We start from the raw sequence: 288,358 nt of genomic DNA on the forward strand, positions 1-288,358 counted from the left end.
AGCCTATTGCTATGCCAGTACAATGCTGTTTTAATTACTATTGCTTTATAGTATAGCTTGAGAACAGGTATGGAGATTCCTCCAGATGATCTGTTATTGTATAGTATTGTTTTAGCTATTCTGGGATTTTTTCTTTTTCCATATGAAGTTGAGAATTGATCTTTTAATGTCTTTATAGGATTGTGTAGGTATTTTGATAGGGATTGCATTGAATCTGTAGATTGCTTTTGGCAAGATGGCCATTTTCACTATGTTAATTCTCCTGATCCATGAACAAAGGAGATCTTTCCATCTTCTGATGTCATCTTCAATCTCCTTCTTGAGAGAGTTGAAGTCTTTTTTAAACAAGTCTTCACTTGCTTGGTTAGAGTTACTCCTAGATATTTTGTGTTGCTTGTGACTATTATGAAGGGGGAGTTCCCTTAATTTCTTTCTCTGTACAATTGTCATTTATATATAGGAAGGCTGTTGACGTTTTTGAATTATTTTTGTATCCTGCCATTTTGCTGAAGGTGTTTATCAGCTGTAGGAGTTCCCTGGTGGAATTTAGGGGTCACTTATGTATACTATCATATCATCTGCAAATAGGGATAATTTGACTTCTTCCTTTCCCGATGTATCCCCTGATTCGTCTTGTCTTATTGCTCTAGCTAGACCTTTAAGAACTATATTGAAGAGCTATGGAGAAAGTGGGCAGCCTTGCCTTGTCCCCAATTTTAGAGGAATTTTGTTGAGCATCTCTCCATTTAATTTGATGTTCGCTATTGGCTTGCTGTATATAGCCTTTATTATGTTGAAGTATGTGCCTTGTATCCCTGATCTCTCCAAAACTCTAATCATGAATGGGTGTTGAATTTTGTCAAATGCTTTTTTTGTATCTAAGGAGATGATCATGTGGGTTTTTTTTTTTCAGTTTGTTTATATGGTGCTAGGCTGGGTCTGTTGTGATCAATTGTCCTGGGAGAGTCCTCTGAGGGTAGCAGCTATGCTCCTGCCCGGCCCTGCTCAGACCACCGTGCTCAGACTGCACTGTGGCTAGACAAAGTATCCACAGCCATCTTGGTCCCCATGTGACACTCGTGGTTTCTGAGGACTGATGTGGGGCAGGGGGAGGCGTCTGAGGAAAGATCCATCTGTTTTCCCCGAGATTTCCTTAGGCCAGGAGCTCTGGTGCTTCACTGCTAGGAATTCATTCCTATACATCGAGTTTGCACTGCACAGCAAGGCCGCAGCTCACAGCTCACAGGCGGTCTCCAGTCCAGACTGGGCTTCCATCCTCTGTGGGTTGCTGGATGACCAGAGGCCAGCCCAGCCCATGGTCCACACTGTGCTGACCTATCTCATCCAGTTTTCCCCAGCTCCCACTGTTCGTGGCTCCCAGTAGCATCCCCAGTCTCCTCCCTACAGATCAGACACCATGTATCTTTGGCACCACCATCTCGGAGCCCCCATAAGGAGACCCTTTCAAATTAAGATTAGGAATTATTTTTAGTGAGTTTATTATAGAGAAAGATGATGGAAATATTGGTGGTTAATGTAAGTAAAATTCTCTTATGTGTTCAGTTTGATGCATGTCAGGTCTTTCTCGTAACATCTTTCTTGTGGAAACTGAGAGAGAACTCTCTTGAAATGAAGAAATATATGTGTACCAAGTTTCTCACATTTCCCCATCATCCATGGGTCTTCTACTCTGTTTCATGATTGTAATACTGTATTGTGGTACATTCTGTGGTATGGATTGAGGACCCAGCATTCTGGCATATTGCTTCAAAGGGGAGGTGGAAAAGAATTAAAATCATATATGGAGATGCTCCAGAAAACTACAATGACCTTCAATACAACTTCCTTATTTTAATAATCAAAGACTCAGATCATTCATCACTGTAACATGGGCTAGATTTCTATTAACCGTATCATCCATGTGTCCCCAAAGAACATTTTTCTATTAGTTTAATGACTCAGTCTAGCCCAACCTCTAAACAAAGATTTCTAGGAATACCAAAAATATACCAATAGTATAAATTAAAGATATAGGACAACATTACAAAACTTGAAACTGGATTTGAGAAAATGAATGCACGGCTAGAACAAGTCAAATATTTTGTCAGAATGTTAAATATACAACTAATGCTTGCTTGTGCTTCACGGAGGCCAGGAGCCCCAGTGATCTCATTGCTGCTGAATGGATTGAAGATGCCTGGGGAATAAAATACCTAGTCTTCCTCTTCCAGGATAAGATGGTCTGTGAGAATAAGTCTTGTAAAGTCTTTGTTCCTTCTGTCCTCAGCTACAAAGGGGCTGAGGCAAAAACCAGTCCTCAAGCTATTCAACCTGTCTTTATAGGAAGCAACAGTTTCTGCCTTAAGAGGTCAGGAAAGTGGAAATTCTTGGAAAATATGTCTGAGTGTAAGGGATTCTGTGTCTTTAAAAAAGATAGGATAATCTTTCAGTTGAGCATTTCCAGGACCGATGTCTTATGGCATTATGGTCCACCATTACTCACAATCTTACCAGTCAGTTGAAATGAGACCTGTGCTCCCTGGTTTCTCCTTTCACTATTGTTTTTTATAAACCTATCCAAGATCACATTCAGTTTTCTCAGAAAAAGTTTAGCTTTTTTTGACCTCATGTCTATATAGATTTTATTGGAATACTAAGAGTTGTTCCTGAACACTTCAAAGCTAGAAGCCAAATAACATTAGTATTTCATCCGGTACTATTTTGGTCATCTAACATAAATAAACAATGTTGGCCATATAAGTTATGTATATTCCAACCAACAAAGATTCGTAAATTACACTAGTCGCACTATAAAAAGTACAGAGGTTCAATTGTATACCACCATTACAATGTCATAGGAAAACAGAAAGGCTCTAGGCATGATGTTAGCACTGAAAAGGGAGTCATTGTTATGCTAGGTGGACAATGTTGTACTTACATCCTAATAATATGTCTACTGATGGTACCTTCACAACGTTACTGGCTACTTTTTCTGATTAGCTGAATTATATTAAAATTCAGGAATAAAAACCATTTTTATGATCTTAGAAAACAATTGTTCGGAAACTGGAAAGGGATAATGACCTCAGTCCTTACCTTACTTGTTATTTCCTAGGAAACATGATTACAGCTGTCTGTTATGTGATCTCATGCATAAAAGTGTTAGTCTAAAGACTAATTGAAGTAGCTGTAATTGGCAAAACTCCTATATCTTCTCAAACATAATATGTTACTAATGAATGCCCGAGAACAGGAAAGTTATATAATGCAAATTGAATTAGAAGCAAATAATGAAATTATATTTTAAAAGAAAAGAAAAGAAATGTGTGGGAAATGTAAACAACATGTACTATTTTTTGTATCATATGGTTGAATAAGACAAAAGTTTATTAAAAATTTGAACTATAAGGAAGCTACTTGGTAGGATTTCAAGTTTGTTGAGGAAATTTCACTTCTTGAAATATAATATATGCATAAGTTTTATTTCTCTCTTGAGGAAATTTCACTTCTTGAAATACAATATATGCATAAGTTTTATTTCTCTCTAGACACTCACAAATTTGTATTAACCAATCACATAAGACTATGAGGCCAACTTCTGGCCACTCAAAGTGAGGCACAGGACCCTTCTGTAAAATGAATAAAAACAGTAGGACCCCTGCTGAGTATGCTTGCTTGCTTGCTTGCTTTCCCATGGCTATGCACCATTTGCCCTGGTGAACAACAACAACAACAACAACACTTCATTATTGTATTACTCAGGAGGAACAGAAATTAACACACACCCACACCCACATGTTTATGTCAGAACACAATCAAAAATGTATGTGTGTGTTCACGAATCCAGTGGTTGTTCTGTCCACAATCCTGGATGTCTTAGGTGGTCTTCAGTTTGCATTGTAATCTTATATTAATATGAAGTCCTTAGAGAAAACTGTCATTTGAACTCAAAATAAATAGCCATATGCCTCTTACATACTCTGCCCCCGCCCCCGCCCCCTCTCATTCTATAAGGTATATATATCAAGGCTAATGTATCACACAAGGAAAAGAAACTTGGTAAGCTCTTTCTAAGTAATAACTGCACAGAAGTCACCAACAGGATCTCCACTTGCTGAAACAAGCAAATAAGTTCCAGAAGAGAGGCCAAAACAAGCATCCAGGCATTGAAATCTAAAATCATGATGTTGCAAGAGGAGACCCTCTGTGATGGAGGGTACCAGAATCCATGACCACTTAGAGAAAAAGGGTGCTTAAGGGCCAAAGCGGCTCACAATAAAGATGCACAAAAGAGACCTCAAGGAGCATGTACATGGAGAAGTTAGGGTGAGTTGTTAGTAGCTCTGGACTCTACTTTTCAAGCCAAGCTTGTCTATTCTTAAGAGAACAAATAAGCACAGCTATGATACTCTAACACATTAACAAGCTAAGAATCTCCAGATTCACCACTGAAAACCTGATTATATAACATGAAACTCCTGTGAGCAAAGGCTGAGCTAAAACCCTGGATGCAGCCCAGGTCTCAGATACAGGTGGAAAAATGAAAGTAAACATCAGTGTCACCATCCTCCATTGTTCTGTAATACATCAAACACAATATTTAGCTAGACATATGACTTCAACTTAATTATCTTTCCCCAACAAAAGCAGCCTGAGTTTGATAGGAAATAGAAAAGGCAAATTAATCACAGGCATCTGCTTATTTGCATATTCTTCTCATAATTACCACAGCTGTGCCTGTCCTACAGGTGCAGTGCCAAGGGTTCATGTGGCTCAGCTCCAGAGAAAGCATAGCAGAAACAAAACACCCTATTTTCTCTTATGCCAGGGTCAATGGCATTGTACATGTACATAAATACACATCTCTACCTAGCAACACTTTCCTAAGAGGAAGTGGCTTCCATGTGCAAAATAAAAGGAGAGGATTAGAGATGATCTCAATATCTTCCATTATTTTCAATACTCTTGAAGATTACAGGTTTCTGGTCTCCTAGATGTCAAAGAAAGGCAATCCCCTTTTCACCTCCATTCCATAGTTCATGTTTTTCTCAGAAGCAGAAGGAGGACTCAAAGGTCTTGAAGCCTCTTACACACACACACACACACACACACACACACACACACACACACACACACACACACCCCAAACACATCACTTTGGGCCTTTGCTCACATATCCTGGATCCAGTTTGTTCTCACAAATATCTAATTCTACCCACCCACCAATGCCAATTCAGATATTCCCACCATAAATCTCTTTCAATCTGCACACTAGAAATAATATGTCAGTCACTTTAATAATCTCTGTTTATGAGACCTTTTAATTCTCTCATAGTTTCCATACACATGTCAAATTATATACAATGAAACGTATTTCCAAATATTTACAGGACCAACACTTGCATTTAGTAAGTGACTTGACCACTCTACACTTCCTCTGACTCTTGCCATGACAAGTAGAGAAGTGAAAGCACAATGCATGTAAATAATTTTTTAAATCTGTACCTACACGTGGTCATATCTCAGTCTGTGCTGGTGATAACTCAGTTAGTAATTGACAGTAAGCTCCTGAGATGTACGGTTCTTTGAATTATTCATCGATGTTGCATGCAGAATATCAGGCACAGAGCTGCTGACTGAACATCACTCCCATGTGCATCTGGGTTCCAGAACTTTAGAAGTTAAGAAGGGTAGTTGAAAGAATCCAGTATTTCTCTCTAAATCCATAGTTGCCAGCAAGAACCTAAACTTTTTTTTTAACTTCTCCACTTGTAATAGACAATTGTACTACTTTGCCATGATTTATGGCAAGAAAAATATCGTTATAAATATGTTTAAACATGAGATATTGTTTTTCAAAAGGAGAACATGTTTTATTTAGCTTATAACTTATCATATGGGGCTAGTTAAACAAAATGTGAGGCATACACATGGAGAAATAAGTATAAGAACTGTTGAAATCAAGAGGGAAATGTCTATATATTAATAAGCAAAGATAAACATAGACTTCATGTAGGCTTAGATTTTTCCCAACCTGCTTTATTTAGGGTTCTTAAAGGCTTCTACTTCCCTTCTAACCCACTGACCAAAGGTAAGAGAGGAAGAAGGTTAATAGCAAAATGGAGTTTTAGACATGTTTGGAAGTAGTTCCTTGGGGCAATCCCATTCTTCATTGTTAGGATACCGGCAGGTTAGACCAATAGCAAACATAAAACGGCAACATAAATCAGCAGCAGCAGCACAATCCAGCAGAAAGAGCAAGGCTCCATCGAATTGGTCCAAGTCAGCAGAAGTGGCAAGAGTCCGATGGAATACCATGAGAAGTTAACTGATGTGTTTCTCTCTATGAAGGAGGACCAGCGAAGACCAGCAAAGTCCAGTAAAGTGCTGCACTGAGTAGCAATGCAAAAGCGAATGTTTCGCTGTCTGTGGGGTTCTATTTAAATTCTTTCTAAACACCATACACCCATTCATGTGTCTGTTTTCAGCAAAATATCATATGCCTTTTCACAAGAAAGCTTCCAGCAACACATCACATGACCCAACTGAGTTTTTAAAGAAAACAGAAACTTCCACTGCACCTTTCACTATCCTTTCTGTTTTTTTTAAATGTCCTTTTCTCTAACATTAACAATCTACACACAATAGAAATAATTATAAGAACCATAAAACTAGAACTTTACATCACACTTTAAATCTCCTATCTACAATATACCAAAGAATATTTAAACAAAGCAACCTTAAATTTCTATCAATAAACATCAATCCAACAAAACAACCTTAAATTTCCATCAAGATACAATAATTAAACGAAACAAACTTAAATTTCTATCAATACATAATAGTTTTTGTAAAACTTCAAATTTCTGTCAATATACATTAATCCATACCAAAGTAAAATATTTAAGTCTAGTAGATTCTAGTAGTTATGTAATAATTAAAAATTTTTAAATTATATACCATTTATTTTTTGTTATTATTATTCCTTTTCCTCCCTTTCCCCCATAATTAGACAATATATAGAAAGATAAGAGAAAAAGAAAATAAGGGAGAAAAATCCATGATTTAAACTTTATTTTGTTTCCTCTCTGACCTTAACCTATAACAACCAACCACTCTAGATGATAAAATATAACCATAATACACCAAAGAACCAAAGCCTCCACCCTACCTTTTTGGAATGAGGGAGTAATTTTCTTAAAATTACTTGTCTGGAGGCAAAGATATCTTTTGGGTACCCTATGAAAATTGAGATTTTTTTTCCAAATCCAGAGAAAGCTGGCTGTATCTTTTTCTGTCTAGTATCTGTGTTGTCTGTCCAGTCCCTGTGTTGTCTGTCATGTCTCTGTATTATCTGTGTACTCTCTGTATTGTCCAGACTCTGTGTTTTCTTTCCAGTCTCTATATGATGCATTGTTAAGGTTAGCCTTTTTGAAATTTATTTATATGCATATTTTGGAGAAATCAATAATGAATATAGTCAGTGAGAATGAAACACTTGGGCTATTTGCTTCATGAAGACATTTGTGTCTCAGCAGATAACAGGTTTTCCCTGGTCAGATCTAATCTTTTCCAGTTTTTATTGGTAGCAATATTTTTTTTCATTCCTAGTAGACACATAAATGTATCCAGGTCCCCATTTACAACTATTGCTGGTTTCCAATCTAATGTCAACCCATCCTTATATTGGTTGGCCTAGTTCCTCAGCTTTTTTTCATAAACAAGTGTCTCTCAGCTGCTGTTGTTCCTTTTTCAGCAACACTGAGAAAATGTAGGGTTAAGAAAAGTGTTATTTAGTCTGTCCCTGGGGTGGGGGTTACTCCTCCTTTTTGTTTAATAAACAGCTCTTTTAAGGCACAATTAGCTTTTTCTACAACTGATTGTCCTGAAAGTTTTGTGGTATACCAGTAATAGACTTTATATTGTAATATGCAAAAAATTGTTTCATCTTATTTGAATACATTTATAGGATCATTATCAGTCTTACTTTGTGCAAATATCCCTATAATTGCCATTATTTCCAATAAGTGTGTAATTACCAACCACTCTTTTCAGAAATTAAAGCTGTGGCCCATTGAAATACTGAGTGAGTACATGTCAGTGGTATAGTGTATATAACTTTGCTTTCCAAATTCTGAAAAATGAAAAAATCCATGTGCCAGATTTTTGTATCACTAGGGTTACTACCATCAGGTAATAAAATTTGGTTGTATAGAGAACATGTAGGACTTTTTTTCCTTTGGCTTGTTGCCAAGTGCTAGAACTTTTTTTCTTTAAACTTTTTCCATTAACATAATGTTTCTCATGAAAATTTGGTTTCTAATACATTTTTAATTAGTAGTTGGTCAATTTCCTCATTTCCCTGTGCCAGTGGACCTGGCAAAATTGAATGAGACTAAATACAAATAATACATAATGGATAGTTTCTACTTCTGATGGCCTGTTGCAATTGCATAAATAACGAGGTCAATTCTGAGCTTGCAGGAACAAATTCAACAGTCTCTATATGTGAAACAATTTTTTCTGCATATAAAGAAACAGTAATGATATTGAGAGACTCAGAAAAATCTAATAATAACATAAAGACTGCATATAATTCTGATTTTTGAACTGAGATGTATATATATACTTTTCATCACTTTGCTTATTTTGTCTGACTTATACCTTATTTTCATTTTGTTTGTATCAGTATAGAATGTTTGTGTCTCTGGCATTGGTGTTTTCTTTACAATACATGAAAGAATACAATTAGTTCTCTTTATAAACTGTATACATTTGCTTCTCAGATATTTGTTATTAATTTCTCCCAAATGGTTATTACATGCTTTTTGTCAATCTTTATTGATCACCCACAATGACATAATCTCAGCACTAATAAGAGGCACTACAATTTCATCTGGATCTGTTCTGGACATTTGATATAGTTTTATCCTTTTATAATTAATTCAAAATTTTTCTATATGTCTTTGATCTTTTAAATTGTTTATGAGCTAAGAAAATCCATTCCACAATGTTATCTTCCCTTTACATAATGATCCCAGAAGGATAATGAGTTTAAGGCAAAATGATCAAAATACAAGCAAGTTTAAAATTAAATTGATTCACATATGCATCTTGCAGTCTTTATTCTATGAGAGTTAACTCTTTCTCCTGAAGATGTTAGACATCTTGGACTGTTTAAAATTGATTGTCCTTGTAATATTTGAAACAAATTACTTAACTCATAAGTACTTAATCGAATTGTAGGCCTCAGCATGGCCTAATATTTTCCTTAAACATTTTCTCTAAAATATCTTCAACAGAATCAGCCAACAAAATAGCATCCATGTAATGATAAATGACAGATTAAGGAAATTGCCTATGAATTATTTCTAATGCTTGTCACACAAAATATTGATATAAAGTTGGACTATTTAATGTTCCCTGTGGAAATACGTTCAAATCGCATCTTTTATTGGACCACTGTTGTTTGGAGTAGTTACTGAGAAAGCAAACCTTTCCCTATTCTGCTCATGGAAGGATATTGTGAAAAAGAAATCATTCATATCAATTATTATTATAGGCCCTAATCTGGGAAACAAAGAAGGTAAAGGAAGTCTAGGCTATAAAGGACCCACCGGTTGAATTACTGTATTCACTCCTCCTTTTTTTTTTCAGTTTAATTTTTTTCATTTATTATTTATATCCCTATTGTTATCCCCTCCTCAAATCTTCCCATTCCCACCCACCCTCCCTCCCTCCCTCCCTCCCTGCCTCTTCTGCACTACTCTCATCCCATAGATAGACCTCTGACTGGGGGAGGGCCCCTCCCCTACTGTCTGACCACAGCCTATGAGGTCTCATCAAGGTAGCATGCATCCCTTTCCTCTGAGTGCCCACAAAGCCTCCACATCAAGGGAAGTGATCAAACTGCAGGCGCCAGAGCTCATGTCATAGGCAATCCCTGCTCACCCTCCCCTTCATTACATGGAGAATGAGCTGTCCAACAACGACATCTGAACAGGAGATCTAGATTCCTTGCATGCATCATCCTTCTCTGTGCATCAGTGTGTGCAGGCCTCACTCAGTGCTGATCTGCTGGCCTTGATTGTCTCCCGGTGGAGCTCTTGACCTGTCCAGGTCCTTTCATTCCCCCCTTCTCCCTTACTACTCTCAGCATTCCACCCAGAGTCCTGCTTCCAGTCCCAGCATCTGTCTCAATTCCCCACTGGGTGGAGTCTCTCATTGGGACATCTATGTTGGGCTAATATCCACTTATAAGTGAGTATAAACTATGTGTGACTTTCTGAGTCTGGATTACCACACTTAAGATAATCTTTTCTACTTCCATCCATTTGTCTTCAAATTTCAAGATTTTCTTGTTTTTAGTAGCAGAGTAGTATTCAATTGTGTAAATTTCTTTATCCATTCTTTGGTTGAGGGACATCTATGTTGTTTCCAGATACAGGCTACTTTGAATAAGGCTGCTATGAACATAGTTGAGCAAATGTCTATGTTGTGTGGTGGACCATCTCTCAGGTATATGCTATGGAGTGGACTAGGTAATTCCCCTCCCCCTTTTTTGAGAAATATTTTTTATTAATTTATTCAGATTACATCTCAATTGTTATTCATCACTTGTATCCTCCCATTCCTCCCTCCCTCCCGCTTTCACCCTACTCCCCTCCCCTAGGTCTATGACCGAGTGGGACCTCCTCCCCCACTATATGGTCATAGGCTGTCATGTCTCATCCTGGTAGCCTGCTTATTCTTTCTTTGAGTGCCACCAGGCCTCCCCTCCAACGGGAAGTGGTCAAATATGGGGCACCAGAATTTATGTCAGAGCCAGTCGCGTTCTCCACATAAATGTGGAGAATGTCCTGTCCACTAAATAGGTGATTCTTTAAAAAAAAATAGGTGATTCTTGAGGTAGAACTATTCCCCCCCTCTTCCAAAGTTCTTTAGAAGACCACAACATCCAAGAAAACACAGGAAATAAGTTATCTCAGAGCAGCAAGGTCAAAAGAATGGAAACATAGAAAAAGCACACACCTATGCACATAACACCACCACCACCAACAACAACAACAACAATAACAAAATAAGAAGAATTAGCAAACACTGCTCATTGATATTTCTCAAAATAGATGGTCTCATGAACTATGGTGTTTCCAATTTGATCACCTTCTCTTAGTCTGGAGGTCTGGCGGCACACAGAGGAAGAGGAAGCTGGCTATCTGGATGAGACCTGATAGGCTTTGGTCATATGGTGAGGAAGGAGGTCCCCTTCTGTCAGGGGTCTAAGTAAGGGGAATAGGGTGAAAGAGTGAGTGGGCAGCGGGGAATGAGAGGTACAAGTGAGGGGATAACAAACAGGATGTAATCTGAATAAATAATTTAAAAATTGATGGTCTCAATTCCCCTATAAGAAGACACAGACTAGCAGAATGGATATGAAAACAATTAATCCTTCTGCTACATTCAAGAAACACTTTAGCAACAACGATATACACCATGTCAGAATAAAAGGATGGACAAGATATTCCAAGCAAATGGACCTAAGAAGTAAGCTGACATAGCCATTTTAATATCTGATAATATAGACTTTAAATCAAAGCTAATCATAGGAGATTAAAAAAAGGACACTGTATACACATCAAACAAAAATCTGTCAAGGGGAAATTGCAATTTTTAACATTTATGCATCAAATACAAGGGCACCCAAGTCTATAAAAGAAACAGTATTATAGCTTAAATTACATATTGACCTTCACACACTTAAAACGAGCAACTTCAGTATGTTACTCCTACGAATGGACAGGTCATTCAGACAAAAATTAAACACAGAAACGTTGAAGCTAACTAACATTATAAATCAACTATATCTAGTAGATTTTACCAAAGACTTTTCCCAAACAAATAGAAAAGGGGAAAGGTGAAGAATGTCAGACAGTGGAGCCTGAAGAAGAGAAGAGAGAGGGCTGCAATCTGGATATAAAGAGAATAAATACATTTTAAAAATTGGAGTCATCTCACGCTAATAACTTAATAGCACACATAAAAACTATGGAACAAAAATAAAGACCATAAAACGCTGAGGGCAAGAAATAATCCAATTCAGATTTGAAATAAATTAAATAGGACTGGACTAAGAAAAATACTAAGAACCAATTAAACAAACAAAGTGTCAGTTTTTCAAGAAAATCAGTAAGATTGACAACTTCTTACCCAAGTTAACCAACAGGTGGTTCTAGAAAGTCTAAATTAACAAAGGTAGAAATGAACTGACACCAAATTTTTTTTGAAGAATTATGAGGCTATATCCTAAAACCTATACCCCATAATTTTGAAAGTATAAAAGAAATTTATAATTTTTAAAATTAATTTAAATTTATTTTTAAAATTAAATTCACTTTACATCCCAATAATAGTCCTCTCTCTCCCCCATCTCCTCCAGGTCCCACCCTCCCTCCCTCTTTCCCCCTATTGCTCTCCCCCAATCCTCAGAGAAGGAGAGACCTTCTCCCCATTAACTGACACCCCCCCAACCACCAAATCTCAAAAGAACTGCATTCATCCTCTTCCTCTTAGGCCTAGTAAGGCACCCTGCCCAGGGGAAGTGATCAAAGTGCAAGCTACAGAGTTCCTGGCAGGGACAGTCCCTACTTCCCTTAATAGTGGACCTATATGGAGATTGAGCTACCTATCAGCTACATCTGAATAGAAAGCCTAGGTCCTCTGCATGTATGGGCCTTGTTTGGTGCATCAGTCTCCACCAGCTACCCTGGACCCAAATATGTTGGCTCTGGTGGTATTCTTACGGAGCTCCTGTCCCCTCCGGGTCCTTCTATCCCTCCAGTCTTCAATAGGACTCATTGCATTCTGCCCAAATACATACTAAAGTTATATCAAGATAAGATAAGCAACTTAAACAGACATGTAAACTATAGTGAAATAGAAGCAGTCATTAAAATCTTCCAACCAAAAAAAGCCCAGAGCAAGATAGTTTTGGCATTAAGTCCTACCAAACTTTCAACAAAGAGTTAATGTTAATACTCTTCAATTCATTTCATAAAATAGAAACAGAAACAACATTGTCCAATTTGTTTTACAGGGTCACAGTTACACTGATATCCAATCCACATAAAGATGCAACAACAACAAAATAACCATAATTACAGACCAATTTCCATTATTAATATGAGTGCAAGAATATTCAATAAAATTCTTGCAAACTGAGTCCAATAATACACTAGAAAGACCATCCACCATTATGGCTTCATACCAGTGATGCAGGAATGGTTCAACATGCATAAACTGATAAATATGATTCATGATATAAATAAATTAAAAGACAAAAACCCGACATGATTGTTTTTATTAGATGCAGAAATGGCCTTTTACAACATCCAACAGTTCTTTCTATGAAATTCTTGGAGAGATTAGTGATGCAAGGTATACACCTGAACACAATAAAGGCAGTTTGCAGCAATTTCGCAGTTATCATTAACTTAAATGGAGAGAACCTCAAGACAATTCCATTAAAATTAGCAATACAAATTGGAAGGGGAAAAGTCAAAGTATCTTTATTTGTAGATGATATGATAGTATACATAAATGATCCTAAAGATTTCACCAGAAATCTCTTACAGCTCATAAAATAGCTGGATACAAAATTAATTCAACAATTAGTAGTTCTCCTATATACAAATAATAATGAACTAAGAACAAAGTCAGGGCAACAACACCTTTCACAGTTGTCTCAAATAATATAAAATATCTTGGAGTAACTCTAATCAGGCACATAAAAGACTTGTATGATTAAAAACTCTAAGATGTTGAAGAAAGAAATTGAAGAAGATATCAGAAGATGGTAAAATGGCCCATGCTTATGGGTTGATAGGATTAATATATTAAAAATGGTCATCCTAATTAAAGCAGGCTGTAGATTTAATTCAGTCCCCATAAAAATTCCAACACAATTCTTTAAAACCTTGAAAGGGCATTTCCATCTTTATATCCAAAGGCATACACACACACACACACACCAAACAAACTAAACAACAACAACAAAAATAGGATAGCTAAAACTATACTGAATAGTAAAAGAGCTGTGCGTGGTATCACTATCCCAGATTTAAAGTTGCACTGCAGAGGTATAGTTCTAAAACTTGCAAGGTATTGATTTAAAAAAAAAAAAAAGCAGACATGTTGGTTGATAGAATCGAACTATAGACCCAGAACTCAATCTACATACCTATGGTGGGAAATTTGACTGAAGATGGCTCCCATAGGTTCATAGGGAGTGTCATTATTTGACAGTATTAGGACATGCAGCCTTCTTGTAGAAGGTGTGGCTTTATTGGAGGAAGTGTGTCACTTGGGGTAGGCTTTGAGGTTTCAGAAACTCAAGCTAGCCCTGTGATTCAGTCTCTCTTCCTGCTGCCAGCTAAATGGGATATAGAACTCTCAGCTACCCTCCAGCTGCCCATACTTTCCACCATGATGAAATTAGACTAAACCTCCAAAATGTAAGCCAGTCTCAGTTAAATGATTTTCTTCATAAAAGTTGCTATGATCATGGTCTCTTCACAGCCGTAGAAACCCTAACTAAAACATATGGACACCTGATTTTCAATAAAGAGGCCACAAACATACACTCGAAAAAGATAGCATCTTCAATAAATGTTGCTGGTCAATCTGGATGGCTGTATGTCGAAGAATCCAAATAAGTATGTACTTATCATCCTGCATAAAACTCAACTCCAAATGGATCAATGACCTTAACATAAAATGAGGTACACTGAACCAGACACAAGAAAAATTGATGGAAGACCCATGAACTCATTTGCACAGGAATAACATTTCTGAACAGGACACCATTAACATAAGCACTACAATCACAATTAATAAATTGGGCCTCATAAAACTGAGAAGCTTCCATGGCTAGAACAGCATCATTCAGACATAGCAGCAGCCTATACAAGGGGAAATATTTTTGTCAACTATCTATCAGATAGAGGGTTAATATCCAAAATATATAAAGAACTTAAGAAACTAGATATCAAGAAACCAAATAGCCAAAAATTTTAAAAACAGAATACGTATACAAACAGAATTCTGAAAAGAGGGAATTCAAATGGTAGAGGAAACACTAAAAGAAGTGTTCAATATTCTTAGCCATCATGAACATGTAAATCAAAACTACTTTGTATTTCACTTTACACCTGTCAGCATGTCTAAGATCAATAACACAAGGATGTGAAGCAATCCATTGCTGGTAGGAGTGTAAAACTTGTACAGCTACTTTGGAAATCAGTATGCCATCAGAATCCATCTACTTCAAGGTCCAACAATATCACTCTTGAGCATCTACCCAAAGGACACTTCATCATACCACTGAGACATTTATTCTACCATTTTCATTGCTGCTTTATTCATAATAGACAGAAATTGGAAAAAAAAAAAAACCCTAGATGTCCCTCAGCAGCAGAATGGATAAAGAAAATGGTACATTTACACATTTAAATGGTTGGAGTATTACTCAGGCATTTAAAAGAAAATAACATCATGAAATTTGCAGGCAAATGAATGGAACTATACAAGGTATCCTAGGCTCAGAAAGACAAATATGGTATATATTCTCTTATGTGTGGATGTTGGCTGTTATGTCAGTCATAGAAAAGCTAAAATCCAAAGAGCCACAAAGGGGAGGTGTAGAGTAAAGGACTAGGGGCACAGACAGATCTCATTAGAAACAGGATATGGAAGAGATGAATTTTGGGGATGGGCTGAATCAGGAGAATCAAGTGGGGAGGGAGAGGGAGGATATAGTTTACAAGGCAGGGAATATGGGAAGAGAAGGCTAAAATTAACAGGCATTTGAGGGAGAGTATAGAAGCCTAATATAGTAGAAGCTTCCTAAAATATATACATATATTCAACAACCCAGTCTGCTGCCAAAACAATAGATTGCTTTCCACAAACTGACAGCAAGGCCTCATTGATGAACACAACTCCCATACAACTCATTGAGCATGGAGAGGTCCACCTGGTGCTTACGTAGAATCTTCATCCTCATGATCTAGTGTCTAAGATATGGAAAGGTACTCTGTAGGCTACCAAAAGACAAAAATAAATACCATCCCCAACCACAAAACTTCGATCTAAAATCTGTCCTGCCTGCAAAATATGTTAGGGCAATGGTTGCACAAAACCTGTGAAAGGAACTGACCAATTTGACTTAATTTGACTTAAGGCCCATGCCACAAGATGAAATCCATACCTGAAAATGCTTGGATGACCAGAGACCAGATAGCCTGGTTCCTAGAAACAAAACCAAATACTAAATAATAATAATAATAATAATAATAATAATAATAATAATAATAATAATAATAATAATAAATAATAATAATAATAATAATAAATTTTTAATAATTCTTTTTTCTCCTTTATTAATTTATTCTTGTTACATCTCAATGGTTATCCCATCCCTTGTATCCTCCCATTCTTCCTTCCCTCCCATTTTCCCCTTATTCCCCTCCCCTATGACTGTTCCTGAGGGGAAATACCTCCCCCTGTATATGTTCATAGGGTATCAAGTCTCTTCTTAGTAACCTGCTGTCCTTCCTCTGAGTGCCACCAGGTCTCCCCCTCCAGGGGACATGGTCAAAGGTGAGGCACTAGAGTATGTGAGAAAGTAATATCCCACTCTCCACTCTACTGTGGAGAGTGTTCTGTCCATTGGCTAGATCTGGGTAGGGGTTTAAGGTTTACCGCCTGTATTGTCCTTGGCTGGTGCCTTAGTTTGAGCAGGACCCCTGAGCCCAAATAACAATAATAATAATAATAATAATAATAATAATAATAATAATAATAATAATAATAATAATAGCAACAAAACAAAAACAGAGTAATAAAATTACTCGTAATGACATTCTGCTATGTTCATAGAACAGCCAGCCTCAGAGAAGCTCCTTTTTTACAACAGATGGGAACAAATATAGAGAACCACAGCCAGACATTATGCACAAAGTGAGAGACTTTGGAACATGTCTCTATCAAATACCTCCCCTCATGGAACACCTCATCCCCACAAACCAACTTCTCACTCAACCCGACACAAGAGGGGGCAGAAAAGAGTGTACAGCTTGAGAGCATAGAGCACACCAAGAAAACAAAGCCTTCTGCATCAAAATTATCAATGCCTGTATGAAATTACAGAGACCAAGGCAGCATGTATGGGGTCTGCCAGAGTCTGCTCCAGGTCATCTGTGTATGTACTATGGCTCCCAGTATAGAGTTTTGATGGGATTCCTGAGTGTGCAATCCAATGCATCTCTGATTCTTGTGATTTCCCTTGTGCTGTTGTCCTTCTGCTGTCTTGTCCAACCCTGACATGAAGGTTTTTGTTTTCTCTTATTATATATATTTTTTATTATTTTCCTTTGGAGGCCTGTTTGTTTTCTAATGAAAGACAGAATGTTAGTTTCGGATGAAAGGAGACTTGGAGAGAAATTGCAGTGAATAGAAGGAAGGGAAACTAACCAGAATATATTACATGAAAAAATTATTTTCATTAAAGTAATTTAAAAAAGAAATGAACCATGTGAGTTGAGTGAATGGTGCAGTTCATATGGAAATGAGATGTAAATAAACTTCTAATCATAACAACTTGAAGGAAAAAAACAAAACAAAACAAAACCAAAAACAAGAAACAATTCAAGGCCTGACTGTGGGGAAACATGAGCAAAGGCACCACTAATTCTGTAGAAACATGAGTAAAGAGACCGTGAATTCTGTATCATACCCCTTTGCTCTGTTTTTCTATCACAAATGTGCATTACTTTTACAATCACTAGTTTTGAAAGATATTTTAAGATATTCTTTCTGGACTAGATGTTAACAGGATGAAGTTATCACTCAGTACATGTAGTGAATTAAAACAGAAATTTATTCCACACAGTTCTGAATTCCAGAAATATGTAATCCATTTACCCTGGCTACAGTCTGATTGAGTCATGGGAGACTTCAGGAAGGCCCCATGGCCCATCTCTTCCAGGTGTTGGTGGTTTGAGAACCCATGGCTTACAATTATTTATCATTGTAATATCTGCCTTTGTCCATTTAGACTGCTATAATATGATCGCATACCTTGGGTGTCTTATCAATCACAGAAGTTTATGCCTCACAGGTTTTAATACTAGGAGATTCAAGACTAATTGTGCCAGAATAGGTAGTAGAAAGGTCTGCTTCCTGATTCATGGATGGCTTTTGGTTTTTTGTTGTATTCTCATATGGTATAATAGGCAAGAGAGCTTTCTGAAGTCTCCTTTTAAGGCGTATAGCTCCTTTATGAGCACACCATCCTCACAACATATGTGATTGCTGCCCAAGGCCCCACCTCTAATCCTATCACTGAGAATACTGAGAATCAGGTTTCCACGCATGAACTCTGAAGGGACATGAGCACACTGCAGCACTTGGCCTCCATCTTCAGATCCCCTTCTCTCATTCTGTTCTTCTATCTATGTTCATTTCCTTGTTTCCTTTGGGAGGGGTTGACACGGGGATTCTCTGAATAGCCTTGGCTGTCCTGGACTCACTTTGTAGACCAGGCTGGCCTTACACTCACAGAGATCCACCTGCCTCTGCCTCCAAGAGTGCTGGGATTACAGGCATGGACTACCATGCCTGGTTTATTTCCTTCTTATACACATGCATATGATTTTACTTAGGGAGAATTTCCCGCTGTAAGATCCTTAGTGAATTGTGCAAAAACTCTTTTTCTGAATAAAAGTAATATACTTTTTCCAAATAAAAGTAATATGTACAGAGAAACCCTGTCTTGAAAACAAACAAACAAACAAAAAGTAATATGTACAGTTTCAGTATCTTTTCAGCCCCTTAGTTACCATTTACCACTAGCATTTCTACTTTGCCAAAGTAAAGGTCTAACTTCATGAAGAAAGCCATTCATGAATTCCAGAATATTTAAGTACTTATTCAGAAACTCTTCAGTTTTCAGAAGTGGTTGGGAAGCACAAGTAGACCTTTGTGAGTGAGCTGGTTGCTCCAGAGGAAAAAAATGTGTGGCTGAGTAATGATCATAGATAGATTCCTGGCCTCTGTCAGCCCAGAAAGAGGTAAGAAAAAAAATCCAACAAGACATAAGAGCTCCAGAAACTTCTTTGAAGTCATTAAATTACTTTATTTCAAATGGAACTTCCTGAAACCAAGATCTATTCAAGTAAGAAAGCAAGACCCTTTCTACCTGTCATGGTAACTTCAGCCTCACAGGGGTCCTTGCTGGCAAAGATATTACCTTAAAATCCACAAGGACTCAGACTGATACAGTGTGATTTTTGTTGCCTCTTGGGCAGGGGGGCCTTCATAAGCCAAGGTCTTTTGTTGTTATTTCAAGGGGGAAAAGATGAAAGCTCTAAAAGGGATTTTCAGATTTCTGCATAGCAACAGTTTGCCATCAATAAAAGCATTCTCTTTCAATACTTTATGATTGATAGCTCACAACAGTGGCCTTTTTGGTACCTTAATTTCTTATTTTCAATAGGGCCTGGATAATTATACCAGCTTTCAATGAATGCAAATTAAATACATAAGGTTTAAACAGAAGAAATACTGACCCTTACTAACACTCACAAAACAGCTCAGAGATATGACATCCATGTCCATAAAATTCTTATCACCAGTCAAGTACATAATATAGTTGTAATTTAAAAATTTTAGGTATATGGGTGTGCTGTCTGCATGTACGTCTGTGCTTCACCTACATGCCTGGTGCCTGAAAAACTCAGAAGAGGCTGTCAGATTTCCTAGGGCTGTGAGCCTTCTAGAAGAACAGGCAGTACTCTTAAGTGATAATCTCTCTCTCCAGCCCCGTTCAAGCACAAAGTCTTCATATTCATCATCACTCTGGTCTATCGAATACCAGGTCTTTTCTTAAACCCATCCAAGTGGGAGGTGAGAGGACAGCACCTAGCTGATACTAGCCTGCTTGTTAACTATGCAGTCACACAGGACACATCATAAATTACTCGTATCATCTCATCCCATCTTGAGGAGCAGAAATCATCTCCATCATGCAGTGAGCAAACTAAGTTACATACAAATTCCAGAGCTTCCTATGAGTAAGGAAGAACAAGCTGTGTTGTAAATGAATGTGCATTTCGTAAATTCAGTGCCACATCTTGTCTCTCTCATAAGACTCAGAAATAACTTGTATGAAGAATAGGATCTTTCATGTTTAAATTTCAACTTTACAGAGGTCTAAAGGGGTGAGCGAGTATAAAATGGCCACTGGTAGAGGAACATTGGGAGGTAGCAGAAAGTTTTGGTGAAACTCTTCATGTCAGTCAGCTTTCTATCATTGTGATAAAATATCTGGGGGTAATGAGAGAGAAAGGTTTGCTTTAATTCAACATTTCAGAGATTTCAATATATGGATAGATGTCCCTGTTGTTTTTGTGACTGTGGTAAAGGATCACATCATTGGAGGAGGGTTTGGCAAAGCTGCTCACTTTAAGGTGGCCAGAAAGCAAAAAGATAGAGCAAAAACTAGGATCCCAATATCTCCTTCAAGAACACTTTCCAGTGATGCAATTTCCTTCCACTAGGCTCCACTTGCTGAAAATACCTCCTATCTTCAAGTAGTGCCACTGGCTACAGCATACAAAGCCTTTAGCACATGAACTTTTCAGAGACATTTTATGCCCAAACTACAGCACCATGAAGTGGATAGAGGAGTGCAGATTCAAAGGTTCAGGCCATGAGTTTGCATTATGTGAATGTAACAAGGGTTGGGAATCAACAAGAATTTAAGAACTTAAGAGCATATCACAGCAAAGAGAGGTACCTACTTATTTCCTTCCTGAAGGCTGTTACTAATGTATTTATTGTCTTCCCCAATTTTCTACTGTGATAAAAGAGTACTTGGCTAATTTATAAGGGAAAGAAGATTATTTAGCCCCTGGTTCTCAGAGTGAGATCCAAGTATTGGCAGTATCTAAAAAAGTAGTGAAGTGTTTTGTTGTTGTTGTTGTTGTTTTGTTTTGTTTTGTTTTTAACATGGCAGAATAATTGGGAATGAGAGAAGAGACACAAGCAAGAGGAGTGAGGCTTCTGTATATTAACTGATTCTTGAAACTAGATTCATCCCCGTCTTAATGACTCAGTCATCTGCCACAGGTCCTACTTCTGTCAAATTTCAATGTGAGTTTTGGACAAACCTTATTCAAGACATAACAAGTGTGTAGTTTAATAGTATTAACTGGCACCTAAAGACATGTATCTCTACATTACAATTTTCTGTCTTCCCTGCTGATGTCTCTGCTTCTAGGTCCTTGACTACTTAATGCAGTCCTGATCAAGATTTTTCAGAGTTTCATTAGGTAGACCCTCTAAATACATTTTTTTCATCTATCAACAAAAAAACACAACACAACAAAACAGTACCTTTCAACTGTGGAGCTTATCAATAGACCCTTTCTGCCTTGCATTCTCTTTTGAATCCTACCTGCTCCACATCTGCTGACCTCCAATCTTCCTAAGGCAAAATAGTATTCATTTTTTATTTCACTGCTCGACGGCCAGCATTTTAAGTTACAGTATGTTTAAGTCTTGCCTCTTCAGAGAAGGTTTGGAAACCCTAGAGGAAAGGTTTTCATCTGTTCTGAGGTGCTTCAAATCACAGAAGCTAACCTGAGGCCAGCAGTAGGTTTCTCTGCGGTTATTATTATCCTTGTTACTGAGACAAGGTCTCACGATGTGGCCTGGGCTGATCTCAAACTCTTGATCCTCTTAACTCAGCCTTAAGTGCTGGGATTGGTGATATGTGCTGCCATATCCAGTGACATTCATTTTTCAAATGGGCCTTCCTCGTGGAGCTAAATAAAGAAAAGTGTGTCTCCCTTCCCATGTATAATTTTTCCTTAGGGGATATACCGTTCTTTCCAAGAAGAAAAAAAAAATATAACGTGATACGGCTTTACAAGAAACTTTGAGTGAGCTTGTCTTGTTTTAGAATAAGAAAATGCAAATTAAAATAATGGAGAAGCTTTGAGGGGTGCTGGAGTTTTACATGTAAACAGTGACATCTGCTGGTGACAACAGAGAGCTGTTACTGGGCATGTGGACCAGATTCAGGGTTCGGAGCTTAGACTTAACTGGCACTTCCCTTTTCAGAGACACTGAAAAGCACTCTGGAGACACCTGGGTAAGACTCACATCTCGTGTGTTTGCTTAGGTGTTGGTTTTGTTGATTAGGGTTTTTTTTTTCCCCCATCAACTTGACAAAAACTAGAGTCATCTGAGAAGAGGGTACCTCAATTGAGAAAATGCCTTGATCTTCTATTTGTAAACAAACCTATAGGACATTTTCTTGACTGTTGACTGATAGAGAAAGGCTCACCCACTGTAGGTGGCAGTACCCCTTGGCAAGAGATTTTGGGGTACATAGGAAATAAAACTAAAAAAACCAGAAGGAGCAAGTCAGTAAGCAACACTTGTCCCTGATCTCAGCTTCAGTTTCTCTCTTTAGGTTCCTGCTCTGCTTGAGTTCCTGCCTTGACTTGCCTCATGAGGGTTTCTAAGCTGTAAGGTAAAATAAACTCTTTCCTTCACTGGTTGCTTTTGTCATTATATGCTATCATTGAAATAAAAAGTAAACTAAGATAATGACCATAGTAATACTGTCCTGCGAAACCATACATTAGATTATGACAATGAATTGGCGGGGAGGGGCTGAAGATATGGCTTAGCAGTTAAGACTCCATACTGTTCTGGCAAAGAACAGGAGATTGATTACTAATACCCATACTGGCCTGTTCAATCCACCTCCAAGGGACCCAGTGTCTCTGGCCTTGAAGGCACCAGTATTCACGTGGGCATACACACACATATAGAAATTAAAATATGGTGTATTAATAATTAAAAGTTCTTCATTTATCAGATTCATTAACATCCATTCTAACATTTAATTCTCTCCCCTTGAGATACAGTTTTTTTTTTTTTTTGGCTTGGTAGATCCCTGCTTAGTTTTCTTTGGAGGGGGTATACTTGAAATATCAATCTTTTCATAGTTAAGGAATCCTGAGTACATTTTGTTCTGCAATTTTGTTTTTCTTGCAGTGTTGAAAAAAGGGGCAAGCATCAGAAATGAAACATGTTCAAAGCTGAAGCTGAGAATGACTGACAAACTGGGTAGAGCATGAAGGTTGCTGAAAACTGCCCTCCTTCCACCCACTGCTCCCACTAACACTGGGGTCAGAGGTGAAACTTGACACCATAAGGAAGGTAAATGTCAAGTATCACCATTAGATGGGCCTCCCATTTAAACCACACAAAGGAGTGATTTTTACAGCCCACTTGCCCTTATAGGGCAAAGCAGTTGGAGCCCTCCTCCTCCCGCCAAAAAAAGTTTCCTGAAAAATCTTGTGTAGCTCTGGTTGTCACCAACTATTTGAATTTACTAGAGCTTGCAGAAGAAAGGCCTAGCTTCGGGGAAGGCCTGCTCCAGGCTCAAGCACCCACAGAATCTGTGTCCCAGGCTTGTACTGCCACAAATGCAATGCCAGTCTGCATCTCACTCTTCAGCCCCACCGCTCTACAACCTCATTTATTGTTGGACTTTGGTTTCTATACATTCTTTCGTGTCTGTCAGATCTACTTCTCACTTTTTGTGCCACTTCTATCATCACCCCCTGGTTCAGCCACAACTACTTGATAAGATCCATTGTAATGATCTGCCCAGGGATTGGGTTCAAGCTTTCTCTGTACACATGATTGAATTGGGTTGTTTAAAATGACCGCAGGTCAGACACCATTTCCTTCAAGTGATCAGTGTATAAAATGGACTCAGAAAACAGCAGATCAAACGCCATCCAGCTATGAAAATGATGGAACCAGAATTTTAATCTCTATCTAACTAGCATCTCTTTAACACTAAACACATGTTTGGAATTCCCCTTTTTGTTAAAGGAGATGGCCTCCTCTGCATATGAAACTCAGCCTAGTGCACCAACCATGGGGCTCAAGCTCCTCCAGAAATGTACCATTGTTCACTTACATCATCTTCTCCACCAAATTCTTAACCTTCTAGAAGTTTGACAGTGTTTCTGTGAATTCCCAGAGAGAGCTCATTCTCTTACAAACTCTTCCTCATTACACTTATAATAATTACCTTCCTTCTTCCCTTCCTGTGTGTGTGTGTGTGTCTGTCTGTGTGTGTGTGTGTCTGTGTGTGTGTGTGTCTGTGTGTAGGCCAGAAGCTGATGTGAAGTCTTCTTTCATGTCTCTTCTTTATACACTGAAGCAGAATCTATTACATGAGGCCAGAGTTTGATAACTTGGCTGCTCTATGTAGCCAGCTTGCTCCTAGGATGCCTGTCTTAACCTGCCTAAGAACTGGGATTACTTTGATTATCCAGTATTTTCATGGCTGCTGGAAATCCATATTTTAATCCTTAGGAGTACACTGCAAGAGCTTTATGCACTACCACCCACCTCCCTAGTTCTCTTACCGCGTAATTCTTTTTTTTTTTTTTACACATTTTTATTGAAAATTAAAAATAATTCCTATTACATCTCATTTTCTATCCCATCCCATGCATCCTCCCATTCCTCCCTCCCTCCCACTTTCACCCCAATCCCCCTTCCCTATGACTGTGGCTGTGGGGGACCTCCTCCCCCTGAATATGGTGCTAGGGTATCAAGTCTTTTCTTGGTAGTCCTCTATCCTTCTTCCGAGTGCCATTGGGCCTCCCCCACAAAGGGACATGGCCAAATATGGGGCACCAGAGATCCTGTGAAAGTCAGTCCCCAGTCTCTACTTAGCTGTGGAGAATGTTCTGTCCCTTGGCTAGATCTGGGTAGGGGTTTGATGATGACTGCCCGTTTTGTCCATGGTTGGTGCCTTAGATCAAGCAGAATCCCTGGGCTCAGATCTAGCCATCATAATGTTCTTCTTGTAGGTTTCTAGGACCCTCTGGGTCCCCCTACTTGCCTATCCTCTATATTTTCCTCATCTAGAGTCTCAATAGGATGTCCTCACCTCTATCCCCGTTTCCTGGTAGGTGCAGACTTTCATGGGACCTGTCCCTTGGGCTAGTGTCCGGTAATAAGTGAGTATACCGCGTAATTCTTAATGAGAAAGCCCTGAGAGAAGAATCTAATCTTACACTTTAATATAAAAATCACCAAATATTTATTGAATGCATGCATGGATAGGTGGGTGTGCGGTGGATGGATGGATGGAAGGATAGTTGAACAATGATTGAATTAATGAAGTGCTCTAGGTTTTTTTGTTTCTCGGCATGAAAAATATATTTAATTTACAGATAAATAAGCTACTTATAATAGTATATAAAGCAGTATAATTTTTAAATAATAGTAACTGATTAATAATTTCTGAAATTTTTGTATCAATGTTTTACAGCATTACACTATAAACTGTATAAATTTATTTTCTTCCTTTATTTATTTTTTATTAATTTATTCATATTACATCTCAATGGTTATCCCATCCCTTGTATCCTCCCATTCTTCCCTCCCTCCCATTTTCCCTTCATTCCCCTCCCCTATGACTGTGCCTGAGGGGGATTACCTCCCCCTGTATATGCTCATAGGGTATCAAGTCTCTTCTTGGTAGCCTGCTATCCTTCCTCTGAGTAAACTTTATAAACTTCATAATAGTAGGGTCCGTGTATATCTCTAGCTGGCGAATGAATGTAGATCCCTTCCATGGCTTATTTCTATAAATTAGGAACTCTCACTAATAGAAGGAAATAAAAAAATTACTAGAATGCCTGAGGATAAACATGGCTCTCCATTATAATAATGAAAACTTTAATAAGGGATACTAAGCTCTATTCTTAATGTGCTATGGAGCCTCTCTTAATTTCAGTATCTTTTCTGAAACTAAAGAAGTAATTCCATAGTCACACAGGGGAATAAATGTGGCCCTCTACAAGGTATCATCTATGAAAAAGGCTCCCTTAGAGAAAATATTTGCTTTTATAAATGCTTCAGCCCCTGCCAACCGAGAGCAATGCAGAGTCATTCCAGTTGATGGTCAAATAACAGCTACTGAAACCCGAAGTTCTTATCAGTACTCACAAGATATTAAACGTGGAAACATAGAGTATCTGATTAACTTGAAGTCAATTCTAAGCAATATCAGTGGAAAACACAACTCACTGAAATTTTTTAAAAAATGGAAACCTAACTTATATGCATACATACTGTCTTAAGTTTAATTATCATCTCTGTCTGTTTTCTTCCTCACAGAGGAAAATTAAACTGAGATATTCTAATTAGTTTCTGTCAAACTGTCCAATTCCCCATTTTATCCTACCACCCTTTGCCTTCCCTCCAGTCCCAGTCTTTGGCATGCTGGGTATGTGCTCTACCACAAAGCTATACCCTCATCTCTCTCTTTTACAGTTTCCCACCACTATTTGAGAGAGGGTTTCACAAAGTTAGTAGGGTAGCTTTAAGGTCATTCTGTAACTTAAACAGGATTTTTCTTTATTAATTTAAAAAAATTTTAATATACTTTTACATTATTACACACATATACAATAAACTACCTACAGCAAGAAGAACTATGAAACAATCAGGAATTCTATAAATGTTACATTCTTGCTGTTTTGGCTATTTGTATTTGGCAGCCTTGAAGAAGACATCTTTCCTATGTTGGTGCATCTAAAATTTTGAATGCAAATCAATACCTATCATATTTCATCATTTTTAACATAAAATATTAATCTAGACCTAAAAACATCTCAACCCCTAAACAACGAAGCTTAATTGTAAAATTAAACTATCTGGTCTTCAACCCCATCAGAGACTTGAGAAGGAATAAAATTTGTTACCTGAGTACACAGAGAGTTCGGGTTTATAGTTTTCCAAATGAGAAGATGACAGAGATGTTACTACCTGAGCAGTCACCCAAAGCTTTCTATAATGTTAGAGCATAATCTTCAGCCTTTTTGCCCAATATATCTGACAGATATATTTGTGAGGCAGGAACTATTGAGGACTTGCTTACTCTGTCTTGGCAGAGTTTGGTCATCAAATCTGCCTGCATTCAAGCTTGCCCTGTTTTAGGCAAATTCTGTCTGTGGTGTAGCCATGAGGACATTTTGACTAGTGGCTTGCTTGCCACATTTGAAGCCATCTCCATAAGGAGGTTCTTTGATGCTCATCATCCTGTTTGAGGTAGGGTGGGTGTTGCCAAGAGTTAACCTATCTCTTTGTCAACAGGATTTGATTTTGAGATTTCTTGCCTCAGGGAACCATGAGCCTGAGCCACAAGATGTAAGTGTGGCACTGGCTTGCCTGAATACATCTGATTGTCCCCAGTCTCTTTCTAGACACACTATAATAGTCTGATGTAAAGAAAGGTGGTTCTGCCTTGCCATGGCATGTAGAGAGTCAGACTCATCAAGTCACAGCATACTAATGCCAGATTCTAGATTTTGTCTCCTTTTCCCTTTCATGCACCTTACAGAAAGACATAAAAAGAATGATGCAGCCATAGGGGCTTGGTGATGATTTATACTCCAGTGTCTAAGGTAGCCTTTGTGTTGGCTAAGTTCAGGAACTAGACCAATTCTCAACAATGACTTCTTTAGTACAGAAGTTATAGAACCTGGATATTTGGAAGTCATGTACCCTCTGGGATAAGAGCTATGAATAGCAACTACACATTCCAAGAAGGACCTGGATAAGCATTTGTAATAATAGTGAGTTCTCTGGCCTCAGTGTTATGAGCCACAGTATTTCTCAGTGCTAGCAAAAGTAATGTAATGATACACGGATGGACTTACTCTTGGAAGGCTTGCTTTCCCTATTATCAAATGATTCATTTACCACTTCTTAAAGCAAAGCTGAGGAGAAACTTATGCATTAAGCATTCTGATAAGTTGATCTCTACAAGCAGCCAGTGTTTAGAAACATAATAGTTAGCTGAGAATGTGAACACTGATAGGAGCATTGTTGTGTCTTTTGAGCATGAATGCTTGGAGTAGGGCTGGATAGTTCAGTGGTAGAACTTCTGTTTGGCATGTTCAAGACCTTAAGTTCAGCTTTCAAAATGAATGTTGGACATAAATAATCAGAACAATAAGAGATACACATTTAAACGTACATTTATTTATTTATTTATTTATTTATTTATTTATTCATTCATTCATTCATTCATTCATTCACTTTATATCCTGGTGGTAGTCCCATTCCTCCTCACCTCCCAGTCCCATGCTCCCTCACTCTCCCCATCCCCTTTCCCTGTTCCTCATAAAAGGGGCACCTCCCCATCTCATCCATCTCAGCTCATCAATTTGTAACAGGGCTGAGCATGTCCACTTCCTCTGTGGCATGGCAAGGCACTCCTGCCAGGTGAAGTAAATGAAAAGCTGACATAAGAGTCCATGTCAGAGAAAGCCCAGCTCCCATTACTAAGGGACCCACATGAAGCCTGAGCTGCCCATCAGCTACATCTTTGTAAGGGACCTAAGTCCAGTTCATGCAAGGTACTTGGTTGTTGCTTCAGTCTCAGCAGGCCCCAGGTTCATTGGCTGTGTTGGTCTTCTTATAAAGCTTCTATCACCTCCAGGTCCTTTTCTCTCCTTTCTTTTGTTTTTCCATAAGGTTCCCAATGCCTCACCCAATGTTTGGATGTGAGTCCCAGCATCTGTTTCCAGGTGTTGCCGGGTGGAGCATCTCAGAGGACAACTCTTCTTGACTCATGTCTGCAAGCATATCAGAATATTGTTAATAGTGTCAAGAGTTGGTGCTCTCCCCTGGTATGGGTCTTGGGTTGGGCCAGGCATTGGTTGGACCTTCCCTCACTCTTTGCTGTATCTGCTCTGTTTTTATCTCTGCACATCTTGTAAGCAGAGGTGAAGATTTGTAGGTGGATTGGGGTCTCTCTCCCTCTACTAGAAGCCTTGTCTAGTTACAGAGTGTCCTTTTCATTCTCTATGACCCCTGTAACTAGGGGCCTCTGCTAAAGCCTACTCTGACTTAGGTCTCCAGATTGTCGCAGAGATGCCCCCTCCCACACACGCAGTTCCTCTTTTCTCTACAAGCCTTCTGTCCTCTGCCCCCAGATCTCCCCAGGTCTAATCTTCTCCCTCCTATCTCTTTGTGTTTTCTTTCTTACATTGTTTCCTCTCTTCAACCACTACCTCTCTCTATTCTATTTCCCATTCTGAGGGATATTTTGGCATCCCTCTTAGATTCTCCTTGTTCCTTATCATCTTTGAGTCTGTACATGGTAGTGTGTGTATTCTGTAGTATATGACTGAAATCCACTTATAAGTGAATACATACCATATGTGTCTTTCTGGATATGGAATATCTCACACAGGATGATCTTTTCTAGTTCCATTCATTTGCCTGCAAATTACATGATTTCTTTGTTTTTAATAGCTGAGCAGTATTCCATGGTCTAAATGTGCCACAATTGCTTTATCCATAAATTTTTAATCCATTAATTAGTTTAGGGACATCTATGTTTTTTCCAGATTCTGGCTATTACAAATAAACCTGTTATAAACATAGTTGAGTAGGTGTTCTTGTTGTATGGCGGAGTGTCTTTTGGGTATGTAGCCCAGAGTGGTAGAGCTGGGCTTTGAGGTAGAGCTATTCTTGTTTCTCTCAAGTGAGGACACAGTGAGAAATCAGCTGTGGAAAAAAATTAGAAGGTAGGTTTATCAGAATCCATCAGACTGGCACTTCACCTTAGACTTCTGAGCTTCAGAATGTAAGAAAAATTGTCTTTTTTTTTCTCTAAGTTCGCCACTGTTTTTCTTGCAGTCCAAGTTGACTGCAGCACTGAGATTATCATAGATGTCAAAATTCCAAATAGTACATGCTAATTGCTTAGATTTCCTTTCTTGCCAAATATAGACATGACTTTTTCAGATTTCAGCTATCATTATCCAAACCTCTACTGAGGAAGTGAATCATATAACCAACTACAAAACTGGCTGTTTCTTTCCAGCAGTGACATACAAGGTCTTTCTCTAGCAGACATTCTTGCCACACTTTCTTCATTTCACTGCCTTCCAAACTTCTCTTCCAGCAACAGGAGAGTATAGGACTCTCCACAGTATATGGGGGTTTTGTTTGTGTTTTATTTGTTTGTCTGTTTTTTTTTTTTTATAAAGAAAGGCTACATTTTATTTCCTTGAAAGTTTAAACACCAGTAGATTGGCTGTGATTCCTCAAACCACAGCCCAAATGTTACCAAACCTAAGGGAACAAGTTGGTCAGAGAATCTGACAGCAACAGGAGTTGTGGGAGTTAGCCCAGTCAGGGTAGAGATTAGGCGCTACCTTGGGGTCATAGCCTGCAGAAAGCACCTAGAGGAATCATGGCTCTATCTTTAGGCTTCTATTCTGACAACATCCTGTAAGGCTTCAATTTCCTACCTTTAGAGATGCGGAAACGGATCTCAAAGGAACAAGATAACTGGCCACAAAATACACCAACATCTTGTAACATGAATTTTACTGCCCTGCCTCTTAATACAGTGAAAATGTAACAGTACTCTTTTCCTAAGCACACATAGCTACGTTCCTCCTACCATGCAGGCCTGACTCAATGTAAGAAAATACAAACTTCATACTCTATTCAGCAGGGAGAATTTAAACTGCCAAAGAGAAAGCACCCCCACCATGATGAGAAACACTCTTCAAATAGATTAAATGTGGGGATGGAAGTCAAGCTCCATGAATATACATCAAAGCCGAAATTTTAGCTTAAGGATACAATCTATATACTTAAAATGAAGGATCATTTCTTGCATGTTCAAGGTCCCTGGTCTGAGTAGAACTCATCCCATCAAACAGAAGTCAATAGCCCCTTACTTTTTCTAAATAATCACATAGAACACAGGTGTCCATAAAAAAACAAACAAAACTGGAACAGCTCAGATGTCCCTTAACTGAAAGATGGATAACTAAAATATGGTACATTTACACAATGGAGTACTACTTGGCCATTAAAAACAAGGACATCATGAAATTTGCAGGCAAATGGATCAAACTAGAAAAGATCACCCTGAGTGAGGTAACTGAGACCCAGAAAGACAAACATGATATGTACTCACTTATAAGTGAATGTTAGTCCTAAAGTACAGACCATGAACTCCACGAAGCTAAATAACAAGGAAAGTCCAGTTGTATGTGTGTGTGTCGCACATGAATCTCACTGAGAGTAAGAAATAACTAGACATAAGGGGGGAGTGGATGGAGGAAGAGAACTGAACAGAGTAGGGGCGAGGACAGGAAAAGGAGGGATGAGTTGGGAGAAGGGTAAAAAAATAGATAACTGAAATCAGGGGGCATCCTTGGGACAAGCTAAAAACCTAGGACAATGGAAACTCCCAGTAATCTATGAGAGTGACCCTGCCTAAGATTCCTAACAATGGGGGATATGGAGCTTGAACTGGCCATCTTCTGTAACCAGGCACGACTATCTATGGAGGGATTGGGACAGCAACCGAGCCACAAAAACTTAGACCCCACAGTTTGTCCTGCCTACAAGATGGGGAGGGGTAAAAGATGGAGCAGAATTTGAGGGAAAGACCAACCAATGACTGGTCTAGTTTGAGACCCATGTCGTGAAAGGGAGCCAACCTCTGACACTATTAATGGTATTCTACTATACTTGAATAAATGTCATCAGAGACGCTTCATCTAGCAACTGGTGGAAACTGATTCAGAGACCCACAACCAAACATTAAGTGGAACTTGGTGAATCCTATAGAAGGAGAAGAAGGATTGAATAAGCCAGAGAGATCAAGGACATGACAAGAAAAGCTACAGAATCAACTAACCTAGGCCCACTGAGTTCATAGAGGCTGAACTGCAAACCAGAGAGCATGAGTAAGATGGAGATAAGCCCTTTGAACATAAGTAACTGTTGTTCAGTTGGGTCCTAATATGGGAATCCTAAAACAGGAGCAGAGGTTATCTCTGACTACATCACCTGCCTTTAGATACCTTTCCCCTAATGGGGCTCCCTTGTCTAGCCTCAATAGAAGACAATATGCCTAATTTTATTTCTGCATGATACACCATGGCTGGTTGATGGGAGGCCTCCTCTTTTTCGAGGAGAAGGGAAAGAGAGATGGATGAAATGGGGAGGTGAGAGGAAAGTCAGGGACTGGAAGGAGAAGGGGGAGGGGGATCTGCTGTTTGGATGTAAAGTAAACAAATAATTTAATCAATAAACAAAGAACCAGTAAGAGTGTATCTTATCATTTAGTAAGATGTCCTTATCAAAATAAAAGCCATCTGTCTCCTTGAAATAGATAAGAAAAAACAACAAACAAACAAACAAATGAAACAACCCAAGGTAGAACTTCTAGAGAAAATCAACTACTATCATGATTATGATTACAGATTACAACTGATCATTGTTTCATGTTTCATCCATTCTCTCCTTCTATCTTTATATGGGCTCCTGAGATAAAAGAATAACATTTAAAAGAATGTATTATTTATTGTTTGGCAATGACATATATATATACACAATGTGTGTTACCTGAAAGCTCTAGAACAAAAAGAAGCAGAATTACCAAAAAGGAATAGATGGCTGGAAATCATCAAACTGAGAGCTGAAATCAATAAATGAGAAACAAAGAGAACAATTCAAAGAATTAACAAAACCAAGAGCTGGTTCTTAGAGAAAATCAACAAGATAGACAAACCCTTAGCCAAACTAACTAAAAGGCAAAGGGAGAGTATTCAAATCAACAAAATCAGAAATGAAAAGGGAGACATAAGGACAGACACTGAGGAAATCCAAAGAATCATTAGATCCTATTTCAAAAGCCTATGTGCCACAAAATTTGAAATTTTTAATGAAATGTACATTTTTCTTGATAGCTACCAATTACCAAAATTGAATCAAGATCAGGTAAGCAAGTTAAATAATCCTGTATCTCCTAAGGAAATAGAAGCAGTCATCAAAAGTCTCCCAACAACAACAACAACAACAAAAAGCCCAGGGCCATATGGATTTGCCTCAGAACTCTACCAGCCCTTCAAAGAAAAGCAAATACCAATTCTCTTCAAACTCTTCCACAAAAGAGAAACAGAAGGAACATTACTAAACTCATTCTCTGAGGCCACAGTCACCTTGATATATAAAGCACAACAAACACCCAACAAAGAAAGAGAATTTCAGACCAATTTCTCTTATTAACACTGACAGAAAAATGCTCAATAAAATACTCACAGGCTAAATCCAAGAACAAACCAAAAATATCATTCATCATGAGCAAGTAGGCTTCATCCCAGGCATGCAGGCATGGTTCAATATACGGAAATCTGTCAACATACTCTATCAAATAAACAAACGGAAAGAAAACCCAACATCATTAGCTCCTTAGATGCTGAAAAATCATTTGGCAAAATCCAACACCCCTTAATCTTTAAAATCTTAGAGAGAGTAGGGTTACAAGGCTCATACCTAAACATAATAAAGGCAATATACAGCACGCCTATAGCCAACATCAAACTAAATGGAGAGAAATTTAAATCAATTCCACTGTAATCATGGACAAGACAAGGCTGCCCACTCTCTCCATATCTCCTCAATATAGTACTTGAAGTCCTAGCTAGAGCAACAAGACAACTAAAGGAGATCAAGGGAGACTCAATTCTGGACTCCTTGTTAAGAGCAGCAAGTTGTATGGAAGAAATGGGGAATGTATGGACAGGGGTGGGGTGGAGTGTCAGAAGCCCCACAAGGAGACTATCAAGGCTGGCGGATCTGGACCTAGGGGGGCCTGCACAAACTGGTGCACCAGCCAAGGACATTGCAAGCAGAGAAGCTAGACCCCCTGTTCAGACATAGCTTTTGGACAGCTAATTCTACACATGGAGAAGGGGAGCAGAGAATGGGAGACTGCCTCTGATATGAACTCTTGTGCCTGTGACTTGATTGCTACCTCTTGGTGAAGAGGCCCTATGGGAACACAAAGGAAGGGGATGCAGCCTGCCCAGATGAGACCTGATTGGCTGTGGTCAGATGGTAGGGGAGGAGGACCCCACTGGTCAGAGTTCTAAGGGAGGATAATATGGTGGAAGAGGAAGGGGGTGTGGTAGCAGGAAGATAACAGTGATGGGATTACAGTGGAGATGTAATGTAAATAAATTGTAATAAGAATTTTAAAAATAATATACTATATGGGAATCAAGAAAATTCCCAGTCTCTATATTTATGTATCTGAATAAGTAACGAACTTCAGAAAAAAAAAAACACTAATATTGATGGAAAAATAATGTATTCTTGTCAGATCCGGAGGGTTGCTATAGGATTAAATAAAATATCTGTGAAAATGTTAGAAGAGGAAGAAGAAGAAGAAGAAGAAGAAGAAGAAGAAGAAGAAGAAGAAGAAGAAGAAGAAGAAGAAGAAGAAGAGAGGAGGAGGAGGAGGAAGAGGAGGAGAAGAAAGGCCATTTGGCAGAAAAAAATTAGCTTCCCCACCAGATCTACAAGTTGCAAGTAAGAGGCAGCGCACACATAAGAAACGCCTGCCACATACAATGTGGGAAAGGCCAGTATTAGGCAGATTACTTACAATGTGACTTTGTAATGGATGTAAACATATTTTTGTTTTGATCTCAAGTGTCGAATGTAAAGCTGCATCTTGTGAGGGTTTGTAATATTTATCAGCTGGGAACTACCTCATGCAGAGGTGTGGTTTTTGCCAGTTGGAAAACATCCTAGTACAGACTCTGAGAGAAGATAAATAGGGCCCCCAAAACAGAGAAGCATTACTTTGCACACTTTGCATTGCTTCATATTGCTTGGCTACACATCACTTCACTTCGAGCTGCTCCTAGAGAGAAACACTCTGGAGAAAACTTCTAAGAGGTTGCTTTTGATCCCCACTGTGGCGTTCACTGCTGCGTGTTCTGGCTGTTGTGTTTGCTGTTAAAATCCTGACAACGAAGAGTGGAATCGCCCCGAGGAACTGAGTCTGAAAAGGTCTACCTCCACTGTCTCCTCTCTTGGGTAGGTGGACTGGAAGGTGGATTGCAACTATATGTGGCCTGATTTATCTTGAATGTCTATGCCTTTAAAGGATCCCCAGTTGCTAGCCAATAGGCGCTTTAAGAATTCTTAGCTGTTAAGAACTGCTTGAACCTTCAGTGTTGGTTGTCTCTTGGTTCTGGGAACAGGATAGCATATAAAAAGCCAGATGAGGCTGAGAGAGGGGCCAGCTGGCAGAGTGAGAGGAAAAGATATTGTTAGGAGACAGTTGAGCCAGAAGAAGTTGAGCTGAGCAAATAGGCTAGAACAGTTACAGTTTGGAGCTGCTAATTATTAGGAAAACTAGGAGAAGGGACTGTTTAAGTACACTCTTTTGGAACTTCAGTTTATCTAATTTTGCATCCTTAAATATGTCACTTTATGTCTTTCCTCATTCTTGTGATATTTGAGCCATTGAGAATCTCCAACAGGAATTTCGAGGAGCCGTTCTCCGAGATAATCATCTATTTTTATCAAGTTGACAGCTGAGATCAAACATCACTCCCACCTATGCATAATAAGGATCCATGATTAATTATACCCTGGAACTGTGAACAAAACTAAACTTTTCTTCCCTAAGTTGCTTTTGTTGTGTTTTTTATCACAGGAATATAAAAATAACAAATAAAATAGTTGATAGTGTCTCGTGTGTTTATTGTCCCGCTTGTTCTCTTAGTTTCTGTTTCTTGAATAGAAAGGCTCTGAGTAGGTATATATTCAAGTTCATTATTTCTTTTCTTTTGTCAACTCAAGAATATTGTTAAAATTTCCCTCCTTGTTATTCTTTCTCCCATTTAATATTACTGTTTTCCTTCCATTCCTTTGCCATGGCTCCCTCCCATCTTAGGGTCTCTTCATATTTTCCTGATTTGTGGTTACTCTATGTTGTAAATTTACATATAAAGATTTGGAGATAGGAATTGCATATGTGGGATATGTATTTCTGGGTCTGGTTTACCTCACTCAACAAAATATTTTCTAGGTATATCCACTTACCTACAAATTTCACTAATTTAGTTTTCTCTATGGTGGAATGGTATTGCACTATGTGTATGTACCACATTTTTACCATTCATTCATCTATTGGTGGAAAGTTAAGTTGTTTCTATTTCCTGGCTATTTGAAAAGAGTGGCTATGAACATTATTAAGCAAGTATCTGTAGAGTAGGATAACAAGTTCTTTGGGCATATTCTAAAGTGTGGTGTTATTGGGACATATGCTGGACTTAACTTTAGTTCCTTGAGTATTCTCTATACTAATTTCCAGAGTGGCTACACCAATTTGGATTCTCGTCAACAGTGAAAGATAGTTAGTCTTTCTCTGTACCCTCAGCAGCATTTGGAGTCAGTTGTTCTGCGGATTTAGACATTCTGACTGGGATGAGATGAAATGTCAAAGTGATCTTAATATACCTAATATGCTTAATTTTTAATTGAGGTATTCTCTAGCCATCTTTATTTCTTCTTTTGAGAACTCTTTGCTCATATCATAGCTGCTCATCTGTCCCTACACACACACACACACACACACACACACACACACACACACACATACACACACATATACACACACACACACCTTGAGTTGGATCATTTGTTTCCTTTTTCTCTTTTCTGAGTTCTTTCTATATTCTGAATATTAATTATCTGAAAGATGTACAGCAGGCAAAATTATCTCCAAACCATGAAGTTCTTCTTCAGCCGTTAATTGTTTCATTATCTGTACAGAAGCTTTTTGAACTTCTATCTTATTCATTAATTAAATGTGTGTTTTTGTTTCTTTATCATATTGGTTTTATTACTATAATTCTGTAACATGTTTTCAAGTATGAAATAACAATCTCTCTGGTAATTCTACTTTTGCTCATGATTGCTTTGGCTATTTGGGGTCTTTTCTGGTCCTGCAAGAATTTTAGCATATTTGCAACTTCTATATGAAAAATGTTGTGGTGGTTTTTGTTGGGAATACCTTGAATCTGTACATTGGTTTTTGTAGGATGGTCATTTTCACAATATTAATACAACTGATGAATGAACATGGATGACTTACTATTTTCTAGTTCTTGTCTCAACTCTCTCGTTAGAGATTTGAAGTTTTCTTTGTTGAGATTTTCACATCTCTTTGATTAGTTTTATTCCAAGATATTTGTTGTCTTTAATTATATGTTAAATGGGAATGTGTCTATGGTCTTTTTTCAGTGTATTTGTTATTGGTGTCATTAATATTTATATACACCAGCAACAAATACACTGAAAAAAAATCATGCATGAAGGTTTGAAAAGCAAATTCCATTTGCTTGGCACTTGATTGTCAGACCAGTGTCTACCAAACTCTTGCTATTCAAGAAAGATCTATAGAATGCATTGTTTTGTAGCTTAATTTTCCTGCAGTTTTTTTGTATAAAATTTGATACTACAAATACAGATTAACAAATTCTGTAAATCTGTGTACTGAAACAGTGAACACAATGGGGAATAAAATCAACATTAGTTCTTTCAAAATTCTCAAAGTCACACTGAATCTTGCTTATTTGTTTTTATTTCAAACAAGAAACAGCTAAAACTGAGTAAGAACATATGGCTGAGTTATAGTATAATGTGTTCTAACACCATCTCCTTCTGTATAATGGTACAGTACATTTGAACACACGTGTGAGAGTAAAATTTTTAAACTACAAAAGCTTACTATATATTGATCAAAACATCAGAGTGGGACCAGAGGAAGGACTGGATTTCATTGTTAGATTTAGGAAAGATGGAATCTATAAGAACGAAAAGTAAGGCAGAGGCTGGTGGATCGCTGTGAGTTCGAGGCCAGCCTGGTCTACAAACTGACTCCAGGACTACATAGAGAAACCCTGTCTCGAAAAACAAAACAAACAAAACCAAAAACAAAAGAAAAAAAAAAAGAAAAGTAAGTGGTGTAAACTTAGAATAAAACTTAAAAGAGATAAAGAAAAGGTAGTGGGCCTAACCATGGAGGAGTTCTTCAAAAGAAAAAGGGCACGCAGGGACAGCCTTGGAAGGCATGTTTGGTTGAGGAGTTTAACTGGCCAGCTGTCCTTGTGTTTCTCCAACTCAGAAGTGGGTGAGCCATTCTCATTTAATTTTAAAGTGATTTCATTTTCACCAATCCAATACTGTTTTTAAAAATTCAAATTCCTCTCTCACAATTTAGAAGAAAATACTGCTGTGGCCTTATTAAATGAACAGGTGACCTTTTCCTTGGGAGTAAATTATATTAAGAACATCTGAGAACATGTCAAGGCCAGCTTAACCTAAGAAATATCATCTGGAAATGGTGTAAATGTCGGTTTACCTAAGGCCCTCAGAGAAAGATTGCTTTCCTTTTCTTTATATGGATACATCTTTTCCCAATGGTGGTTTTGTTCACACACAGAGAGACTGTGCTTGTGGTTTGGCGTAAACTAAGCAAATGTCATTACTGGCCTCTGAAGATCCTAATGCAAAGTTATAAGTTAAAGAGACATTTGCAAAGATATGCAAATACTTTGAATAGTAATACCTTGTAGGTAAGTACAGAGTCACCAAGTTAATGATTTTAGATTCTAGAGTCCATCCTAAGAATCGACACAAAGTGGAACTTTTCTTTTACAAATGAAAAATCCAGAGCCCCATAAAATTCTGCTAAAACCAAGCATTCATTTATATCAGATGTGTTTGTGGGTCACTCAGTGACTCTAACATAGATGGAGCCTGACAACAAAGTATGTAGCTTCTCATTTCCCCTCAGTAAAAATGCAATGATTATATTTAGCCAGGAGGCACAGATAAATTAATAAAATGCACAATGAATATAATTTTATTTTTTATAGTGCTGTAGATCACACCACAACTTTGCATATGCTAGGCAAACATTCTATCATTGAGTTATAGCCCTGTTCCTTAATAAATGTCATTTTTAGGGGAGAGGAATAGGGTGGAAAAGGGAGGGGAGCTGGAAATGGGAAGATACAAGCAAGGGAATGACACTCAGGGTATAATTTGTGTAAATTATAATAAATTTTTAAAAATTAAAAATAATAAATGTCATTTTTAATGTACATATTTCTGTGCATTCCTAATACTCTTTAATGAGAATTTATCTCTGCATTGGATTCTTTAAGTAAAACTCACTGCATAGACTTGCTGAGTGAGGCTGTGATGACAAGCCACCACCCCAGAGCTCTACAGTCCTCACACAAATTTGCTCTTCCTTACTCACACCATGTGCCCTCTAAAATCTGCAGGGGCTGTGCTCTGAGCTGTCATCATTCTCATTCTGGGATGTGGGCTGACTGAACTGCTCCTGACTAAAACGCAATTCATAATCAAGATAGAAGAGAACAAAGCAAGTGTCCTCTGTTTTCTTGGAGCTGCCACCTGTAAGTGATACTCATCATTTCTGCCTGCATTTCATTAGCTGGATGAGTCACACAGATAAACCACATTTCAAAGGGCCCTGGGTATTGGATAAAAATAACACAGCTAGCTGAGCTTGCCTCACACACTCCATTATACATCTGATTTCGTGCACTGGATCATCAGCCACATTCCTACAGTGGATTTGGTTTTACTTCCATAGATCTTATTACAGTTTGGGTCTGAAATGTTCCTCCACAAATACCCACACGCTAAAGGCTCACTCATCAGCTTGAGGAGTGATTGAGAGATAAAAAGGTGCTGGAAGATTTTTCAGTGTTATACAGGAGATTGAATTCAGGGCCTTGTATATGCTAAGTGGTGCCCTACCACAAGCTACTTCACCATTCTTGTTTTAAATGCCTCAATTTTGAGGCAGAGTCTCACTAAGTTATTGATAGTGGCCTTAAATGTTCTCTTAAATCCTCCTGTTTCAGACTTCACAGTAGCTGGAAATTCATGTCTGGATCAGGAGGTTATGGATCCTTTAATAGTGGAGACAATGAGGCTGAAAGAATATTTAACGATATAAATATCACCAAATTCGGTAACACAGAGAACTATAGATTCAAATGGCATTAAACAAAAGAAAACTATGTCAAAGATTAAGAAAAATAATCTTGAAAGAAACTAGAGATGAATGACACATTACCTATGGAGGAAAATGATTCAAATGATAGTAGATTGCTCATCTGAAATGACAGAAAATAAAAGAAAATAGCACAATGTACTATTTTCAAGTGCCTGAAAGGAAAAATTTCAGCCACGAATTCCATATCTGGGAACATTATGCTTCAGGAATGAAAGAAAATAAAAGACTTTCTCATATGAAAAAAAAACCATTGAGATGTAACAAAAATAAATTAATAAAAATTAAAAGATTAAAAAAATACATCTTTGCCAGATGTACTCTTCAAGATGGGATAAATAATTAATCAAACAGAAATGAGCTGATAATAAAAGGAATCTTGAAACATAAAGAAAAAATAAAAAGGGTTGGGATGGTGGATTACACTCCTGTAACCCCAGTACTTTGGATGGGAAGCTATAAGAACAGCATTCATGGTAAAGCACAACTTTCACCTAAAGGAAATAAGATAGTTTATTCTTGAACAAAATATGAATGACTGTAGTCTGGCAATATGGATTTAGATTGCTATGGGGTGTGTTAACTTTTCCTGGAGAAATGTGAACAAATATCTATTCAGTCCGGATGGGGTACTAAAGAAAAGACCAAAGAAACAATTCCACTCAAGTGCACCTTACGTTTATTAAAGTTATATGCAGGTATATGGATGAGGCGTTACTTAAGGAGTGTAGATAACTCAAAGGTAGCTGTATCTCCAAGAAGTCCACCTCAGCATGAGTGATGACTCATACAAGCATCCCTGGATTTCCCTGCATAATTTAAAGAAAGCTTGGATTCTTTTTTTTTTCTTTTGTTTTTGTATGCTTGTTTGTTTTTGTTTTTGTTTTTGTTTTCAAGACAGGGTTTCTCTGTGTTAAATTGGTTGTCCTGTACTCACTTTGTAGACCAGTCTGGGCTTGAACTCACAAAGATTCTCCTGCCTGTGCCTCCCTGAGAGCTGGGACTAAAGGTGTGCGCCACCACAGCCAGGTGAACTTTGATTTGTCAAGAGTCTCTTCTCTCTCCACCTTGGGTGATTGTTTAGGCAGTGAACTATTTCTGCCATTTTCTCATTTTGAAAGTGCTAAACTGCATTTACTGTCTACTCAGATAATTAATTTTATTCCTTCTCAAGTCTCATATAGTGTTGAAGGCCAGATGGCTTAGTTTTACAATTAAGCTTAGTTGTTTAGGGGTTAAGATGTTTTAGGTCTAGATGGATATTTTAGGTTGATAATGATGAGATACGATAGATATTGATTTACATTCAGAATTTTAGATGCACCAAGGTATGAAAGATGTTTTCTTCAAGGCAGCAAAATACAAACAGCCAAAACACTATGAATGTAACATTTATATAATTCCTGGTTGTTTCATGGTTCTTCTTGCTATAGGCAATTTATTGTATATATGTGTAATAGTATAAATATATATATTGTGGGCGGATCCACATGAAGACTGAGATGTGCATCTGCTACATATGTGGAGGGGGGCCTAGGACCAGTCCATGCTCTTTGGTTGGTGGTTCAGGCTATATGACCCTCCATGGACCCTGGTTAGTTGATTCTGTAGATTTTCTTGTAGCGTCATTGATCCCTCTGGGTCCTGCGATCGTTCCTCTAAGTCTTCCATGTGACTCCCTTAGCTCTGTCTAATGTTTGGATGTGGGTCTCTGTATATGTTTCCATGAGCTGCTGGGTAATGTCTCTCAGGGAAATTCTTCTATGCTCGTATCTACAAGCATAGCAGAGTAACATTAATAGTGTCAGGGACTGGTTTTCTTCCATGGGATATGTCTCAAGTAGGACCAGTATTTGATTAGGCATTCCCTCAATCTTTGCTTCATTTTGTCCTAGCACATCTTGTTAGGCAGGACAAATACTAGGTGGAAGGTTTTGTGGGTGGCTTGGTGTCCTTAGCCCTACACTGGAAGTCCAGCCTGGCTACTGGAGGTGGTTGCCTCAGGCTCCATATCCCCTGTTGCTAGAAGTCTCAGCTAGGGTGACCATCACAAACTTCCTGGGGCCTTCCCTATCCCAGGTCTCTGGGATATCCCAGTGATGCCTCCACCTCCAATTTCCATTCTCTCACCTAGCACTCTCTATGCTGATTTCCCTACTCCTAACTCCCACCCCTGCTCTCTTTCCTACCTAGCTCCCTCTGCCCATCCATCTACAATGTCTATTTTATTTCCCTTTCTGGGTGAAATTCAAGCATACTTGGGGCCTCCATGCTACTTAGCTTCTTTGGGACTGTGGATTTTTGAATGGTTATCCTGTATTTTATGGCTAGTATCCACAGTTTCTTTGTTCATTGTAGGGTTGAGGGACATCTAGGCTGTTCCCAGTTTCTAGCTATTACAAATAAAGCTGCTATGAACATACATGAGGAAGTGTCTTTGTGGTATGGTGGAACATCTTTTGGGTATGTGCCAAGAAGTGATATAGCTGAATCTTAAGGTAGAAGTACATCCAATTTTCTGAGAAACTGACAGATTGACTTCCAAAGTGGTTGTACAAGTTTACATTCCCACCAGGGGAGGAGGAGGGTTCCTCCTTTCTCCACAACCTCAACAGCATGTGCTGTTGCTTGAGTTTTTGCTTATAACCATCCTAGTGGGTATGAGATGCGAATCTAGATTACCGTACCCAGAAGTAATATTGTTTTCTATTTTTGAAAGAAAAAGAAAAAAATGGGCATGATACAAATAAGCTAAATGTATTCATGTCCACCAAGTAAGCCCTACAAAAAATTAGAAGCAATAATTCAGACTGAAGAGAGGAATAAGAATAGTCAAGATAACCTAGAAAGAAAACAAAAGAATTTGTAACTATTTTAACCAAAGTCCAACTAGGAATACAAACAAAAAAAAAAGATGAAATCAACACACATTTTTCTATAATAACTTTAAATAGTAATTCCCTCAACTCTTCAATCAAACAACACATGCTAACTAAATGGATTAAGATAGAAAAAACATCTTTCTTATACCTGAAAAGAACACACTTAGCATTAAAGAAATATAACACTTTAAAGTGAAAAGATGGGAAAATTATTATAAGCAAGCAGGACCAGAAATCAATCAGAAACTGTTATCTAAATATCTGAAAAATAGATTTTAAACTAAAATTAATTCTAAGAGGTAAAGAATGTGCTTTCATTATAATCAATAGAAAAACTAACTAAGAAAATATTACTATCAGAAACATAAATAAATCAACAACCCAATCTCATAAAGAACATTGGACTTAAAATCACATACCTAATTTAGCCAAAAGAAATGCCACTTAAATAACAACAACAACAAAAATCAAATATACAAGCAAACAAAATCATGATAGTTAAATGACAATATACATCAAATGCACTAAACACTAGAGAATATATATTCTACTCAGCAGTGCACAGAAGCTTCTCTAAAATAGACCACACTATGGGATACAAAACAAATATTATCAAATCCAGGAAAAAAATTAAAAACTTTATCTTCAAGAAGAGGCTTGATACCCTATGAGCATATACAGGGGGAGGAGGTGCCCCTCAGTCACAGTCATAGGGGAGGGGAGTAGGGGGAAAAGGGAAGGAGGGAGGAATGGGAGGATACAAGGGATGGAATAACAATTGAGATATAATGTGAACCAACTAATAAAATATATATTTAAAACTGTATCTATTTTATCTGACCATAAAACAATAAATCTCAAGAAAAGCAAACAATTCTACGGAAAGATTAGCTGCTACAGAATGATGAATGTGTCAAAGAAAGAAAGAAAATAATCCCTGCAACTAAATTAACATGAAAATACAACACTGTACATTAAAATATACCTGTGTGAGGGAAATTTATAACTTTAAGTATCTACATTTAAAATTTTGAAAATGCTCCTTAGAAAATTTAAAAATCAAGAACAAATCAACCCAAAATCCAATTGACAGCAAGAATTAATACAAATGAGAATCGTTATAAATAAAATAGAGACAGTGAAAATGATACAAAAAATTTCAAAGAATCAAAGAGCTGGTTCTTTGAAAAGATAAATATGATCAAGAGTTCTTTGGCTCAGCAAAGCTAAAGAAAGAAAGAGAGACCTAAATTAACCAACTGAAAAATGAAGAGGCCAAATTGCAACAGACATTAAAGAATTTTCTAAAATGTTACAAAGGAATACTTTAAAAAAACATTTACTCTCTCAAATTGGAAAAATTCAAACTAATGGATGAATTTCTATTTTAATCATAGCTAGAAGGGCCTGGATAGAAGTCATGCATACGTTAAGAGAACACAGATGCCAACCCAGACTACTATTCCCAGCTAAATCTTTCAATCACCATAGATGGAGAAAACAAGATATTCTGCGACAAAAGCAAATTTAATCAGTACAACAAATCCAGCCCTACAAAAGTTACTAGAAGGAAAATTCCAAGTCAAGAAGGCTAACTACACTCAAGAAAACACAAGAAATAAATAACTCATATCCACAAGTCCAAAACACAGAAATAGACACACTCTACCACTACCAACATCAAAACAAAAGGAACTAACAACCACTGGTAACTAATATCGCTTAACATCAATGGCCTAACACCCCAGTAAAAAAACACAGGTGACAGAATGGATACAAAAACACTATTCATCATTCTTCTGCATACAAGAAACACACCTCAGCAATAAAGATAAGCATCACCTCAGAGTAAAGAGTTGGAAAATTGTATTCCAAGCAAACAGACCCAAGAAGGAATCTGGAGTAGCCATTCTGGTATCTGATAAAATAGACTTTCTAGAAAAACTAATCAAAAGATATGGGGAAGGTCACTACATCCTCATTAAAGGATAAATATGTCAAGATGATGTCTCAATTCTGAACATCTATGCCCCAAATGAAGGAGCACCCACATTTGTAAAAGAAACATTACTTAAAGCTTAAGCTACACACTGAAGCCTGCACTTTAATAGTGGGAGCTTTCAATACCCCTCCCTCCCCAATAAAGCGATAATCAAGACAGAAATTAAATGCAGAAACAAGGAAACTAATAGACATCATGAAACAAATGGACCTAACTGATATCTACAGAACATCTCACCCAAACACAAAAGAATACACCTTCTTTTCAACACCTCATGGAACTTTCTCCAAAATTGACCACATAATTGGTCACAAAGAAAATCTCAACAGATACAGGAAAATTGACATAATCCTTTGCATCTTATGAGACCACCATGGTTTAAAGATGGAACTCAACAACAAAGGAAATAACTGAAAGCTTACAAACTCAATGACATCTGGATAAAGGACAAAATAAAAAGAGAAATTAAAAACTTCCTAGAATTCAATGAAACTGAAGGCACAACATACCCAAACTTATAGGACACAATGAAAGCAGTGCTAAGAGGAAAGTTCATAGCACTAACTGCCTTTATAAAGAAACTGGAGAGATCCCATACTAGCAACTTATCAGCCCATCTGAAAGTTCTAGAACAAAAATAAGCAGACACACCCAAGAGGAGTAGATGGCGAAAATGATCAAACTCAGGGCTGAAATCAATAAATTGGAAACAAAGAAAACAATTCAAAGAATCAGTGAAACCAGGAGCTGGTTCCTTGAGAAAAAATCAACAAGATTGACAAACCTTTAGCCAAACTAACTAAAAGGCAGAGGGAAAGTATTTAAATCAACAAAATCAGAAATGAAAAGGGAGACATAATGACAGACACTGAGGAAATCCAAAGAATCATCAGGTCTTACTTCAAAAGCATATATGCTGCAAAATTTGAAAATCTAAATGAAATGAACAATTTTCCTGGTAGCTATCAACTATGAAAACTGAATAAAGATCAGGTAAATAAATTGAATAGTCCTATCACACCTAAGGAAATAGAGGCAGTCCTCAAAAGTCTCCCCTGAAAAAAAGCCCAGCACCAGATGTATTCAGTGCAGAAATCTACCAGACCCTCAGAGAAGAGCTAATACCAATTCTCTTCAAACTATTCCATAAAATAGAAGCAGAAGGAAGATTACCAACCTCAATCTATGGGGCCAAAGTCACCTTGACACTTAAACCACAGAAAGACTCAACAAAGAAAGAAAATTTCAGACCAATTTCTCTTATGAACACTGATGCAAAAATACTCAATAAAATTCTCACAAATTGAGTTCAAGAACACATAAAAAATGTCATTCACCATGACCAAGTAGGCTTCATCCCAGGCATGCAGGGGTGCTTCAATTTATGAAAATCCATCAATGTAATTCGTCATATCAACAAACTGAAAGAAAAAACACATGACCATCCCCTTAGATGCTGAAAAAGCATTCAACAAAATCCAACACCTATTCATGTTAAAAGTCCTGGAGAGAGCAGGGATACAAGGCACATACCTAAACAGAATAAAGGCAACATACAGCAAGCCTATAGTCAACCTCAAACTAAATGGAGAGAAACTTATATCAATTCCACTGAAATCAGGGACAAGACAAAGCTGTCCACTGTCTCTGTATCTCTTCAGCATAGTACTCAAAGCCCTAGGTAGAGCAATAAGATAATTAATGAAGATCAAGGAGATACAAATCAGAAAAGAAGTCAAACTATCACTATTCACAGATGATATGATAGTATACATAAATGACCTCAAAATTTCTATCAAGGAACCCCTACAGCTGATAAACATCTTCAGCAAAGTGGCTGGATAAAAAGTCAACTAAAATAAATCAATAGCCCTCCTGTATAAAAGTGACAAACAGGCTGAGAAAGAAGTTAGGGGAACTATACCCTTCACAATAGCCACAAATAACATAAAGTATCTTAGTGTAACTCTAAACAAGAAAGTGAAAGATTTGTATGAAAAAACCTTCTAATCTCTGAAGAAAGAATTTGAAGGAGATTCCAGAAGATGGAAAAATCTCACATGCTTGTGGATTGGGAGAATCAACATAGTAAAAATGGCCATCTTACCAAATGCTATCTACAGATTCAATGTAATTCCCATCAAAATACCCACACAACCTTGAAAGATCAATTCTCAACTGCATATGGAAAAGAAAACCAGAATAGCTAAAAACGATCCTGTACAATAAAAGATCTCCTGAAATAATCTCCTCCCACATCTCAAGTGGTACGATAGAGGAACTAATAAAAACAGCATGGTACTGGCACAAAAATAGGCTGGTTGATCAATGTAATTGAAACGAAGACCCAGAAATAAACTCACAAACCTATGGCACTTGATTTTTTGACAAAGAAGTCAAATCCGTACAATGGGAAAAAGACAGCATCTTCAACAAATGGTGCTGGTTTAATTGGATGTCTTCATATAGAAAAATGCAAATAAATCCACATCTATCACCCTGCCTAGAACACAAGTCCAAAAAGATTAAAGACCTAAACATAAAACCAGACACACTAAATCTGTTAGAAGAAAAAGTGGGGAAGAGCCTTGAGCTCATTGGCACAGGAGACAACTTCCTGAACAGAACACCAACAGCTCAGGCCCTAAGATCAACCATTAATAAATGGGACCTCATAAAATTGAAAAGCTTCTGTAAGGTGAAGGACACTGTCAAGAGAACAAAACAACAGCCTACAGACTGGGAAAAGATCTTCACCAACCCTACATCGGACAAAGGCCTAATATCCAAAATATATAAAGATCTCAGGAAATTAAACACCACCAAACCAAATAATCCAATTAAAAGTGAGGTACAAAACTAAATAGAGAACTCTCAACAGAGGAATATCGAATGGCTGAGAAACACTTAAAGAAATGCTCAACATCCTAAGTTATCAGGGAAATTCAACTCAAAACTACTCTGAGATTCCATCTTACCCCTATCTGAATGGCTAAGATAAAAACTCAGGTGACAGCTCATGTTGGCAAGGATGTGGAGATAGGGGAGCACTCCTCCATTGCTGACAAGATTGCAAACTTGTACAACCACTTTGGAAATTAGTCTGTTGCTTTCTCATGAAATTGAGACAAGGGAGGGAGTGAGGATCAGGACGGAATGAGGGAGGGGGATACAATCGGCATGTGAAGAATTCAAACTACAGAATAAGCAGGTAACATATTCTAATCCCACTATATGGGAATAGTTCTGAGACTGGCTGAGACATAAATATCCAGGCATAGACAATGCTTCTTGCTAGCTAAAGAACTCCTATGAATGACTATTAGATGCCATTCTTCATGTGGCTTGAATGAAGATTTACAGATGTCTTTTTTTTTTCCTGCTCATACAAAGAGCAGAAAACTAGCCTTAATTGTTCTGTGCATCATGCACACCTTATACACATATAATTTTAGGACTGTATAATGCTTGTGAGAAAGTATATGCTTTCAGAACAAATGAACTGGGCACTGACATTGGATCAGACCTGACAGGATGCATTCCTCTCAGGCATGCTGGACACTGACATCCTGTATCCTTCATGTTTCAGGACCATGTGCTTCAGTTGTTCCTCAGAACAGAACAGCTCCCAGGACACTTTCAAAGAAAGCTTCCAATCCCAATTGGTCTAGCATTTCAGACTCTCCCACGCAGGACTCTAATTAAGCCTAGAATTTCTCAACTTTTAGAAAATGGACCACAAACGCTATCCTTAGCTTGTTTAACCATTTCCCCAATTTTATTTGGGCCCCTACAAAGCTATTATTCATTCCAAATCTGCTGGAAGAGATTAAGAGAACAATGGTCCATTTTCTTAATGGGGGTCAGGTAGAGTTTTGGTTTCTTTCTTGGGCTATAGAGGGTTATTTTCAATGTGAGTTAGTTATTAGTTGTTACTGGTCTTATTTAGAAAGAAATCAAAGTTCAACTCAGCAATGTCTCTCTTTTCCTTTTTCTTACATTCTTAGGTTTGGAAGTGGGGGTTGTAAAGAAAGAAGGGGGAATATAGCAATATATAGGGAAGATAAAACAAAAAGTAGATTAGTGAATCTACTCCTCAACTTAATGTCTTGATTGTCACTCACAAGATTCTTTTTAAATTAACTGGTATAGAATTTTGTATATAGATGCAAAAAAGTTTATTTCTAGTTATAGTAGTATACAATTCAAATGTAAGATTATTTTTCATATACATTATATATATTATATTTCTACTATATATATATTTCTACTCTAATATGAGGTATTGTACCCATATAACTCAATTATAATACAAGGTTTACTTCCAATACTTTGAAAGTGCTATTGCAGGCTATTTAGGATAAATAAATTATACAAGTTAATTGTTACTTGATCATGCTCATGTCACTTACTAGTCTACTTTTATCACAGAATATACATCTTAGTGGCTGCAGATAGATATGATTATATAGAAAGATAAGTTAGGATAGTTAGATAAGGTCTTCAAAACCTCAGAGACATGCAGAATATGGCATTTAAAAATGTCTTTATTATTTTAAATATTCACTGACAATGAGACAGGTTAACTCCTGGCAACACCCAGCCTACCTCAAAGAAGATGATGAGCATCAAAGAACCTCCTTATGGAGATGGCTTCAAATGTGGCAAACGAGCCACTGGGCAAAATGTCATCATTTCTACCACAGACAGAATTCTGTCTAAAAAAGGGCAAATTTGGATACAGGCAGTTGACAAACAAATTTGGCCAAGACAGGGTAAGAAACTATTCAATAATTCCTGTCTCACAAATATGTCTGTCAGATATATTGGGCCAAAAGGTTGAAGAAGTTGTTCTAATATTATAGAGAGTTTTGTGTGACTATTCAGGTAGCAAATTGTCTCTGCCATCTTCTTATTTGGAAAGCTACTAATCTGCGCTCCTGGCATACTCAGGTAATCAAGTTTATTCCTTCTCAAGTTTCTGATGGAGTTGAAGACCAGATAGCTTAGTTTTACAATGAAGCTTAGCTGTTTAGGGATTAAGATGTTTTTAGGTCTAGAGAGATGTTTTAAGTTGATAATGACAAAATTTGGTGGAGATTGATTTACATTCAGAATTTTAGATGCACCAAGAAAGGAAAAAGATGTTTTCTTCAAGACTATCAAATACAAATAGCCAAAAACACTAAGAATGCAACATTTATAAAATTCCTGATTTTGTCATGGTTCTTCTTGCTATATGTAGTTTATTATATATGTGTGTAACAATATAAATATATATGTAAAATATTTACTTAATAAAAATACATGCAAAGATCAATAAGACAAAAATGTTCAAATGTAAGCAAAATGGGACCAAAAAAAAAAAAAAAAAAAAAAAGAAGAAGCTATCTGTAATTTATAACCTCTCCCTCCCCCTGCAAAGAAAAAAAAGTTTTCTTCAATGGAATCTTAATGGGTATATGAACCACAATTCATGGGAGGCCTCATAGCCAGGAGTAGATAGCGAAGATGAAATGAAGTCAATGGTGTTTTTGTACACATTTTTTCTCATATTGCTTTGTTTAGGCATTTAAAAAAATATTATGTTGATCTTTTGCTTGTATATTTTAGTTTTCAATGTTGTGGTTTCATGCATTGTGTGTGTGTGTATGTGTGTGTGTGTGTGTGTGCACGCCCGTGTGTGTGTTTCTTGGGTTATTTTTATTTATCAAAGAGAAAGTGAAAGAAAGGGGATGGAGTTGAGTGGGTGAGGAGAATCTGGAAAGAGATAAGAGAGCGGAACCATGGCCTGAACATATTGTCTTAATTTTTTTCAATAAAAATGTGTAGGAATAAAACAATTAAAATAAATAAAAATGGGAATGGTAAAAAATGTAGCACATATATAAAATGGAATTTTATGCAGTCATAGATAAAGTCATGACATTTACAAGAAAATTGATGATACTAGAAATCATTTTGTTAATTAAATTAATCCAGAAGCAGAAAGATAAATATTATATCTCTTTCGCATATGAGAAACAGATTTAAAATATTTATCTATATCTAGCTATATATATATTTGTATGTGCATATATGAATATGTTTATATGTGTGTGTTTGTGGGTCATGAAACCTATGAAAGGGGGCCATGGAAGTTAAGGATGACATCTTACAGGAGGGGAAAATATCATTGTATGAAAGGCCTAGGCTAACTCAGTAGTGATGCTGGACATTACAAGGGACAATAAAAAAGCATTATTAGAGTTGACTGGTGTAAACCTGAAAACAGTCTATCTGTTCAGCATTGCATAATCCTATATGCCCACACACAGAGATAAGCATAACGTAAGTGAACAGTATTATACTGATGTTTTAAATGTTTAATTTGTATCTATCTTTCCCAACTCCAAACAAATAATTCTTGCGGGGTTATAGTTCTGACATCTTCTGGTTGCCTTGAAACTTTGCTATTAATTCTTTGACAATTCCATGTATTTTTGATCATATTCACCTAACTCCTCCCTCAATGCCTCTCAGAGTCATCTTTGCCAAGTCTGCTCTCCCACCCGCAACTTCCTATTCTCTCGTTTTTGTAAATGACCCATTATGTTTACTTTGTTCTGCCTGTATTTGCATGGGTATGTGGGTCTTCTAGAGCATCCACCTGTCAGGGCCACATCCTTAAGAACATGGACTCTCCCTCTCCCAGATGCCATCACCTGTCTATACTCTTCAGCTAGCTCTGACTTTTCTCCCTTTCCATAATTTGCCTTATTTATTTATTTATCTATCTATTTTCGATACAGGGTTTCTTTATGTAGCCTTGGCTGTCACGAAGCTCTCTACGTAAACCAGGCTGACCTCAAACTCACAGAGATCCACCTGACTTTGGCCCCTGAGTGCAGGGATTAAAGACATGTGCCGCTACCTCCATTTAGTAATTGGTTTTAATTCCATTTCATTTGGATTCTATTTCCAGACATTCTTAAATATGAATAATAAAATGAGGAAATGCACAGATTCTCATCCAGAATGCATAATTTCCTTAGAAAATATTTAGAAGCTGCTGTAATGATTTGTGAAAGTTTCCACTATTTGTGTATGTATGCGTGTGCTTAGGTTTCTAAGCAGGCGTTGGGTTTGGTGAGGTGGGAAGGGTTTTTTTAAGCGCTTTTTTCAAAACATCAGCTAAGTATTATTACCACTTTAAGCAAATCAGAAACATTAACAACGTACACATATACATTATAACCCAGTTGTATGTTTTTATTGCCCTAAGATTTATACCTCAGAGAAAGAAGCTGAAATGCAGCTAAATGAGAACATTATAGAACCTGTGCTACGAGCCAAGAAGGTGCATGCAGGGATGCTGAAATGGCTCTGAAGCCTTGGTTTCTAAGGGAACGCTGAGCATCACAGTGGTATGCGGGAGGTGGATGAGTCAGCCCTCTTTAATTTCATTCACTCTGCAAAACCTAACAGAGAAAAGGGCTCAGAAAATTGATGAAGATTATCCTGTAATCACAGAGTAGCATCGTCCATACCATCTTTTTTATCAAGGGGGGAAAAAAAACCCCAAGCTTTTTGCTTTATTTAGAATGAAAACATTAAAATACAATGCCCTTCTAGCGTCAGATCAGCCATGACAATGAGAAACACTGGCTTCCTTCATGAAGGATCTTTGCCTTTTGGTATTGTTATTCATTCACCCCTGCAGGCATTCAAGTGCAGAAAAAGGGAGCCAACTCATCCCTAAAAAGAGCTTCATCAATTCGTTGTGTTTATAAATCAACATTTGCTGTGTTCAGGAACTGGGTTTGGTACAGTGATAAACTATAATTATGAAGCCTTCTGAAATTTATAATCTCGTGAGTAACGATATAAACAAAAAATATGTAAATTAGAAAATGTACTCTGAACGGAAATAATAGGAGCTACAAGAAAGAAAATTGAATCTCTACTTTACATCCAGTGGGCAGGCAAGGCTTCTCTGCTATGGACTCTTAATGTCAAGATTATGAAACATTTTTTTTTCTGGGAAGGGTGTCTAGCTCCAGACAGCAGCAGTTCAAACAAAGTTCAGGAGCAGCAAAGCACTTTGCCTGCATTTCAGAAACTATAAGAAAGCTAAGTACTGTAAGGCAGTAGCAGACCAGAGGCCCAGCAGAGCTGTGTGTGAACCATCTGAGCCATGACCTTTGCAGGCTCTTAAGAAGTTTAGGCTTGTGTTGTTTCAAAGGTAATAAGCCTGTGTAGCAAGTGGTGCTGACAACCACTGCAGGGCAGAGAATGGAAGAGGAAGGAGTCAAACGACTTTATTATTTTTTCATGAGCTCTTGACCACAAAGAAATAAAGAGAAGAGAGACTGAGGGAGACTATATCCCCCCTCACTCTCTGCTCTCTCGCGCTCACTCTCTCACTTCTGTATAGATGTGCATGTACACACGTATGAGTGTTTATTTGGAGGCCAGGGGGCAACCTCAAGTATCCATTTTGATATTAGTTAGTAAGTTGGAGGCAGGTGTCTCACCTGTATGGAACTGGCCAGTGAACCCCAGAGATCTACCCATTTCCATCTCTCTAATGCTTGTGCTACCATAACTGACTTTTATTTTTTTTAATTTAGGTTATAAGGACTCAATTTGAGTCCTCCTGCTTAAAAAAACAGACTATCTCCTCAGCTCAAGATTCTTTTTTAAGGAAGATATTTAAACATATTTATACACTAATGGATCAGTCAGTAAAAATAAGGTGACCATATCCCTTTCTGTGGGACATGGAATACTTTTCAAAAAATGATGTTCTGGACACTGTGTGAGGCTCACCTGGAGCAGGAATTTTTAATTTTTATTTCCCTTTAAATTTATAAATATATTTGTTTTTAAAATAAAATTCTCTGACTAACACTTGGCATCGACTTGGTGGTAGTAAGGCTGAAGAATTTTCTGCTACAGGGCTGGCAAGAAGACTCCACAGGTAAAAGCATTTGCCAAAAGCTTAATTTCATAGAATCTGCATTGTGGAGGGAGAGAAGTAACCTCTTTACGTTGTTCTGTTTCTTCCACATGCAAGTTATGGCATGCTTCACCCTCCCGGCGGAAATTAATTAAAACGTAAACAAACCACCACCACCAACAACAACAACCCCCACACAAGCTTTTTAAAAGAGTGTTCTGTTTTTTAAAAGTCCTTAATGGAAAGGTTGGGAGCCACCATGGCAGAGATGTGCTGAGCAGAATGGCCTGAGAGAAGATCACTTTAGTCTTTTGAGTCTTAATGGCGAGATCTGGAAGTACAAGAAACGGCAAATCTATCAGCATTAGAATGGATGCAGGAGGAAGCTCGTGCCAGTAACACGCATAAAGTAAAAAAGCCACATGTCCCTACAGTCCTAATAGAACACCCTGGTACTGAGCTCCATTTTCTGATAGCTCAGCATCACACAATAAGACTCTCTCAGGCCATTCTGATTGTATAATTTGATATACTGCTGCCAGCATCTCAGTATTTATAGAAGCCATTCATCTGGAGTTTGATGGGTTCATGACTTTGGTACTAGACACGGTATAGCAAATAAAGCTACAATAGGAAGGGATGGGGCCCCTCTTCCTTGCCTGCATAGGCCTCTGGATCGAAAGTCTGGTTTCAAGCATAGCTAACTGGTGAAGAACCTATTTATTTAGACATAAGATATAGTTGTGGGCTTTCTTAGTATTTGGACAGGCCTGTGTGAAAATTAAAACTCGATCCCAAGAGCTGAAAGCTGATACAGAAAGAATTAATATTTTTTCCATTTTTAAAAATAACAAAGTTTATGTGTGCCATCGATTGCTTTGGATTGAGTCACCAAATGTGTATGAGTGATTTCTGGCTTGCGTGTTGTCATTACATACCACATTTGATTTCCATCCTCCAACTCTTTCTAGGGAGAACTTAATCATTATGTTGGCTTTGTTTTGTCAGCCATATCATCCTCACTCACCAACAGGAAAGGGGAAAGCCTACAACCCAGGCCCTAAAGAACACCCCGACTTTCTGTCTAGGAGAAAGGAGTTCTCAAAGATGTCCTATCCCCTCTCATGAGCTTCTAAAATAGTGTAATTACAGAAGATCATGAGGTAGGTACTGTGGTCCAGTGGATCAAGGTTTAGATGCTGGAAGGAGAGTTGCAACCATCCTCTCAGTGAGCCAAATGCCCAGAGACCCTTTATGTCTCTGATTTGGGATTTGGCTTTTCTTGAGAGAGAATCTTACTCTGTAATCCTTCCCATACTGAATTTAGCAGCAATTCTCCTGCCTTTGCCTCTACAGTGTTTGGATTGGAGGCATGAGCCACCCTACCAGCTTTATTTTTCTTAACCAGTAAAAAATAATTATCCATACATATGGGATACAGTATTGTGATTAAATACATGTATATAAGGTGCACTGTTTCAATTTTTTTTTAATCACTTCTTTGTGTCTGGAGTCTCCAAGCAACTTTTTCCTAATATATCATAAAATATGTAGTAGATTTATTTGTATAAAGTATTGTCACCCACTGTGCTGAAGAGCAACAGAATGCATCTACCCGATCTAACTCTATTTTGGTATCTGTTATCCATCCTTTCTCACCTAGCTCCCTCCTACTCTTCAATGCTTCTTGTAATCACTGAATCTGGGGACTTCCTCTGACATGAACTCTGGTGCTCCTGATTTGATCACTTCCTCATGGTCCCCAGATATCTGCATGGGTAACTGGTGACTCCAGGTGATTCCAGATTCTAAGCCTCGTGAGTACAAAACTTTGAGTATCTCTTAAAAATATTCCTTGGCCTGATGACTTCTCAGGGCTCTTAAATGAACTGAGGTATATTACGAATGTGCAAGGGGAACATCAGATGCCACCATTCACATAGTTATTTGATGGCAGCACCTTTTAAAACTGTTGCAACAAAGAGAACACACTTGGGGGCCACAGTGGATCTTTTAGGGGATCTCAACACTACCTACACTATTGAGGGTGCATTGAGGTTTGTCTTCAAACCATGGCAAAGTAGTCACAATCTCGAAGAGAGAGGCAAGGTAGTTTAAGAACCTGAAAAACTTCCTTCACATAAATAAATTATAAATCACTTTTCAATTTTTTATTTATTGTTAGTCTAGCAAGGGTCAGTGGATGGATTTGTGTGCCACAATACTCATGTGGCGAGAAAAGAACAGTTTTGTGGAGGTAGATCTTTTCTTCCACCTTTATGTGGGTTCTCTTAGTAAAAAATCAGGTTGTTAGACTTGCACTGCCAAGCAGCAAGCGCCTTTATCTGCTGAACTATCTTGCTAGCTCGAAAAAACAAACAAACAAACAAACAAACAAAAACAAACAAAACCCCCCAAAAAACCACACTTATTTTTTTCTGAGTAATAAGAATTAATTTTATTGCCCACAATCACATTGTTTTTACTGTTGTTTATTGTTTGATACATGCGTATAATGTGTTTTGTTCAAATATACCCTTCATTTACTTGCCTCCGATTCCTTTCCTATCTCCTCACTAGTTCTTCCTCCCAACTTCATGCCTCCTCTCATCTATTGAGGCCATTTAGTGATGCCTGTATGTGCATGGGTATAGGGTATAGTTGTGGTACTAGTCAGAGTTCTCTAAATCTTTTAAACAAATAGAATTAGAATGATTACATATGTATACTTAGTCTAATATATACATATAACTAACTAAATACTAAAAGGGGATTTATGTTTGCTATTGTTGGTGGCCTATACTTTTAGTTTCAGGAGGTGGAAGGCAGAGGCAGGCGAATCTCTGTGCGCTTGAGGCCAGCCTGGACAACAGAGTGAGTTCCAGGACAGTTAAGGCTACACAGAGAAACTGTCTTGAAAAAAACATACAAGTGTATGTGGCGGCATTTATTAAACTGGTTTATAGGATATTGCCCAGGTAGTTTAACAATGGCCATCTCACACTGGAGAGGCTGAGAATCTGGTAGTTGCACAATTCACAAGGCTGGATGTCTCAGCACTTCCAACCTGCTGCTGAAAGCCTGGAGGATTTCTAGTGTGAGCTGGTAGTCTTCAATCTACATTAGAAGCCCAAATAAGTTAGTCTGACATCTGAGAGATGAAGTTGTCAGTGAGCGTTACATCAGCAGGCAAAAAGAAAAAGCTTCTTTCTTTCTTATCTTTTTAGCTGGGCTGCCACCAGAAGGTGCCACCCAGATTTGTGGTGGTTCTTTCAGTTTGAAGTAAGCTGATCAGGAAAATACCCTTTAGAGAGGCACAACAGTTTGCATTTAACTGGGTCCAGATTCAGTAAAGTTGATAAATAAGATTAGCCATCACAATCGTTTACTGGACCATGAGTAGCTCTTCAGGGGCTGAATTCCTGAAGAAAACATATTATGCCTTCAGCACCCCCCGCCCAATTTTCAATAGCTTCCTGATTTCAGAGCGCCATTTCTTGAGCCCCCGTCGATGTTGTGATTTTGGCTGGCTCGATCTTGTGCAGTTCTTTTGCATACAGTCACAGCAGCTGTGAGCTCATGGATGCAATGGCCTTGCTATGTTCAGAAAATATTATTTTATATATATATATATATCCATTGTTTCTGGCTCTTAGAATTTTTCCAAACCTTTTTATGTAATGATCCCTGAGATTTTTGGGGGAGGACAGAGATGCCCCACTTATAGCTGAGCCCTTGTGAAGTAAATGTCACATTTATAGCTGAGTCTGTTGTCTGCACACTGGTCAGTTGTGGGTTTCTGTATTAATCATTATCTACAGAAAAAGAAGGTTTTCTGGTGAGGGATTAGAGATACACTAATCTGTGGGCATAAAGATAGTAATTTAGGAGGCAGATTAATACTATGTCTATTTAGTAGAATAATATTATTGGGTTCTCCCCTATTATGTAAGACCTAGCCAGTCACAGGATTTTTGGTCCAGCTAACAGCACCAACCATGAGTTCTATTACCTTGAGGTGGGATTTAACACCAATCAGAAAGTGGTTGGTTATTATCCTAGTATTCGTATCTTGCAGGCCAGTAGTTATTGTAGCTTTTAATGTCATAGCTGGATAAGATTGTTGAACTTTTTCTCCCCTGAGAGCACTTGTGTAATTTTTGAGCATATAGAAGCTAACCAGTAGGGTTAAAATGTCCATGTTGGTGCCAGTTTTATCTCTCCATGTTCTATGACATCGACAGCAACACAGTCTTACTGTAAAATTCTGGAGGATAGCCAAGACCAACGCCAATTACTATTTATGTCTGAAGGTTCTATGAAGCCTCACTGATCAACAACTTAGGGTGACCCACATCTGTCTCTTTTTATTTCATAGTCTGTTATGTTTGGGAGGGGCATTGTCCTAAAGTAGTTTAAATAGAGTTACCAAACAAATCACTTCTTAGCTATATTTCATTCATGAAGCATCTAATAAACAATAAAATGACATGTAAAGCTTTTTTTTTTGTAAAGTGGATCCTTATATTTCTTTTTTAGTCCAGAAATAACATCATGACAAATAGATCCATTTATCTATGAAAAGACTGGTTGAATCACTTTCAGAAATGTTACTCATCCTGTGCTGAAGAGGATAAGAAGTGAAAATAGCGCTTTCAAAGCAAATTCAATACTTGCAAGTGAGGGTCTTTTGTCTGCATGTTTTTCTTATCTTTTATCTTTTTTTCTTTCTATTTTTTTTTCCTTTTCACTGAAGAGTGGCTTGAAACTTGACCATATATGGTTACTCCTGTTGCTTGGACCTGATAAATGATAGAAAGCATGGTGCAGGACCTTTTATGAAAATCTTGATGGTGGGTTTGCCACTGCCTTCAGAGTATATCCTGAGGAAGGAAAAAAAAAAAAGAATTGGACTTTTCTTGTCTTTGGGAACATAATGATGATATATGACCCTCATCAAATCCATTAGCTTCCTACTGACCTCTGGCCCAGTCAGCATTCAAGCACATTTGGACTTGACCAATCACGTGCAGAAGTTCTTACTGACAGCAGCAAATGTTTAAGTCAATCAACTATCCTTTCAATTTGTGCAACGTGATCTTTCAATGCTTGAGCTGTAGTAGATCACTGTGTCACCCATAACCACAGGAAGGAATGATCCAGAAGGCATTAGTTCTCTTACTCTAAAGAACCCTAACTAATACAGCCTGCCTTTCCTAAATCCCCCTGGCAGCCATGTCAGTAAGGCACTGTCAGCACACCTGCTACTATCCTTCAACCAGATCACAGCAACCTCCAGCTGCTTTTTAATGGCTTATTAGAATCACAAACTAAGTCAACAGTGTTCCAAAATTTGAACTGATTACTTTGTAATCAAAGTGTTTGTAAAAAAGTTACTGCTTTTTGTTTTGCTTTATTTGTTGAGACATGATTTCTCTCTGTACCCCTGTATGGTCCAGAACTCATTACATAGACCAGCTTAACCTCAAACTGAGAGATAGCTACCTGTGTCTACCTCCCAGGTATTATGATTACAAACATGTGCCGCCATGCCTAGCCTGGTAAATGATATTATTTACTAAAAAGTTCATCTTTTTTTTAGATTCTTGTACTATTAACCTCACACTGAGCCTGCATCTTTGATCACTTGAGATTAAATGATCACATGCTTTGGTCTTCAGACTTAGCTACCAAAATGCCTGATCAAGAGCCCTTACAGGGACATTTCCACACCATCATGCTCATCATGTGGCAATGATGCCTATGCCCAGATTGTAGTTTGTGGATTCTCCTGGTGCTAATGAATTCATTGTTTCTACCAGGCAACAAGTAGCATCTTACTATTATGCACCTTAAAACCATGATTTCCCCCCCTTCCCCTGGTACCCCTCCAGCAGCTCTGCCTATGCTGCTGTCACTCGAAGATTTTTAAAAATACTTCTGCTATTTCTGGCTTCTTGTTGTTTGTAGGTCAGATCATTGATGAAAGGCAGCAGTGTCTGAATTCAGCATATTTTTAATTACAGGAATTCATATAGAGTGTTTGCCCCCTCGACTGAGCATGGTCTATGCACAGTTTCAGAATAATAACGTTCTTGTTTGTTTGTTTGAGACAGGGTTTCCCTGTGTAGGCCTGGCTGTCATAGGACTCACTCTGTAGTTTAGACTGGTTTCAAACTCAGAGATCTGCCTGTCTTGGCCTCCTGAGTCTAGGATTAAAGACGTGTTCCACCACAGCCTGGCAGAATAAAGAACTTTCATGCCAAGTCAGAGACTCAGAGTAATAGCTGGATCTCAATTGTCTAGGGAAATATTAGAAAAAATGTAGATGTTACTTTTTATTCACAGGTCTAAGCTCTAAAATAGATACAAATTTTTTTCTTTAAAAAAATAGGCAAAATGCTATTATTTTCTTTTTTGTTAATTTTATTTTATTAATTTATTCTTATTACATCTCAATGGTTATCCCATCCCTTGTATCCTCTCATGCCTCCCTCCCTCCCATTTTCCCCTTATTCCCCTCCCCTATGACTGTGACTGAGGGGGACTTCCTCCCGCTGTATATGTTCATAGAGTATCAAGTCTCTTCTTGGTAGCCTGCTATCCTTCCTCTGAGTGCCACCAGGCCTCCCCATCCAGGGGATGTGGTCAAATATGAGGCACCACAGTACATGTGAAAGTCATACCCCACTCTCCACTCAACTGTGGAGAATATCTTGTAAAATATTTTATATCTCAGAAGAAGTGGAAAGGAATAAACATGATTTGATGCCAGTTCCCAAAGATAATTTTAAGTTATGATTCAGTGTCTCAAACATACCCAGAAAGATTACCACCCCTCTCTTGCAGGTGACCTTTTCATAAGCAATCTTTGCTAAGATTTCTTACTTTACCAGCATAGAATGTGTTCACACCAATTTATGCTATCTTTACTGAAAAATTACAATGAGAAAGGAAGGTGTTAAGGCACTATGAGTATCACAGGAAAACTGAGAAAATACTGGTATAAAGATGTTCCTCAATAAATACTAATTATCCCATAACAGAATTGCCCTGTGCTCTTTAAGATATGAGAAATAGAAAAAGTTGTTAAACATTAAAATTTGGAAAATATCCATGAATCTCTGTCCCAGTACTTGATAGCAATCTCATTTTTAAAAAATATTTTATTAATTTATTCATATTACATTTAAATTGTTATCCCATCCCTTGTATCCTTCCATTCCACCCTCCCTCCCATTTTCCCTTACTCTGCTCCCTTATCACTGTGACTTAGGGGGACCTCCTCCCCCTGTATATGTTCCTATGGTATCAAGTCTCTTGTTGGTGACGTGCTGTCCTTCCTCTGAGTGCCGCCAGGCCTCCCCATCCAGGGGACGTGGCCAAATATGGGGCACAAGAGTTCGTGTGAAAGTCAGTCCTCACTCTCCACTCAACTGTGGAGAATGTCCTGTCCATTGGCTAGTTCTGGATAGGGATTCAAAGTTTACTGCATGTATTGTCCTTGGCTGGTACCACAGTTTGATCAGGACCCCTGGGCCCAGATCCACCCATCATAATGTTCTTCTTGTAGGTTTCTAGGACCCTCTGGATCCTTCTATTTCTTCATTCTCCCTTGCTTCTCTCACCTAGAGTCCCAATAGGAAGTCTTCCCCTCTGTCTCACTTTCCTGGTAAGTGAAGACTTTCATGAGACATGCCCCTTGGGCTAGTGTCCAGATATAAGTGAATATATACCATTTGACAATTTCTGCTTCTGGGTTAACTCACTCATTATGATCATTTCTAGTTCAATCCATTTGTCCACAAATTTCAGGAATTCCTTGTTTTTAATAACTGAGTAGTATTCCATAGTGTAAATGTACCACAGTTTCTTTATCCATTCTTCTACTGAGGGACACTTAGGCTGTTTCCAGGTTCTGGCTATTATGAATAAGGCTGCTATGAACATGGTTGAACAAATGTTCTTGTTGTGTGCTGGAGCATTTTCTGGGTATATTCCAAGGAGTAGAATAGCTGGGTCTTGAGGAAACCTTATTCCCAGTTTTCTGAGATAGCACCAGATAGATTTCCAAAGTGGCTGTGCTAGTTTGTATTCCTACCAGCAGTGAAGGGGTGTTCCTCTCTCCCCACATCCTCGCCAGCATGTGGTGTCCCTTGAGTTTTTTTATCTTAGCCAGTTTGATGGGTGTAAGATGGAATCTCAGAGTTGTTTTAATTTGCATTTCCCTGATGACTAAGGACATTTTTTAAAATATATTTTATTAATTTATTTATATTACATCTCAATTGTTATCCCATCCCTTGTATCCTCCCATTCCTCCCTCCCTCCCATTTTCCCCTTACTCCCCTCCCCTATGACTGTGACTGAGAGGGACCTCCTCCCCCTGTATATGCATTGAGCATTTCTTTAAGTATTTCTCAGCCATTCGGTATTCCTCTGTTGAGAATTCTGTGTTTAGTTCTGAACCTCATTTGAGATCTCATTTTTTTTAACCTCCTGAGTAACCACCTCTCTACCCACACTCCATGAATGAGACTCACTAACTCATCCTCTTCAGATGCGAGAGGTGGGCTTTCCACCTGAGACAGAACATTAAACTTCTTTGGCTTCTTTCTTGTGTTAGTTACTTTTGGTAGAAGGATGCAGACTTTTGGTGATAATGACATTACCTTGACATTACCTTGAACGAAGGTAGAGATAATGTAGTGGAAGTTTTGGATTCTTTAAAACCCAATTACATTATGTTTTAGTTTTAATTCCAAGTGTGGAATATGGAGTTGATTTTATTTTGTCCACAACTGAGAATTGGACCATGTGGCTCAGAAAGGGGCATGCTCTTTGCCTGCTGGAGATAATTGGATTCTGAGGATTCAGAGAGGATATAAATACCAGGGCCTGGGGGTTGGGAGAGAGATGGGGAGAAGAAGGAGGAGGGGGAGGAAGAAAAGGAGGAGGAGAAGGAGAAGGAGGAGGAGGAGGGGCAGAGGGAGGAGGGGAGGGGAAGAGAGGAGAGGAGAGATAGTTCAAGGAAGAGACTGAGAAGGAAGGAGGCTGCAGTTTCTGCTGGATATCCTGAGTACTGAGACTGGTATTTCCCCAAAGAACCCAATGACCCGAAACAGCAGGAACTCTGTCCCCTCTCCTCACTAACCTTTTTTTCCCCCTCTTATCTAGTACTGGGGGTCGGGTAGAGGGGAGATACTGGAATAAGAAACTAAATAAAAAGGATTTAAAAGGGCCCTACAATGAAATTAGAGCAAAAGCTCTTGTGACTTACAGCTCATATCACGAAGGTTACCCAATGGCCTTAGGAGTGCATGTATGCGCATTATCTTAGAGAATAGCTAAGCCATGCATTGAAAAGTCCTTTCCACAAGTGAAGTCGGGCTTACACTCTTTAACATATGATTCTTCAGAGCCTGGCTTGCTAATCAAATTACTTCTTTTCCTTTTTTTTATATTTATATAAAACTGTTTTATTTATTCAAAATACAATTATATCATTCACTCCTGACCTCTCTTCTCTCCAAATTCTTTCATGTTCCCTTCAATTAAAAAACATGAACTCTTAGCCAGGCATGGTGGTGCACACCTTTAATCCCAGCACTCTGGTGGCCAAGGTAGATGGATTGCTGTGAGTCTAAGGCCAACCTGGTCTACAAAATGAGTTCAGGACAGGCAAAGTACTCAGAGAAACCCTCTCTGAAACAATAACAACAACAACAACAAACCCAAAACAAACAAAAAAGAACAATTATTTTTGCTACACACTCGCGCATGCACACATGCGTGCACGCATACACACACATATGCAAAGAAGTAATATATGCAACATGCTGAGTCTGTTTAGTGTTGCGTTTATGTATATATGGTTTAAACACTGACCACTTGGGATTGAACAACTAATTAGGGAGATTATCTCTGGGGATTGTCCCTTCTCACTTGTTATTAAGTGCCTGTAGCTCTTCATCTAGGGGTGAGACCTCATTAGATTTCCTCCATTTAAATTAGCATGTCAACTAGTGTTGTCATTGTCTAGATCTTGTTTATGTTATGTGTACTCAATTTTAGGTCTTCTGTTTTGTTCCATTGATCTGCATATCTATTTTTGTGCTAGTACCAAACTATTTTTATTACTATATGTCTATAACATATCTTAAGATCTGGAACGGTAATCCTTCAGGATTATTCTTCTTGTTCAGGATTGTTCTGGAGTCTTCTGAGGTCCCATATAAATTTCAAGATGCCTTACATATATACATACATATATATACACACACACATATATATATACATACATACACATATGTATGTATGTATGTATAATGTTGTAGGGATTTTTATTGGAATTGTACTACATCTGTAAGTCACTTTTGGTAGAATGGTCATTTTCACAATATTAAATCTGCTAATCTAGAAGGATAATTATGTTTATTTTGCAGTGTCTTTCTCAGACTCTTTCCTCAGATTTAAAGCTTTCACTGCAGAGGTCTTTCACCTCCTTGGTTAAGTCTATTTCTAGAAATTTTTATCATCTTTGAAGAGGATTGGGATTCAAAGTGGGTCCATGATCTTTTTCTCAGAATATTTGATGTTGGTTTATTTAAAAAGATGACTTAGTTTTATGAGTTAATTTTGTATCCACCTTGTTGAGATTGTTGATTATTTTCTGTCAGATTCTTTTTGGATCTCTTGTATATAAGTCTCAAATTTTTCAAACAGAGATAGTTTGGGTTCTTCTTTTCTTATTTGTAGCACCTTAACTTTCTTATTTTGTCTTAACTAGTGTTTCAAGTTATATTGAAAACATTTTGGGGGGGCTTAAGCATATTAGTGCACACCTTTAATCTCAGAACTAGGGAGCCTGTGAGTTCAGTCTAGCCTTTTGCTCAAAGAGTGGACTAGGACAGACAGAGCTACCCAGAGGAAAAGGGTCTCAAAAGCAGCAGCAGCAACAACAACAACAAAAGAGTGTGGATATTGTGCAGCCCTGTGTCATTCCTGATTCTAATGGGATTGCTTCGAGGTTTTTCTCCATTTAAGGTGGTGTTAAATATAGTTTTGTCAAATATAGTCTGTTTTATGTTGAGACACATTTCCTCTAGTTACATTCACTCGAAGACTTTCACTGCTTTGTCTATGGTGAAATTTGTGATATGCTTTCTATGTATTTACAGAGATACTTACATATTTTTGTCTTTATATTCATTAATGTAATTTATTACATTCATTGACTTGCATCCCTGAACCTCTGGGATAAAGCCAACTTGGTCAGTGTGGAGGATCTTTTGATATGTGCCTATATTCAGTTTGCAAATATTTTATTGAAGATTTTTATATCTGTGTTCATCAAGGATATTTGCCTTGATATTTGCTTTGGTGTGTCTTGGTTTTGGTTTTAGATATAGTTATGTTGGCTTAATACAAATAATTTTTAAGTGCTCTTTCTATTTGTAAATTTTGAATAATTTAAGATGTATGGATTATAATTTTTTGAAAGTCTGGTAGTATTCGGCTGTGAATTTATTGGGCCTGGGTTTTTTAAAACCTTTTTTATTTCCTTATTTGTTCTGAGTCTATTTAAGTTGCTGATCTCTTCTTGGTTTAACTTTTGTAGTTCAAATAAACCCAGAACTCCATCTATTTATTTAAAAAATTTCAATTTAGGGGAATAGATGTTTTTTAAAGTATTTCCTTATAACATTCTGAATTTCTTTAATGTCTTTTGCAATGTTTGCTATTCATTTTTAATTTGGTTAATTTGGGTCTTCTCTTTCTTTTACTTGGGTGAGCCAAAGATCAGTTGTTTATCTTCTCAAAGATCAGCTCTTGGATTCATTGATTCTTTTATTATTTTCAGTGTTTCTATTTCATTAACATCTGCTCTGATTTTTACTATTTCCTGCTGTCTATTAGATTTGGGTTGGTTTGTTCTTTTTCAAATTTAAGTCATTTACTTGTGCTCTTTCAGTGTTTTCTTTTCTTTTTGAAATTATAATATGATTATATCATTACATTCTGCTGTTTCTTTCCCCCAACCCCTCTCATATACTCTTAATTGCTCTCTTTCAAATTTGTGGCCTTTTTTCTATTAATTGTTGTTACATGTATATATGTATGTGTATATACATATATAGTCCTACATATGATATGCTCTGTCTATCCAACATTACTTTTATATATAGATTCAGGACTCATCCTTTGGCATTGGACAACCGATTGGTGTCCTCTTCTCTGGGGAATACTATTTATCAGACTCTCTGCATTCCTTAGTTGCCTGCTGTTCTTTATGTAGGGTTAGGGCCTGTGGGACATGGGAAAAGGAAGTCCTTACTCGTGGCCTGCTCTTTACTGGCATTAGAGCCTACACTTTTGGTTTTCTGACATATATTCTGAAGACCAGCTGATACATCTGGCCTTATAGACCGAACGATTATTGGAGTCCTGGACTTTCTATTCAGACAGCTGCTTTTAGAATGTTAAGCCACTCTAAAGAATCCCGTACATGTTATCAGTTTGCTTTCTCTAGATAACTCTAAAATATATTTTTTTTCTCACAAATACTCTGCCTCCTACTTTCATGTCTTTATCCTTTATTCTCTCTCTCTCTCTCTCTCTCTCTCTCTCTCTCTCTCCCCCTCTGTCTCTCTGTCTCTCTCTCTCTCTGTCTCTCTCTCTCTCTGTCTCTCTCTCTCTGTCTCTCTCTCTCTCTCTCTCTCTCTCTGTCTCTCTCTCTCTCTCTCTCTCCCTCTTTTGTAATCAGATAGAAATCAGAGAACAGCTTGCAAGAGTCAGTATTTCCCTTCACCATATGACCCCTCATATCCTTTTCTTTCCCCTGTTTACATCTTGTACAGTTAGCCAGACCTGCAATACCTACATGATTATTTCAGCCATGTCATTTCCAGAAGACAGTATTCAAATGACTCCTCCTCATGCAGCTCTTACAATCCTTCCATGCCCCTTTTGATGATATCTGCATCATGCATGGGGTACCATAAATGTCTGTTTACGAATGAGCACTCAATAGTCACTTTTTTAATACTTTCAACAGTTGTGAATGTTTGTGTTAACTTTTGCCTACTGCACAAAAACACTTCTCCAGCAAATGTAGATAGTAGTACTAGACTGAGTGTAAAATGTATATTTTTTTGTAATTTTTAAATCTATTTTTATTTTGATTTCCTTAGATCTCTTTCTCCCTACTCCTCTCCAATCCCTTCCAATACTTCAACACCAGGTGAAAGAGAGTTTAGTGGGGAGAGGAGGTGTAGTTTTCCTTGGGTATTTCCTGCTGTTTAGGGTTGTCATTCCTTGAGGGCAAGTCCAATCTTCATTTCAGGATATCTCTGACCTGTAGTATGCTGAAAATATGAATACTTATAAAGCAGTTTGGCTACACATTTAATTAGATTAATGTCATAGTAAATTATACCAGATGGCCCTTGATACTCCCAGCTATAGTTTTACAGTCTAGGTGTGTGTGGTGTATGTCAATGTGTGAGTATATGTACATAAATGTAGGTGCTTATTGGGGGCAAAGATGACAGAGCCCCTGGTGTTGGAGTTACAGATGTGAGCTTCCTGATGTGGGTGTGCTGGGAGTTCAATCTGATTCTCTGGGAGAGCAACACATGCTTTTAACTGCTGAATTATATTTCCACCCTCTTTTCTATGATTTAATGTATTAATGGCTACTTAAATGCTCAGTGTTAATTTCTCATTTACTAATTATTTTATTTACTTTTACCACCTCCTTACCAATGCATTAAAACCAATTAAATCCACTTAAAGATTTAATTTTCTGTGCTTTCACTAGCATATACTTCAATTTTCAATCATAAACCTCAGAGTACAATTATTTCTAACAGTTCTTACATGCTTATGTCTTTTACAAAGTTATCCATCCAGTGGGTTTTCTTCTTTTCTTTTTAAAGTCTTGTTTTCATCTGAAATGATTTTCCTGCAGTATAAAGAATTAATTTTGGAAAAGACTTGCTGACATGGATATTGTAAGCTTTATTCTCCAAAGCATTCTTATTTTAAATTTATTTATTAAGAATATATTTTCAGGGATGGAGAGATGGCTTAGAGATTAAGAGCAATTGAAGCTCTTCCAGAGGACCTGGTTTAGTTTACAGCACCAAATGATGTCTCACAACCATCTGTAATTCCTGTTCTAGGACTCTTATGCTCTCTTCTGGCTTTTGAGGGCACTGAGCACACATGTGGTACACACACACACACACACACACACACACACACACACACACACACACACACACACACAGGCAAAATACCCATTTACATAGAATGAAAATTATTATTTTAGTTGAGTTTAGAATCTTAGGATGGCTGTTTTCCTTCTAATTTGTTCTGAAATATATCATCCCATTGTCTTGTGGTAACTATAATTTTTTTTCTTTTTTTTAAAGATTTACTTACTACATATAAAATGTTTTGCCTACATATGTGCCTGCCCGCCAGAAGAGGGCACTGGATCTCATTATAGATCAGTGTGAGGCATCATGTGGTTGCTGGGAATTGAACTCAAGACCTCTGGAAGAACAAATGTTGCTCTTAACCTCTGAACCATCTCTTCTGCCCTGACCACAATTTCTAATACAATGTCAGCTGTCACTCTTATTGTGCATACTTTAAAATCACATGTCTCATTTTATTGGTGGTTTTTAGAGGCATCTAATTCTCTTTGAGTTTTTAACAACTGGATGATAATGCACTTAGGTTGGGTTGTCCTTACATTCTGCCCGCCCCCAGGTTTTCTACTCTTTAATTTGTAACTTAATAGCTTTCAGCAATTTGAAGATATTCTGCCCAAGATTTCCCTGACATTCTACTGGAATTTACATTACAGATATGTAGATTATTTAATAATTTATTGTATATTTTTATTCTTATTTCCCTTTTGTCATATACTAATAAGCTGTGCAATTCATTTAATTCTTAATTGTGGCGTGGAAATATTTACTTCTGCACTATCCATTTAATTATATTTTAGTTTCAGGTTTCTGTTGAAATTTCTTCAGTTTAAAGTGTGTTGGTTTTCATTATGTTTGTGTGTTTTTTGTTGTTTCTTTTTTTGGGGTGTTTTTGTTTTCTTACAACTATCCATGCATATGTTAGTCAGGGTTCTCTAGAGGAACAGAACACACACACACATACGACACACTAGTAGTTGGTAGGCTGTAGTCTAGCTAATCTAACAATGGCTTCCTACCCACACAAAGTTCAAGAATCCAGTAGTTGTTCAGTTTGTGAGGCAGGATGTCTTCAGTGTACACCAGAGTCCTGAAGAAATCTCTCCATACCAGTGAGGAATAACCTTGCCAGTGAGGGTGAGGGCAAAGAACCAATGCTTCCTGCTTCATGTCATTTATATAGGATATTATCGTCATGTATGGTCCATATTTAAGATAGATCTTCTCACCTCAAAAGATAGGGTTTTAGGGTGGTCTTTGCCTCCCTCATTTAATTAATTAATTAATTGATTGATTAAATCACTTTACAATCTGATCCCAGCCCCCTCCCTCCTCTCTTCCATGTTCCACCCTCATGTCCCCTTGCATATCACCCTTTCTTCTTCTCAGAGAAAGGGAGGTCCCCAATCTACCCTGGCATGTCAAGTCACAGCAGAATTAAATGTATCCTCTCCCACTGAAGCTTGGTAAGGCAGTCCTGATAAGAGAAAGGGATCCAAAAGCAGGCAACAGAGTCAGAGGCATCCCCTACTACTATTGTTACGAGACCCGGATGTTGACTAGGCTGCCCATCTGCTACATATGTGTAGGGAGTCTAGGCCCAGCTTACATACTCATGGTTGTTGGTTATGTCTCTGTGAGCCCCCATGGGCCAGGTGAGTTTACTCTGTAGGTCTTCTTGTGGTGTCCTTGACCCCCTCCAGCTCCTTCTATGTTTCCTCCTACTGCCCCACAAGATTTTCTGAGCTCAACCTATTGTTTGGCTGTGGGTCTCTGAATTTGTTTTCATCAGCTGCTGGATGAAGCCCCTCAGAAGACAGTTATGCTAGGCTCCTGTCTGCAAGCATAGCAGAGTATCATGAATAGTGTCAGGGGGTTGGCTCTCTTCCATGGAGTAGGTCCCAAGTTGGGCCAGTCATTGATTTGCCATTCCTTCTATCTCTGTTCATCTTTATCCCTACACTTCTTGTAGGCAAGACACATTTTGGGTCAAAGGTGTTATGGGTGGGTTGGTGTCCCCCTCTTTCCACTCAAGTCCTCCCTGGATACAGGAGGTGTCAACTTGAGACTCCTTTACACACACACACACACACACACACACACACACACACACACACACACACACTTGTAGGAGTCTCAGCTAGGGTTACCCTTGTAGACTCCTGGGAACCTCCCCTGTCCTGTTCCAGAGATGCCCCCCATCAATTTCTGTTCTCTCTCCCAGTCCTCCCCAAGCCCCTAACCCCTGTTTCTCCACACCTGATTCCCACCTGTTACCCTCCCTATCCCTTCTCCCACCCAGCTCTCGCTCTCCATCTACTTCAGATGTCTATTGGTTTCCTCTTCTGAATGAGATTCAAGCATCCTCCCTTGGGCCCTCCTTGGCTTCTTTGGGTCTGTGGATTGTAACATTGTTGTCCTGTACTTTATGATTAATATCCACTTATAAGTGAGTATATACCATGTGTGTTTTTCTGAGTCTGGATTACCTCACTCAGTATGATATTTTCTAGGTCCACCCATTTTCCTGCAAATTGCATGATATCTTTGTATTTAATAGCTGAGTGGTATTCTCTTGTGTAAATGTACCACATTATCTCTATCCATTCTTTGGTAGAGGGACATCTAGGTTGTTTCCAGTTTCTGGCTATTACCTAGCTGAGCAAGTCTCCTTGTGGAATGGTGGAGCATCTTTTGACTATATACCCAGGAGTGGTATAGCTGGGTCTTGGGGTAGATTTATTGCCAATTTTCTGAGAAACCTATGGTGGGCCTTCTAATTTCAAATAATTAAAATAAAAAAAAATGCCCCACAGAGATACACAGCCCCTTGGTTTTAGTTAATTCCATATGGACCCAAGTTGACAACCAAGAATAGCCATCACAATGCATTTAATTGTTGCTTTCTCGTCTTTCTTTAAAAAAAACTTTTTTTTTTTGATAAATAGTCTTCTAAGACATTTGAGTAGAGAATGGAAAAACCAATTAATGTCTCTTAAAAACTGAAAGTTTTTACCTTATTCATCTACTCTATGCAAATGCAAAATATAGCTAATATATTAAGAGGAAGTTATGTATCTGTTAATGTAGTCCTTTTTATCTTGCTAAAATTTAGACTCACAAAGCCCTGAGAGACTTTATTCTCTCTTTCAGGCCCAGGTTTCAAGACTGAAATATTGCCTCAGAATTTAGTATCTTCCTAGAGAAAGCAAATAGCATATGGCTCAATTAAGACTAGATCTTAATTGTATTGTTTAAATATTTTATATTCTTCTCAATCTTCTGTCTATTTGTTTTATCAGTTACTGGCAGAAGCACATAAACACATTTCACTTTGATTATGGTTTGGTTTCCTTTATTTTCTTTTTCTTTTAGTTTTACCCATTTTTGGTTTATATACTTTTATGTAGAGTAATTCTTTCTCCTGGCTGAAATGAAACTTCCTGGGATGAAATGAAAAGGAAAAAATAAAGCCAGTAATGAAAGAACATCTGATGCATAAATCTCAATGCAACGATATGAAAAACAAAAACAAAGCAACAGAAGTGTCCAAAATTACTAATAATGACATTTACTGAGAGTGAACTAGCTGAACTCCCAGACAAAGAACATCTGAGAATAATTTGCTAAGTATGTTCAAGAAAAAAAAACTGAAAAAAGACAATATGCTCCTGAATGAGAATACAAACAAAAAATGAATGAAATAAGAAAGATGGTGCAAGATATGAACAGGAACTCAATAAAGAGAATTACTGAAAAGAAAAGTCAATAATCTGAAATGTTGAAATCTTAAAAGCATAAATCAGAACTTCCTAAAAGTTTCACCAATAGAATGGAACAGTGAGACTTGACAAAGACACTCGAGGACAAATACAGTAAGATGGCATTGAGTAGAATTCTAAGATGTGTGTGGCACTCTGAAGAGAGCAAAATCTATGGGTTACAAGCATAGATGAAGAATCGTTCTAAAGGTATAGAAAATGTTTTAGAAGAATCATAACAAAATGTTGGGGAAATATGGTAATCCAGATACAGAATCATCTAGCACACCAAACAGACTAAATCACAAAGGAGTCTCCCTGTATAATACTACAATCAAAACTAAATGCACTGCTGGAAGAAAGTATATTGAAAGTTGCATGAGAGGCCAGGTGCAGTGGTGCACACCTATAATCCCACAGTTCAGAGAGGCAGAGGCAGGCAGATCTCTGTGAGCTTGAGTCCAGCCTGTTCTACAAAGCCAGTCTAGGACAGCCAAGGCTACACACAGAAGCCCTGTATTGAAAAACGAAAAACAAACAAAAGAAAACCCAAAAAGTAGCAAGAGAGAAACACTGGCCAATTGGTGGTGGATAACCAGTTGGTGTGCTCCTGGAGGTTATTTCTCCCACTCCTAGAATTCCATAGTTGTTTGTAGTTGAAGTTGAGGCCTCATATTATAATGTCACGTCTATTGGCACCATCCTTGTTGAGGGGTAGTATAGACAGCCAAGTTGGTGAGATTTTATGGTTATAGTTTCTGACATTTCTGTGAGACTCACGGCAAACTCTATGTTTCTGTAGCTCTTACAGTCTTTTGACCCTCTTCCAAAAATATGCTTTAGGCGAAGAAGTAATTTTGTAGATGTATCAGTTGGATATGGGCTCCACATCTCTGCATTTTAATTGATTGTGATGTTCTCCATCTGAGGCAAAGGGAAGTTTTTGGTTTTTTTTTTTTTTTTTTTTGATTGATGAGGGAAACACTTAATTGTGTATATAAGATATTTAGAATGTAATTAAGAGTTGTTGCAGGTTAGTAAAGTGTTAATTTTTGGTTCTGTTTCTAGATCCATGACTTCACTAGTTCTGGGTAGTTAACTAGGTTTACAGTATGAGGCATGATTTTCCTCTTCGTGAGTGAATAGTAGGTCGAATTAGAGAGCTGTTGGTTACCACCAAGGCATGCCTGCTACTACTACATGCTTAGGGTTATCCTGCAATCCTGGTTATTGTGGTTTATAGGCATTGTACCTAAGTAGGAATGTTTCTTGCTTTCCTCTTTTGGAAGTTTTCATGGTGCCTTCTGATACTATGAAATCTAGTCCTCATGGAGGAGACTTTCAGATGAGTTCCATATCAGGGTCTGCCGAGCTCTGTTTCTTAAGTACATGGGCAATATAGGGCAATGAAGGTTAAAAAAAAATAGCCTATACTGTTTCAGGAGCCTCTTGGTTAAATCTGATCAACAACTCAAATGAGGACTTCTCATGCCTGGTGTTGAGATTTTTGTTAAGGTGGTCTATGGCACTTTGAGGAATCATTATCATCCCAGATGAGAATTTTGTCATATATATATACAGTTTAAATGACACACATATATTTGCATACTGATTTACAAGTATTACAGACATTTTAGATAGATAATGGAATTCCTCATGACTTTTTTATATATCCATATTGCTATTTTACCCTTCTCTGTCCCTTTTAATGTATCTCCACCCCTCACTGAAGACTCCCTATCCTTCCTATTTTCCTATTTATTTCATTTGTACCCTACTATTCCTGTCTCTGTTGCTTCCCAACCCTTCACAATGGTCCCACTTTACTTTCCTAGATTATGCAGCTCCTCAAGATTATATACTCACATCTGAAAATTAAAGCTAGGAACCTCAGATGAACAAGAACATGTGATGCTTTTTCTTTCTGGGTATTAATTCCTTCACTCTATGACCTTTTATAGTTCCATCCATGTACACACAATTTTTTTCTCTGTGACTGAAAAGAATGCCATGGATTGTATGGATCATCTTTTCATTAGTATTTATTCATCAGTAGAAGGACATTTAGGGTCCCCCCCCCATTTCTTAGCTATTGTGAATAGAAAAGTAATAAATATGGCTACCCAGGTAACCAACTGTGTGGGAGGATGTCAAGGAATATGCTAAAGAGTAGTATATCTCTGTCATGTGGCTTATTTTTAGATTTTTGAAGATTCTTTGTTGCAGACACGAGGATAAGTCATAGAGGCACTGCTTGGCAAAGTTCCAGAGACCTCTGACTGTCCAGCGTGATCACTAAACACCTGGAGCAGCTGTTGAGGCTTTGCTTGACAAAGTTCCAAAGATCTCCGGCTGATCACCACTTCCCCTAAATAGTATGTATGGTCTAGGTGTAATGTTGTTTAGAAATCTGCTATTTCTCCTAAAACTGGTTTTTTTCTCTTTATTTCTCAGCCCTTGGGATATTCATGCTGGTAAATTTTTTTCCACAGCATATGTCTAAAAAGAGCATCTGGCCAGAGGCTTGAGGCAATGATAAAGTTTTTTTTTTCTCTGACTGTGAGCACCCAAGCAGAAGCTGCATGCAAGAAAGTTAACACCTATATACTGTTACCTGTAGAAATGTTTCTGTAGAATCTGCACTGCAGGCAATAAAACATAGACTTGAAACATCACGCTTTACAGATATTTTACAATAGAGGACACCTTGGCAGTTAGCCTAGGCTTGGATAGCACACCTGTTGGTCTGGGACTGGAAGTAGGTCAGGTTTTTTTTATTAAAGAACCTTTAGCTCAAGCTATGTTGCTATGACAATCTTGTAAACACAATGGCTTTAGCCCAGGGAAATTTATGATTAAAGTTTCCTGAGTATTGTTTAAGAAGTAATGATCCGGTTATGCTGACCATTACTTGGAAATTAATTAACTTGTGTGGTAGGTTATAGATTTTTTTTTGTATTTCCTTGCTACTCTCTTGATTTTTGATTGCCCTTGTGATTGTAAAGATGAAAAAAATCATGATGTAACCTGTAATGAAAAAAATTGAACTTCATTTCAGTAAAATACTGGAGTTGACCCATGGAGACAGTAGGACAGACAGACAGAAGCAAGACAGAGATGGAGACAGATAGAAAAATTCTCCTGGGCTTTAAGACCTTCAGCTTGTACCTCATATGTCTGAGTCTCCCAGTATTTCTTTTTCCTCCTTTCTTCAACTTCTTCTCAACAACTATTTCCTTTAGCTGGTTGTTCAACCAATGGTTGGTTTTCCTTAACTAGCTATTCACCACCTGCTCAATTCTCCCTACCACGGATCCACCTCTCTTCTCTCCTCTTTGCTGTTCCTGGAGCTGGTCTTGGGGAGTGGCAATTCTTCACACTGATTTCTAGAGAGGCTGTACTAGATTGCAATCCCACCAGCAACAGCAGGTTACCTTTTATTCACATTCCCTTTAGCGTATGTTCTTGGTTGTTTTGTTGAACTTTGGCATTATTACAGAGGTAAGGGAGAATCTAAGGTTTTATTATTCGCATTTCACTGAATGCTACTAACAGAGAACTATTTTGTTTGTTTGTTTATTTATTCATTCATTCATTTGAAATATTTCTTAATTATTTTTTCTTCTCTTGAGAATTCTCTATTCAGATCCCAGGCCCATTTTTTTTTACTGGGTTATTATTGTTTTTCCATTGGTTTTTTTGGGGGGTGGGTATTTTATATTTTCTGGATATCAGTCCTCTGTCAGATATTTAGATGTCATGGAGTCTCTCTCATTCTACTGGCTTACTCTTCACCTGGTTGGTTGCTTCTAGATCACTGATTCTTTTGCTGTATAAAAAGCTTTTGAAAATCTGTTGATGTGATGATTCTTCATTAACTGCAGTCTGGATCATCGGTCCGTCAGCGAATGTCCACTTCAGCATCAAGGTTTTTCAGTTTGCCAGTCTGATGAACAATCTGTTTTCACCCAGTTTGTTGAGATTGAATTTGTATGCTATATAATGGGTAATTTGTTTTGAATTGTCTGCTGCAGTTGTATTAATGATGTTAACTCTGAGTTATCAGGAATAAGTTCAGCAGTTTGTATATGTAATACAACTGTCTGCATATTATGAGTCAGTAATTATATTGGCAGGTTCAGAAAATCAAATAAGACCATAAGAATTGCATATAGCTTTGATTTTTGAACGAAAGCATATGGGCTTTGAATTAATTTACTTATATTTCCTGACTTATAACCTACCATCCCTAATTTATTTGCACTAGTATAAAATGCAGGGCCTTCAGAAATTGGTGTCCCTTTTACTATAGAGGGAGATAATCCAGTTAGCTCTTTTTAGGAACTTGAGTCATGTGCTTGTGGGGTATTTGCTATTAACCCCTCCCAAATAATTAATATAAGTTTTTTTTGGCCAGTCTTCATTAATTATCCATAATGAGGTAATTTTAACATTGGTATAAGGCACTATAATCTCATCTAGATCTATCTTGCTAGTTGACAAAGTCTTATTCTTTATTTCACAATCAATTCGGAAACTTTTCAATATAAAATTTTAGGTTTCTTACTGTTTATGTGCTAATGAGTTTTCATAATGTAGCCAGTAGGGTAAAGAGTAGAAGGCAAGATAACTAGAATACAGTCAAGATTGGGATGTTTAAAAAATCTATTTTATTTGGCTTATTGAAGCCTCTACCTCCCTTCCACCAACCCCTTAAGCATGGTTATGAAGGAGAATGTTAGTGGGGAAAGGGAGCTCAGCCTCCTTTACTTTTCCTGGCTATATAGGGTCAATTTTCTTCTTTTGAGGCAAAATCAATCTCTGTCAACAATAAACACAACAATCAGTGTCCTTTGAGCCACTTCCTTGAAATGTTTCTCTCTGTCTGCCACTCCAGTCTCTGGTCTCTCCAGACGGCTACATTCCTCAGGCCACTGTGGCATGCCACATTTTCTCTCCCTCTGCTCTTCTATTTATCTTCCTCAGAGTCCTGGACCATGCCTCTTTCCATGTCCCATGAGACAGGATGTTACCAGCTAGCAAAGACCATGCTTCACAGGAGACAAGTATAAGCTGTGGACAAACAAAAGCACAAAGTAAAATCTCATACTTGGTATTAAAACAAAAACATATTTACATAACATAACTGAGTTTATAAAGAAACCAAAACTTCCATTACAGCAGTCCAGATGGGTGTCCTGCAATTTTTGTTCTACCGGAGTCATCTTTCTCTGCTTGAGCTGTTAATTGTCTAGGACTGTTCAAGTTTGAATCATCTTGTAAAGTTTGAAACAAATTCCTTATATCTTGAGTAATTAACCCAATAGTAGGCCATAACCAGTTAATACTTTTCAATAATTTTTTAGTCATTAAGTGTTTATAACTAGCTAGGTATGATGGAGCATTCCTTTAATCCCAGCACTTGGGAAGCAGAGGCAGGCAGATCATTGTGAGTTCAAGGCCAGCCTGGTCTACAAAGGGAATCTAGGACAGCCAAGGCTAACACAAAGACAGACCCTCGTCTCAAAAAAAAAAAAAAAAAAAAAAAAAAGGAAAAAAGAAAAAAGTTCATAACATCTCTTCTGATTTGTACCTTTGGTGGTTAAATCTTTTGATGACTTAATTTGAATCCTATACAGTTGATAGAAGAGAATTTCTTCTCTGTATTTTTTTCAGGAGTAATCTGCAAACCCCAACTAGGTATATAATCCATTTTGTTTCATTAAAATTCTGTCTAATGTATTTGCATCAGAATTGGCCAACTAGGTATCATCCACATAATGGAAAATTTTGGATTCAGAAAATTCTTTGTGAATTATTTCTAGCGACTGTTGTACAAAATCCTGACATGGAGTTGAACTATTTAACATTTTTTGAGGAACAACTTTGCATTGGTCTCTTTTCACAGGTTGAACATTGCTATAAGTAGACACTGTAGAAAACAATATTTCCCCTATCTTGCTTTTGTAGGGGAATAATAAAGAAGCAGTCTTTTAAATACATTTTTATTGTAGAACATCCTTTTGGTAATGGAGAAGGTAAGGCAATTACAGTCCGTAATGGACCCGTGGGTTGGATCACTTTCTTTACAGCTCTTAGGTCAGTCAGCATCCTCTAACATGGTAAATAAACATACACAATAGAGTTTGCTAATCATAAGCAAGAAAAGGATCACATATTTTGCAGGAAAATGGACTTGGAAGTCATCATGTTAAACAAACTAAGTCAAAGTCAGGAAGACGTATTGCACGCCTTCCTACATATATTACATGAAAATAGGACAGGGGTATCTGGGGGAAGAAGGCAAACGATGGGGATAGAAGAAGGAAATGGTAGCAGGGAATAGGAGTTTTTGATATTTTCTTGTGGCTGAAACGATTAGAAGATGGGAAGGTAACACAAACTGTGGCATGTAGCATATAACAAGTGTTTGTCTTGATAGAGAAATATGAATAAAAACTGAGGGCAAGTCAGTAAGTTTCACAGACTTGAGAAGCCCGAAGAAGTTCAGATACTTACCATAGAGAAAGTCTTCTGGATGAGAATTACAATCATTCTGTCAATAAAGTATCACATTATTAGTCCTTGGCACATAGAATGGAATTACCAAACCAAACCAAACAACAACAACAACAAAAACAAAAAACAGAGAAAAAGAAGACAAGATCACCTTTTGAACATTAAGTTTTCAGATTAACTGCCTGAAGGACTATCAGAAGTTAGCATAAATCACTTTAAAAACAGAAAATTCACTTCTAGGCTTGCCAGATATGGTTGAAACGTGAAACGGTTCTATATAAAAGAACTAATTATAGGTAGGAATACTGAGTAAAGTTAGAGTATGAAATACTGGCTCTAACCTTCCCAAAGGACCTTGGACAAAAGCATCAAAGGTTTTCATTCCTTTCAAGAAAATTTTTAATAAAAATTTGATGAATTAGGTATTCCAGATTGAATTCATTTAAAAAAAAACCCAAAGACCATAGTATCTCTAAGTTGCCTTTCTGTAGATCCCAAACCTAAGCAGTGTGCTATTGAGTGTCCTGCATATCTTTATACAGAGAAATAAATGTCCTGGTCATAGGTATTCCAGTCCTTCTCAATATTCCAATCCCCGTAGCAGTTCATTTCTCAATTCAAACCAATAAAATAGTGTTCTAATTTATAACTTTATGTTTTTAACTTGGCTAGGGTTAATTTTGTGATTGGCTGTATGCAAACATGCTTTTAATCCTGTAATCCTGAGGGCTAGATCCGGATTGAGGTACAGATAGAACGTGTGGCTTGCTCATTCATTTGCTTAGGTAGTGCAAGCCTTCACAGCCTGGATCTAAGCCTCAGTGCATACCAATCCTACTTACAGAACCAGGTTGGCTATGGGCTCCCATGTGCATAGGACTGAACTGCATAGGAGAGAGAAATGGGTATTATTTTCTGATTAAGAAAACTTCCAATGAGATTTGGGCTATGGTCCAATTGTAGAGCCTTTAGTATAAATGAGGCCCTGGGTTCAGTTCACTGTATTACCAGAAAAGAAATTCAGTGAAATGGCTTTACATTGAGAAAAACCAAAATGGCCAGGTTTGGTGGTGCATGCCTGTAATCCCATCACACAGGGAGGAAGAGGCAGGAGTACTAGTTTTTAAGTTGTGAAACATGGGCCAGTTGCTCACCTATTAATATAAATTCAATTTTCTAATGTACAAAGTGCATACCAGGCAAGTCTGTCATAAAAATTATTGAGATTAATTTAAACAACCATCATCTATTGAGTATTTATTGAGTACATATATTTAACCTGTGAAAATCCCTTATCACTTCAGAAACTTGCTGTTAACTACTCAAATTTATGTAGATGTGATCAGGCCTACGGTTATCATGATCCCATTGAAGAAGGGATATTAGACTCTTTAGGGCTTTCCCATACCTGCTAGGTCTCAAATAATTGAGACAAGGAGCCTTTAGATTTATAAAAGCTTTAAAGCCTAATAACTGGGCAGATATCAACCCTCTAAGCTATTTTGCTAATTCCCAGCTATACACCCAAAGTTATTTGCCATGATTGTTCCTTCCTGATCTGCTTCTGTTCCTTCAGGCCAGCCCTCATGGCCACATGCTCATGGTCTATACTGCCCTATGGAGACTTCCCTCTCTTCAGCTTTCTCTTCTGCCTCTCTCTCAGCCTTATGGTCCCCATGTCCTGAAATAATGACTCATGAGACTCAAAGTATGTTTACAAATACCTAAGCCACATGGCTAGCCTCTTCTCTTCCTAGCTCATAACTTAAAATAACCCATTTATACTAATCTACATTCTGCCACATGGCTGATTACCTCTGCTCTGGTAACATATGTCTGTCTGTCCTCATATCTTCTCGTACAAATCTTGGGCACCAGGCACTATCCCAGGATCTTTTTTTCCTGCTGGATATTCCACTTTCTATTTTTTTAATTGACAGGCAATGCGTCCATAGAATGCACAAGATATTCTGTCTATAGGATTAAAAAAAAAAGCAAAAGGAAAATATAATGCTATGATGATATTTCTATTATTACCATTAAAGTGCTTGATTTTTTTATACTAATAGCTGGTAAATATTATAAAAAAGCTTTATTAATAGTCTTCTGAAGCAATGGTAAGAGTTTACAGAATCAAACATTTCAGTAATAGAATTTTGTATTCTGCATATATCAGTTACAAGACTTAAAATTTAAAATTACCTTTAAATTACAAATAATATTGATAGTTATTGACTAGCTAGATGTTTTCTTGAGAGACCTTGGAGAAACACAGTAAGTGTATCATCTTTAATACTAAAGGGTTTATTCAGTCAATGTACTTATTCAGATTAAAAAAAGTTAGAGCTCTAGGACCACTAAATGTATTTAAAATAATATTAATGGATACAGTGTGAATTATTTCAAATAACTCAAATGATGTAGTCATTCAGAAGGAAAATTCTTAGGGGTTGATTTATTGGTTTGAATAGAACAGTTTTATTCAGAAGAGTTCAGATTATCAGCATAGTATTAATGGTGTTGATGGCAGTGGCAGTGGCAGTGGCAGTGGTAGAGGTGGCAGCGGCGGCAGCAGCAGCAGCGACGGTGGTGGTGGTGGCGGCGGCAGCAGCAGGCGGTGATGTTTAGTCATATACTTCTCTTTTCCATCTACTTCCCAGTTGGATTTACATAAGCAAGAAGAGATTGAAATGAGCAAGATTGAAACAAGGTTTGATAGGATTTTCAGGCTTTTGTTCAAGTAATTAGACACATTTTTATAGTCAGGTGGTGGTGGTGCATACCTTTAATCCCAGCACTTGTGAAGCAGAGACATGTGGATCTCTGAGTTTGAGGCCAGCCTGGTCTACAGGGAGTTCCAGGACAACCAAGACTACACAGAGAAACCCTGTCTCCGAACGCTCTCCTGCCCCCAAAAACTAATTTAAAAAAACTCCTGTGCATATACACATGTACATTCATGCCATGGCATATCTGTGCATCACAGTCATTTGTAGAATTGGGTTCTCTCATTCTACTATGTGAATTCCAGAGATTGAAACTCAGGTCTATAGGCTTGGTAGCAAGTGCTTTTACCTCAGAGAGCCATCTTATTGTGAACTTCCAAACTTCTTATGTATTCTTGTCTATTTGTAAAATTGGTAGAATTAGTGTCAAATGAGTCATAACTTTAAGAGGGCTTCATAGGCCATCATCACCAAAACTTCAATTTGACATATCACACACTAAGGTTCTAATACATTTATTATTACTTATCTAATTTTTGGATTTCAGATTCCTTCCAGTAAATTACCTGATTTTTCTGTACCCACTGAATTGCGTAAGCAGGCCTGTATTTTGTATAATTTTACACAATTTGAATATATTAAATGTTCCAAAACGTCTACTTTATTACATTATTTCAGTAAATGGGAATTCCATCAGACACACTGGCCTTAGTTTCTAACTTTTTTCTTGTACATTTTTACATTTAGAAGGGCTGATTCAATCATTCACTTTTTGAGGAGTTACCGTGTTTTAGGTAGGAAGGAGGCAGAGGAAAAACCATGAACACTCTTCTTTCTCAAAAAGTGTAGTGGGAGGCCAAAGTCACACATCAACAATGCATGACAAGTGGCAAGATGGGAAGAAATACTGCGGAGGCAGAAGCAATAAGCCGCAGGAAGACCAGAAAGGCTGCTCAGAAAGGTGCTTGGACTTGTCTAAAAGGAAGAAGGAATTCCATGCAAAAGGACGATGACAGACAGACAAATACTTAAGTACTGTATAAGCAATGGCTTTATGTGGGTTTTGGAGAAGTCAGGTATGGAAGGAAGGTAGGGCCTATGTGAAATAATAAGCCTTGTTCTCAGAGTTTAGGTCTAACTTAGAAACCCATGGCAAATCACTGATGCTGTGAATAGAAAATACGTGATTATTAACAAAACAAACCAAACTCTGGGTGATCAGGGTGTTCAATGCCAAAATATTGGCTATCATTTTTCTGGTCGTTGAGAATTTATGCCCTTTCTTGTTCATTTCATTCTAGTTTAGAAGGAGTAGCAGTTATTTATATAATAGTCGACACACTCACATCCCCACAAGTGCTCTAAAAAACTGTTGAGAGTTTTACAGGCTTGATTTCCTCTTAAACTGATTTACCCAAGACAGGTACAGGGATTTTCTTTTATTGTTTCAACAAGGCCTGGGTAGCTCTGGGTAAAGAGTAGACACTAAGCTTGCTCAAAGCATGAATTAATGTGCATGTACATTTACATGATTCTTTACATTTGAAACGAAAAAATACCAGAAACTACTGAGTCTCACTTAGGCTAAAAAGAACTTGTTGCACACCTAGATACTAAATGGTTTTTCCAAGGGGAAAAAAAAAATCTCTGAAAATAATACAAGCCTGATTGTTGTTCTTAAATTATCTGTATTATCAGTAGGCCTGGCTAGTGATCAATCAAGACACTGACACTTGTTATATTTTAAAATAGCTTTAGTTAACCTAGGGCAGGGCAAACATTAATCCTCTAAACTACTTCCCATAGTGGGGCAGGCATGTGATACCTGCCCCAATCCCATGCCATCTGCTTCCAATAATGTCTATCAAGCTACCTCCCGTGTTCTTAATCTGGGCTGGATTCTCTATCCACTCCGGCCACGTGCTTCTCCTCCATCTAACTCATGGTCGCCTTCCTCTCTTCTCCTCAGGGTCTTTCTCCTACCTCCTCATGGTGGTTTTTCTTCTTCCCAGGATTCCTCTCTCCCCTCCTTGGGACCTTTAGCCACACTTATCTCATTTGCCCTGATGAGATAGGATGGCTTTTTATTAATTAGCATCAAAATACGCCAAATCATCTCCTAACACCTGATAATGGAAAAAATTGTGATACGTTTATGTGATTCGTTGTCAGGAATTATTCATGATGATAATTTTTAACATAAACATTGCTTTTCCAGCCCCCTTTGAGATAGTCTCTCTTTATAGCGAGGCTTGCCAAAGAAGCTCAGATTTCTCCTGTCACGGCCTCCTTCATGCTGGGGTTGTAGGCAAGCACCTATAAAAATGTATATTTAACATTAATTAAAAAATAATTTCTTCATATTCCTGGGAGAAATTGGAATTCTTTATACAAAACTGGATTGCCATTTTGACATCTATTTCCTTTAAACTTCTAAGCTTTTTAGAACTCTGGGCATTTGGCTACATTTTGATAATTCACATTACTATAAAATTACCTTTCCTTTCTGGACAACTTTCCATTTAGGAGAAATTTGCTTAAAGTACCTTCACATGCTGCAACAGTAGTGGACTTTACTTTTCCTAGTAGGCTAATGATCTTCGTTTTTGGTGGTTGCATATTTAATAATTTGCAGAGATAATCCTTAACAGGTTACGTTTGTTACTAGCTCTTTTCATAAAATACAACGGTAGTTTCCAAATAAGGATTTGTGATGGAGGAAGGAAAAAAACCAAAACCATATATTTTTAAAGTATCTTAAAATCTGACATGACAACACTATCACTTATTATCCCCCATGCCCTCACTGCTTATTTTTTAGTTTTAAATACTAGCGGTGGTGGCACATGCCTTTCGACCCAGCAGAAGGCGAACTCTCTTGAGTTCGAGGTCAGCCTGGTCTACAGAGCGAGTTCCAGGACAGCCAGGGGTGCACAAGAGACCCTGTCTGGAAAAACAGCCGCCACCAAAACATCTGTTTATAGGGGTAAGATCGGATACATATTTGTTTGATGTGTAAGAAACAAAGAAGTACATTGCTACCTGCAAATGTTACATTTTGAGTACCAGATGATTAAGGCTTAGCCACAAAGTTGCAAGCCAGAAAATAGCTTGTCAGCTGGTCTTTATAATAACAACAAACCCGTTAAGTAAAACGGCCACTGGGTACTATCACTACACATGGCTTTAATAGGATTCGGCTGTTGTGTACATCAAAATGAGCCTCTATCCACGTGGGATCAAGCAGGCGGTTCCTTCTCCTGGCTGACAGTCCTGCAGCGGCTGTGCTTTTACCTTCTGGTAAAGTCTGGTAAATCAGTGACATATCCTCGGCTAGCAGAGGCCTGAGCTGATGACACTGCCCGCTGAAAGCCTGCCTACCCACGGTAACCCACGCAGCTCGGGTGAACAGGCGCAGCAGGGGTCGGCCCTAGCGACTGAAAACTTCTGCTCCCCATCGTGCCCGGAGCTCGCTACACCGCCTCAGCGACATTCCCATCCGATTCGTCCCCATTCCTGACCCCCCAGGCTTCCCTCGGCTGCCTAACCTGGGCCACTCTCCGAGTTCACCGAATCACACAGGTCTATAGGGTCGGGTAAAAAACGAGCAGAGGCTAACAACACCAAGCCTCTCCCAGCCCTGTCTCAAGATGGCGACGGCGCCTGGCCCGCTTCCACCCAGCCCAAGGCCATCTCCCCTTCCCACCGGTCCCCGCGCAGCTGGCGGAGGCGAACTAGAGGAGGGCCCTTCGGAACAGCGATCGGGGCGGGGCCGGGCCCGTGGCCATCCCACGCACGCGCGGCCCGCCTCCCGGCTAGGAGCCCCCTTCTCTCCCCGGCAGGGCGGCGCGCGCGCTGCCTGTCGGGATACTCGGCCCGCCCACCCAGGCGTCTCGTCCTGCGCTGCGTTCGCGAGATCCGTGTGTCTTTCCCCCAAGATGGTGGCGCTCCTCTCCCGGTGACTACAGGAGACGACTACAGGGCCTTCGGTCTTCGCCAGCGCCTCTCCTCCCTCGCCGCGCCCGCCCGCCCGCCCGCTCGCGCACCGGGCCACGCAGAGCCGTCCACCGCTTTAGCACGCCCCTCTTCTGCCGGCCTGTGGCGGACGGGAGCGCCTCCTTCTGCTCTCCCCTGGAGTTGCTCGCCGCCCTCGCCCCCCCACCCCCACCCCCCCACTGTGGGACAGACCGCGGCAGCAGCCGGCCAAGCGCCGACTCCAAGGTTGCCCAGGCGCCCGGCCCTCCCGGCCTCGGTTTCCTTAGGAGAAGCGCGGGTCCCGCATGAGCCCCGGCGGTGGCGCCAGCGAAAGGGAACGAGGCGGTGGCGGGCGGCGGCGGCGGACGAGGGCGACCAGGACCAGCGAGGCGGCCGCAGCTGGGAGGGCCGCAGCCCAGGCGCGGGGGCGAGGAGGACAGGTCAGTGCTGCCGCGGCCCGCGGCCTGCGCGGCGCGCTCCCTCTGGGTCTGTACCTGCCCATCGTCCCCATCGGGACCTCCGGGCCGCGGTGACAGGGTACTAGGGTAGGCGCCCGGGCCCTCCCCCGCCTCCGTGAGCGAGTGCTTGGGCGCGTGGTGCGGAGGGGCCGGTGCCAGGAGTAGGCCCTGGGTGGCTGCGGCTACTGCAGCCTTAACTGTCAGTGCTGGCTGAGCGCTGGAGGAGGGAGGGTTTTGTCACCCCGCGGGTACCTGAGTGGGCCCCGGGGTGGGGCGGACGTGCTGGGGCGTCGAGATTTGGGGCCTCTTCCGAGCAGGCACCGGAGAACCGCTGGTGGCTTCTGGCTGCGAAGGGCAGGCCTTTTCCTCCAAAGGGGCGCAGTGGTGGGGGAAGACATATTTAGCTGTGTGCTTAGTGGGTTGGGGTATTGGGGGTGGATTGGGAAGGAAAGACGGAGGAAGCGGCTCATCGAGCGCAAGGATTGCGCTCTCGTTTTATTCGGTTGCTGCTTCTGGTAGGATTCAGTAGTTGAACGTGAGTTGCTGGATTCCTTAACCTGCCATGTTAAATAAATGTAAATGCAAACCTGTAAGCAGTTGGCCTCCTCCTCTTCCCCCCTCCCCCCTTTCAGTTGAGAAAATGAAAAGAACGTTTTCCCCATCTTGATGCGGAGGCTTTTTGTTGGAAGAGTCAGAATTCAATGTGCTAAATGCTTTAGCCTGAAAAATAGAAAATAGAATTTTAATAAGACCTTTCACCCTTAGAATCCTCGAAAGACAATATTGTGTAATATTTTAAAAATGACTTCGTATGAGCATGCTAAAATAAAACAGTGCAAAATCTCTTTGGGATTGTATTAAGTAACAAGTGTGCTGTTGTAAATGTAAACTAAGTATTATATGGGATGTATTATCCAAAATGATCTTCAATCGTGAAGGAGTATGTGGAACCCATGGTTTTTTGAGAAACAGCAAATTATGTCAGAATGTTTGGAGAGTGCAGTGTGTTTGAAATAAAGACGAACTGAAGTTTAAGAGATACAGCTTTTAAAAAGCTACATTATAAAAAACCCAGTAAATCATGTTGAATAAATTGGACAAGTGACATGAACAGTGTTTTCGTCACAACTCAGATTAGTGATTATTCTTACTTAAGATACCTTTTGGCAAATAATGTAAATTTAGGAGAGATAAAAAGAAAAATTTGTCTTGGTATGTATGATAGAAAGAGGTTTGGTATTAGATTCTCCACTTAAATCGAATCAGCTTATGAAATTTTTAAGGAAAGGAATACCGCATGTGTATTGCTGATAAGCCTAATGGTGACTGTAAAGCCTTAAATACTTAGCATTACAAAAAAAGCCCTGCATCCAAATCTGTAACAAAATGAGAAATTCAACAAATAATTTGCAATTAATATTTTTTAATAAGAAAAATACAGTACATAATAAAAAGAGATTACTTGTAGCTTTGTTTTCAAAATCGAATGTAAGCTCGGAAAGATTTGTGTTAATATTTACCTTGCATTGGTGTCTGGAGTAGTATACACATACTCCTTTGCACATTGCTCCAAACCTGAGGAGTTTAACTTTATAGGGTTAGAGCATTCATTTTTGTGCAGGTTTTATAGGTGGCTTTATCTCACCACTTTTTTTTTTGTTTGTTTCTGTTTCTGTTTTTGTTTTTGTTTTTTTTCCTTTTGAGAAGTGGTCTTATGATGTAGCTCTGGATGACTTGGAACTCTCCTCTTGGCTTTTTTCCCAGCGTTCTAGGATTAAAATGTGTATGTACACCACCAGGACTGGTTACTTGCCTCCCCTCTTTATGGCTTTAAATAGAAAATGTAATTTCTACCTGAGGCAAAATCTCATTCTACTTGATTAGTACTTTAAACAGCATTCATTAGGTATTTATGCCAAATGACATGTAACGGTTTAGTCAATTGTATTTCTTAAACATTTGTCAGTTTCTATCTTCCCTTAAATCATTGTGGTAATAATTTCTCTAAATTTTTATGAGCATTTTCCTTTTAATTGGCCGTAGCTAATTTTTCTGCTCAAGAGCTTTAAAATGATCTTTGGAAATGACTTTTTTTTTTTTTTAAATAGGAAAGAACTCTTAAATGGTTACTGGTATATTATCATTTATTTCTTATTTTCTTCATAAGAGTTTGGGATAAAAGAGTTTTAGATGGTTTTGACAGTTTTCTTCCTTACTGATATCCATAAAGACAATGGTGAGCCAGCCATGATGTCTCACATCTGTAAAACCAACAATTGAGAGGCTGAAGCAGGATTCTGTTAAGGTCACGGCCAGCCTAGGCTAAGGGATGAGTGAGAACTTGTCTCAAAAATATTATCAATAAGAAGTGTGATAGAATGTGTAATGGAAATAGCTTTCAGGTTTTGTTTGTTTTGAGACAGGATTTCTTTATGTATCCCTGGCTGTCCTAAAACTAGCTCTGTTGACCAGGCTGGCTTCCCAGTGGTGAGATTAAAGTCATGTCCACTACCACCCAACCTAGAAATAGCTTTGTAAATAAAGGTTGATTTTATTTTTGATGAGACATGGTTTTATCTACAAACAGGATGGGGAAGATAATCCAAGATTTGTGAGAATTAAAGACGGTGAAGTGATCTATAAACAGGATGGTGAAGGTATCACAGATTTGTGAGAATTGAAGATGGTGACATGCCTAATAGTCTTTTAACTTTACCTTAGAAGACTTGATACCCAGTTTTTCAAATGATCTTTAAGTACCTTGTATATAGTGGTCTATAGCCCATTATTTGTTCTACTACTTTTCTTTCTCATTGTGAACTCAGCCTTTAGGTGAAAGGATTTCTGTTGTTTAATCAGATTAACTCAGATTTTAGAGTTCAGATTAACTCAGATTTTAGAATATCATTCTAGATGCCTTAAGTGGTTCATCCTGCTATTTATAAAATATCAAAGACAGAGTAGTCTATAGGACCCCCCCCCCCGCCTGCCCAAAAATTATCACCCCTAGTTATGAACACTGAGCAGTCCTAATATCAAAGCTAGTTTTCTTTGTAAACTTGAATAGTGTAGGGAGGGTTTGTTTTGCTCGACTAGGGGGATTGAACCTAGGGCCTCTCACATGCTAGGAACTACTCTACCACTTCCTAGTCCTCTTTGTAATTTTGACACAAGTCGTACTAGGTTGGAAAGATTGGCCTCAGACTCACTCTAGCCCAGGCAGACCTTGAACTGGGAAGTCCCTTGCATCACCTTCCATAGTAGCTGAGATTGCAGGTCTTTGCTATTATGTTTAGGTTGTCAAGTGTTTCTGTGTTTGTCTGTCTCTTGCTGTTTATTAGTGTTTATTGTTTTTTTTCTCTTCTTTTTTTTGTTGTTGTTGAGATTTTATCATATGAAAGTTTTGCCTGCTTGTATGACAACATGTGTGTGATGCTGGTGGAGGTGAGAAGAGGATGTTGGGTCTGCTGTGTCTGATTATAGACAGTTGTTAGTTGTCATATGGGCTTTAGGAATTGAACCCAGGTCCTCAGGAAGAGCAGCAAGTGCTCTGAACTTCTAAGCCACCTCTCCAGCTTCCCTCCCCTCCCCTCCTTTGTCTCTTGTCCTTTTCCCTTTCTTTCTTTCTTTCTTTCTTTCTTTCTTTCTTTCTTTCTTTCTTTCTTTCTTTCTTGTATCAGGGTCTCTTGATAGCCTCTAAAACTATCTGTGTAGACAAAGCTGGCCTCCAACTCAAAGATCCACCTGCCTCTGCCTTCCCAATGTTAGGAATAAGACATGGGGTCTCTAAAAATAAGGACACTGTTTTCATTCGTTCACTGTTTTCATTTAGGAGGCAGGACCTCCTAAAACCTCCACCCTTGTGATTTCATCACCTCAGATTTTAGGCTTCCAGAGAAGTTTTAAGGGGATGCAAATATTGAGATCATATAGTGGAATATGCCTGAAAGAGTTACCAGTATGTTTACAAATGGTCAGCTAACATTTCTGAGGTGCCTCTAAATACTATAAACTGGCCTGGGTTGTGCGGATTAAAAAAACTAAAAAACAAGTCTATCATTTGGATAGGTTGGCCATTTATTGCACATAACACTATTTTATTTTTCAATATATTATCCTGTCATATTATGGAACTTAATGCTCTCTGTCCTTCCAGTTTTAGAGCAGTTCTGTAGACTTGCACCACAGCTGCAGTTGTAAAGACTTGCTGTTCTTTTTTTCTTATAGTTTGTTTGGTGGGGTGAGGGCGGGGAGTACAGTCCACATGTGTTCACGTCTTGCTTCCAGTCTATCCTTCAATACCCTATTAATAGTATGCATGCATGAGTGGTGTGTGTAAAATAAAATAGATTTACTCAAGTATTTGGAGAGTGATTATCATTCGAACTTCTGATAATAGAGTCATAGATATTATAAACCTAAATAATTCTTTGCCTGACATCAGCTCCTGTTTTCATTTTTTTTAACATGAGAAAATTGAAGAGTTAAATTTCAAAAAGATGTTCTTAAATTCACCTAAAGCTAGAATCTGTGGAGTCTGGCTCCTGGGTTAGGATTTTACTTTTTAAGGCAGATGTTCTATCTGTTCAAAGGAATAGTTGCACTATTTTGTAATTACCCATCCACTTTTATGGAAGTATGTATTTTCCATACTGTTAAAAAAAGATAACCTTTATAAGATGCCATAGGCTTTTATTCTTTTAAATGGAAGATGTGAAATAAAATCGTATCAAGTAGAAATACTGTTGGCTTTCTCAAAACTTCTTTTTCTAACCTGAGGGGTTTGAAGTACTTGAAGGGGCTTTAGTTTTTTCTTATTAAAGTGGCTTATTAATAAACACAAGTGCAGTTTCTTTCCATGTTTTCATTCAGTTTCAAAATAATAGTTAGTTTCTTGGTTTCTGTTGTTTATAATAAGTGAGCAAATGGATAGTAATTTTGAAAGATTATTAGTATTAGGCCTATCTACAAATGAAATACTTTTCTTCTTTTTTTTAAAATACCACTTTTTGATAGAGGTTTAAGTATACATTACTTATCTCTAGGTTTTACCTGAAGCTACAAAAGAAATAAGTGTTTCAGAGTTTCAGTGGCTCAGGAAACAAAATAGCCCAGGACTATGGAAATGGAGAAAAGAATGTATTATTTTTACTGTCAGAAGGTGTTCTCCTGACTTTTTTTTTTTAAGCCAGAATGAGCTAAAAATGAGCAGGCCATTCTTCTTTCTTGTTAATCAAATGGAAGTGATACTGCTTTTTAATAGCAGATTATGCTCCTCATATGTGATAATTCTTGAAAGTTAATTGATACTGAGTAAGGAAAGTAACTTGCCCAGTAAATTTGTAGTAGAAAGGATGATGGAACATGGCTGTTTGTTTTCTATTAACATGTTACATGTTAAGCCGCTTTAAGAAATGTTATCTGGGAATTTTTAATTTAATTTAACTTTTGTTTATTTATTTTGAGACAAAAGTCCATGTTGGCCTGGAACTGACTGGGAGGATAAACTTGAACTCCTCGTCTTCCTACCTCTCTGAGTGCTGATATTGCAGGTGTGTTTCTCCTTACCAGCTGCATTTACAATATGTGAATTTAGTTCAGGTTTGATAACTACATTTAACATGAACAATAGCTCTTAATTGTTAGTGATAGGCTATTTAGTTGCAAAGATGAATTCCTTGTAACTTGTTTTACTTGACCTGTTATAATAAGTGAATTTCAAGTGAATCAGTCATAAGAATGATGTGAAAGGACAGATTTTAGGGGCTACTTATTCTTCCAGGTCAGCCATGGCAAATCTTGAATAGTAGCCTCATTAAGAAATTGCATCTAGTTTATGGAAGAGAATCCTATGTAAATCTTTCTAAAGGTGGCATCTTTATTTGAAGTAAAAGCACAGAAGTAGAGTATAGGTCGTGAACATTTGTTATATGAACAGGGTAAAATCTCCCTTACTCATCTGTTGTCTGTCCTGTGTGGAATCTGATGTTGTTATTCTTAGCAGCTCAGTGCATTTTAGAGGTTGGTCTTCTGTACCTGTCAGCATCATTTGCACAGTGTAGCACAAATCTCATTAACTCGACAACAATTAAGACATTAAAAAAATACCTCAATTTCGGTTTTGCGTTGCTGGATGCTTCCTTCCTCGCTTCCTGTTCTCTCCCCTTCATCCTCTTCCTTTTCCTTCTGCAGATAATAGGTGTTTGTAAGTAGTGGAATGAATGAATTACTTCTTTCTAGTTTGTGCAAGTGCGGCTTAGGATATTTGTTACAGCCTCCTGAAACATGTATGTATAATAATGAGTAATCCTCTCGGCTTGAGAATTTAAGAAACAGTTCAGCAGAAGTAGGCCAGCCTGGACAATTATCAAAGGCCTTCTGAAACCTCCCTTTAACTGTTAATATACCTGTGTGGAATTTGAACAAGGCATTCTTAGGAAGGGTGGAAGTGTGTATATGTATTGTATATACGTTTTCTATATTGCTAATTCATACAAAATATGAGAAACTGAGATTGATCTCTCTTTATTGGTAAAGATGTAACAGCTTAACTATATAGACACTTATTTTGTGCTTAAAATTGTCATGTTGTAATAATTGTATTTGTTTGTTTTTTTTAATATTGTGTTCATTAAACCCAGGGCAAGTTTCCATTGTTTAACTAAATACCTATCGCTTTATAGTTTACCTTAGTTTTTTTTTGAGTTATTATTACTATCAATATTACTATGTGTTGTGTGTTGTGTGATGTGTGTTTGGGCATAAGGGTGCCAAACGATGATGTGTGTGGAGGTCAAAGGATAACTTGGTAGATTGAATTCTCTCAATTTTTAACTTTTGTCCTAGTGAGTTAACACAGCTGGCAGACTTGTATGGCAGGAACTTTACTCTACCCACAGAGCCATCTCACTATCCACACAGTTTTATGTTATTAGGATATTTTTCATAAAGTGGGAAGATTGGGTTACATAATTCTCAAAGGTTTCATGGCTTGTTTTTAGCTTGGACATTGTATGCTTAGATTTTTTTTCTTATTTAAACATGTTATATACTACTTAAAACATTTAATAAATAATATAGAAAAATCTACCTACCACCCAGGAATATAAATGATGTCAGTTTTGATTTTTTTTTTTAAACTTAGTCTCTTCCTCCAAGTCCTACTATCCTCTCCTCTTACCCATGTAACAGGTTTCTTGAGGTTCTTGAATCTCCTGTTTTGTATTTAAATATTACCCTTGGTCATAAGTGACATATCATGCTTAAGATTTCAAACATACTTGTTAGCAGTTCACGTGTTTTAGCTGTTATGTTTTTGAAATGTGTATATTGACACATTTAGATCTGTTTTGTTTTACTGTTCTGTTGTGGTATTCCACTACATGGGTATCTAAATAGTAGTATATCCCACTGCTTATGAATATTTGGATTGCTTCCTGTATTGTTCTTTTAAGTAATGGTACAAAGATCATTTTTCTACTTCTGTTCAGGATTTTGTTTAGGGAAAATTAAGGAATGAAGGTGCTAGAGAATAGGGTATATCTTTAACTTGATTAGATATGGCCACATTCTTAAGTAAATTAGATTTGCCAGCAAATACTTTTTGAGCAGTGTATGAACATTTTTGTTTCCAGCATCTTTTTACCAGTACTTGAAATAGTTAGATTTTTAATTTTCTTAAAATCTTGATATCAAATGTCATCTTATTTTGTGTTTGCCTTAATTCAGAGTGGTTTGTAAAATGGTATGAATTTTGTGTCTTTTTTCCTGCATGTTTCATTTTAACACATTTAAACTAAAAATCTTGTTCTTGTTCTCTTTCCATCTTTCTTTCCCTTTTTTTTGGGGGGCGGGACTGGTGTTTGAAATCCAGAGCCTATTGTATGCTAAGCAATTTTATATGTGTTTTATAATTCATAATGTAGTGAAAGTTTGGTTATTATATGTAAACATGTTTTTGTTTTGATCCCAAGCATGGGATGTGAAACTGCCTATAGCTTATCCACAGCCTCATGAGAAGGCAAGTGCTCAAAGCCTACACTACAGAAATAAATTTAAAAGAAAATACATTGTGTACAGGGTTCATATATTGACAATAACCTTGAGAACTGTTTTATCCAACCTTTTTGTTTTAGAGTGCACTTGAGGACTGTTTCAGAAAAATAATAAAATAAAGGTTATGTTCACTGTAGTATTCTCTGCTGGTATACAGTCTCAGTTTTCAAGATGAAAGTCATGATTTATTACCATTTTAAAAAGTAAAATTAACTTTGTCATATTGTCTGCTATTAGTTGGAGGGTTTTGCTGTGGACCCTTGATTTTGGTCCATTTAAAGAGAGGACTCTTTTTTTTTTTTTTAAATTAATATGAAAAGCTAGTAGGTTTAATATTGAGCTGAATTTTTCTCCAAATTTTTGAACTGTCATTTGTTTCTTCCATCTCCCATATGCTTCATTTTTCGATTGATTTGCTTGAGATTTTTTTTTTTTGCATTACTGATTTTATTTGTAATAACTTCATAAACAGCTTCGAAAATTGGGATTTCAAGATCTCCCCCTCCACCCTTCCCCACTTTTTAAAAAATTTCTTGGCTCTCCTTGGACCTTTATCCTTCTGTGATACTTTAAAACCAGTTAGTTTATCATGCTTTGGGAATTATACCATTTCCTTTTGTTTGTGGCTTGTTTGTTTGTTTGTTTGTTTTTGTTTTTGTTTGTCATGACAGGGTTTCTCGGTGTGTAGCCATGGCTGCCCTGGAACACTCTGTAGACCAGGCTGGCCTTGAGCTTATAGATATCTATCTGCCTACCTCTGCCTCCTGAATGCTGGTATTAGCATTTTTGAAGTTCATTCATACTGTGGAATATAATAGTACTTAATTCTTTTTTAATGCCATCTTTCTGTCAGTCATCAGCAGATAGTTAATTGGGTTGTTACGGTGTTACTGTGAATATATATGCTTAGCTTTTGTTGTGAGCATACACCATTCTCCTGATTATATATCTAGGGGTAAATCAGCTGGGACAAAAGATAACTATTTGAAATTAGAGATACTTAAATTCTTCTCAAAGTGTTTATATCTATGTATTTTTTATAAATAATTTTACCAGCAATGTATGAAGGTTCTGACTTTACTATTATTGTTGCTATTGTTGTCATGATTTCCAGACCTTTCCAATTGTCATTGTTCTCTAAAATTTTAGAAAGAATAGTTTTGTTTGTTTGTATTTTAAAGATTTATTTATTGTTACATATACAGTGTTCTGTCTGCATGTGTGTGCACCAGATCTCATAGATGGTTGTGAGCCACCATGTGGTTACTGGGAATTGAACTCAGGACCTCTGGAAGAAAATATAGTGCTCTAAACTGCTGAGCCATTTCTCCAGCTCCCTGTTCATTTGTTTTAAAAGTAGGCTTTGATAGATGAAGAGGACATGCAAGTTGCAGAGCACAGGGAAACATTTCTAGTGAAATGTCCTAAGAAACAAAATTATTGAAATAAGAATAAGAGATATCTAATATAGATAAACTACAATAACCCGTGGAGACGAATACTTTAGGATGGCATCATATATGGGCAATGTCTGGATGACTGGTTGTTACTATATGACAAAGACTTAACTAAACTTGTTTTAAAAAGTTTGAAATTTGCATTATTGTCATTGAGAAAGCATAGGGATTTTTTTTTTTTAAATATGAGAGATACGATCAGATTCTAATTTCTAGGAGGATAATTCTGTTAAAATATGTAAGAAAGAAACTAGTTAAAGTAACAAAGCTCTGTATCACAACAATCCTAGTAACCTTCTGGGCAGAGAAGCAATGGACTCTTTCTTTAAAGATGAAATATAAAAAGTAATTTTAAAGCTAAAATGTCCAGGCCTGACTATGAGCTAGAGTTGGTTACAATGAAATAAATGTACATAGAAAGTCTATCAAATCAGATTTAGGTTTGAATCTTAGCCTTTCATTTCCATACTACCTAAAGCAAGCCACGCAAATTTTATCTTCTATGAGCTATTTTATTCTATAAAAAGTTTTAAGCATTATTCTATAAAAAGCATTTAGCATTGGGAGTACAAAAATAAATGATGTACTCTCTTAGTGTTTTGTCTAGTCTGGAAAAAGAGGCTCTACTAGCAGGCTTTGGTTGCGTAGTCTTAACATACAGTGATGGAGAGATTAAGTTTGTTCTGAAAGCAAGTAAAGGCCACCAAAAGAATTATTAGGGATAGTGTTACATTGTGGGAGGATTCATGAGGTAGAATGGTAACAGTGAGTGAGCAATATATTATAGTTGGAAGGAGAGATCCTACAATACTACTTTTCTGATTTGAGTTATGGGACTGAGAATCCTACTATTCTGTCACAGGATTTACTTAGTATATGATAAATCTTATCTTTTGTGGAGACGTTTTCCCAGATATTTTTAGGATTCTATTATAATAGTATCACTGTATATCTCCTTCGTAGCATTTATCATTGAATTGTAATTATATAATTTATTGTGTTTTAAAAAAAATTGTCATCATCTCCCCCACAGCTGTTTTTAGCTACCAGTATACACTCAAAATCTAATTGACATGTTTTGAATAAAGAATTTGAAGACTTGGAAGTAGTAGTTAGCGTAAATAGAACTATGGGAAGAAGAAAACAGCATGAGAGTTTTCTCTCCCTTAGGACAATGAGATTGGTAATATACCAATATATAGAGTAGAATGTTTTTGGTGTGTGTGTGTGTGTGTGTGTGTGTGTGTGTGTGTGTGTGTGTGTGTGTGTGTTTTGGGGGTGATACTTAAGGTTAAAATTTTTAAAATTTTAGATGCTGAGATACTCAAATAGTGTTATACCTTTGATATTTTGTAGTTGGAAGTTATAAAGGCAAAGATAAGTGCTTAAAATAGGTGTGGTTATGATATTAAATACAGTGGTAAAATCTATGAATCACTTGGAGTGTGGAATGCACTGAATCAGAATCACTGCAGCAAAGCCTATATATTTGTTGGTTTGTTCTCTTTTTTAGACAGGTTTTTGTTTAATTTAGGCTTGTCTAGAACTCACTACACACACACAGCCACACCTGTCTTTAAATTTCTGGTCCTCTCACCTTTACCTCCCCAGTGCTGACATAGATGTACTTCACCATACCTACCTAGTAGTTATATTTTAATAGATTTCCTCAAGTGATTTTGTTGTAAAGCTTGAAACTCAGCTCTCAAAACTCTTAACGTTTTGTTGGTTTTATATAAAATACTTATTGCAAGGCTGAGTGTGGTGGTGCACACCTTTGGTCTCACCACTCAGGAGACAGGATCAGACAGTCTCTATGAACTCAAGGCTAGCCTAGACTACATAGCAAGTTCCTGGCCAGCCAAGGCTATGTAGTGAGACCATCTCAAATCAGTCAATCTATTAATTCATTAAGCCATTTATCTGTCCGTCAATCTGTCCATCCATCCGTCCATCCATTGTCCATCCATCCTCCTATCTTACCTTCATAAATAATTTTGTTCCTTCAGCCTGTAGGATAATGGTTAGTTCTTTGTCCTTGGGATTCTCATTATGATGAAGCAAGATTAAAAGATTTTTAAAGACGGGAAAATAATCTGATAGGTTATAAATGAACTGTGAACTAAAAATTTAAAAATCAGCCAAGGGGGCAGACGCAGCCTGATCTCTGTGAGTCCAAGGCCAGCCTGGTTTATAAAGCAAGTCCAGGACAGCCAAGGCTACACAGAGAAACTGTCTCCAAAAACAAGAAAGAAAGACAGACAGACAGAAAGAAAATCACTGCAAAGCTTGTTGTAGTTGTTGATTTGTGAAGAGTTGTGATAGACATAGACTGGTTTTCATAAGCAATACCGCATTGTAATAGGGCCCTGTTATGTGCTGTTTTTATTCTTTTAGTACATTTTCTCTAATTCAACAATTTTAACACTTGAGAGAGTGAAATTAAAGGTCTTAGCAATGGTTGCAACTCTAGGAGATAGTATATAAATATCTATGGTTTTATACAACAGAAGTTTTGCATATTAAGTTTAGCTGCAAGAATTACTATAGATGACTGAAGGGTTTTGAAGTAGGTGAACAATTTTTATGTATTTTCAGCTTATTTGTAAGAAGGCTGCAGGTTAATCTTTGTACATGATGGGGAATCACGAGTTTCCCACATGAAAGTGTTCATATCATAGTCTACCTGTCTGCCCTGCTACTTAGTTTGGCAACAGGAGTAGTTGTCTTTCAATATATTTTTGGATCTTTATTATTGAAGATGGATTTGCTTTTATTTTATAATGAATTTCAGTAATTTTTTTTTCTCTGAAAGATTATCCAGTTGTTTATGTTAAAAGAATTGAGTGAGGTGTTTTATATTTTAGGTTAAAAATCTGTAAGAGCCTGATTTTAGAATTCATCAGCTCCTCAGAAGTTTGGCGAAGTATGGTATGTTTCTGTTTTATGTTTTGAAATTCATATTGCATGAATTATTTTAATGTCATGGCTAGCAATATGACAAATGCGTTCAATAAATATGGCGCCTGTCATTTTTAAAGGATCATGCTAAGTGCTGAATATGCTACCAGGTAGACTGTGGAGTATAAAAGTGGGGTGCTGGAAAAATTTGTGAGAGATTACGATACTATGAAACAAACATGGACAAGAAGATCCAGGAAATAGATTTGGCTGTTAGGCTGTGGGTATAAAGAATCTCTTTCACTTGCCAGCATATTATATATACAAGGCACTCTTTTTTATATAATTTTTTTATTAATTCATTCATACTACATCTCAGTAGTTATCCCATCCTCCCATTCCTCCCTCCCTCCCATTTTCCCCTTACTCCCCTCCCTATGACTGTGACTGAGGGGTACCTCCTCCCCCTTTATATGCTCATAGGGTATCAAGTTTCTTCTTGGTAGCCTGCTAGCCTTCCTCTGAGTGCCACCAGACTTTCCCCCTCAAGGGGACGTGGTCAAATATGGGGTACCAGAGTTCGTGTGAAAGTCAGTCCCCATTGGACTGACTTGGAATGTCCTGTCCATTGGCTAGATCTGGGTCGGGCTTCAAATGGTTTATACTCACTTATATCTGGACCCAAGGGGCATGTCCCATGAAAGTCTTCACTTATCAGGAAAGTGGGACAGAGGGGAGGACATACTATTGGCACTTTAGGCGAGAGAAGTATGGAGAATGGGGAAATAGAAGGATCCAGAGGGTCCTAAAAACCTACAAGAACATTATGACTTGTGGATCTGGGCCCAGGGGTCCTGCTCAAACTATGGCACCAGCCAAGGACTATATGTGCAGTAAACATCTAACCCTGACAAGGCACTCTTATGACAACTCGTACTAGGCTTTTTTTTCTACCTGTAAGTTAACTGCAGTTTAGAGAGTTTATGTAACTTGCCCAAGATTTCCCAGGTAGTAAGTGATCAAGCAGATAATGGAATCTCAGATTGGCTTTGGCACCTCATAAAATAGAAGAGGTTTGAAGAGAGTACTTAGTATTCTTAAGAGTGTTTGTAGTTGTTTAATGAATTGGCATTTTTGCATTTTAAATTGGAAGTTAGATTCATTTGGATATTCTCAATTTACATAAGCTATTAGTCTCATGAGAAACTAAGGGAACTATCTCATGGACCACATCATTCATTTTAAGGATGTTGTTTTCTCTGTCCCTTGCTATCTTGATAAGTAGGTTGTTTTTAGGAGACATATATTAATGATAGGAAAATTAGGGAAATTGGGGTATTTTCTTACAGGGATTATAAATCTTTAAAGATGTTTATATATTTACGCAGACCAACCTTAACAATAAGATGGGCTCAAACACTGATGTTTCAATAATTCCTTTGGGATTCTCAGATTCCTTCCTATTTTAATTGAGTTCTGCTTCATGCTTTTAGCCACCTTGTTTGTCTGTACTGTCTGTTTGAAGGTTTTAATTGTGAAGGTACTTTCCCTTCCCAGTGATAAGACTTTTTTTTTTTTTTTTAGTTCATTCAAATTTGTTCTATGTGTATAGATCAATGGAAGAGATTTGTGGGGAAACTAACTGGATAAAATGATTATTCAGTACTGGTATATTGCAGACATAAGTAATTTTGTCAGAATTACAGTATGATACGTAAGGCTGTGAAACTTGAATCAGAAAGATTTGGCTAAAACCATGTATGGGAGTTAAGATATTTGAAGAATAGAATATGTATTCATATTTTGCGATATTATTTCATGGAATTGAGTCTAATGGGATTGAGAATGAAACCTTTTTATACACCCAAAGGTTTTTAAGTTAATATTAGTTGATACTACTTAAACACAGTGTGTGTGTGTGTGTGTGTGTGTGTGTGTGTGTGTGTGTGTGTGTGTTGTGTGTGTGTGTTTTATCAAGAATTGTCCTGCTTGAGAGCTGATTTCTCCCCAGTTAAAGACTCCTGTTACTAAATCAGTCTCATTTTAACTAGTGCCACAATCCATATTCTAAATTTTGCTTATTTTACATATTTAAATCACAAAACACTGTAAAACAAAACTAAACTGTAGCAAAAATCTAATACTTAGGAGAAAGTTGATCAACTTTTGAATTTTTATTCTTCATTTCAACATTATTTATAAAATCTTGGACAAGTCAGTTAATTACTCTGAGCCTGCTTATTGTTAATCTTGGTGTCTGTTTTGGTCATGTAGAGCTAAAGTCAGTGGAACATAAAGGTACTGTTGACCATTGTATTTTGTAAATCATATAATGCTACTTTGAAAAGTAGGGATTATTATCTTTACAAGTAATGCCTGGGACCGGATGTGTTTCAGATTTAAGAATTTTTCAGATCTTGACATGTTCCAATAGTCTTCTGGTTGAGTTTATCTAGTCTGAAAATCCAGAACTGGAAATGCTCCTGAATCCAAACCTTTTTGATTTGCTTACATGATGATTTACAACTTTCTTGATTTTGGAGTATTTTTAAGTTTTGGATTGAGAATGTAGCTCATTTTCTCAAGATTATTTAAGAAAATAATATACTGGAAATAGTTCATAAAGGTTTTCCTATGCTAATTATTCATCTAATAAATTTGATATTGGCAACTGACTTGAAACTTTAAAGAGTATAATTTGAACAATGAATTGAGTTTATGCTAGTGTTCTAACTAAAGGTTTGTTTAATTTATTAGAATTATTAAGCCTACGTTCAGATCAAGTTAGCAGCTAGACTGGTGTGACAACCTGTTTTTAATCAGTGACTCAAAGCTGTTATCACCCTGATGTCACCGAATGGCCACAGCTTGTAAAAGGTAATTTTGAATGTTTTTTACAGTCTTTAAAAGGCTGTCATTGTAAAATGAATTATGTGCTATAAAAATAAAGAAAATGCATAGGTGGCAGAAATATTGCTAAGAATAGAGGACCTAAGAATTGAGCTTTTTTTTATTTAACCTCCTTTCTAAGATATTTATTACAGTGCCTTTCTTACCTGCCCATCCATGAAGATAAGTAGTCATCAAAGACCTGTTTTTCTGTATAAGTAAGAAAGTGTTTCTTGAAAAATTTCAAGATTTCATTATAGACATTAAGAGATATGTGGAAAATGCCCTAATTAGTATATTCAAGTGTACCTTTCATGTGGTAGAGTTTAAATTCTTCTCTAGAAGTGTTGCATCTTTAGTAAAACTAGTCTACTTTTTTTTTCTTCTATAGAGTTACAGTGGAGTTAAAAGTAAAGCTTTACTCTCTTAAAAGGATGGATTTGCTAGCTCATGTTGCAGTGTTCAGATTATTGGATATTTTGTGATCACATTTTCTTTTAAGTTAATACCTAATGTTGATACTTTTAAGACTTTTTTTCTCAACAATGTTACTAGGTATATTTCATTTCTTAAATTTTATTTATTATTTTCTGGCAAACTTTAGGATAACTTGGGTCAGTAGTGGGTTTCTGTTTTGTTTTTTTTTTTTTTTCTTTCTTTGTTTAAACTTTTGGTTGGTTTTTTATTTTTGAATTTGGTAAAATTAGAAGCATGTACTGGATACTTATTTCAAATGTATTAGCTGAAAGAAACAGTAAGCTCTTTTGAGAGCCAAAGTACAGCTTTGGAGCTATTAATAGGTGTTATATATACTCATGGTTTTGAAAGTTAATTCTAGTTTTAGGATATATTTTGGTAACTTACCTAGAATATTATTGAAGGAGTCTGTGAGTAGATGTTATTCAGATGAACATTATTATCAAAAACATCTGTTATATTTATTTTTCTCTTGACTAAAATAAAACTGCAGTTTAAATGAAAGCCACCTTTGCTATGTTTAAGACACCAAGAAGAGAATAGTTTGAGGGTAATAATCTTTGAATCCTTTCTTCTCTGATCTTTCTAGGGTTGTTTTAAATTCTTAGTTTGGCTTAATGGTGTTTAACCATCTCATCCAAACACGTAAATGTTAAACAGGGCTCTAGTATATTAACATTATGGTACTAGTGTGACATATTCTTCTGTTTAGGGAACAGAAATTGGAAAAATAGCCATAGTTATCATTTGATGATATGGTTGATCTATAGCTCTTTTTTTTTTTTTCTCTTAAAACTGCAGCAGTTCTATCTTTTGAGATAGGTTTTTCCTCTTCTCTTACATTTTTCCTATACTATTTTTCTCATCATTTCCTAACCTCTACATTTTTCTCTTTTTTTGTTCATTTAAAACATTTTGCTTCCTACCTGTTCAAAGGCTTCTAGTTTGTCATCCTTACTGCCAGTAGTTTTTTTTCCTGTTGTTGTTTTTGTAACCCATCTTTACTTTATGGTCTAACCTCAGATGTTGGAGGACTACAATAAAAATGAGTTAGCTAGTATATAGGTATGTATTTAGCCTTCTAGCCCTTTTATATGGGATGTAAGTTCGGAAACAAGTAAGTCTTGGGGTACTTACTTAAGACTGGTGGAAACCATTATATCCAAGATGACTTGCTTGTTCCCTGCGGAAGAGGGTGGAGATGTTTTGCATTTGTTATCACTGCCAAACCCTAATTTTCAGTTCTTATGTAATTTTGTGTTAAACAGAAAATATAAGTGTACTGCTAAGAAAATCTAAAGTATTTGAGTTCTTCGGGTTTGTTTTTAATTGTGTCTCTTCTCTATGTATGTGTGTTACTGACTTGGAATCTAAATGAATTTCAGTGAGTGATATTTTGAAAGTCTAGCAAAGAAGTGAATTTGATACTGAAGAAATAAGTACAGTAATTTTTGAGATTCTTTAAAAAATTTTTATGTGTATGAGTGTTTTGCTTTCCGGTATGTACATATACCACATGGGTACCTGATGCCTCCAGAGGGCAGACAAAGGATCAGACTTGGGACTGAAGTTACAGATGGTTGTGAGCAGTGGCTGTGTGGGTGCTGGGAATCAAACCTTGATTCTCTGGGAGTAGCAAGTGCTTTTAACCAGTGAGCCATCTCTCTATCCCCTAACCTACGTTTTTTTGGTGTTTTTTTTGTTTTTTGTTTTTTTTTAAATTAAAAATAACTTCTATAACAATGAGCCACTATTAGTCTAGTCTTATTATAAATGTTTTTTATTTAAGTTGAAAGTCTTAAGTAATGATAAATTCACAAATCAAGTCTTTGTATACCAATTTGGAAATTTAACTGAATCTTTTTTTAAACCTATTTTTGGAATTTGAAACATTAGAAATTGGTATTAAAACCAGTTCACCTTAATATTGACTTTCATACATTAATGATTTATAGGGTGACAGATTTTTTAAATATATATTTTATTCTTGTGAGGCAGTGTCTTCACTATGTTGTCCAGGTTGAGCTCTAAATAAGCATGATCCTGGCTTACCCTTCTGAGTACAGGAATTACAGGAAAGTAGCATTCTGGAATTTAACTACATAGGGAAAATCAGCTTATGTCCTACCCAATGAAAATGGGATTTTTTTGATGCTTTTGATGTATACATTTTTTATATTAGCTAATATATTAAAAAATAAAACCAACAGCAATTAAAGCTGAAATTAGCTTACAGTTATCTAGCAAATATAATATTCCACATACATGCTAATGACTTTTTTTTTTTTTAGGGAAATCTCATTTCCTTGTTGAATAACAGTAATTACTGTTAGAATGGTGCATAACATTTAAATATCTTAATATTTAAAAACATAATTATATTTTAGTTCAAATTGGTACAGAAATTGGCAGACATTTTTCAAGGAACCTTTTTATACTTTGGGTTTTAAGAGAAACGTGGTCTTTTCTGCAATTACTTAACCTTGGTTTTTCAGTATAAATGCGCAGTGTTTAAATGAATATGACTGTTTTAGTAAAACATTACTCAGAGCAAAACAAACAAAACAGGTGATTATCTCACACCTAGTGTGTTGCTCAGCTCACAGTGTGCTGGCTCTTCACTTAATATCAAGACTTATGAATGCCACTTTTTAATGCAGGAAACTGAACTTACAGAAAGTAACAGTTTTGCTTTTTCATATATGTTTGACTTTGTAAAAAATTATGGCTTATACTGATTTGATATCTAAGTATAATGATTGCAATTTCCTTTTCAGAAATAATTGAGGTTTCTAAAGTTTTTGTTAAATGCGTTATCACAATCTGATCTGATTACTTTTTCCCCCTCATTTTTAAATCTTTTAACCACTCTTTCATTGGAACTCAAGTCTGGCTTTCAAATTTATTGTCCCTATTTAATTTCTATCCTTTTTTGGAATTCACTAATTTTTGTCCTTAATTACATTTTACAGATCACCAGGAGAACCCCAATCTGAGGACATTGAAGCTAGCCGAATGTAAGTATAACTTGGTTCAGGCTATTCTTTGTTTTAAGTTGCCCTACACTGGTTTATTTGAAAATACCTTTCAGGCTTAAAATTAAAAAAAAAAAAAAATTAGAAAAAAAAAGGAGCCACTTAAAACTATATTTAGAGATTGGAACATAACTCCTTACTTGTCTCCTTACCAAATACTTCCAAGACTCTGCAAACCATTAGATGTCTGATGGTAAGTAGATTATTACATATATGGTTCTCAATTCTTAATGGTTTTGTGTCCTTAGCAGTTGTGGCTAAATAGGGCAATTAGAGCAAGATTCAACCATCTTAATACCTGCTGTTGAGTAATGTATGACTCATGAAATCAATGTTGTTTAAATATGACTTTGTTTACTCTAAATAGAGTCATTCGGTCTTGTGTTTTAGATATAAAGATGCTTAAGAATTAGTTTCTGCTGTCTGAAAGAGCAGAAACAGATATTTTTAAATGATTGAGATAGAGTTGCACTTGGGGTACAGTGGGAAAAAGATGACTAACAAACTTTGCAATAGAAGTCTAGTGCAGATATTAAGATAATTGGTGTGACTGGCTAAAACTCTTGAAATGTTACTGAGAATTAGGCAGCTCTACAAGCTTGACAACTATTGTAGGTAGAGTCATGGGCAAGATTTTGAAGCAGGACATTTGAGTGCAGGGAGATCTTTTCAAAAATTGACAATGACAAATAAAAATAGGAATCACCATGAGAAAGGATTAATCAGAGAAATATGGCAGTGATTCGGTGACTATAGCACCCGCCTCCCATGGAAGTGTGAAGACTGGAGTAGTGGGCCAGCTGGCTGCCAGACCAGCAGAGTGGGCAGGCTTTGAGTCCAGTGAAGGACGGCCTCAGTAGGGAAAGGCCAGCTGATAAGACACTAGGCCTCAGCCGCTGACTTCTTTCTATACATAACCCTATACATGTATAAATGCACCTGCATCCTAAATGCATAAGACAAACACACATACACCCACATCTCTATCTTCTGAACTTAGAAGGAGGTAAAGATAGATACGTAGAGCTATGCGTAAGTATGTGGTTGAAAAAGTCAAGGTTTTCTTTACTGAAACAGATTACATCCTTTTAAATACTTATGTACATTATAAATTCCAAGAAATGACTGAAGTATATTATTTAAATTTATGAGACCATGTAGCCTCCCTGATAACTTTAAAACACTTATAAAATGTAGAAAATTTACTGTTTACTGTTTTAAAGTATATAATTCAGTGGTATATTGACATTAATATTTTTGAGTGCTTATCATTAGAACTGTTAGCATTTTGCAATACTGAAACTTTGTGTGCATTAAATAGTGACTTGTTATTTCCACTGTGGCTGGCAACTACGATTCTACTTTTTGTCTGTGAGTTTGGTGCTTCTAACTACCTCAAGTAAGTGCAGTCACACAGCTTTTTCTGTCTTGATGATTGGCTTATTTTACTAACTCAGTGTCCTTGGAGTTCATTCATGTGTAGTATATACTAGAACTTCCATTCTTTTCTGTAGGCTGAATAATATTTGCTTGCTTGTATATGCTGCATTCTGCCGATCTTTATCTGTTAATGGGTTCTGAGTTTTAGCAGTTGTGAATAATGTTGCTAAAAGCATGAGTCTGTACTTTAAGACCTTGTCCAAAATTCTTTTGGGTCTACATCCTATCATGGTAATTATATTTTTAATATTTTGAGAATATACCATGCTGTTTTAAGTGGTAGTTACACCATTTTGTTTATTTTCCCTACAATAAAAGCATTATAATTCTTTTACTACTTAGCTGATGTATTAAAATTTCTTTGGAGAGTAGTAGTCATCCTAATGGATGTGATGTGAATAAATTTTATTGTAGTTTAGTAACCAAGTAACTTTTTTGTTGATAAAAAGAAACAAGTTATTTTATATACCTAGATAGCTGTAGATATAGTAAAAACTGAAGAGCTGCCTTCCCTATGTACCCTTTTTTTCCTTCCCCCTTGGAGACAAGGTTTCTTTCTTTGGCCTGGCTGTCCTGGAACTTGCTCTATAGACCAGGTTGACCTGAATGAAATTCAGCGATTCTCCAGCCTCTACCTCCTGAGTGCAGGGATTAAAGGCATGTACCATCACTGCCTGGCTCCCTATGTACCTTTTTATGAAAAATATTTAATGATATTTTGTGGAACACTATAATTAGAAAAATTAAGTTGGGATTGAATATACTGAAAACTTAACAAAGCTATGAAGGGGTTGTGGTTTTAAAGAAGTAACCAAATGTTGGAAGTTTCGTGCACTGAATGGCCAGCTGAGTTTAGAAACCTCATAGTGCTTGCAGTTTTAGAGACTTCTCCAATACCCTCCAATGTATAATATTTTACATTGAGTGTTAGCAAAATAGATATGACAGACTGACTATTGATAGTGACATGTGCAGAACCCTTTTAGCATTAGAACATTGTGCACTTACATTCTATTACTGATAGCCATGGTTGAGAATATTGTGCTATAAGAATATGGTAAAGCAGTATTTAAAGTCTCTTGAAAGATAAAGGCTAGAACCTAATTATGTCACTGTTGAAACCCGCTAAACATTTCAAGAACTATTACTAATATTTTCCAAATCAGTCAGAAAATTAGAAAGTTTCCAAAATTCTTATAAGTCAAAAATCATTTTTTCTCATATGAAAACAAACTCTACTACTGTAGGTTAGAAACAAATGTTCTTAAGAAAGTAATAGCAAACTGAATTAAACAACACATAATTAGTACTCATCATAATTAAGTGGAATTTATTTTAATCCGGTATGGAGGTTCATGCTTTTAATCTCAACACTTAGAAGTCAGAGACAGGCAGGAGGATCTCTCAGTTCTAGGTCAACCTTTTTTACAGATGGAATTCCAAGATAGCAGAGCCACACAGAGAAACACTGTCTCACAAACCAAAAAAGAAGCAACAAAAACAACCCATCCAAAAAAAAAAAAGTTTGTCTAACTATTCAGGGACTATATTGTCTTACTCTCTAAATCAAGGATTCTTCAAGCTGCAAGATGGTTCAGCTGCTAAGAGCACTGACCACTCTTGCAGAAGAAAGAACAATGTATTCAATAGATGATCCTGAGAGAACTGGATACATATAAATGAAAGGGTGAAATTATGTCCTTAGTTAATTTGTTTACAACTGTCAGCTATTTGAAGGCAGGAACCTTTTAAATATTAATGTTTGTAAATGTTTTTAAAGACATGCTTTCAACAAAAAATAGACTAATGGATTATACCAAACCATAGCTTTCTGCACAAGATAAGATACAATTAACAGATAAACATCTCATGGAATGAAAGAAAGCATTCACATGTGGAGAGGTTAATACATAAAATGTATAAGTCAGAAAGCTCATTGAAGAAGTGGGTGTAGGGCCTTAAATAGATGCTTCTGAAGAAGAAATGCAGGTGGGAAGATAGCGCAGTACTTAAAGTGCTTGCCTAACAAGCATAAGGACCTGTGTTGATAACTTTAATAACCGCATTAACATGCAGTGTGTGGTAGTGTATACATACATGAAATTCCAGTGATGAGGAGGAAGACACAGCAGGATCCCTGGGGCCAGTCTAAGTGGTAAGCTCTTAACTATTGGACTACATTCCAAAGGATGACAAGTGAGGCTGTACTGTGCCTGCACACACATGGGGTTGGGGTGGGTAGTACACATGGAAAGTGGTTAAATGAAAGAAATTCTTCTAGTTTTTAAAAATAGTTTTAAGATTGTAATTATATTTCTCCCTTTGCTATACTCTGCAGATTCTCACATACACCCTTCCTTGCTTTCTTTCAAATATATATGTGAAAAAAATTTATTCACTCACATACTCATTTATTTATTTGTTTGTTTTTGTTTGTTTTTTTGAGACAGGTTTTTCTCTGTGTAGCGCTCGGTGTCCTGGAACTCACTCTATAGACCAGGCTGGCTTCAAACTCAAGAGATCCTCCTTCCTCTGCTTCCTGAGTGCTGGGATTAAAGGTGTGCATCACCTTGTCCAGCATCAAATTTATGAGGGGAAAAAAAACTTAACCTCTCTAATCATCTAGGAAACCCAGTGTCATTATAAAAATATTGATGTTCATGATGGTGAAGTTGTTAGCAAACAGAAATCTTAACACACAGTTGGAGGGAATGTAAATTAGATCAATTATGGTAAATACAAGGTTTCTCAAAAATTTAAAAATAGACTTGACATGACCTAGCAGTTATATTGTAGAAATATGTAGCCAAGTGAAATAAAATGATACTTGCACTTTAATATTGATTGCAGCCTTAGTTATATTAAAAAAATGCAGAACTAAACCAGTGTTTGTCAGTGCATAAATAAATAAAATTTCGTATCTATTGTGATGTAATGTTGAGCCATTAAAAATGTCTGATATTCTACATCTGTGACAACATGTGTGGAAATGATGGTCCATATTTTCAACAAAGTAATTCAAACACAGAAAAATAAGTGCTGCATGATCTCATTTGCATGTAGAATGTCAAAACATTGATTTTCTAAAAAAAAGTTTGTTACTCAAGGTAGATTAGACGATGGTCTTAGAATTCAAAATGGAAAGTGGATAGAATTTAGTTCAGAAAACCTATTGTACAACATGATAATTTACTAATGTATTTTTTTCTTGAATATCACTAAAAGTCAACTTTTAAGTATTCTTGTAAAAAGGTTGTGCATGGGAGAATATGCATACATTCTTTTGCTACATCATGTTGTATATGATAAATATATGCAGTTCTTATTTGCCAACAAAAATAAAAGCTTTGGAAAAACACCTGTGTCTTCATATATCAAAATTGTTATTACATGAATAAAAGTTTTTATGATTGGTAAAACTTTAGTAGTCATAGGCATGGTGTTTAATATGCTTAAGGTAAAGGAGTAATTGTTGGAAAGAAATGGTAAAGTTTCTTTATATTAAGAAATGCAAATAGTTTTGGGGACTCTTATACAGGGATGTAAAATGCACATTGATGTGTCACCTTATTGGTAATGCAGTGGGGTAGAGAGGAATGTCCTTTAACCTATGAGTTTAATAGAAGAGGAAAGAAGCCAGAAGGTATTCAGGTGGATTATATGAAAATTTCATGGTTCTGTTTTCAAAATAATTCCTTTCTGGGTTTTTTCATCATTCTCTTGGTCAGATTGAACCTTTGCAGGTCCTTTAACCAAGCATTAGCCTTGTAATATGGGGAATAAGTTTACATAATGTGACATGTTTTCTTCAAAGTCAAATAACTAGAAAATACCAACTTAAAAAAAAGTAAGCCATAACAATGAGAAATTTGAGACTATCGAGTCTGTAATGTGGTAGTTTGGAAGATACATGAATATGTTAATAGGTCATGTTCTCACTACTATATGATGAACTGCTAATTATAAGGGGAGTTAATGTGGAGTAGTGGAGTCAGTGATTGCTGTAGGAACACAGATGTGGTATGGAAACTTTGGATTGAGCTGTGATAACTAAGGGCCACACTGCTATCAGCAGGAAGATTACTAGCAAGTCCACTAGACTGCATAGACTCAGTATTAGTGGAATGCAGAGGTAGGGTGATAAAAACATGTAATTAAAAGTAGAAAAACATAGTAGATCATCGAAGACCATGCATGGAAGTTGATTATAAGTTATCTCCTGATTACTTTTCTCCTCTGGTAGCCTGGATAGCATTGTTAAATTCTATGAATGTTAGTCAGTAGGGATCAAGCTTCCAAGCAAGTTTTAGCTTGACTTTTTCCATTATTTGATTAAAGTATGTGCTGTCTTCAGCAATAGTGTCTTACTATCAAGTTTGGGAGGGTAACCTAACACATTGACAATAATGTTGGAAGAAGGTGATCTATGGGATCTCACTGGCCAACAACTTCAAAGAGGTAACACATCCCTGTTACTGGGATATTTTTCTAAACTGTACAGTTATTTACACTCCATTTAAACTTGTTTTGCTTTACAACCTGCTTTTTATTTCTAATTCTTTGAGAATTTCATTCAGTCTTTAATTGAACATAAACACTCCCTTGACTCCTCCCCTTACAACCCCTCTCAACCTTCCCATTACTTTAAGATAATAAAGGGAAGGGGGAAGAGGGTGAGAGAGCAGGACAGGGAGGAGAGGAGGGAGGGGCTGTGGTTGGGATGCAAGGTGAAAAAAAGAACCCATCAATATAATTATAAAAACTGAAAAGGTAATACAGCAATATCATATTGAAAATATATAGAAATAATCGAAAAGAATAAATGTTGAATCTATTCTTCAACTATAAAACATCTGTCATTCTCTAATATTTTTAAATTCATCGGTTTAGAAGTCTGTATATTGATAGAGAAATAAGGTTATTTTGATTTGGGTAGAGAATTTTATATATTGACAAGTATTTAAGGTTATTTTTGATACACATATATGTTTCTACTGTGGTATGAGGTATTGGACCAATACCACTCATTTACAAATGCAGAGTTTACTTCGAGTTTTTATTTTATTTTTATTTTTTATTTTATTTTTTTCCCAGTTTTTTTGAAAGCTGCTATTATAAACTGTTTAGGATAATTAACTTACACAAATTAATGATTAATCAGTCAGACTCATTGTCATGTCAGATCCTAGTCTAACTTTATTATAGAAATAGACATTTTAGGTTGAACAGATAGTAAATATCTAGAAACAAGCAACATTTGCCTATCAGATTTATAATAGATAGATAGATAGGATTGTGTACTATGTAAATATAAATATAAATAGATGGTCCTCAAAAACTTTAGAGACCTAGAGAATATGGCATTTAAAGATGTTTTTATTAATTTAAAGGCTTTTTGACTTGAGACTTGTCAGCTCCTGGCAACACCTCCAGCCTACTGCAACTAAGATAATGAACATCATAAAATCTCTTTTTGGATATAGCTTCATTAGTGGCACGCTAGCTACTGGGCAAAATGCCCCAGCTTTCTCTATAGACAATATGCTGTCCAATATGGACAAGACTTGGATGCAGGCTGAGTTGACTGCCAAGCGAGAAGGGTGAAGATGATGCTCCAGTGTTATAGAAAGAGAATGGGTGATTGACCAGGCCATAAACTATCTCTGTCATCTTAGTTTTGGAAGCTGCTTGTCTGCACTTCCTACTTAAGTAATAATTTTATTCCTTCTCAAGTCTCTGTTGGGGTTGAGAACTGGGATAGTTATAGTTCCACAGGCTTAAGTTGTTTAGGATTTAAGAAACTATTTTAAGATTTTTTTTTAAGCTGATAAATATAAGACACGATAGAGAATGATTTAGGTACAAAACTTTAGACATACTGGATAGGATAGATAGTATTTTCTTCAAGATTGCCAAATACAAATGATCTAAATATTTTGAATGTAACTTACTGTTTCATAACTGTTCCTACTGTGTGTAGTTTATGATAAATAAGTAAAGTGTACTTATGAAAAGAAATAAGATTACTTTTTTGATAATTTTTTTTCTCCTTCATTCCCTATTGAATCCAGTTTTGTGTTGCAAGCCGGTCTTGGAATTAGGGCTTTCTCTAGTGTGTAGTCAGCTTTCCATGGGTCATAAGATACTAGGGGAGGGATGAAATCTCTACTTCATTGGCCCGTATGCTGGGATTTTGCCTGGCTTTAGCTTGGGCACACTATCATAATAGCTGTAAATTCATAGATCTAGTTACTCTGTTGTGTCTTGGAAAACACTGTTTCCTTGAAGTTGTCTGCCACTATTTCTCTCCCTTCCCAGCCCTTCAGGGTGAGATCAGTGTCTGATTTGGGACTGAGCACTCTACAATTTTTCTTTTTTCACCATACTTTGTTTCAGAGCAAAGCTGCTCTTGTGAGAAATGTTCTTTTCTCTTGGTATAGCAATGAATTATTAGTAGTGATTAAAATACTATGTGTGTTCAGTAGAGTAATGATATGGGTTCTATCCTAGGGCCTATGTATAACCTTGTCTAATCATACCTTCTTGGCTCCTTTTAATAGTTTCTGGTATGTGCTCCACTTAATGAAGTGGACCTTTGATCCAATCGTGTAGTTAGTTATCCTCATAATATTTGCCATTATTGCATCAGTGAGCTTATCTTATCAGGCCGCTTTTGGCCTGCAGGATTCATGACTGGATGAGATAGGCCTTTCTCCTTGTACAGTTGGTATAGCACCACCTATCATAGCAAATGTTAGCCACTGGAATGAAGTTTGCTGCTGGGTACCAGCATGGTCAGTTATTCAGGTAATTGTATCTTTAGCAATACGGTCTTACTGTCAAGTTCTGGAGGTGTGCTGGCTAGGTTTATGTCAACTTGACATAAACTAGAGAGATCAGAGAAGAGGGAACCTCAGTTGAGAAAATGCCTTCCTAAGACTGGGTTGTGCATAAGCCTGGAGGGTATTTTCTTAGTGATTGATTTGAGAAGGCCCAGTCCATTGTGGTTAGTGCCACTCATGGACTGGTGGTACAAGCTAACAAGCCGTAAGGAAGGGAGCAACCCAGGCACCTTGGCCACCGCATCATGTCCTTCTTCCAGCTTCCTGTCCTGCTTGAGTTTCTGCCCTAACTACTTTCAATGATGAACTGTTCCGGAACTGTGAGTGAAAATAACTATTTCCCGCTCAAACAGATTTTGGTTATGTTTCCTTACACCAGTAGAAAAGTGAGACAGGAGAGTAGCCAGGCATGTTAGCATTAGCCTCCTGTGATGGCTGGGGATTATGTGGGACCCCATTGCCCAAGAACCCATTTCTGGTACTAGGGACTTTATTTGGTAGCATGTGGAGTATCTGGTTGGGGCTTTATCCCTGGCCATAGAGTAATTCTATTAAACATCTTTTTATGTGTGTATTACGAAGGTTTCCATCTGGCCATTTCAGAGAGCCTTTAATGTTACTTATTCCTCATTCTATTCGCCTTTTTTTTTACCCTGCTCTTCTTTTCTGCACTTCAATTTAACCATTTTTATTCCGTTTTTCTCTACTCTTGCTACTGTATTTTACCTTCATTACTGTTAAGTCCCTTCCTCCTAATGGCCTCTTAGTAAATTTTTGACCTTTGTGAGTATTCCAAATGGAACACAGATACCTGAAGATTTGAAGTTCACTTTAGAAATGTGGGTAGCCATACAATGTTATTTTTCTGTCTTTGGATGACTCTGTTCAGGATAACTGTTTCTGGCTCCATCCACTTAATTGCCTACAGATTTTATAATGTTTTTCTTAACAGTGCTGATTAATATTCTGTTGTGAAAATGTAATACATTTTTATTCTTTATTCATCAGTTAATGGACATGTAGGCTATTTTCATTTCCTAGCTGTTACGAATAGAGCAACATTGAACAGGGATGACTAAGTCTCATCTAAAATTCCCAAAAAGGGTATACTATTTTATATGGGAACTCTAAGGATTTTGAGAAACCTCACACTGATTTCTAGAGTAGTTGGATTAATTTACACTCAAACCAGCAGGGAATAAATGTTATCCTTTCTCTACATTCACTCCAACATCTGTTTCTTTAAACTTAGCCATTCTGACTGAGGTAAAATGAAATTTAAGTCTTTTGCATTTTCTGATAGCTAAAGATGTTCAGCCCTTCAGAAATATTCCTCAGACTTTTGTATTTCATCTTTTGAAAACTGTTCAGATATTTGTCCTGTTTTTAAATTGTTTTCCTGGTATTTAATTTTTTGAGTTCTATTTTGTAGAAAGCAGTCCTGCCTTTGTGGAATATATAGCTGCAGCAATTCTGTAGTCTTGCTTTTTTGCAGAAATCCTTTGCTGTATGGATGTTTTTTGTTTTATTTTGTTTTTTAATGTTCCATGTAGCCTTGGTTGTCCTGGACACACTTTGTAGACCAGATTGGCCTTGAACTCACAGAGATCCACCTGCCTCTGCGTTCCAAGTTCTGGGATTACAGGTGTGTGACACTGTGCCTGGCTCTTGTATGGAATGTTTTTAGTTTCATTTAATAATTGTTGGTTTTAATGCCATTGCCACTGGCATCCTTTGCCTTTTATTTTCAATTGTATTTTCTAAGTTTTCTAATAGATTTAGGCTATTTGAAGGTCCTTGATCCATTCTGAGTTGCATTTTATGCAGGATGAGAGACAAATGAGGATCTGATTTCAAATGCAGCTTTCTAGTTTGACCAGCACCATTTTGTTGAAAATGCTGTCTTTTTCTCCATTATATTTTTTTGATTTTTTCAAAAATTAGGTAGCTCTGGCTTTGTAGGCTTACATCTGGGTCCTTTTATTTCATTAACTTGATGTCTGTTTTTATGTTCTTTTTATTACTAAAGCTTTGTAGTATAACTTAAAATCATAGATGATGATATGTCTAGGAGTTCTTGTACTGCTCAGGATTGTTTTTCTGTTGTGTGTATTACCAAATAAGTTTTAATATTTCTCAATTTTTATGAAAAATTGAGTTGTAATTTTGATGGTGATTGTGTTAAATCTGTAAATGGGTTTAAGTAGGATAACCATTTTCACAACATTAATTATACCATTCTGAGCATGGATAGTTTTTCCATCCATATTTTCTTGAAGTTTTAATTAAATAAGTATTTTACCTCCTTATATTTATTCGAAGTTATTTTTCAGGCTGTTGTATATAGAAAGGTTACTGAGTTTTGTGAGTGTCTTCATTTTGGATCTTATTACTTTGCAGAATGTATTGATCAGCAGTAGGAGTTTTATGGTGGAATCTTACAGTCTGTTAAAAATTTATTTTTTGTGTAGAACCATATTATTGTAAATAAAGATAATTTGACTTCTTTCTGTACTGGTATTTTCTTCACTTATTACTCTAGGCAACACTTTAAACATTATATTGAACAGGAATAGGAAGAGCGAACATCCTTGTATTGTTCCTAGTTTTAGTAGTAATGTTGAGTCCCCCTGCCCCACAGTTTATATGATGTTAGCCATGGGGTTTTCCTTTATTATGTAGAGATATCCCTAGTATCCCTACGTTCTTGAAGACTTTTATGAAGGAACGGTGGATTTTGTCAGCAGCTTTGTTTGCATGTGATGGGGTAATGATGTAGTTTATGGCCTGGGGTCTACTGTTGTATTTACTTTAAGGGTATGACCTATCAAATGTTTATTGTTAGGCTATAATTATTACAGCAGTGATATCTAACTTGCTATTAATCAATAAAGACATAGATACCTGTTGTATTTTGTATTCGTCTTGGTTCACCTGGAGCAGGGGAATTATTAATCCCCCAAACTACTTCCCATATCTCCTAGCCCCAATCCTGTGCCATCCTCTTCTACCAATATTTATTTGGCCTACCTTCCATCCATAATTCATAAATACTTATTAATGTTTCCACCTCCTCCGTCCATGCCAATCCCCAGATTCGGCCTTTTCTTCCTGCCTCCCAAGATCCTCTTTGTCCTTCCTAAAAGCCTGCCCTTTCCTTCCTCCAGCCCTACCCAGGTAGTGGCTTTATTAGTCAAACAGGGAGGCAAATTAAACTGTACTTATGGTAGCATGGACATTTCACAATATTAATTCTGTCAGTCTTGGATGGGAGGTCTCTGTGTCTTCAATTACTTTGATCAGTGTTTTACAGCTCTTATTGTATAGGTCTTCCACTTCTGTGGATGAGGTTATTTCAATATATTTTTGTTTTGTTAAATTTGGGGTATGTTGTGAATGGGATTGTTTTACTGATTTCTTTTTTAGTCTGCCTGTCATTGGTGTATATGAAGAGTACTCTCTCTCTCTCTCTCTCTCTCTCTCTCTCTCTGTGTGTGTGTGTGTGTGTGTGTGTGTGTGTGTGTGTGTGTGTGTGTGAGACTTCTACATTGGGTTTTTTTTTTAAGCTAATAAGATTTTTTTTTTAAGAGGTATAGGTAAAATTTATTATTGACATACCAGAAGTCCCAATTGTTGATGTGTCAGGGTCTCTCAGCACTCGGGAGGCAAAGGACCGCTAATAATATTCTTTTCTGATGAAGTCTTTAGAATTTTTTAGGTATAGAATCATTTCCTTTGTGAATAGAGATATTTTGACTACTCCTTTCTAATCCTTATTCCCTTTCTCTTTTTCTCTTATTATATTTCCCTAGTTAAAACTTCAAGCATAATATGGAACAAGAATGGAGAGAGTTGATGTCATTGTCTTCTCTCTAATTTTAGCTGAAAAGCTTTGAGATTTACTGGTTCATATGATGTTGGATGCTTTTTAGATACTAGCTTTATTATATTTTATGTCTTCTATATCCTTAGCTTTTCTAGAATGTTTATCATGAAGAACTATTTTATATTGCCAGTGACCTTTTCTGCATCTTAATGAGACCATCCTATACTTTCTTTGAATCTCCATGCCGTGGATTATATTTATTTATTTCTGTATGTTGAGCAGTCCCTACATCTCAGACGAATCTGACTTGATTATGGTGGCCACTCTTTTCTGATTTTGTAAAACATTTCTCATTATTTAAGTATTTTGTTGAGAATTTCTTGGTCCATTTTCACTAGAAATACTGGTCTATAATTTTTTTTTCTCTTTTCTCCTTTCTGGTTTTGATCTCAGGGTATGTTGGCATCATTAAAAAAAAAACACTTCCAAATTTTTCTTGTAGTTTTTGGAATAACTTGAGTATTGATGTTAGTTCTTTGAAGGTCTGGTAGTATTCTGTGCTTTATATATATCTGGTCCTGAGTTTAGGTTTTTTATGAAGTCCCAAAACATTCTGCTGCTCCTTTCATTTACAAATGTAATTTAGTTTACTGAGTGACATGATGCCTGTTCTTTGCCTTCCATTGCTGATTGCTGACTGACTGTTTTTAACAGGATTCTCTTAGTGAGACATTCCGTGGAAGTTTTCAGCTGCCTCACTGAGTGAGGTTGTCTTTTCCAGCATAATTTATTTCTGTTTGGCTTTTCTTCAACAATTCAAACTATTTTCCTGGGTTGACTTCACCCATCTCTTTGTCTTTATCTTCTTTGACAGTAGTTACGCTTATTCTATGAATTCTTTGTCTGGAACCTTTCCCAAGTCATTTTATTTAGGATCATTACAATGGGATTTGTAGTTTTTGGAGGAAACACTTTTTTTTTTTTGTATTGTCTTCCTTTTATTTTTGCCCAGGTTGCCCATTTTCTTTTTCTTTTTACTTATTTTTCTTTGTGAAATTCACATAATATACTAATTTCTGACTTATCTCCCCATCCTTGTCCCTTTGTTTCTCGGTCCTCTGCCCTTGCAACTTCTCCCCTAAAAGAGAATAAGATAGGGGGAAAAAAATCTTGTCATGGAAGCTGTAGTATGTCACACAGTAAACCCCTGTGTCCACACATCTTTACTTGCAAATGTTCAATGCAATGATTTATTGGTCTGTGTTGAGGCTTCTAGCTTCTGCTGTATTATCCATAGTGGATTGTCATGGGAACTCCTTGGATATCGTATTGTTGCCCTGTGCCATGAGGCCCTGTAGTTTTGTATCTGCAAAACTGGCCCTTTGATGAGCTCCAGCAGATTTGGGTGAGTCAAATCAGAGCCCCACATCTGGGCCTGGGAGGTAGCTGAGTTAGTTCGTCAGCCTGCCAGCACCTAGACTACCAGGTTAAAGCTCTCCAACACTGCCTCAGCTAGCTTACCCAGTGCTGCAGGCAGCAAGGGGTGGGGTCAGCTCTCCTGCTCTCATGTCCTCCATGGCAGCTTACTGTTTCATCACTACCAGTGCTTTCTCTACTGTGCTGCAGGTACAGTAGAGGTTCAGGACCCACTCTCCTAATCGTTGCAGTTACTGAAGGCTGGGGTAAGCCCTCCTGCCTGCCAACATGCAATGAGAGGTGAGGGTGAGGGAGGGCGTTTCTCCCTAACCCGTGCTACCCCACAGCAGGTGAGATGCAGAATCAGATTTCCTGTGCTCACACCCATAGTCAGCCTGTTTTCTTTTATCAAAAGTATTTTCAGTGTTGAGTATGAGAGCTGATTTATCAGGGTTGGAATACTAGTTTCTTCGGTCTACAGCTCTTATTATAGCACTTAAGCACTTAGCTACAATCTTAGTGCCTTCCGCAGCTTGTACTAGAGTTTGGGATAAGTTTTTCAAGGCTGGATAGCTCAACAGGATAGTACCAGTCAGGCATATGTCATGGTTCTGGGCTCTGCTTCACATGTGGTGCCTATAGAGTTCCTACAGCTTGGTTTTGATGAATCCGCAAGGAATGAATGCCGCTCGCAAGATTTTAGTGACCCCTAGCAGGTGACAGTGGGGCTTGGGTGACCTAGAGGAGGCCCATGGAAGAATGCAGTTAGCCTGTGTGGCTTTCTGTAGTCCATGGGATGGCTGGAGAGTCATTGTTAGTGATTGATCTAGGATCTGGGGAGTCCTGAAAAGGAGAAAAGGGGGACCAGAATAGGAGTTCCCATAATAAGTTTTACTCCTCATTCCATTAGTCCCTTTGCTTTATGTAAATGATTCATCTTATTTCATGTCATGTGTATAAAAGAATGTGTGTATATGTATAGATAGGATATTCTTAAATGTAGATTCCAAATAAGGGAAAATATAATTGTCTATTTGAATTTATCTTATTTGTCTTAACATAGTCTCTAGACCTATGTATTTTCCTGCAATGAAATACTTAATTCTTTATGGCTGGATAAAACTCCTTATGTGTAAACACTACATTTTATTAATCTGTTCATCTGTTGATAACTCTAGGATGATTCTACATCTTGACTACTGTGACTAGTGCTTCAGTAAATATATGTTAAGTATCTTGCTGATCTGTGGGCTAGATTGCTTTAGTTATTTAAGTTGAAGGTAGTGTACCTGGAATATATGATAGATTTATTTCTTTATTTGTGGACCCTCTGTATGAAGTTTCTCTAGTAGCTGTGCTAATTTCTGTCCCCACCAGGAGAATATATAACCTAGCCAGAAATTTGTTTTCTTGTTAACATTTCTGGCTATCTTAATATTTTAATTTTCATTTTTCTGGGATCTGATGAGATTCTAAATATACTTATCAGTCATTTGTAGATTTTTTTTGGTGAGATCTATTCAATACTACCATATCAAAGTTGGACATGGCAACCCAATAGGAGGAAAAGAGTCACAAGACCAGGCCCAAGATTCAGATTCCTGCTAGTTCTCACACTAAGGAGATAAAAAACTAGTAGCTATAATATATACAGCAGACCTACAGCCGACCCACCTGGGGTCTGTGCTTGCTGCTTCAGTCTCTGTGAGCTCATATGCACTTTCCTTAGTTCATTCAGAGGGCCTTGTTCTTTTGGTGCCTTCCATCCCCTCTGGCTGCTAAATTTTTCCACCCCCTCTTCTGAGGGATTCCCTGAGCTCTGTTTGAAGAAATTTGATGGAGACTCCCCATTTAGACAGTCTTCATGTAATGTCTCTTGTCTCTGCGTCTGTTCCCATCTACTGCTAGAGGAATCCTCTAATGATGACTGGATAAGGCACTGGTCTATAAGTATGGAAGCATATCCTCAGGAATCATTTTATTGACCTTTAAATCTATCTATCTATCTATCTATCTATCTATCTATCTATCTATCTATTAGATCAGAAGTGTTTTCTTTTACCGTAGGTCTCTGGGATATGTGCTTGTTCATTCTTGGTTACCCAAGGAGTTTTGGATATGGGTTTCTTCTCATGGTTGGGCCTTAAGTCAAGTGAGACATTGGATGGCTACTCGCACTAGCCCTATGCCACTATTGCCCTAGCATATTTTATACTAAGGACAGATTGTAGGTTGAAGGTTTTGTGGCCGCGTTGGTGTCCATGTATCTCTTTTGGTGTCTTGCAGATTACATTCCCACACCAACAAAAGTAGAACATAAGGAAGAAGGTTCCATGTAGGAACCAGCTTGGCTTCTCCATGTTCATTGAGTTGTGTAGGTGTTGCGTTCAGCAGAGTGGCCCTGCATTTAGTTTTCAGGCAACAGTGTTTTGTTTTAGCAACAGCCTGGGTTGTTTGGGGATATCCATGGGAACCCCTTTGCTCAAATGATTTGCAACCTAGTCATGCCACTGGACTGGTTACCTGGCAACAAAACGTGGCCAATTGAGAATCAGTATCCTTACTAGTAGACCTCATTACGATCACCTTAATAAATTCCAGGAAGTTTTCACTGCACTAGGTTTCCACACCAACCCCCAAATGCTGCCCCCAATTCTAGCTGTTTCTGCCATATTCTACCACCACCCCATCTTCTTGTCCCTCACACATACCTGATATTTCCCCCCACCTGCCCCCAGAGTGTCTATAAAATTTATTCTATTTCCTTCTTCCAGGATGATCCCTGTGTCCCAGCCAGATTCCCACTCTTTACTTAACCTCTCTGAGTCTACAGATTGTAGTGCCATGGTTACCATTACTTAATGGCTATTATCTCTTTATAAGTGAAAACATAAAATATTTATATTTCTGTGTCTTGAATTACCTCCCTGAGAATGATTTTTTGCTATATCCTAGTATGTTTTCTTTTCATTTCGCTTATTCCTTTTAAAAATTTTATTTTCTGATTTCTTCAGTGACTCTTATGTTCAAGATTACATTGTTTCATCTCCAAATATTTGTGTAGTTTGAAATATAGTTGCTTTTGCATTTCTAATTTTATTCCATTATGATCTGATAAGGGCAAGAAAGTAATTTTTATTGTTGTTGACTTTATGTTCCAAAATATGGATTATGTCTTAGAGAATTCCATAGGCTGGAAGGAGGTTTACTTTGCAGCAGTTGAAATGTTCTTTAGATGTCTTGAATTAAGTCCATTTGATGTTTGGTACTGTTCAGATAAAATGTTTTTTTAAAAATTTGTTTGTTTTTATTTTTGTTTGGATGAGCTACTAGTTGTAAATTACGATTATTATTTTATTTGGATTTGTTGCTTTCTGTTCAGTAGTACTTATTTTATGAGCTTGAGTATACCACCATTGAATGCATATACATTTTTAATTGTGTGTCCGTCATTGGTTGTTTCTTTTTATAGTATGTAGTCAGTCATATATTTGTGTCACTAATCCCATTCTTTTTTGATTTCCATTCACTTTCATAGTCTCCACTTTTATCTCTCTTTTAGTATGTATTCTGGTGAAATATATTTCTTGTAGACAACAAATGATTTGATTTACTTTTTAATCCATTTTGCTAATCTGTGTCTTAATTAGAATGCTAAGAATGTTTATATTGCGATATTTGTTGGCCAGAGTTTATTTCTTTCATAGTTTTCTCCCCCTCTTCCTCCCTCTCTTTTGTAACTAATGTGGACATAGTTGTTTATTTCTTAATTTTTATTTCTTCATCTATAGAATCACAAAATTCACTTTCCTTGAACTCTTGTGTTTGTGTCATTCTCCTTTATAGATTTCCTTTATGTGTATTCTGTAGTTCTGGTTTAGTGATCATGAGTGGTTTTATTTTATGCCTACCTTGAAAGATTTTAGTTTTAAAAGATAACTTTGGATATAGTAATCATCACATAAAGAAGTTTTTTGTCTTTTAGGGTTTCTGAGGAGAGCTTAGATGTTACACTTTGTTTGCCTTTGTTAGCATATTAACACTTTTTTTTCCCCAGCGTATATTATTTTCTTCAGTGTTAGGATTTGAACTATAATGTGCTGGGGAGCAGTTCTTTCTGGTCATGGTTAATTTGAGTTCTAAACATCTTTCTCTTTGGATGTCCATTTCTTTCCCCAGATTTTAGAAAATTTCTGCTGTTACTTCATTGACTTGGTTCCAGAGAAGTGGTCTGTGCTTTTAGAGCCTACCTGTAGTCAGCATACTGCATGGGATATCAGACAGCTGAAATCAATTTCTTCCTTGGACCTTACCTTCAGAGTTATCAAGTTCTTTAGGAAGCAAATCTCATGAAAGAGAGGGAGGAGGGAGGGAAAGAGGGAGATGGAACAGACAGACAGATTCAATTTTGTAGGCTGAGCAGCTATTCTCCATATCTTAAGTGATAGACTAGGCACTTTATTCTCTGTATCTTAAGTCATGAGGTTTGTAATTGCCACAGAAAGGATGGAATGCCCTTCAAGCCTTGTCTACTTTGTTTCAGTTTTTCAACATTTCTGCATTCAGTTCTCTGCTCCCCATTTATCTTGCTCATTTGCTTTCCTACCCATAGACTATGGCACAACTTTCCTGACTTGTCTTGCCTTTGATTGTTTCTTGTTTTTTAGCTCCCATGAAAGTTTATTCTCAAACAATTTTATGTCCGTTCTCATGACACTAGACTGTAGTTCTCCAGAACGCAGAGTTACAAACTGTGTTTTCCCATCTCCATTGCTGATTTAGAATAAGTATGCCAGACCCTCCAAATTGAATTAAGGTTTGTGAGGACTATTGCTTGTCCTGTGATTAAGACTATTTTCTTTTTTTAATTAGTCCCATCTGGCTTACCATGTGGATGGGGTATCGCTTATCACCACTATGCTATTTTGGCTTAGAACCACTTGCTGCTTTCCTCTTTTTTGCTGCATAGTCTTTTTCTGTTTCTCAGCTGTTGCAGTACTTCTTTTGTGATTTCCAATAATCTTCCTCTCTTAGGAACTGATATTACCCTTTTTACCCTGACTCTCTTCATTTACTTTAACACATGTCAGCAGCCTGTATTCTCCTATCTTATCTCAAGTGTCCCTTCATCTTTTTTCTTATCTGATAGCTATGTCTGGACACTGTACTGCTTCATTTAGAGTGATGACAGTCCTCCTCCTCCTCCTCCTCCTCCTCCTCCTCTTTCCTCCTCCTCCTTCTCCCCCTCCTTCTTCTCCCTTTCAAAAATTTTATCAAATTTATTTATGTATATGTTATGTATATGTGTGTTTTGCCTGCATGTATGTTTATGTACCACATGCAGCATGCCTAGTGCCCACAGAGGCCAGAAGAGTTTTGTTAGATTCCCCTGGAAGTTACAGCTGATTTTATGCCAGTTTGTTAATAATGAGAATGAAAGCTGTATCCTCTGGAAGAGCAATCTGTGCTCTTAACTACTGAGCCATCTCTATCACTGGGGGTGTTATTCGTATTCTCAGACTGGAGGCTGAAAGCCTGTTGGCTTCACGTGGTCTCCTTTAATATGTTTTTAGCATGGATGTGTATTCTATTTTGCCATATGAGTTATATGCATTGGTTTTAATGTATTCAGATTTAATATGATTCGTAATTTTGTCAAATGTGTTTTATATGTTGGTTTTGACTGTATGTGTATTTAATATGATGTGTGTATATATGTGCAAATGTATGTATATATGTATATATACTACATATATGTGGGTGCCTGTGGTAAGCCTAGAAGAGAGCATTGAATACCCTGAATCTGGAGTAACAGGCAGTATTGTGAGCCACCTGACGTCTGTGCTGTGGGAACTGAACTCTAGGTCCCCTGGAAGAGCGAGCAGCTAGTGCTTTTAACCACTGAGACTCCAGCCTCCAGATTAGATTGTCTTGTTTTTTATTCTTATTCTGTTAATACAATTCATGAATTTGACTACTTTTTTTTAATACTGAACTATCCTTTCAACAGCAAATACTGTGTAGAGATTTATGATGTAATCCTTTAAAGGTATTGTTAATACTTGTTAAGATTGTTGTTTAGTTCGTTGATTCCATTTATATTTCTCTAGCAATTCATTAGCTTGTAGTTTCTATCCTTTTCCCCCACTTTCTTTTCCCAGATAAGATTTCTATAGCCTAGGTGGATCTTAAACTCACATTTTTTTTCTGACTCAGCCTCCTGTGTGCTGGGATTACAATATTGTACCACAAATTTCTGGCCTGTTTCATTTACTTTGATTAACACATCTGATAGTTCATAGTTGTATATTACAGTGATGTTTATATGTAATATATTAAATATATAGTAAAAATTGTGGTCATATTAAATAGAGCTTCTACTTGGAAAAGTAGAATTGGGCATAGTCTAATTTTAAGTTTTTATTTTTAAACAATAAGGAAGACTGGCAAGGGAGTACAAGTTAGGTAACTATTGGTTTCCTATTATTTGTGTGGCAGTGGTGCTCGTTATCTACAGTAATACAGTACAATCCCCATTTCAGAAATCTTACTTGAGAAATATGCAAGTTCCAAAACTAGCATTCCTTGCAATTAGACAATATTCACCTCCATTTACAGATAAAAATAATGAATACAATGTTATTGATTGTATGCCCCCACCCCTCCATACTTGCAACTCCACTATTCAATTTCTAAATCTTAAAAGTTTAGTTTTCTTTTAACTATGAAATATGGCAGCTAAAAAAAATCACCAGCATCTTATTTATTTTGAAAGTTGAATAATTCTATGTTAAATTCTAATTCTACAGTTTTATTCTTATAACTAACACTTTGTCGTTAGGTTTCTAAAATGAAAAAAAATACACACACACACACACACACACACACACATGAAAACTGCCTTGTTCTGTATCTCACTTAGATCTACTCCACTCCACCTCTGTTTTCTTTAGAAAAGAGCATGTCTTCCAACCAAACATGACATAACAAGTTAAAACTAGGCACATACCTCATATCAAGGCTAGACAAGGCTACCCAGTAAGAGGAAAAGGTTATCAAAAGCAGGCAAAAGAATCAGAAACAACCCTGACTCACATGGCTACACCGGTTTGCTTTGCAAGAAAACTCAGTAAAATGTGAAGGAGCTAAAAGTAATTTGTACCTCCTCTCTGTAGAGTTTTGGTTATGAGTGTCAGGAAAAGGACTCCCTTCGTTTTCCGACTTCACTTTCCTCTTTGCTTTGTTCTTTCTTCCTTCTCCACCCGCTTTCTTTAAAGTAATACTTTGGAGAAAAGAAATTTATTACATTCATCATCTGAGGCAAAGAGAAAGTAAAGAGGCCCAGTGATTAGATGGAAAGTTTCACTGGAGTGCACAAAGAATTGATTATAAGTTGACAATTATTTTATTTTGGCTAGATCAAAATGATAGAGGCCATACAGAAAACATACAAATACTTGAAATTTACTGTTAGAATTTATGGACATAGAAATTAAAATTTTACGCCATTTTTTACACATGAAACAAAATATAGTTTTTATTCCCAATGATTTAAGAATGCAAAACATTAAACTCGAACTGTTAAAAAAGATGGATGTCTAGATTTGACAAATGACTCATAATTTAGTGACTTTTGCTGTGTATGGATTAACATATGACAGGAAATTTATGAAAAGCCCTTAGTAGTGTGCATGGTTCCTAGTTTAGAGGCATTTTGCATGTCCTGAATGAATGTATATGTCTTTTTTATGCCCTGAATTTGGCACTCAGGCAATTTAAGGTATCATTATAGTAATAAACAGGAAATAATACTACTTAATATGATTGATTCTGCCAGTTTCTTGGAGGTTTTATCATGACCTCTTTTAATTTAACTTAATTTATTATTATTATTATTATTATTATTATTATTATTATTATTATTATTATTATCTTTGCAAAAGGTAACTGGATGTAGAGAAGCAGGTCAGTATCAAGCCGTTACTCTGCAATCTCCCCTTTAGAAATAAATTTGAACAGTTCAAATTTTGGAATCAACGCTGGATTTTAATCTTTTATCAGATGTATGGGTTCCTTGTCATTCCTCTTAGCTTTAGTGGAGTGTGAGTTCTCTTGGCTGAGGCGCATACTTGTACAAATGATAGCAATTACAGCAATTGCAATAGTAGCCAATATTTACTAGTAGAGTCCAGTATATAACAGGTAATATTTTTCATTTTATAGAAAGTATAATATTCTACTATTTTTTTAAGAATTTGCACACAATACCGTGCATTTTGATCATCTTCACCTCTTGTGTTTCTTACTGCTCCCGAAATCTACCAAAATAGTCTAAGCACTTATCATTCTTGAATCATGAGGATTCCCAGATATAAATACCATCCTAATGAAGCGGAAACTGAGACATAGAGTGGCTAAGTAGTTCACCCAGTTACAGACCCTGTATGTGAACCTGAACAATCTCGCCTCAAAACTGCGAATTTCTTACTGCTAGAGTTTCAAACTTCTGGACTGAGCCTGCCTATAAAGTGGCTAGCACATCCATTTTCAATAAATTAGAGATATATTAATTTATTTAATACAATGATATATCATTTATTCAGGAAATATATATACTGTACCTAGATAGTATACGTGATTGTGAATTTCAGATTGGAATTTTTTGGAAGGTTTTGTGTTCTACTTATATATTACTTATGGGATTTCTTTTTTCTCCCATGAAAGTTTTTCGAACTCCTGGTGTTATGTAATTGTTCATAAATTATCATCTGTAAAACAGTGATTGGAAATATATTAGATTCTGAAACTGAAAGTCTTTCTGACTCCTTTAAGGGTCATAGTTATAAGATCTTAATTATATGATTTGATTTTTTCAGTTCTGTCTCTTACTGGCTGTAGATTGAAAATAACATTAAAGGTCAAGTTTCACATGATAATCAGAATGCCTGCCAATGTGCTGAGTTTATTACTGGGCATTGAGGGAGTGATAGACAAGTTAAAGGACTGAAGATAGTAAAATGAGGCCTAGAAAATTAGTTGTTTAAGATCATGGAACTAATTACATGGGAGGAATGCCTTGAGTGGATGTAGCCGTTGTCAATAAAGCACTATTAATATTAAGCCAATCAACTGGGCAGAGGGACAGGAAGTGGAAGGCAGGGCTTCAAGGGGCGGCTGGAGGAAGGGAGTAGACAGTGGACAGTTGACAGAGGGAGTTGGAGAGAAGCTGCTGGAGGAGGATTAGATTGGTAAGGGATTGGGATATATGTACGTTATGAGGACGTAGGATTAGCTTATTTTAGTTTACTAGTGGAATGGAATGGAGATATAACACAGTGATGGACTCAAGATTTATATTTTTATTTTTTATTTTTTGTGCTAAACAGTATAAAGGATAACATCCCATCAAATTAAGCTTATCTTTTTTAAACCAAAGAAAAGTATACCATATTAAAATGATAATTATATAAGATGCCATATGTTATTATAGTTTCTTAGAAAGTATTTCACTTCTGAAAGTATTGTTTTACTAGTTAACACTGGGAGGGGTAATAGTGAATTTCCAGTTACTACGTCTAAGTATTTAGTTTATTGCTTCATTGCTTAGCTAACTTTTGCCTTATCTGCTGGGCTTTGTTTATGAGCTTACTAATCACTGTGCTTACTGTTCGACTGTCTGGTACAGGAAGCGAGCAGCTGCAAAGCATCTAATAGAACGCTACTACCACCAGTTAACTGAGGGCTGTGGAAATGAGGCCTGCACGAATGAGTTTTGTGCTTCCTGCCCAACATTTCTTCGTATGGATAACAATGCAGCAGCTATTAAAGCCCTGGAGCTTTATAAAATTAATGCAAAACTCTGTGATCCTCATCCCTCCAAGAAAGGAGCAAGCTCAGCTTATCTGGAGAACTCAAAAGGTGCACCAAACAACTCAGAGATGAACAAGAAGGAAGGAAAAGAAGCTAGAGCCGATTTTAAAGGTAAGAGATTGTATTTCCAATAGAATATAATTGTGAAAGCTAGATCAGATATTTAAATGTGTTGTTTTATTTTCTTTTCCCTCTTTGTGAGCTAAAGACATCAGAGTATACGAAAAGGCATTCTTTTGGTAAGGTATGGTAAAGGACGCTTTTTAAATTAGTTGCTTTATTACGTCTTATCCTATATACAAATATATATATGTATGTATATATATATATACACACATACAAATATATATATACTAATATACGTTTGATCTAGTATTTGTCAGTTATAAGGAGAATGTAATATGTTAATGAGTTTTACTCAACTTGTGTAATAATTTTAATTATAGTTAATAGTTTATTAGGTCACACAATGTATTACATATATTGCATTTTCAGCAAATATATGATATGAGAGCTGGAACTCCAGGGACTGTGGTTAAAGAAGTAACAATACAAATATAAAGTAGTATTTGAAGGTAGGCAAAATTTGCAATAGTTATCTGAAAAATGCATTTGCCTGCTAACATTTTCTTTTTTTCTATTTCTTTTTCATTAAACATTTTTTATTTTTTACATTTATATTATTATACATATATACAATAAACTACCTATAGCAAAAAGAACCATGACACAATCAGGAATGATATAAATTTTTCATTCTTAGTATTTTGGCTATTTGTATTTAACAGCCTTGAAGAAAACAGCTTTCCTATCTTGGTGCGTCTAAAATTCTGAATGTAAAATTTGCAATAGTTATCTGAAAAATGCATTTACCTTCTTACATTTTCTTACTATATACTGCTTTCTCTATCTCAAGCATTTGGTATTCTCATAATGCCTAGGGACCTAATGTACCAGTGGTAGTCTTCACTCAGGTCTTGTCGGGATATGCTTTGTTTTGTTTTCTACAAGGTAGCTGAGACTGTTTTTTGACTTTTAATACCCCTGCCTCTGCTTACCCAATATAGAAATTAAAGGTTTGTGCCATTACACCTGATTTATGTGGTACTAAGGATGGAATGCAGGGTCCTCAATTATTCAACATAAGCAATAACAACTGAGCTACATCCCCAACGCATCTTTTTCTTTTCTTTTCTTTTTTTTTTAAAACAGTCCCATGTTTTGAAAATTCTTAAAACTTCCCACTTCCCCTCATGGTGGTTCTTTCTTTCTCATAATGGAAATAATTGTATTAACAATAAGGTAATTAAAATTTTCAGATTGCCGTGGGTATCACATTCTCAAGTGAATTAATGAAATAAAGTTATGCTACAGCTTTATGCTGTTACTTCAGAGTAGTATAGAAAAATCAGAAAAAAATTAATTATACAACTTTGTAACTCAAAATGTATAGCCAGTTCATGAATTGATCACATAAATTATAGATAAGTAGGGAATGCATTCAATATGTTGAATGTGGAAGCTGCATCAACTCCATTATACGTGTTTCTGCCACAGAGTGGGCATCAGAGAGTCACAGTAAATGAAGTATAATATGCCACCACCACTGTTGAATGCAACTAGCTGTGGGAAAATCTCATATATAATGGTTGTATTGGTCTTGTTTTTGCCAATTTGTTCTTTTTTTATAGGTTCTTGTTTTGCAAGTCACTTCAATTTTTATTGCCTTTACTTATTTTTTTAATATTTTTTAAATTGGGAATTGTGCATGCTTAATCATATTACTGCTCTTTTTGATAACTATATTTGTTCAACGTAGTCAGATGTATATGTATCAATTACATACAGTGTATGACAACTCTGTTTGGGCATGCAACTACTTTTAAAGAGTATAAAATGTCGTGTTTTAAGAATGCTTTTTGAGCTCAGTCTAGTGACATTGTAGTCCAGGTATTCAGGAAGCTAGGGAAGGAGCATCTTGAATTCCAGGCCAGTCTATTTACACACTGTGAGATGTGACCACATGCTCTCAGACAAACACATATATTAGAATGCTCTGGTGAATCTAAAAAAATGTTTCTTCACTTACCTGTTTGTTGAAACACAGGTAAGTGTGTTTTATTTCTGATTGTAATGCTTTTTACACACATATATACACAGACACACACACACACATGAGAGAGAGAGAGAGAGAGAGAGAGAGAGAGAGAGAGAGAGAGAGAGGGAGAGGGAGAGAGAGAGAGACAGACAGACAGACAAAGACAAAGACAGCAAATAGAGTACTATTTGTAATAAATATTGGTACATTGTAGTTCGTATTATCAGAATCATTTGATGAATGTGCTCTGAAAGGAACACCTTGCAAGCAAAAGGTACGTAGATCTAGAATAGTACTCTCCTACAGGCAGAATATATATGTTTTCTGTGTATAGAAAGTACTTTCTAAATAATCTTATAATTCAGTGATAGGGAAATAAAACATTATCTCCTAACAGGTTTTTATTCATAATATATTTTTTTGGTTACATTTTAGAAAAATTAGATAGACTTGAATGCTCAAAGAAGATAATATATTTTTCAGTTAGAATAATGAGAAATAAGCTTCAGGTTAGTGTTCTCATATGTAACTTAGTTTTAATAAACTGAAAAATTAGAGCTTGGATTGACATGCCGGCTCAGCTAGGTACATATATCTACAACCAAACCTCATGACCTGAGTTTGTGAAAACCAACTCCTTTGGGTCATCCTTTCACCTCCACATGTCTGCCATCCATTCACCACAGTAAATAAATAAGTATAATATTAAAGAAAAATTTAGATCTTAAAATAAGCATGTGTTAATACTCTGAAAAGGCCATAGATCAGGTTTATAGTGTATAAAGTTTAGCGCTTCATGGTTTATCTTTTGGAAGCCATTACATCAATGATGACTTAAACTTTTTTTTTTTTTTTTTTTTTTTTTTTTGACTGTGCCACACTTTATTTTACTGAGGGAAAAAAAGCTGTGGTGAAAGTCTAACCAGCATGAGTTCTGACTGGGATCACGCATACATCACCCAACATTTACTGAAGGCATTCCTTACGATTCCTCTGAGAACACAGCTGCCAGGGATAATGGGTCCTGAAGGAGCTTACCTTTCTCACGGCGCATGCATTGCCACCTCAAATATTGATCACACTAAGCATTAAAAATGTGCTTTTGTGAGACAAGTCTTTCTGACTAATAAACATGAAAGCTCTCTACTGTGTACAGCACACGAAGTCCATGAATTTATAAACACAGATTTCAGGGCACTGATAAGAATTTTAATGCTTGTACAAATAGAAGAAAAATGAACACATAGGCACAGAACAAGAAGGCTTAATTAATGTGCGGCAGATGTGACAGGTGGATGACATAAATTTTGAATAATATGTAAGAATCATAATAATGATACTGTCAACATGGGATGGTTTATCAGTGTGACTGTAAAATATCCTCCCTTAAATATATAATGATTATAGTATGCTACTCTTTGATGAAAGTCATTAAGTTTGGTTTCAGTATTATTTGATAAGTAATATTTGATTTCTAAAAAAATTAATATATAAAAATATCTTTTACCAAGAAGATGAAATATCTTTTGTTTTGTTAACCTGAGGTGGTAAAGCCTTTGTTGAAAGTAGCATTTATCCTAAATTCGAGAGAAGCTAGGAAATGTATGATCTCAGTTCTGTGCTTAGGAAAAAGTAAATGTAAGTTTTGGTGTTTATTGTCTCTGCTTTCCTAGCTTCTACCTTCTGTTTGTTTTCAGTTGCCTCTAGTAACTTCTAGTTGCTCTGTAGAGTGTTATTAGATCCTGAGTCATGATAACAGGGAGTTGTAGCAGGAGCAGCAGTTTTAGCTTCAAAGTTTACACGATAATAATGTCTTCTTCTCAGTCACAGAATGGAAACTCTGGAAAAAATGAGGAATATATAGTATGAATCTGGCTTAAATATAAACTAAAGTAGAAGAAGAGTTGCTTGCAAATGATGGGGCTGAGAAACCTTTGTTATAAAAACATTCCCTTCTTAGTCAGGAATAATGCGAAGAAAAATGCATTCAGGATATTAGTGTAGTAGCTCTTCATCGAGGTGGTAATAAAGTATAGTGATGAAATGATAAATATATATATTCATACTTCTAGTTAATGTTGCATACTAATACATGTCTTAGGTACAAAGCAAGGTTTGATTATGAGATAATTAATAATCATATATTGCTGGATGAATGCCAAAAAAAGCATGTGGTTGTTAGCATTACTTGAATGAAAAAGGAATTGGTTAAGTATAGTGTCTTGATAGATAAATTAGTTATATTTTTAGTTCTTTGTTTATTAGATATTTATTAGGTAACTCAAGATGAGATTGCTTATTAGTTTACTTTTTCATTAAAACTTATTATGACAAAATAAACATGTATATTACAACAAATATTTTTTCTTCCTATTTTCTAGATGTGAATTACTTAACCGAAGAGATAGTATATGAAGTATATGAATTATGTAGAGAGAGTGAGGATTACTCCCCACTAATTCGCTTAATTGGAAGAATTTTTTCTAGTGCTGAGGCATTGGTTCAGAGCTTTCGGAAAGTCAAACAACACACCAAGGAGGAATTGAAATCTCTTCAAGAAAAGGATGAAGACAAGGATGAAGATGAAAAGGAAAAAGCTGCATGTTCTGCTGCTGCTATGGAAGAAGACTCAGAAGCTTCTTCTTCAAGGATGGGTGATAGCTCACAGGGAGACAACAATGTACAAAAACTAGGTCCTGATGAAGTGACTGTGGACATTGATGCTATTAGAAGGGTCTATACCAGTTTGCTCGCTAATGAGAAACTAGAAACTGCCTTTCTCAATGCACTTGTGTATCTGTCACCTAACGTGGAGTGTGACTTGACATATCATAGTGTGTATACTCGAGATCCTAATTATCTCAATTTGTTCATTATTGTAATGGAGAATAGTAATCTCCACAGTCCGGAATATCTGGAAATGGCATTGCCACTATTTTGCAAAGCTATGTGTAAGCTACCCCTTGAAGCTCAAGGAAAACTGATTAGACTTTGGTCTAAATACAATGCAGACCAGATTCGGAGAATGATGGAAACATTTCAGCAACTTATTACTTACAAAGTCATAAGCAATGAATTTAATAGCCGAAATCTAGTGAATGATGATGATGCCATTGTTGCTGCTTCAAAGTGTTTGAAAATGGTTTACTATGCAAATGTAGTGGGAGGGGAAGTAGACACAAATCATAATGAGGAAGATGATGAGGAGCCCATACCCGAGTCCAGCGAATTGACACTTCAGGAGCTTTTGGGAGAAGAAAGAAGAAATAAGAAAGGTCCTCGAGTGGATCCACTAGAAACTGAACTTGGCGTTAAAACTCTAGATTGTCGAAAACCACTTATCTCCTTTGAAGAATTCATTAATGAACCACTGAATGATGTTCTAGAAATGGATAAAGATTATACTTTTTTCAAAGTTGAAACAGAGAACAAATTCTCTTTTATGACATGTCCCTTTATATTGAATGCTGTCACAAAGAATTTGGGATTATATTATGACAATAGAATTCGCATGTACAGTGAACGAAGAATCACTGTTCTCTACAGCCTAGTTCAAGGACAGCAGTTGAATCCCTATTTGAGACTCAAAGTCAGACGTGACCATATCATAGATGATGCGCTGGTCCGGGTAAGTTTGACTCTTACTGAAAATCAGAATTAAACTAAAAGCTACAAAGCCACATATTTCAGTGTATTCATTTTATCTATGATTTTGAAAAAAAAAGATAGGAACATGTTGGTATTTCTGATCCATATTACTACACTTTTGTTGGTACTCAGCAAAAATATTGGTTATACTGGTTGTCTAATCTAGTGATTATTCTCTTTTTGAACAAGAGTAGATTTTCTAGTGCTGGGGAGATGACTCAGTGAGTAAAGCATTTGCTGTGCAAACATGAGGGCCAATGCTTCGATTCCCTGAACAAATGTAAATTAGGATGTGGTAGAACCGTTTGTAATACAATGTCCTAAAAGCAAGATGGAAGGTGAAGATGGAAGGATCCTCAGAATCTTGTGAGTCAGATAACCTTGTATATAAGGTGGCAAACAACTAGACCTTCACACATGTGTTATCCCCCTTTAACATACACACACACACACACACACACACACACACACTCACCCACCCACCCACCCAAAAAAAGAATCTATTTTCTAAATCTTGAAATTCAGCCCCAAGTATTTCCATTCAGAAGAAACACTTCTTTTCAAAGACTGGAAGACAGGAACACATGACAGATGAAAATGTGATAATGAGTGTGAAGAATAGGTATAGTTACAATAGGGAGAAATAATACAATAAATCTGTATTGTAAAAGTACGAGAGCTGCCTATCAAATTCTATTACGTGGAAAACAGCGCAGAGTTGTATTATAAACTTGTTGAAATGAAAACATGTTAGTCCATGTTACAAGTTTTTGGAGTTCTAACATTCACTGTCTTGTATGACACTGTAGGTTTTTTGTTTTTGTTTATTTTAAACTATAATACTGACTAATGAAAAATAGCTATGTTGAGAATTTGGGCATTAATGCTAGTGGTATTATATCTAGAAGATTTAATGGGAAATCAGGAACTTCTAACTCCCTGTTTTTTTTTTTTTTCAGATACATTACTTCTTGTCTGTTCCTTTATTCCACAGGTGACAACAATTGCAGAATCCCTGTAAATTAAACCAGATAACTGGTTTGCAAATTGCCAGCCATTTTGACAGAATTATATATAACAAATTCAGGGTATTCCTTGCTATTCATTATTCCCATCAGTGCTAGTTGTTTATCTTTGAATGTGATGTAAAATTTAGTACCAGTTTTTTTTCAAATATTTTATTAATTTATTCATATTTCATCTCAATTGTTATTCCAGCCCTTGTATCCTCCCATTCCTCCCATTTTCCCCTAACTCCCCTCCCCTATCACTGGGACTGAGGAGGACCTCCTTCCCCTGTATATGCTCATAGGGTATCAAGTCTCTTCTCGATAGCCTGCTATCCTTCTTCTGAGTGCCACCAGGCCTCCCCATCCAGGGGACGTGGTCAAATATGAGGCACCAAGAGTTCGTGTGAAAGTCATACCTCACTCTCCACTCAACTGTGGAGAATGTACCAGTTACAATAGAAGTATCACTTTTAATATACTAATACTAACAAATAATAGTAACCCGTAACAGATAACTAATAAATAATATTTACTTGAAGATGTATTGTTGTTTTAGAATGGATTTATCTAAATCTGAAAGATCATAAACTTAAGTTTAATAAAAATTATTCACCTTTCCTACCTGTTTTCTTCCTTATTTACTTCTTTTCCTCTGTTTTTTTCTATAATCAAATGAAGTTAAGGACCAGTAAAAGTTTACATACTATTTGTACATTTTTAAAATTATTGATTAGGAGAAAATTAGCCTCTTATATATTTTCTAAAGAATTGTTGGAATAAAATTAACAGTAAGCCTTGTAATTATGCTAACAAATTCTTCCTAGTAAATACTACTTAGTTATGTCAACTAGTCATATGCTTTGATATGGTATAAATCATGATTTATTTGATATCTACTACCAGTTTACAGAAGCCGTACCTTCAGCTAATCCCATGTGTCTGTCTTATTGATAAGTGGTAGAATTATAAATAGATAGTATTTATTGAGAAGATTCTACCCAGCTTTTATTCTTTCCTCATTTCCTCCTCCTCTTTTAGTGCCATTTTCACCCAGTCCCCTCAGTTTTCTATTTTCCACATACCAGTGTAAAGGAGTTAGAAATATAAGCTTAGTCATAGGCCTTAAAGATTAATTGAATGGTTCCTAGCATATGGTAATTATTATAATCACAGTAGATTTATAACAGAAATTTGGAGGTTTACAGCAAGCAGTATTTAAAAAGATTCCAACAGATGAACTGATGGAGTAAATGCAACTCTTTCCCTGTCTTATTCTACAGAAATCCCTTCTGTTTTCTAATACTTAGTCTTTCTTTTATAAAACAGCTTCAGAATATTCCTGTTGGTTATACTTTCTTATGACCCGATCATTTGGAACTGCATAGTAAGGTTGTATAGAGAAGAAGGAATGAGAAAATTTGCAATGAATTCAATATGAATAAATAATAAAAGTTACAGTACCCTAAACAAATAAATTTTTATCCTTAGTTTACAAATGAAGCCTAACAAGGATAACTTATGTGATTTTTTGTAAGGTGTCTATTGAAAACTTCTATTTCCATTGTTAATTAGACTGTAGCTTAATAGTACAGGTCAATAAATTAGAATTAATAATTATGAATTTTATTTGATATAGAATGTTTATATAGCCTAGGCTAACCTTGTATTTGTGATCTTCTTGTTTCTACTTTCCTGGTTGAGTGCCAAAGTTATGTGTGTATGAACATTCCTACTCATTTTTTTTTCTTTTCCTTTAAGCAAGAATATGTCTATTCATTTCATGCTTTATTGAGTTTAAATCAGTCTAACAACTCTTTTCCCCACTGGTGCTTTTAGGGAACTAATTGACAAGAGGATAGTCAGTGTATTAAGTATAAAGTACTATTAAAAAACAAACTAAGTATAAGGTTCTATTTCTGTAAAAAACACAATTTTATTCCTACTAAAAAGATAAAAGAATAACTGCAATATTTCTCAGTCTTGTTTTAATTGCTTTTGGCTTTTTTTCTTAGAAAACAATACAGAAATAAATATTGATGAGAACCTGTTTCCATTTGAATAACAATCCTACTATGTTAGTTTTAACATTCTTTAAAACAAACAAAAACTCTTAGGCTAATGGTATGGTTTAGTGGGTAAAGGCCATTATCAGCAAGCTTGATGGCTGCGTCTGATCCCTTAGGATCTCAGTTCCAAGTATTCTGTGACCTTCATGTGTGTTTTGTGGCACTTGTGTCCCTCTACTATCCAGTAAATAAATTACTCATGTTCTCTTCCCTCCTCTTTTTAGAACAAAACATTTTGAAGGATGTAGCCTATATAAAATCTTAAAACCCGTGTTTTAGAGTGAAGAGCAAATGTATCAAGGAAGAGACAGTATTGTCATTTATGAGATGCTTTAAACTGCCTTCACAGTTTAAAGGGAGACTTAACCCAAAATAATAACACAACAAAAGTCAAGGTCTTGCCTTTTAGGGGTTCCGATAAGAATTCTGATAGAAAACCTAGAAATACTTTAGATATTTTGGTACATCTATTCTGTAAACCAATATTTGGGAGACAGTGATTAGTACAGTTTATATGCATAGGTTTTTGGCTATATTCACTTACATGAATAGAATATTGCCAATATTTCAAATAGTGCAGGCAGTGTGAGTAAAATAGGGACTGATTGTGTTTTAGTACCTGATTAAATTTAAATTTGGTAAGTTGTAGACCAAAAGGAATGGCTAAGATGTAGAACTAAGAAAAGTCAAAAAACAAAACAAAACAAAACAAAAATAAACCCAACAACAACAACAACACCAGGAGCTGGTACACAAAAGATGAAGAAAAAATTCAAAGAAATAGTTGTTTGAATTGATGCCCAATTTTCACTCAAAGTCACCAGCTCCATATAGTTTAGTCTAGAAGCATTGTCTATGTCAACTTCCATAATTACCCTTAGTATAAATACCTATTGTAGCCCAAATTTGATTTTATTATTAGTTGACGTACAGGGCTTTAATAATGGGGGGTTTCTGTGCTACTCTAGGTGTACTTAATTCTGTTGTTCATTAATAAAATTGTATTTAATGTGATTGCTACTATTAAAATTATTCTAATAGAAATGAGTAGAATACTTTTAATTTTTCTTCAAAGTAATTTCTTAGAACCAGATTCAGAAATGAAGTAATCAGTATCATAATGGCTTAACATAATATGATAACTTAAAAGAATGAAATTCATCAAACTTACTGTTGCATGTAAGGAAATGGAATTTAGAGAGATTCTTACTTCTAGAAATGAATGTCATAATTGGACTTAGAACCTAAGATCCAATCATTTTACTCAGTTGTTACCCACTTAGGCACAATAGCTTGGTCTTCAATTATTTATAGAGAACACAAAAATAAATTTTTAATTTTTAATACAGTATAATATCAGTGCATTTCATTTTCTCTAGTGCTATTTATGAAGGCAACACTGACTCTTAAACATCAAGAAATATTCATCTACTACTTTGCATACAAATTTCTTTTCAAAATTCTCATTGGCATATCTAACACTTTTCATATACCTAACTACATATAAAACGAACTGCTTTTACAAATTCAGTTTTAAATAAGGTAATATAACTATAATTTTAATTTCTACACTATTTGCTTGATACAACAATGGCTTAGGATTGTGTGTGTGTGTGTGTGTGTGTGTGTGTGTGTGTGTGTGTGTGTGTGTCTTTGTCTGTTTGTCTGTGTTTTAAGTGTTACTTTTTTTTTAAATTTTGGAGACAGTTTCTCTGTGCGTCCTAGGCTGTCTTGGAATGTACTCTGGAGACCAGACAGGTCTCAAACTCAGAGATCTGTCTACCTTTGCCTCCTGAGTGCTAAGATTAAAACGTGTGCCACCACTGTGCAGAGTTACTATTTTTAAGAAAAGGAAAATTTAATGTGACTTTTTATGGTAATGGCTTTTGTCAATGGCTATCATTAAATTTTGTTTTGTTTTTGGTGCCACAGTTTTAAAAAACAGGCTACTCACGCATCATCCTCAAGTGAGATAATAATTTGCAAAATCACTTTGGCACATTGAGAATGGTCTCCTTGAATAGCTAACTGCATATTTTCACCTACAGAATTAAGCCACCATCTATTGCAAAATCACTATCCTGATTCTGAAAATAATATGTGAGTTTTATTAAAAATATGGAAAGCCAAAGAAGAAAGTAAAAGACACATAAAGTCTAAAATCAAATATTGTTTCTAGTTTCTTTGGAGCATTAATTTAACCATAGTTTAAAGCTTGTTGCATGGATTTTAACCTCTTTTCTCTGATTTACTGTTTCTTATGTTATTCATCCTTTTATTTCTTAAATGGACCAGATGTAAGAAGGTTTTAGCAGCCTACTTGCTTATTTGTAAAGTGATTTATACATTTTATATACTGCTGCTGTTGGTTGTATTCCTGGAATTTTTGTTTTTGTTTTGTTTTTAAATCTTGTGGCTAAACATTCTGACAAAACAGGAGATACTTACTTATTTGTTAATCTTATTTTAGATAGAGAATCACTATATAATCCTCATTGGCCTGGAATTTTCTATGTAAATGAAACTGTACTAAACTCACTGGGTTTGAGTTCAGGGATTGCATGCAGGAGACACCATATATAGAAAGCCACAAACTTAGACTTGATTGAAGGGGATTATTCTAAGCACTTCACTTGTTAATGTATTTGATGCTATATTATTATGTTTATCTTATATTTCAAACCAAAGTAAAAAAAGATAGAAAATTATGATTTTAGTGATCACAATAGAACATATAGAATTAAATGCTGGGATTAAAGGTGTGCATCACCACACCCAGCTAAACCTATATTTCTTAATTAGAATTATTTCATTTATAATATGGCATAAAGGTTGAACTTTTTCTATTTCTATTCTAATAAGTATAAATTATATAGGTCTACTACTAGTAAACAATGTATAGGTCACATTTCTATACTTGTTTTTGCTAGAATGACAGTAGTCAAACAAATTGGCATTTTGCTGCCTTCACATTTTCTTAGGTCTTATTCTATATAATATTTCAACTTATATAAAATATATTAATATATTATATAAAGAACATAGTACAAAATTTAGTTATCAAATTATAAATAACCAGTTTATGCAATGGTGGTATTGTGTCTATGTTTTGTGGTGTATGCTTGTCATTCATGCACATGAGTGAGCTGATTTGTGTACCCTTGGGTGAACATGTGGAAAGGCCAGTGTATGATGTCAGGTGTATTTCTGTTTTTAGATAATAAGGTTATTGAGTGCACTGGAAGTTCACCAGTTTGGCTAGGCTGACTAGCCAGTAACCCCTAAAGATCGGGGCTTGTTCCCCACTCCAAGTCACTGATAACATGACATTTAGAAAGGCATAACTGCTTGCATTTCCATTCTAATAGTTATTTATAGGTCTACCATAATTTTTACTAATAAACAATCACATTTCTATACTTGGTATTGCAGGCATAGGTGGTTATGCCAGGAGTTTTACATCATTGCTGGGGATTCCGACTCAGCTTTTGATGCTTGTAGATGAAGTACTCATACCTACTGAGCCGTGTCCCCAGCACACTCTGCCATATGTTTTTAGGGCCTGGGCGTGGGAGGGGGTGGTGGACAAGGCCTTCAGTTTGCTTCTTGTTTTCCTTCAGAAACAAAATTGATTCCTATTACTACTTAATTTCTCTACTTACTTATATTTTACTTTTATCTTGTTATCAACCATCTTTTTTTTTTCATTTTCAACCAACAGCTGGAGATGATTGCTATGGAAAATCCTGCAGACTTGAAGAAGCAGTTGTATGTGGAATTTGAAGGAGAACAAGGAGTAGATGAAGGAGGTGTTTCCAAAGAATTTTTTCAGTTGGTTGTGGAGGAAATCTTTAATCCAGATATTGGTACGTGTTTGTGCTGTGATTATGGTGTGTTAGTCATTTGAATTATGAACTTGTTTTATAAATAGTCTCAATTATGATACACAGCAAAAGAATTGAGTGTACATTACCTGCAATTACAGATAACGAATTGTATGCTTCAGGAATTGTTCTGTCTCTCATATATTCAGGTTATTCTTTACGTTACTTAGCCAAATATTCTATTAGAGAATTAACCTTCTAGATATTGATAAATTTAATTTTAAAAAATGTTAGAATGGTGGACAAGAAACAACCGAAGTCATGAGAAATAGTATAACTTATACTTACTGTTCATGAGACCAACAGTATCCATTGGTGACATTCTCTTAGATTTATTATTTGTCAATTGGAACTTTTGGTACTTCATGATCTAAGACTTGGCTTGCAAATAAATAAATAAAGAATGAATGAAATAAAGAAAATAAACTTAGAAAGATTAAAAGATATTTGTTTTAAATGTTTTTGTGATGTTCAGTTAGAAAAAGAGACAAATCTGTTAATGCTCATATAAGTAAAATAATAATGATAGGGAAAAATATCTCTTAACTTTGGATTTGAATAATGAAGATCATGTGAAGCTGAAAGTTCACAAAATGCTTTTTATAGTAATATTAACCCACATTTGATATGTATCTTAAGTAACTTAAGTTACTTAACCTTATTAAAAATTTTTTCTGCTTGATCATGAGTTTGTTTCTTATATAATTTTCAGTCATTGAGTGGTTAAAATAACAGTAAAATATCTTTTATTTGTCACAGAAGATTGCCAAACAATCTTCTGAATTTAATAAAACTATATTTTAAAAAACTTTTACAGAAATGTCACACAAATTTCATTTTACTTTACTTTGTTGGCATCTTCAAATTGTATACCACCAATTAACACATTTATAAGATACTATATTTCTAAAGTTTATTCACATATATGTAATAGAAAAAACTGTATCTACTGTATTTAAATTTTATATATATTATTTTGTTTAAAATTATATTTAAATTATTAGTCTTTCAAAAAAGTAGAAATTATTTTTAAAATTATTTTTTGTAGGTATGTTCACATATGACGAAGCTACAAAATTATTTTGGTTCAATCCATCCTCTTTTGAAACGGAGGGTCAATTTACTCTGATTGGCATAGTCCTGGGTCTGGCTATTTACAATAACTGTATACTGGATGTCCATTTTCCCATGGTTGTCTACAGGAAGCTAATGGGGAAAAAAGGAACCTTTCGTGACTTAGGAGACTCTCATCCAGTAAGTTGTTTGTCATTCTTTGAATAGTCTTTAAGATACTATCTTAAGTACAGAAATACATCTGAATTTATGCAAAAATATGTTTTTCATTTGAAAGTTTTTGTTGACACTGCTATCCAGAAGGGTAAAGTACTGTTAATCTGCTTAGGTATAATCAGCACTTAAAATTGTATTGCTTTTATAGGATGTTGTTTTTCTAGATTGCATCTTGCAACTTTTGATTGACTCCTAGTGAAGTGTTGTAAATACTATGTTTTAATTGTAACAAAGGAATCTGCCTAGTATTTCCTGATCTTTGATAGACACAGTTGATGCGTGTTTTCTTTTCCCTATACCCTGCCTCAGCCTGGAAACACTGTGGATGTTCTAGAGCACAGTATGAAATCTGTTGCTGAATTTATGATTTGAAGAAGTTCTAAGGAAAGGTTGACACATCATTGATAGCTGTTTCTGTTTTATTAAACTACTTGGGAAATTGGGGGTACTTTTGGCTTCACTTTCATTGACAAGTTGTTTCTATAAAAAGTGAAACAAGATTTTTGTTTGTTTTACTAGTTATTTGATAACCTCATTTCTCTTTCTTCTTGTTAGGTTTTATATCAGAGTTTAAGGGATTTATTGGAATATGAAGGGAATGTGGAAGATGATATGATGATTACTTTCCAGATATCACAGACAGATCTTTTTGGTAACCCAATGATGTATGATCTAAAGGAAAATGGTGATAAAATTCCAATTACAAATGAAAACAGGAAGGTAAGAAAATTTTTATGCCATTGTTTCATAAATATGTAATTTCAAAGCAGTATTCTTAAAAAAGTTTTAAAGAATTATCTAATATGGTTTGAAGCAGTAACAAAAAATTCCCATGAAGAAATTCCTCTAAATATTAAAACTACAGTTTGCTAGTATTAACTCTTATATAAAAGCTCGTGTGAGTGTACACAGTTAATTGCTAATTCCCCTTTAGAGAAAAGAGTAAAGAGACTAGGAGAGAATGAATTGGTAAATATAACTATAGCATAACACCAGAAACAGCATTATCATATTAAACCTTAGAGGTGTACAGGGCCCAATGATTAAGGGACTTCCTGTTGGGACTCCAAGTGAGAGAGGTATAGGAGAATGGGAAAAGAGAAGGATCCAGAGGGTCCTGGTAGCCTACAAGAAGACCATCAAGGTTGGTGGATTTGGACCCATGGGGGTCTGCTCAAACTACTGTACCAACCAATGATTAAGATCCTATATAGTGTGTAGACCTACTGCTCATTTGAGATCTAATTATACATGTGAAAATTATTCTTTATGTAAGATTTGTTTTTAGTAACTTAAAAAGCTTTCCAGTTGGGAATAGGAAATAACTCAGAGCATAATAAGAAAATTATAATAAAAGCTATAGTTTTAAGAAACATGTCGGTTTATATTATTTATTTGCTGAAATATACTATCAGGATATAGAATACATTTTTATAATTTGATATAGTAGCTTAGTTTACCAACAAAAAACATTTTTGCTGAACTGGATATGGCAGATAACTTACCAAAATCGCTATTAGAAAGTACAAGGCATTATGGTTTCCTCGAGTATTCATAACTTAAATTTATATTTATAGAACTCGAAACATTGTACTAAGGCCGCTTTTATATTAAGTTCCTTTTAATCCTTATATTAATCTTATTATTACATAAAATTTTATCATATAATATAACTCCTGTTTAATTTAACCTGAGAATGACAATTTATATATATAACTTTTGTGCATGGCCTACTTATACCTTATTATCTGTCAGAAGTTAGAAATTGTGAAAATATTTATCTTTGGACATATTTCATTAATTTTTTAAGACTTACTTCTTTCTTATTAGTGTTTTGCCTGTACATATGCTGGTTTACCATTTGCATGTATTACTCATGAAGGCCAGAGGAGGGTGTTTAGTCCTCTGGAAGTGGAGTTACCGATGGTTGGGTTTTGTTTTTTATTTTCTTTAATTTATTTATTTAATCACTTTACAGCCTGGTTGCAGCCCCCTCCTCTCTGCTCTCCTCCCAGTCCCACCCTTCCTGTTCCCCTTCTCTTTGTTCTTACAGAAGGGAAGGACTCCATGGTACCAACGCACCATGGTACAGCAAGTCTCAGTGGGACTACTTCCATCTTCTCCCACTGAAGCTAGCCAAGGCAGCTCAGCTGGGGGAAAGGGATCCAAAAGCAGGCAATAGAGTGAGAAACAGCCCTTACTCCCATTGTTAGGGGACCCATATGAAGAACAAGCTGCACATGTAGGGGGTCTAGTTGCAGCCCATGGATGCTATTTGGTTGGTGATTCAGTCTCTGTGTCCCGATGGGCCCAGTTTAGTTTAGTCTGTAGGTCTTGTGGTGTTCTTGGTCCCTCTGGCTTCCTCAATCTTTTCCTCACACTCTTCTACAGAGCTTCCTGAGTTCTGCCTATTGTTTGGCTGTGGCTCTCTGCATCTGTTTTCATTAGCTTCTGGTTGGAGCTTCTCAGAAGATATTTTTTGTTAGGCTTCTTCAGTCTGTAAGCATATCAGAATAGCAGAGTGTCCTTAATAGTATCAGGAGTTGGCTCTTTTCCATGAGGTGGGTCTCAAGTTGGGCCAGTCATTGGTTGGTTGTTTCCTTGATCTCTGCTCCATTTTTATTCCCTACTTTACTTCTAGTAGGCATGACAGATTTTGGGTCGAAGGCTTTCTGGGTGGGTTGGGGTCTCCTCCCTCCATTGGAAGCCGCACTTGGCTATAGGAGGTGGATTCTTCAAGCTCCGTATCTCTTGCTGTTAGGAGTCTCAGGTAGGGCCACTGCCATAGACTCCAGGAGGCCTGCTCCTTCCCAGAAATGCTCTCCCACCAATTTCCATTCTCTCCCAGCCTTCCCTACTCCACATTCCTCACTCCTGATTCCCAACCCTGTCCCATCCTCCAACCCCTGCAATTCCTCTTGTATGTAGTTCCCTCCATCTACTCAGATGCCTATTTTATATCCCCTTACAGATAGTTGTTAGCTGGCCTGTGAATACTAGAAATTGAACTTATATCCTCTCTAAGAGTTGCTAATGCTTAAAGCCACTGAATCAACTCTCCAAAATTTATTTTTTAAATATATTTAAAGAATTACTGCTGAAGGTTTTCTTTGGGAGTGAGGGGTAGGCATTAAAATCAGCTATGTAGCTATGTTGCTAATTGTGTTTCGCTTGTATAGCATGTGATTTCTTATTGTTAATATTTCTACAGGAATTTGTCAATCTTTATTCAGACTACATTCTCAATAAATCAGTAGAAAAACAGTTCAAGGCATTTCGAAGAGGTTTTCATATGGTGACTAATGAATCTCCCTTAAAGTACTTATTCAGACCAGAAGAAATTGAATTACTTATATGTGGAAGCCGGGTAAGAAAGACATCTGCAAAAAAAAAACCCCTCATTATTATTTTTTTTAATGGTTTGGTATGGATGTTAAGATATATTTTTTTTTTTCTATAATTTTCAGAATCTAGATTTCCAGGCACTAGAAGAAACTACAGAGTATGATGGTGGCTATACCAGAGAATCTGTTGTGATTAGGTGAGGTGTTTAATTCTTAAAAAGGAAGATTTTTTTTTCATCAAAGAAGTGTATGTGTACTTTTGTGATTCTGTCCTGGATCTGTAGGTATTGGTTCTCAAACAAGCTCAAAGGCTCACACCTATACAAGTAGACCTGTATTAATAATACTACCTTTCATACAGTCTCATGATTTATTTCATGAATTAAATGACTTATTTAAGTCTCACATTTTTTTTTCTGCTTTTGTTTTATTTCTGGTAATGTGTAAAATGATAGATTTAGTTTTTAAGATACTTGGGAAGAAACGTGTACTAGTAATTCTGAACAATTCTCAGGACAGTATTACCAGTATTATCTTTCTCTAGTCAAATGCTCTTGATATTGATTTCCACTTCTCTGTATTGTGCTACTATTATAGTCGGAAACATCATTTTTCCCAAGGTCCTAAAGAGAGTGTTCAAAATGACAGAGATGTCATTTTGCCATCCACTGTTTTTGTGAAGTCAGACTCAAGTATGTGAACAACGGAACGATTAACTATGTCTAGTAATGATACATTATCTTTGTTAGTTTTATATTATTTTATCATTCATTTAGGTTTATAGAAGATTACTATATTGCTTTGCTCTTTCCAATATCAGTCCCCAAAAAGAGTTTACTCATGATAACCATTATATTGCTGAACAGTTTCAAAGGTGATTTATAAAAGCATTGAACATAGAAATAGGAAAGCCTTGAAGGGAATATCATAGCATCTCTGCAACAATGCTGATTTCAAGTAGGGTCCTAGAAACCTACAAGAAGAACATTATGGCAGGCTGATCTGGGCCCAGGGGTCCTGCTCAAACTACGGCACCAGCCAAGGACTATACACGCAGTAAACATTGAACCCCAACCCAGATCTAGCCAATGGACAGGACATTCTCCAAGTTGAGTGGAGAGTGGGGACTGACTTTCACATGAACTCTGGTGCCCCATATTTGACCACATCCCCTTGATGGGGAGGCCTGGTGACACTCAGAGGAAGGATAGCAGGCTACCAAGAAGAGACTTGATACCCTATGAGCATATAGGGGGAGGAGGTCCCCCTCAGTCACAGTCATAGGGGAGGGGAGTAGGGAGAAAGAAGGAGGGAGGGAGGGAGGGAGGAATGGGAGGATACAAGGGATGGGATAACTATTGAGATGTAAAATGAATGAATTAATAAAATAAATAAATAAATAAAAATAAATAAAAAGGTATTAGAAAATAAAAAAGATGTTTACTTAAGAATTTCTATCCACTGTCGTAATCATAAATACAGAATCCAATAAAAGACGGTGTTTATAATGTCTAAAAAAAAAAAGATAAGCCTTCTCACAGAAGTACTAACAGAAAACTAGCATTACTATTTGTTCCTTTTAAGAACAGTAGAATATCTTGGACTGTTCTTTTTGGATAAATTATCTAAGAAATTAAAGTTTTTTTGCTTTTGTAGCAATATCATTCTTACTTTATGCATACCTTAAGATTATCTGTGAATTCAGGGTTTCATGGCAAGCAAAGTACAGCAGTAACATAGCTTCAAACTTCACAGTTTCTGGTATATTCAACCTTTTGAAACTACTTCAACATTTTGATTTTTGTCAGTATAAATATGGTGAAAACATTGGAGTTTATAGTTGTAAGAAGTCAAACAATAAAATAATCCTCTTATACTTGCCCATGCCTTAGAATAATTAGCTTATGTATTCAGAATTTATAAAATTAAAATACATAAGTAAGGATTTATGCATATAAATTTTTATCTGGAAAAGTTGAAAGGCTTGATTCCGCTTCGTATTTGAATTCTTCCCTACCAGCTAGAGGAACTTTAAACTTAATCTCTGCCATTTATTATTTTATTGCCATGGAAGAAGTATCATCTGCAGTACCATTTTTGGTTTTCCAGAATTAGAGATCATGTATCTTGTCTACTTTTCGGGATAAGTGAGTCTTTCTTATTATTGTTTTTTTTTTCTCACACCAAAATCTGTTAATAGATTAATTGCTTTGCAAATAATGGTTCTCTAAACATTACCAATATGGTCTTTGTCATAATGGTGGTACTGATGTGTGATGTAAGGTTTAAATACAGTGAAATATGCAGAACTTTACAGGAGAATTCAGAGATTCAGATAATTACACCCTTAAAACATCAACATATAGACTGTTATCCAAGTCCCTATGAATTTTTTTCCAGTTGATTTTTCCCCTCTGACAGGCAATTAATTACTGTTTAAATTTCTGTAACATTAAGTAGGTTTCTCTTTCTCTTTTTCATTCTCCATCTCTGTTCTTCTTCTTTCTCCTTCCCTTCCTCTTCTTTCTTTCTTTCTTTTTTCTTTCTTTCTTTCTTTCTTTCTTTCTTTCTTTCTTTCTTTCTTTCTTCTTTTTGATGGAATCATAAAGTAAGCATTTTTGAGATTCATTGATGTTGGCACCGTTTCACTGCAGCTTTTTTAATGGCAGACTTTTAAGTGAATGCATGACATTTGCTTATTCTGTTATTGATGGCAGTTGGATTATCTTGAGATTGAAGCCATTACAAATAAAATGATCTGTTTTTAATGTTGAACGTTTTCATTTCTTCTATACAAGCAAAGTAGGTGGAAGTTTGTGGTTGTGTGGTAGATACATACATTTTTAACTTTAAGAAGGATTACAAGAATGTTTTTGTAAAATGGCACTGCTATTTTACCCTAGGATGACCAGCAATGTGGAGCTCAGCTCTGACATTTCATGTAGGAATATGAGATAAAATTTCATTGTAGTTTAAATTGCATATCTCTAAAGACTCATGATCTTGAGCTGGCTTTAGGTATTTGTTTTTTAGCCATTACTTTGTAATGGGTCTTATCTACTTTTCTTTTCATTGATTATGAACTTTTTCTTTTGAAATACATTCTTCATGTTCTTCTAGTCTTGAGCTTTCTTTTGTGTGAGTTAATTCTAGACTTTGCTTTGCTTTGTCTATTCATTTGTTCTTCCATCAAAATTACACCTGTTGAATCCTTTACCTTTACAGAACAAATCTTTAAATCAGATGGTGTGAGCGTCTTTGCTTTTTTATTGTTCTAAATTGTCTTCCATTATTTTTGCTTCCATGTAAATACTAAATTTTTTCAATTTTACATGACTAGGGTAAAATCTCATTGAGATTTTGATTTGGGTTACTTTGATTGAGTAAATCAATTTGAGAATTGTTATTTTTACCAGTTCAAATTTTCTAAACCTCAAGGATGACAAAGAGCTTTCCATTTATTTATACCTTAGTTTCTTCCAGTATTGTTTTGTAATTTAAATGTGGAAATAATGTAAGTTTTAGTTTGGATAAATTTGAATATTATGGGTTTCTTATGCATTATCTCATTTTTTATTTCTGAGACCAAGCTTATAGTTACTTTTTTAATTGCTTTAAAAGCCTTGTCAGATAATTTAAACATTTTGTTTATTTCTGTTGGCATCAGTTGTTTTAATTTCTTCTTCTTGATATGATAGTTTTCTTGATTGGGCTTTTGGTTTTTGAGGGTTTTGTTTCATCTAAAGAGGATTTTTTTTCATATAATATATTCTGATTATGATTTCCTCCCAAGTCCTTCCCACTTCCTCTTCTGTCTAGATCCGTGCGTTTTCTGTTTTGTTTTGTTTTGGTCTTTGTTTTGTCTCTTGTAATAAGTAAGCATTTAAGGAATAATAGTAAAATAAGATAAACAAAACAAATTGGGATAAGACACAACAACCAAGCAAGAAAAAAGAGCCAAAGGAAAAAAGTCACAAGAAACTCACATATAGAGACACACACTTGCATACTCGAGAATCTCATAAAAATATAAAACTTTAAGCCATAATACAGAATCAAAGAATTTTTAAGGTAGGGCAGGAAATACCCTGACTAAACATTATGAGACAACCTATGTAGATGACATTGAGTTAGTTTTGCATTGGCCATCTGCTTCTGGACATGGTGAGTGGTATGTTTCTCCAGAGAAACTCTCTTATAGAAAACTAATTTTTTATTTACAACTGGCTATCAATTGGAGATAGCCTCTGCATTAGAGATAAGTGTGTGTGTGTGTGTGTGTGTGTGTGTGTGTGTGTGTGTGTGTGTGTGTGTTTGTGGTTTCAAGTTTCAAATCTGGCAACACATCTGGTGCAGACCAGTGCAGGTGCTCCATGCTGCCACAGTTGCTGTGAGTTGATATTTGCAACAGCTCCGTTGTATCAAAAGGCCTTAAGTGTCTTCTTCCATGCTTCTCTTGTTCTTACATGACTATCTCCTTTTCCACAGAGTTCCCTGAACCCAGATTCCTTTTTGGCCTAAGTGTTCCAAAGATCTCACTCTGCATGTTTTCTGGCTGTGAGTCTGTATTTGTTACAACTGCTGTAGGAAAAACTTTGATGATGATGGTTCAGCAGGGCATATATCTGAATTGTAGCAGAATGTTGCTTGGAGTCATTTTTATTGCTACATTCTTTGAGCAAAACAGTAGTATTTGGTTTGCCTCTAGGCCCCATAGCTCTCTTGTGTCAGGTTCTTAGCCATCTAAGCAATGTTGGGTGTGGGTTCCAGCTCATTAGGTCAGCCTTAACCTAAAATCACATACTGGTTAGTTCCTCCCATAAGTTGTGTGCCATTTTTGCACCAGAATATCTTGAAGGAATATCACTTTTGTAAATAAAAGGATTTGTAGGTACGTTTTATGTTCACCTTTCTCTTTTGGTAGCATATGGAGTACCTTTCAGTACCGTGAATACTAGTTGATAGGCAGATTTTTGTTGTTAAACACTTCATCTGGTAGGTCGAGACTTATGATCCTATTTAAAATGTTTCATAGGCAGTCATTCTATTACACGGCAGTTCACTTTTGTACGTTGTTCTACCTACAATCTGATGTTCTTAGACTTTTGAGTCCCATATGTACTGTTTTGTTTATCTTATGTCCAGGGTTATCCTAATCCTTTCTGGTGCTGCTTGCAAGGTCTTCTATCAACTGAGTTGTATACACATCCTGTCTTCAAGTAAAGGAAGATCATTCCCCAGCTATTTGTGTGTTGGAGAATATGTACTTCATGTAGCTTGTTGCAGGCTTCCTGCTGTTGGTCCCTCTAGCAACACCCCGGCCCATGTGGTTATCTTTGGCTTACTTACAGATCTTTAAGACTCACAGGAAAGGAGTCATAGCAGAATGTTCCTCAGTGCATAGTAATACTATTTGAATCAGAAAGAATACCTAACATGGTGTAACTTAATTGCTTTTTAATTCTAAAGATTTTTAATCTTTCCGTCTTGGGTTTATGTATATATATATATATATATATATATATATATATATATATATATATATATATATACACTTTTGAATTTAGCTTTAGTTTCTTTATTTTTGGTATAATTTAAAAAACCTTTGGAAGAACAGCCAGTCTCTCCAGCCCCTAGTTGTTCTTTCATAGCCTCTGTTATTTCAAAAATTTAGTTTTAGTTTACTGTTTGTAGTTTTAGTTTTCATGTCTTTAGTTTTCATCTCTTGTTGATTAAATGCATATACTTTTTAATAAAAACGTTTGTGATGTCTTATTGCGATCCTTATTTCTGTTTCACTTTTTTAAAAGTAACTTTATTATGGATTTACATTGCAAAATAAAATTACCTTTCACTAAATTAAAATGAGACTAATAGAACATAATAGCTAATTATTTATAGGCTTACTTTTAAAGATAGAATTTTTACTTTTTAATATTATGGGTATGGGTGGCTTGCCTGCGTGTACCTATGCACTGAGTGTGTGTAGTGTCCACTGAGGCCATAGGAGGGAGCCAGATCCCTTGGTACTGGAGTTGAGCCATCAATTAGGTGTTGCAAATCCAACCTAGGTCCTCTACAATAGCAGCTGGTGCTCTTACCTACTGAGCAATCTCTCCAGCCCTACTTCTAGAATTTTAAATGAAAAGTTGTATCACTTTTTCCTACATCTAATTTTCGTAGATCTTGAGGCATTCAATTATGTTTGAAATCTTTGCTTCTGTATTAAATACAAATAGTTTTCGTACAGTGTGTTTAGTAGGGTCACAGCATACATTGTAAATATTATAATACATATTTTTATAAAAATACCAGCCTTGTTGGCAGTAGTTTTTTAAGTCATTTTGATTTTTGTTGTTGTTGTTGTTCTGTTCCGTTTTTTCCCCCCCAATGGGGAAAAAATGGTTCACCACTTCATCAGTCTATCTTCTTCAGGAAGACTTTGAAACTTTAAGAATCAAAATTACATACTACTGTGGAAAAAGGGGCCAGTCAAATTGATAGGTTCCAATTTCATTGTATGTTAGTTTAGATTAATTTTTGATGTAAAAGGTCATAAATTCTTTCCTTCAAAGTAATAAATACTTCAATTGTTATAAATATTGAAATCCACAGCCTATGTTCTATAAATTTTTCACCCTTGTCAAATATGACTTCTGTACAACATTGTGATAAGTCCAAATGTAAAAGGATGTCTATGCTTTAGGTGAATGTCTAGTTTTAAAAACTTATAAAAGGGAATTAAGTCAACATTGTGGTTCCCCCCCCCCCACACCCCATTTTTTGGCCCCCTCACAGAAAAGATAGCTGGATTATAGGAATTTAAAAAAATACTTCCTTTCTTTTTGCCTTTTATTATATGGTAGAGACATTGGTCCTTATAGTAAATTAACAGTATTTTCTCTACATTGTTATTTATCTTTATTTATTAGGGTTTTTCGTTTTCTTGGTTTTGTTTGTTTTACCAAGTGAGAGTTTTTTATTAATGTACTTAACAATTTGTTACAAATATTCTAGTTTGGTATGAATTTCTTTAGTTTTAGATATTTTGTTTTAGCTCCTCCCTCCCTCTCTCTCCCTTTTCTCTCTCATTCTCTCTCTCTCTTCTTTGCTCTTGGCTTTTTGTTTCTAGACTCCTGTCAAGTAGAAATGCCAGCTAGCTGTCAGATAGAAATGACTTTCATCCTTTGCTCACTTCATTCATAATTCACTTTTTATTTCTAGAGGTCCTGTGCATATGCTACTTCAGAATTTTAAAGTATTATCATTTCTCCTTGAATTTATTCATCTCTTTATTTCTGATCCATGGCAGTCTTTGTGATTAGACTTTTCATGTTAGAGTTTATATTATTCATGACTCAGGCTTATGTCCCTTTGCATGCCAGAAAGCTCTTTTCTCATTTTCAGGACTCTGTATAGTATTTCTTTTTGGACTTAAAATTACATTTTTCAAATCATTTAGTTTTTTATATATTTTCTCCCTGGACTTGCAGTTAGTAAATGTCATGTGAGAACCAAGTATAGTACAGTCACTTTAAGTGATTTTTTCTGTTGAAGTGGTCCCTTTTACTGCAATACAATGTTACTTTAAGATTTGGTTCTGCTTTATGTGACTCGGTGCCTTCTAGTTTTTCAGTTTCATCTTCTTTTGTTTAGAGCCCCTTCACCAGGCATATGTATCTTTTTTAAATAAAACCTTACCACTTTTTTATTCAGAACTTCTGCTACCTGCCAAGTTTTTGTCCTATTCTGGTCATTATGTATATTGTTTTCTCCACTTAATCTTTTGGAGTTTATTATTTGATTTCCAAGTTTTATTCTTGACATAGATTACAGATCTTTCTATTACACTTTTCTTGGTTTTGCAAAATCTCTTGATTGATTTTAGAGATGTGAATAGGATGTTGTGTGTTTGATGCTTTCTTCTGAGCTATCTAACTACATAGAAGTTTTAATTAAAGATTTTAATGTAGGATGTAACAGGAAGAGGAGAATTTGCCCAGCAATTATTTTAAGTAGAATTTGTGGTCCTCTCATGTTTTTTTTTTCTTATATTAAAAAAAAAAAAAGAAAAATGGCTCTTAAATAACATAACCAGACCTGGACACTGTGACCGTGATCCACAGTGATGCCTGTAGTTTTGCCTCCTTAGAGGACTGATTAGGCCAAGTCAGAGCCTTCCTATAGTGTTCGTAGGCCCTTTTTTTTTTTAAACTACCCATCTTGCAATATAGCTTTAAAATGTAAAAATAATTCATACATGTATACTGTGTATTCTAATAATGTATACCTCTCAAACTCTCTTCCAATTCCTGTTAGATTTGTTGCACTCCCCCCCCCCCCAACACCCTCCCAACTTTAGGCCTTCATTGATTTATTTATTTTTTTGAGACAGGGTTTCTCTGTGTATCCTTGGCAGTCCTGGAATCGCTTTTGTAGACCAGACTGGCCTCATTCTCATAGAGATCTGCCTGCCTTTGCCTCCCTGAATCCTGGGATCAGGCATGCAGCTGGCTTGGGCCCTCTTTTAAAAAGCAATCCCCTGAGTCCAGAATTGGCACTACCTAAATATGCATGTTTGTGAACCCATCAACTGGAATAGTTTCAACCTGTCCAGGGACACCCTGAAAGAAAACCTGATTTTCCCTTTTCCAACAGCCATTAGTTGCTAATAGCTCCTCAGATGAGCATAGGTTTTTGTGTCCTGGTAGAGGTCTTGTGGCTTCAGTAGACTGCTTTTATCCTGCCAACCCCCAAAGAGGAACTCTACAAATGGATGTCTGTTCTTTTCGGTCTTACTGGGGGATTCTTGCACAAATTCCTTGTTCAGTTTCCTATTGGCTGTGTGTACCATTATTATTTCCTGTGTGTGGGTGTTATTTTTGTGGAGCCAAAAGTTACGCCATTACAATGACAAGAGTTTTGAAAAAGCCTGGAAATCTTACAAAGCTTTTGGAAATAGGTGATTAATGTCAAAATAATGTTTTGCAGCAATAAAAATACCAACATTTGGGTAATAGTAACAGTATACCAGAGACTGGGTGTGGTGGAGGTAGAGTCAGGTGGACCTCTGTGAGTTCCAGGCTTGCCTGGTCTGCAAAGGAGAGCCAGGGCTATCTATACAGGAAAACCCTGTCTTGGGGGGAAAAGTATACCAAGATATCAAAAATAGAATCCCAACTACAAATTTGGAAAGTGTGATGTCTCTCTTGTGATTAAATTTTTTATTGTACTTATATATTTTGCACATATGTATTTGTGTTTATGTGTGTACAGGTGGCTCCTGCACAAGTCTACATGTCATGGAGCTAGTGTAGATGTGAAGAAGTTAGCAGATTTTATGGCAAGTGCCTTTACCCCCTGAATAATCTAATTATTGTGAAAAGAACATTAAAATAAAACATAAAATGAATTCTGTTGCCAATTAAAAATACTTTTGAAGTTTTAAAAAACTCTCCATTTTCTCAGCTGTGTATTAGTGCTGTATTCATTTTATAGGTAGCTAATTCAAGCAAACCAACATTGTTCTTTATGAGCTTGAGTGTTGGTTTTTTTGAACTTTGAGTAACATAAAGATTATCACATTTAATACATAGGTTTTAGTTGACCAGATATTCTATCTTGTAGAAACTATGTGTGGGATAAATATTAATATAGCTTTCTTGCTCAGGAACACTGCATATAAAGTACATTTGTATTCCTAATATTAAGTGTGATTTTTTTTAAGTTTATTTATTTTTTTAATAATTTAAATCCATTACCAACTTGTTTTCATTAAGTTGAGTAAGGAATGAATAAACAAGAGCGTTATGGAAGATTGGCAAATAAAATATATTCCGGATGAGATTCGCATCCTTAATATTCACTGTAACATTGTCCTTAATGATGTTGATACCATGAACTTTGGTTTGTAATGAATGTCAAATTAAAACCAGTATTGCATCTTTTCTCATTAGGGAGTTCTGGGAAGTTGTTCATTCATTTACAAATGAACAGAAAAGACTCTTCTTGCAGTTTACCACAGGCACAGACAGAGCACCTGTTGGAGGACTGGGTAAATTGAAGATGATTATAGCCAAAAATGGCCCGGACACAGAAAGGTAGTTATTGAAGTGCAACTCTGTACCTATTGTAAACCTTGTCACCTCGTGCAACACACACAAGCACAGCCATCATTAAGCCTGTATGTACTTTCCTAATATTATATAGAAATATCCAAGTCAATAAAACATTAGTAGAGAGTATATTTTGCCTTTATTATTTGAATATGTTTTTAAAATTGGGCATATCTAAGCAATAATTATGGAGCTTACATGAGTTCTGAGTTTGTCAAGTTGGTATGATTTATCCCTTTGTTTCACAGTTTAAGAAAGCCTTCTTATATAACAATTTATTTAGAGTGGCTACACTGAAATTTAGAGGATTGTGTGGAATGTGTTTCAAAATTTTGACATTTGATTGTTATCATTTCCCCATTATATAGTGTCTATTTTATAGTGGGCCTGGACACTATATCTTCAGTAATTTTTGACTTTGGTATATTTCCATTACTGTTAATTCCACATTATTGCTCTAATTTTAAAAAAATTGACATTTGCCTTCCAATCATTTTCATTGTTATTTTGCCAGCAGTATTTCTAATCTATATTAAAGAGAACAGATTCTGAAATCTTTAAAACTAGGTATGAATATTTTTTCAACTTTAGAGTAGGTTGTTAGTGACTTCAGCTATTAAGTAGGTTTAGTAATATCTTGGTATGTTTGCTGTAAGAAAATTTAAATGAACTTAAAGGGTTAAGTATCTAATGCAGTAAGTAGCTTACAGAGAGGAAGCTCAGCACAATATGTTACTATCATCACCATCACCGTCATCATATTTCATTATTTCATGGGATAAACTGATCTTTGTAGATGAAAAACATAGTGTTTATGATTTAATCTATAGTTTATTACAAACTATCCTAACTAGATGTATATCTAATAGCATTAAACACTGAGCATATTTCCTATAACTTACAATTTTCCTATTTTTCTCTTTCTCTCTATTTAGGTTACCTACATCTCATACTTGCTTTAATGTCCTTTTACTTCCGGAATATTCAAACAAAGAAAAACTTAGAGAGAGATTGTTGAAGGCCATCACATATGCCAAAGGATTTGGCATGCTGTAAACAAATAAGAAAAGAAAGAAAGAAAGACAAAGGAAAGAAAGAAAAAAAGAAAAAGATTTAAAAACGTAATAAATATAATAGGAGGGATAATTTGGTGGTGATAGTGTCCCAGTACAAAATGGCTGTAAGATAGTGAACCACAGTAGTCATGTATGTCTGTGCCTCCCTTCTTCCTTGGGGACATTGTGGGCTGGAACAGCAGATTTCAGCTACATATATGAACAAATCGTTTATTATAATTATTTTTTTGCGTGAAAGTGTTACATATTCTTTCACTTGTATGTACAGAGAGGTTTTTCTGAATATTTATTTTAAGGGTTAAATCACTTTTGCTTGTGTTTATTACTGCTTAAGGTTGAGCCTTTTTGAGTATTTAAAATATATATATACCAACAAAACTACTCTCGTAAGGAAAACATTGCCACCATTTGTAGACCATGTAATCTTCAAGTATGTGCTTTTTTTTTTTTTTTTTTTTTTTGTCCCTGTATCTAACTCAAATCAGGAACTTTTTTTTTTTTCCCTAACAATTTCTTTTTGAAACTTGAAGTCTTGGAAACAGTGTGGTACAAGTACTGCTGTTCTAGCCCCTAAAGAATTTTTCTGTACAAAATTTTGAGAATCCATAAAGATGGAAGGGAGAACTTGGAATGTTTGAACAACAGCACAACAAATTAAAACAACCCATGCCACAGTATGTTGTCTTCATGTGTCTTGCAATGAACTTTTTCAGTAGCCAATCCTCTTAGTATATGAAAGGACAGGGATTGTTTTTTTATTTTTTGTTGTTGTTGTTGTTTTTGTTTTTATTGTTTTAAGTTTACTGGGGAAAGTGCATCTGGCCAAATGATAGCATAGTCAAGCCTATTGCAACAGAATTAGAAAGTTTGTTGTATAAATAAGCATGTAAAAGTGCACTTAAAATGAATCTTTATTAATACCTAGATTTTAAATAGACAATCCAAAGTCTCCCCTTCTGTTGCCATCATCTTGTTTAATCAACTGTTTTTCAAGGCACTTGATCAGTGTTGCAGCATAACAGAAAGGACGGCTACTGTGCCTTGTGTTACGTAGTTACACAGTAAGCAGGCCTGGAAATGAATGGAACTCCTAAGAATTACATTGTATATGCCCCAATTAAATTTTACGTCAAAAGTGTTAAAGATTACATGTCCTATAGAGAAGTATAAATAGGCTTAAATTACTGGATATTTCATGTAGTTCCCCATCCCTAGTCTTCTATGTCTGTGATGTTAATTTCTTTTGTTGCATAATAAAAGAATTATGTATTTTTAACTAAGGAGAGACATACTGGTATATCATTTTACTACAAGGTACAGCTAACTTGTTGAGCTTGTTCCTTGATTGTTTTTAAAAACTAGTGCAAATCAATCTGATGTTTTAAATTGGCAGGGGGAAATGTAGCATTCAAATCATTGGAAGGGGGAAAAGGATGTCTTTCAAGATTATTTTCATTCTTGTAGTAGTTGAGACAACTATTTACTGTAATGCTAAATAAAACAGTGGCTTAAAAAACAAACTATACTTTAATGAGAAAAAAGAACACAGTGCGTTCCATATTGTGATAAGGTATTGTGGGGTTTTCTGGGCTAGCCTTTAGAACACTGTTGTGGTATGTATGCTACCTTCATTATAGGACTCCTAAATGTCATCTTTAAGGGCCTGTCATCCACTGTGCTTCTTATGTATTATGAAAGTGATAAGAAGACAAATTAAGTGGGCATATTTTATAAAATAAATTCATGAAGAGATTTGTGTTCTTCAGTTCTCAAGTTTATTACTACAGTATTGAACTAGTTGTGATACTACATCTGTGTGAAAGTTTTAAGTGATAATATAGATGATCAGAACTAACATCGATCTATTGACTAGAAAGTGTGAAAAAAAAACTTAAAACGTTTTAAGAGATAAAATATACTCTCACGTCCTTCTTAATCAGTTTTTCGCCACATGTAACCACATTATTATGGCTGCCTTTTCATTATTGTTTTATTAGATTGTTACGGAACAATATCTTATGAGTTATAGACCATTTCAAACTTACAGCATAAAAGCATAGCCGGCACCAAAATTTTTCTGGAGACTTGGCAGCTGCAGCAAATGAATTGAGTGTCTGATTGTATGTATAGTAGTCTATAGTTAATTGTGTGACCAAGTCCAGTTACAATAATCTTTGTTTTATTTGGAAGTACATCCCTGGGTAGGAAGGTATATATTCAAAGAAATATATAAATGAGAACTTGTTCATGTTACCGTGTGGCACATGTATCACTGGGCAGCATCACTCCCTATTACTATACAGTGGCTATGCTGAAACTTCAACGTCTTTTAAAGATTTTTTTTTTTTTTGAATCTACATAGCCTGGCAAAAGAAGTGTTTTACTGAGGCTACTCTTTGTGATTTTCATACCTTTGTTTAGCCTAAAGACCATCTTTATCTTTTCTACCTTCCCAGGACTACCAAAGTAAGAGTATGATGATGATGATGATGATAGTAACTTTCACTTGTTGCTTCTCTTAACTTTTATCTTCTTATTCAATGTCAAGAGTCTAAAACAATCCCTGGTGGTTGGTGGGGAAGATGTTTACACAATAGAGTCCGAGGCCTTTTTTCCTTTTCTACTTTAAATTAGTAAGTTGACTTTGGTAAGTTAAAAGAAACTTTAGGTACATGTGTGTACTGCATTTCACTTTGAAAAAGTGGCTAATCCAGTAATATGTCACTGAAAAATGTACTTTGCAGCCATACTACTAGTCTCCTATTTTCCAGAATAAAAAGCTCTTGTTGTGAGACCTTGGTAGCCTTGCACAGCTGGGCTGCTGCTTCCTGAGCTGCGTACTATTCCTCCCCACTCATCTACGCATTGCCTGGGTAGTCTTCTGATTGTACTTACAAGTACTTGTCTGCAAGGTCGGGTCAACCGCAGGACTTTCCAAAGATTTTTCTCTAGTTACACACTTATCAGACCCATGTTTCCAGGATGTCTTTCTGGTACCTGAAAGCCAGTACAGTACAGAACAGTTCCTGTCAAAACAAAATTATTGATCTTGTATCTCCTAGCCCTTTCTTGTTGCTTCCTTTAAAACTCAATTTGGGAGACTTGTGAGGTGCCTTATTGGGCAAAGGTGCTCACTAAAAACTTGATGACCTGAATTCTCTCCCCAGACCTCACATAAACGTGGAAGGAAGGTATTATCTCCACAAAGTTGTCTCCTGATCTTACCACATGTGCCATGGCCTTTACTGTCTCCCACTCTTGCACAGTTTATGCATATATATATATGGTCTTACCTTTACCACAGTTAATGAAGTCTCCCATCCCTTATGTTCCAGGTTTCAATTATTTTCTCTCAAACATATTTCTATTATACTTTACTTCAGGTCCCAATCCTTTGATTTACCCAGGTTATTACCTGCCTCTTAACTATTTCTAATTATTTCCATTCTCCTAAGGCACAGGTTTTTTTTTTTCTTGCTAAATATAATTACTTCCCCTTTGAATCAGTGTACTGCCCTGTACAGATGGATTTATGCATAATTTCCTAGTGTCTCCTGTTCACCAGAATCCCTCTGCATCCCTACTCAGCATCCCTTTATTTAGGCTTGCTTTGTCAAACTCATATATTCTTCAAATTGGAAATTTGAAAATGTCATGCACATAAAGACTTCTGTTAGGCACACTATGTCTCCATACTGTAACAGCCTGTGGGACACAGCCTGATGGATCACATTTGAATCTAAGTAAATTCATAGTGGAAATTACCTTGTAATGATCTTTCTGTCTCTCAGGCAATAGGCACGTAATCATTAATCAAGAAATATTTTCTGGAATCACTGAATCATATCGGCCCATTGAAAAGGAAGTCAGAGAACTGGAAAAGACTAGATCATTGGAAGCAAGATGTTTTTGTAACTGTACATTCTGCCTTCTGGTATATACTAGCAATCAGGAACCTCCTTTATGCCATTCACACTCTTCCCCTTATCCCAGCAAAAATGGCAGCTCTTACCTTAAATCTTTCTGCTATTACAAGTTCCCCAGACTTTCATGGAAGAGTCCTCCAGATGCTGTTCTCTGTAAATGTATGTGAGTCAAATTTAACATTTTCTTAATACTTTGCAAGTCAGAATCCTATAAATTCTGACAAGAAGTTCCAGTGGTTACCAAGTACCTGTGCACATGGTCCATATAGGTCAATCCAGTAACATGAGGTTATATATACACCTTACCAAAAGTAATGCAGCCAGGAAAACGGATAACTAGTGGTATGAGTAGGCCCACATGACCTGAGGGGTGGGGCAGGGAGGGAGGAAATCAAACATCAAATTAAGATTCTTTGGCTGACAGGCTTGAGCCCTGGGATTATTATCCTGATTATTTTCCATTCCCCAGAAATCCATAGAAAATAATGTGGAATGTATCTGGAAAATAGTACACATTGGTTGAGGTTAAAGCCGTCAGTCAGATGACTCTGGATTTTAGTTTTATTCCTGCAAATCCCTTCACTTGCATTATGTGCACTCCTACCTTATCTCTGTTGTGTGGTTTCAATGAAATCACCAAGCAGATGTAGAAAACATCTCGGAAGACATCCTGAGAGCAGTTCTCCCAACATTTACTTGTTAACTAAAAGAAAAATACCAGGAGATTGGAAACATCTGTAATGAAGATATATTTTAGACAAGTTGACATTATGTCATCCACCTTTAAATGGAAGAGATAGGCTTTCCCTCATCTTTGAGATACAAATCACATAGTATAAAATTCCCCATTTTAAAAAGTGTAAAATTTGTGGTTATAGTATATTCACAGAGTTGTGAAATCGCCTTCATATAAATTCCAGAGCATTTTCATCACTGTAAAAAGTTTTCTGTATCTATTAAGAGTGACTAACTGTTCTGCTCCCTAGCCCCTGACAACTATTCATCTACTTATGCCTATGAATTTGCCTATTTTGGACAATTTATGTTAACAGACTCAAAATATGTGGCCTTTTTTTGTCTGTGTCCACACCGTCCCCAGAGTAATGAGTTCAAAGTGCATTTATGTTATAGAATGTACTGTTACTGTTTTGTGGTTGAATATTGTCATTTCATTGATATAATGGGATTTTGGTTCGTTGGTTCTTTTGCTTTTTGTTTTTTGCTTTTCCATTGTGCTTCTTTTTGCATTATTATGATTATTGTACCTATGTGTGGTTTATGTACGTGTTTTCATTTCTCTTATGTCTTGTAAGCAGCTTATGGTTTTAATTCTTAAATTTAGGTCTTTGATTCATTTTTGCATGTGGTCATTGTAGGGATCCAGTTTCATTCTTTAATATGTGGATATCTAGTAGAACAAATAGTAATTGTTACAAAGACTTACATTAGTTTCTTTATGGCCTGGCATCCTTGTCAAAAACAAACAAAAAGAAACACACACACACATGACCGTAAAATTGGCTAATTTTGGACCCTTCAACTTTACTCCATTGTCTTACGTGTGTCCTTATGCCAGCACCATGCTGTTTTAATTACTGTAAGTCCATAATAAGTTTGGAATTTATGGTGTGTAAGTCCTTTTACATCAAGATCATTTTACCTATTCCGGTTCCTTGCATTCCACGTGGATATTTAGGATCTGTTAAATTCTGTGTAACAAGCACGTGTGTGTGTAACTGTGTGTGTGTGTGTGTGTGTGTGTGTGTGTTGAGTTGGTATATCTGATTGGAGTATATTGATACTTTTAACAGTATTAAATTTTCTAATCCATAAACATGGAGTGTCTTTCCATTTATTTAGCTCTGTAATTTCTTTCAATGCTTTTTTTTTTTTTTTATAGACTTCAGTGGATACATCTTGATTTTTTGGGTTAAATATTTTTCAGTGGTGTTCTTGTTGATGCTTTTACAAACATTTGTTTTCTTTTTGGATTATTCACTGCTAGCATCTAGAAAGAACTGATTTTTGTGTATTGACCTTGTATACTGTAGCTATTCTGAGCTGATTCTGTTTTTATTATATTATCATTATTTGTATACAAGATTGTGCATCTGTGAATATAAATACTTTTGTTTCTTTCCAATCTGGATTCTCTTTATTTCGTTTTTCTGCCTAAGTGCCCTGGCTAGCATGTCCAATATAATATTAAATAGAAGTGGTAAAAATGGACATCTTTTTCCTGTTCTTGATTTTAGGGGGAAAGCATTAAGTCTTTTCACCATTAAATATGATGTTAACTGTAGGTTTTTCATAGATGCTTCAAGTAGTGGAAATTTCATCTATTCCTACTTTACTGAGTTTTTTTTTTTAAATAAAAAAATGGGTATTGAATTTTGTCAAATGCTTCTTCTGTATCTGTTAAGGTTGTCATGTAGTTTCTGTCCTTAATTTTATTGATATGTTGTATTCCATTGATGGAATTTTGTATATCAAACGAACCTTGCATTCCTGGAATAACTCCACTTGTCTATGCTACATAAACCATTTTCTATGCTGCTGGATTTGGTTTGCTAGTATTTTGTTTAACATATTTGCATCTATATTCATAAAAGATACTGGTCTGTAGTTCTCTTGTTATATTTGTCTGGTTTTGCTATCAGGATAATACTGATACTGGTCTCAAAGTATTCCAGGAACTTTCCAACTGTTTTTAATCCCAATGAGGTGTGTATAAAATGATATATTTTGAGACTTGCTCTGTGGTCTTTAGATTCTGGAGGACTCAGAAGTGATAATTGACTCTTGCCTGGATTCCTAGGTAAGATATTAAGCTCCACACACTTAGAAGCTGAGAGTCATCCAGTAAAGAAGCTTTCAGGGTAGGAAACATTGAAAGCCAAGCCGGTGGGGATTGCTAAAATGGTAAATTCCTGAAAGAAAGTTACTAAGACATCACTCCCTACCGCCACTTGTCATAATCCTAACAGCTTGATAAGCGAGACAATATTCTTTCTCTAGTACACAGGTGCCCTAAGCAGCTCTTAAGTCTGAAGAACTTTAGAAAGGCAGCAGCAGCTGGGGCAGGGCACTGGGAGGGCGATTGGGGGTTCAAGTTACTATAGGTCCTACATTCAGGCTTTACATCCACAAGAGTGTCTGAGAGGAAGAAGAATTAAGTCTTCAATTAGGAATTGTTCCTTTTAATATTTCACTGCTATGGACTGTTTGGTGCTTCCAAAATGAAAAATTCATTTTTTGGAATATGACCAGGGAAATCTCAAAGCTTAAGTGTTATCACCAGAAAAATCCAGAGACCAGGTTTTAAAATAAAAGACTTGTTCTGCTTTCCACCAACACTACATAAAATCTGCATCGTTCAACAAATCAGAGCTAAGTAAAGGATTTGAGAAATGTGGAATATTCTCTTTGACAAAGAAAGATCTCTATGGTAAAGTTTTAAGACTTCCTTTATCTTAATCTGTAACAGAAGTTTGAATTTTCATTTAACATTTTTTCAGGATTTATTGGGTGTTAAACTATTTTGCAAATCGCAGGATACTTCAGATTGATTCAGAGCTACTTTGCTCAATTATGGTGTCCTGCACAGAGAGTATCTAAGTGGGCTAGATATATATGCAAAGCACAAAGGGGTTATAATAGGAATGTATAAATGCAGGGTTTGGACTGAGAATTCAGGTCCAAAAACTGATGTGTGATAAGGATTAGATGTGTACTAGGCAGACAAGATGAGCATTTTAACAGCTGGAACATGGGGTCTTGATAGCAGCATGGGATTGGACAGCTAACCAGATCATGCAGGTCCTTGTGGGCTGTATTTATTTGGCTGGCCATAAGAGGCAAAGACAAAATTCATAGTTACCTAAGTGTCTATATATTCTTTACACTTATGAGACTGTTGGTATAACTCCAGAAAGACATGCTATGATGAAAGAGAAGGGATAATGGATGGGGTAGAGAAGACTCAATGGACAGGTCCCATGTGTTTGATTTGGGGGATGGATCAATAATGGTGCTGTTGTGTTTTCACTGGGATAGATTGGAGTGGGTGGGGTTCATAATATACTACACTACATTCTTTGTGAAGTGTCTGATACTATTTAAGGGGACCTGTCCCAAATCAAAGAGCTGAGTCTAGAGAGAAATCTTTGCAGAAGGTGAAAATGTGTGGCTCCAGCATGGCAATCAACCTTACTATTTCCCCTACAGTATTATCACCAGGGAACAATAATGAAGCAAGGAGAGAAGACAAGGCACAAAGCACATTTGAGAGTTACACAGGAACCTACAGTAAAGGAAAATGAAACAAAGTAAATACTTCATTGGTTTGCTTGACTTTATCTGTGTTCTACTCAGTAGACCAAGTTTCTGAAGGTTAGGAACGGTGTTTTGTTTGTAACTATGCCTTAGGAATCTACATAGAAATCGGTATGAAATCCAGTTAGCCAAGTGAAAGTATTTCAAATAGTTGAATTATTCTCTCTCAAATAATTGTTATTAGTTATTATCTTGGGTCACATTATTGTACCTCATAGTACTGTTTGACCATTTTCAAGGTATCCCAAAGAGCACAGTAGTGAGGTTTTCCTTTTTTAGGGAGTGGCATGGTGCTTGGATAATTGGGTGATGGAGCACAGATCATCATATAAGCTAGACAGGCACTTTTCTGAGCTATATCCCCATCCCCTCCAATTAATTTCTAGATTCAAGTGAAGGATTTGTCAGGAACTGTTTTCAAGCTAAGACTGGGCAGATGGATTCTAGTTTGTAAGTATCTGATGTACATGTGGGTAATGGAAGTTAGACTATTACATAACTTTCAGAAGTTATTGCCCTTGTGCTTGGATTTTTTGCATACTTTCACTGAGCACCAAATATAATCATTTAGGACCAATAGAGTTTTATACTGTGTTTCTCAGTATTTATATCATAGTTGTTACAGGACATCTGTATTTGTGTATATTTGTGTATTTGCTTGAATTATTGCCTTTGTTTTCAGTTGATCTGTACTAGAGTAGGAATGGCTTCAATTTTTCCTTTTTTTCTTTTTTTTTCTTTTTCTTTCTTTTTTTTTTTTACCCTCTGCTCAGGTTGTAATACATATCTGTTGAATTAATGTATGAATGAAATGATTGCAAAGACTTTTGCCAAACAGAGCATATTTGCAAGTTTCTACAAAACTACCAGTGGAAAAAAAATCATGACACAGATTGTTCCTATATATGAAGACTCATCCTGGACACAGCTTTACTAGCATTCAGACACTCCTTACCTCTTATTCCCATTGTGCAGGGATAACACAATCCATCCTGCACTCGTCTTATGTGCACACCTGTTTTGAGAAAGCAACAGGGAAAAAAACCCAGCTTGTTTTTCATTTATCCTTACAAGATAATGGGTACACACATGTTTTTGTACATTAAAGCATTCCTTACTATGCTACTCTCTACTTCTTCCTCCAGGTTCTTAAATTACATTTGTAATGCCATTATTAATGCAAGGGTATATTTTGCTTTTCTTTACCATCTTTGTTTTTTTTTCCCCATAACACATTCATAAGGGAATATAATAAAAGTAATCTATGTGAAAATGTCAAGGGAGATGCATCCTTTATTTATAGTTAAGTGTTCCTTTAGTTATCTAGTAACACTATGAGCTTTGGTGGTGTGAATTGAGTTTTTGGGTTTTTGTTTTTGTTTTTTCTGTCAGAGAACGTAATTTGGGAAATACACAGTAATGGTCAATAAAAATCCTAACAGTTTCATTTAAGTGTCCAATATTTCTCTTTCTTCTCTCTGTCTCTCTCAATCAGTTTTAAGGCATAAGGTATTGAATGCTGATCCTCCACTAAAGAAAAAGGCTTGTATTTTAGTTTGTACAAGGATAACTTTCCAATATTTGTTTTTGAGATAACTAATTTGATTGAGGATGTTAGGGGCTAAAAGTAACCCAAAAGATTAAGGTCGCTCAACTTTATTTAAGTATGTTCCAGATGACAACCTAAAAATCACTTTTGCCCAAGATCACTTTCTCCACTGCATGCATATAAATACAGCTAGAAACTACAGCCTCCACTTAAAATACAATGTGATCATCTCAGCAGAGCATATTGGTTTATCCAGAGGAGAGAGGGAAATATTAGGTAGTCAGTTTTTTAAATTTTCACTCTAGGAAAAAAAAATTAGAAATTAAAACAAGGTTCCCACGTCTAGCTGATTTTTTTTTAATATTTATTATGTATACAGTGTTCTTAATCTCTGAGCCATCTATCCAGCCCTGAAGCTGATTTTTTAAAAAGTGAACATTTCTCAAATTCGTGTCTTTTAGAGTAAGAACCTTGTTAACATGTTTCCCAGAGTCATTTCTTCTCATATACTTCTTCTTGTAAATTGAATTTGCTCCAATGATGAAACTTGGTATGGAAAGTTTAAGGATACCCTGGTCCCAACTTGAGCTCATCTTTGTTGCATATTCGCACTGCTTTTTCTTTATTGTGTCCATCTGAATGGCTTACAGGGCTTGTCAGGACCCAAGTCGGCTGTCTTACTGTTAAATATTGCTGAGATTACTGTAGTTTTATAGGAACAAGGTCCCCACATGTCTGCCAAACTCAGTAGCCGCCTTGAGGGCATGAGTAAGATTTTTATTAGTAAGTATTGGACAAATGCTGAATATCTCTGGGAAGGATAAAAACATTACTTTCAGTCTCTTGATGACTATTTTTCTGGCCCTTTACTATATTGTGCATCCTGAGTGATGGGGTATGTAGTGCTCCCTTACATTTTTACCCAGGGGGCTATTCTTAGTTCTTGACACATGTGAAATGTGAAAGGCTTGGCTTTGGATGTCTTGGTTCTGAGCAGTGCTGGATCTATATGTGTGCATGCATTTTTTAGGCTTCAGAGGTGTTCTGTGCTTTGTCTTTGTCCTTTTGAAGTCCTGCATAATTTCTCTAACGGCTTATTTAAAATGCTTGTTGTTTTTAATCACATTTTTAAAATTATTAGTTTGTGTTTCTGAGGAGAGTAGAGATGAGGGTCAGAGGGAAACTTGAAATTGGTTCTGTCTTTCCACCATCCCAGGGATCATACTCAGATGATCACGTTTGGTGCTGGCTTTTACCCACTAGGTTTCAAACTTGTGTTTTTGCTGCCTGCCACTAGTTCTGTATGGCATTTCAGTACTGGCTATATAACCTCATATAATTTTATGTAACCATAAAATAATATGGTTTCCTTTAGTATTTTCAAATTTCCATAATGTTATTTATCCCTGCTTCCCCCCTCTTCAAGCTTCCATACCCAATGACACAAGGGTGCCTTTTTCTCTTATGTCATCCCTTATTCCCATGAATACCCTCACATACACTGCTGCATCTGTTTTTAAGAAATGTGTGTATTATACGACTCTAGCTGTTTTGTAGCTCAAGTTTGTTATCCACTAAGATTTCTTTATCAGTGACTCTCCTTTATAGTAGCTATGATCCTCCTCTTTGTGGGATCCAGTGGTACTCATTGATTCCATGTTTAAATCATCTAAAACACTTTCCTCCTGCTATACCTTTATTTCCCAGACTGTCCCAAACTTTCTTGAGAACTAGTGTGCCCCAGTCATTTTTACCAAACAGTGTATGACTGAAAAATCCCTGCTGCTTCTTGCAGTACATCAAACCTTATTCTCCTGGAATTTCATAACATGTAGACTCTATCTGCATTTATCCTACCCCTCTTAAGAGTGGGCACTTTGTCTTTGGTGTGAAATCATTAACCTGTGGTAGACTTTTCACCTTTCTTATCAAAGATACTGTGCCTCTACCCAATAGACCATACCTTAGCCCTATATTGAGTACAGAGATGTTATTTTCATGGGTGAAATGAAATTACATAAAAGTGACTTCTAAATTAGAAGATGTTGCCTAAAATAAAATAAAATTTCATATATCTAGGCTATGCTTCCTCTACTGAATGGTTGTTAGGTAATTTGGAGGGGTTGATTCCAAATTTATTCCTACTCTGATCTGAGGAATATAGTCAAGTCTCACAAATAGTGGATTCATGGGGTTCTGAGTTCTTCAGGCCTTCATCACAATCCAAATCTGGTGCCAAGTACAAATTGCCTCTGATCATTGAGCTAGCTCTGGGCAGGTACAAAATGTGTAGTTTCTCTATAATGAGTGACAGTTGCCTAAAGTGTAGACACAACATGAGCTCTGGGCTGCTCTGTTTACATTCTGTTTACAGAAGGAAAGCAATCAGGTCACATGGCTCAAATTATGAGAGAATCTGAAGCTTAGAATAGTATGGTGCTTGTCAGGGTTACACATGTTGTTTTGTTCACTCTCATATCTCTGCCTCCCTCTCTCTCTCCTCTCTTGTTTATCTGAGACAGGGTTTCTCTGGGTAGCCCTGGCGCTTCAAGAACTCTCTATGTAGACCAGACTGTCCTCAAATTCATAGAGATCACCTGTCTCTACCTCCCAAGTACTAGGATTAAGAGTATGTGCCACCACCACCTGGCTCATCTCAGATTTTAAGCCAGTACTCTGCTACACTGAATTGCCTCTACTTGTTGTTTTGTTAGAGGAACATAAGACAGAAAACAAAGCTGCCGCAATACTTTTGAGTACAACAGAGGAAAAACTAAATTAGGTGGCAGCAATACATTTCCATGTTCCTGCTATTCAGAGAAAACAGTTCTTTTTCTGACCCTCTGCAGAGATACTATAGAAGAGTGTGTATGTATGTATGTGTGTGCGTGTGTATATATATATATATATATATATATATATATATATATATATATATATATATATATATAATCTTTTGCATTCAAGTGGTCCTCAGAAAATGTGTATATTGGCAGGCATGTTAAGTAAAACTGATATGTTCTCATTTCTTCATCCTAGCTCAATATGTTCTTATTTGTTAGAGTCTATTTTTTAATTATTACATTATCGATCTGGGCATATACTAAAAATTGTTCAACCATACCACTAGGACACTTGCTCAACTATGTTCCCAGTAGCTTTATTCATAATAACCAGAAACTGGGAGCAGCCTAGATATCCTTCAAGCAAATATTAGATTTTTAAAAAATTTACATTTACACAATGGAGTATTACTCAGCCATTAAAAAGAATGGCATCATGAAATTTGGAGGCAAATGGATGGAAATAGGAAAGATCATCTTGAGTAGTGTAGCCCAGACCCAGAAAGACAAATATGATATGTACTTATTTATAAGTGGATATTAGTCATGAAGTATAGGATAACCATGCTACAACCCACAGACACAAAGAAGCTAAGTGACAAGGAGGGCCCAAAAGGGGATGCCTGAATTTCACTAAGAAGTGGAAAGAGACATAGAGAGTGAATAGATGGTGGGAACTAGGTGGGAGAGGTGCGAGGATGGGAATAGGAAGAGATTGAGGAGGAGAGAGGGAGATGATACTGGAAGAGAAAACTGGATTGTGAGGGGAATCTCTGGAGAAGCTAGAAACCTGGGGCAATGGAAACTCCCAGGAATCTATGAGGGTGACCATACCTAAGACTCCTAGCAGTGGAGGATATGGAGCCTGAACTGGACATCTCCTGTAACCAGGCAAGACTTCCAATGGAAGGATTGGAACATGAACTCAGCCACAAATCTTAGATCCACAAATTGTCCTGCCTTCAGGATGAGCAGGGATAAAAGATGGAACTGAATTTGAAGGAAGGACCAACCAGTGACTAGCCTAGCTTGACATCCATGGCATGAGAGGGAGCCCATCTCTGATACTATTAATGAAATTCTGCTATACTTTCAAACTAGCATAACCATCAGCAGAGAAGCTTTACCCAACAACTTACGGAAACTGGTACAGAGACTCACAGCAAAAGATTAAGTGGATCTTGGGGAATCCTGCGGAAGAGATGAGGAAGAGTTGAAGGAGCCAGATGGGTCAAGGACACCACAAGAAAACCTACAGAATCAATTAACCTGGGCCCATAGGCCCTCATAGAGACTGAACTGCCAACCAGAGAGCATGCATAGGATGGACCTAGACCCTCTACACATATGTAACAGTTGTGCAATTGGATCTTCATGTAGGACTCCTAAAGTGGGAGGAGTGGCTGTGTCTGACAATACTGCCTACCTTTGGATCCTTTTGCCTTAACTGGGGCTGCCTTGTTTACAAGAATATGCATATAGCAGAATATGCACCAATTCTTACTGTAATTTGATATGCCAAGGCTGGTTCATATTCATCGGTGGCCTCCCATTTTCTGACGAGAAGGGGAAGGTGGCTGGGAGAGGAGAGGGGAAACTGTAATCAGGATGTAAAGTAAATCAGGATGTAATCAATGTAAAGTAATTGATAACCTATCAATTAAAAATATAGGACCCACATATTACTTACCAAAAGCCTTTGCAGTTAATCCATAAACTTGTAGTTTCTTCCTTATTCTTCTATCACAGGGATTGTTAACTTGATCCTTCTCTCAGCTTGAGGCTGCATTGCTTCATTTTAAAATCTTTCATGAAGTGTTGTTCCCTTTCTGCCTTTGATAGTTCCAGAAGCAAAAGACAAGGTCAAGAGTAAGTCTGTCATGTTGTCAGGATCTTCTTGTCCCTATGTTCTAAATAGCAATCTTTTGATGTGGCTTTTAATGATAATATTAGAACTGACCTCAGGGTTCTCTTCTATCATCCTTTTATTCCTCAGTTATCTGTGTACCATGGAGATTAATCAGCAATTTAACCTTTTCTTACTCTGGGTTAATTTCTCACCTATCTATTGGCAATTCTGAACTGTATTCCTTAACAGGAATTATTTTCCAGAATATATTCTAGCCTCTCCTCAGTATTTCCCCAGCAGTATCATTTAGACAAATGCAGTAAATGTAGTCTAAAACAAAAACAGATATATTGATTTTGAAGCATTTATGGACAATTATTTTAGAAAGTATCTACATGATTCAGAATCTGTGATGCTCTTTAGGGCTGGGGCATGGGGGAAAAGCAGCCTCAGAGAAGATTCTAGGGTGAGCTTGCTCTTATTTGTAGCCTATTACCAACAGGGACAAGGAATACTGTAGTACTGATTATGCAGATCTCAAATCTTTTTTGTGCCTCTTTGGGTACTAAGGGAACTGTTATGACTATATAATATAGTGCATATGAGCTGAGCATCCTTCACCAGATCCAGTAAGAACTTTGTAATGGTTTCATAGAGAGCTGGGTCTCAGTGTATCATTTCTCTATCCTCAACTAGATGAAGGGAAAAGTAAAACAAAAGAGCCAGAAAGCTGAAGCATGGTACAAGTTCTAGAAATTGTCAAATAATGTTCTAAAAATTTTGTCCAGTCTCTCATTATGTTGCTCTTATTATATTCCTACTCTTTCTGTAAAAGTTCCTGGATATTCCCACATCTATTTTGACAGGGAACGCTCTTCACATTCACCGATATTGTGTGGATTGGGCAGACACTAACATTTTTCCGTGGTAGCTTCTCCTAGGTAAAATCCAGCATTTTGCCCTGGTTGGGCCCACTGAGGTCACATATGCATGCCATCAAAGCCAGGAGAAGAGAGTAGACTAATAAATAAGGTTGGCAAACAACATGATATCTGATAAATACCTAGTATATAGAATAGTTATAAGACCTGGTAACTCTGCACCAAAGGTAACTGAGTTAAATAATGGACAAAATAAAAGACATCTAACCTTTAGATATATACACATAGTGGCATGCACTTGAAAAGATGCTCAACATTACTTTTCCTTAATTTAATGTAAATTATATCCAAAATCAGATACTCTTTGAATAGGAGAATTAAATATTGTTAAGTATGTGGAGAAATAGGAATTCTTGACGATGACTAATAGGAATGTAAAATTATGCCAATATGTTAGAAAGAAGTCGGTGGCTCCTTATTAAACTAAAGAGAATTATTATATGTCTTGATATGACCTGTAAGTATACCACCAAATGTACTGAAATATTCAAACAAAAGTGAATGAATGTGGATAAGTAAGCATGGAATTTTTACTAAGAAACCAATGCCAATTGGGCCTCACAGTGAAACCCTTTATTGAGCAGAATATTGTGACATCTGAAATGAGTCTGCCTTCTGTGATTTAAGCCATAACACTTTCCCCAGTATCACATAAAAACATGTAGCACCTGCCAGATGGAACTGATTGGCATGTATTCTCTTATGCATTACTGGTTAACTAGAAGGGACTGGGAAGTAATAGCATTTAGGCATATTTTAGTGCTGATTGCACCTCAGTAGCTATAGGCTTTGAGTGCTTATCAAATCTCTGCCTATACCAATAGCCACAGGATTCCAGTCCATTGTTGTACTAGCAAGTGCAGCACTGGAATGAGAGAATTCCCCAGTGTTTCAAAGGCTGTATTGGTCATGGGCTTAGAGGCTGTGGCAGTCTCCTCAGTCATATTCCAAAGGAAGGCTGAAAAACCTGTACCTACTTCAGTATACAGATGCCAAACCATTATTATAAAGTAATAAGGTGAAGTCAGAATTATTGTAAGACAGGTGAGAAATACAATACATGGTTAATCACAAAGATATGGAAATAGGTGAAATATCTGAGAGATTGTGTATATGTCATGAAAATATTTATTATATTATAAAACTGCACAATGAACTGATAGCCAAGTTTAATGATTGAAAATTTAAAATGAACAATAAATGGTTGGAAGGTTAAAAGACTGAAATAATAACAAACACTGGACTTGGAAACATAAATGAAATGACAAATTGAACAAAAATAAAAATATTATCTAGATGATTAGTTTTCTGAAAATATATATAGAGAAGAGAAAGGACAAGAAATGAAGAAAGCTTGCAAGATTGATGGAACAGTACTGAAAAGGAAAATGTTTGACCTTGAAAATGGCACATTTGTTTTGCTTACACGATTCTCTGTTTAAATCAATGACTCAATGTTCTAACAGGACACAAGTTTGAATGATTTGTGTTCAAAGTGAAATAAAGAGAAAGGTTTAGAAACTGAAGTATTAATGGCAGGAAACTTTCTATACCAGGAGAAAGATATCCAGGTACAGGAAGTTCAGCCTCCATATTTACTCTATATGTTATGCCTCAACTCAGAATTGTAATCTTGTCTCACAAATACACACACACACACTTGCGTGCACACATGCACCAAAATAAAACAAAACAGGAGGATGTTGAAAACAAAAGACATAAACAGTATATAAGAGTTCTCTCATATATTTAACATGTCTCAACAGAAACATTATGCCTTGAAATAGGATGGTATTAAACATTATGCCTTGAAATAAGATGCTATTTAAAATGTTAAAAAAGTTTAGCTTCTCAGTGCTGTGATAAATGCTTGAACAACTTAAAAAAACATATTTTAGCTCATGGCATTGGTGGTATCAGTCCATGATCTCTTCTTCCATTGTTTTTGTTTATTACAATGCAGAACATCATGGCAGAAGGCAAGAGAAATGAAGCAATACTGTTCACCTCATAGTGGCCAAGAAACAGAAAGAGACAGGAAAAGCCTAAGACAGGGCTCAGACTTAGAGACCATAACCCTGGTTACCTACTTGTTCAACCTACCATTCTCCAATAATACCTTCAGATTAACACCTAATTAAGTTTAATCCTCCAATTAGATCAGAGTTTCTATGTTCTGGTCACCCCAAGTGAATTTATATTCATGCTATTACATGGATGGAAAATGCTGCCAACCAAGAATTACTACGTTTAACATAGCTGTCCTTCAGAAACAAAAGAAAGACTTCCCAGACCACTTTCTTTCCCCCTAATAGTTAAGGCGATAAAAGTGAGCTGCCTTTTGTAAAATGTTAGATAGATAGGGTTTTTGGCTCAGTAGTAGAATGCTTACCTGTGATGCATTAAACCCTGGATTTGATACTGACTTAAATAACAAAAATTGTTAATTAAAGTGGAAAGGTGACTAGATACAAAGTTCAGAGGTAGAATGCTTGTCTAGAATGTGTAAGGCCTTGTATGACTATCAATACCCCCAAAATAAAAAATAATAAATCTGATAATACTCTTTAGTATGAATATCGAAGTAAAAAATTTCTCTGTTTGAGACATAGTCTCACTATGTATCCATAAGTCATCTAGAATTCATCATGTAAAGCAGGCACACCTCCAACTCAGACAGATACACTAGCCTATTAAAAGTGTGTGCCCCCAGACCTGATCATATCTATCCTACTAAATATAATAGCAAAAAGAGACAGGTATTATTTAATCCTTTAAAATGGGACTTGAAAATTTAAAAAGAAGGCAAGCGGAAATGAGATAGATAGATAGATAGATAGATAGATAGATAGATAGATAGATACACAGATACATAGATACATAGATAGGTGATAGATAGTCTGAGATAGGGAGAGAACTTAAAGAAATTGTTACCACTTTAGATAACTTGTTTTAATTATGCTTTAGTAAGCCTTATTGTAACTAAAAATAAAACCTACAATACAAATCAAAAAAATGTATTAGAGAACTTTGCTGAACTATAATGAAGACAGTAAAAGTTGAATATGACTTACAGATCCACCAGAAAAAACAAAATGGTAACATTGCTTTTCAGAAGTTGTCTTGAATGTGAATGAAATAAAATCAAATTCAACAAAATTGCTGTCTGAAATAGTTACTCTTCACTTGATGGTCACATGTTAGACTCAAAGTGAAGATATGATAGTCGTGAATATATCCACCCAATATTGGTATGTATAAATGTAGAAAGCATTTATGAAACTATGAGGAGGGATACACCCTTCAGTAAAGCCTTAGACCTTTGTACACCACTTTAGAGTGCACAGATTATCAAGAGAAAAAGCCATCAAAGCAACACTGGGTTTAAACTATTCAGGTTTGTTCAACCTGTGATCTGTAGGCTTAACGTTGCCCCATAAAGCAAGGATAGCTATGAGTGAAACATAACATAAAATTTTAAATTTAAAAGCTGAGATTGAAGGGTGTGTGTATGTGTGTGTGTGTGTTACAGTTTTCAACTAAGAACACTATAGATAATAAAGTTGTGTTACCCTTTCTCATGTTTAGAACCCCTTGACAGTAAATTAAATGTTCCCAAGTTAAACAGGTTGAGTTAAAGTCAAAGACCCTGCTGTAAAGTAGAATTCTGGCGTTTCTGAATAGCCTCTGAGGTCAGTATATAATGATGGACTGCCTTTCTCAGTGGAGTTCCCTTTTTACATGATCTGGGAACCCCTGGTCCCCTAAGGAGCATCACATAGTTCTCAGACAAGGTTAGAAGCTGGACCCTTTTCAGATAAGAAATCTGCTCTACAGTAAGCAACTGGGAATTCCAGGAGATACCCACCCTATGCTAATAAGATGTCTTGATGTCTTCTTGGCTTTCAAGCAATGACATTTGAACTGTACCTGGAGATTCTCTCTCACCCATAGGATAATTAAATACTGCCTTTACCTCTTAGGATAGGGCTGTTTTATTACATGCAGATTAACTATCCCTCTGACCAGGATGCAAGCACATTCAACCTCAAAAACCCTCCTGCTGCCCAAAATTTATAATGTCCCTAACTCACAAAAATAAAGGCTTACTCTTTCACTCCACTCCTCCACCATGACCATCTAAGGCTCATTTATTCAGGGAACGAATCACCACTGGACACCCAGGCCTTGACTGCTGGTCAGCTAGCCATCTGACAGAGCTGCATTGGCAGCCATTGAAGCCTGCACCATAATGGTGAACGTCACACCAGACCTGCATTTTGGCTGTTTCCGGGCATCTGTCAGCTTCCTCTGCCAGGCTTAGCATGGCAGTTTACCAAAGCCCAGTAGCAGCTCCTAGTTTCCACTGCCGTCTGATACCAGCAACCTCATTGTTAAAAAGCTAACTGTAACAACCAGTGGAAAACTCATTTCCCCATCCCACTGCTGTGAGGCTTAGATCCTGGTCTAGCACACAGGCCTTGCCCAGAGCACTCTAAGGTGCTCCTGAGAGAGGAACAGGACCTTCGATCTTGAGGTCCCTCTGTTCCTATCTGGAAGCAAACAGTACCTGAACCAGCCTGCAAGACAGAGAACCTAGGTAAATGATTCACAAATTATGATTCAAAGGCTGGCTTTGGGTTCTATGCCAGCTCACCACCCACACACATACATGTGAACTGAAGATGTGTGAAGGGGAATTAAGAGGATCTGAACCAAAGCTCCCCACAACACACAAGTCATACACTGCTTATTATGAATCACAATGCAATTAAACTTTAACTGAAAAAGTTGTAAGAATTCACAATGTTATGTTTTTTGTTAACACAAAAGCGTACAGTTCTAACAGTCAAATGAAAAGTTCAGTTCAGAATTTAATTTACTACATTTACATGGTAAGAAAGATTCCAGAAAGCTATAGCAGTAACAATATTTCAAGTGAACATGTCTATAAACTGAGTGATTCACTGAATATATTTCATTTCTATATGTCAAGACATACTTAGGTAATGCATATATTGTTTTGTATGAATCTAATAACATGATCAATGTTCATTAAATTATACTATACCAAGTAAATAAATCAGTAGAAATGAAAAAATATGAGAGTAGAAGGCAATGACATTTTCTCATTTTCACTCACTCAAAGATAACTATTATTATGATAATGCTCTTTTGTAAAACATAGAGAATATATAAATCATATTGTAAATACATGTTGAATCCATAGTCATTTCTAAACTATAAGGAAAACATATGGCTCTGATCAGTCTGGCACTAGGTAGGAAACCTGAGTTGGCATTTGGTCTCAGATGGCCACTGCATTTCATTATTTTAAAACACATTTTTTTTTTCAGTGTTGGGATTTAAACCTTTTATACACTAACAAATGCCTTTCCATGGAGCTACAATTCTAGTCTATAAAGTTACTTGTAAATAACATTAGACAAGAAGTTTCAAAAACAAAATTATTTTAAGGTAAATTAAATTACAACTTACCAAACTTCAGGATGCATGAAAAAAATCCTTAGAAATTTAGAGGAATCATGGAAAGCAAAGTTCTATAATTAATATTTTCAACCTCAGGCAATTAGAAAAAGAACAAATTCAATCCAAAGTAAACCAGGAAAAAATAGTAATGTTAAATGTCTGAAAACAAACCAAGTAAGTCAAGAAAACAAAAACCTGGGTCTTAGAAAAAAATCAATAAAATTCTAAGGCAGCCAGATGGTGGTGGTGAAGGCCTTTATTCCCAGCACTCAGGAGTCTGGGAGTTTGACACACCTCCAGCATGAGTTCCAGGACAGCCAGAGCCACACAGAGAAACTTCGTCTTGAAAAACAACAAAACCAAAACCAAATCCAAACAAAATACAAAATATTTGTAAGGTTGTAGTCAATGTATCTTGAAAAATAAATACTCAATTTGTTATTATAAAAAACAATGATAATTTCTGTGTCTAATTTAGTAGCCTCACTGAAATTGAACAATTTCTTGGCTGATTGACATGACTAAACTCACACAAGAAATAGAAATCTAAGTAAACATATATCTATTGAGTAAATTAAAATAAGAATAGGTACATTCCAAAAGGAAATCCAAGGCTAGATGTTCTCACTGTTAAACTCTCCCACACATGTAAGGAAAAAGTGTGTGTATGGGTAAGCTTGTGCTAAATGCTTTACTTCTATTATTGCATCAGTAGGTTTTAATTATACAAATGTTATGTAAAAATAGTAACTTTTACTGAAAAAACTTGAATTTTATACTAATAGGCTTCAAGTCAGTGAAGTTGAAATCATACTGGAGTTAATTCTGTATGTGTCTAGCATCCTGGATGCAAGTAAAGTATAATGTGTGGCAGACTGTAAGAGATCACACAATCTATAGTTATTAACTACAGAAATATAGTATATGGCTAGATAGCTATCTTTTCCTTTTTTCTATAGTACCATGTATTTCTTGTACAAAGTGATGGGCTTCATGGAATTTCCATGAAAATATATCATTGATTTTAATCACACTCATCATACACTCATTAGTCTCTTGTACAGATTCTACTTCTCCCCATTTCATGAATACCTATTTCCCTTACTTCCATCCTATTCATGTGTGTCTGTGGGTGCATGCATGCATGCATGTTAGTGTGTGTGTGTATGTGTATGTGAAATCTAGGTTTTACATAAGTGTGAAAATGCAGTATTTTTTTCTTTCTGAATATGGCTATTTCCAGTTAGTATGATGGAAGTGTGGCTCCATTGAAGTATCTTTTCTGTAAATGTGATAGTTTCACTCTTTATGGGTAAAGAAAAGCAAAATTTTCTATGAGTCTATTAATGGATATCAAAATTGATATATAACATTCTCTATTTTAGTTGTTTCACACTGGAAAATATGCTCACATACCTCTATTCTATTCTGAATTATATTCCCAATAGTGATATTACTCCACCATGTGGTAGTTGTAATTTTAGTTTTTTGAGTAACCTCTATATAGTCTTTCATAATGCATGGAATAATTTATATTATCACCAGCTTTGTATAGAAGTCATCTTGGAGGTCACATATCAAATATCCTGCATGTCAGATGTTTTCATTATTCTTCATAACAGTAGAAAATTACAGTTGAATTATCAATAAAATAATTTTATGGTTGAGAGTCACTACAACATGAAGAACTGTATTAAAGTTCAAAGCATGAGGAAAGTTGAGTACTGCCTTATGTCCGATATAATATAATCTCAATCTGAAACATTTAGTCATGTTTTTCTTTTCTTGTCTACTCATTATCAAGCATACATGGTCAGGAAAAAGGATAAACAAAACACTCACAAGTGGTTAAGTACTCAATTCTAAAAGGATATTTATACCAACCCATGTACAGCTCAAGGCACAGGAAGTAGAAACAAAGTAAGAACCAGGAATAAGGACTGTGAACCTACTGCACCTATTAACTCATATCAGCTCTGGCTATCTACATTAGGCCAGCACAAACTGGAGCTATCACAACTAGCCATAGTTCAGGGAGAGACTTATCTCTCCTTACTAAACTATTGTTAATGATGAACTCTTGTTGAAGAGGAGTCATTTTCTTCAAATTTTACCCACTGGTGAGTCTACAATGCTCCAATGATAGCACCAAACCTGTGGTCACACAGATGACCCTTGCAAAACTAATTGTCTTACAAAACAAAAAGATATAAACATAGGAAAGGTATACTTGTGGTGGATTGACAATGGTAAGTTGAGGAGGATAAGAATAAGAGTAATTAGAATGTATTTTATACATGTATGATATTTTCAATGAATAGATCCAATTAATAAGAAAACTCAAATAAATAAAATATATATTCAAATCTTTTAGCTATAAAGAAACAACTTTTCAAAATGCCTGTGAAAATTATTAAAAGTTAGAAAAATATGCCAGAGCATTGTTCTTATAAATTTATCTAAATTTATCTAAATTCATGCTATGCAATCTATCCCAATTAATTTCTTCATATTAACATGAATTTATTATCATATTGAAGTATTGTATTGATGTTTCACTGTTTGACAACAACAAAATTAAATTACACATTTGTGATTTAAGAATATCTTATAAATAATATAGAAACATAGATATATGTGATTATAATGATGTACCTTTAAATTTTAGTATTCATATTTTTCTTTGCAATTAGAAATATGGTGATGATTGAATAATTAAGATTTTCATGATATGACTATTAATGAAAGCTACTATTAGATACATGTTTGTAAACAGTACTACCATTTTTTCTTATATTGACTAGATTTCTTATCATAAATGTCATTTGGTATATTTTAAATAAGAATAGATTAGTTTACTGTACTTTCTAACAATGTATCTGCCAAACATAGATAACTTCATCTCAGCATTTTGATTATATTACTGAAATATGTGATTTGAAAATTTGGGTGGCAAGTTGACTTTATTAACTTGTCAGAGGAATTGTATTCATCATCTAACTTCTAAACATTATTCTATATAGGAATAATTTCCTGATAAACAAAAGTATGAGTTCATATAAACATGGTATATTTAAATACTATAAAATGTTAACTATTTTTCTGAAAAAGGAAAGGCTTTATGTCTGTTGAAGACTCCTTGTGTATTTCCACTTTCTAGAGTATATAGAGATACCAGGATATTGGATTATATATATTATTACCTATCTGAGTTAAAGTTTCAATTGCTATGAAGAGCTACCATGACCATGGCAAATCTTGTAAGGGAAAGCATTTAATTGGGCTTTTAATTAAGCATTTAATTTGATTTATAGCTCACAGTTTTATTCCATTGTCAATCATTATGGCCGGCAGCATGGAGGCACACATGCAGACATGATACTAGAGAGGTAATTGAGAGTTTTATATCAAAATCCATAGATAGCAGGAAGACAGTGACACACTGGAATTGACTTGATCATTTGAGAACTCAAAGCCCACTCCCAGGGACACACTTTCTCCAATAAGGCCTCACTTACTCCTTCAAGGCCACACCTCCTTATAGTACCACTCCCTGGTGACCAAGCATTAAAACACATGAATCTATGGCAAGTCATTCCTATTAAAACTACCACACTACTAAAATATCATATATTAAATAGATATTTTTATGAATATTGATGAGTTCTGAGGACATAAACCATTAAGAACCAAGGGCTAGACAACATTATCAAGAAATATTTCATCTAATGTGACTAGACTGAAGTGGTATATTATAATTTCTCTTGAAGTATGGAATATTATACAAAAGTACATATACTAAATTTCCATAGCTAAATAAATTTTTACCATCCAAACCAGCAATTAACTACTAGAGACTGGATGTATTTTAAGATTTCAGAATCCATCCAAATGTCTAATATCTATGCTTTATAAAGAAGCAATAAAATTGTATATGTATTTCCATACTGGAAAAATACAGTGAATTCATGTCAGCTTTCAGTGGTTAAGCTAGAAATATATATTTATATATATATATGTATATATATATATGCATGTATATATGTATATGTATATGTATATGTATATATTCCAGGACAACCAAGGCTACACAAAGAAACCATATCTCAAAAGGGGAGGGAATATTATAGTATAAATGTAAATCCTTATTAGCATTGGGTTCTCCATTCTGAAATTCTATAAACAAACAAGAACGTTTTGCTGCTGCTTTGCAACAGCTAATCTTACTAATTTTTACCCAATATAAAGTTGCTAAAATAAATTTTCTTAATTCTACATTTTTTACAGAAAATAATATAGTTAAAATAAAAAGAAAAGAAAGCAGAAACAGCTAATATGATGTTCTTTGCTAATATGATGAATCTTTGACTAAAGGCTCAAAAAAATCACAACAGTAACCTCCAGTAAGACTCCAAAAAGATACATAGACCTCAGAAAGTTGCATATAGAACAACATATGCAAACTACAGAGTTTATAGTTACTTACCTGTGTTATTGGAACTGAATTTTCCAGTCTACAATCACTAAAACAAAAAAGAAAAGAAATTATCTTTAACATATTCGACATTATTAGTAACAGATGTAAAAAATATGTTGCATTATATTTCTCCAAGACAAAAAGGCAACACTATTTTTAAAATTATAATAAAACTCTCAGTGTATGTTACAGTTGCTTGCCCTGCTTTTAATTCCATATTTGCATTGTAGTCATTTATTATATATTTCCTATATAAAAGTGCTAGTTGCTCTAAAAATAAAGTAAGACTCAGGATGGGATCACAAGACAAAATTACTATGCATATCACCTCACAAACTAGGAGGCAAAACCCATACAACATTTAAAGATATTCACCAAGGTCACACTGTAAAAGGCAGGCTGTAAGAATCATATTTGTCTTATTTGGGGGACTCATGTTTGGTCTCTGATTGCAATTTTTATGAGTTACTCACCATCCACAGAGAGTTGTTTTCATCATCAATCCACACAAGTCTTCTTTTAACAGATAAATATTTCCAGTCAGGCAAAACCTGAGCAAGTTTGCTTGCTGTGTTTTTTAAAGAATATGATTGTGTGGTAGACACTCTGCTTACTCTCTGAACAAGGTACCTGTTAGCAATGTGAAAGGTGGTCAGGAGCAAGAGACTTTCCTGAATAGTTTAAGACTGGTTTTGCTGTGCCTTGGATCTAATCATCAAGGTATAATGCTGCTGAGAAGAAAGATCTCCAGCACTTGGATCCTCCATAGCAAGAAGCTCAGCACACAAGGAATGGATGGCTAAAATATTATCATGGGAAAGGAAAGCACAAATAGCCAGTCAAATCATGTTTATCCCTCACTGTTTTCACTGTTAGCATGAAAGGCATTCAAATGACTTTGTGTTTTGTTCTGTGACTATTATTCTGTGCCATGGCATTGTGGTCCCAAAGAGAATGCCTCCTACGACTCACTCTCCTGTCTGGGTGGATGCTACCTGAAGGTTTGGAGAGTGATTACCAAGTCAGAATAGAAGATACCCAGGAGCCACAGTCCAGCACCAGGGCCTTCTACTCATCAGTATATTCAATTGTCTTGAGGAGTAATATTGATATATATCATGTGCTCTAGGGATGCCAACCTGGAAATTCCTAATGAGGAGTCTTCCAAGTGTGTGGCTTTGTTGCCTAAGGCTATATTAAGCACTAGCAGCACTGGTCCTCTCTTTTGCCAGTGGAATGGGGAGCATATCCTAAAGACCAACCATAAAAATAAATGATAAATTGGCATGCAAATCTCAAGGACATGATAATCCTTACTACATACAATTGTAATACTCCTTTGTCCCTAATCTGTTGCTCATGTCCATGTCTTTTGGAGTTTATACAAGCAGACAATTTGAATATCCAATTGCTGACATGTAGACATCACTGTTAGATGATGCACAGAAACAATCCCTTGTCTGGGTGGTATGCTTCTAGCATCATTAGATTTAGACTGTCAGAGATTACAAAAGGTGAAGGAACACTTTTGGTGGCCTTTTCAAATACAGGTACTATCCCTTAGTTTTATATTTATGTGAAAGGTGTGATACTATGAAGTAAAAAATAGTGTCCCAGGTTACTGAAACATACCAGAGGAGACAAGGACTTGAGCAATGGGGTGGCCATTTGGAGCTTGCACAACAGTAGAAAGTCACACAGGAGGTGGCTGCAACAGACTCTCTCTCTTTCTCTGTTCAAAAAGTACCAACTACACATTTTTCTCCCTAGTGATACAACTGAACACCAGCTGCCTCTTTACCCCACCCTTTTCCACAACTCCACTGGACCCCTCAGACCATCGCCTCTGAACCTCTCTTCTTCCATCCAATGGTTTAACATAGTCCCTGATTCCAGAAGACAAGCCATGCTTAACCATAAGCCAGACTTGCCAGGAAACCAGGTAGGCTTTCAGCAGGCCACCCTTGTCTCTGAAACTCAATCCCCCAGTCTTGTAGCTAGCACTTCAACAAAACATAAGCTGCAACCTTTCTTCACTCCTGCCCACATCTCCTGTGGATCCCACAACCCCCCTTCCTAACATTATTCCCCAAGATTTTTCTTTCTCCCAGACCCTAACTCTACCAGACATCCTCTGCTTACACAAGGTCAGCTTTTGCCAGGCAACAATCAGGCTGAAGGCAGAGTCAGACCTCCTCTACTGCTCCTGAGAGCTGATACCACAAGTCTCATTAGCAGGTCTATATCTGGAAACCTTTTGTGGTCTTACTTTCCTCTCTGAAACCATTCCCAATGAAATGCAAAGACCTTCTTCTTCAACTTTCTTTCCCCCAACTCATCTAGGTTAAAAAGACTGTAGCACCACTAGTATAGGCCAGGGAAACTGGAAACAAACCTCCATAATTCTCTTTGAAAATCCAGAGAGGAAAAAGAAACCAAGAAACAAAACACTCACCAAACAAAACAAATCCAGAAATCACCACCTAGAGCCATTAAACCCAGAAGCCGAGGTGCCATCCTAAAAACACAGTCACAATAGTCATGGCAATATGTCTTCTCTAAAGCCCAGATATCCACAGCATGTCTTGAATATTGCAACATAGCTGAAGCACAAGAAACAGACATTAAAATCAACTATATAAAGATGACAGAGGTCCTTAAAGAGGAGATTAATAATCACCTTAAAGAGACCCAAGAAAATAAAAACAATTAGAGGATATGAATAAATACATTAAAGCCAAGGAAACATGAACAGTTAAAAGAAAGAAATAAAACTGTTCAAGACCTGAACATGAAAATAGAAGCAGTAAATAAAACACAAAGTGAGGGAATTATAGAAACAAAAGCTTTAGGAATTTGAACAAGAACTACAGAGGCAAGGTTTATCAACAGAATATAAGAAACAGAAGAAAGAATCTCCTGTGTTGAAGTTACAATGGAAGAAATAGATATACTTGTCAAAGAAAATGTTCAATCTCAAAAAACCCCAACACAAAATACCCATAAAATCGGACACATTATGAGAAGACCAATCCCAAGAATAGTAGGTATGGAGGAAGAAGGAACTCAGCTCAATGGCCCAGAAAATGTTTTCAACAAAGAAAAATTTCCTAATCTTAAGAAGGAAATGCCTATAAACGTATAAGAAGCATAGAGAATACCAAATAGATTGGGTCAGAACAAAGTTTATTTGCCACATAATAAAACACTAAACATACAAAACAAAGAAAGAATATAGTGACCAGATGCAGCACTGCTGTGAAGGGGCACAGCTCCTTGGAATAGCAGGCATGCGCAGACCTCCAGCCCTGTGTCCTAAGGATACCACTTAGTACTCATGCAACTGAGCAAACCAACCTAGCTGCAAGGTCAGCTTTGCATCATCATCATTACGGGTTCAACAAAACCAGCCTATAAAAACCTGCCATGCTCGGATCCAAGATGGTGGCGAGCAGTGTGGACTGTGTTTGGAAGCTCCAGTGAACAATTCAGGGAATTGCAAAGATTTCTGAGCCAGGAAAACCAAGGTCCCCACACCATGGCAGCAGGAGTGCTCCATGGTTCAGAGGGACCAGGGTGCGGAGGACCTGCATGGCCTTGCTCAGGGGAGAAGCGCGGAGCAGCAGTGGCAGAGGCAGCAGCAGCAGCAGTGGCACCAGTGGCACCAGAGTCAGCAGAGGCAGCGGCTGAGGTTTGCAGCTCAGAGCCTTATGGTGGAGGCAATTGGTATAGTGGCTGGTGGGAGTTGCTGCAGGAGAGGGGACTCTGGACAGGATTTGGGTCGAGTGGTGTCTTGAGACCCAAACTGGACTCGGCGGACAGTTCAGCCCCAGAGTCCCAGGTTCACTCAGTGCGCTGTGCCGTGGAGACGCTGGCTCAGCTCAGCAAGCAATTCTACCTGAGGCACTACCTCAGCGCAGCCACAGCTCCCCTGCTGTGATGCAGGCCGGGCAGAGTGCTCAGTTCCACTGGAGGCGCTTGCTCAGTGCAGCCGCAGTTCTCCTGCTGTAATGCAGGCAGGGCAGAGCGCTCAGTTCTACTGGAGGCATGAGCTCAGGGCAACCACTGTTCTCCTGCTGTGACGAAGGCTGGTGGAGTGCTCAGTTCCACTGGAAGCGCAAGCTCATTTAAGCCGCAGTTCTCCTGCTATGGTGCAGGCTGGGTGGAGCACTCAGTTCTACCAAAGGCACTTGCTCAGCGCAGCCGCAGTTCTCCTGCTGTGACGCAGGTGGGGTGGAGCGCTCAGTTCCACTGAAGGCACGAGCTCAGTGCAGCTGCAGTTCTTCTGCTGTGGCAGACGGTTCAGGCCCTGAGAATTTAGCTGAGCTCAATGCGTGGTTCGGGCCCAGTGTCCCTGGCTGGCCTTGGCAGGGGACATGGAAGGCCGTGGATACCTTGGACTGACCCAATGCTCATTTGGAGACCCAGAATGATTTCAAGACCCACAGCAAAGGGGAGCTGAGGATCACTGGCTGTGAGAGTCCAAAATGACAGGGCTAACCTCCTGCCATCCACACCAGTGAAGCATCAGAGCTTCCAGCCTATGGAGATCATGAGAAAACAAGTGAATCTATCATCAGACTCCCTCCATCCAACTCTGGAAGTTACCCAATGAAAAGAGAGATGTCAAGATGTCTAACGGACAGCGTACAAGCGTATGCAAAAAACCCCCAAACAACCTGGTATCTCCACTTTCCAGCTATTCCAAAGAAAACAACCCAGATAACCCAAATACAAGGGAAACACAAGAAAATGACCTCAAATCCTTGGTAATGAGGATGATAATGGAGGAGACAAATAAAATTCATAATCAAATGCAGGAAGACGTACCCAAACAGAGGAGTGACATAAAATAAGTACATAGGGCGGAACTGAAAAATTTTTCAGGAAAATGCAAACAACCAGATGAAAGAAATAAATAAAACGGTTCATGCTCTGAAGACCTATAAAGCAAAAATGGAAGAAACTCAGGAATATACAAAAAATCAGATGAAAGAAATAAAAAAATCTGTTCAAGATATGAAGATGAAAATGGATTCAATGATAAACACACAGACAGAAGAAAAATGAGAACGTGAGACCTCAGAGAAGAAGGTGAGTGACACAGAGGTGAGCTTTTCTAACAGAATCCAAGAGATGGAAGAACGAATCTCAGGTCTAGAAGATACAATCACAGACCTTGAAGCAACCATTAAAGAAAATGCCAAATCTGGAAAACTCCTGACAAAAAACATCCAAGAAATTAAGGACACAATGAAAAGAAATCTGAGGATAATAGGCATTGAAGAAAGAGACGATATCAGACTCCAAGGCCCAGAAACTATTCTCAACAAAATCATAGAAGAAAATTTCCCCAATCTAAAGAAAGAGATGCCTAAAAACATACAAGAGGCATACAGAACACCAAATAGAATTGACCAGAAAAGAAAAACTGCCTGTCACATAACAATAAAAACACAAAACCTAGAGAACAAAGAAAAATATTAAAAGCTGCAAGGGAAAAGGGCCAAATAACATTTAATGGCAAACCTATCAGAATTACACCCGACTTCTCAGCAGAGACCATCAAAGCCAGAAGGGCCTGGACAGAGATCCTGCAAACCCTAAGAGACCACAGATGCCAGGCCAGACTACTTTACCTAGCAAAACTATCAATAACCATTGATGGAGAAAACATAATATTCCATGACAAAACCAAATTCAAATAGTACCTATCCGCAAATCCAGCTTTACAGAAGGTACTAGAAGGAAAACTCCATCCCAAAGGGTCAAGCTACAACCAAAACTACTCAGGAAATAGATAACTATACCATGGCAAAAACACAACTACACAGATGCTAGACTGGAACCAACATCAAAATTAAGACTCTTAACAGTCACTGGTCATTAATATCTCTTAACATCAATGGTCCCAATTCTCCAATAAAAAGACACAGACTAACTGAATGGGTGCATAAACAAGATCCAACATTCTTCTGCATTCAAGAAACACATCTCACCCATAATGATAGGCATTACCTCAGGATAAAAGGTTGGAAAAAATATTCCAAGCAAATGGTCACAAGAAGCAAGCAGGCATAGCCATTTTAATATCGAATAAAATAGATTTTCGACCAAAATTAATCAAAAGGGATGAGGATGGACACTTCATAGTCATCAAAGGTAAAGTCAACCAAGATGACATCACAATTCTGAACATCCATGCTCCCAATACAAGGGCACCCACATTTGTAAAAGATCTGCTAAAAAGGCTTAAACCACACATCGATCCCCACATAATAATAGTGGGAGACTTCAACACCCCACTCTCACTGAAGGACAAGTCATTGAAACAGAAATTAAGCTGAGAAATAACAACATTAACCAATGCCATGGGTCAAATGGATCTAACAGATATCTATAGAACCTTTCACCCAAACAAGAAAGAATATACCTTCGTCTCTGCACTGCATGGAACCTTCTCCAAAATTGATCACATCATAGGTCACAAAGCAAGCCTCAACAGATACAAGAGGATTAAGATAATACCTTGTATCCTATCAGATCACCATGGGCTTAGGCTACAATTCAACAACAACAGAAATAACAAAAAGCCTACACGTATGTGGAAACTAAACAACTCTCTGCTAAATGACACCTGGGTCAGGGAAGAAATAAAGAAAGAAATCAAGGAGTTTCTGAAATTCAATGAAAATGAAGGAAAACATACCCAAATTTGTGGGATACAATGAAAGCAGTGCTAAGAGGAAAATTCATAGCACTACGTGCTTTAAAGAGAAATTGGAAACATCGCACATAAGCACCTGAACGACACAACTGGAAGCCCTAGAAAAAAAGAAGCCGAAATACCCAAAAGGAGTAGATGTCTGGAAATAATCAAACTCAGGGGTGAAATTAACAAATTAGAAACTAAGAAAACAGTCCAAAGAATCAACAAAACCAAGAGCTGGTTCTTTGAGAAAATCAACAAGATAGACAGACCATTAGCCAAACTAACTAAAAGGCAGAGAGACAGTATTGAAATCAACAAAATCAGAAATGAAAAGGGAGACATAACAACAGACACTGACGAAATACAAAGAATCATAAGATCCTACTTTGAAGGCATATATGCCACAAAATTTGAAAATGTAAGGGAAATGGACGATTTTCTTGAACAATTTCACTTGCCAAAGTTGAGAGAAGAACAGATAAACAAGCTAAATAGTCCCATTTCCCCTACAGAAATTGAAGCAATCATTGATAGTCTCCCAACCCCCCCCCCAAAAAAAAACCCAGGGCCAGATGGTTTCAGTGCAGACAGTGCAGAATTCTACCAGACCTTCAAGGGTGAGCTAATACCGATACTCTACAAGCTACTACAAAAGATAGAAATGGACAGAATATTACCAAATTCATTCTATAAGGCCATAGTCACATTGATACCTAAACCTCACAAAGACTCAACAAAGAAAGAGAATTTCAGACCAATTTCTCTTATGAACATTGATGCAAAAATACTAAATAAAATAGTTGCAAAACAAATACAAGAAGACATCAAAGATATCATTCATCATGACCAAGTAGGCTTCATTCCAGGCATGCAGGGATGGTTTAATATACAGAAATCCATCAATGTAATCCACCATATAAACAAATTGAAAATAAAAAACCACATGATCATCTCTTTAGATGCAGGGAAAGCATTTGATAAAATCCAACACCCATTCATGTTTAAAGTTTTAGAGAGATCGGGGATACAAGGCACTTTCCTCAACAAAATAAAGGCTATATACAGCAAGCCAATAGCCAAAACAAAGTAAATAGTGAGATACTCAAGGAATTTCCTCTAAAATCAGGAACAAGGCAAGGCTGCCCACTCTCTCCATATCTCTTCAATATAGTACTCGAAGTTCTAGCCAGAGCAATAATTCAACAAAAGGAGATCAAGGGTATTCAAATGGGAAAGGAGGAAGTCAAATTATCCCTATTTGCAGATGATATGATAGTCTACATAAGTGACCCTCAAAATTCCACCAGAGAACTCCTACAGCTGATAAACACCTTCAGCAAATTGGCTGGATACAAAGTTAACTCAAAAAAGTCTGTAGCCTTCCTATACACAAATGACAAGCTTGCAGAGGAAGAAATGAGGAAAACCACACCCTTCACATTAGCCACAAGCAATATGAAATATTTAGGAGTTACTCTAACTAAGCAAGTGAAGGCCTTGTTTGAAAAAATTTTCAAAACTCTGAAGAAAGAGATTGAAGATGACATGAGAAGATGGAATGATCTTCCTTGCTTATGGATTGGAAGAATTAACATAGTAAAAATGGCCATCCTACCAAAAGCAATCTACAGATTCAATGCAATTTCTATCAAAATACCTACACAATTTTTAAAGACATTGAAAGTTCAATTCTGAACTTCATATGGAAAAAAAACCCAGAATAGCAAAAACAGTCTTGTACAATAAAAGGTGCTCTGGAGGAATCTCCATACCTGATCTCAAACTGTACTATAAAGCAATAGTAATTAAAACAGCATGGTACTGGCACAGCAACAGGCTGGTTGATCAGTGGAATCGAATCGAAGACGCAGATATGAATCCACATACATATGGTGACTTGATTTTTGACAAAGAAGCCAAATTCATTCAATGGAAAAAGGATAGCATCTTCAACAAATGGTGCTGGTCTAACTGGATGTCTATGTGTAAAAAAATGCAACTGGACACATATTTGTTACCTTGCACAAAACTCAAATCCAAGTGGATTAAAGACTTCAACATAAAACCAGAGACACTAAGTCAGAGAGAAGAAAAAGTAGGGAAGAGCCTGGAACATATTGGCACAGGAGATAACTTCCTGAACAGAACACTAACAGCCCAGGCCTTAATGTCAACAATTAATAAATGGGACCTCATGAGGCTGAAAAGTTTCTCTAAGGCAGGAGACACTGTCAAGAGAACAAAGGGACAGCCTACAGACTGGGAAAAGATCTTCACCAACCCTACATCTGACAAAGGTCTAATATCCAAAATATATAAAGAACTCATGAAATTAAACACCACCAAACCAAATAACCCAAATGAGAAATGGGGCTTGGAACTAAACAGAGAATTCTCAACAGAGGAATATCAAAGGGCTGAGAAACACTTAAAGAAATGCTCAACCTCCTTAGTCATCCAGACAATGCAAATCAAAACAACTCTGAGATTCCATCTTACACCCATCAGAATGGCTAAAATAAAAAAAAATCAAGTGACACCACATGCTGGCAAGGATGTGGGGAGAGAGGAAAACTCCTTCATTGCTGGTGGGAATGCAAACTAGTACAGCCACTTTGGAAAACTATCTGGTGCTATCTGAGAAAAATGGGAATAGGGCTTCCTCACAACCCAGCAATTCCACTACTTGGAGTTTATGCAGAAGATGCTCCAGCACATAACAAGAACATTTCCTCAACCATGTTCATAGCAGCCTTAATCATAGTAGCCAGATCATGAAAACAGCCTAAGTGTCCCTCAGTAGAAGAATGGATAAAGAAACTGTGGAACATATACACTATGGAATACTACTCAGCTATTAAAAACAAGGAATTCCTGAAATTTGTGGACAAATGGATTGAGCTAGAAATGATCATAATGAGTGAGTTAAGCCAGAAGAAGAAAGACTAAAATGGTATATACTCACTTATATCTGCATAGTAGCCCAAGGGGGATGTCCCATGAAAGCCTTCACTTACGAGGAAACTGGGACAGAGGGGAGGATATCCCATTGAGACTCTGGATGAGAGAAGCATGGGAGAATAGCAAAGTAGAAGGATCCAGAGGGAACTAGAAACCTACAAGTAGAACATTATGGTAGACAGATTTGGGCCCAGAGGTCCTGCTCCAAATAAGGCACCATCCAAGCACAATACAAGTGGTAAACTTTAAAGCCCTACACAGATCTAGCCAATGGTCAGAACAGTCTCCACAATTGAGTGGAGAGTGGGATATGACTTTCTCACGTACTCTGGTGCCTGATATTTGACCATATTCCCTGGAGGGGGAGATCTGGTGGCACGCAGAGGAAGGACAGCAGGATACTGAGAAGAGGCTGGTTACCTATGAGCATATATACGGGGAGGTAATCCCCCTTAGAAACAGTCATAGGGGAGGAGAATAACGGGAAAATAAAAGCAAAAGAAGAATGGGAGGGTACAAGGGATGGGATAACCATAGAGATGTAAAAATAATACATTTATAAAGAAAAAAAAGAGAAAAGAAGTGAAAATAGAAAAAAAGAAAAAAGTCAGGAGAACATCCGTTTTGGCAAAGGGTCTTAATGTCCTCCCTAAGAAATGCCAGGATTCTTTTCCGAGTTTTCCTCAGTCCTCCGGGTCAGAGTCCTCTTAGGGACATCAAGTACCATGGAGGCCTTTGCCACAGCCCCCTTGTCTTGCCAAGGCCCGGCACTGAAGTGTCCTCCAGGGTTTCTGACTCTTGGGCAGGGAAGTTCATTGTGTCTCCCGGGAATGGTGCAAGCAAGGTTATGTCTGCAGTATCTGGTGGTCCCATGTGTGCCTGTGCTTCCTGTTGGATTGCAGAACGAACTCAAAGTAGAGATGATACAAACACCCTCAAGGCTATCCAGTGCCTAGGAAGAACACCTGAATCTTGAAGCTATCCACAGGCCCAACGTCCTTGAGAACGAACTTCCCAGTGAAAATTACTCTCCTAGACAAGTGCAGGCTATATCCTACGTCAGACATCACTAGGCTGTAGACATTGAGACTATGGTAATTTTGAGCACATCGATATCTGGGCCTCCCTCTCAACCATGGACTCCGCTGAGAACCAGTACTGAACAACGGAGACCACTTTTCCGATAATCCCACTGCAAGCAGTGACGAAGAGGGATCATGCAAGTTGTCCCTCTCAATAGCTCCCTCTCTCTGGACACAGCTGCTAAGAGGTCAGGAAAATGTAATTGCTGCGAGCCAGCATACTTTGATATACTGCCCAGGACACGGAGGCTTCCGTGTCGAACCAGTTCTAGTCTGCATCAGCGGGTGGGTCCTTCTTACTTCAACACCCATCATTTCAGACTCACTTTGTTGCCAATTAGTGGAAGCACACTGCCTTTTAGGAAGTCAAATGCAAGCGATTGGCACTTACCTCCGGGCTGGGGTGCAGCTGTGGGGTCTAAGACGGTGTGCCAGAAGACTGCAAGACAACAGCAAAGACAAGGACTTGAGGATTGTGTTGGGCAGCATCTCCAAGCCCAGGGGTAGAACTTCACCCGAGGTGCATTTTGGTGGCCATTCAATGCCCCAAAGCAGACGTGCACCAGGTGTGCCAAGGTTCTCTCCTTTGAATAAGAGGCCTTGGGGACCTTAGGGCCACCATAACTCTCCCTTGAGAATGCCTGAAGGAGAAGCGGGCCATGATGCCCCCGTCCTCTTTTCTGGGCCTCAGCGTAATCCTATTGAGCATGATTTTTATGTCATCACCTCTCTTCGTGACATTAGGTTTTCATCATTGACCCAGGCCTCCACCAATCGCTGCTACGCATGCTGTTTTTATAATCCTGTCACACGGACACTTACCAGACCCAACAACAGTCCCTTCGAATGTGGACCGGAGACACTTATCCAAGGAGAATCATGCCTGATACTTCTTGTCTTCATGCTGTGCTGGCCTCTCTGCTGGCGAACCTTGTGGGTGGAATGAAAGAGAACGGTTGTAGCACACGTGCACCTCCATTCCTTCCTAAAAGAACCTTAAGGTCATTGGAATTTGAGAACGTTCTTCCTGGCCTCCTGCCCATGGGTGCATATCAGTGATAGTTGCTGTCTCTCCTAGAGGCCAAGCATAGCTGTTAAGTGGTGGATACAAACTTGGCATGGCCTTGTAGGGTGGAATTCCACTTGAAGTCTTCTGGTGATCATTGCTTTCCCTTTCCATTTAGAGAGAGGACATATCTGACTACTGTACGGAAATGCTGGGGGAATGGGTGCTTAGTGAGATCCTCATATGACTTGGTGAAGGTCACCTAATGGCAGTCATGTAGAGTGGACTCAGGTCCACTGTGGTATCCAATATGCATTAGAAAAACGTCAGGAGAACATCCGTTTTGGAAAAAGGGTCTAACTGTCCTTCCTAAGAACTGTGCTGGATTCATATCCGAGTTTTCCTCAGTCCTCCGGGTCAGAGTCCTCTTAGGGACATCAAGTACCATGGAGGCCTTTGCCACAGCTCCCCTGTCTTGCCAAGGCCCTGCACTGAAGTGTCCTCCAGGGTTTCTGACTCTCGGGCAGGGAAGTTCATTGTGTCTCCCGGGACTGGTGCAAGCAAGGTTATGTCTGCAGTATCTGGTGGTCCCATGTGTGCCTGTGCTTCCTGTTGGATTGCAGAACGAACTCAAAGTAGAGATGATACAAACACCCTCAAGGCTATCCAGTGCCTAGGAAGAACACCTGAATCTTGAAGCTATCCACAGGACCAACGTCCTTGAGAACGAACTTCCCAGTGAAAATTACTCTCCTAGACAAGTGCAGGCTATATCCTACGTCAGACATCACTAGGCTGTAGACATTGAGACTATGGTAATTTTGAGCACATAGATATCTGGGCCTCCCTCTAAACCATGGCCTCCGCTGAGAACCAGTATTGAACAACGGAGACCGCTTTTCCGATAATCCCACTGCAAGCAGTGAGGAAGAGGGATCATGCAACTTGTCCCTCTCAATAGCTCCCTCTCTTCGGCCACAGCTGCTAAGAGGTCAGGAGAATGTAATTGCTGCGAGCCAGCATACTTTGATATACTGCCCAGGACACGGAGGCTTCCGTGTCGAACCAGTTCTAGTCTGCATCAGCGGGTGGGTACTTCTTATTTCAACACCCATCATTTCAGACTAGCTTTGTTGCCAATTAGTGGAAGCACACTGCCTTTTAGGAAGTCAAATGCAAGCGATTGGCACTTACCTCAGGGCTGGGATGCAGCTGTGGGGTCTAAGACGGTGTGCCAGAAGACTGCAAGACAACAGCAAAGACAAGGACTTGAGGATTGTGTTGGGCAGCATCTCCAAGCCCAGGGGTAGAACTTCACCCGAGGTGCATTTTGGTGGCCATTCAATGCCCCAAACCAGACGTGCACCAGGTGTGCCAAGGTTCTCTCCTTTGAATAAGAGGCCTTGGGGACCACCAGAGGGCCACCATAACTCTCCCTTGAGAATGCCTGAAGGAGAAGCGGGCCATGATGCCCCCGTCCTCTTTTCTGGGCCTCAGCGTAATCCTATTGAGCATGATTTTTATGTCATCACCTCTCTTCGTGACATTAGGTTTTCATCATTGACCCAGGCCTCCACCGATCGCTGCTACGCATGCTGTTTTTATAATCCTGTCACACGGACACTTACCAGACCCAACAACAGTCCCTTCGAATGCGGACCGGAGACACTTATCCAAGGAGAATCATGCCTGATACTTCTTGTCTTCATGCTGTGCTGGCCTCTCTGCTGGCGAACCTTGTGGGTGGAATGAAAGAGAACGGTTGTAGCACACGTGCACCTCCATTCCTTCCTAAAAGAACCTTAATGTCATTGGAATTTGAGAACGTTCTTCCTGGCCTCCTGCCCATGGGTGCATATCAGTGATAGTTGCTGTCTCTGCTAGAGGCCAAGCAGAGGTGTTAAGTGGTGGATACAAATTTGGCATGGCCTTGTAGGGTGGAATTCCACTTGAAGTCTTCTGGTGCTCATTGGTTTCCCTTTCCATTTAGAGAGAGGACATATCTGACTACTGTACGGAAATGCTGGGGGAATGGGTGCTTAGTGAGATCCTCATATGACTTGGTGAAGGTCACCTAATGGCAGTCATGTAGAGTGGACACAGGTCCACTGTGGTATCCAATATGCATTAGAAAAACGACAGGAGAACATCCGTTTTGGCAAAGGGTCTAACTGTCCTTCCTAAGAACTGTGCTGGATTCTTATCCGAGTTTTCCTCAGTCCTCCGGGTCAGAGTCCTCTTAGGGACATCAAGTACCATGGAGGCCTTTGCCACAGCTCCCCTGTCTTGCCAAGGCCCTGCACTGAAGTGTCCTCCATGGTTTCTGACTCTCGGGCAGGGAAGTTCATTGTGTCTCCCGGGACTGGTGCAAGCAAGGTTATGTCAGCAGTATCTGGTGGTCCCATGTGTGCCTGTGCTTCCTGTTGGATTGCAGAACGAACTCAAAGTAGAGATGATACAAACACCCTCAAGCCTATCCAGTGCCTAGGAAGAACACCTGAATCTTGAAGCTATCCACAGGCCCAACGTCCTTGAGAACGAACTTCCCAGTGAAAATTACTCTCCTAGACAAGTGCAGGCTATATCCTACGTCAGACATCACTAGGCTGTAGACATTGAGACTATGGTAATTTTGAGCACATAGATATCTGGGCCTCCCTCTCAACCATGGCCTCCGCTGAGAACCTGTACTGAACAAAAGAGACCGCTTTTCCGATAATCTCACTGCAAGCAGTGAGGAAGAGGGATCATGCAAGCTGTCCCTCTCAATAGCTCCTTCTCTCCGGCCACAGCTGCTAAGAGGTCAGGAGAATGTAATTGCTGCGAGCCAGCATACTTTGATATACTGCCCAGGACAGGGAGGCTTCCGTGTCGAACCAGTTCTAGTCTGCATCAGCGGGTGGGTCCTTCTTATTTCAACACCCATCATTTCAGACTCGCTTTGTTGCCAATTAGTGGAAGCACACTGCCTTTTAGGAAGACAAATGCAAGCGATTGGCACTTACCTCAGGGCTGGGGTGCAGCTGTGGGGTCTAAGACGGTGTGCCAGAAGACTGCAAGACAACAGCAAAGACAAGGACTTGAGGATTGTGTTGGGCAGCATCTCCAAGCCCAGGGGTAGAACTTCACCCGAGGTGCATTTTGGTGGCCATTCAATGCCCTAAACCAGACGTGCACCAGGTGTGCCAAGGTTCTCTCCTTTGAATAAGAGGCCTTGGGGACCACCAGAGGGCCACCATAACTCTCCCTTGAGAATGCCTGAAGGAGAAGCGGGCCATGATGCCCCCGTCCTCTTTTCTGGGCCTCAGCGTAATCCTATTGAGCATGATTTTTATGTCATCACCTCTCTTCGTGACATTAGGTTTTCATCATTGACCCAGGCCTCCACCGATCGCTGCTACGCATGCTGTTTTTATAATCCTGTTACACGGACACTTACCAGACCCAACAACAGTCCCTTCGAATGCGGACCGGAGACACTTATCCAAGGAGAATCATGCCTGATACTTCTTGTCTTCATGCTGTGCTGGCCTCTCTGCTGGCGAACCTTGTGGGTGGAATGAAAGAGAACGGTTGTAGCACACGTGCACCTCCATTCCTTCCTAAAAGAACCTTAAGGTCATTGGAATTTGAGAACGTTCTTCCTGGCCTCCTGCCCATGGGTGCATATCAGTGATAGTTGCTGTCTCTCCTAGAGGCCAAGCATAGCTGTTAAGTGGTGGATACAAACTTGGCATGGCCTTGTAGGGTGGAATTCCACTTGAAGTCTTCTGGTGCTCATTGCTTTCCCTTTCCATTTAGAGAGAGGACATATCTGACTACTGTACGGAAATGCTGGGGGAATGGGTGCTTAGTGAGATCCTCATATGACTTGGTGAAGGTCACCTAATGGCAGTCATGTAGAGTGGACTCAGGTCCACTGTGGTATCCAATATGCATTAGAAAAACGTCAGGAGAACATCCGTTTTGGAAAAAGGGTCTAACTGTCTTTCCTAAGAACTGTGCTGGATTCTTATCCGAGTTTTCCTCAGTCCTCCGGGTCAGAGTCCTCTTAGGGACATCAAGTACCATGGAGGCCTTTGCCACAGCTCCCCTGTCTTGCCAAGGCCCTGCACTGAAGTGTCCTCCAGGGTTTCTGACTCTCAGGCAGGGAAATTCATTGTGTCTCCCGGGACTGGTGCAAGCAAGGTTATGTCTGCAGTATCTGGTGGTCCCATGTGTGCCTGTGCTTCCTGTTGGATTGCAGAACGAACTCAAAGTAGAGATGATACAAACACCCTCAAGGCTATCCAGTGCCTAGGAAGAACACCTGAATCTTGAAGCTATCCACAGGACCAACGTCCTTGAGAACGAACTTCCCAGTGAAAATTACTCTCCTAGACAAGTGCAGGCTATATCCTACGTCAGACATCACTAGGCTGTAGACATTGAGACTATGGTAATTTTGAGCACATAGATATCTGGGCCTCCCTCTAAACCATGGCCTCCGCTGAGAACCAGTATTGAACAACGGAGACCGCTTTTCCGATAATCCCACTGCAAGCAGTGAGGAAGAGGGATCATGCAAGTTGTCCCTCTCAATAGCTCCCTCTCTCCGGACACAGCTGCTAAGAGGTCAGGAGAATGTAATTGCTGCGAGCCAGCATACTTTGATATACTGCCCAGGACACGAAGGCTTCCGTGTCGAACCAGTTCTAGTCTGCATCAGCGGGTGGGTCCTTCTTATTTCAACATCCATCATTTCAGACTAGCTTTGTTGCCAATTAGTGGAAGCACACTGCCTTTTAGGAAGTCAAATGCAAGCGATTGGCACTTACCTCAGGGCTGGGGTGCAGCTGTGGGGTCTAAGACGGTGTGCCAGAAGACTGCAAGACAACAGCAAAGACAAGGACTTGAGGATTGTGTTGGGCAGCATCTCCAAGCCCAGGGGTAGAACTTCACCCGAGGTGCATTTTGGTGGCCATTCAATGCCCCAAACCAGTCGTGCACCAGGTGTGCCAAGGTTCTCTCCTTTGAATAAGAGGCCTTGGGGACCACCAGAGGGCCACCATAACTCTCCCTTGAGAATGCCTGAAGGAGAAGCGGGCCATGATGCCCCCGTCCTCTTTTCTGGGCCTCGGCGTAATCCTATTGAGCATGATTTTTATGTCATCACCTCTCTTCGTGACATTAGGTTTTCATCATTGACCCAGGCCTCCACCGATCGCTGCTACGCATGCTGTTTTTATAATCCTGTCACACGGACACTTACCAGACCCAACAACAGTCCCTTCGAATGCGGACCGGAGACACTTATCCGAGGAGAATCATGCCTGATACTTCTTGTCTTCATGCTGTGCTGGCCTCTCTGCTGGCGAACCTTGTGGGTGGAATGAAAGAGAACGGTTGTAGCACACGTGCACCTCCATTCCTTCCTAAAAGAACCTTAAGGTCATTGGAATTTGAGAACGTTCTTCCTGGCCTCCTGCCCATGGGTGCATATCAGTGATAGTTGCTGTCTCTCCTAGAGGCCAAGCATAGCTGTTAAGTGGTGGATACAATCTTGGCATGGCCTTGTAGGGTGGAATTCCACTTGAAGTCTTCTGGTGCTCATTGGTTTCCCTTTCCATTTAGAGAGAGGACATATCTGACTACTGTACAGAAATGCTGGGGGAATGGGTGCTTAGTGAGATCCTCATATGACTTGGTGAAGGTCACCTAATGGCAGTCATGTAGAGTGGACACAGGTCCACTGTGGTATCCAATATGCATTAGAAAAACGTCAGGAGAACATCCGTTTTGGAAAAAGGGTCTAACTGTCTTTCCTAAGAACTGTGCTGGATTCTTATCCGAGTTTTCCTCAGTCCTCCGGGTCAGAGTCCTCTTAGGGACATCAAGTACCATGGAGGCCTTTGCCACAGCTCCCCTGTCTTGCCAAGGCCCTGCACTGAAGTGTCCTCCAGGGTTTCTGACTCTCGGGCAGGGAAGTTCATTGTGTCTCCCGGGACTGGTGCAAGCAAGGTTATGTCTGCAGTATCTGGTGGTCCCATGTGTGCCTGTGCTTCCTGTTGGATTGCAGAACGAACTCAAAGTAGAGATGATACAAACACCCTCAAGGCTATCCAGTGCCTAGGAAGAACACCTGAATCTTGAAGCTATCCACAGGCCCAACGTCCTTGAGAACGAACTTCCCAGTGAAAATTACTCTCCTAGACAAGTGCAGGCTATATCCTATGTCAGACATCACTAGGCTGTAGACATTGAGACTATGGTAATTTTGAGCACATAGATATCTGGGCCTCCCTCTCAACCATGGCCTCCGTTGAGAACCAGTACTGAACAACGGAGACCGCTTTTCCGATAATCCCACTGCAAGCAGTGAGGAAGAGGGATCATGCAAGTTGTCCCTCTCAATAGCTCCTCTCTCCAGACACAGCTGCTAAGAGGTCAGGAAAATGTAATTGCTGCGAGCCAGCATATTTTGATATACTGCCCAGGACACGGAGGCTTCCGTGTCGAACCAGTTCTAGTCTGCATCAGCGGGTGGGTCCTTCTTATTTCAACACCCATCATTTCAGACTCGCTTTGTTGCCAATTAGTGGAAGCACACTGCCTTTTAGGAAGTCAAATGCAAGCGATTGGCACTTACCTCACGGCTGGGGTGCAGCTGTGGGGTCTAAGACGGTGTGCCAGAAGACTGCAAGACAACAGCAAAGACAAGGACTTGAGGATTGTGTTGGGCAGCATCTCCAAGCCCAGGGGTAGAACTTCACCCGAGGTGCATTTTGGTGGCCATTCAATGCCCCAAACCAGACGTGCACCAGGTGTGCCAAGGTTCTCTCCTTTGAATAAGAGGCCTTGGGGACCACCAGAGGGCCACCATAACTCTCCCTTGAGAATGCCTGAAGGAGAAGCGGGCCATGATGCCCCCGTCCTCTTTTCTGGGCCTCAGCGTAATCCTATTGAGCATGATTTTTATGTCATCACCTCTCTTCATGACATTAGGTTTTCATCATTGACCCAGGCCTCCACCGATCGCTGCTACGCATGCTGTTTTTATAATCCTGTCACACGGACACTTACCAGACCCAACAACAGTCCCTTCGAATGCGGACCGGAGACACTTATCCAAGGAGAATCATGCCTGATACTTCTTGTCTTCATGCTGTGCTGGCCTCTCTGCTGGTGAACCTTGTGGGTGGAATGAAAGAGAACGGTTGTAGCACACGTGCACCTCCATTCCTTCCTAAAAGAACCTTAAGGTCATTGGAATTTGAGAACGTTCTTCCTGGCCTCCTGCCCATGGATGCATATCAGTGATAGTTGCTGTCTCTCCTAGAGGCCAAGCATAGCTGTTAAGTGGTGGATACAAACGTGGCATGGCCTTGTAGGGTGGAATTCCACTTGAAGTCTTCTGGTGCTCATTGCTTTCCCTTTCCATTTAGAGAGAGGACATATCTGACTACTGTACGGAAATGCTGGGGGAATGGGTGCTTAGTGAGATCCTCATATGACTTGGTGAAGGTCACCTAATGGCAGTCATGTAGAGTGGACACAGGTCCACTGTGGTATCCAATATGCATTAGAAAAACGTCAGGAGAACATCCGTTTTGGAAAAAGGGTCTAACTGTCCTTCCTAAGAACTGTGCTGTATTCTTATCCGAGTTTTCCTCAGTCCTCCGTGTCAGAGTCCTCTTAGGGACATCAAGTACCATGGAGGCCTTTGCCACAGCTCCCCTGTCTTGCCAAGACCCTGCACTGATGTGTCCTCCATGGTTTCTGACTCTTGGGCAGGGAAGTTCATTGTGTCTCCCGGGACTGGTGCAAGCAAGGTTATGTCTGCAGTATCTGGTGGTCCCATGTGTGCCTGTGCTTCCTGTTGGATTGCAGAACGAACTCAAAGTAGAGATGATACAAACACCCTCAAGGCTATCCAGTGCCTAGGAAGAACACCTGAATCTTGAAGCTATCCACAGGCCCAACGTCCTTGAGAACGAACTTCCCAGTGAAAATTACTCTCCTAGCCAAGTGCAGGCTATATCCTACGTCAGACATCACTAGGCTGTAGACATTGAGACTATGGTAATTTTGAGCACATAGATATCTGGGCCTCCCTCTCAACCATTGCCTCCGCTGAGAACGAGTACTGAACAAAAGAGACCACTTTTCCGATAATCCCACTGCAAGCAGTGAGGAAGAGGGATCATGCAAGTTGTCCCTCTCAATAGCTCCTCTCTCCAGACACAGCTGCTAAGAGGTCAGGAAAATGTAATTGCTGCGAGCCAGCATATTTTGATATACTGCCCAGGACACGGAGGCTTCCGTGTCGAACCAGTTCTAGTCTGCATCAGCGGGTGGGTCCTTCTTATTTCAACACCCATCATTTCAGACTCGCTTTGTTGCCAATTAGTGGAAGCACACTGCCTTTTAGGAAGTCAAATGCAAGCGATTGGCACTTACCTCACGGCTGGGGTGCAGCTGTGGGGTCTAAGACGGTGTGCCAGAAGACTGCAAGACAACAGCAAAGACAAGGACTTGAGGATTGTGTTGGGCAGCATCTCCATGCCCAGGGGTAGAACTTCACCCGAGGTGCATTTTGGTGGCCATTCAATGCCCCAAACCAGACGTGCACCAGGTGTGCCAAGGTTCTCTCCTTTGAATAAGAGGCCTTGGGGACCACCAGAGGGCCACCATAACTCTCCCTTGAGAATGCCTGAAGGAGAAGCGGGCCATGATGCCCCCGTCCTCTTTTCTGGGCCTCAGCGTATACCTATTGAGCATGATTTTTATGTCATCACCTCTCTTCGTGACATTAGGTTTTCATCATTGACCCAGGCCTCCACCGATCGCTGCTACGCATGCTGTTTTTATAATCCTGTCACACGGACACTTACCAGACCCAACAACAGTCCCTTCGAATGCGGACCGGAGACACTTATCCAAGGAGAATCATGCCTGATACTTCTTGTCTTCATGCTGTGCTGGCCTCTCTGCTGGTGAACCTTGTGGGTGGAATGAAAGAGAACGGTTGTAGCACACGTGCACCTCCATTCCTTCCTAAAAGAACCTTAAGGTCATTGGAATTTGAGAACGTTCTTCCTGGCCTCCTGCCCATGCGTGCATATCAGTGATAGTTGCTGTCTCTCCTAGAGGCCAAGCATAGCTGTTAAGTGGTGGATACAAACTTGGCATGGCCTTGTAGGGTGGAATTCCACTTGAAGTCTTCTGGTGCTCATTGCTTTCCCTTTCCATTTAGAGAGAGGACATATCTGACTACTGTACGGAAATGCTGGGGGAATGGGTGCTTAGTGAGATCCTCATATGACTTGGTGAAGGTCACCTAATGGCAGTCATGTAGAGTGGACACAGGTCCACTGTGGTATCCAATATGCATTAGAAAAACGACAGGAGAACATCCGTTTTGGCAAAGGGTCTAACTGTCCTTCCTAAGAACTGTGCTGGATTCTTATCCGAGTTTTCCTCAGTCCTCCGGGTCAGAGTCCTCTTAGGGACATCAAGTACCATGGAGGCCTTTGCCACAGCTCCCCTGTCTTGCCAAGACCCTGCACTGATGTGTCCTCCATGGTTTCTGACTCTCGGGCAGGGAAGTTCATTGTGTCTCCCGGGACTGGTGCAAGCAAGGTTATGTCAGCAGTATCTGGTGGTCCCATGTGTGCCTGTGCTTCCTGTTGGATTGCAGAACGAACTCAAAGTAGAGATGATACAAACACCCTCAAGGCTATCCAGTGCCTAGGAAGAACACCTGAATCTTGAAGCTATCCACAGGCCCAACGTCCTTGAGAACGAACTTTCCAGTGAAAATTACTCTCCTAGACAAGTGCAGGCTATATCCTACGTCAGACATCACTAGGCTGTAGACATTGAGACTATGGTAATTTTGAGCACATCGATATCTGAGACTCCCTCTCAACTATGGCCTCCGCTGAGAACCAGTACTGAACAACGGGGACCACTTTTCCGGTAATCCCACTGCAAGCAGTGAGGAAGAGGGATCATGCAAGTTGTCCCTCTCAATAGCTCCCTCTCTCCGGACACAGCTGCTAAGAGGTCAGGAAAATGTAATTGCTGCGAGCCAGCATACTTTGATATACTGCCCAGGACACGGAGGCTTCCGTGTCGAACCAGTTCTAGTCTGCATCAGCGGGTGGGTCCTTCTTATTTCAACACCCATCATTTCAGACTTGCTTTGTTGCCAATTAGTGGAAGCACACTGCCTTTTAGGAAGTCAAATGCAAGCGATTGGCACTTACCTCAGGGCTGGGGTGCAGCTGTGGGGTCTAAGACGGTGTGCCAGAAGACTGCAAGACAACAGCAAAGACAAGGACTTGAGGATTGTGTTGGGCAGCATCTCCAAGCCCAGGGGTAGAACTTCACCCGAGGTGCATTTTGGTGGCCATTCAATGCCCCAAACCAGACGTGCACCAGGTGTGCCAAGGTTCTCTCCTTTGAATAAGAGGCCTTGGGGACCACCAGAGGGCCACCATAACTCTCCCTTGAGAATGCCTGAAGGAGAAGCGGGCCATGATGCCCCTGTCCTCTTTTCTGGGCCTCAGCGTAATCCTATTGAGCATGATTTTTATGTCATCACCTCTCTTCGTGACATTAGGTTTTCATCATTGACCCAGGCCTCCACCGATCGCTGCTACGCATGCTGTTTTTATAATCCTGTCACACGGACACTTACCAGACCCAACAACAGTCCCTTCGAATGCGGACCGGAGACACTTATCCAAGGAGAATCATGCCTGATACTTCTTGTCTTCATGCTGTGCTGGCCTCTCTGCTGGCGAACCTTGTGGGTGGAATGAAAGAGAACGGTTGTAGCACACGTGCACCTCCATTCCTTCCTAAAAGAACCTTAAGGTCATTGGAATTTGAGAACGTTCTTCCTGGCCTCCTGCCCATGGGTGCATATCAGTGATAGTTGCTGTCTCTCCTAGAGGCCAAGCATAGCTGTTAAGTGGTGGATACAAACTTGGCATGGCCTTGTAGGGTGGAATTCCACTTGAAGTCTTCTGGTGCTCATTGCTTTCCCTTTCCATTTAGAGAGAGGACATATCTGACTACTGTACGGAAATGCTGGGGGAATGGGTGCTTAGTGAGATCCTCATATGACTTGGTGAAGGTCACCTAATGGCAGTCATGTAGAGTGGACACAGGTCCACTGTGGTATCCAATATGCATTAGAAAAACGTCAGGAGAACATCCGTTTTGGAAAAAGGGTCTAACTGTCCTTCCTAAGAACTGTGCTGTATTCTTATCCGAGTTTTCCTCAGTCCTCCGGGTCAGAGTCCTCTTAGGGACATCAAGTACCATGGAGGCCTTTGCCACAGCTCCCCTGTCTTGCCAAGACCCTGCACTGATGTGTCCTCCATGGTTTCTGACTCTTGGGCAGGGAAGTTCATTGTGTCTCCCGGGACTGGTGCAAGCAAGGTTATGTCTGCAGTATCTGGTGGTCCCATGTGTGCCTGTGCTTCCTGTTGGATTGCAGAACGAACTCAAAGTAGAGATGATACAAACACCCTCAAGGCTATCCAGTGCCTAGGAAGAACACCTGAATCTTGAAGCTATCCACAGGCCCAACGTCCTTGAGAACGAACTTCCCAGTGAAAATTACTCTCCTAGCCAAGTGCAGGCTATATCCTACGTCAGACATCACTAGGCTGTAGACATTGAGACTATGGTAATTTTGAGCACATAGATATCTGGGCCTCCCTCTCAACCATTGCCTCCGCTGAGAACGAGTACTGAACAAAAGAGACCACTTTTCCGATAATCCCACTGCAAGCAGTGAGGAAGAGGGATCATGCAAGTTGTCCCTCTCAATAGCTCCTCTCTTCAGACACAGCTGCTAAGAGGTCAGGAAAATGTAATTGCTGCGAGCCAGCATATTTTGATATACTGCCCAGGACACGGAGGCTTCCGTGTCGAACCAGTTCTAGTCTGCATCAGCGGGTGGGTCCTTCTTATTTCAACACCCATCATTTCAGACTCGCTTTGTTGCCAATTAGTGGAAGCACACTGCCTTTTAGGAAGTCAAATGCAAGCGATTGGCACTTACCTCACGGCTGGGGTGCAGCTGTGGGGTCTAAGACGGTGTGCCAGAAGACTGCAAGACAACAGCAAAGACAAGGACTTGAGGATTGTGTTGGGCAGCATCTCCAAGCCCAGGGGTAGAACTTCACCCGAGGTGCATTTTGGTGGCCATTCAATGCCCCAAACCAGACGTGCACCAGGTGTGCCAAGGTTCTCTCCTTTGAATAAGAGGCCTTGGGGACCACCAGAGGGCCACCATAACTCTCCCTTGAGAATGCCTTAAGGAGAAGCGGGCCATGATGCCCCCGTCCTCTTTTCTGGGCCTCAGCGTAATCCTATTGAGCATGATTTTTATGTCATCACCTCTCTTCATGACATTAGGTTTTCATCATTGACCCAGGCCTCCACCGATCGCTGCTACGCATGCTGTTTTTATAATCCTGTCACACGGACACTTACCAGACCCAACAACAGTCCCTTCGAATGCGGACCGGAGACACTTATCCAAGGAGAATCATGCCTGATACTTCTTGTCTTCATGCTGTGCTGGCCTCTCTGCTGGTGAACCTTGTGGGTGGAATGAAAGAGAACGGTTGTAGCACACGTGCACCTCCATTCCTTCCTAAAAGAACCTTAAGGTCATTGGAATTTGAGAACGTTCTTCCTGGCCTCCTGCCCATGGATGCATATCAGTGATAGTTGCTGTCTCTCCTAGAGGCCAAGCATAGCTGTTAAGTGGTGGATACAAACTTGGCATGGCCTTGTAGGGTGGAATTCCACTTGAAGTCTTCTGGTGCTCATTGCTTTCCCTTTCCATTTAGAGAGAGGACATATCTGACTACTGTACAGAAATACTGGGGGAATGGGTGCTTAGTGAGATCCTCATATGACTTGGTGAAGGTCACCTAATGGCAGTCATGTAGAGTGGACACAGGTCCACTGTGGTATCCAATATGCATTAGAAAAACGACAGGAGAACATCCGTTTTGGCAAAGGGTCTAACTGTCCTTCCTAAGAACTGTGCTGGATTCTTATCCGAGTTTTCCTCAGTCCTCCGGGTCAGAGTCCTCTTAGGGACATCAAGTACCATGGAGGCCTTTGTCACAGCTCCCCTGTCTTGCCAAGACCCTGCACTGATGTGTCCTCCATGGTTTCTGACTCTCGGGCAGGGAAGTTCATTGTTTCTCCCGGGACTGGTGCAAGCAAGGTTATGTCAGCAGTATCTGGTGGTCCCATGTGTGCCTGTGCTTCCTGTTGGATTGCAGAACGAACTCAAAGTAGAGATGATACAAACACCCTCAAGGCTATCCAGTGCCTAGGAAGAACACCTGAATCTTGAAGCTATCCACAGGCCCAACGTCCTTGAGAACGAACTTTCCAGTGAAAATTACTCTCCTAGACAAGTGCAGGCTATATCCTACGTCAGACATCACTAGGCTGTAGACATTGAGACTATGGTAATTTTGAGCACATCGATATCTGAGACTCCCTCTCAACTATGGCCTCCGCTGAGAACCAGTACTGAACAACGGGGACCACTTTTCCGGTACTCCCACTGCAAGCAGTGAGGAAGAGGGATCATGCAAGTTGTCCCTCTCAATAGCTCCCTCTCTCCGGACACAGCTGCTAAGAGGTCAGGAAAATGTAATTGCTGCGAGCCAGCATACTTTGATATACTGCCCAGGACACGGAGGCTTCCGTGTCGAACCAGTTCTAGTCTGCATCAGCGGGTGGGTCCTTCTTATTTCAACACCCATCATTTCAGACTTGCTTTGTTGCCAATTAGTGGAAGCACACTGCCTTTTAGGAAGTCAAATGCAAGCGATTGGCACTTACCTCAGGGCTGGGGTGCAGCTGTGGGGTCTAAGACGGTGTGCCAGAAGACTGCAAGACAACAGCAAAGACAAGGACTTGAGGATTGTGTTGGGCAGCATCTCCAAGCCCAGGGGTAGAACTTCACCCGAGGTGCATTTTGGTGGCCATTCAATGCCCCAAACCAGACGTGCACCAGGTGTGCCAAGGTTCTCTCCTTTGAATAAGAGGCCTTGGGGACCACCAGAGGGCCACCATAAGTCTCCCTTGAGAATGCCTGAAGGAGAAGCGGGCCATGATGCCCCTGTCCTCTTTTCTGGGCCTCAGCGTAATCCTATTGAGCATGATTTTTATGTCATCACCTCTCTTCGTGACATTAGGTTTTCATCATTGACCCAGGCCTCCACCGATCGCTGCTACGCATGCTGTTTTTATAATCCTGTCACACGGACACTTACCAGACCCAACAACAGTCCCTTCGAATGCGGACCGGAGACACTTATCCAAGGAGAATCATGCCTGATACTTCTTGTCTTCATGCTGTGCTGGCCTCTCTGCTGGCGAACCTTGTGGGTGGAATGAAAGAGAACGGTTGTTGCACACGTGCACCTCCATTCCTTCCTAAAAGAACCTTAAGGTCATTGGAATTTGAGAACGTTCTTCCTGGCCTCCTGCCCATGCGTGCATATCAGTGATAGTTGCTGTCTCTCCTAGAGGCCAAGCATAGCTGTTAAGTGGTGGATACAAACTTGGCATGGCCTTGTAGGGTGGAATTCCACTTGAAGTCTTCTGGTGCTCATTGCTTTCCCTTTCCATTTAGAGAGAGGACATATCTGACTACTGTACGGAAATGCTGGGGGAATGGGGGCTTAGTGAGATCCTCATATGACTTGGTGAAGGTCACCTAATGGCAGTCATGTAGAGTGGACACAGGTCCACTGTGGTATCCAATATGCATTAGAAAAACGTCAGGAGAACATCCGTTTTGGAAAAAGGGTCTAACTGTCCTTCCTAAGAACTGTGCTGGATTCTTATCCGAGTTTTCCTCAGTCCTCCGGGTCAGAGTCCTCTTAGGGACATCAAGTACCATGGAGGCCTTTGCCACAGCTCCCCTGTCTTGCCAAGACCCTGCACTGATGTGTCCTCCATGGTTTCTGACTCTTGGGCAGGGAAGTTCATTGTGTCTCCCGGGACTGGTGCAAGCAAGGTTATGTCAGCAGTATCTGGTGGTCCCATGTGTGCCTGTGCTTCCTGTTGGATTGCAGAACGAACTCAAAGTAGAGATGATACAAACACCCTCAAGGCTATCCAGTGCCTAGGAAGAACACCTGAATCTTGAAGCTATCCACAGGCCCAACGTCCTTGAGAACGAACTTTCCAGTGAAAATTACTCTCCTAGACAAGTGCAGGCTATATCCTACGTCAGACATCACTAGGCTGTAGACATTGAGACTATGGTAATTTTGAGCACATCGATATCTGAGACTCCCTCTCAACTATGGCCTCCGCTGAGAACCAGTACTGAACAACGGGGACCACTTTTCCGGTAATCCCACTGCAAGCAGTGAGGAAGAGGGATCATGCAAGTTGTCCCTCTCAATAGCTCCCTCTCTCCGGACACAGCTGCTAAGAGGTCAGGAAAATGTAATTGCTGCGAGCCAGCATACTTTGATATACTGCCCAGGACACGGAGGCTTCCGTGTCGAACCAGTTCTAGTCTGCATCAGCGGGTGGGTCCTTCTTATTTCAACACCCATCATTTCAGACTTGCTTTGTTGCCAATTAGTGGAAGCACACTGCCTTTTAGGAAGTCAAATGCAAGCGATTGGCACTTACCTCAGGGCTGGGGTGCAGCTGTGGGGTCTAAGACGGTGTGCCAGAAGACTGCAAGACAACAGCAAAGACAAGGACTTGAGGATTGTGTTGGGCAGCATCTCCATGCCCAGGGGTAGAACTTCACCCGAGGTGCATTTTGGTGGCCATTCAATGCCCCAATCCGGACGTGCACCAGATGTGCCAAGGTTCTCTCCTTTGAATAAGAGGCCTTGGGGTCCTTAGGGCCACCATAACTCTCCCTTGAGAATGCCTGAAGGAGAAGCGGGCCATGATGCCCCCGTCCTCTTTTCTGGGCCTCAGCGTAATCCTATTGAGCATGATTTTTATGTCATCACCTCTCTTCATGACATTAGGTTTTCATCATTGACCCAGGCCTCCACCGATCGCTGCTACGCATGCTGTTTTTATAATCCTGTCACACGGACACTTACCAGACCCAACAACAGTCCCTTGAAATGCGGACCGGAGACACTTATCCAAGGAGAATCATGCCTGATACTTCTTGTCTTCATGCTGTGCTGGCCTCTCTGCTGGTGAACCTTGTGGGTGGAATGAAAGAGAACGGTTGTAGCACTCGTGCACCTCCATTCCTTCCTAAAAGAACCTTAAGGTCATTGGAATTTGAGAACGTTCTTCCTGGCCTCCTGCCCATGGGTGCATATCAGTGATAGTTGCTGTCTCTCCTAGAGGCCAAGCATAGCTGTTAAGTGGTGGATACAAACTTGGCATGGCCTTGTAGGGTGGAATTCCACTTGAAGTCTTCTGGTGCTCATTGCTTTCCCTTTCCATTTAGAGAGAGGACATATCTGACTACTGTACGGAAATGCTGGGGGAATGGGTGCTTAGTGAGATCCTCATATGACTTGGTGAAGGTCACCTAATGGCAGTCATGTAGAGTGGACACAGGTCCACTGTGGTATCCAATATGCATTAGAAAAACGTCAGGAGAACATCCGTTTTGGAAAAAGGGTCTAACTGTCCTTCCTAAGAACTGTGCTGGATTCTTATCCGAGTTTTCCTCAGTCCTCAGTGTCAGAGTCCTCTTAGGGACATGAAGTTCCATGGAGGCCTTTGCCACAGCTCCCCTGTCTTGCCAAGGCCCTGCACTGAAGTGTCCTCCAGGGTTTCTGACTCTCGGGCAGGGAAGTTCATTGTGTCTCCCGGGACTGGTGCAAGCAAGGTTATGTCTGAAGTATCTGGTGGTCCCAATGTGCCTGTGCTTCCTTTTGGATTGCAGAACGAACTCAAAGTAGAGATGATACAAACACCCTCAAGGCTATCCAGTGCCTAGGAAGAACACCTGAATCTTGAAGCTATCCACATGCCCAACGTCCTTGAGAACGAACTTCCCAGTGAAAATTACTCTCCTAGCCAAGTGCAGGCTATATCCTACGTCAGACATCAGTAGGCTGTAGACATTGAAACTATGGTAATTTTGAGCACATAGATATCTGTTCCTCCCTCTCAACCATGGCCTCCACTGAGAACCAGTACTGAACAACGGAGACCACTTTTCTGATAATCCCACTGCAAGCAGTGAGCAAGAGGGATCATGCAAGATGTCCCTCTCAATAGCTCACTCTCTCCGGACACAGCTGCTAAGAGGTCAGGAAAATGTAATTGCTTCGAGCCAGCATACTTTGATATACTGCCCAGGACAGGGAGGCTTCCGTGTCGAACCAGTTCTAGTCTGCATCAGCGGGTGGGTCCTTCTTATTTCAACACCCATCATTTCAGACTCGCTTTGTTGCCAATTAGTGGAAGCACACTGCCTTTTAGGAAGTCAAATGCAAGCGATTGGCACTTACTTCAGGGCTGGGGTGCAGCTGTGGGGTCTAAGACGGTGTTCCAGAAGACTGCAAGACAACAGCAAAGACAAGGACTTGAGGATTGTGTTGGGCAGCATCTCCAAGCCCAGGGGTAGAACTTCACCCGAGGTGCATTTTGGTGGCCATTCAATGCCCCAAACCAGACGTGCACCAGGTGTGCCAAGGTTCTCTCCTTTGAATAAGAGGCCGTGGGGACCTTAGGGCCACCATAACTCTCCCTTGAGAATGCCTGAAGGAGAAGCGGGCCATGATGCCCCCGTCCTTTTTTCCGGGCCTCAGAGTAATCCTATTGAGCATGATTTTTATGTCATCACCTCTCTTCGTGACATTAGGTTTTCATCATTGACCCAGGCCTCCACCGATCGCTGCTACGCATGCTGTTTTTATAATCCTGTCACACGGACACTTACCAGACCCAACAACAGTCCCTTCGAATGCGGACCGGAGACACTTATCCAAGGAGAATCATGCCTGATACTTCTTGTCTTCATGCTGTGCTGGCCTCTCTGCTGGCGAACCTTGTGGGTGGAATGAAAGAGAACGGTTGTAGCACACGTGCACCTCCATTCCTTCCTAAAAGAACGTTAAGGTCCTTGGAATTTGAGAACGTTCTTCCTGGCCTCCTGCCCATGGGTGCATATCAGTGATAGTTGCTGTCTCTCCTAGAGGCCAAGCATAGCTGTTAAGTGGTGGATACAAACTTGGCATGGCCTTGTAGGGTGGAATTCCACTTGAAGTCTTCTGGTGCTCATTGCTTTCCCTTTCCATTTAGAGAGAGGACATATCTGACTACTGTACGGAAATGCTGGGGGAATGGGTGCTTAGTGAGATCCTCATATGACTTGGTGAAGGTCACCTAATGGCAGTCATGTAGAGTGGACACAGGTCCACTGTGGTATCCAATATGCATTAGAAAAACGTCAGGAGAACATCCGTTTTGGAAAAAGGGTCTAACTGTCCTTCCTAAGAACTGTGCTGGATTCTTATCCGAGTTTTCCTCAGTCCTCCGGGTCAGAGTCCTCTTAGGGACATCAAGTACCATGGAGGCCTTTGCCACAGCTCCCCTGTCTTGGCAAGGCCCTGCACTGAAGTGTCCTCCAGGGTTTCTGACTCTCGGGCAGGGAAGTTCATTGTGTCTCCCGGGACTGCTGCAAGCAAGGTTATGTCTGCAGTATCTGGTGGTCCCATGTGTGCCTGTGCTTCCTGTTGGATTGCAGAACGAACTCAAAGTAGAGATGATACAAACACCCTCAAGGCTATCCAGTGCCTAGGAAGAACACCTGAATCTTGAAGCTATCCACAGGCCCAACGTCCTTGAGAACGAACTTCCCAGTGAAAATTACTCTCCTAGCCAAGTGCAGGCTATATCCTACGTCAGACATCACTAGGCTGTAGACATTGAGACTATGGTAATTTTGAGCACATAAATATCTGGGCCTCCCTCTCAACCATGGCCTCCGCTGAGAACCAGTACTGAACAACGGGGACCACTTTTCCGATAATCCCACTGCAAGCAGTGAGGAAGAGGGATCATGCAAGTTGTCCCTCTCAATAGCTCCCTCTCTCCGGACACAGCTGCTAAGAGGTCAGGAAAATGTAATTGCTGCGAGCCAGCATACTTTGATATACTGCCCAGGACTCGGAGGCTTCCGTGTCGAACCAGTTCTAGTCTGCATCAGCGGGTGGGTCCCTCTTATTTCAACACCCATCATTTCAGACTAGCTTTGTTGCCAATTAGTGGAAGCACACTGCCTTTTAGGAAGTCAAATGCAAGCGATTGGCACTTACCTCAGGGCTGGGGTGCAGCTGTGGGGTCTAAGACGGTGTGCCAGAAGACTGCAAGACAACAGCAAAGACAAGGACTTGAGGATTGTGTTGGGCAGCATCTCCAAGCCCAGGGGTAGAACTTCACCCGAGGTGCATTTTGGTGGCCATTCAATGCCCCAAACCAGACGTGCACCAGGTGTGCCAAGGTTCTCTCCTTTGAATAAGAGGCCGTGGGGACCTTAGGGCCACCATAACTCTCCCTTGAGAATGCCTGAAGGAGAAGCGGGCCATGATGCCCCCGTCCTTTTTTCCGGGCCTCAGAGTAATCCTATTGAGCATGATTTTTATGTCATCACCTCTCTTCGTGACATTAGGTTTTCATCATTGACCCAGGCCTCCACCGATCGCTGCTACGCATGCTGTTTTTATAATCCTGTCACACGGACACTTACCAGACCCAACAACAGTCCCTTCGAATGCGGACCGGAGACACTTATCCAAGGAGAATCATGCCTGATACTTCTTGTCTTCATGCTGTGCTGGCCTCTCTGCTGGCGAACCTTGTGGGTGGAATGAAAGAGAACGGTTGTAGCACACGTGCACCTCCATTCCTTCCTAAAAGAACGTTAAGGTCCTTGGAATTTGAGAACGTTCTTCCTGGCCTCCTGCCCATGGGTGCATATCAGTGATAGTTGCTGTCTCTCCTAGAGGCCAAGCATAGCTGTTAAGTGGTGGATACAAACTTGGCATGGCCTTGTAGGGTGGAATTCCACTTGAAGTCTTCTGGTGCTCATTGCTTTCCCTTTCCATTTAGAGAGAGGACATATCTGACTACTGTACGGAAATGCTGGGGGAATGGGTGCTTAGTGAGATCCTCATATGACTTGGTGAAGGTCACCTAATGGCAGTCATGTAGAGTGGACACAGGTCCACTGTGGTATCCAATATGCATTAGAAAAACGTCAGGAGAACATCCGTTTTGGAAAAAGGGTCTAACTGTCCTTCCTAAGAACTGTGCTGGATTCTTATCCGAGTTTTCCTCAGTCCTCCGGGTCAGAGTCCTCTTAGGGACATCAAGTACCATGGAGGCCTTTGCCACAGCTCCCCTGTCTTGCCAAGGCCCTGCACTGAAGTGTCCTCCAGGGTTTCTGACTCTCGGGCAGGGAAGTTCATTGTGTCTCCCGGGACTGCTGCAAGCAAGGTTATGTCTGCAGTATCTGGTGGTCCCATGTGTGCCTGTGCTTCCTGTTGGATTGCAGAACGAACTCAAAGTAGAGATGATACAAACACCCTCAAGGCTATCCAGTGCCTAGGAAGAACACCTGAATCTTGAAGCTATCCACAGGCCCAACGTCCTTGAGAACGAACTTCCCAGTGAAAATTACTCTCCTAGCCAAGTGCAGGCTATATCCTACGTCAGACATCACTAGGCTGTAGACATTGAGACTATGGTAATTTTGAGCACATAAATATCTGGGCCTCCCTCTCAACCATGGCCTCTGCTGAGAACCAGTACTGAACAACGGGGACCACTTTTCCGATAATCCCACTGCAAGCAGTGAGGAAGAGGGATCATGCAAGTTGTCCCTCTCAATAGCTCCCTCTCTCCAGACACAGCTGCTAAGAGGTCAGGAAAATGTAATTGCTGCGAGCCAGCATACTTTGATATACTGCCCAGGACACGGAGGCTTCCGTGTCGAACCAGTTCTAGTCTGCATCAGCGGGTGGGTCCCTCTTATTTCAACACCCATCATTTCAGACTAGCTTTGTTGCCAATTAGTGGAAGCACACTGCCTTTTAGGAAGTCAAATGCAAGCGATTGGCACTTACCTCAGGGCTGGGGTGCAGCTGTGGGGTCTAAGACGGTGTGCCAGAAGACTGCAAGACAACAGCAAAGACAAGGACTTGAGGATTGTGTTGGGCAGCATCTCCAAGCCCAGGGGTAGAACTTCACCCGAGGTGCATTTTGGTGGCCATTCAATGCCCCAAACCAGACGTGCACCAGGTGTGCCAAGGTTCTCTCCTTTGAATAAGAGGCCTTGGGGACCACCAGAGGGCCACCATAACTCTCCCTTGAGAATGCCTGAAGGAGAAGCAGGCCATGATGCCCCCGTCCTCTTTTCTGGGCCTCAGCGTAATCCTATTGAGCATGATTTTTATGTCATCACCTCTCTTCATGACATTACGTTTTCATCATTGACCCAGGCCTCCACCGATCGCTGCTACGCATGCTGTTTTTATAATCCTGTCACACGGACACTCACCAGACCCAACAACAGTCCCTCCGAATGCGGACTGGAGACACTTATCCAAGGAGAATCATGCCTGATACTTCTTGTCTTCATGCTGTGCTGGCCTCTCTGCTGGAGAACCTTGTGGGTGGAATGAAAGAGAACGGTTGTAGCACACGTGCACCTCCATTCCTTCCTAAAAGAACCTTAAGGTCATTGGAATTTGAGAACGTTCTTCCTGGCCTCCTGCCCATGGGTGCATATCAGTGATAGTTGCTGTCTCTCCTAGAGGCCAAGCATAGCTGTTAAGTGGTGGATACAAACTTGGCATGGCCTTGTAGGGTGGAATTCCACTTGAAGTCTTCTGGTGCTCATTGCTTTCCCTTTCCATTTAGAGAGAGGACATATCTGACTACTGTACGGAAATGCTGGGGGAATGGGTGCTAAGGAGATCCTCATATGACTTGGTGAAGGTCACCTAATGGCAGTCATGTAGAGTGGACACAGGTCCACTGTGGTATCCAAATGCATTAGAAAAACGTCAGGAGAACATCCGTTTTGGCAAAGGGTCTAACTGTCCTTCCTAAGAACTGTGCTGGATTCTTATCCGAGTTTTCCTCAGTCCTCCGGGTCAGAGTCCTCTTAGGGACATCAAGTACCATGGAGGCCTTTGCCACAGCTCCCCTGTCTTGCCAAGGCCCTGCACTGAAGTGTCCTCCAGGGTTTCTGACTCTCGGGCAGGGAAGTTCATTGTGTCTCCCGGGAGGGGTGCAAGCAAGGTTATGTCTGCAGTATCTGGTGGTCCCATGTGTGCCTGTGCTTCCTGTTGGATTGCAGAACGAACTCAAAGTAGAGATGATACAAACACCCTCAAGGCTATCCAGTGCCTAGGAAGAACACCTGAATCTTGAAGCTATCCACAGGCCCAACCTCCTTGAGAACGAACTTCCCAGTGAAAATTACTCTCCTAGCCAAGTGCAGGCTATATCCTACGTCAGACATCACTAGGCTGTAGACATTGAGACTATGGTATTTATGAGCACGTAGATATCTGGGCGTCCCTCTCAACCATGGCCTCCGCTGGGAACCAGTACTGAACAAAAGAGACCACTTTCCCGATAATCCCACTGCAAGCATTGAGGAAGAGGGATCATGCAAGTTGTTGCTCTCAATAGCTCCCTCTCTCCGGACACAGCTGCTAAGAGGTCAGGAAAATGTAATTGCTGCGAGCCAGCATACTTTGATATACTGCCCAGGACACGGCGGCTTCCGTGTCAAACCAGTTCTAGTCTGCATCAGTGGGTGGGTCCTTCTTATTTCAACACCCATCATTTCAGACTTGCTTTGTTGCCAATTAGTGGAAGCACACTGCCTTTTAGGAAGTCAAATGCAAGCGATTGGCACTTACCTCAGGGCTGGGGTGCAGCTGTGGGGTCTAAGACGGTGTTCCAGAAGACTGCAAGACAACAGTAAAGACAAGGACTTGAGGATTGTGTTGGGCAGCATCTCCAAGCCCAGGGGTAGAACTTCACCCGAGGTGCATTTTGGTGGCCATTCAATGCCCCAAAGCAGACGTGCACCAGGTGTGCCAAGGTTCTCTCCTTTGAATAAGAGGCCTTGGGGACCTTAGGGCCACCATAACTCTCCCTTGAGAATGCCTGAAGGAGAAGCGGGCCATGATGCCCCCGTCCTCTTTTCTGGGCCTCAGCGTAATCCTATTGAGCATGATTTTTATGTCATCACCTCTCTTCATGACATTACGTTTTCATCATTGACCCAGGCCTCCACCGATCACTGCTACGCATGCTGTTTTTATAATCCTGTCACACGGACACTTACCAGACCCAACAACAGTCCCTTCGAATGCGGACCGGAGACACTTATCCAAGGAGAATCATGCCTGATACTTCTTGTCTTCATGCTGTGCTGGCCTCTCTGCTGGCGAACCTTGTGGGTGGAATGAAAGAGAACGGTTGTAGCACACGTGCACCTCCGTTCCTTCCTAAAAGAACCTTAAGGTCATTGGAATTTGAGAACGTTCTTCCTGGCCTCCTGCCCATGCGTGCATATCAGTGATAGTTGCTGTCTCTCCTAGAGGCCAAGCATAGCTGTTAAGTGGTGGATACAAACTTGGCATGGCCTTGTAGGGTGGAATTCCACTTGAAGTCTTCTGGTGCTCATTGCTTTCCCTTTCCATTTAGAGAGAGGACATATCTGACTACTGTACGGAAATGCTGGGGGAATGGGTGCTTAGTGAGATCCTCATATGACTTGGTGAAGGTCACCTAATGGCAGTCATGTAGAGTGGACACAGGTCCACTGTGGTATCCAATATGCATTAGAAAAACGTCAGGAGAACATCCGTTTTGGAAAAAGGGTCTAACTGTCCTTCCTAAGAACTGTGCTGGATTCTTATCCGAGTTTTCCTCAGTCCTCCGGGTCAGAGTCCTCTTAGGGACATCAAGTACCATGGAGGCCTTTGCCACAGCTCCCCTGTCTTGCCAAGACCCTGCACTGATGTGTCCTCCATGGTTTCTGACTCTCGGGCAGGGAAGTTCATTGTGTCTCCCGGGACTGGTGCAAGCAAGGTTATGTCTGCAGTATCTGGTGGTCCCATGTGTGCCTGTGCTTCCTGTTGGATTGCAGAACGAACTCAAAGTAGAGATGATACAAACACCCTCAAGGCTATCCAGTGCCTAGGAAGAACACCTGAATCTTGAAGCTATCCACAGGCCCAACCTCCTTGAGAACGAACTTCCCAGTGAAAATTACTCTCCTAGCCAAGTGCAGGCTATATCCTACGTCAGACATCACTAGGCTGTAGACATTGAGACTATGGTAATTTTGAGCACATCGATATCTGAGACTTCCTCTCAACCATGGCCTCCGCTGAGAACCAGTACTGAACAACGGAGACCACTTTTCCGATAATCCCACTGCAAGCAGAGAGGAAGAGGGATCATGCAAGTTGTCCCTCTCAATAGCTCCCTCTCTCCGGACACAGCTGCTAAGAGGTCAGGAGAATGTAATTGCTGCGAGCCAGCATACTTTGATATACTGCCCAGGACATGGAGGCTTCCGTGTCGAACCAGTTCTAGTCTGCATCAGAGGGTGGGTCCTTCTTATTTCAACACCCAACATTTCAGACTCGCTTTGTTGCCAATTAGTGGAAGCACACTGCCTTTTAGGAAGTCAAATGCAAGCGATTGGCACTTACCTCAGGGCTGGGGTGCAGCTGTGGGGTCTCAGACGGTGTTCCAGAAGACTGCAAGACAACAGCAAAGACAAGGACTTGAGGATTGTGTTTGGCAGCATCTCCAAGCCCAGGGGTAGAACATCACCCGAGGTGCATTTTGGTGGCCATTCAGTGCCCCAAACCAGACGTGCACCAGGTGTGCCAAGGTTCTCTCCTTTGAATAAGAGGCCTTGGGGACCACCAGAGGGCCACCATAACTCTCCCTTGAGAATGCCTGAAGGAGAAGCGGGCCATGATGCCCCCGTCCTCTTTTCTGGGCCTCAGCGTAATCCTATTGAGCATGATTTTTATGTCATCACCTCTCTTCGTGACATTAGGTTTTCATCATTGACCCAGGCCTCCACCGATCGCTGCTACGCATGCTGTTTTTATAATCCTGTCACACGGACACTTACCAGACCCAACAACAGTCCCTTCGAATGCGGACCGGAGACACTTATCCAAGGAGAATCATGCCTGATACTTCTTGTCTTCATGCTGTGCTGGCCTCTCTGCTGGTGAACCTTGTGGGTGGAATGAAAGAGAACGGTTGTAGCACACGTGCACCTCCATTCCTTCCTAAAAGAACCTTAAGGTCATTGGAATTTGAGAACGTTCTTCCTGGCCTCCTGCCCATGGATGCATATCAGTGATAGTTGCTGTCTCTCCTAGAGGCCAAGCATAGCTGTTAAGTGGTGGATACAAACTTGGCATGGCCTTGTAGGGTGGAATTCCACTTGAAGTCTTCTGGTGCTCATTGCTTTCCCTTTCCATTTAGAGAGAGGACATATCTGACTACTGTACGGAAATGCTGGGGGAATGGGTGCTTAGTGAGATCCTCATATGACTTGGTGAAGGTCACCTAATGGCAGTCATGTAGAGTGGACACAGGTCCACTGTGGTATCCAATATGCATTAGAAAAACGACAGGAGAACATCCGTTTTGGCAAAGGGTCTAACTGTCCTTCCTAAGAACTGTGCTGGATTCTTATCCGAGTTTTCCTCAGTCCTCCGGGTCAGAGTCCTCTTAGGGACATCAAGTACCATGGAGGCCTTTGCCACAGCTCCCCTGTCTTGCCAAGACCCTGCACTGATGTGTCCTCCATGGTTTCTGACTCTCGGGCAGGGAAGTTCATTGTGTCTCCCGGGACTGGTGCAAGCAAGGTTATGTCAGCAGTATCTGGTGGTCCCATGTGTGCCTGTGCTTCCTGTTGGATTGCAGAACGAACTCAAAGTAGAGATGATACAAACACCCTCAAGGCTATCCAGTGCCTAGGAAGAACACCTGAATCTTGAAGCTATCCACAGGCCCAACGTCCTTGAGAACGAAATTTCCAGTGAAAATTACTCTCCTAGACAAGTGCAGGCTATATCCTACGTCAGACATCACTAGGCTGTAGACATTGAGACTATGGTAATTTTGAGCACATCGATATCTGAGACTCCCTCTCAACTATGGCCTCCGCTGAGAACCAGTACTGAACAACGGGGACCACTTTTCCGGTAATCCCACTGCAAGCAGTGAGGAAGAGGGATCATGCAAGTTGTCCCTCTCAATAGCTCCCTCTCTCCGGACACAGCTGCTAAGAGGTCAGGAAAATGTAATTGCTGCGAGCCAGCATACTTTGATATACTGCCCAGGACACGGAGGCTTCCGTGTCGAACCAGTTCTAGTCTGCATCAGCGGGTGGGTCCTTCTTATTTCAACACCCATCATTTCAGACTTGCTTTGTTGCCAATTAGTGGAAGCACACTGCCTTTTAGGAAGTCAAATGCAAGCGATTGGCACTTACCTCAGGGCTGGGGTGCAGCTGTGGGGTCTAAGACGGTGTGCCAGAAGACTGCAAGACAACAGCAAAGACAAGGACTTGAGGATTGTGTTGGGCAGCATCTCCAAGCCCAGGGGTAGAACTTCACCCGAGGTGCATTTTGGTGGCCATTCAATGCCCCAAACCGGACGTGCACCAGGTGTGCCAAGGTTCTCTCCTTTGAATAAGAGGCCTTGGGGACCACCAGAGGGCCACCATAACTCTCCCTTGAGAATGCCTGAAGGAGAAGCGGGCCATGATGCCCCTGTCCTCTTTTCTGGGCCTCAGCGTAATCCTATTGAGCATGATTTTTATGTCATCACCTCTCTTCGTGACATTAGGTTTTCATCATTGACCCAGGCCTCCACCGATCGCTGCTACGCATGCTGTTTTTATAATCCTGTCACACGGACACTTACCAGACCCAACAACAGTCCCTTCGAATGCGGACCGGAGACACTTATCCAAGGAGAATCATGCCTGATACTTCTTGTCTTCATGCTGTGCTGGCCTCTCTGCTGGAGAACCTGGTGGGTGGAATGAAAGAGAACGGTTGTAGCACACGTGCACCTCCATTCCTTCCTAAAAGAACCTTAAGGTCATTGGAATTTGAGAACGTTCTTCCTGGCCTCCTGCCCATGGGTGCATATCAGTGATAGTTGCTGTCTCTCCTAGAGGCCAAGCATAGCTGTTAAGTGGTGGATACAAACTTGGCATGGCCTTGTAGGGTGGAATTCCACTTGAAGTCTTCTGGTGCTCATTACTTTCCCTTTCCATTTAGAGAGAGGACATATCTGACTACTGTACGGAAATGCTGGGGGAATGGGTGCTTAGTGAGATCCTCATATGACTTGGTGAAGGTCACCTAATGGCAGTCATGTAGAGTGGACACAGATCCACTGTGGTATCCAATATGCATTAGAAAAACGTCAGGAGAACATCCGTTTTGGAAAAAGGGTCTAACTGTCCTTCCTAAGAACTGTGCTGGATTCTTATCCGAGTTTTCCTCAGTCCTCCGTGTCAGAGTCCTCTTAGGGACATCAAGTACCATGGAGGCCTTTGCCACAGCTCCCCTGTCTTGCCAAGACCCTGCACTGATGTGTCCTCCATGGTTTCTGACTCTTGGGCAGGGAAGTTCATTGTGTCTCCCGGGACTGGTGCAAGCAAGGTTATGTCTGCAGTATCTGGTGGTCCCATGTGTGCCTGTGCTTCCTGTTGGATTGCAGAACGAACTCAAAGTAGAGATGATACAAACACCCTCAAGGCTATCCAGTGCCTAGGAAGAACACCTGAATCTTGAAGCTATCCACAGGCCCAACGTCCTTGAGAACGAACTTTCCAGTGAAAATTACTCTCCTAGACAAGTGCAGGCTATATCCTACGTCAGACATCACTAGGCTGTAGACATTGAGACTATGGTAATTTTGAGCACATAGATATTTGGGCCTCCCTCTCAACCATTGCCTCCGCTGAGAACGAGTACTGAACAAAAGAGACCACTTTTCCGATAATCCCACTGCAAGCAGTGAGGAAGAGGGATCATGCAAGTTGTCCCTCTCAATAGCTCCTCTCTCCAGACACAGCTGCTCAGAGGTCAGGAAAATGTAATTGCTGCGAGCCAGCATATTTTGATATACTGCCCAGGACACGGAGGCTTCCGTGTCGAACCAGTTCTAGTCTGCATCAGCGGGTGGGTCCTTCTTATTTCAACACCCATCATTTCAGACTCGCTTTGTTGCCAATTAGTGGAAGCACACTGCCTTTTAGGAAGTCAAATGCAAGCGATTGGCACTTACCTCACGGCTGGGGTGCAGCTGTGGGGTCTAAGACGGTGTGCCAGAAGACTGCAAGACAACAGCAAAGACAAGGACTTGAGGATTGTGTTGGGCAGCATCTCCATGCCCAGGGGTAGAACTTCACCCGAGGTGCATTTTGGTGGCCATTCAATGCCCCAAACCAGACGTGCACCAGGTGTGCCAAGGTTCTCTCCTTTGAATAAGAGGCCTTGGGGACCACCAGAGGGCCACCATAACTCTCCCTTGAGAATGCCTGAAGGAGAAGCGGGCCATGATGCCCCCGTCCTCTTTTCTGGGCCTCAGCGTAATCCTATTGAGCATGATTTTTATGTCATCACCTCTCTTCGTGACATTAGGTTTTCATCATTGACCCAGGCCTCCACCGATCGCTGCTACGCATGCTGTTTTTATAATCCTGTCACACGGACACTTACCAGACCCAACAACAGTCCCTTCGAATGCGGACCGGAGACACTTATCCAAGGAGAATCATGCCTGATACTTCTTGTCTTCATGCTGTGCTGGCCTCTCTGCTGGTGAACCTTGTGGGTGGAATGAAAGAGAACGGTTGTAGCACACGTGCACCTCCATTCCTTCCTAAAAGAACCTTAAGGTCATTGGAATTTGAGAACGTTCTTCCTGGCCTCCTGCCCATGGATGCATATCAGTGATAGTTGCTGTCTCTCCTAGAGGCCAAGCATAGCTGTTAAGTGGTGGATACAAACTTGGCATGGCCTTGTAGGGTGGAATTCCACTTGAAGTCTTCTGGTGCTCATTGCTTTCCCTTTCCATTTAGAGAGAGGACATATCTGACTACTGTACGGAAATGCTGGGGGAATGGGTGCTTAGTGAGATCCTCATATGACTTGGTGAAGGTCACCTAATGGCAGTCATGTAGAGTGGACACAGGTCCACTGTGGTATCCAATATGCATTAGAAAAACGACAGGAGAACATCCGTTTTGGCAAAGGGTCTAACTGTCCTTCCTAAGAACTGTGCTGGATTCTTATCCGAGTTTTCCTCAGTCCTCCGGGTCAGAGTCCTCTTAGGGACATCAAGTACCATGGAGGCCTTTGCCACAGCTCCCCTGTCTTGCCAAGACCCTGCACTGATGTGTCCTCCATGGTTTCTGACTCTCGGGCAGGGAAGTTCATTGTGTCTCCCGGGACTGGTGCAAGCAAGGTTATGTCAGCAGTATCTGGTGGTCCCATGTGTGCCTGTGCTTCCTGTTGGATTGCAGAACGAACTCAAAGTAGAGATGATACAAACACCCTCAAGGCTATCCAGTGCCTAGGAAGAACACCTGAATCTTGAAGCTATCCACAGGCCCAACGTCCTTGAGAACGAACTTTCCAGTGAAAATTACTCTCCTAGACAAGTGCAGGCTATATCCTACGTCAGACATCACTAGGCTGTAGACATTGAGACTATGGTAATTTTGAGCACATCGATATCTGAGACTCCCTCTCAACTATGGCCTCCGCTGAGAACCAGTACTGAACAACGGGGACCACTTTTCCGGTAATCCCACTGCAAGCAGTGAGGAAGAGGGATCATGCAAGTTGTCCCTCTCAATAGCTCCCTCTCTCCGGACACAGCTGCTAAGAGGTCAGGAAAATGTAATTGCTGCGAGCCAGCATACTTTGATATACTGCCCAGGACACGGAGGCTTCCGTGTCGAACCAGTTCTAGTCTGCATCAGCGGGTGGGTCCTTCTTATTTCAACACCCATCATTTCAGACTTGCTTTGTTGCCAATTAGTGGAAGCACACTGCCTTTTAGGAAGTCAAATGCAAGCGATTGGCACTTACCTCAGGGCTGGGGTGCAGCTGTGGGGTCTAAGACGGTGTGCCAGAAGACTGCAAGACAACAGCAAAGACAAGGACTTGAGGATTGTGTTGGGCAGCATCTCCAAGCCCAGGGGTAGAACTTCACCCGAGGTGCATTTTGGTGGCCATTCAATGCCCCAAACCGGACGTGCACCAGGTGTGCCAAGGTTCTCTCCTTTGAATAAGAGGCCTTGGGGACCACCAGAGGGCCACCATAACTCTCCCTTGAGAATGCCTGAAGGAGAAGCGGGCCATGATGCCCCTGTCCTCTTTTCTGGGCCTCAGCGTAATCCTATTGAGCATGATTTTTATGTCATCACCTCTCTTCGTGACATTAGGTTTTCATCATTGACCCAGGCCTCCACCGATCGCTGCTACGCATGCTGTTTTTATAATCCTGTCACACGGACACTTACCAGACCCAACAACAGTCCCTTCGAATGCGGACCGGAGACACTTATCCAAGGAGAATCATGCCTGATACTTCTTGTCTTCATGCTGTGCTGGCCTCTCTGCTGGTGAACCTTGTGGGTGGAATGAAAGAGAACGGTTGTAGCACACGTGCACCTCCATTCCTTCCTAAAAGAACCTTAAGGTCATTGGAATTTGAGAACGTTCTTCCTGGCCTCCTGCCCATGGATGCATATCAGTGATAGTTGCTGTCTCTCCTAGAGGCCAAGCATAGCTGTTAAGTGGTGGATACAAACTTGGCATGGCCTTGTAGGGTGGAATTCCACTTGAAGTCTTCTGGTGCTCATTGCTTTCCCTTTCCATTTAGAGAGAGGACATATCTGACTACTGTACGGGAATGCTGGGGGAATGGGTGCTTAGTGAGATCCTCATATGACTTGGTGAAGGTCACCTAATGGCAGTCATGTAGAGTGGACACAGGTCCACTGTGGTATCCAATATGCATTAGAAAAACGACAGGAGAACATCCGTTTTGGCAAAGGGTCTAACTGTCCTTCCTAAGAACTGTGCTGGATTCTTATCCGAGTTTTCCTCAGTCCTCCGGGTCAGAGTCCTCTTAGGGACATCAAGTACCATGGAGGCCTTTGCCACAGCTCCCCTGTCTTGCGAAGACCCTGCACTGATGTGTCCTCCATGGTTTCTGACTCTCGGGCAGGGAAGTTCATTGTGTCTCCCGGGACTGGTGCAAGCAAGGTTATGTCTGCAGTATCTGGTGGTCCCATGTGTGCCTGTGCTTCCTGTTGGATTGCAGAACGAACTCAAAGTAGAGATGATACAAACACCCTCAAGGCTATCCAGTGCCTAGGAAGAACACCTGAATCTTGAAGCTATCCACAGGCCCAACGTCCTTGAGAACGAACTTCCCAGTGAAAATTACTCTCCTAGCCAAGTGCAGGCTATATCCTACGTCAGACATCACTAGGCTGTAGACATTGAGACTATGGTAATTTTGATCACATCGATATCTGAGACTCCCTCTCAACTATGGCCTCCGCTGAGAACCAGTACTGAACAACGGGGACCACTTTTCCGGTAATCCCACTGCAAGCAGTGAGGAAGAGGGATCATGCAAGTTGTCCCTCTCAATAGCTCCCTCTCTCCGGACACAGCTGCTAAGAGGTCAGGAAAATGTAATTGCTGCGAGCCAGCATACTTTGATATACTGCCCAGGACACGGAGGCTTCCGTGTCGAACCAGTTCTAGTCTGCATCAGCGGGTGGGTCCTTCTTATTTCAACACCCATCATTTCAGACTTGCTTTGTTGCCAATTAGTGGAAGCACACTGCCTTTTAGGAAGTCAAATGCAAGCGATTGGCACTTACCTCAGGGCTGGGGTGCAGCTGTGGGGTCTAAGACGGTGTGCCAGAAGACTGCAAGACAACAGCAAAGACAAGGACTTGAGGATTGTGTTGGGCAGCATCTCCATGCCCAGGGGTAGAACTTCACCCGAGGTGCATTTTGGTGGCCATTCAATGCCCCAAACCGGACTTGCACCAGGTGTGCCAAGGTTCTCTCCTTTGAATAAGAGGCCTTGGGGTCCTTAGGGCCACCATAACTCTCCCTTGAGAATGCCTGAAGGAGAAGCGGGCCATGATGCCCCCGTCCTCTTTTCTGGGCCTCAGCGTAATCCTATTGAGCATGATTTTTATGTCATCACCTCTCTTCGTGACATTAGGTTTTCATCATTGACCCAGGCCTCCACCGATCGCTGCTACGCATGCTGTTTTTATAATCCTGTCACACGGACACTTACCAGACCCAACAACAGTCCCTTCGAATGCGGACCGGAGACACTTATCCAAGGAGAATCATGCCTGATACTTCTTGTCTTCATGCCTTGCTGGCCTCTCTGCTGGCGAACCTTGTGGGTGGAATGAAAGAGAACGGTTGTAGCACACGTGCACCTCCATTCCTTCCTAAAAGAACCTTAAGGTCATTGGAATTTGAGAACGTTCTTCCTGGCCTCCTGCCCATGGGTGCATATCAGTGATAGTTGCTGTCTCTCCTAGAGGCCAAGCATAGCTGTTAAGTGGTGGATACAAACTTGGCATGGCCTTGTAGGGTGGAATTCCACTTGAAGTCTTCTGGTGCTCATTGCTTTCCCTTTCCATTTAGAGAGAGGACATATCTGACTACTGTACGGAAATGCTGGGGGAATGGGTGCTTAGTGAGATCCTCATATGACTTGGTGAAGGTCACCTAATGGCAGTCATGTAGAGTGGACACAGGTCCACTGTGGTATCCAATATGCATTAGAAAAACGTCAGGAGAACATCCGTTTTGGAAAAAGGGTCTAACTGTCCTTCCTAAGAACTGTGCTGGATTCTTATCCGAGTTTTCCTCAGTCCTCCGTGTCAGAGTCCTCTTAGGGACATCAAGTACCATGGAGGCCTTTGCCACAGCTCCCCTGTCTTGCCAAGACCCTGCACTGATGTGTCCGCCATGGTTTCTGACTCTCGGGCAGGGAAGTTCATTGTGTCTCCCGGGACTGGTGCAAGCAAGGTTATGTCTGCAGTATCTGGTGGTCCCATGTGTGCCTGTGCTTCCTGTTGGATTGCAGAACGAACTCAAAGTAGAGATGATACAAACACCCTCAAGGCTATCCAGTGCCTAGGAAGAACACCTGAATCTTGAAGCTATCCACAGGCCCAACGTCCTTGAGAACGAACTTCCCAGTGAAAATTACTCTCCTAGCCAAGTGCAGGCTATATCCTACGTCAGACATCACTAGGCTGTAGACATTGAGACTATGGTAATTTTGAGCACATCGATATCTGAGACTCCCTCTCAACCATGGCCTCCGCTGAGAACCAGTACTGAACAACGGAGACAGCTTTTCCGATAATCCCACTGCAAGCAGTGAGGAAGAGGGATCATGCAAGTTGTCCCTCTCAATAGCTCCCTCTCTCCAGACACAGCTGCTAAGAGGTCAGGAGAATGTAATTGCTGCGAGCTAGCATACTTTGATATACTGCCCAGGACACGGAGGCTTCCATGTCGAACCAGTTCTAGTCTGCATCAGCGGGTGGGTCCTTCTTATTTCAACACCCATCATTTCAGACTCGCTTTGTTGCCAATTAGTGGAAGCACAGTGCCTTTTAGGAAGTCAAATGCAAGCGATTGGCACTTACCTCAGGGCTGGGGTGCAGCTGTGGGATCTAAGACGGTTTGCCAGAAGACTGCAAGACAACAGCAAAGACAAGGACTTGAGGATTGTGTTGGGCAGCATCTCCAAGCCCAGGGGTAGAACTTCACCCGAGGTGCATTTTGGTGGCCATTCAATGCCCCAAACCAGACGTGCACCAGGTGTGCCAAGGTTCTCTCCTTTGAATAAGAAGCCTTGGGGACCTTAGGGCCACCATAACTCTCCCTTGAGAATGCCTGAAGGAGAAGCGGGCCATGATGCCCCCGTCCTCTTTTCTGGGCCTCAGCGTAATCCTATTGAGCATGATTTTTATGTCATCACCTCTCTTCGTGACATTAGGTTTTCATCATTGACCCAGGCCTCCACCGATCGCTGCTACGCATGCTGTTTTTATAATCCTGTCACACGGACACTTACCAGACCCAACAACAGTCCCTTCGAATGCGGACCGGAGACACTTATCCAAGGAGAATCATGCCTGATACTTCTTGTCTTCATGCTGTGCTGGCCTCTCTGCTGGTGAACCTTGTGGGTGGAATGAAAGAGAACGGTTGTAGCACACGTGCACCTCCATTCCTTCCTAAAAGAACCTTAAGGTCATTGGAATTTGAGAACGTTCTTCCTGGCCTCCTGCCCATGGGTGCATATCAGTGATAGTTGCTGTCTCTCCTAGAGGCCAAGCATAGCTGTTAAGTGGTGGATACAAACTTGGCATGGCCTTGTAGGGTGGAATTTCACTTGAAGTCTTCTGGTGCTCATTGCTTTCCCTTTCCATTTAGAGAGAGGACATATCTGACTACTGTAGGGAAATGCTGGGGGAATGGGTGCATAGTGAGATCCTCATATGACTTGGTGAAGGTCACCTAATGGCAGTCATGTAGAGTGGACACAGGTCCACTGTGGTATCCAATATGCATTAGAAAAACGTCAGGAGAACATCCGTTTTGGCAAAGGGTCTAACTGTCCTTCCTAAGAACTGTGCTGGATTCTTATCCGAGTTTTCCTCAGTCCTCCGGGTCAGAGTCCTCTTAGGGACATCAAGTACCATGGAGGCCTTTGCCACAGCTCCCCTGTCTTGCCAAGGCCCTGCACTGAAGTGTCCTCCAGGGTTTCTGACTCTCGGGCAGGGAAGTTCATTGTGTCTCCCGGGACTGGTGCAAGCAAGGTTATGTCTGCAGTATCTGGTGGTCCCATGTGTGCCTGTGCTTCCTGTTGGATTGCAGAACGAACTCAAAGTAGAGATGATACAAACACCCTCAAGGCTATCCAGTGCCTAGGAAGAACACCTGAATCTTGAAGCTATCCACAGGCCCAACGTCCTTGAGAACGAACTTCCCAGTGAAAATTACTCTCCTAGCCAAGTGCAGGCTATATCCTACGTCAGACATCACTAGGCTGTAGACATTGAGACTATGGTAATTTTGAGCACATAGATATCTGGGCCTCCCTCTCAACCATGGCCTCCACTGAGAACCAGTACTGAACAACGGAGACCACTTTTCCGATAATCCCACTGCAAGCAGTGAGCAAGAGGGATCATGCAAGATGTCCCTCTCAATAGCTCACTCTCTCCGGACACAGCTGCTAAGAGGTCAGGAAAATGTAATTGCTTCGAGCCAGCATACTTTGATATACTGCCCAGGACAGGGAGGCTTCCGTGTCGAACCAGTTCTAGTCTGCATCAGCGGGTGGGTCCTTCTTATTTCAACACCCATCATTTCAGACTCGCTTTGTTGCCAATTAGTGGAAGCACACTGCCTTTTAGGAAGTCAAATGCAAGCAATTGGCACTTACCTCAGGGCTGGGGTGCAGCTGTGGGGTCTAAGACGGTGTGCCAGAAGACTGCAAGACAACAGCAAAGACAAGGACTTGAGGATTGTGTTGGGCAGCATCTCCAAGCCCAGGGGTAGAACATCACCCGAGGTGCATTTTGGTGGCCATTCAGTGCCCCAAACCAGACGTGCACCAGGTGTGCCAAGGTTCTCTCCTTTGAATAAGAGGCCTTGGGGACCTTAGGGCCACCATAACTCTCCCTTGAGAATGCCTGAAGGAGAAGCGGGCCATGATGCCCCCGTCCTCTTTTCTGGGCCTCAGCGTAATCCTATTGAGCATGATTTTTATGTCATCACCTCTCTTCGTGACATTAGGTTTTCATCATTGACCCAGGCCTCCACCGATCGCTGCTACGCATGCTGTTTTTATAATCCTGTCACACGGACACTTACCAGACCCAACAAGAGTCCCTTCGAATGCGGACCGGAGACACTTATCCAAGGAGAATCATGCCTGATACTTCTTGTCTTCATGCTGTGCTGGCCTCTCTGCTGGAGAACCTGGTGGGTGGAATGAAAGAGAACGGTTGTAGCACACGTGCACCTCCATTCCTTCCTAAAAGAACCTTAAGGTCATTGGAATTTGAGAACGTTCTTCCTGGCCTCCTGCCCATGGGTGCATATCAGTGATAGTTGCTGTCTCTCCTAGAGGCCAAGCATAGCTGTTAAGTGGTGGATACAAACTTGGCATGGCCTTGTAGGGTGGAATTCCACTTGAAGTCTTCTGGTGCTCATTGCTTTCCCTTTCCATTTAGAGAGAGGACATATCTGACTACTGTACGGAAATGCTGGGGGAATGGGTGCTTAGTGAGATCCTCATATGACTTGGTGAAGGTCACCTAATGGCAGTCATGTAGAGTGGACACAGGTCCACTGTGGTATCCAATATGCATTAGAAAAACGTCAGGAGAACATCCGTTTTGGCAAAGGGTCTAACTGTCCTTCCTAAGAACTGTGCTGGATTCTTATCCGAGTTTTCCTCAGTCCTCCGGGTCAGAGTCCTCTTAGGGACATCAAGTACCATGGAGGCCTTTGCCACAGCTCCACTGTCTTGCCAAGGCCCTGCACTGAAGTGTCCTCCAGGGTTTCTGACTCTCGGGCAGGGAAGTTCATTGTGTCTCCCGGGACTGGTGCAAGCAAGGTTATGTCTGCAGTATCTGGTGGTCCCATGTGTGCCTGTGATTCCTGTTGGATTGCAGAACGAACTCAAAGTAGAGATGATACAAACACCCTCAAGGCTATCCAGTGCCTAGGAAGAACACCTGAATCTGGAAGCTATCCACAGGCCCAACGTCCTTGAGAACGAACTTCCCAGTGAAAATTACTCTCCTAGGCAAGTGCAGGCTATATCCTACGTCAGACATCACTAGGCTGTAGACATTGAGACTATGGTAATTTTGAGCACATAAATATCTGGGCCTCCCTCTCAACCATGGCCTCCGCTGAGAACCAGTACTGAACAACGGGGACCACTTTTCCGGTAATCCCACTGCAAGCAGTGAGGAAGAGGGATCATGCAAGTTGTCCCTCTCAATAGCTCCCTCTCTCCGGACACAGCTGCTAAGAGGTCAGGAAAATGTAATTGCTGCGAGCCAGCATACTTTGATATACTGCCCAGGACTCGGAGGCTTCCGTGTCGAACCAGTTCTAGTCTGCATCAGCGGGTGGGTCCCTCTTATTTCAACACCCATCATTTCAGACTAGATTTGTTGCCAATTAGTGGAAGCACACTGCCTTTTAGGAAGTCAAATGCAAGCGATTGGCACTTACCTCAGGGCTGGGGTGCAGCTGTGGGGTCTAAGACGGTGTGCCAGAAGACTGCAAGACAACAGCAAAGACAAGGACTTGAGGATTGTGTTGGGCAGCATCTCCAAGCCCAGGGGTAGAACTTCACCCGAGGTGCATTTTGGTGGCCATTCAATGCCCCAAACCAGACGTGCACCAGGTGTGCCAAGGTTCTCTCCTTTGAATAAGAGGCCGTGGGGACCTTAGGGCCACCATAACTCTCCCTTGAGAATGCCTGAAGGAGAAGCGGGCCATGATGCCCCCGTACTTTTTTCCGGGCCTCAGAGTAATCCTATTGAGCATGATTTTTATGTCATCACCTCTCTTCGTGACATTAGGTTTTCATCATTGACCCAGGCCTCCACCGATCGCTGCTACGCATGATGTTTTTATAATCCTGTCACACGGACACTTACCAGACCCAACAACAGTCCCTTCGAATGCGGACCGGAGACACTTATCCAAGGAGAATCATGCCTGATACTTCTTGTCTTCATGCTGTGCTGGCCTCTCTGCTGGAGAACCTGGTGGGTGGAATGAAAGAGAACGGTTGTAGCACACGTGCACCTCCATTCCTTCCTAAAAGAACGTTAAGGTCCTTGGAATTTGAGAACGTTCTTCCTGGGCTCCTGCCCATGGGTGCATATCAGTGATAGTTGCTGTCTCTCCTAGAGGCCAAGCATAGCTGTTAAGTGGTGGATACAAACTTGGCATGGCCTTGTAGGGTGGAATTCCACTTGAAGTCTTCTGGTGATCATTGCTTTCCCTTTCCATTTAGAGAGAGGACATATCTGACTACTGTACGGAAATGCTGGGGGAATGGGTGCTTAGTGAGATCCTCATATGACTTGGTGAAGGTCACCTAATGGCAGTCATGTAGAGTGGACACAGGTCCACTGTGGTATCCCATATGCATTAGAAAAACGTCAGGAGAACATCCGTTTTGGAAAAAGGGTCTAACTGTCCTTCCTAAGAACTGTGCTGGATTCTTATCCGAGTTTTCCTCAGTCCTCCGGGTCAGAGTCCTCTTAGGGACATCAAGTACCATGGAGGCCTTTGCCACAGCTCCCCTGTCTTGCCAAGGCCCTGCACTGAAGTGTCCTCCAGGGTTTCTGACTCTCGGGCAGGGAAGTTCATTGTGTCTCCGGGGACTGGTGCAAGCAAGGTTATGTCTGCAGTATCTGGTGGTCCCATGTGTGCCTGTGCTTCCTGTTGGATTGCAGAACGAACTCAAAGTAGAGATGATACAAACACCCTCAAGGCTATCCAGTGCCTAGGAAGAACACCTGAATCTTGAAGCTATCCACAGGCCCAACGTCCTTGAGAACGAACTTCCCAGTGAAAATTACTCTCCTAGCCAAGTGCAGGCTATATCCTACGTCAGACATCACTAGGCTGTAGACATTGAGACTATGGTAATTTTGAGCACATAAATATCTGGGCCTCCCTCTCAACCATGGCCTCCGCTGAGAACCAGTACTGAACAACGGGGACCACTTTTCCGATAATCCCACTGCAAGCAGTGAGGAAGAGGGATCATGCAAGTTGTCCCTCTCAATAGCTCCCTCTCTCCAGACACAGCTGCTAAGAGGTCAGGAAAATGTAATTGCTGCGAGCCAGCATACTTTGATATACTGCCCAGGACACGGAGGCTTCCGTGTCGAACCAGTTCTAGTCTGCATCAGCGTGTGGGTCCCTCTTATTTCAACACCCATCATTTCAGACTTGCTTTGTTGCCAATTAGTGGAAGCACACTGCCTTTTAGGAAGTCAAATGCAAGCGATTGGCACTTACCTCAGGGCTGGGGTGCAGCTGTGGGGTCTAAGACGGTGTGCCAGAAGACTGCAAGACAACAGCAAAGACAAGGACTTGAGGATTGTGTTGGGCAGCATCTCCAAGCCCAGTGGTAGAACTTCACCCGAGGTGCATTTTGGTGGCCATTCAATGCCCCAAACCAGACGTGCACCAGGTGTGCCAAGGTTCTCTCCTTTGAATAAGAGGCCTTGGGGACCACCAGAGGGCCACCATAAGTCTCCCTTGAGAATGACTGAAGGAGAAGCGGGCCATGATGCCCCGTCCTCTTTTCTGGGCCTCAGCGTAATCCTATTGAGCATGATTTTTATGTCATCACCTCTCTTCGTGACATTAGGTTTTCATCATTGACCCAGGCCTCCACCGATCGCTGCTACGCATGCTGTTTTTATAATCCTGTCACACGGACACTCACCAGACCCAACAACAGTCCCTCCGAATGCGGACCGGAGACACTTATCCAAGGAGAATCATGCCTGATACTTCTTGTCTTCATGCTGTGCTGGCCTCTCTGCTGGAGAACCTGGTGGGTGGAATGAAAGAGAACGGTTGTAGCACACGTGCACCTCCATTCCTTCCTAAAAGAACCTTAAGGTCATTGGAATTTGAGAACGTTCTTCCTGGCCTCCTGCCCATGGGTGCATATCAGTGATAGTTGCTGTCTCTCCTAGAGGCCAAGCATAGCTGTTAAGTGGTGGATACAAACTTGGCATGGCCTTGTAGGGTGGAATTCCACTTGAAGTCTTCTGGTGCTCATTGGTTTCCCTTTCCATTTAGAGAGAGGACATATCTGACTACTGTACGGAAATGCTGGGGGAATGGGTGCTTAGTGAGATCCTCATATGACTTGGTGAAGGTCACCTAATGGCAGTCATGTAGAGTGGACACAGGTCCACTGTGGTATCCAATATGCATTAGAAAAACGTCAGGAGAACATCCGTTTTGGCAAAGGGTCTAACTGTCCTTCCTAAGAACTGTGCTGGATTCTTATCCGAGTTTTCCTCAGTCCTCCGGGTCAGAGTCCTCTTAGGGACATCAAGTACCATGGAGGCCTTTGCCACAGCTCCACTGTCTTGGCAAGGCCCTGCACTGAAGTGTCCTCCAGGGTTTCTGACTCTCGGGCAGGGAAGTTCATTGTGTCTCCCGGGACTGGTGCAAGCAAGGTTATGTCTGCAGTATCTGGTGGTCCCATGTGTGCCTGTGCTTCCTGTTGGATTGCAGAACGAACTCAAAGTAGAGATGATACAAACACCCTCAAGGCTATCCAGTGCCTAGGAAGAACACCTGAATCTGGAAGCTATCCACAGGCCCAACGTCCTTGAGAACGAACTTCCCAGTGAAAATTACTCTCCTAGGCAAGTGCAGGCTATATCCTACGTCAGACATCACTAGGCTGTAGACATTGAGACTATGGTAATTTTGAGCACATAAATATCTGGGCCTCCCTCTCAACCATGGCCTCCGCTGAGAACCAGTACTGAACAACGGGGACAACTTTTCCGGTAATCCCACTGCAAGCAGTGAGGAAGAGGGATCATGCAAGTTGTCCCTCTCAATAGCTCCCTCTCTCCGGACACAGCTGCTAAGAGGTCAGGAAAATGTAATTGCTGCGAGCCAGCATACTTTGATATACTGCCCAGGACTCGGAGGCTTCCGTGTCGAACCAGTTCTAGTCTGCATCAGCGGGTGGGTCCCTCTTATTTCAACACCCATCATTTCAGACTAGCTTTGTTGCCAATTAGTGGAAGCACACTGCCTTTTAGGAAGTCAAATGCAAGCGATTGGCACTTACCTCAGGGCTGGGGTGCAGCTGTGGGGTCTAAGACGGTGTGCCAGAAGACTGCAAGACAACAGCAAAGACAAGGACTTGAGGATTGTGTTGGGCAGCATCTCCAAGCCCAGGGGTAGAACTTCACCCGAGGTGCATTTTGGTGGCCATTCAATGCCCCAAACCAGACGTGCACCAGGTGTGCCAAGGTTCTCTCCTTTGAATAAGAGGCCGTGGGGACCTTAGGGCCACCATATCTCTCCCTTGAGAATGCCTGAAGGAGAAGCGGGCCATGATGCCCCCGTCCTTTTTTCCGGGCCTCAGAGTAATCCTATTGAGCATGATTTTTATGTCATCACCTCTCTTCGTGACATTAGGTTTTCATCATTGACCCAGGCCTCCACCGATCGCTGCTACGCATGATGTTTTTATAATCCTGTCACACGGACACTTACCAGACCCAACAACAGTCCCTTCGAATGCGGACCTGAGACACTTATACAAGGAGAATCATGCCTGATACTTCTTGTCTTCATGCTGTGCTGGCCTCTCTGCTGGCGAACCTTGTGGGTGGAATGAAAGAGAACGGTTGTAGCACACGTGCACCTCCATTCCTTCCTAAAAGAACGTTAAGGTCCTTGGAATTTGAGAACGTTCTTCCTGGGCTCCTGCCCATGGGTGCATATCAGTGATAGTTGCTGTCTCTCCTAGAGGCCAAGCATAGCTGTTAAGTGGTGGATACAAACTTGGCATGGCCTTGTAGGGTGGAATTCCACTTGAAGTCTTCTGGTGATCATTGCTTTCCCTTTCCATTTAGAGAGAGGACATATCTGACTACTGTACGGAAATGCTGGGGGAATGGGTGCTTAGTGAGATCCTCATATGACTTGGTGAAGGTCACCTAATGGCAGTCATGTAGAGTGGACACAGGTCCACTGTGGTATCCCATATGCATTAGAAAAACGTCAGGAGAACATCCGTTTTGGAAAAAGGGTCTAACTGTCCTTCCTAAGAACTGTGCTGGATTCTTATCCGAGTTTTCCTCAGTCCTCCGGGTCAGAGTCCTCTTAGGGACATCAAGTACCATGGAGGCCTTTGCCACAGCTCCCCTGTCTTGCCAAGGCCCTGCACTGAAGTGTCCTCCAGGGTTTCTGACTCTCGGGCAGGGAAGTTCATTGTGTCTCCCGGGACTGGTGCAAGCAAGGTTATGTCTGCAGTATCTGGTGGTCCCATGTGTGCCTGTGCTTCCTGTTGGATTGCAGAACGAACTCAAAGTAGAGATGATACAAACACCCTCAAGGCTATCCAGTGCCTAGGAAGAACACCTGAATCTTGAAGCTATCCACAGGCCCAACGTCCTTGAGAACGAACTTCCCAGTGAAAATTACTCTCCTAGCCAAGTGCAGGCTATATCCTACGTCAGACATCACTAGGCTGTAGACATTGAGACTATGGTAATTTTGAGCACATAAATATCTGGGCCTCCCTCTCAACCATGGCCTCCGCTGAGAACCAGTACTGAACAACGGGGACCACTTTTCCGATAATCCCACTGCAAGCAGTGAGGAAGAGGGATCATGCAAGTTGTCCCTCTCAATAGCTCCCTCTCTCCAGACACAGCTGCTAAGAGGTCAGGAAAATGTAATTGCTGCGAGCCAGCATACTTTGATATACTGCCCAGGACTAGGAGGCTTCCGTGTCGAACCAGTTCTAGTCTGCATCAGCGGGTGGGTCCCTCTTATTTCAACACCCATCATTTCAGACTAGCTTTGTTGCCAATTAGTGGAAGCACACTGCCTTTTAGGAAGTCAAATGCAAGCGATTGGCACTTACCTCAGGGCTGGGGTGCAGCTGTGGGGTCTAAGACGGTGTGCCAGAAGACTGCAAGACAACAGCAAAGACAAGGACTTGAGGATTGTGTTGGGCAGCATCTCCAAGCCCAGTGGTAGAACTTCACCCGAGGTGCATTTTGGTGGCCATTCAATGCCCCAAACCAGACGTGCACCAGGTGTGCCAAGGTTCTCTCCTTTGAATAAGAGGCCTTGGGGACCACCAGAGGGCCACCATAACTCTCCCTTGAGAATGACTGAAGGAGAAGCGGGCCATGATGCCCCGTCCTCTTTTCTGGGCCTCAGCGTAATCCTATTGAGCATGATTTTTATGTCATCACCTCTCTTCGTGACATTAGGTTTTCATCATTGACCCAGGCCTCCACCGATCGCTGCTACGCATGCTGTTTTTATAATCCTGTCACACGGACACTCACCAGACCCAACAACAGTCCCTCCGAATGCGGACTGGAGACACTTATCCAAGGAGAATCATGCCTGATACTTCTTGTCTTCATGCTGTGCTGGCCTCTCTGCTGGAGAACCTTGTGGGTGGAATGAAAGAGAACGGTTGTAGCACACGTGCACCTCCATTCCTTCCTAAAAGAACCTTAAGGTCATTGGAATTTGAGAACGTTCTTCCTGGCCTCCTGCCCATGGGTGCATATCAGTGATAGTTGCTGTCTCTCCTAGAGGCCAAGCATAGCTGTTAAGTGGTGGATACAAACTTGGCATGGCCTTGTAGGGTGGAATTCCACTTGAAGTCTTCTGGTGCTCATTGCTTTCCCTTTCCATTTAGAGAGAGGACATATCTGACTACTGTACGGAAATGCTGGGGGAATGGGTGCTTAGTGAGATCCTCATATGACTTGGTGAAGGTCACCTAATGGCAGTCATGTAGAGTGGACACAGGTCCACTGTGGTATCCAATATGCATTAGAAAAACGTCAGGAGAACATCCGTTTTGGCAAAGGGTCTAACTGTCCTTCCTAAGAACTGTGCTGGATTCTTATCCGAGTTTTCCTCAGTCCTCCGGGTCAGAGTCCTCTTAGGGACATCAAGTACCATGGAGGCCTTTGCCACAGCTCCCCTGTCTTGCCAAGGCCCTGCACTGAAGTGTCCTCCAGGGTTTCTGACTCTCGGGCAGGGAAGTTCATTGTGTCTCCCGGGAGGGGTGCAAGCAAGGTTATGTCTGCTGTATCTGGTGGTCCCAAGTGTGCCTGTGCTTCCTGTTGCATTGCAGAACAAACTCAAAGTAGAGATGATACAAACACCCTCAAGGCTATCCAGTGCCTAGGAAGAACACCTGAATCTTGAAGCTATCCACAGGCCCAACGTCCTTGAGAACGAACTTCCCAGTGAAAATTACTCTCCTAGACAAGTGCAGGCTATATCCTACGTCAGACATCACTAGGCTGTAGACATTGAGACTATGGTAATTTTGAGCACATCGATATCTGAGACTTCCTCTCAACCATGGCCTCCGCTGAGAACCAGTACTGAACAACGGAGACCACTTTTCCGATAATCCCACTGCAAGCAGAGAGGAAGAGGGATCATGCAAGTTGTCCCTCTCAATAGCTCCCTCTCTCCGGACACAGCTACTAAGAGGTCAGGAGAATGTAATTGCTGCGAGCCAGCATACTTTGATATACTGCCCAGGACATGGAGGCTTCCGTGTCGAACCAGTTCTAGTCTGCATCAGAGGGTGGGTCCTTCTTATTTCAACACCCAACATTTCAGACTCGCTTTGTTGCCAATTAGTGGAAGCACACTGCCTTTTAGGAAGTCAAATGCAAGCGATTGGCAATTACCTCAGGGCTGGGGTGCAGCTGTGGGGTCTCAGACGGTGTGCCAGAAGACTGCAAGACAACAGCAAAGACAAGGACTTGAGGATTGTGTTTGGCAGCATCTCCAAGCCCAGTGGTAGAATTTCACCTGAGGTGCATTTTGGTGGCCATTCAATGCCCCAAACCAGACGTGCACCAGGTGTGCCAAGGTTCTCTCCTTTGAATAAGAGGCCTTGGGGACCTTAGGGCCACCATAACTCTCCCTTGAGAATGCCTGAAGGAGAAGCGGGCCATGATGCCCCCGTCCTCTTTTCTGGGCCTCAGCGTAATCCTATTGAGCATGATTTTTATGTCATCACCTCTCTTCGTGACATTAGGTTTTCATCATTGACCCAGGCCTCCACTGATCGCTGCTACGCATGCTGTTTTTATAATCCTGTCACACGGACACTCACCAGACCCAACAACAGTCCCTCCGAATGCGGACTGGAGACACTTATCCAAGGAGAATCATGCCTGATACTTCTTGTCTTCATGCTGTGCTGGCCTCTCTGCTGGAGAACCTTGTAGGTGGAATGAAAGAGAACGGTTGTAGCACACGTGCACCTCCATTCCTTCCTAAAAGAACCTTAAGGTCATTGGAATTTGAGAATGTTCTTCCTGGCCTCCTGCCCATGCGTGCATATCAGTGATAGTTGCTGTCTCTCCTAGAGGCCAAGCATAGCTGTTAAGTGGTGGATACAAACTTGGCATGGCCTTGTAGGGTGGAATTCCACTTGAAGTCTTCTGGTGCTCATTGCTTTCCCTTTCCATTTAGAGAGAGGACATATCTGACTACTGTACGGAAATGCTGGGGGAATGGGTGCTTAGTGAGATCCTCATATGACTTGGTGAAGGTCACCTAATGGCAGTCATGTAGAGTGGACACAGGTCCACTGTGGTATCCAATATGCATTAGAAAAACGTCAGGAGAACATCCGTTTTGGCAAAGGGTCTAACTGTCCTTCCTAAGAACTGTGCTGGATTCTTATCCGAGTTTTCCTCAGTCCTCCGGGTCAGAGTCCTCTTAGGGACATCAAGTACCATGGAGGCCTTTGCCACAGCTCCACTGTCTTGCCAAGGCCCTGCACTGAAGTGTCCTCCAGGGTTTCTGACTCTCGGGCAGGGAAGTTCATTGTGTCTCCCGGGACTGGTGCAAGCAAGGTTATGTCTGCAGTATCTGGTGGTCCCATGTGTGCCTGTGCTTCATGTTGGATTGCAGAACAAACTCAAAGTAGAGATGATACAAACACCCTCAAGGCTATCCAGTGCCTAGGAAGAACACCTGAATCTTGAAGCTATCCACAGGCCCAACCTCCTTGAGAACGAACTTCCCAGTGAAAATTACTCTCCTAGCCAAGTGCAGGCTATATCCTACGTCAGACATCACTAGGCTGTAGACATTGAGACTATGGTATTTATGAGCACGTAGATATCTGGGCGTCCCTCTCAACCATGGCCTCCGCTGGGAACCAGTACTGAACAACGGAGACCACTTTCCCGATAATCCCACTGCAAGCATTGAGGAAGAGGGATCATGCAAGTTGTTGCTCTCAATAGCTCCCTCTCTCCGGACACACCTGCTAAGAGGTCAGGAAAATGTAATTGCTGCGAGCCAGCATACTTTGATATACTGCCCAGGACACGGCGGCTTCCGTGTCAAACCAGTTCTAGTCTGCATCAGTGGGTGGGTCCTTCTTATTTCAACACCCATCATTTCAGACTCGCTTTGTTGCCAATTAGTGGAAGCACACTGCCTTTTAGGAAGTCAAATGCAAGCGATTGGCACTTACCTCAGGGCTGGGGTGCAGCTGTGGGGTCTAAGACGGTGTGCCAGAAGACTGCAAGACAACAGCAAAGACAAGGACTTGAGGATTGTGTTGGGCAGCATCTCCAAGCCCAGGGGTAGAACTTCACCCGAGGTGCATTTTGGTGGCCATTCAATGCCCCAAAGCAGACGTGCACCAGGTGTGCCAAGGTTCTCTCCTTTGAATAAGAGGCCTTGGGGACCTTAGGGCCACCATAACTCTCCCTTGAGAATGCCTGAAGGAGAAGCGGGCCATGATGCCCCCGTCCTCTTTTCTGGGCCTCAGCGTAATCCTATTGAGCATGATTTTTATGTCATCACCTCTCTTCGTGACATTAGGTTTTCATCATTGACCCAGGCCTCCACCGATCGCTGCTACGCATGCTGTTTTTATAATCCTGTCACACGGACACTTACCAGACCCAACAACAGTCCCTTCGAATGCGGACCGGAGACACTTATCCAAGGAGAATCATGCCTGATACTTCTTGTCTTCATGCTGTGCTGGCCTCTCTGCTGGCGAACCTTGTGGGTGGAATGAAAGAGAACGGTTGTAGCACACGTGCACCTCCGTTCCTTCCTAAAAGAACGTTAAGGTCATTGGAATTTGAGAAGGTTCTTCCTGGCCTCCTGCCCATGGGTGCATATCAGTGATAGTTGCTGTCTCTCCTAGAGGCCAAGCATAGCTGTTAAGTGGTGGATACAAACTTGGCATGGCCTTGTACGGTGGAATTCCACTTGAAGTCTTCTGGTGCTCATTGCTTTCCCTTTCCATTTAGAGAGAGGACATATCTGACTACTGTACGGAAATGCTGGGGGAATGGGTGCTTAGTGAGATCCTCATATGACTTGGTGAAGGTCACCTAATGGCAGTCATGTAGAGTGGACACAGGTCCACTGTGGTATCCAATATGCATTAGAAAAACGTCAGGAGAACATCCGTTTTGGAAAAAGGGTCTAACTGTCCTTCCTAAGAACTGTGCTGGATTCTTATCCGAGTTTTCCTCAGTCCTCCGGGTCAGAGTCCTCTTAGGGACATCAAGTACCATGGAGGCCTTTGCCACAGCTCCCCTGTCTTGCCAAGGCCCTGCACTGAAGTGTCCTCCAGGGTTTCTGACTCTCGGGCAGGGAAGTTCATTGTGTCTCCCGGGACTGGTGCAAGCAAGGTTATGTCTGCAGTATCTGGTGGTCCCATGTGTGCCTGTGCTTCCTGTTGGATTGCAGAACGAACTCAAAGTAGAGATGATACAAACACCCTCAAGGCTATCCAGTGCCTAGGAAGAACACCTGAATCTTGAAGCTATCCACAGGCCCAACGTCCTTGAGAACGAAATTCCCAGTGAAAATTACTCTCCTAGCCAAGTGCAGGCTATATCCTACGTCAGACATCACTAGGCTGTAGACATTGAGACTATGGTATTTATGAGCACGTAGATATCTGGGCGTCCCTCTCAACCATGGCCTCCGCTGGGAACCAGTACTGAACAACGGAGACCACTTTCCCGATAATCCCACTGCAAGCATTGAGGAAGAGGGATCATGCAAGTTGTTGCTCTCAATAGCTCCCTCTCTCCGGACACACCTGCTAAGAGGTCAGGAAAATGTAATTGCTGCGAGCCAGCATACTTTGATATACTGCCCAGGACACGGCGGCTTCCGTGTCAAACCAGTTCTAGTCTGCATCAGTGGGTGGGTCCTTCTTATTTCAACACCCATCATTTCAGACTCGCTTTGTTGCCAATTAGTGGAAGCACACTGCCTTTTAGGAAGTCAAATGCAAGCGATTGGCACTTACCTCAGGGCTGGGGTGCAGCTGTGGGGTCTAAGACGGTGTGCCAGAAGACTGCAAGACAACAGCAAAGACAAGGACTTGAGGATTGTGTTGGGCAGCATCTCCAAGCCCAGGGGTAGAACTTCACCCGAGGTGCATTTTGGTGGCCATTCAATGCCCCAAAGCAGACGTGCACCAGGTGTGCCAAGGTTCTCTCCTTTGAATAAGAGGCCTTGGGGACCTTAGGGCCACCATAACTCTCCCTTGAGAATGCCTGAAGGAGAAGCGGGCCATGATGCCCCCGTCCTCTTTTCTGGGCCTCAGCGTAATCCTATTGAGCATGATTTTTATGTCATCACCTCTCTTCATGACATATCGTTTTCATCATTGACCCAGGCCTCCACCGATCGCTGCTACGCATGCTGTTTTTATAATCCTGTCACACGGACACTTACCAGACCCAACAACAGTCCCTTCGAATGCGGACCGGAGACACTTATCCAAGGAGAATCATGCCTGATACTTCTTGTCTTCATGCTGTGCTGGCCTCTCTGCTGGCGAACCTTGTGGGTGGAATGAAAGAGAACGGTTGTAGCACACGTGCACCTCCGTTCCTTCCTAAAAGAACGTTAAGGTCATTGGAATTTGAGAAGGTTCTTCCTGGCCTCCTGCCCATGGGTGCATATCAGTGATAGTTGCTGTCTCTCCTAGAGGCCAAGCATAGCTGTTAAGTGGTGGATACAAACTTGGCATGGCCTTGTACGGTGGAATTCCACTTGAAGTCTTCTGGTGCTCATTGCTTTCCCTTTCCATTTAGAGAGAGGACATATCTGACTACTGTACGGAAATGCTGGGGGAATGGGTGCTTAGTGAGATCCTCATATGACTTGGTGAAGGTCACCTAATGGCAGTCATGTAGAGTGGACACAGGTCCACTGTGGTATCCAATATGCATTAGAAAAACGTCAGGAGAACATCCGTTTTGGAAAAAGGGTCTAACTGTCCTTCCTAAGAACTGTGCTGGATTCTTATCCGAGTTTTCCTCAGTCCTCCGGGTCAGAGTCCTCTTAGGGACATCAAGTACCATGGAGGCCTTTGCCACAGCTCCCCTGTCTTGCCAAGGCCCTGCACTGAAGTGTCCTCCAGGGTTTCTGACTCTCGGGCAGGGAAGTTCATTGTGTCTCCCGGGACTGGTGCAAGCAAGGTTATGTCTGCAGTATCTGGTGGTCCCATGTGTGCCTGTGCTTCCTGTTGGATTGCAGAACGAACTCAAAGTAGAGATGATACAAACACCCTCAAGGCTATCCAGTGCCTAGGAAGAACACCTGAATCTTGAAGCTATCCACAGGCCCAACGTCCTTGAGAACGAAATTCCCAGTGAAAATTACTCTCCTAGCCAAGTGCAGGCTATATCCTACGTCAGACATCACTAGGCTGTAGACATTGAGACTATGGTATTTATGAGCACGTAGATATCTGGGCGTCCCTCTCAACCATGGCCTCCGCTGGGAACCAGTACTGAACAACGGAGACCACTTTCCCGATAATCCCACTGCAAGCATTGAGGAAGAGGGATCATGCAAGTTGTTGCTCTCAATAGCTCCCTCTCTCCGGACACACCTGCTAAGAGGTCAGGAAAATGTAATTGCTGCGAGCCAGCATACTTTGATATACTGCCCAGGACACGGCGGCTTCCGTGTCAAACCAGTTCTAGTCTGCATCAGTGGGTGGGTCCTTCTTATTTCAACACCCATCATTTCAGACTCACTTTGTTGCCAATTAGTGGAAGCACACTGCCTTTTAGGAAGTCAAATGCAAGCGATTGGCACTTACCTCAGGGCTGGGGTGCAGCTGTGGGGTCTAAGACGGTGTGCGAGAAGACTGCAAGACAACAGCAAAGACAAGGACTTGAGGATTGTGTTGGGCAGCATCTCCAAGCCCAGGGGTAGAACTTCACCCGAGGTGCATTTTGGTGGCCATTCAATGCCCCAAACCAGACGTGCACCAGGTGTGCCAAGGTTCTCTCCTTTGAATAAGAGGCCTTGGGGACCTTAGGGCCACCATAACTCTCCCTTGAGAATGCCTGAAGGAGAAGCGGGCCATGATGCCCCCTCGTCTTTTCTGGGCCTCAGCGTAATCCTATTGAGCATGATTTTTATGTCATCACCTCTCTTCATGGCATATCGTTTTCATCATTGTCCCAGGCCTCCACCGATCGCTGCTACGCATGCTGTTTTTATAATCCTGTCACACGGACACTTACCAGACCCAACAACAGTCCCTTCGAATGCGGACCGGAGACACTTATCCAAAGAGAATCATGCCTGATACTTCTTGTCTTCATGCTGTGCTGGCCTCTCTGCTGGCGAACCTTGTGGGTGGAATGAAAGAGAACGGTTGTAGCACACGTGCACCTCCATTCCTTCCTAAAAGAACGTTAAGGTCATTGGAATTTGAGAAGGTTCTTCCTGGCCTCCTGCCCATGGGTGCATATCAGTGATAGTTGCTGTCTCTCCTAGAGGCCAAGCATAGCTGATAAGTGGTGGATACAAACTTGGCATGGCCTTGTAGGGTGAAATTCCACTTGAAGTCTACTGGTGCTCATTGCTTTCCCTTTCCATTTAGAGAGAGGACATATCTGACTACTGTACGGAAATGCTGGGGGAATGGGTGCTTAGTGAGATCCTCATATGACTTGGTGAAGGTCACCTAATGGCAGTCATGTAGAGTGGACACAGGTCCACTGTGGTATCCAATATGCATTAGAAAAACGTCAGGACAACATCCGTTTTGGAAAAAGGGTCTAACTGTCCTTCCTAAGAACTGTGCTGGATTCTTATCCGAGTTTTCCTCAGTCCTCCGGGTCAGAGTCCTCTTAGGGACATCAAGTACCATGGAGGCCTTTGCCACAGCTCCCCTGTCTTGCCAAGGCCCTGCACTGAAGTGTCCTCCAGGGTTTCTGACTCTCGGGCAGGGAAGTTCATTGTGTCTCCCGGGACTGGTGCAAGCAAGGTTATGTCTGCAGTATCTGGTGGTCCCATGTGTGCCTGTGATTCCTGTTGGATTGCAGAACGAACTCAAAGTAGAGATGATACAAACACCCTCAAGGCTATCCAGTGCCTAGGAAGAACACCTGAATCTTGAAGCTATCCACAGGCCCAACGTCCTTGAGAACGAACTTCCCAGTGAAAATTACTCTCCTAGCCAAGTGCAGGCTATATCCTACGTCAGACATCACTAGGCTGTAGACATTGAGACTATGGTAATTTTGACCACATAGATATCTGGGCCTCCCTCTCAACCATAGCCTCCACTGAGAACCAGTACTGAACAACGGAGACCACTTTTCCGATAATCCCACTGCAAGCAGTGAGGAAGAGGGATCATGCAAGTTGTCCCTCTCAATAGCTCCCTCTCTCCGGACACAGCTGCTAAGAGGTCAGGAAAATGTAATTGCTGCGAGCCAGCATACTTTGATATACTGCCCAGGACACGGAGGCTTCGGTGTCGAACCAGTTCTAGTCTGCATCAACGGGTAGGTCCTTCTTATTTCAACACCCATCATTTCAGACTCGGTTTGTTGCCAATTAGTGGAAGCACACTGCCTTTTAGGAAGTCAAATGCAAGCGATTGGCACTTACCTCAGGGCTGGGGTGCAGCTGTGGGGTCTAAGACGGTGTGCCAGAAGACTGCAAGACAACAGCAAAGACAAGGACTTGAGGATTGTGTTGGGCAGCATCTCCAAGCGCAGGGGTAGAACTTCACCCGAGGTGCATTTTGGTGGCCATTCAATGCCCCAAAGCAGACGTGCACCAGGTGTGCCAAGGTTCTCTCCTTTGAATAAGAGGCCTTGGGGACCTTAGGGCCACCATAACTCTCCCTTGAGAATGCCTGAAGGAGAAGCGGGCCATGATGCCCCTGTCCTCTTTTCTGGGCCTCAGCGTAATCCTATTGAGCATGATTTTTATGTCATCACCTCTCTTCGTGACATTAGGTTTTCATCATTGACCCAGGCCTCCACCGATCGCTGCTACGCATGCTGTTTTTATAATCCTGTCACACGGACACTCACCAGACCCAACAACAGTCCCTCCGAATGCGGACTGGAGACACTTATCCAAGGAGAATCATGCCTGATACTTCTTGTCTTCATGCTGTGCTGGCCTCTCTGCTGGAGAACCTTGTGGGTGGAATGAAAGAGAACGGTTGTAGCACACGTGCACCTCCATTCCTTCCTAAAAGAACCTTAAGGTCATTGGAATTTGAGAACGTTCTTCCTGGCCTCCTGCCCATGGGTGCATATCAGTGATAGTTGCTGTCTCTCCTAGAGGCCAAGCATAGCTGTTAAGTAGTGGATACAAACTTGGCATGGCCTTGTAGGGTGGAATTCCACTTGAAGTCTTCTGGTGCTCATTGCTTTCCCTTTCCATTTAGAGAGAGGACATATCTGACTACTGTACGGAAATGCTGGGGGAATGGGTGCTTAGTGAGATCCTCATATGACTTGGTGAAGGTCACCTAATGGCAGTCATGTAGAGTGGACACAGGTCCACTGTGGTATCCAATATGCATTAGAAAAACGTCAGGAGAACATCCGTTTTGGAAAAAGGGTCTAACTGTCCTTCCTAAGAACTGTGCTGGATTCTTATCTGAGTTTTCCTCAGTCCTCCGGGTCAGAGTCCTCTTAGGGACATCAAGTACCATGGAGGCCTTTGCCACAGCTCCCCTGTCTTGCCAAGACCCTGCACTGATGTGTCCTCCATGGTTTCTGACTCTCGGGCAGGGAAGTTCATTGTGTCTCCCGGGACTGGTGCAAGCAAGTTTATGTCTGCAGTATCTAGTGGTCCCATGTGTGCCTGTGCTTCCTGTTGGATTGCAGAACGAACTCAAAGTAGAGATGATACAAACACCCTCAAGGCTATCCAGTGCCTAGGAAGAACACCTGAATCTTGAAGCTATCCACAGGCCCAACGTCCTTGAGAACGAACTTCCCAGTGAAAATTACTCTCCTAGACAAGTGCAGGCTATATCCTACGTCAGACATCACTAGGCTGTAGACATTGAGACTATGGTAATTTTGAGCACATCGATATCTGAGACTCCCTCTCAACCATGGCCTCTGCTGAGAACTAGTACTGAACAACGGGGACCACTTTTCCGATAATCCCACTGCAAGCAGTGAGGAAGAGGGATCATGCAAGTTGTCCCTCTCAATAGCTCCCTCTCTCCGGACACAGCTGCTAAGAGGTCAGGAGAATGTAATTGCTGCGAGCCAGCATAATTTGATATACGCCCCAGGACATGGAGGCTTCCGTGTCGAACCAGTTCTAGTCTGCATCAGCGGGTGGGTCCTTCTTATTTCAACACCCATCATTTCAGACTTGCTTTGTTGCCAATTCGTGGAAGCACACTGCCTTTTAGGAAGTCAAATGCAAGCGATTGGCACTTACCTCAGGGCTGGGGTGCAGCTGTGGGGTCTAAGACGGTGTGCCAGAAGACTGCAAGACAACAGCAAAGACAAGGACTTGAGGATTGTGTTGGGCAGCATCTCCAAGCCCAGGGGTAGAACTTCACCTGAGGTGCATTTTGGTGGCTATTCAATGCCCCAAAGCAGACGTGCACCAGGTGTGCCAAGGTTCTCTCCTTTGAATAAGAGGCCTTGGGGACCTTAGGGCCACCATAACTCTCCCTTGAGAATGCCTGAAGGAGAAGCGGGCCATGATGCCCCCGTCCTCTTTTCTGGGCCTCAGCGTAATCCTATTGAGCATGATTTTTATGTCATCACCTCTCTTCGTGACATTAGGTTTTCATCATTGACCCAGGCCTCCACCGATCGCTGCTACGCATGCTGTTTTTATAATCCTGTCACACGGACACTCACCAGACCCAACAACAGTCCCTCCGAATACGGACTGGAGACACTTATCCAAGGAGAATCATGCCTGATACTTCTTGTCTTCATGCTGTGCTGGCCTCTCTGCTGGAGAACCTTGTGGGTGGAATGAAAGAGAACGGTTGTAGCACACGTGCACCTCCATTCCTTCCTAAAAGAACCTTAAGGTCATTGGAATTTGAGAACGTTCTTCCTGGCCTCCTGCCCATGGGTGCATATCAGTGATAGTTGCTGTCTCTCCTAGAGGCCAAGCATAGCTGTTAAGTGGTGAATACAAACTTGGCATGGCCTTATAGGGTGGAATTCCACTTGAAGTCTTCTGGTGCTCATTGCTTTCCCTTTCCATTTAGAGAGAGGACATATCTGACTACTGTACGGAAATGCTGGGGGAATGGGTGCTTAGTGAGATCCTCATATGACTTGGTGAAGGTCACCTAATGGCAGTCATGTAGAGTGGACACAGGTCCACTGTGGTATCCAATATGCATTAGAAAAACGTCAGGAGAACATCCGTTTTGGCAAAGGGTCTAACTGTCCTTCCTAAGAACTGTGCTGGATTCTTATCCGAGTTTTCCTCAGTCCTCCGGGTCAGAGTCCTCTTAGGGACATCAAGTACCATGGAGGCCTTTGACACAGCTCCCCTGTCTTGCCAAGGCCCTGCACTGAAGTGTCCTCCAGGGTTTCTGACTCTCGGGCAGGGAAGTTCATTGTGTCTCCCGGGACTGGTGCAAGCAAGGTTATGTCTGCAGTATCTGGTGGTCCCATGTTTGCCTGTGCTTCCTGTTGGATTGCAGAACAAACTCAAAGTAGAGATCATACAAACACCCTCAAGGCTATCCAGTGCCTAGGAAGAACACCTGAATCTTGAAGCTATCCACAGGCCCAACGTCCTTGAGAACGAACTTCCCAGTGAAAATTACTCTCCTAGCCAAGTGCAGGCTATATCCTACGTCAGACATCACTAGGCTGTAGACATTGAGACTATGGTATTTATGAGCACGTAGATATCTGGGCGTCCCTCTCACCCATGGCCTCTGCTGGGAACCAGTACTGAACAACGGAGCCCACTTTCCCGATAATCCCACTGCAAGCATTGAGGAAGAGGGATCATGCAAGTTGTTGCTCTCAATAGCTCCCTCTCTCCGGACACAGCTGCTAAGAGGTCAGGAAAATGTAATTGCTGCGAGCGCGCATACTTTGATATACTGCCCAGGACACGGAGGCTTCCGTGTCGAACCAGTTCTAGTCTGGATCAGTGGGTGGGTCCTTCTTATTTCAACACCCATCATTTCAGACTCACTTTGTTGCCAATTAGTGGAAGCACACTGCCTTTTAGGAAGTCAAATGCAAGCAATTGGCACTTACCTCAGGGCTGGGGTGCAGCTGTGGGGTCTAAGACGGTGTGCCAGAAGACTGCAAGACAACAGCAAAGACAAGGACTTGAGGATTGTGTTGGGCAGCATCTCCAAGCCCAGGGGTAGAACTTCACCCGAGGTGCATTTTGGTGGCCATTCAATGCCCTAAAGCAGACGTGCACCAGGTGTGCCAAGGTTCTCTCCTTTGAATAAGAGGCCTTGGGGACCTTAGGGCCACCATAATTCTCCCTTGAGAATGCCTGAAGGAGAAGCGGGCCATGATGCCCCCGTCCTCTTTTCTGGGCCTCAGCGTAATCCTATTGAGCATGATTTTTATGTCATCACCTCTCTTCATGACCTTACGTTTTCATCATTGACCCAGGCCTCCACCGATCGCTGCTACGCATGCTGTTTTTATAATCCTGTCACACGGACACTTACCAGACCCAACAACAGTCCCTTTGAATGCGGACCGGAGACACTTATCCAAGGAGAATCATGCCTGATACTTCTTGTCTTCATGCTGTGCTGGCCTCTCTGCTGGCGAACCTTGTGGGTGGAATGAAAGAGAACGGTTGTAGCACACGTGCACCTCCATTCCTTCCTAAAAGAACCTTAAGGTCATTGGAATTCGAGGACGTTCTTCCTGGCCTCCTGCCCATGGGTGCATATCAGTGATAGTTGCTGTCTCTCAAAGAGGCCAAGCAGAGGTGTTAAGTGGTGGATACAAACTTCGCATGGCCTTGTAGGGTGGAATTCCACTTGAAGTCTTCTGGTGCTCATTGCTTTCCCTTTCCATTTAGAGAGAGGACATATCTGACTACTGTACGGAAATGCTGGGGGAATGGGTGCTTAGTGAGATCCTCATATGACTTGGTGAAGGTCACCTAATGGCAGTCATGTAGAGTGGACACAGGTTCACTGTGGTATCCAATATGCATTAGAAAAACATCAGGAGAACATCCGTTTTGGCAAAGGGTCTAACTGTCCTTCCTAAGAACTGTGCTGGATTCTTATCCGAGTTTTCCTCAGTCCTCCGGGTCAGAGTCCTCTTAGGGACATCAAGTACCATGGAGGCCTTTGCCACAGCTCCCCTGTCTTGGCAAGGCCCTGCACTGAAGTGTCCTCCAGGGTTTCTGACTCTCGGGCAGGGAAGTTCATTGTGTCTCCCGGGAGGGGTGCAAGCAAGGTTATGTCTGCAGTATCTGGTGGTCCCATGTGTGCCTGTGCTTCCTCTTGGATTGCAGAACGAACTCAAAGTAGAGATGATACAAACACCCTCAAGGCTATCCAGTGCCTAGGAAGAACACCTGAATCTTGAAGCTATCCACAGGCCCAACCTCCTTGAGAACGGTCTTCCCAGTGAAAATTACTCTCCTAGCCAAGTGCAGGCTATATCCTACGTCAGACATCACTAGGCTGTAGACATTGAGAGTGTGGTAATTTTGAGCACATACCTATCTGGACCTCACTCTCAACCATGGCCTCCGCTGAGAACCAGTACTGAAAACGGCGACCACTTTTCCGACAATCCCACTGCAAGCAGTGAGGAAGAGGGATCATGCAAGTTGTCCCTCTCAATAGCTCCCTCTCTCCGGACACAGCTGCTAAGAGGTCAGGAAAATGTAATTGCTGCGAGCCAGCATACTTTGATATACTGCCCAGGACACGGAGGCTTCCGTGTCGAACCAGTTCTAGTCTGCATCAGTGGGTGGGTCCTTCTTATTTCTACACCCATCATTTCAGACTCGCTTTGTTGCCAATTAGTGGAAGCACACTGCCTTTTAGGAAGTCAAATGCAAGCAATTGGCACTTACCTCAGGGCTGGGGTGCAGCTGTGGGGTCTAAGACGGTGTGCCAGAAGACTGTAAGACAACAGCAAAGACAAGGACTTGAGGATTGTGTTGGGCAGCATCTCCAAGCCCAGGGGTAGAACTTCACCCGAGGTGCATTTTGGTGGCCATTCAATGCCCCAAACCAGACGTGCACCAGGTGTGCCAAGGTTCTCTCCTTTGAATAAGAGGCTTTGGGGACCTTAGGGCCACCATAACTCTCCCTTGAGAATGCATGCAGGAGAATCGGGCCATGTTCCCCCCGTCCTCATTTCTGGGCCTCAGCGTAATCCTATTGAGCATGATTTTTATGTCATCACCTCTCTTCGTGACATTAGGTTTTCATCATTTACCCAGGCCTCCACCGATCGCTGCTACGCATGCTGTTTTAATAATCCTGTCACACGGACCCTTACCAGACCCAACAACAGTCCCTTCGCATGCGGACCGGAGACACTTATCCAAGGAGAATCATGCCTGATACTTCTTGTCTTCATGCTGTGCTGGCCTCTCTGCTGGAGAACCTTGTGGGTGGAATGAAAGAGAACGGTTGTAGCACACATGCACCTCCATTCCTTCCTAAAAGAACCTTAAGGTCATTGGAATTTGAGAACGTTCTTCCTGGCCTCCTGCCCATGGGTGCATATCAGTGATAGTTGCTGTCTCTCCTAGAGGCCAAGCATAGCTGTTAAGTTGTGGATACAAATTTGCCTTTGCTATGGAAGGTAGAATTCCAGATGAACTCTTCAGGGCGTCATTGCTTTCCTTTTCCTTTTTGCCAAGTTACATATCTAAGTAGTATAATAAATCCTCGGGAAAGTAATCTTATTTAGATCCTCACATGACTTCGTGATGGTCCAGTAATGGTCCCCATGTCGAACGGACACAGGACTCCTGTCGTGTCCAATATACGTTAGATAAACCTCAAGAGAACATTCCCTTATGCAAAGGGTCTAAATGACATTCTTAAGAACCGTGCTGGATTCGTATCCACATATGTTTCAGACTTCCGTTTCAGAGTTCTCCTTGGTATATGAAGTATCATGGAGGCCTTTGCTATAGCTTCAATGTTTTTCCATGGAACTGCACTGAAATCTTCTCAACAGTCTTAGTCTCTTGTAGGGATGTTTATTTTGTCTCATTGGATTGTTCAACGCAAAATTTGTCTGACATACCCAATGTTCCCAACCATGCATGTGCTCCTTGTAGGATGTGGTATGAACTCAAAGTAGAGATGATAGAAACACCCTCAAGGTTATTCAGTACATCAGAAGAACATCTGAATCTTCAATCTGTACAGAGGTCCAATTTCCCTGAGAACTATCTTACCAGTGCAAATTGCTCACCTAACCAAATGCTGGCCACATTTTACATCAATCATCACTATGCTGTAGGAATTGAGACTGTCGTGATTTTGAGCACCTAAATATCTTGGTATCCCATTCAAAGTGTGCTCGGGTGAAAACCACTACTGAACGGATACACTTCTTCCCATAATCCCACTGCAAGCAATGAGGAAAAGGGATCATGCCTGGTGTCCCTCTCAATATCTCCCTCTCCACAGACACAGTTGCTAAGATCTCAGTAAAAAAGTAATTCCTGTGAGCCAGCACAATTTGATATTCTGCCCTGGAAACCGAGGCTTCTGTCTTAAAACAGTTCTAGTTTTCATCAATGTGTGGGTCCATCTTATTTCAACATTCATCATTTCAGACTCACTTTGTTGCCAATTTGTGTAGGCACACTGCATTTTAGGAAGTCAAATGCAAGAGACTAACAGTTACTATAGGGCTGTGGGCAGCTGTGAGGCCTAAGATGGTATGCCACAAGACTGCAAGACACCAGCAAAGACAAGGACATGAGGAGTGTGTCGGGCAGCATAGGCAAACCTAGGGGTAGAAATTCACTGAAAGTAAATTTTTTTGGCCATTCACGGCTCAAAACCAGATGTGTTCCATATGTTCTAAGGTTCTGTCCTTTGAATATGGGCCCTTGGGGACCATAGGACCACCATAACCCTCCCTTGAGAATGCATGAAGGAGAAGTAGGCCATGATGCCCCTGTTCTCTTTTCTGGGCCTAAATATATTCCCTTTAAATATGATTTTTATGTCATCACCTCTCTTTGTGACATTAGGTTTTCATCTTTGACCCAGGCCTCCACTGATAGTTGCTATGCATGCTATTTTTATAATCCTGTAACACTGACACTTATCAGACCCAAAAAAGTCCATTAGAATCCAGGTTGGAGACAGCTATCCAAGGAGAATCAACCCTGATACTTCTTGTCTTCATGCTGTAGTGGCCTCTTTGATGGAGAACTTTGTGGGTGGAATGAAAGGCAATGGTGGTAGGACATGTGCACGTGTATTCTTTATTAAAAATATGTAAGGTCTTTCAAATTTGAGAAAGTTCCTTCTGGCTTCCTGCCCATTGGTGCATATCAGTGATAGTTGCTGTTTCTACCAGAGGCAAATCATAGATGTTAAGTGGTGGATACAAATTTGCCATTGCCATGGAAGGTAGAATTCCATTTGAACTCTTCTGCTGCTCATTGCTTTCCCTTTTCATTTAGAGAGAGGACATATCTGACTACCATAGGGAAATCCTGGGGAATGTGTTCTTCGTGAGATCCTCATATAACTTGGTGAAGTTCACCTAAAGGCAACCATGTATAATAGACACAGATCTGCTGTGGTATCCAATATGCATTAGAAGAATGTCAAATGAACATCCCTTTTCTTAAAGGATATAACTGTCCTTCTTAATAACTTTGCTTTATTCTTATTCAGGTTTTTCTCAGTCTTCTGGGTCAGAGTCCTCTTAGGAACAACAAGTATCAGGAGGCCTTTGCCATAGTTTCAATGTCTTGCCAAGCCCTTCACTGAAATGTCAATAAGGGTTTCTGACTCTTGGGCATGGATGTATATTGTATCTCATGGGATTGGTCCTAGCATGATTATTTCTTCCTTATCCTGTATTCACATGCATGTCTGTGCCTCCTGAAGTATTGCTGAATGAACTCAAAGTAATGATGATAGAAACACCCTCAAGGCTATCCAGTGCCTCAGAATAACACCCGGAACTTGTACCTATCTGTAGGTCCAATTTCTTTGAGAATGATCTTCCCATTGCACGTTACTCTGCTAACCAAATGCTGTCTATATCTTATGTCATATATGGTAATTTTCAGCACATATATATCTTGCTATCCCATTCAAAGTAGGCCTAATCTGAAAACCACTGGTGAGCGGAGACACGTTTCTCCATAATCTTATTGCAAGCAATGAGGCAACATGATCACGCCCGGTGTCCCTCTCATTATCTCCCTCTCTCCAGACCCAGCTGCTAAGATATCATTAAAATATAATTCCTGTGAGCCAGCATAATTTGATATACTGCCCAGGAAATGGAGGCTTCTGCTTTTAACTAATTCTAGTCTCCATCTATATGGGTCCTTCTTATTTCAACATCCATCATTTCAGACTCTGCTAATTACTGGAGGCACACTGCATTTTTTGGAAGTCAAATGCAAGAGATTAACACTTACCCCTGGTCTGTGATTCAGCTGTTTGGTCTAAGACAGTATGCCAGAAGACTGCAAGACAACAGCAAATACAAGGCATGAGGATTGTGTTGGGTAGCATCTCCAAGCCCAGAGGTAGACATTCACAGGAAGTGCATTTTTTTTGTGGTCAATCCAGGCTACAAACAAATATCACCCTCATAGCATAGTATAATTCATGGTACTAAAGAATTGTTCCAAAGCACATTTTACAGGAGAGAAATGTGTTACATCCAGTTAGGTTGATCTGACTATAAATCGGATGTAAAATCATGTACTGCCCATGGTGTTGCCTTCTTTTTTTCTATAATGAGTTCAACCTTTTACATTGTACTTCAATAGCCAGATATATATTTCAGAATGGAGTAGAATTTAATGGTGTCTTTTGTACTCCAGGTATGCTACCAGGTCTTGAATAGTGGATTTACTAACAATAATGGTGAAGAGCTTTGGCATCATCTCTTGAGACTCATATAAATTTTATGAAAAAAAGAATGTTTTTAAGCACTTACTGTAATGATTTTTTAAAATAAGATATCATAAGTCCAATTGTTTGGACTGCATTTTCCTCCAAATCTTACCTTTGAAAATGCAGTCTATTCGACATACATGGCTCAAACTCTGTTTAAAAGGGCACATATCAAACAGTATATCCTAGTGAATTAAAACACTTTCATGCTAGGGTGAATCATGATAGGTGGGTCATTTTTGCTTAAACTATGATGTTTCTGGCATATTTGTAGGGCTGATATTTATTGTGTAGCCTTTCTTCTCTTGGGCTTTCTGTTAATATATCCTTTGTCATCCCCTCTATAATCTGGGTTACGGATGTAATATTGTCTCTTTTTTGTAATTTTTCCTTTGGTATTGTTTTCCAAGTGGTGAATAAGAACCAAATATAGTTTGGAAGTGAATTTGGCCATCTGTTTGTGTCCTGCAAGTAGTATGTGAACACTATATATTTGCCAAACATAATACATACTCTGTAGAAGCAAGTTAAGTGAAACTTGTTCTGTACAACATTGCAAAGCTATCTTGCCAGGAATGACCACAATAGAATGTGAATTTCTACTGGTAAGGTATGCTGCCTGAACTGGTGTTCCTTAGAGTCCAGAAAGATTACATCCCTAAGGGTAAAGACAACTTCCTTTCTATATACAAATGGAATGATGCTGGACCTATTCTCGGAACCTCATCATTGATATAAATTTGGATAAAAGAAAGGGAGAGCCATGGTCCTCTAAAAATACCTTTAAAAAAGGCATGAGCCTAACTATCTCTCCATGCCAATTATATATATATATGAAGGGTGGTCTTAGTGGAGTATAAGAGAGGTACTTTCATGGTTGGGAAGGTATGTATCAGGTCCTAAACATCTGTAGATTCTCTCTTCGGTACATATGTTAGTCACTAAAGTACATTATACACTTAAAGTCTATGGGATTGTCTTTTCAGATGGAAAACAATGGAGAAAACATTAGGCAATTTGGGGTCCTGTAATAATACCATTTTGGTAAAAACCTAGAGTCAAGGAGACAATGTGCACAAGTGTCCATCTCCTGTCAAAACCAAAGAGTGCCTGCCAGGCTCTGAAAACTTCATTTATCTCAAGGGGACCTCATATCTGGACCTCAGCTCGCATCTGTACAAGTCAGTCAACGTCCTCAGATATTTGTTGTCATCATAGATCCAGAAGAGGCCTCTGTCAACACATGAGTGTTTCAGCTGTGAGCCAAGCCTCAGAAAGCTAACACTTGGATTTTGAAAGGAGAGATCAGATTTGTGCAGGAGCAAAGGACCTCAGTCTATCAACAGGGCAATGGAAAAACCAGGAACTTGAAATAAGTGAATTTACTTTTGTTTTCATAATAGAGAAAGTTTTCTAAAAATGTATGGGGGAAAATTGCTGACCCTCCAAAAAACCAAATCAATTTGCATGCCTACTATGCTATGAGTCTCAGTCACTAAAACACTCTCAAAGTTAATAGGTCAAAAATTCAAGGATTCAAAATGCAATGAGTCCTTTCTCTGAGACTTTTCATAAGCATCTTATTTTTCAGATTTTATTTCAGTCCCTTCATCTTGTCCGTTTTATTAGATTGATCTCCCTGTTTCTCCTGTATGATAGATATACCCCTATATTTTACAAAGCTCTGCATACCATTGTTTATTTCAATTATTTATGAAGCATGTCCCATGTCTACATTCTCTATTTGTGTTTCCTTATTAATGTCAGGATGAAAGACACAGGGCTGGCAAGGTCAACTATTTTCCTTATCACCAGGGATTTTGCAGGTCTTTGAGAATGAAAAGCCATTGTGATTATGAGGGTGAGTTTGTAGTAGTCTCAATGTGTTTTAATATAGTGTTGTATTTCTTTGTATATTTTGACAAGTGTTACATTTCAAAGGTTATTTAAAGGCAGTGCAGTGTCTTCATACCTTTTCTTATTGCTTTGTATATCACGGGCAATCTAGTGTTGTGGCTCAATATGTTAGTTTTTTTATGTTAATCAATGGTGTTTTTTAAACTGTGGTTTAGAATGTTAAGTTTTAGGACATTTCTCTTGAACTTAAGAGAACAAATCCATCATCTGCAAAGCTACTTAAAAAGAGAAGGAAACACATTTGGTGCATTCTGAGCTTCCACAAGTACAGAAGAAGGATGGCCTCAATCTCTAATGGGTGCACTCTGTGCTCTAGTGGACTAGACTCCCAATATTCTATTATTTTCCTTTGGGTACCACACCCATTAGTAGAGAAATATCAATTAATAGGCTATGAGTTTGAGCAATAGTAAGATAAAGAGCCTGGGTATGGTATATGGTAGAATGCCACATTTTTTTCACTGAAAACCTTCAGATAACAGGCTGAACTGAAATTCATTTCTCAAATACTTTCACCCCACTAGTGAATTTTAAATTTCCTATTTCTACACTTAATGTATTACTGGTTTCCATTGACCCTAGTTTGTATCAGCTGTGAGAGCATACTTGCAAGGCAAGAGGCATGGCATTGTTACAAATGAATGGTTTACTATGAATCAATGGGAAATGGCCAAGAGAATGTCTTCATGACGTTCTTATTGCTAGAGCTACTCAGTAGGTAAATAACTTTCTAGAAAGTCCCCTGTCTTCACTCAAAGAAAATAATTCCATTAAAACACATCCAGAGCTTACCTGTTGTGCCAGGAAAGAAGTAGCTATAAAAGGCTCTGACCTGCAACAACATTTCAATGAAGACTTTCATGAAAGGAAGTGCATCTCGGCAACCTGGCCAGCAGAAATCCTCTCAAGTTGGAAGTCTCTGAATCCATCCCTCTTCCCTAGACATCCCAAATGAGTTTATTTACCCTCCTCAGGGTTAATAAATGTTGCCAGGGAGTCTGATATTCCTGACAGATTGCCCTGAACCAGACTGTTACAGCATTTTTAATGGTGCTAAAAGACTCAGGGTGGCTGACTTCAGGAGCATAGTTTAGCCTGTAAACAGGCAGGCAGCTATAAAACAAATATCACTCTCATAATTCAATTTGTGGTAATAAGAAAATGTCTAAAGGCATATTGAACAGGGGTAGAATGGGTTGCATCCAGTCTAGATTTTTCTCTTTGGAAATCAGATGTAAGTTCACACACTGCACATGGAATTTCCTTTATGTGTTTCTAGAATGAGTTCAGCATTTGATAGTCTACTTCTGCCATGGACAAATCTGCATCTGAGAATTGTGTAAAAATTAATGGTTCTCTTTGCACTCTAGGTATGTTACCAGTTCTTGAACAGTGGATTTCCTACCAATGATGGGGAATAGTTTTGTCACCAGCTCCTGTTACTCAAATTAATTTTCATGAAAAGAAGAAATTTCTAAGCTTTTACTGATAAGGATGTTGTGATTAAGATTTCATGGGTAAAGATATTTGGAGTACGTTTTCCTTCAAATCTTTCTTTGGAAAATGCAGTCTACTGGACATGCATGGCCTCAAACTCTGTTTAAGAGGGCATATATCAAAGAGTATAATCAAGTGAAGTCAATACTTCCTACCTACATGCCAGGTTTAATCATCATATACAGGTCACTTTTGCTTGAACTTTGATGTTTCCAGCCTATTTCTAGGAGTTATACTTGTTGTGTGGATCTTTTCTCCTTTGCCTTTGGTTTAAGATGGTCTGAGCCATTTCCTCTATACCCTGTGTAATGCCTGCAATGTTGTATTTGCTTTTGTAATTTTTTCTGTGGGATTTTTTCCCCAGATGGTGAATAAGAACCAAAAATATTTGGAAGTGATGTTGGGCTTCTGCTTGTGTCCAGTAAGTAGTTTGTGAATGCTATCTATATGCCAAATATAACACATACTCTGTAGAAGCAGTGTGATACACTTTAATAATAGTGAATTCACAGGAAGAGCTTCCACTTCAGGGAGAGGAGATTAAGTTCTGTACCACATTGCAATGCTAACTTGGCAGTAATGAGCACAATAGAAACCTGTAGTTTCACTTATATGGGATGCTGCCTGAACAGTTCTCCCTCAATGTCCAGATGGTCTAAGGACAAAGATAACTTCCCTCCCATATATAAATTGAATGATGCAGGATATATTCTGGGGACCTCAACATTGACACAAATTTGCATAGAAGGGGAAAGACATGGTCCTCAAGATACCTTTAAAAATGGCATGAGCATTTCTATCTCCCTGCCAACTAAATACATATCAGAAAGAGTGGCCTTTCTAGGGTAGAAGAGAGGTGCATGTATGGTCTGGAAGAGATGTATCAGGTCTTAAACATCTGTGGATTTACTCTATGTCACGTGTGTTAGTCTGGAACAAATATACAGGTATACGCTTAAAGTCTATGGAATTGTCTTTTCAGATGGAAAACAATGGAGAAAATCTTAGGCAAGTTTGGGACTGGTAACACTGCCAGTTTGGTAAAACTCCAGGATCAAGGAGACAATGTGCACAAGGGTCCATCTCCTGTCAAAACCAAAGAGTGCTTGACAGGCTGGAAAACCTCATTTGTCTCACGGGGACCTCATATCTGGACCTCAGCTCGCATCTGTACAAGTCAGTCAACGTCCTCAGATACTTGTTGTCATCATAGATCCAGAAAAGGCCTCTGTCAACACATGAGTGTTTCAGCTGCGAGGCAAGCCTCAGAGAGCTAGCTCCTGGGTTTTGAAAGCGAGATCAGATTTGTGCAAGCACCATGGACCTAAGTCTATCAACAGGGCAATGGAAAAATCAGGAACTTGAAATAAGTGTCTTTCCTTTCTGTTCTCATAATAGAGAAAATATTCAAAAAATGTGTAGGGAAAGAATTGCTGACTCTCCATAAATTGTAAGCCATTTGAAAGTGTACTATGCTTTGGGTCTCAATTGTTTAAACAAGTTCTCAAGGTTAATAGGGCTCATAAGGATTCAAAAGGCAATGTGTCCATTCCAATAGCCCTTTCATAGGCATCTGAATTTTCAGATTTGATTACAATCTCTTCATTGAGGTGGTCTTATGAGATTGTTCTCCCTGTTGCTCCTGTACAACAGATATAGCCCTATCTATTTCAAAGCTCTGCATATCAGTCTTCAGATTAATATTTTTTCAAGCATGTTCCATGTCTATGTTGTCCACTAATATTTCCTTACATGTCAGGATGTAAATCACAGGGCTTGCTTGGTCAGCTGTTTCCCAGAACACCAGGGCTCTTGCAGGTCTTTGAGAAGTAAGGGGCATTTTGGTTCTGAGTCTGAGTCTGTAGTAGTCTCTACATGTTATTATATAGTGTTGTATTCCTTTGTATAAATTGACATGTGATCAATTTTAGAGGTTTTTAAAGTGCAGTGCAATGTCCACAGAACTTTTCCTTATTGTTTGGTATACTATGGGCAATCTAGTGATGTGGCTGAATATGTTAGTTTGTTTGGTACATTAATTAATGGTGTTATCTTTACTCTGATTTAGAATGGTACATTTTAATGATCTTTCACTTGAAATTAAGGGAACAAAACTGTCATCTGCAAAGCTACTTAAAAGAAGGGGAAGAGATTTTGGGTGCATCCTGAGCATTCAGAAGAACAGAAGGATGGCCTGATACTGTAGTTGGTGCTCTCTGTGCTCTAGTGGGCTAGACTCCCAATATTATATCATCTACCTTTGGGTACCACACCTATCAGTAGAAAATACCTGTTAATCTGGCTATGAGTCTGAATGATAATATGCTAAAGAGCTTGGAATTGAAATATGGTTGAAAGTCATATATTTTGTTTCAAATTGAAAGCTTCAGAGAGCAGGATCAACTGAAATTAATTTCTCAAATAACTTTACCCCATTAGTGAATTTTAAATTTCCTAAGTCTACAGTTAATTATATTAATGGTTTTCTTTGACCATAGCTTTTACCAGACATGACTTGCTGGGAGAGTACACCTGCTATGGAAGAGGCATCACAATTGTTAACATGAATGCACACTACGAATCAATGAGATATGGCCTAGAGAGTGTCATCATGACGTTCTCATTACTAGAGCTACTCATTAGGTAAATAACCCTTTAGAAGTCTCCTGCCTTTACTCAAAGGAAGCAAGTCAAGTCAAAGGGATCCAGAGCTTACCTGTTGTGCCAGCGAAGAAGCAGCTCTCAAAAGCTCTGGCCTGAAACAGCATTTCAAAGAAATTATTTGGGAAAGGAAGTGCATCTCAGCAACCTCGCTACCTGAAATCCTCTCAAGCAGGAAGTTGCTGAGCCCTTACCTCTTCCCTAGACATCCCAAGGGAGGGAGTTCATTTACCTTCCTCAGGCTTAGCAATGGCTGTGAGTAATTCTGATATTATGACAGATTGCTCAAAACCAGAGAGTTATAGCATTTTGGATGGTGCTAAAAGACACAGGATGGCTGACTTTAGAGAGCATAAGGGAAGCCTGTAAAAGGCAGGCAGGTACAAAACAAATATCACTCTCATAGTATAATCTATTAGAGTACTAAAAAAATGTTCACAGCCATGGCGTACTGAGGAGGAATGTGTTACATCCAGTCTATATTTATCTCTTTGGAAATATCATGTAAAATCACACACTGCCCATGCACTTGCTTCTATGTGTTTTTAGAATGAGTTCATCCCTAGACATCCTAATTCTGTCATGTCCTTATCTGCATATGAGAATGGGGTTGAAATTAATGTTGCCCTTTGCACTTCAGAGATGTATGTTCCCAGGACTTGAATTGTGCATTTCGTAACAATGATGGTGATGAACTTTGGAATTGGCTGCTGTGACTCAAGTTTATTTTTATGAAAAGAAGAAATTTTCTAAGCACTTACTTTAAAGATGTTGTGATTAAGATATCAATTCTTAGGAGTATATTTTCCATCAAATCTTACCTTGGAACATACAGTCTATTGGATATGCAACCATCAAAATTTGTTGAAGCGGGCATATATCAAACAGTATATTCAAGAGAAATAAACATTTCCTACCTACATGCCATGTTGAATCAGGATATGTGTGTCATTTTGATTGAATTGTAATGTTTCTGGTGTACTCGTAGGGGTACTAATTGTTGTGTGGTACTTCTTTCTTTGGGCTTTGGTTTAAGATGGTCTTAGCCATTCTCTCAATACCCTGTGTAGCAGCTGCAATGTTGTCCTTGCTTTTGTAATTTTTCCAGTGTTATTGTTTCACAGGTGGTAAGTAAAAATAAAAAATATTTGAGAATAGGTGTTAGCCTTCTGCTTGTGTCCAGCAGGTTGTGTATGAAGGCTATCTATATGCCGAATGTAACACATACTATGTAGAAGCAGAGTGATACACTTCAAGAGCTTCCACTACAGGGACAGGAGCTTAAGAGAAACATGTGTTGCACCTTATTGCACTGTTACCTTGCCAGAGATGAGCAAAATAGAAACCTGTACTTCCACTGGTATGGTACACATCCTTGACAGCTGTCCCTTGATACCGAGAGGGTTTCCAGCCTTAAGATGAGGTCAAGTTCCCTTACATATGTAAATCAAAAGATACAGGACATATTCCAGGGACCTCACCTTTGACACAATTTTGGGTAAAAGAAGTAGAAAGACACGGTCCTCAACAATAGGTTTAAAAATGGCATGATCCTTACCATCTCTCCCTGGCAAATAATTACATATAGTGAAGGGCAGTCTTCCTGAAGTAGAAGAGAAGTGCATGCTTGGTCAGGAAAGGAAGTATTAGGTCTAAACATCTGTGGATTACTCTTTGGCAAGTGTGTCATTCAGGAACAAATATACATGTATACACTTAAAGTTTATGGAGTTGTTTTTCAGATGGAAAACAATGGAGAACACATTAGGAAATTTTGGGTCTTGTAAAACTGCCAGTTTGGTAAAATTCGAGGGTCAAGGAGACAATGTGCACAAGTGTCCATCTCCCGTCAAAACCAAAGAGTGCCTGCCAGGCTCTGAAAACCTCATTTGTCTCAAGGGGACCTCATATCTGGACCTCAGCTCGCATCTGTACAAGTCAGTCAGCGTCCTCAGATACTTGTTGTCATCATAGATCCAGAAGAGGCCTCTGTCAACACATGAGTGTTTCAGCTGCGAGCCAAGCCTCAGAGAGCTAGCTCCTGGGCTTAGAAAGGAGAGGTCAGATTTGTGCAGGAGTCATGGACCTCAGTCTATCAACACTGCTATAATAAAACCGGGAAACTGAGGTAAATGTCTTTCACTTCTGTTCTCATAATAGAGAAAATTCTCAAAAAATGTATGTGGAAAGAATTGCTGACCCTCCATATATTACATGAAGTTTGAAAGTGTATTGCCTTTGGGTCTCAATAGTTAAAATTAATTTCTCAAGGTAAAGAGGGCTCACAAGGATTCAAAATGCAATATGTCATTTCTAAGAGACTTTTTATAGACATCTTAATTTTCAAATTTGATTACAGACTCTTCAACAAGATGGTTGTATTGGATTTTCTCCCTGTTCCTCCTGTACAATAGATATACACTTATCAATCTGAAAGCTCTGTATATCACTCTTCTGTTCCATTAATTTAGACATTTTTCTCCTTTGTATGTTCTCCATTAGTGTTGACTAACTCATGTCAAGATGTAAGTCACAAAGGCTGGCAAGATCAACATTTGGCAGAATATCAGGTATCTTGCAGGACATTGAAAAAGAAGGACCATCTTGATTATGAGTCTGAGTCTGTAGCAGTCTCTATGTATTCTCATATAGTGTTGAATTTCTTTGTATAGATTGACAAGTGATCATTTCAGAGGTCCTTATAGTAAATTGAAAAGTCAACAGAAAGTTTCCTTATTGTTTTGTCCATGATGGGCAATCCGGTGTAGTGCATACATAAGCTAGTTTGTTTGGTATATTATTTAATGGTGCTTTCTTATCTATGGTTTAAAATGGTATATTTATAATGTCTGTCGCTTGAAAAGAAGAGAAGAAAACTGTCATCTGCAAAGCTACTTAATAGGTGGGGCCAACACATTGGTGGCATCCTGAGCATCCACAAGAATAGAAGAAGGAAGGCCAGAAACTCTAAGGAAATCCATTTGTGCTCCAGTGGACTGGACTCCCAATATTCTATCATTTTCCTTTGTGAACCACACCTATCAGTAGACCAATATCCATTGATCTGGATATGACTTTCAGCAATAGTAAGATAAAGAGCTTGGCGATGAAATATGATTGAACGCCATATATTTTGTTATGAAAGGAAAGCGGGGGATAACAGGCCAACTGAAATTCATTTCTCAATTATCTTCACCCCACTAGTCAACTTTACATTTCTTGAGTCTCCAGGGTAGGTATTTTGTGTTTTCCTTGACTCTAGCTTGTGCTATCCCTTAGTCACTGAGAGAGCACAGCTTCAATGCAGGAGGCACGGCAAGTTTCAAAATGAACGGTGTACTATAAATCAATGAAAAATGGCCTAGAGAGTGTTGTCTTGACGTTCTTATTGCTAGAGCAATTCATTAGGAAAATAACTCTTCAGAACTTCTCCTTTCTTTACGCAAAGGAAACAAGTCAAGTGAAAAGAATCCAAAGCTTACCTGTCGTGTCAGTGAAGAAGCAGCTCTCAGAGGCTCTGGCCTGCAACAACAATTCAAGAAAGTCTTTCAGGAAAGGAAGCTCATCTTGGCAACCTGGCCTCCGAAACCCTCTCAAACTGGATGTGGTTGAACCCTTCCCTTTTCTTAAGCCTTCCAGAGGGAGTTCTGTTACACCACTCATTATTAGCAACTGTTAGAGTTAATTGTGAAACTATGACAGATCTCTCTAAACCAGATAGTTCTAAATTTTTGATGGTGCTTAAAGACACAGGGTGGCTGATTTCTGAGAGAATAAGGGAGGCCTGTAAACAGGGAGGGAGCTACAAGCAAATATCACTTTCATAGTATAATCTAATTCACATTACTAAAAAATGTACAAAGACATGTTGTACTGAGGTGGAATGGGTTCCATGCAGTCTTGGTCGATCCTTACTGGAAATCTGAAGCAAAATCCCTCCCTGACCATGGAATTGACTCTATGTTTCTAGAACGTGTCCAGCCTTTGACAGTTGATTTTTGCCATGGCCAGCTCTGCTTTTGCACAGGGGGTTGAAATTACTGAGTTGCCTTTGCACACCAAGGAAGTCTGTTACCAGGTCTCAAATTGTGGATTTCTTATCAAAGATGTTGAGGAGCTTTGGCATCGGCTCCTGGGACTCAACTCAGTTTTTGTGAAAAGAAGGAAGTTTCAAAGCACTTCAAATACAAGTGCTGTGATTAACGTATCATGGTATCAATTCTTTCCTGTTTGTATCACTTCATGTCTTTCCTTGGAGAATGCAGTCTGTTGGCCATGCAAGCCGTCAAACTCTGTTGAAGAGGGCATAAATCAAAGAGGATAATCATGTGAAGCAAGCACATCCTACCTACATGGCCGGTTGAATCAGTACATGCGTGTGTGTTGTGGAAGAACTTGAGGTTTCTGGCCTATTCATAGTGGTTATATTTGTTGTGTGGTCCCTCCACACTTGGCCTTTGGGTTAAGATGGTCTAAGCCATTGGCTCTTTCCTCTGTACACTGGCTGCAATGTAGTCTTTGCGTTTGTAATTTTTCCTGTGATTTGGTTCCAAGGGTGAATAAGAACAAAAACTCTTTTGGAAGTGATGTCTGGCTTCTGCTTGTGATGTCGGGTTTCTGCTTGCATCCTGCAATTAGTGTGTGAAGGATATCTATATGCCCAACTTAACACACATTCTGTAGAAGCAGAGAAATACATGTAAAGGGTTTTGGATTCACAGGAAGAGCTTCCACTACAGGGACAGGAGCTTAATTGAAACTTGTTCTGGATGACATTCCCATGCTCCCTTGTCAGCCATGAGACCATGGAAACCTTTAGTTTAACTGGTATGTTACACAGCATGAACAGCTGTGCCTTAATATCCAGAAAGGTTCCAGCCCAAAGGACAAAGGCAATTTCCCTCCCATATAAAATGAGTGATGCAGGGCATATTGTGGGGACCTCAGCATGGACACAAATTTGGGTAAAAGAAGAGGAAAGGCATGCTCCTCAAAGAATACATTTAAAGATGGCATGACCCTTTCTATGTCCCTGCCAATTAAGTACATATCAGAGAGAGTGGTCTTCCTGGGGTAGAAGAGAGGTGCATGTGTGGTCTGGAAGGGATTGATCAGACCATAAATATCTTTGGATTAACTATTGGGCACGTGCGTTAGTCTGGAATAAATATAAAGGTATATGCTTAGTGTCTATGGAATGTCTTTTCAGATGGAGAACAGTGGAGAAAATCTTAGGCAAGTTTGTGTCTGTCAACACTGCCAGTTTGGTAAAACTCGAGGGTCAAGGAGACAATGTGCACAAGTGTCCATCTCCCGTCAAAACCAAAGAGTGCCTGCCAGGCTCTGAAAACCTCATTTGTCTCAAGGGGACCTCATATCTGGACCTCAGCTCGCATCTGTACAAGTCAGTCAGCGTCCTCAGATACTTGTTGTCATCATAGATCCAGAAGAGGCCTCTGTCAACACCTGAGTGTTTCAGCTGCGAGCCAAGCCTCAGAGAGCTAGCTCCTGGGCTTAGAAAGGAGAGGTCAGATTTGTGCAGGAGTCATGGACCTCAGTCTATCAACACTGCTATAATAAAACCGGGAAACTGAGGTAAATGTCTTTCACTTCTGTTCTCATAATAGAGAAGATTTTGAAAAAATGTATGGGGAGAGAATTGCTAACCCCCCAAAAATTCCAATCCATTTGAATGCATACTATGCTTCGAATCTCAAATGATAAAAAAAAAAGACTCAGGGTTAATAGGGCTAACAAACAAGGATTCAAAATGCAATGTGTCCTTTCTAAGGGACTTTTCAAAGTCATCTGAATTTTCAGATTGGATTTCAGCCTCTTGATCGAGAATGTCTTATGAGATTGGTCTCCCTGTTGCTCCTGTACAATAGAGATACCCCTATCTATTTCAAAGCTCTGCATATCACTGTTCTGTTGCCTCCATTTTGAAGCTTTTCTCTTTTGTATGTTCTCCATTTGTGTTCTCTTACTCATGTCAAGATGTAAGTCACAGGGCTGGCCAGGTCAACATTTTGCAGAATATCGGGAATCTTGCAGCACTTTGAAAAGGAAGGGCCATCGTGCTTATGAGACTGAGTCTGTGGCGGTCTTTATGCCTTGTCATATAGTGTTGTATTTCTTTGTATAGTCTGACAAGTGATCCATTTCAGAGGTCCTTAGAGTGCATTGCAAAGTCAACAGAAAGTTTCCTTATTGTTTTGTCCATGATGGGCAATCTGGTGTTTTGCATTTATATGCTAGTTTGTTTGGTATATTAATTTATGGTGTTTTCTTAACTCTGGTTTAGAATGGTACCTTTCTATGGTCTGTCCCTTGAAATGAAGAGAAGAAAACTGTCATCTGCAAAGCTACTGAAATGGTGGGGCGAACACATTGGTGGCATCGTGAGCATCCACATGAACGGAAGAAGGAGTGCCTGAATCTCTAAGGGGATCCCTGTGTGCTACAGTGGACTGGACTCCCAATATTCTATCATTTTCCTTTGGGAACCACACCTATCTGTAGAGCAACATCCGTTGATCTGGCTATGACTTTCAGTGATAGTAAGATAAAGAGCTTGGTGATGAAAAATGGTTGAATGCCATATATCTGGTTACAAAAGGAAAGCGGCAGATAACAGGCTCAACTGCAATTAATTTCTCAATTTCCTTCACCCCACTAGTCACTTTTACATTTCCTGAATCTCCAGAGAAAGGTATTTTGTGTTTTATTTGACTCGAGCTTGTGTTATCCCTTAGTCACTGAGAGAGCACAGCTTCAATGCAGGAGGCACAGCAAGTTTCAAAATGAACGGTGTACTATAAATCAATGAAAAATGGCCTGGAGAGTGTTGTCCTGACATTCTTATTTGCTAGAGCTATTCATTAGGAAAATAACTCTTCAGAACTTCTCCTTTCTTTATGCAAAGGAAACAAGTCAAGTGAAAAGAATCCAAAGCTTACCTGTCGTGCCAGTGAAGAAGCAGCTCTCAGAGGCTCTGGCCTGCAACAACAATTCAAGGAAGTATTCAGGAAAGGAAGCTCATCTTGGCAACCTGGCCCCCGAAACCCTCTCAAACTGGAAGTGGTTGAACCCTTCCCTTTTCTCAAGACATCCCAAGGGAGCTCTTTTACATTCCTCAGGTTTAGGAAATGTTGTAGTTAATTGTGATACTATGACAGATTTCTCTAAACCAGACAGCTCTAGATTCTTTGATGGTGCTTAAAGTCACAGGGTGGCTGACTTCCGAGGGAAGAAGGGAGGCCTGTAAACAAACATGCATGGAGCTACAAAGCAAATATCACTCTCATAGTATAATCTAATTCACATTATTAAACAATGTACAAAGGCATGTTGTACTGAGGTGGAATGTGTTCCATGCAGTCTGGTCGATCCTTTTTGGAAATCTGAAGCAAAATCCCTCCCTGACCTTGTAATTGACTCTATGTGTTTCTAGAACATGTCCAGCCTCTGCCAGTTGATTTTTGCCATGGCCAGCTCTGCATCTGCAGAGTTGATGGGGTTGAAATTATTGAGTTGCCCTTCGCACACCAAGGAAGTCTGTTACCAGGTCTCAAATTGTGGATTTCCTATCAAAGATGTTGAGGAGCTTTGGCATCGGCTTCCGGGACTCAAGTTAGTTTTTGTGAAAAGAAGAAAGTTTCAAAGCACTTCCTGTACAAGTGCTGTGATTTACGTACCAAGGTATCAATTTTTTGTTATTTGTATCACTTCATGTCTTGCCTTGGAGAATGCAGTCTATCGGCCGTGCAAGCCGTCAAACTCTGTTGAAGAGGGCATAAATCAAAGAGTATAATCATGTGAAGCAAGCACATCCTAACTACATTGCCGGTTGAATCAGTACATGCGGGTGTGTTGTGGTTGAACTTGATGTGTCTGGCCTATTCATAGTGGTTATATTTGTTGTGTGGTCCCTCCACCCTTGGCCTTTGGGATAAGATGGTCTAAGCCATTCCCTCTATCCTCTGTATACTGGCTGCCATGTAGTCTTTGCTTTTGTAATTTTTCCTGTGATTTGGTTCCAAGGGTGAATAAGAACAAAAACACTTTTGGAAGTGATGTCTGGCTTCTGCTTGTGATGTCGGGTTCCTGCTTGTGTCCAGCAAATAGCGTGTGAAGGATATCTGGATGCCCAACATAACACATATTCTGTAGAAGCAGAGTAATACACTTCAAGGATTGTGGATCCACAGGAAGAGCTTCCACTACAGGGACAGGAGCTTAATTGAAACTAGTTCTGTATGACATTGCAATGCTCCCTTGTCAGCCATGAGAACATGGAAACCTTTAGTTTCACTGGTATGTTACACAGCATGAACAGCTGTGCCTTAATATCCAGAAAGGTTCCAGCCCAAAGGACGAAGGCAATTTCCCTCCCATTTAAAGTGAGTGATGCAGGGCATATTGTGGGGGCCTCAGCATGGACACAAATTTGGGTAAAAGAAGGGGAAAGGCATGCTCCTCAAAGAATACATTTAAAGATGGCATGACCCTTTCTATGTCCCTGCCAATTAAGTACATATCAGAGAGAGTGGTCTTCCTGGGGTAGAAGAGAGGTGCATGTGTGGTCTGGAAGGGATGTATCAGGCCATAAACATCTGTGGATTTCCTATTGGGCACGTGCGTTAGTCTGGAATAAACATACAGGTATACGCTGAAAGTCTATGGAATGTCTTTTCAGATGGAAAACAGTGGAGAAAATCTTAGGCAAGTTTGGGTCTGGTAACACTGCCAGTTTGGTAAAACTCGAGGGTCAAGGAGACAATGTGCACAAGTGTCCATCTCCCGTCAAAACCAAAGAGTGCCTGCCAGGCTCTGAAAACCTCATTTGTCTCAAGGGGACCTCATATCTGGACCTCAGCTCGCATCTGTACAAGTCAGTCAGCGTCCTCAGATACTTGTTGTCATCATAGATCCAGAAGAGGCCTCTGTCAACACATGAGTGCTTCAGCTGCGAGCCAAGCCTCAGAGAGCTAGCTCCTGGGCTTAGAAAGGAGAGGTCATATTTGTGCAGGAGTCATGGACCTCAGTCTATCAACACTGCTATAATAAAACCGGGAAACTGAGGTAAATGGCTTTCACTTCTGTTCTCATAATAGAGAAAATTTTGAAAAAATGTATGGGGAGAGAATTGCTAACTCCCCAAAAATTCCAATCCGTTTGAATGCACACTATGCTTTGAATCTCAAATGGCAAAAAAAAAAAAAAAAAAAAAAAAGGCTCAGGGTTAATAGGGCTAACAAACAAGGATTCAAAATGCAATGTGTCCTTTCTAAGGGACTTTTCAAAGGCATCTGAATTTTCAGATTGGATTTCAGCCTCTTGTTCGAGAATGTCTTATGAGATTGGTCTCCCTGTTGCTCCTGTACAATAGAGATACCCCTATCTATTTCAAAGCTCTGCATATCACTGTTCTGTTGCCTCCATTTTGAAGCTTTTCTCTTTTGTATGTTCTCCATTTGTGTTCTCTTACTCATGTCAAGATGTAAGTCACAGGGCTGGCCAGGTCAACATTTTGCAGAATATCGGGAATCTTGCAGCACTTTGAAAAGGAAGGGCCATCGTGCTTATGAGACTGAGTCTGTGGCGGTCTTTATGCCTTGTCATATAGTGTTGTATTTCTTTGTATAGTCTGACAAGTGATCCATTTCAGAGGTCCTTAGAGTGCATTGCAAAGTCATCAGAAAGTTTCCTTATTGTTTTGTCCATGATGGGCAATCTGGTATTTTGCATTTATATGCTAGTTTGTTTGGTATATTAATTTATGGTGTTTTCTTAATTCTGGTTTAGAATGGTACCTTTCTATGGTCTGTCCCTTGAAATGAAGAGAAGAAAACTGTCATCTGCAAAGCTACTTAAATGGTGGGGCCAACACATTGGTGGCATCGTGAGCATCCACAAGAACAGAAGAAGGAGGGCCTGAATCTCTAAGGGGATCCCTGCGTGCTCCAGTGGACTGGACTCACAATATTCTATCATTTTCCTTTGGGAACCAGACCTATCGGTAGAGCAACATCCGTTGATCTGGCTATGACTTTCAGCGATAGTAAGATAAAGAGCTTGGTGATGAAAAATGGTTGAATGCCATATATCTGGTTACAAAAGGAAAGCGGCAGATAACAGGCTCAACTGCAATTAATTTCTCAATTTCCTTCACCCCACTAGTCACTTTTACATTTCCTGAATCTCCAGAGAAAGGTATTTTGTGTTTTATTTGACTCGAGCTTGTGTTATCCCTTAGTCACTGAGGGAGCACAGCTTCAATGCAGGAGGCACAGCAAGTTTCAAAATGAACGGTGTACTATAAATCAATGAAAAATGGCCTGGAGAGTGTTGTCCTGACATTCTTATTTGCAAGAGGTATTCATTAGGAAAATAACTCTTCAGAACTTCTCCTTTCTTTACACAAAGGAAACAAGTCAAGTGAAAAGAATCCAAAGCTTACCTGTCGTGCCAGTGAAGAAGCAGCTCTCAGAGGCTCTGGCCTGCAACAACAATTCAAGGAAGTCTTTCAGGAAAGGAAGCTCATCTTGGCAACCTGCCCCCCGAAACCCTCTCAAACTGGAAGTGGTTGAACCCTTCCCTTTTCCCAGGACATCCCAAGGGAGCTCTTTTACTTTCCTCAGGTTTAGCAACTGTTGTAGTTAATTGTGATACTATGACAGATTTCTCTAAACCAGACAGCTCTAGATTCTTTGATGGTGCTTAAAGTCACAGGGTGGCTGACTTCCGAGAGAAGAAGGGAGGCTTGTAAACAGGCAGGGAGCTACAAAGCAAATATCACTCTCATAGTATAATCTAATTCACATTATTAAAAAATGTACAAAGGCATGTTGTACTGAGGTCGAATGTGTTCCATGCAGTCTTGGTCGATCCTTTTTGGAAATCTGAAGCAAAATCCCTCCCTGACCTTGGAATTGACTCTATGTGTTTCTAGAACGTGTCCAGCCTTTGACAGTTGATTTTTGCCATGGCCAGCTCTGCATCTGCAGAGTTGATGTGGTTGAAGTTATTGAGTTGCCCTTCGCACACACCAAGGAAGTCTGTTACCAGGTCTCAAATTGTGGATTTCCTATCAAAGATGTTGAGGAGCTTTGGCATCGGCTCCCGGGACTCAAGTTAGTTTTCATGAAAAGAAGAAAGTTTCAAAGCACTTCCTGTATAAGTGCTGTGATTTACATACCAAGGTATCAATTTTTTGTGATTTGTATCACTTCATGTCTTACCTTGGAGAATGCAGTCTATCGGCCGTGCAAGCCGTCAAACTCTGTTGAAGAGGGCATAAATCAAAGAGTATAATCATGTGAAGCAAGCACATCCTAACTACATTGCCGGTTGAATCAGTACATGCGGGTGTGTTGTGGTTGAACTTGATGTGTCTGGCCTATTCATAGTGGTTATATTTGTTGTGTGGTCCCTCCACCCTTGGCCTTTGGGATAAGATGGTCTAAGCCATTCCCTCTATCCTCTGTATACTGGCTGCCATGTAGTCTTTGCTTTTGTAATTTTTCCTGTGTTTGGTTCCAAGGGTGAATAAGAACAAAAACACTTTTGGAAGTGATGTCTGGCTTCTGCTTGTGATGTCGGGTTTCTGCTTGTGTCCTGAAGTAGCGTGTGAAGGATACCTGGATGCCCAACATAACACATATTCTGTAGAAGCAGAGCAATACACTTCAAGGATTGTGGATCCACAGGAAGAGCTTCCACTACAGGGACAGGAGCTTAATTGAAACTTGTTCTGTATGACATTGCAATGCTCCCTTGTCAACCATGAGAACATGGAAACCTTTAGTTTCACTGGTATGTTACACAGCATGAACAGCTGTGCCTTAATATCCAGAAAGGTTCCAGCCCAAAGGACAAAGGTAATTTCCCTCCCATATGAAATGAGTGATGCAGGGCATATTGTGGGGACCTCAGCATGGACACAAATTTGGGTAAAAGAAGGGGAAAGGCATGCTCCTCAAAGAATACATTTAAAGATGGCATGACCCTTTCTATGTCCCTGCCAATTAAGTACATATCAGAGAGAGTGGTCTTCCTGGGGTAGAAGAGAGGTGCATGGGTGGTCTGGAAGGGATGTATCAGGCCATAAACATCTGTGGATTTCCTATTGGGCACGTGCGTTAGTCTGGAATAAACATACAGGTATATGCTGAAAGTCTATGGAATGTCTTTTCAGATGGAGAACAGTGGAGAAAATCTTAGGCAAGTTTGGGTCTGGTAACACTGCCAGTTTGGTAAAACTCGAGGGTCAAGGAGACAATGTGCACAAGTGTCCATCTCCCGTCAAAACCAAAGAGTGCCTGCCAGGCTCTGAAAACCTCATTTGTCTCAAGGGGACCTCATATCTGGACCTCAGCTCGCATCTGTACAAGTCAGTCAGCGTCCTCAGATACTTGTTGTCATCATAGATCCAGAAGAGGCCTCTGTCAACACATGAGTGCTTCAGCTGCGAGCCAAGCCTCAGAGAGCTAGCTCCTGGGCTTAGAAAGGAGAGGTCAGATTTGTGCAGGAGTCATGGACCTCAGTCTATCAACACTGCTATAATAAAACCGGGAAACTGAGGTAAATGGCTTTCACTTCTGTTCTCATAATAGAGAAAATTTTTAAAAAATGTATGGGGAGAGAATTGCTAACTCCCCAAAAATTCCAATCCGTTTGAACGCATACTATGCTTTGAATCTCAAATAAAAAAAAAAGTCTCAGGGTTAATAGGGCTAACAAACAAGGATTCAAAATGCAATGTGTCCTTTCTAAGGGACTTTTGAAAGGCATCTGAATTTTCAGATTGGATTTCAGCCTCTTGATCGAGAATGTCTTATGAGATTGGTCTCCCTGTTGCTCCTGTACAATAGAGATACCCCTATCTATTTCAAAGCTCTGCATATCACTGTTCTGTTGCCTCCATTTTGAAGCTTTTCTCTTTTGTATGTTCTCCATTTGTGTTCTCTTACTCATGTCAAGATGTAAGTCACAGGGCTGGCCAGGTCAACATTTTGCAGAATATCGGGAATCTTGCAGCACTTTGAAAAGGAAGGGCCATCGTGCTTATGAGACTGAGTCTGTGGCGGTCTTTATGCCTTGTCATATAGTGTTGTATTTCTTTGTATAGTCTGACAAGTGATCCATTTCAGAGGTCCTTAGAGTGCATTGCAAAGTCAACAGAAAGTTTCCTTATTGTTTTGTCCATGATGGGCAATCTGGTGTTTTGCATTTATATGCTAGTTTGTTTGGCATATTAATTTATGGTGTTTTCTTAACTCTGGTTTAGAATGGTACCTTTCTATGGTCTATCCCTTGAAATGAAGAGAAGAAAACTGTCATCTGCAAAGCTACTTAAATGGTGGGGCCAACACATTGGTGGCATCGTGAGCATCCACAAGAACGGAAGAAGGAGGGCCTGAATCTCTAAGGGGATCCCTGTGTGCTCCAGTGGACTGGACTCCCAATATTCTATCATTTTCCTTTGGGAACCACACCTATCGGTAGAGCAACATCCGTTGATCTGGCTATGACTTTCAGCGATAGTAAGAAAAAGAGCTTGGTGATGAAAAATGGTTGAATGCCATATATCTGGTTACAAAAGGAAAGCGGCAGATAACAGGATCAACTGCAATTAATTTCTCAATTTCCTTCACACCACTAGTCACTTTTACATGTCCTGAATCTCCAGAGAAAGGTATTTTGTGTTTTCTTTGACTCGAGGTTGTGTTATCCCTTAGTCACTGAGGGAGCACAACTTCAATGCAGGAGGTACAGCAAGTTTCAAAATGAACGGTGTACTATAAATCAATGAAAAATGGCCTGGAGAGTGTTGTCCTGACATTCTTATTTGCTAGAGCTATTCATTAGGAAAATAACTCTTCAGAACTTCTCCTTTCTTTATGCAAAGGAAACAAGTCAAGTGAAAAGAATCCAAAGCTTACCTGTCGTGCCAGTGAAGAAGCAGCTCTCAGAGGCTCTGGCCTGCAACAACAATTCAAGGAAGTCTCTCAGGAAAGGAAGCTCATCTTGGCAACCTGGCCCCCGAAACCCTCTCAAACTGGAAGTGGTTGAACCCTTCCCTTTTCTCAAGACATCCCAAGGGAGCTCTTTTACATTCCTCAGGTTTAGGAAATGTTGTAGTTAATTGTGATACTATGACAGATTTCTCTAAACCAGACAGCTCTAGATTCTTTGATGGTGCTTAAAGTCACAGGGTGGCTGACTTCCGAGGGAAGATGGGAGGCCTGTAAACATGCATGGAGCTACAAAGCAAATATCACTCTCATAGTATAATCTAATTCACATTATTAAACAATGTACAAAGGCATGTTGTACTGAGGTGGAATGTGTTCCATGCAGTCTGGTTGATCCTTTTTGGAAATCTGAAGCAAAATCCCTCCCTGACCGTGTAATTGACTCTATGTGTTTCTAGAACATGTCCAGCCTCTGCCAGTTGATTTTTGCCATGGCCAGCTCTGCATCTGCAGAGTTGATGGGGTTGAAATTATTGAGTTGCCCTTCGCACACCAAGGAAGTCTGTTACCAGGTCTCAAATTGTGGATTTCCTATCAAAGATGTTGAGGAGCTTTGGCATCGGCTCCCGGGACTCAAGTTAGTTTTTGTGAAAAGAAGAAAGTTTCAAAGCACTTCCTGTACAAGTGCTGTGATTTACATACCAAGGTATCAATTTTTTGTTATTTGTATCACTTCATGTCTTGCCTTGGAGAATGCAGTCTATCAGCCGTGCAAGCCGTCAAACTCTGTTGAAGAGGGCATAAATCAAAGAGTATAATCATGTGAAGCAAGCACATCCTAACTACATTGCCGGTTGAATCAGTACATGCGGGTGTGTTGTGGTTGAACTTGATGTGTCTGGCCTATTCATAGTGGTTATATTTGTTGTGTGGTCCCTCCACCCTTGGCCTTTGGGATAAGATGGTCTAAGCCATTCCCTCTATCCTCTGTATACTGGCTGCCATGTAGTCTTTGCTTTTGTAATTTTTCCTGTGATTTGGTTCCAAGGGTGAATAAGAACAAAAACACTTTTGGAAGTGATGTCTGGCTTCTGCTTGTGATGTCGGGTTCCTGCTTGTGTCCAGCAAATAGCGTGTGAAGGATATCTGGATGCCCAACATAACACATATTCTGTAGAAGCAGAGTAATACACTTCAAGGATTGTGGATCCACAGGAAGAGCTTCCACTACAGGGACAGGAGCTTAATTGAAACTAGTTCTGTATGACATTGCAATGCTCCCTTGTCAGCCATGAGAACATGGAAACCTTTAGTTTCACTGGTATGTTACACAGCATGAACAGCTGTGCCTTAATATCCAGAAAGGTTCCAGCCCAAAGGACGAAGGCAATTTCCCTCCCATTTAAAGTGAGTGATGCAGGGCATATTGTGGGGGCCTCAGCATGGACACAAATTTGGGTAAAAGAAGGGGAAAGGCATGCTCCTCAAAGAATACATTTAAAGATGGCATGACCCTTTCTATGTCCCTGCCAATTAAGTACATATCAGAGAGAGTGGTCTTCCTGGGGTAGAAGAGAGGTGCATGTGTGGTCTGGAAGGGATGTATCAGGCCATAAACATCTGTGGATTTCCTATTGGGCACGTGCGTTAGTCTGGAATAAACATACAGGTATACGCTGAAAGTCTATGGAATGTCTTTTCAGATGGAAAACAGTGGAGAAAATCTTAGGCAAGTTTGGGTCTGGTAACACTGCCAGTTTGGTAAAACTCGAGGGTCAAGGAGACAATGTGCACAAGTGTCCATCTCCCGTCAAAACCAAAGAGTGCCTGCCAGGCTCTGAAAACCTCATTTGTCTCAAGGGGACCTCATATCTGGACCTCAGCTCGCATCTGTACAAGTCAGTCAACGTCCTCAGATACTTGTTGTCATCATAGATCCAGAAGAGGCCTCTGTCAACACATGAGTGCTTCAGCTGCGAGCCAAGCCTCAGAGAGCTAGCTCCTGGGCTTAGAAAGGAGAGGTCATATTTGTGCAGGAGTCATGGACCTCAGTCTATCAACACTGCTATAATAAAACCGGGAAACTGAGGTAAATGGCTTTCACTTCTGTTCTCATAATAGAGAAAATTTTTAAAAAATGTATGGGGAGAGAATTGCTAACTCCCCAAAAATTCCAATCCGTTTGAATGCACACTATGCTTTGAATCTCAAATGGCAAAAAAAAAAAAAAAAAGGCTCAGGGTTAATAGGGCTAACAAACAAGGATTCAAAATGCAATGTGTCCTTTCTAAGGGAACTTTTCAAAGGCATCTGAATTTTCAGATTGGATTTCAGCCTCTTGATCGAGAATGTCTTATGAGATTGGTCTCCCTGTTGCTCCTGTACAATAGAGATACCCCTATCTATTTCAAAGCTCTGCATATCACTGTTCTGTTGCCTCCATTTTGAAGCTTTTCTCTTTTGTATGTTCTCCATTTGTGTTCTCTTACTCATGTCAAGATGTAAGTCACAGGGCTGGCCAGGTCAACATTTTGCAGAATATCGGGAATCTTGCAGCACTTTGAAAAGGAAGGGCCATCGTGCTTATGAGACTGAGTCTGTGGCGGTCTTTATGCCTTGTCATATAGTGTTGTATTTCTTTGTATAGTCTGACAAGTGATCCATTTCAGAGGTCCTTAGAGTGCATTGCAAAGTCAACAGAAAGTTTCCTTATTGTTTTGTCCATGATGGGCAATCTGGTGTTTTGCATTTATATGCTAGTTTGTTTGGCATATTAATTTATGGTGTTTTCTTAACTCTGGTTTAGAATGGTACATTTCTATGGTCTGTCCCTTGAAATGAAGAGAAGAAAACTGTCATCTGCAAAGCTACTTAAATGGTGGGGCCAACACATTGGTGGCATCGTGAGCATCCACAAGAACGGAAGAAGGAGGGCCTGAATCTCTAAGGGGATCCCTGTGTGCTCCAGTGGACTGGACTCCCAATATTCTATCATTTTCCTTTGGGAACCAGACCTATCGGTAGAGCAACATCCGTTGATCTGGCTATGACTTTCAGCGACAGTAAGATAAAGAGCTTGGTGATGAAAAATGGTTGAATGCCATATATCTGGTTACAAAAGGAAAGCGGCAGATAACAGGCTCAACTGCAATTAATTTCTCAATTTCCTTCACCCCACTAGTCACTTTTACATTTCCTGAATCTCCAGAGAAAGGTATTTTGTGTTTTCTTTGACTCGAGCTTGTGTTATCCCTTAGTCACTGAGAGAGCACAGCTTCAATGCAGGAGGCACAGCAAGTTTCAAAATGAACGGTGTACTATAAATCAATGAAAAATGGCCTGGAGAGTGTTGTCCTGACATTCTTATTTGCTAGAGCTATTCATTAGGAAAATAACTCTTCAGAACTTCTCCTTTCTTTACGCAAAGGAAACAAGTCAAGTGAAAAGAATCCAAAGCTTACCTGTCGTGCCAGTGAAGAAGCAGCTCTCAGAGGCTCTGGCCTGCAACAACAATTCAAGGAAGTCTTTCAGGAAAGGAAGCTCATCTTGGCAACCTGGCCCCCGAAACCCTCTCAAACTGGAAGTGGTTGAACCCTTCCCTTTTCTCAAGACATCCCAAGGGAGCTCTTTTACATTCCTCAGGTTTAGCAACTGTTGTAGTTAATTGTGATACTATGACAGATTTCTCTAAACCAGACAGCTCTAGATTCTTTGATGGTGCTTCAAGCCACAGGGTGACTGACTTCCGAGGGAAGAAGGGAGGCCTGTAAACAGGCAGGGAGCTACAAAGCAAATATCACTCTCATAGTATAATCTAATTCACATTATTAAAAAATGTACAAAGGCATGTTGTACTGAGGTGGAAAGTGTTCCATGCAGTCTGGTCGATCCTTTTTGGAAATCTGAAGCAAAATCCCTCCCTGACCTCGGAATTGACTCTATGTGTTTCTAGAACGTGTCCAGCCTTTGACAGTTGATTTTTGCCATGGCCAGCTCTGCATCTGCAGAGTTGATGGGGTTGAAGTTATTGAGTTGCCCTTCGCACACACCAAGGAAGTCTGTTACCAGGTCTCAAATTGTGGATTTCCTATCAAAGATGTTGAGGAGCTTTGGCATCGGCTCCCGGGACTCAAGTTAGTTTTCATGAAAAGAAGAAAGTTTCAAAGCACTTCCTGTATAAGTGCTGTGATTTACATACCAAGGTATCAATTTTTTGTTATTTGTTTCACTTCATGTCTTACCTTGGAGAATGCAGTCTATCGGCCGTGCAAGCCGTCAAACTCTGTTGAAGAGGGCATAAATCAAAGAGTATAATCATGTGAAGCAAGCACATCCTAACTACATTGCCGGTTGAATCAGTACATGCGGGTGTGTTGCGGTTGAACTTGATGTGTCTGGCCTATTCATAGTGGTTATATTTGTTGTGTGGTCCCTCCACCCTTGGCCTTTGGGATAAGATGGTCTAAGCCATTCCCTCTATCCTCTGTATACTGGCTGCCATGTAGTCTTTGCTTTTGTAATTTTTCCTGTGATTTGGTTCCAAGGGTGAATAAGAACAAAAACACTTTTGGAAGTGATGTCTGGCTTCTGCTTGTGATGTCGGGTTTCTGCTTGTGTCCTGCAAGTAGCCTGTGAAGGATATCTGGATGCCCAACATAACACATATTCTGTAGAAGCAGAGTAATACACTTCAAGGATTGTGGATCCACAGGAAGAGCTTCCACTACAGGGACAGGAGCTTAATTGAAACTAGTTCTGTATGACATTGCAATGCTCCCTTGTCAGCCATGAGAACATGGAAACCTTTAGTTTCACTGGTATGTTACACAGCATGAACAGCTGTGCCTTAATATCCAGAAAGGTTCCAGCCCAAAGGACAAAGGTAATTTCCCTCCCATATGAAATGAGTGATGCAGGGCATATTGTGGGGACCTCAGCATGGACACAAATTTGGGTAAAAGAAGAGGAAAGGCATGCTCCTCAAAGCATACATTTAAAGATGGCATGACCCTTTCTATGTCCCTGCCAATTAAGTACATATCAGAGAGAGTGGTCTTCCTGGGGTAGAAGAGAGGTGCATGTGTGGTCTGGAAGGGATGTATCAGGCCATAAACATCTGTGGATTTCCTATTGGGCACGTGCGTTAGTCTGGAATAAACATACAGGTATACGCTGAAAGTCTATGGAATGTCTTTTCAGATGGAGAACAGTGGAGAAAATCTTAGGCAAGTTTGGGTCTGGTAACACAGCCAGTTTGGTAAAACTCGAGGGTCAAGGAGACAATGTGCACAAGTGTCCATCTCCCGTCAAAACCAAAGAGTGCCTGCCAGGCTCTGAAAACCTCATTTGTCTCAAGGGGACCTCATATCTGGACCTCAGCTCGCATCTGTACAAGTCAGTCAGCGTCCTCAGATACTTGTTGTCATCATAGATCCAGAAGAGGCCTCTGTCAACACATGAGTGCTTCAGCTGCGAGCCAAGCCTCAGAGAGCTAGCTCCTGGGCTTAGAAAGGAGAGGTCAGATTTGTGCAGGAGTCATGGACCTCAGTCTATCAACACTGCTATAATAAAACCGGGAAACTGAGGTAAATGGCTTTCACTTCTGTTCTCATAACAGAGAAAATTTTGAAAAAATGTATGGGGAGAGAATTGCTAACTCCTCAAAAATTCCAAACCGTTTGAACGCATACTATGCTTTGAATTTCAAATGATTAAAAAAAAGGCTCAGGGTTAATAGGGCTAACAAACAAGGATTCAAAATGCAATGTGTCCTTTCTAAGGGACTTTTCAAAGGCATCTGAATTTTCAGATTGGATTTCAGCCTCTTGATCGAGAATGTCTTATGAGATTGGTCTCTCTGTTGCTCCTGTACAATAGAGATACCCCTATCTATTTCAAAGCTCTGCATATCACTGTTCTGTTGCCTCCATTTTGAAGCTTTTCTCTTTTGTATGTTCTCCATTTGTGTTCTCTTACTCATGTCAAGATGTAAGTCACAGGGCTGGCCAGGTCAACATTTTGCAGAATATCGGGAATCTTGCAGCACTTTGAAAAGGAAGGGCCATCGTGCTTATGAGACTGAGTCTGTGGCGGTCTTTATGCCTTGTCATATAGTGTTGTATTTCTTTGTATAGTCTGACAAGTGATCCATTTCAGAGGTCCTTAGAGTGCATTGCAAAGTCAACAGAAAGTTTCCTTATTGTTTTGTCCATGATGGGCAATCTGGTGTTTTGCATTTATATGCTAGTTTGTTTGGCATATTAATTTATGGTGTTTTCTTAACTCTGGTTTAGAATGGTACATTTCTATGGTCTGTCCCTTGAAATGAAGAGAAGAAAACTGTCATCTGCAAAGCTACTTAAATGGTGGGGCCAACACATTGGTGGCATCGTGAGCATCCACAAGAACGGAAGAAGGAGGGCCTGAATCTCTAAGGGGATCCCTGTGTGCTCCAGTGGACTGGACTCCCAATATTCTATCATTTTCCTTTGGGAACCAGACCTATCGGTAGAGCAACATCCGTTGATCTGGCTATGACTTTCAGCGATAGTAAGATAAAGAGCTTGGTGATGAAAAATGGTTGAATGCCATATATCTGGTTACAAAAGGAAAGCGGCAGATAACAGGCTCAACTGCAATTAATTTCTCAATTTCCTTCACCCCACTAGTCACTTTTACATTTCCTGAATCTCCAGAGAAAGGTATTTTGTGTTTTCTTTGACTCGAGCTTGTGTTATCCCTTAGTCACTGAGAGAGCACAGCTTCAATGCAGGAGGCACAGCAAGTTTCAAAATGAACGGTGTACTATAAATCAATGAAAAATGGCCTGGAGAGTGTTGTCCTGACATTCTTATTTGCTAGAGCTATTCATTAGGAAAATAACTCTTCAGAACTTCTCCTTTCTTTACGCAAAGGAAACAAGTCAAGTGAAAAGAATCCAAAGCTTACCTGTCGTGCCAGTGAAGAAGCAGCTCTCAGAGGCTCTGGCCTGCAACAACAATTCAAGGAAGTCTTTCAGGAAAGGAAGCTCATCTTGGCAACCTGGCCCCCGAAACCCTCTCAAACTGGAAGTGGTTGAACCCTTCCTTTTTCTCAAGACATGCCAAGGGAGCTCTTTTACATTCCTCAGGTTTAGCAACTGTTGTAGTTAATTGTGATACTATGACAGATTTCTCTAAACCAGACAGCTCTAGATTCTTTGATGGTGCTTAAAGTCACAGGGTGGCTGACTTCCGAGAGAAGAAGGGAGGCCTGTAAACAGGCAGGGAGCTACAAAGCAAATATCACTCTCATAGTATAATCTAATTCACATTATTAAAAAATGTACAAAGGCATGTTGTACTGAGGTGGAAAGTGTTCCATGCAGTCTGGTCGATCCTTTTTGGAAATCTGAAGCAAAATCCCTCCCTGACCTCGGAATTGACTCTATGTGTTTCTAGAACGTGTCCAGCCTTTGACAGTTGATTTTTGCCATGGCCAGCTCTGCATCTGCAGAGTTGATGGGGTTGAAGTTATTGAGTTGCCCTTCGCACACACCAAGGAAGTCTGTTACCAGGTCTCAAATTGTGGATTTCCTATCAAAGATGTTGAGGAGCTTTGGCATCGGCTCCCGGGACTCAAGTTAGTTTTCATGAAAAGAAGAAAGTTTCAAAGCACTTCCTGTATAAGTGCTGTGATTTACATACCAAGGTATCAATTTTTTGTGATTTGTATCACTTCATGTCTTACCTTGGAGAATGCAGTCTATCGGCCGTGCAAGCCGTCAAACTCTGTTGAAGAGGGCATAAATCAAAGAGTATAATCATGTGAAGCAAGCACATCCTAACTACATTGCCGGTTGAATCAGTACATGCGGGTGTGTTGTGGTTGAACTTGATGTGTCTGGCCTATTCATAGTGGTTATATTTGTTGTGTGGTCCCTCCACCCTTGGCCTTTGGGATAAGATGGTCTAAGCCATTCCCTCTATCCTCTGTATACTGGCTGCCATGTAGTCTTTGCTTTTGTAATTTTTCCTGTGATTTGGTTCCAAGGGTGAATAAGAACAAAAACACTTTTGGAAGTGATGTCTGGCTTCTGCTTGTGATGTCGGGTTTCTGCTTGTGTCCTGCAAGTAGCGTGTGAAGGATATCTGGATGCCCAACATAACACATATTCTGTAGAAGCAGAGTAATACACTTCAAGGATTGTGGATCCACAGGTAGAGCTTCCACTACAGGGACAGGAGCTTAATTGAAACTTGTTCTGTATGACATTGCAATGCTCCCTTGTCAGCCATGAGAACATGGAAACATTTAGTTTCACTGGTATGTTACACAGCATGAACAGCTGTGCCTTAATATCCAGAAAGGTTCCAGCCCAAAGGACAAAGGTAATTTCCCTCCCATATGAAATGAGTGATGCAGGGCATATTGTGGGGACCTCAGCATGGACACAAATTTGGGTAAAAGAAGAGGAAAGGCATGCTCCTCAAAGAATACATTTAAAGATGGCATGACCCTTTCTATGTCCCTGCCAATTAAGTACATATCAGAGAGAGTGGTCTTCCTGGGGTAGAAGAGAGGTGCATGTGTGGTCTGGAAGGGATGTATCAGGCCATAAACATCTGTGGATTTCCTATTGGGCACGTGCGTTAGTCTGGAATAAACATACAGGTATACGCTGAAAGTCTATGGAATGTCTTTTCAGATGGAGAACAGTGGAGAAAATCTTAGGCAAGTTTGGGTCTGGTAACACAGCCAGTTTGGTAAAACTCGAGGGTCAAGGAGACAATGTGCACAAGTGTCCATCTCCCGTCAAAACCAAAGAGTGCCTGCCAGGCTCTGAAAACCTCATTTGTCTCAAGGGGACCTCATATCTGGACCTCAGCTCGCATCTGTACAAGTCAGTCAGCGTCCTCAGATACTTGTTGTCATCATAGATCCAGAAGAGGCCTCTGTCAACACATGAGTGCTTCAGCTGCGAGCCAAGCCTCAGAGAGCTAGCTCCTGGGCTTAGAAAGGAGAGGTCAGATTTGTGCAGGAGTCATGGACCTCAGTCTATCAACACTGCTATAATAAAACCGGGAAACTGAGGTAAATGGCTTTCACTTCTGTTCTCATAACAGAGAAAATTTTGAAAAAATGTATGGGGAGAGAATTGCTAACTCCTCAAAAATTCCAAACCGTTTGAACGCATACTATGCTTTGAATTTCAAATGATTAAAAAGAAGGCTCAGGGTTAATAGGGCTAACAAACAAGGATTCAAAATGCAATGTGTCCTTTCTAAGGGACTTTTCAAAGGCATCTGAATTTTCAGATTGGATTTCAGCCTCTTGATCGAGAATGTCTTATGAGATTGGTCTCTCTGTTGCTCCTGTACAATAGAGATACCCCTATCTATTTCAAAGCTCTGCATATCACTGTTCTGTTGCCTCCATTTTGAAGCTTTTCTCTTTTGTATGTTCTCCATTTGTGTTCTCTTACTCATGTCAAGATGTAAGTCACAGGGCTGGCCAGGTCAACATTTTGCAGAATATCGGGAATCTTGCAGCACTTTGAAAAGGAAGGGCCATCGTGCTTATGAGACTGAGTCTGTGGCGGTCTTTATGCCTTGTCATATAGTGTTGTATTTCTTTGTATAGTCTGACAAGTGATCCGTTTCAGAGGTCCTTAGAGTGCATTGCAAAGTCAACAGAAAGTTTCCTTATTGTTTTGTCCATGATGGGCAATCTGGTGTTTTGCATTTATATGCTAGTTTGTTTGGCATATTAATTTATGGTGTTTTCTTAACTCTGGTTTAGAATGGTACATTTCTATGGTCTGTCCCTTGAAATGAAGAGAAGAAAACTGTCATCTGCAAAGCTACTTAAATGGTGGGGCCAACACATTGGTGGCATCGTGAGCATCCACAAGAACGGAAGAAGGAGGGCCTGAATCTCTAAGGGGATCCCTGTGTGCTCCAGTGGACTGGACTCCCAATATTCTATCATTTTCCTTTGGGAACCAGACCTATCGGTAGAGCAACATCCGTTGATCTGGCTATGACTTTCAGCGATAGTAAGATAAAGAGCTTGGTGATGAAAAATGGTTGAATGCCATATATCTGGTTACAAAAGGAAAGCGGCAGATAACAGGCTCAACTGCAATTAATTTCTCAATTTCCTTCACCCCACTAGTCACTTTTACATTTCCTGAATCTCCAGAGAAAGGTATTTTGTGTTTTCTTTGACTCGAGCTTGTGTTATCCCTTAGTCACTGAGAGAGCACAGCTTCAATGCAGGAGGCACAGCAAGTTTCAAAATGAACGGTGTACTATAAATCAATGAAAAATGGCCTGGAGAGTGTTGTCCTGACATTCTTATTTGCTAGAGCTATTCATTAGGAAAATAACTCTTCAGAACTTCTCCTTTCTTTACGCAAAGGAAACAAGTCAAGTGAAAAGAATCCAAAGCTTACCTGTCGTGCCAGTGAAGAAGCAGCTCTCAGAGGCTCTGGCCTGCAACAACAATTCAAGGAAGTCTTTCAGGAAAGGAAGCTCATCTTGGCAACCTGGCCCCCGAAACCCTCTCAAACTGGAAGTGGTTGAACCCTTCCCTTTTCTCAAGACATCCCAAGGGAGCTCTTTTACATTCCTCAGGTTTAGCAACTGTTGTAGTTAATTGTGATACTATGACAGATTTCTCTAAACCAGACAGCTCTAGATTCTTTGATGGTGCTTAAAGTCACAGGGTGGCTGACTTCCGAGAGAAGAAGGGAGGCCTGTAAACAGGCAGGGAGCTACAAAGCAAATATCACTCTCATAGTATAATCTAATTCACATTATTAAAAAATGTACAAAGGCATGTTGTACTGAGGTGGAAAGTGTTCCATGCAGTCTGGTGGATCCTTTTTGGAAATCTGAAGCAAAATCCCTCCCTGACCCCGGAATTGACTCTATGTGTTTCTAGAACGTGTCCAGCCTTTGACAGTTGATTTTTGCCATGGCCAGCTCTGCATCTGCAGAGTTGATGGGGTTGAAGTTATTGAGTTGCCCTTCGCACACACCAAGGAAGTCTGTTACCAGGTCTCAAATTGTGGATTTCCTATCAAAGATGTTGAGGAGCTTTGGCATCGGCTCCCGGGACTCAAGTTAGTTTTCATGAAAAGAAGAAAGTTTCAAAGCACTTCCTGTATAAGTGCTGTGATTTACATACCAAGGTATCAATTTTTTGTGATTTGTATCACTTCATGTCTTACCTTGGAGAATGCAGTCTATCGGCCGTGCAAGTCGTCAAACTCTGTTGAAGAGGGCATAAATCAAAGAGTATAATCATGTGAAGCAAGCACATCCTAACTACATTGCCGGTTGAATCAGTACATGCGGGTGTGTTGTGGTTGAACTTGATGTGTCTGGCCTATTCATAGTGGTTATATTTGTTGTGTGGTCCCTCCACCCTTGGCCTTTGGGATAAGATGGTCTAAGCCATTCCCTCTATCCTCTGTATACTGGCTGCCATGTAGTCTTTGCTTTTGTAATTTTTCCTGTGATTTGGTTCCAAGGGTGAATAAGAACAAAAACACTTTTGGAAGTGATGTCTGGCTTCTGCTTGTGATGTCGGGTTTCTGCTTGTGTCCTGCAAGTAGCGTGTGAAGGATATCTGGATGCCCAACATAACACATATTCTGTAGAAGCAGAGTAATACACTTCAAGGATTGTGGATCCACAGGTAGAGCTTCCACTACAGGGACAGGAGCTTAATTGAAACTTGTTCTGTATGACATTGCAATGCTCCCTTGTCAGCCATGAGAACATGGAAACATTTAGTTTCACTGGTATGTTACACAGCATGAACAGCTGTGCCTTAATATCCAGAAAGGTTCCAGCCCAAAGGACAAAGGTAACTTCCCTCCCATATGAAATGAGTGATGCAGGGCATATTGTGGGGACCTCAGCATGGACACAAATTTGGGTAAAAGAAGAGGAAAGGCATGCTCCTCAAAGAATACATTTAAAGATGGCATGACCCTTTCTATGTCCCTGCCAATTAAGTACATATCAGAGAGAGTGGTCTTCCTGGGGTAGAAGAGAGGTGCATGTGTGGTCTGGAAGGGATGTATCAGGCCATAAACATCTGTGGATTTCCTATTGGGCACGTGCGTTAGTCTGGAATAAACATACAGGTATACGCTGAAAGTCTATGGAATGTCTTTTCAGATGGAGAACAGTGGAGAAAATCTTAGGCAAGTTTGGGTCTGGTAACACAGCCAGTTTGGTAAAACTCGAGGGTCAAGGAGACAATGTGCACAAGTGTCCATCTCCCGTCAAAACCAAAGAGTGCCTGCCAGGCTCTGAAAACCTCATTTGTCTCAAGGGGACCTCATATCTGGACCTCAGCTCGCATCTGTACAAGTCAGTCAGCGTCCTCAGATACTTGTTGTCATCATAGATCCAGAAGAGGCCTCTGTCAACACATGAGTGCTTCAGCTGCGAGCCAAGCCTCAGAGAGCTAGCTCCTGGGCTTAGAAAGGAGAGGTCAGATTTGTGCAGGAGTCATGGACCTCAGTCTATCAACACTGCTATAATAAAACCGGGAAACTGAGGTAAATGGCTTTCACTTCTGTTCTCATAACAGAGAAAATTTTGAAAAAATGTATGGGGAGAGAATTGCTAACTCCTCAAAAATTCCAAACCGTTTGAACGCATACTATGCTTTGAATTTCAAATGATTAAAAAAAAGGCTCAGGGTTAATAGGGCTAACAAACAAGGATTCAAAATGCAATGTGTCCTTTCTAAGGGACTTTTCAAAGGCATCTGAATTTTCAGATTGGATTTCAGCCTCTTGATCGAGAATGTCTTATGAGATTGGTCTCTCTGTTGCTCCTGTACAATAGAGATACCCCTATCTATTTCAAAGCTCTGCATATCACTGTTCTGTTGCCTCCATTTTGAAGCTTTTCTCTTTTGTATGTTCTCCATTTGTGTTCTCTTACTCATGTCAAGATGTAAGTCACAGGGCTGGCCAGGTCAACATTTTGCAGAATATCGGGAATCTTGCAGCACTTTGAAAAGGAAGGGCCATCGTGCTTATGAGACTGAGTCTGTGGCGGTCTTTATGCCTTGTCATATAGTGTTGTATTTCTTTGTATAGTCTGACAAGTGATCCATTTCAGAGGTCCTTAGAGTGCATTGCAAAGTCAACAGAAAGTTTCCTTATTGTTTTGTCCATGATGGGCAATCTGGTGTTTTGCATTTATATGCTAGTTTGTTTGGCATATTAATTTATGGTGTTTTCTTAACTCTGGTTTAGAATGGTACATTTCTATGGTCTGTCCCTTGAAATGAAAAGAAGAAAACTGTCATCTGCAAAGCTACTTAAATGGTGGGGCCAACACATTGGTGGCATCGTGAGCATCCACAAGAACGGAAGAAGGAGGGCCTGAATCTCTAAGGGGATCCCTGTGTGCTCCAGTGGACTGGACTCCCAATATTCTATCATTTTCCTTTGGGAACCAGACCTATCGGTAGAGCAACATCCGTTGATCTG

At 39.9% G+C, this 288,358-nt stretch overlaps 1 protein-coding gene and 4 long non-coding RNA genes across 31 annotated transcripts; 1 reads left to right on the forward strand and 4 right to left on the reverse strand.

Moving 5' to 3' along the window:
- Window positions 1-76,518: 76,518 nt before the first annotated feature.
- LOC311588006 lies at window positions 76,519-196,513 on the reverse strand. Of its 22 annotated transcripts, XR_014776043.1 has the most exons (15): window positions 196,465-196,513; window positions 181,708-181,744; window positions 177,231-177,257; window positions 170,632-170,774; window positions 170,446-170,518; window positions 170,081-170,132; window positions 160,463-165,564; window positions 160,301-160,365; window positions 160,054-160,172; window positions 159,184-159,314; window positions 125,050-125,169; window positions 91,658-91,735; window positions 85,802-86,269; window positions 78,391-78,427; window positions 76,519-76,944 (listed from the first exon to the last, which is right to left on the reverse strand). It is a non-coding gene; the product is annotated as an uncharacterized lncRNA (long non-coding RNA). The 22 variants fall into 22 exon arrangements; XR_014776039.1 differs by having other exon boundaries at window positions 160,054-160,917; window positions 165,505-165,564; window positions 170,103-170,132; XR_014776041.1 differs by having other exon boundaries at window positions 160,054-160,917; window positions 165,505-165,564.
- UBE3A (ubiquitin protein ligase E3A) lies at window positions 85,391-158,040 on the forward strand. Of its 6 annotated transcripts, XM_084765315.1 has the most exons (15): window positions 85,394-85,531; window positions 91,016-91,101; window positions 97,929-97,992; window positions 100,720-100,839; window positions 104,301-104,345; window positions 105,685-105,762; window positions 127,573-127,868; window positions 132,237-133,483; window positions 140,301-140,445; window positions 141,512-141,717; window positions 142,309-142,473; window positions 144,965-145,120; window positions 145,221-145,294; window positions 155,054-155,197; window positions 156,148-158,040. In XM_084765315.1, the coding sequence occupies exons 4-15, from the start codon at window positions 100,820-100,822 to the stop codon at window positions 156,266-156,268; spliced, it is 2,697 nt and encodes an 898-aa protein (XP_084621441.1). In that variant the 5' UTR covers window positions 85,394-85,531; window positions 91,016-91,101; window positions 97,929-97,992; window positions 100,720-100,819; the 3' UTR covers window positions 156,269-158,040. The 6 variants fall into 6 exon arrangements, with proteins under 6 accessions (XP_084621442.1, XP_084621441.1, XP_084621440.1 ...); XM_084765314.1 differs by lacking the exon at window positions 91,016-91,101; XM_084765316.1 differs by lacking the exons at window positions 91,016-91,101; window positions 97,929-97,992 and having other exon boundaries at window positions 85,391-85,531.
- An 18,553-nt stretch (window positions 196,514-215,066) lies between the features above and the next one.
- Window positions 215,067-216,906, reverse strand: LOC311608658. The gene is made up of 3 exons (XR_014783064.1): window positions 216,810-216,906; window positions 216,379-216,426; window positions 215,067-215,111 (listed from the first exon to the last, which is right to left on the reverse strand). It is a non-coding gene; the product is annotated as an uncharacterized lncRNA (long non-coding RNA).
- Window positions 216,907-250,751: 33,845 nt separating this feature from the next.
- On the reverse strand, window positions 250,752-262,486 carry LOC311608665. Its single transcript, XR_014783066.1, has 5 exons — window positions 262,434-262,486; window positions 260,931-260,970; window positions 257,510-257,549; window positions 254,317-254,364; window positions 250,752-250,800 (listed from the first exon to the last, which is right to left on the reverse strand). It is a non-coding gene; the product is annotated as an uncharacterized lncRNA (long non-coding RNA).
- Window positions 262,487-268,609: 6,123 nt separating this feature from the next.
- Window positions 268,610-272,163, reverse strand: LOC311586424. The gene is made up of 3 exons (XR_014775530.1): window positions 272,119-272,163; window positions 271,338-271,377; window positions 268,610-268,656 (listed from the first exon to the last, which is right to left on the reverse strand). It is a non-coding gene; the product is annotated as an uncharacterized lncRNA (long non-coding RNA).
- Window positions 272,164-288,358: the final 16,195 nt, after the last annotated feature.

Source organism: Acomys minous, assembly GCF_964271855.1.
Source record: "Acomys minous genome assembly, chromosome: 2".
Classification (NCBI taxonomy): Eukaryota; Metazoa; Chordata; class Mammalia; order Rodentia; family Muridae; genus Acomys; species Acomys minous.

Bases quoted from the DNA above. Each gene is read 5' to 3' on its own strand.
- UBE3A (XM_084765316.1), top strand. From the start codon at position 100,820: ATGGCCACAGCTTGTAAAAG. The intron at 142,474-144,964 runs GTAAGAAAATTT...ATATTTCTACAG, and splicing joins TTACAAATGAAAACAGGAAG to GAATTTGTCAATCTTTATTC. The intron at 145,295-155,053 runs GTGAGGTGTTTA...TTTTCTCATTAG, and splicing joins AGAGAATCTGTTGTGATTAG to GGAGTTCTGGGAAGTTGTTC.